The sequence below is a fragment of the Notamacropus eugenii genome, chromosome X (assembly GCF_028372415.1).
Source record: "Notamacropus eugenii isolate mMacEug1 chromosome X, mMacEug1.pri_v2, whole genome shotgun sequence".
NCBI classification, from domain to species: domain Eukaryota; kingdom Metazoa; phylum Chordata; class Mammalia; order Diprotodontia; family Macropodidae; genus Notamacropus; species Notamacropus eugenii.
In genome coordinates, this window is record NC_092879.1 from 60,634,572 (window position 1) to 60,919,166 (window position 284,595).

The 284,595-nt window shown below is 41.8% G+C and overlaps 1 protein-coding gene and 1 long non-coding RNA gene across 7 annotated transcripts; both read right to left on the reverse strand.

Annotated features, from left to right (window-relative positions):
- Positions 1 to 24,711: 24,711 nt before the first annotated feature.
- On the reverse strand, positions 24,712 to 239,179 carry ATP11C (ATPase phospholipid transporting 11C). 6 transcript variants are annotated; one of them, XR_011971071.1, is made up of 30 exons: positions 206,731 to 208,712; positions 162,818 to 162,937; positions 136,760 to 136,849; positions 131,477 to 131,557; positions 127,620 to 127,727; positions 122,610 to 122,738; positions 119,545 to 119,648; positions 116,933 to 116,983; positions 115,767 to 115,831; positions 115,291 to 115,372; positions 113,363 to 113,513; positions 111,479 to 111,676; positions 98,551 to 98,712; positions 96,714 to 96,865; positions 95,218 to 95,289; positions 93,475 to 93,548; positions 92,414 to 92,517; positions 91,461 to 91,642; positions 87,655 to 87,915; positions 86,367 to 86,541; positions 75,436 to 75,538; positions 72,440 to 72,585; positions 67,528 to 67,587; positions 61,608 to 61,735; positions 56,633 to 56,768; positions 54,058 to 54,123; positions 52,616 to 52,719; positions 41,456 to 41,609; positions 27,851 to 28,012; positions 24,712 to 27,613 (listed from the first exon to the last, which is right to left on the reverse strand). XR_011971071.1 is itself a non-coding variant. In XM_072626289.1 (29 exons), exons 1-29 carry the CDS (start codon positions 206,764 to 206,766, stop codon positions 27,551 to 27,553), a joined length of 3,357 nt encoding a protein of 1,118 aa, XP_072482390.1. In that variant the 5' UTR covers positions 206,767 to 207,155; the 3' UTR covers positions 24,712 to 27,550. The 6 variants fall into 6 exon arrangements, 5 of the variants coding, with proteins under 5 accessions (XP_072482390.1, XP_072482391.1, XP_072482388.1 ...); XM_072626289.1 differs by lacking the exon at positions 27,851 to 28,012 and having other exon boundaries at positions 206,731 to 207,155; XM_072626290.1 differs by lacking the exon at positions 24,712 to 27,613 and having other exon boundaries at positions 27,620 to 28,012.
- Positions 239,180 to 262,864: 23,685 nt separating this feature from the next.
- LOC140515297 (uncharacterized) lies at positions 262,865 to 273,468 on the reverse strand. The gene is made up of 3 exons (XR_011970933.1): positions 273,238 to 273,468; positions 265,665 to 265,825; positions 262,865 to 263,329 (listed from the first exon to the last, which is right to left on the reverse strand). It is a non-coding gene; the product is annotated as an uncharacterized lncRNA (long non-coding RNA).
- Between the last annotated feature and the right edge of the window lie 11,127 nt (positions 273,469 to 284,595).

A 284,595-nucleotide genomic window follows, 5' to 3' on the forward strand; every position in this document is an offset into this window, starting at 1 on the left:
ATTCAGGCCCCCCCGGGAGGTAGAAGCTGAGAGGCGGCTGGAGACAGGGGCTCCCCAAGCGGGCGGGAGCCTGAATCCATTGTGGAAGGTCTGTGCATAAACCCCCTGAGGGAACTGAGCCTGAGAGGCAGCCCTGCCCCGACCTCAGCACCTGAACATAATCTCATACTGAATAGCAGCCCTGCCCCCGCCAAAAGCCCTAAGGCTGGAAACAGCATTTGAATCTCAGACCCCAAATGCTGGCTGGGAGGAACAGGAGGCGAGGTGGGTGTGAAGAGGAAGCTCAGAAGTCAAGTCACTGGCTGGGAAAATGCCCAGAAAAGGAAAAGAAATAAGACAATAGAAGGTTACTTTCTTGGAGAACAGACATTTCTTCCCTTCCTTTCTGATGAGGAAGAACAATGCTTACCATCAGGCAAAGACACAGAAATCAAGGCTTCTGTGTCCCAGCCCACCCAATGGGCTCAGGCCATGGAAGAGCTCAAAAAGAATTTTGAAAATCAAGTTAGAGAGGTGGAGGAAAAACTGGGAAGAGAAATGAGAGAGATGAAAGAAAAGCATGAAAAGCAGATCAGCTCCCTGCTAAAGGAGACCCAAAAAAATGTTGAAGAAATTAACACCTTGAAAACTAGCCTAACTCAATTGGCAAAAGAGGTTCAAAAAGCCAATGAGGAGAAGAATGCTTTCAAAAGCAGAATTAGCCAAATGGAAAAGGAAATTCAAAAGCTCACTGAAGAAAATAGTTCTTTCAAAATTAAAATGGCACAGATGGACGCTAATGACTTTATGAGAAAGCAAGATATCACAGAACAAAGAGAGAAGAATGGAAAAATGGAAGATAATGTGAGATATCTCATGGGAAAAACAACAGATCTGGAAAATAGATCCAGGAGAGACAATTTAAAAATTATGGGCCTACCGGAAAGCCATGATCAAAAGAAGAGCCTAGACATCATCTTTCATGAAATTATCAAGGAAAACTGCCCTGAGATTCTAGAACCAGAGGGCAAAATAAATATTCAAGGAATCCACAGAACACCGCATGAAAGAGATCCAAAAAGAGAAACTCCTAGGAACATTGTGGCCAAATTCCAGAGTTCCCAGGTCAAGGAGAAAATATTGCAAGCAGCTAGAAAGAAACAATTCAAGTATTGTGGAAATACAATCAGGATAACACAAGATCTAGCAGCCTCTACATTAAGGAATCGAAGGGCATGGAATGGGATATTCCAGAAGTCAAAGGAACTAGGACTAAAACCAAGAATCACCTACCCAGCAAAACTGAGTATAATACTTCAGGGGAAAAATTGGTCTTTCAATGAAATAGAGGATTTTCAAATTTTCTTGATGAAAAGACCAGAGCTGAAAAGAAAATTTGACTTTCAAACACAAGAATGAAGAGAACCATGAAAAGGTGAACAGCAAAGAGAAGTCATAAGGGACTTACTAAAGCTGAACTGGTTACGTTCCTACATGGAAAGACAATATTTGTAACTCTTGAAACATTTCAGTATCTGGGTACTGGGTGGGATTACACACACACACATGCACACATGCACACATACATAGAGACAGAGTGCACAGAGTGAATTGAAGAGGATGGGATCATATCTTTAAAAAAAATGAGATCAAGCAGTGAGAGAGAAATATATTGGGAGGAGAAAGGGAGAAATTGAATGGGGCAAATTATCTCTCATAAAAGAGGCAAGCAAAAGACTCATTAGTGGAGGGGTAAAGAAGGGAGGTGAGAGAAAAACATGAAGTCTACTCTCATCACATTCCACTAAAGGAAAGAATAAAATGCACACTCATTTTGGTAGGAAAACCTATCTCACAATACAGGAAAGTGGGGGATAAGGGGACAAGCAGGGTGGGGGGGATGATAGAAGGGAGGGCATGGGGAGGAGAGTGCAATTCGAGGTCAACACTCATGGGGAGGGATAGGATTAAAAGAGAATAGAAGTAATGGGGGACAGGATAGGATGGAGGGAAATATAGTTAGTCCTATACAACACAACTATTATGGAAGTCATTTGCAAAACTACACAGATTTGGCTTATATTGAATTGCTTGCTTTCTAAAGGGAAGGGGTGGAGAGGGAGGGAGGTAAAGAAGGTGGAACTCAAAGTGTTAGGATCAACTGTCGAGTAATGTTCTTGCCACTAGGAAATAAGAAATACAGGTAAAGGGGTATAGAAAGCTATCTGGCCCTACAGGACAAAAGAGAAGATGGAGACAAGGGCAGAGAGGGAGGATAGAAGAGAGAGCAGATTGGTCATAGGGCCAATTAGAATGCTTGGTGTTTGGGGGGGGGAGGGGATAAAAGGGGAGAAAATTTGTAACCCAAAATTTTGTGAAAATGAATGTTAAAAGTTAAATAAATAAATTTAATAATAATAATAAAAAAAGAAAGGCCAGATTAAGCGGGAAGATTCAAGGGGAGCTCAAGGAGGCTCCCAGAGTCTGAACCCCATCATTACCTTATCAAGGGGATTCTAGAGCATTCTAAGTGGATATCTCTAACTATACAGCTTATATGAAAAAGCTGAAAATTAGAACAGAGTATTTATGGAAAGGAAATAGAAAAATAATTCAAAGATCTATAAGTATGTAAAATCATAGCAAATCAGTCATATATATCCTCAGGGACGCTAGGGCATGATAAGGGTGTTACAAGTCATGAGTTCCAAAGAGAGTATAATTTTATTTTGCTTTTTAAAAATAGTATTTAATTTTTTTCCAATTATATGTAAAGACAACTTTTGACATTCTTTTTAAAATTTTGAGTTCCAAATATTCTTCCTCCCTCCTTCACTTCCCCCCTCCCTAAGATGATAAGCAATTTGATGCAGGTTATACATGTTCAATCATGCAAAATATATTTCCATATTAGCAGTGTTGTGAAAGACACAGACTAAAAGAAACACACACACAATAAAGAAGGTGAAAAATTAAAAAAAAAAAAAGACAAAGTGCAAGGGGAGTGCAAGGCAGGCATGGTGGACAGCCTGGGCAAAGGCACACAGATGGGGGATAGAATGTTGGGTGTGAAAAACAATAAGACCAATTTGACTGGACTTGCATATTTTAATATTCTGCATGTATTTTTAGGTTACATGCTATTGTAATAAGGATAGAAAGGTAGGCTGTATCCAGATTATGAAAAGCTTGAAATCCTAAACAGAGGCCTTTGTATTTGATCCTAAAGGTAACAGGGAGCCACTGGAGCTTCATGAGTAGAGGAGTGTTGTGATCAGATTTGTGCTTTAAGAAAAAACTTTTTTTTTTAATTTCAATAGCTATGTGTAAGATGGATTGAAAAGAGGAAAAATTTGAGGCAGGTGGAGGGTATGAACTACAATAATCTGGAAAAACCTGAACAAGCTTGAACATGGCCAACAAGGAGACAAATAACAAAGATGATATGGACCCGAAACTGAAAAGACTTGGTGACTGAATGAATTTATAGAGTAAAGGAGACTGCAGAATCTGTGAGAGATTATACCCCTTCACGTATGGGAGCTGAAAATGATTTGACTACTTCATTTTCCCTTGTTATTTTGCTATTATGTCATAATGAAATACTTTGTTATTTGATTGGTCTGCTGGTAGAGAAGTCACTTGGTAGAAGTTTGGTAGTCACTTGGTAGAAGTCAGTTACATAATTTTAATTACCCAAAACACTCCAGACTAAATCTAGGAAAACAAAGAGTTCCAAAGTCACGTGGGACCCTTATACCACAAGTGTAGGGATCATCTTGTGAGAAGTAATCATTCCACTGTCTTCTGCCCCCACAAGAAAACATAACAAGGATATTGTACTTGGTTTTGAGCATTACATTTCAAGATAAGCATCCAGAGGAGGGTAACCAAGAAGGTGAAAGGCCATATCAGTTTGTTACGGGTGTATGGGGTGTGTTCGTCCTTCATTGCCAAAGAAGACCATGCCATCAGAGAAGTAATGACATGACTTGCACTTGACTTTGTTTTGAGTGAGGGAGGGCTGTGCAGGTCACCAGCCTCACTTCTCCTCCAGAAACATCTGAATCCAGTGACCAGATATTCATCAGGATGACTGGAGATAACCCAGGATGAGGCAATTGGGGTTACGTGACTTGCCCAAGGTCACACAGCTAGTGAGTGTCAAGTGTCTGAAGTGAGATTTGAACTCAGGTCCTCCTGACTCCTGCACTGGTGCTCTATCCACTGCACCACCTAGCTGCCCCCGGGTATATGGGGTATAGTTGAAGGAACTGAGAATAGGGCAGGTAATTATGGTCTGGAAAAGTAACCATGGAGAAGAACTAGACTTCCTCCACATTGCTTTGGAAGACAGAATGAAGACCGATGGGTGAAAGTTAAGACATAAGAAAGAACTTGCTAATAATGAATAATTATGACTGCCTAGCATTGGGACAGGTCTCCTTGGGAGATAGTGATTACTTCATTACTGGAGGAAAAAACACTCAAAGAAGAAATATAATGAAGAGAAATTTCACTTAACTGACTCTTGAGATTAAAGATTTGGTTTCAGTTCTGCCACTCACTAGTAGTGTGACCATGGATAAGTCACTTGCCTTGGCTGGACCTCAGTTTTCCCATCTGTGGGTTGAATTTTCTTTAAGGGCCTATCTAGTCCTAAAGGGCCTATGATTCTATGGAAAATATAAGAAAATATCTTATAATGCTGTACTAATTTGTGACAAGTATGCTCTTGGCAAAGACTAAAATGAAATTCAATAAAAGACTTTACTTATCCAGATGTTGCTTAAGTGGACAAGAGCTGAGTACTAAACCAGACAGGCTTCTGAGGAGCCAGATCCGAGATAACAAACTGCATTCACGGATGCTCATTTGTTTGACTCTGAGTAGACCTGCTAAGGCATTCACTCAGAGTCTGTCTGCTCTTTCTTTAGGCATACTTCTAAAAAGCTTCATTGTCTATGTTCTGATCCTTCAGTAAATGAGATTTGAAGAGATATGAGGACAACGGCATCTGCCCACCAGATAGAAAGGAAGGAGGTGGCCTATAAAAGCCAAAGGCAAGAACTCAAAGTGCGTGAAAGCCTGGGACCACTGGAAACATGAATTTTTTGTTGCTGTTTAGTCATTTTTCAGTCATGCCCCATTCTCTGTGACCCCATGGGGTGGGGGGTGGGGTTTCTTGGCAGAGATACTGGAGTGATTTGCCATTTCCTTCTCCAGCTCATTTTGTGCGATTTGTCCTTTGTTCTCAAAGAAGCCCAGGACATCAGGAAGATGATGCTACGACTTGCAATTATGCTGGATTTGGATGAGGGAGACCTGTGTAAAAGTACCAGCTCATATAACAGATGAGATAACTGAGGCAAACAGGGCTAAGTGACTTGCCCAGGGTCACATAGCTAATAAGTGTCTGAAGCTGAATTTGAACTCAGGTAGATGATGAGTCTTCCTGACTCCAGGCCTGGCACTGAGTCACCTGGAAGCATGCATAGGGAAAGCTATTTTTGTTAGGTAAACTACATATTGGGTTGAACTATTCTCATTATGAGATGATGGGAACAGTTCTATTTGCCTATTTGGATTTCCTTATTTGTCCCTTAGGATGAAGTGATGTTAGATACTTGGTTAGCCAGGGGATTCCATGGTACTATGAATGAAGCCGCACTGGCCCACTGTGCCATAAGATCACATACTTCAAGCTGGAAGAGACCTTGAAGTCCATTTAATCCAACCTCCCTCCTATTCCAGAATAGGAAATTGAAACCCAGAAAGCAGAAATGATTCCTCCAAAGTCACACAGATAGCAAGTGGTAGATGTGCTATTTGAACCCAAGTCTTGTCACTTCCTCTGATACTGACTCATCTAACCCAGGGTCACAAAGGTCAAGTGAACCAGTGAGTAAATGGCAAAGTTGGGATTCCAACTCAGGTCTCCTCCTACTACCTGATTCTGCCTTGATAGAAGGTCAGCAGGATACCTTCACTAGATGGTACCTCTAGAGAGATGCATAATTGTATCACCATCATTCCGTAGAAGCTCCTAGTGTATTAAGTAATGATGCCATTAGAAGGCTTCCTCATTTGATAGCAACCAACCTAGGACTGAAGGAATGGACCAATGAGCTCAGTCCAGCAATCTAAAGTAGCTAGCAATCCTCAAAGTAGAAGGGAAGACACCAGTCTCCTCCGGAGCCAGAAAGGAGGCAGGCACAGCAGTGTCACTCCAAGTCAAGGGGGAAACCAGGATGTCCAAGCTCAGTCTGGGGAAAATGTATCATGAGATAACTTGGAGGGCTCAGACCATCTAGTCTAGACTAGGCAGATTTCTTGTGTGTGTGTGTGTGTGTGTGTGTGTGTGTGTGTGTGTACATATATATATACGTATGTTTATAGTTGTTAAAAACTATATCGTTTCTGAATTTTATATTCTTTCTTTACTTAAATCTATAAAATATACTCTTTTTATCTGGAGTGTGTGGAAAATGGGGGGGGGGGGGAGAGAGGAAATAAAGAAGTAGATACCAGGCAAGGGTAGCCAGAAGCAGTAGAAAGGAGGCAATTAGAATTCAGGTATAAGAGGACCTCTGAGCCCAGCAAGCCAAAATGTGTCAGGGTCTAGCAATGTCCAGAACACTCAACACCTGAGATCAAGGATGATAAGTAAGAAGAAAACTGTAAAGAGCCCTTGGGTCCAAAAGTCAAGTCTCTACAAGTTTGCCACATCATAGGATCATAGACAAAATTGAAAAGGACCTTAGAGGTCAACTAGTCCAACCCCCTTATTTTACAGGAGGAAAATGAAACCCAAAGAGAGCAAAGAACTTGTCTAAAATCCCACAAAGACTTAGCAACACAACTGGAATTCTAACCCAGCATCCTTTCAATAGTGCCATATGGCCCAAAATGTCTTTTCTCTAGGGCAAGAATCAACTGGAATTGGCTTCTTCACCAAGCTTTCCTTCCTGTGAAAAAAACACAAGGTGCTGAATTTACAAAGTGGATGTATCTTCAGATTTCAGGTTCTCAGGAAACTCTAAATTTTAATAGTGCACTTGAACTTGACTTAAGACTACTTGGCTTAAGAATCATCTTCACTTAGTTTTTCTTGGCTCATGCATCTTTCCAAAATGATCATTGTAACTGAGTGATAAAATGGTTCAAAAGCACTTTGGATGCTTATTAATCCTCTCCATTTTGAAAAGCTGATGAGACATGAAACTGATGAGACAAATGAAGTTGACGATACATAGGCACTGAAAACAGATAACGAAGCCTTCCATTAGTAGGCACCCCATTAGTACTTTCTCCCTTCTGAAATTATTTTGTATTGACTTATCTATGTTTTTTACCCCTGTAGAATGTCAACTTTTTGAGGGCAGAGTTGGTTTTCACTTGTGTCCTTAGGGTCCAAGCACCAGCACAATGCCTGACTGCATAGTAAGGTGCTTAATAAGTGCTTGTTGGACCAAATAGTTCTTTCCAACAGCATTGGCACACACAGCTCCTCCACTTACTTGTCCAGCAAAACAGGTAAGAATGGAGCACAATCCTCAGTCGACTGCCCTGACAGACAGAACACACTTCAGTTAGAGGGAAAAAATATATAGGTTATTTCCCAGCACTTTGCTACACACATTCTAGGCAGTAAATACTGCTTTACTTGAATCATTTTGGAGCACCATCTCCCTATCCCTTCCTCACAAACCAGGTAGAGGAAGGCATGGTATCATTCAAAGGGTGCTGGATTTGGAGGTGGAGGATCAGGGCTCCAGCCCTTTGCTTCTTATTACACTGCGTGACATTGAGCGAAATATTTTCTCCTCCTATTTCAGTTTCCTCATCTATAAAATGAGGTGCTCAGATTCACCAGCTTTCCCAAGTTCATTCCCATTTTCAATTTATTTAACTCTTCTCTGGGACTGTATCCTCTTTGTAAAGCAAAGGAACTGGACTTGATCTGGGGTTCTTAATCTGGAATTCGTGAACTTTAAAAAAAGACAATAAATGTCAATGTAATTTGTTCCCTTTGTAATTCTGTGGATTTTACATTTACATATTTAAAAAACATGATTCCTGGAAGGGGTCCATAAGCTTTACCAGATTGCCTAAGTGGTCCAGGATGCAGAAAGAGTTAACAGCTCCTGAATAAGATCTTTAAGGTCCCCCCTCCAGTTTTAACTCTATTCATTCTCTGGGCCTCAGTTTCCTCCTCTGTAAAATGAAGGAGTTGGACTGGGTGACCCTTGAGGTCCCCTTCCTAGCACAAAATCTGCTCTATGAAATCTCTGTTCCAAATCCTGATTTCCGTGTTGTTTTATTCACACTGTTCCTAGGGAGGGCCACGGGCCCTTGGAGAGCATAGCTTCTGGAAGGCTTTGTTGGAAGCTGAGGCTGTTACTAGGGGCAACCTCAGCTGAGTTGTACAGCATCATTGTTTGCAAATAAGGGAAAAAGTCCGAGGGACCCGGGCAAGCTTGTGGAGGGCTGCTCCTCAAAATGGGATAAAGCATTCCAGGGGCTAAGAGACCTCCCAGGATGGGAGGGCAGTCAGTGGGGGAAGGGAGACGCTTTTCCAATGTCACCATAGAGACCCCCTGGAAAGTACTTTGTTTCCACTACGTTGGAGAAGAGTGGAGCGACTCTCTAAGCCCATCTACTCAGTAGCAAAGGGACTGAGATCTGCCTCTGTGGAAGGAGGACCAGTATCAACCAAAGCACACACCTTTGAACTATTGAAAGATGATCAGAATGGAGAAAAATGTTACACTAGTTCGCTCAGTGCTAGCCAAAGGCCTTGAGCTACTCTAAGAAAGGTTAGAGAATGTGAGGCAGAATGGGGCAGTGATGTAGAGAGCAAAGAAAACCCAAGCTGGCTTTCGGGAGGTGCGTGCAAGATACATGTCATCTGTGAATGGTACAGCTCAAAAGAGCTGGCCACAAGCTGATGCCCTTAGGGTGAGGGCAAATCAGCATCATACTAAGAGTTATCATTTATTTAGTGCCTTAAGGTTGGCAAAACACTGTGCAAAGATCTCATTTTGTACTTACAACAACCCTAGGAGGTACTAGCTCTCATTATCCCCATTTTATAGATGAAGAAAATGAGACAGACAAAAGCTTAAGTGACTTGCCCAAGGCAACACTGCTAGTAAGCATCCAAAGTAATATTTGAACTCTGGTCTTTCCAATTCCAAGTCCTGCCCCCTCATTCACTGCCTCTGTTATCTGAGCTAGACTTCTCTATGATGCAGAGAGGCAGCCTGGCATGGTGTGCCTAAGGGGCTGTACTTGGAGTCAGGAAGACCTGGGTGTACAAGCAAACCCTGCCTCTGACATTTACTAATCTGTACAAATACAGGCAAGTCACTTTAAGCCTCAGTTCCCTCATCTGCAAGGTAGCTAAGTGGCACTGCAGGGCATAGAGTGATAGCCTAGGAGTCAGAAAGACCAGAGTGCAAATGTGGCCTCTCAGACACCAGCTCTGTGACCCTGGGCAAGGCACTTCGCCCTTTTTGCCTCAGTTTCCTCATCTATAAAATGAGCTGGAGAAGGAAATGGCAAACCACTCCAGTATCTCTGCCAAGGAAACCCCAACTGGGGTCATAGAGAGGTGGACACAACTGAAAAATGACCAAACAACAATACATTCCTCATCTGGAAAATGGGAATAAAAATAGCCTATTTCCCATACTTCCATGAGAATCGAATAAAATAAGCATGTAAAATACCCTTGAAGGTCTAAAGTTTAGATGAATAGGAATGATTACTATACTGCATGCTCTCCATGGAGGTTGTTTCAAACCTCTTTCCTTAAGCCTTAGTTCTGAATCTTTTCTCTCTCCGCTGAGAGAGCATTACATCCTACTCTACTGAGGAAAGTGAAGCCATGGTTTTCTCTCCTCCACACTTTGAAACCTTCCTGTCCTTTCCTCCAGCCTCAAAAAAAAATGAGGTGAACTTTCTTGTTATAATCACTGCTTAGAACATCCATTGCGTTATGTGCTGTCATCTCTGGGAGCTTGCTCCATTGATGAGATCATTCCCTCTCACCCTCATTTCTAGTATTTCTACTTACCTCTTTCTCATTACCTTAAAAAAAAAAAGCCCAGGTCTCCACTGTCCTTTCAAAACTTCCCTTCAGGTTTTGTTTTTCTTTTCTTGTTTTGTTTTTTGTTTGTTTGTTTGTTCCGAAGAGGTGGGAAAGAGGAATGAAACAGGCGTGAAAGCTCTCCATGACAGATTTAGTGTTTCATATGAAAATAAAATCTTTCCTTTGATAGAGACAATCACAAAAGAAAAATAGATCATTTCAATTATGTGGAATTGAAAGGCTTTTGCAGCAATAAAAGCGATGCTGCTAAAATAAGAGGGGAAACTGGGAAAAATAGAGTCTGATATCCAAAATACAGAGGAACTAGCATCAGTATGTAAGACTCAAAGCTATTCCTTACTGGATATTGAGCAAAGTATACAAACAAAAAGCTATCAAAAGATAAATTGCAAACTTTTAAAACTCATATGAAATATTGTTCCAAATCACTAATTATTTGTGAAATGAAAAGAAACGACACTGAAAACCACACATCCAACAAAGTGTCAAAGATGACAATAGATGAGAATAGTCAGTGTCGGAGGTTTGGTAGAAAGACAGTCATGCAAATACACTGTCAGTGTTGTGAATTGGTTCGAGTGTTCAGGAAAGCAACTTGGAATTATTCTAAAACAATTTCTATTTTTCCAATACCCATGCTCTCTGGTCCAGAGAGCCTCCTGCTAGGTATATATTATCTGAAAGAAGCCAAAAACTGAATGAACACTTTTTGTCATAGAAAAAAAAAACTGTGGAATGGCTAAAAGAATTGTGGTATGTGAATGTAAAGGACCATTATTCAGAAGCAAGAAGTGATGACTATGAAGAATTCAGAGAAGCAGGTAAAACATATATGACTTGATTCAGAGCGAAGTGAGGAGAACCAAGAAAGCAATGACTAATAGCGAAAACGGAAAGAACTGCAAATGAAACTGAATGCTATGTAACGATAATGGCCAAATCTGGCACCAGAGAAGAAGTGAGAAAATGCAACTCCCTCCCTTTGATGCCAAGGTGTAGCACTATGGGGTGTGAATTGTCACATGTATGGACAGACTCATTTTATGTTTTGGTGAGTTTTGCTAAACGGATTTTTTCTCTTTCTTTTAAAGAGGTTATTAGAAGGAACAGATTGCTGGGTAGGGAAAAAGGCAGAGATATATTCAGAAAGAGTTGATCCATGTCTAATGTGGGGATAGGTATTATATGGTTTCTTAGGTATAATGGGTATCATATTGGTTACTTAATGGATTGGGGGGAGAGATAGAATTTTGGAACACAAAAATTTTAAATGAATATAAATTTTTAAAGTAATTTTAAAAAGAAAGTACATAGGGAAATGAAGTATGAACAATTATAGTAAAATTGGTATAAAAAAGAAAAAGAAATGAAGGTGATATGACAACAAAAGATAATTCCTTTTACCCTGTCATTTCCTCAATCATTCCCTTTCACCCCTTTCACAGTCAAATACTCTTTAGGTCCTAGAAAAAGTGATTTACAAACCTTAAAGAGTCATATAAATACTATTATTATTATATTATTATCATCATTATGAACCAACCAAACGGGACAGCTAGGTGGTGCTGCAGCGCACAGGGCTCCGGGCTTGGAGTCAAGAAGAGCTGGGTTTAAATCTAGTCTCAGACACTTACTAGCTGTGTGACCCTGAGTGAATCACTTCACCTCTGTCTGCCTCAGTCTCCCTATATGTAAAATGCAAGTAATAATACTAATACCTGCCTCACAGGGTTGTTATGAGGAGCAAATGTAAAGCATTTTGCACAGTACCTGGCACCTGGTGCTTAATAAAGGCTTAGGCTATCCAACCCAGGATTTTACTGAAATTATTTCATCTAAGGCCACCAATAACTTCAGAACTGCAAAATCTGATTGACAACCTCTCTTAGGTCATCATCCTTGTTGAGCTGTCTGCAGCTTTTGTCAGGCTTCTCCTTGAGTTTCTTCATAGTTCCTTGTTCATAGCCTTAGAGCTAGGAGGGATCCTGGAGTTCATTTTACCTCCAAGGAACCTGAACACTATTAAGGGGAAGCTCTTTGCCCAAGATCCCACAGACAGTGAGTGGTAGAGGTAGGATATGAATCCAGGTCTCCTTACTCCAAAATCTAGCACTCTATCCTCTTTTTAAAAATATTTATTTAATATTTTATTTTTCCTAATTACATTTAAAGCCATTTTTATCATTCATTTTATAAAATTTTGAGTTCCAAATTCTCTCCCTCCTTTCTCCCCCTCCCCATTCATCGAAAAGGTGAGCAGTTTGATGTAGGTGACACATGTGCAGTCATGCAAAAAATATTTCTCTATTAACCATACTGGGAAAGAAAACACAGACCCCCAAGAAAAATAAAGAAAGTTTTAAAAATTATATTTTCATTTGCACTCAGATTCTATCCATTCTTTCTCTGGAAGTGGATAGCATTTTTTATCATAAGTCCTTCAGAATTGATTTAGACCATTATATTGCTGAGAATAGCGAAATCATTCACAGTTGATCATCATACAATATTGCTATCACTGTGTACAATGTTCTCCCGGTTCTGCTCATTTCACTCAGCATTAGTTCATGCTAGTCTTTCCAGGTTTTTCTGAAACCATTCTGCTTATCTTATAGTGTAGTAATATTTCATCACAATCATATACCATAACTTATTCAGCCATTTCCCAATTGACAGGCATCCCCACAGTTTCCAATTCTTTGCCACCACAAAAGCAGCATCTATAAATATTTTTATACACATAGGTTGTTTTCTTCTTGTTGATCTCTTTGGGATACAGACCTAGTAGTGGTATTTCTGGGTCAAAGAATATACAGTTTTATAGACCTTTGGTCATAGTTCCAAATTATTTTCCAGAATGGTTGGACCAGTTCATAATTCAGCCAATGGTGCATCAGTGTCCCAATTTTCCCACATCCCCTCCAACATTTGTCATTTTCCTTTTCTGTCATATTAGCCAAACTGATAATGTGACATGGTACCTCAGAGTTGTTTTTATTTGTACTTCTCTGATCAATAGGAATTTAGAGCATTTTTTCATATGACTATAGATAGTTTTGACTACTTCGTCTGAAAACTGCCTGTTTGTATTCTCTGACCATTTATCAACTGGGGAAATAGCAATTATCTTTTAAATTTGACTCAGTTCTCTATATATTTGAGAAATGAGACCTTTATCAGAGAAACTTGCTGTAAAAAATTTTTACAGCTATTATTATTGTGTATTTCCCTCCATTCTATTTTTCTTCTATTTATCTTTCTCTCTCCTTTCACCTTGTCCATCCTCAAAATTGTTTTCCTTCTGACTATTGTCTTCCCAATCTGCCCTCCCTTCTATCAGTCCCATCTTCTTCCCCTTCTACTTTCCTACAGAATAAGATAGCTTTCCATACCCAACTGAGTATGTATGTTATTTCCTCTTTGAACCAATTCCAATGAAAGCAAAGGTCAAGTGTTTCCCCATCTCTTCCTCCACTGTAAAAGTTATTTTGTACCTTCTTTATATGAGATAATTTACTCTATTCAACCTGTCCCTTCCCTCTCCTACCATTGCATCTCTCTTTCTTTTTTTTTCTGTAGCCCTTGGGAGCTTTATTGATGCAAAAGCAGTGGGTCTAAGATTTAGCAAGGAGCTAATCAAAGGCAATAACATAGGAAAAGAACCAGACTTATATAGGATGATTTTAGGGTTTCCTTGTGGGGGTTGGAGATCTAGGGTAAGTCTTGCAAGACAAAGGCACAGGGTGAGGACTATGAATGACATAAGATAAGGAAATCCCATTCCCAGGATGAGGAGTGGGGACAGGGAATTATATGGTTCAGGATAAGGGGAAGTTGTGGTAAGGGGAGACTTAAGGGCACCAAGGGCTTCACAAAGTCAATCAATATTATTTTAACTCTTAGGTTCCTATCCACGTCATTTCCCCTTAACCACTAGGTAGGAGAATTCTTTCTGGGAAAAAGGGTGAAGGTCATTGTCTTCAGCAGCTGCTTCCTGCTGAACAGGAGAGAAGAGTACACTTCAGGGGCCAGAATAGGTTGGGGGGGTGATCAGCGCGGGGTGCAGAATGCAGTACAAACTGAGTCAGGGTGGAGAGAGGCAAAGCACTGGGGTTCATCAAGGGCAGGGGTTGGTGCCCTAAAAGTTGCCTTCCAGATAGGACTTTGGAAGGTGTGTCCAGGTCCATGGCCTCCAACTGCTGGACCTAGAGTCTTCCAGTCTTGGCTGGAGAGGAGCTGTAGTTCCTTGTCTCTTTTACCTTTGAGACTTAGACTAGAAAATTCATGTCCCTCAGAAAGAGGAAAAAAAGGTTAGGGACAGAGAGAAAGCTTACTTGTAGGCAGTAAACCAGGCGCAGAGGCCCACAGGGCACAGAGACCCTGAAACCAGGGTGCAGGGAAAACTAGGCACAGAGGCCTACCTACTCACCTCCCTCAATGTCCCATGAGGGAGGGGAAGGAACAACACAGGGTAAACCAAGGTGCTGGGGGAACAATACAGGGTAAAAAGTCTACTTAAGCAGAACTAGGTGCCTTTTCTTTAAGTTTTGGAGACCAAGTTTCTTACTAAATTTCTTACCAAGTTTAGAAACCTCCTTCACAAATTACTTTTCTAGATTATATTGAGGTCAGGCTGTGTTACAATGGAACACTAGTAGCTTTTCCTTAAGATCTCCTCCCCGAATACCCTTCCCAGCAGTCTCCAAGCAGCCTCTCGCCACTTTTCCCAGCATCGCAGGAAGAGGGGAGGAAAAAATGTGACCAACCCAGTGCAAGGGCGTCCCCTTATATGAGGGTCCACAGTCTGACTGACCACCCAGATGTCAGTGGAGCTACAGATGCTGCTGGCTGTGTCTAGGCATTCCAGGAGTCTCACTGTTAGGAAGTCAGTGGGAGCAGAAAGGGAAAGAAAACAAAGAAAAGAGTGCTTACCTCTTGTCCTAGTGGCTAGGAGAAGATCATTGGAGTCCAATTAATATTTGGACTCCCAGGTTTCGGCACCATTATGTTGAAGAGAGAGATGGGAGAGCTGGTTCAAAATGTGAATGAATTTACTTAGACCTTCTCTGTAGCCATTGGGAGCTTTATTGATGCAAAAGCGTCTGGGCCTGAGATTTAACAAGGAGCTAAACAAAGGCCATGCATCCCTATTTCTTGCCTTCATTTAATTTTTTGGATATCATCCCATCACAGTCAATTCATGCCTGTACTCTCTGTCTATATATACTCCTTCTAACTGCCCTAATAATGATAAAATTCTTAGGAGTTATAAGTAGCATCTTGCATGTAGAAATATAAACAATTTAACCTTATTGAATCCCTTATGATTACTCTCTCCTGCTTACCTTTTTATACTTCTCTTGAGTCTTGTATTTGAAAGTCAAATTTTCTGTTCAGTTCTGGTCTTTTCTTCAGGAATGCTGGAAAGTCCCCTCTTTCACTGAATATTCATTTTCCCCCAGAAGGATTATAGTCAGTTCTGCTGGGTAGGTGATTCTTGGTTGTAATCCTAGTTCGCTTAATCTCTGCAATAACATATTCGAAGTCCTCCAGTCCTTTAACGTGGAAGCTGCTAAATCTTGGGTGATCCTGATTGTGGTTTCATGATATTTCAATTGTTCTTTCTGACCGTTTGCACTATTTTCTTCTTGACCTGAGAGCTCTGAAACTTGGCTACAATATTCCTAGGAGTTTTCTTTTTGGGATCTCCTTCAGGAGGTGATCAGCAAATTCTTTCCATTTCTATTTTACTCTCTGGTTCTAGAATATCAGGAGAGTTTTCCTTGATAATTTCTTGTCTAGGCTCTTCTTTTTTATCATGGCTGTCAAGTAGCCCAATAGTTATTAAATTTTCTCTCCTCCATTTATTTTCCAGCTCAATTCTTTTTCAAATGAGATGATTCACATTTTCTTCTATTTTTAACTGTTTTGATTGTGTTTAATTGCTTGTTGATGTTTCATGAAATCATTAGCTTCAACTTGCCAAATTCTAATTTTTTTATTTTATTTATTTTACATTTTCCACATTCATTTCCACAAAATTTTGAGTTCAAAATTTTCTCCCCATCTCTCCCCTCCTCCCACCCCAAAACACCTTGCATTCTGATGACCTCTTTAACCAGTCTGCCCTCCTTTCTAACACCCTCCCTTCCCTTATCCCCATCTTCTCTCTTATTCTGTAGGGCAAGATAGATTTCTATACCTCATTACCTGTATTATTTCCCAGTTGTACACAAAAAAATTCTCAATGTTTGTTCCTAAAACTTTGAGTTCCAACTTCTCTTCCTTCCTCCCTCCCCATCCATCCCCACTGAGAAGGCAAGCAATTCAATATAGACTATATATGTGTCGTTTTGCAAATGACTTCCATAATAGTCATGTTGTGTAAGACTAATTATATTTCCCTCCATCCTATCCTGCCCCCCATTTCTTCTATTCTCTCTTTTGACCTTGTCCCTCCTCAAGAGTGTTTACTTCTTATTGCTCCCTCCTCCCATTTGACCTCCCTTCTATCATCCCTCCCCACCTGCTTATCCCCTTCTCCCCTACTTTCCTGCAGTGTAAGATATATTTTCATACTAAATTGAGTGTGCATGTTATTCCTTCCTTGAGCCGAATGTGATGAGGGTAAGCTTTACTTTTTCCCTCTCACCTCCTCCCTCTTCCCCTCCATTGCAAAAGCTTTTTCTTGACTCTTTTATGAGTGATAATTTGCCCCATTCCATTTCTCCCTTTCTCCTCCCAATATATTCCTCTCTCACCCCTTAATTTTATTTTTTTAGATATGATCCCTTCCTATTCAACTCACTCTGTGCTCTCTGTCTCTGTCTGTCTGTCGCTGTGTGTGTGTGTGTGTGTGTGTGCACACGCAATCCCTCCAACTACCCAGATACTGAGAAAAGTTTCAAGAGTTAAAAATATTATCTTTCCATGTGGGAATGTAAACAGTTCAACTTTAGTAAGTCCCTTGTGATTTCTCTTTCCTGTTTACCTTTTCATACTTTTCTTGATTCTTGTGTTTGAAACTCAAAGTTTCTTTTAAGCTCTGGTCTTTTCATCAAAAATGCTTCAAAGTCCTCTATTTCACTGAATGACAATTTTTCCCCTGAAGTATTGTACTCAGTTTTGCTGGGTAGCTGATTCTTGGTTTTAATCCTAGTTCCTTTGACTTTTGGAATATCATATTCCACACCCTTCGATCCTTTAATGTAAAAGATGCTAGATCTTGTGTTATCCTGATTGTATTTCCACAATACTTGAATTGTTTCTTTCTAGCTGCTTGCAATATTTTCTCCTTGACCTGGAAACTCTGGAACTTGCCTACAATATTCCTAGGAGTTTTTCTTTTCAGATCTCTTTCAGGAGGTGAGGGTGAAATCTTTCAACATTTATTTTGCCCTCTGGTTCTAGAATATCAGGGCAGTTTTCTTTTATAATTTCATGAAAGATAATGTCTAGTCTCTTTTTCTGATCATGGCTTCCAGGTAGTCCCATAATTTTTAAATTTTCTCTCCTGGATCTATTTTCTAGGTCAGTTGTTTTTCCAATGAGATATTTCATATTATCTTCCATTTTTTTATTCTTTTGGCTTTGTTTTGTAATTTCTTGGTTTCTCATAAAGTCATTATCTTCAATCTGTTCCATTATAATTTTTAAATGACTATTTTCTTCAGTGAACCTCCTTTTCCATTTGGCTAATTCTGCTTTTTAAAGCATTCTTCTCCTCATTGGCTTTTTGGACTACTTTTGTCAATTGAGTTAACCTATTTTTAAAGGTGTTATTTTCTTCAGCATTTTTTGGGTCTCCATTAGCAAGCTGTTGACTTTCTTTTCATGATTTTCTTGCATTGCTCTCATTTCTCTTCCCAATTTTTCCTCCACCTCTCTTACTTGATTTTCAAAATACTTTTTGAGCTCTTCTATTGTCTGAGACCATTGCATATTTATTTTGGATGTTTGGTATGCAGAAGCCTTGACTTTTATATCTTCTCCTGATGGTGAGCATTGTTCTTCCTCATCTGAAAGGATGGGAGAAACTACCTGTTCACCAAGAAAGTAACCTTATATAGTCTTATTTTTTTCCCTCTTTTGGGCATTTTCCCAGCCAGTTACTTGACTTTTGGGTCCTTTGTCAAGAGGAGGGTATACTCTGGCAACCTGTAAGTTCTCAGTTCCTCCAAGGTGGCACAATCAAGGGAGAGGAGTTTACTCCTCATAGGTCTCCAGCTTTGCCATGCCAGCACTCCTCCTTATCCCAGGTCCATACTCAGGGCTGAGATTCAGATCAGCTGCTCAATTCCCCCAGGGGCTTTAAGCTGAGGGCTCCAACAATGTATGTTGGCTGAGCCCACCTCCGCCTGCCACCTGGGGCTAGGTCTAGGGGAGGATCCTGTTCCCTTGTCACTGAGGTGAAAAAGCTTTCTCACTGACCTTTGAAGCTGCCTTTGGCATTTGTGGGTTGAGAGATCTGAGATCCTCTCCTGCTGCTGAGGATTTCACCCCTGAGGCCTGCTCTGGTCCTGCTCCTCTCAGTCCTGTGCAGCCAAGGCTGGGCTGTGCTTTGCTTCACGTCCAGTGTGACAGACCTTTCCCATCAGCCTTTCAGGTCACCCTGGGCTGGAAATCTCCTTCACTCTGTTGTTGTGTGGCTTCTGCTGCTCTAGAATTTGTTGAGTCATTCTTTACAGGCATTTTATGGGCTATGGGGGAAGAGCTAGAGTATGTCGGTCTTTTTACTCTGCCATCTTGGCTCCATCCCCCCATTCTAATTTTGAAGGAATTATTTTCGTCAGTGAATTTTTCTACCTTTTTTTCCATGTGGCCAGTTCTGCTATTTTAAGGCATTCTTCTCTTCATTGGATTTTTGTGTCTCTTTTACCATGTGGCCTATTGTTTTTTAAGGTGTTATTTTCTTCAGTAGTTTTTGGTGCCTCCTTTACCAAGCTGTTGACTCTTTTTTCATGATTTTCTTATGTCACTCTCATTTCTTTGCCCAATTTTTCCTCTACCTTTCTTACTTGATTTTGAAAATCCTTCTTGAGCAACTCCAGGAAATCATTTTTAGGCCTAAGACCAATTTGCATTTTTACTCAAGGCTTTGAATGTAGCAATTTTGACTTCATTATCTTCTTCTGAGTTTTTTTTCTGATCTTCCCTGTCACCATAGTAATTTTCTATGGTCAGTTACATTGTTGTTACTGTTGTTTGTTCAATTTTTCTAACTTGTTTCTTAATTTTTAACTTAATGTTAAAGTCAAGCTCTGCCTCCTTGGTGGAGGTGGCACTATCCTAGGCTTCAGTTTTTTGTGGAGCTGTTTTCAGGGCTAGTTCTGGTTCTCTCACGGTGGTGCAATCTAAGGAGAGGTGTGTTTACCACTTTCTTGGCCAGTCCTCTAGTCTGTGAGCAGCCACAAGCATTCTCCTGTGCCCAGGGGCCCCACTCCCCTGAGGCCAAAAGCTCCAGTGTGCTAATGCTCTTGCTCACCCTGGGACTCAGACCCAGATTCTCTTATGGACAGTGTAACAGAGTCCTGCACCTTGTGCCAAAAAAAGGGAGCACTGTAATCTCCTGACCAGTTGTCTGACCCCTTTACCTTCTGGGTACTGAGAGCTTCCTGGAAGCAGCTGCCTCAGTGACTGCTCTAGTCACACCACCACTCCTCCTCTTGCCCCACCCCACCCCCTTGGCTTGCTGGGGAGTGGCCTGAGCTGATGGACCTGCCTGAGTGACAGACTTTTCTTGCAAAGCTATCTTGGACTGGAAAATTGTTTCATACTCTTCTTTTGTGGGCTCTGCTGCTCTCAAATTCGTTTTGAGGTGATATTTGAATTTGGGAGAGCTCAGCCAAGTCCCTGCCTTTTTTCCACCATCTTAGTTCTGCCCCTTCACTCTGGCCTCTCACCATCTCATTGCAATATTGGGCAATACTTCTGGTCAGCACTGATCAATGAGGCTCTTGCATACTAGTTACTGTGGTCTCCAATTAACAGGTTTGCCCACTGCCTTGTGCATTGTCAATCCATATCTGTAGCTTAATTAGTCTTTTTATCCATGTTCAAGACAGTTTGGTCTAGTGAAAAGGGCATTTTTTTCACTTGCTATTTTTTATTCTTTGTTGCAAGGACTGGCTCACTGGGGAGGAGGAAGGAGCCTGAGAGATGTATTCAAAAATAGGGATGAGGTAAAAATCAAAGATGTACTGGAACTCCAACTAACTCAGTTCAAGTGTCAGTTCAATCACAAGATGTGACTTAGAGCAATCTCTTCAAATCTCTGTGCCTCAGTTTCCTCATTCATTTGTTTGACAGGAAGAGCAAAATCATTTCAGTTTTGATCTTTATACATCAGAGGAACTGGGATACGAATTCATATGCAACGATTTCCCCTCTGGATTCTGCTTATTACTCTCTAGAATTTCCGTTTCTTCTCTACCTTCTCACCCCAGCATGTCCCTCCATAAAGTCAGCGCCCTCTCTCTTTGATGAGTTCTTCTTGGGGGAGGGATCCAGGCCAGTTATCCTTCATTTTCTTCACAGCTGCTTTTGACTCTCTTGATTTTGACACCTATATCCCCCCACAAGCTCCTCCTCCCTCCCAATTTTCAGCATTCTTGGGTGTGTTGTGTTCCTCCATTAGAGTATAAACTCCTTGAGACTAGAGACTGCACTTCTTTTTGTCTGTATTTTTCGTATCTCTAGGGTGTAGCACAGTGCCTAGTATACATTAAGCACTTAATACATGTTTGCTTCTTGCTTGCTTGCCTGTTTTTAAAAACTTTGTTACTTGTCTAAATGTAGTTTACACCTGGAGTAGGGCAGGCATACAACATAGATGCTTTTCTTTCTTTACCATCCTTGGTTGTGGATGCATTAGAATATACATACATACATACATACACACACACACACATGCACACACACATACATATATATATATTAGATCTCATTTTGAGATGAGGCAGTTGCATTTACCTAGGTTTAACCTCCCTAGTCTCAATTTCCTCATCTTTAAAAATGAAAGTTGGATTAGATGGTCTCTGAGGTACCGTTTTGCTCTAAATCTGTGACCTTACAATCCTATGTATAACATTGGGCAAGTCACTTGACTTCTCTGTGCCTGTTTCCTCATCTGTAAAAAGGGAGTTGGATTTGGTGATCTCTGAGGTGCCATCCAGCTCTATAATCTCCAGATCTAATGATGTCATAAACTATAAAGCAGGGGTAACATTTTACTATTACCAGTTCTGTCTTCAGTATCTGCCTCATGGGGTTCGTTTTGAAAAAAACTGACTTTATTTGGGTTCACAGCCTCCTATATCTTCCTAAACCATCTTCATGAATCTTCAGGATGGGAAGATTCATCAACCAATGTCCAGCACTCTGGTGATGAGCCTCTCTGAGCTTAAGCAAGTTGGCCTTCAGGTGCCAGAGCCACATGGTCTCTTGACAAATCTGTACTCAAATCCTCCCCATCTTGGTAGCCTGCCAAAGACTATACTGCACTATATCAGATAGCTTATGGTCTCAGGTAGGGAGGGAGGCATAAAAACTGGAATGCAAAACTTTCTAAAAAATGAATGTGAAAAATTATTTTTACATGTAATTGGGGAAAAACTTAAATATTAGCTAAAAAAGTTCATGAACCCAAAATAGGAAGCCTCACCTAGGGTTAATTGACAGCTAAACAGCTGTCCAAAGTATATCAATATTATATAACTTACTCTGAGCTATGAGCAGACAGTGTCAAAAGTGAGCTTTGAACCCAGGACTTTCTCAATTTGAAAGCCAGAACCCTAGCCACTAAACTATACTGCCTCCAACTAAACATCACCCTTATTTAAGAGTGAACTAGTATTATCCTACTATAGTCTTATACTGTCAGAGTTAGAACTTCATAGCTAATGTAGTTCACCCTTCTTTCTTTTAGGGGAAAAACTGAGGTCCAGAGTTTAAGTGATCCACCCAGGGACTCACAGCTAATTCCTTCTAAAAGTAACCCTTGAGGCCTGATCCTCTGAAGCTTAGTACTCTGGGTTCCCATTATAACATAACTGCCTCTGAAAGCTGGGAAAAAATTTTTACAGCCAGCATCTCTGATAAAGACTTCATTTCTAAAATAATGATAATAATAATAATAATTTCTAAAATTCTTACAAATTTGTTTGAGTCAAATTTGTAAGAATGAAAGTCATTCCCCAATTGATAAATGGTCAAAAGATATGAAGAGGCAATTTTCAGATAAAGAAATCAAAGCTATCTATTGTCATATGAAAAAATTATCTAAATAAGTATTGATTAGAGAAATGAACATTAAAACTCTGAGGTACTACCTCACACCCATCAGATTGGCTAATATGACAAAAAAAGAAAATGATAAATGTTGCAGATGATGTGGGGAAATTGAAACACTAATGCATTGTTGGTGGAGTTGTGAACTGATCTAACCATTGTGGAGAGCAATTTAGAACTATGCCCAAAGGGCTATAAAACTCTGCATACCCTAGATCCAGCACTACCACTAGTAGGTCTGTATCCCAAAAACATCATCGAAAAGGGAAAAGGACCCACATGTACAAAAATATTATTTATAGCAGTTCTTTTTGTGGTGACAAGGAATTGGAAATTGAGAGGATGCTCTTCAATTGAGGAATGGCTGAACAAGTTATGGCATATGAATGTAATGGAATATTATTGTGCTATAAGAAATGATGAGCAGGTAGACTTCAAAAAAACCTGGACTTACATGAACTGATGCTGAGTGAAGTGAGCAGAACCAGGAGAACATTGTACACAGTAACAGCCACATTATGTGATGACTAGCTCTGATAGACTTGGCTTTCCTCAGTAATCCAATAATCTAAGACAATTCCAAAAGACTCGAGATGGAATATGCTGTCTACATCCAGATAAAGAACTATGAAGTCTAAATGCAGATTGAAGCCAACTATTTTCTTTTTCTCTCTTGTAGTTTTTTTTTTCCTTTCATTCCGATTCTTCTTTTACATGACTAATGTGGAAATGTTTAAAAAAAAAAAATAACGTGGCTGCCTCCTATCAAATGTCCCTGTACTGATTTATCACACATTTCTTCCCCTTTTCTTTATTATCCAATGGGTGATGTATTCCTAGGTTCAAAGGATTCCCCTGATCTGATACAATGACACATGGCAGCTATTAGCTTCCTAGCATAGGTTATACAGAGGGACATATGGAGATGGAAGTTATTCTCTAGGTGAGTGGCTTTAAACAGTCACAGCTATTCCCCGCAGTTGACCCCAAGAATGTCCCAACTTCTAAGGATGTGACAGCAGGTGCCGGGGGTCTGCATTAAACAGATGGAACTTCTGTTAGAGTTGAGAAACTTTTTCCCTTGTGGGGGGTGCAAGTTTCAGTTTAAGTAGGGTCTCTAGGTAAAGGGGGACTTGGTACAAGCTCAGCTTGGCCCAGGTGGTGTTAACATCCCACACTCCATGCTTTCTTTGCCTGGGATCAGGTGCAGGCCACATTTCCAGGGCCAGGGTGATTCCCGCAGGCCCAAGGAAGTTGTAATTGCTCTAATCTTAGACCTAGATTCACAGTAATGGCCATTGCAGTAACACGGGTAGTACAGGTTATATGAAATGATAAAACAAGAGATATATTTCAAAGTAATGATATGTGGTATAATAAACAAAGCATTAGGCTTAGACCCAGGAAAACCTGGTTGACATTCTGCCTCAACAATTACCTACGTGAACCTGAGGAGGTGGCTTCATTTCCTCAGTGACCTCAGTTTCCTCACCTATAAAATGGGGATAATAATAGCACCTTCCTCATACAGTCTTGTTGTGAAAAACAAATGAGATCATGTATAAAAAGTGTTCCTTGCAAATGCAGAAAGTGCTACATGAATGTCAGCTATTATTATTTTGTTGCTAAAGATAACGCATGGAAAACACTTTGCAAAACTGAAAGTGTAATTGAAGCGTCTGTTATTATTGAGAATTAATGAGATCATGTGTCATGTAAAGTACTCTTTGCAAACCATAAAACATTCTGAATGTGAGTCGTTATTGTTTTTGGTGTTAAATAAGACCATGCATATAAAACACTTTGCAAAACTTATTGCTGATAATTAATGAGATCGGGGATATAAAGCACTTTTCAAATCTGAGAGCATGATGTAGATATACATGGAATGGTGAGCTATTGCTTTATGCTTCTTCTTCATGTTCCATGGAGTGCATATAGAAGTCATTCCAGGACAAGTCATCATCCTGTCACTATGCCTATATTTAATATCTGGTGAAATTTCACACAGCTGGATAAATTGACTGGATTGGGTGAGGGGTAGGAGTGGGGTTGGAGGTGGTAATCAAACCAACAAATGAGAATGCAGGCTAGTTTTCTATTGGCTAGATGAAAATGTCTTCAGGACAATGCCAGTAGTAGGATGTTATGGATGATAGTGACTTCTGCCTGTATTTTTCTTATTATTATGTATCAGCTACATGTTGCACTTTGCAAGGGAATGAAATATTCTTATTTCCCTCTCCCTGAACAGATGAAACTTAATTAAGCTCCCAGACAATTCCACCGCCAACTTGGCATCTTTAAAAAACAACCAGGCCAAGAAGTTAATGAGATCATACCAAAGTTTATTGATTACATCAAACGAAAAATTTTGGTAATGAAAAAGACGATTTGCATTCATAAAAAGTAGCATTCACATTCAGTCTCTGTTATAGAAAGCCACCATGTGAATGTATAAAATTGCTTAGGTGGGAAAAAACCCCATGACATCGGAGTTCCACCTTTGCAAGCTGCACAATGCACAAGACTTACACATCAATATACGACACAGGCACAGGAGCAGCCTATTCCACAGCTAAGCACCTTGAGGAGTTTTGCAGTTTTACATCTCGCTGGTGTGAATGTAGTCGGTATTGAAGGAATACATGGTCTTCGCTCAGAGTATCCCATCTTCCTACTTTGGAGAACAATTCTGAACGACTTGACATGGAAATTCTACTTCAGATGATTCCAAATTATGCAAACACAGGGTAGCCCATTCTATCATGCCTTTCCCTTCCTGCCAGCATGGCTTAAATAGAGTGGTCAAAGAGCTGCAAACTATTACTAGCCACACTAGACAGCATTCTTCCCATACTTTTTTTTTTGCTTCCTCTACCCTCCAACAGTGACCCTATGCTGGGCTCTTTTGATTCATTAATAAAATCTGCAAAAAAAAAATGACAGATGCCTACAACAGGCATGTACGATGGTCAATTCATTACCACGCTCAACTGTGTGCAATACAGCATGACAAATGATATGTGCCTCACACATGGTAAATATTATTTGAATGAATGCATGACTATAATCGATGGTGGAAGGATGGATTCACACTTTCTTTTCTTTTACTTTCAAAATGGGACTTGAAATTCTTGCTCGTAGCCCCTAGAAATAGAGACATATTCTACCTTGGGGGTTTTTTAGCCACACTGGTATGAATATCTACAATAGTTCTTCACAATAGTTCTGAAAGAAATCTTTCCTTCCCCTCTGTTATGTGTATTCACAGTGTCCACAGTTCATATAATGGGAGATTCAAGCTAGAAAGGGTTTGTGAAGCTATCTAATCCATTTTTGTCACTCTACAAAGAAGTAAACTCAGGATCAGAGAGGGGAAGGGACTTGCCCAAGGTCACCCAGATAGTAAGTGGCAGAACTCGGACTTTAATCCACGTACTCTTGACTTCAGATCTAGATCTCTTCATTGTACCCACTACCCTCAGAAGGGGCTTGCTTTCTCTTACCCAACACAAGAAGGGCAAAATCAAACCTCAAAGAGCAAACATTTTCCCTTCCTTTGAACATTTCTCATTCTGTTTGTAGTACATTTTGGTAGGCATTACACTATACCTGACAAAATATACAAATATAATACTGATGAATGAGCACCTAGGAAAATAGGAAAAAATGATCAGTCAAGACTGGAATGGGGTCCGATAACCAAAATTGCACCGGTCCTAGCATTTACAAAAGATTCCACATAAACATGGACAAAAAACGATAGAAGAAACCGTGCTAAATGTATCAATAGAAATTGCACCAATCAGATTTTTAAACCAAGATAAAAGACATTACAAACAATAATTGGTATGCCAGATGGCGAATCAAACAGAATTGAAAACTGACATGAAAATATTTCTAAAAGACTGTTTCAATTTAAAAATCAAATGTAATCACCTTTATAAAAATATATATATACATATTTGGTTGGTTGGTTGGTTAAAAAAAAAAGTGTATATAGTTCTCATTTATTTCCACATTTTCTACTAACTTTTTATAGGAGTTACATCTTCCACACAGGCCAACGGAACTTGGGTCTACCATGACTTGAGCCAGACGAGAGAAGACGAGATTCTTGGTGACCCTGTCATGGTCTAAGGGATTGAGCAGCAATCTTAGCGTGACATTAATTCACAGACAGCAGGTTTCTAACAGACATCACAAACTTCTTCCTTCTCAACATAAAACATACAATGTTATGATTACATTGATTTTTTTGTGCAAATATAGTTTTTACCCACCTTCCTCTCTCATGTTCATAGCAATGACTTGTGTTCCGTTTGCTTCAAAATGACTTTAAATAACCTTATGTGATATGAAACAGTGATGAAGTATTTTCAAATCTAATAAAACACTCAGAGTGGTGTTTGATCAGCAGAACAGAAAAAGGCAAGGACCAAGCTTCCTTCTTCGGCAGAATTATCTACTGCTAACCTTCTCTCCACAGAGGTGTTTGACATAGAGGTTTTTCCAGCGAGTTTGTCAGAGCAGGACACGATTTGGCATGTGCGCAAACAGAGAACACTGAACAGCTCCCCGATACACAGAGGGGGTTTTGTAATCAACACATTTCACAATGAAAAACATTTACTCCAACCTTTTCATATACTACTTTTGGAGGAGTTTGATGACCTAAATATTATCTCATTCAGCAGGAGAAAACAAAAACGAGTGATTGAGACAGGCTATTTCTTTTGCCAGGCAAAACAGTGTCAGCAAAATGCATTCATTCTCATTACATGATTCCTACATTACAGCGTTTAAATTCCATGTTCTTTAACTCATTGCTTGAGTTAAGGATGTTTTGTTTTAAGCACCCATTTTGTCATTTGTATTAGTTTGTTGAGTTACAGTCGAATTTTAGCTAATCTCGATGGTATGCATTTCTTAGACTTCCAAGATTTTTGCCCTAGTAATACCCACCCCTCACCCATGACATTTCAGAGGAATAAGACTGCTTACAAGAATGGCGTTATCATTTAAGGATTTCAAGTCAGTTCGTTCACAGAGGGACTTTCTCCTGGGCCCCAGAAGTGAAAACAGGCATGAGTTCAAGTTGTTACATTTCAAGTATCCTGAGATGATAACATTTTCTGCAGCAGCCTCTTCCAGCATCTTGTCTTAGATGTAACCATTGCGAATAGTCTTGTAGGACACTAACATAGGTATCTCCAAATGCGAGGTCTGAAAAAATTTTCAAAAGACACACTTATTTCAAAGGTTCACTTAAATGCACCTGCATAGCCGACTTGTAGGCATGTTGGAAAAGCCAATCAAATAGAACATTTTGTGAAGAGATATATGGTACTGCCTTAAGAAAGTGCCAAGTTTTATTCACAACAAAAAGAAAAATAAAAGAGGAGAGGAAAAATAAAGACAATAAACCCTCTGTCATTCACGATTGAGTAGCTTCAGACTTACTTTGCTCTTGGGCTGCTCCAAGGTTTGCCTAACAATTTTGACCCAAGAAAGGCGGGGTGGATCTGGAGTCAGAGCACCTGGGTTAGAATCCGGGATCTGCCACTTACTATCTGTGTGGACCTGGGCAAGTCACTTCCCTTGGCTGGGCCTCAGCTTCCTCCTCTGTAAAATGAAGGGTTTGGGATGGACTGGATGGACTCTGAGGTTCCTTCCAGCTCTAGACCTATGATCCTAGGCGTGATCTTGGGCATGTCACCTTCCTCCTGGGCCCCAGTTATTTCCTGTATAAAATGAGGGGCTTGGACTAGATGACCTGGGAGGTTCCTTTCAGCTCAAGATCTAGGATCCTAATGACTAGATGATCTCTCTGTGAGACCTTCTCGATCTAAATCTATGATCCAATGAACTTCAAACTCTGTGATTCTTATCATTGTGGAAGTGGAAAGATGAAAATACAGTCAAAGAGGGGAAGGAGCTGGCCTAAGGTCAAACAGCTGGCAAGGGACTGAGATAGCTCTGACATCTAAGGTAGAAATCATAGATTTTGAGCATGCTGGGACCTGAGAGGTCATCAAGTTCAACTGGGTCATTTTACAGAAGAGGAAACTGAGGCCAGTGAAGTGACTTGCCCAAGATCACACAGAGAATAAACAGCAGAGATGGGATTTGAACTCAAGTCTTCTGACATCAAACCCAGTGCTCTTTCGTCATGTTGCCACTCTTTCTAGAGAGAGCAATCACATCAACTTTTGTGAAAACGAAACAAAATAAAACAAAACGAAAACTCCATCAGCTCATCCATTCTTATTCTAGCAAGATACAAGTGGAGGAGTAAATCCCAGCGCAGCCTAAGTCTAGGTTTCTTATGCAGCCTCAACACCTGACCTGGAAATTAAGGCCCAAAAAGCTAGATAGGGGGATATAGCCTTAAATAAAAACAAGGCAGGACAAGTCTATCCCAGAGGGGGAAAAAACTACCAGCTGCCAACGAGTACCTGTCAGGAGGACTGGGAAGCCAATTCATTTACTAGGGAAAACTAATCAGTGACTGAGTCATTCCAAAAAGATAAAGGAGGCCCAGAGCAGCACTTGGGCCAAATGAAACTGTCTGCTCCCCCCAATAAAGCAGCAGACGACAGAGATTAATGCACAACACAGGGTAGACTACCATCTGACTCAGAGGACAATATTGGCATAATGAGAAGAATGCAGGGCTGGGAGTTGGGTAACCCAAGTTTTGGCTAAAGAAGATTTGGCTCTATGATCTTGGCACTTTTTGGCTACATGGCTTGAGATGAGCCTGTTCACATCCCTGGGTCTCAGTTTCCTCCTCTGTAAAACAAGGGGGTTGAGCCATTCAGTTTATAGGATTTAGAGCTGGAAGGGCCCTTAATCCAGCCCCTTCATTTCACAAAGGAAGAAACCGTGACTCAGGGAGGGGAAGTCATTTGCACAAGGTCATCCAGGTGGTAGTAGCTTTCCATGGTAACATGGTATGAGTCATGAGGGGAAAAGGAAATTTGTCTGTAGTATGTTGTACTTTAGAGAGCATCTTCATATCTATGACCAGTAGAATATAACCCCATCGAGGACAGGGCTACTTCATTTTTTAAATACCTATTAAATTGAATTGTTGATACCATGTGACCCCTATAAGGGCCCAAGGAAGAAATTGTGTCCAAGGTCTTCTGACCCCAGGTCCAATTTTCTCCTTAGTACAACCAAAATTATAAGGTTGGATTTTCAAAGGCCATCCTCAAAGTGGCCCTATGGGTGAAAAAAAGTAACATCCAGATTTTGTTTCAGTACTATGTATAGATGGCTACCTCCTAACCTGCCGGTAGACATTTTCCCATTGACAAGCAGGCAAGGGGAGAGCTCAGTAATGAGATGATATAAGATGAATAGGAAGCACTAGGATGCACTGTGAGTACTGCTCCCCCAAGTATTTCCCCCAGGAAGTTTATGTATGCTAATGTAAAGGGTACAAACTCCAAAGATGAGCCTGCAGCAAAGCATGCACTTACTCATTCTGCCCCAACATTAGGGGCTAAGCCGTTCAGCCAGATGTTGCCCCATTGATATCGTTTTGTAGAAAAGGACCCACTAGTATGTTTATCCCAGTATTGACCCAAATAGCTGGGAAGTTTTTACCAGAGACTTGAAGCTTGAATAAAACTTGACATTAAAAAAATAAATCCCAAGCCCCCAAACACATAAAACTATAATTAGGGGTAAAGTGGTTAATCTGGCTACATTTTTTAGAATGAGTAATTTACAAAGACGTTTAACATACCTTTGGAGACAGGACCAACAGTAAGAAGAGGCACAGACACACTGAATGGTAATCCCCTAATTCTAACAAGCATGCAACGCTAAAACTAATTTGTTATTCTATAGATGTGATCTTGGAATACATATTTTTCCACTTTCCAAATCTTCATATTCACGATAAATGTGCCTCACTGGTTAAAATGGCTTGGTAGAACGTAAGCTACATGAGGGGAAGTCTGTCTTTAAATGAAAAAGAAATTTTTTTCCTTATTTCCCCAGCACCTAGGACAGTGCCTAGAACATGAGGAATAATTACTGAATGCTGGATGAATTGTGAATTGCTTTTCAAGCTCTGAACATTCCTCCCCTATGCTTTCCAAGGTTCAACCACATTTTCAGAAACTGCCCACTGTATTCCAAGGCCTACATCTTTATGCTTCTCAAAGACTACAGAGAGCATCACACTGACAGCAGAAACCAAAGGAGTAACATTTCATTTTTTTTCCTCTTAATGGTGTTAATGTTTGTCATGAAAAGCCATCCTACTTTTTTAGTATGAGGAGGTACCTGTTACAATACATTAGATTCGTCTGAGAATGTTCGTAAAAGGAGAGGTCTGACCGAAGGTCTGGCTGATAATGAATCAGATGCTTTTCTACAGTTCAGATTTTTTCTGCAATGGTGAGGCAAAAATACTTAGAGCATTTGAAGTTCTTGCAACCTACCTGGTGGCACACAGTGAACGACTTCCAACATGCACTAGCCATTTCCCATCATACACCAAGGACTAAGCTCAACAATCATTTTCATAGCTCACCGACTAATCTTGTTGGGTTTTTGAAAACTCAACTTTTAATCTGATTTTCAGGCTGGAAGTTGAACTTGGGTGTCTGCAAATGGCCCCGGCAAAGAACATGGTAAGCATAAGGTTTTGCTGATAAGACTTACCATCCTTTTCATTGCCATTTAATGCATTATGCTAGGGCCACGTGGGGTACTCAAGGCAAAAATCTGGGCAAGGGATGCCATCTTGATAAACAGGCCCTTTCCCAGTTTCTGCTTTCCTCATAATTGTCCTGTGAACTACACAGGGGAAGTACAATCATCCTCATCTTACAGAGGAAGCAACTGAGGCTGATAGAAATGAAGTCACTTGCCCAAGGCTACACAGTGAGTGAGTGGCAGAGATGGGACCCAAATCCAAGTCTTCTGACTCTTAAGTCCATCACTCTTTGCACTATACCTATCTACCTCTCAAGGGGGAGAAAAAAGTTCCAAGCCCTGCTGTGTACCTAGCAACCATTCAAATGACTTATAGCCCAAGTTCTTGTAAATTGCTTCCTCTCCAGGCTGTCAATTTTAGAAGGTGAAACACATGATCTTTTCAAAGCTGACAAAATATACTATGCATCAATAGAGGAGGTGGAAATGAGCCCTAAGGAGTCATTTTTTTTTCCATAAAGAGGACAAAATAAAGATGCAAAGCAAAGCAGAAGGCAAGGCAGTTTGTAGACAGTAAGAAAATAAATCACCTTATTCACTCCAAGAGAAACTGTGATTGCTGGAAGTTTGAGAAAGCATGAAGATAGTAGATGCTCCTGAGGAGGGGAGGCGTTGCGTTACCTTGGTCACAAATGCACAAAGGGTGGGAAGAAAAAGAGAAATGCAGAAACCAAAGAAATATAAATATGTAACATTTTTCAAAAGTAACACTGAGAATTTTAAGCCCAACATGACACATCAGCTTGGAAAATTAAGTTATTTTCTGTAGCTAAGATAGTGCTGGAAAATGGAAAATAGGTCACTGGTCTTTGGGGGTTGGGGAGAAGATGGGGTGATATTCTTTTCTCCATATCTTGAGCTAAAATTCACCATTCGTAGAGGAAGACTCCTGTGGGGGCCTTATGGGAAGAAATGAACCAGAGTCACCCAGGTCAGGCATGGAAGGGTTGCGATCTCTGTCACTGGAAGGAACTTCTCCACTGAGGAGATCACAGAACCATGGGAACAATTTGTATTGTAAGGGAAAATGCCCCTGTTTCTGGAGGAAAATAATCTTGGTTTCTGAGTAGACTCTTGTCCAAAATCCGCCCATCCAGACATAATCTCATTCCCAATGCTCTGGTCAAGTTACACAGCCACAGTCTCTCACTAATGAATCTACACCAGAATGCCTCCTCTCTCCAGATGAGTAACCCCAACATGACAGACCTGCCACTCAGTAACCATTGGTTCAGAGGAAGGTAACTGGGCCAGCCTTAGCAAAATCAACACAAATCAGACTGAGTTTCCACTAGACAAACCTAACAACTTCTGCTCAAGTCATCATTTCAAGCTGATATATATGCCAGCTAGAGTGTTCACTGAAGAGGCCTAGAAGAAGTCCTGGTAAAAGAGTTGCCCACTTTTCTAAGGAAGTGTTTTGCCCCCTTACTCCATTGGTCTTAAGGTAAGGGAGAATCCTTTCATTTGATTTCCTAGGAAAAGTAGCCTCTCCAAACCTTATCCAATAAAGCAGAGAAAATCAAGCCAGTATTCAAATCTAGAAATGGATTCAGAATAACAGCATATTGGGCCGAAGAGAGATCATTTAGCCCCTTATTTTACAAAGGAAGTAAAGGAGATCCTTATTAAGGGAAGAGACTCACCCAACGTCTCCAAGCCAGCAAGTGGCAAAGCCAGGAACTGGACCCAGAAAGATAGCAGAGGAGAATAAAAAGAGCCCTGGCAGAGGAGAGTGGAAAGAATCCTAGATTTGGAGTCCAGGGACCTGAGTTCAAATCCCAACTCTGCCACTTGCTTCATATGTGCCTTTGAGTAAATTGTTCAACTTCTGTGGGCCTCACCTGTAATAACTAAGGGGGTTGGACTAGATTATTTCTAACAGGCTTTCCTTCTCTAAATCTATGAACCTATGACCTGGTTTTTAGCCCAGTGCTTGCTCCAATATACCAAGCTACTTTTTAGCCATATTTACCTTGATGTCAATGGTCCAGCCCATTTTATTCATTCAACGGCTAATAAAACACTAAAGTAAATAAAAATCAGGTAGAGAAAGTAATGCCTACAACCAATATAGTCTAATAATGACACATCTTAAAGCTTTGCTATTTTACACGTTAACAAGGCTACACTTGATTCCCTCTTCAGATTTCTCCTTGAGAAAACAGATTCTGCCTCATCACTAATGGGGGTAACACGTCAATTTCACACTGAGTAAGCTTGGCAACTTGGGTAACCGACAAAGCTTCACCTTCTTAATAGCAGCACCTGCTTCCTAAATATACTCCCCAAAATCTTCCTCTGACTTTCCTTTCCTATGCCTCAAACCTCACATGATACCAAATATCACCATGTTGAGGAGGAAGAGGACAGATCCTATCAAAAATCCCAGTCACAAGTCCAATTCTGGCCATTTTCCCTGCCTGATCCCTGAAAAAAAACCCACCCATTTTCAATAACAGAAATAACACCTAGAAATAAGAGAAAAAATGAATGCAGAAAAAAACCAGGTAGGGATGGTATTACAACTACTTCAGAATGGAAAAAAATGGTAAAGAAGGCAATGAGTACAGTGGAAAGGTGTCATAAACAATCTAAGATTGACACTGTGGGGGAAAAGTAGAGAGGAGAGGGGTGTTCATGCATATGTATGTGTGTCTCTATACGTGCGTGCATGTTTATGTGGGATGGGGGATGGGAGGTGCAGCGATTAGTTCTTAAATCGATGTTCAATTTCCATGACTCTCGGAAATCACACAGCACATTTCCACCTTGGCTATTGGCATGATTAAAAGGTCATATGACCACACTGTATGACATTGGGATTAGAATTCACTGAAGATCTCTCTGGGTTAAGTGAGTGCGGACAGATGCACCCCCAATACCTCAGAGTCTACTCCTGCTGCTGAGACTAAAGCAGCAGCTGAATCAGAAGAATAAATCTCTTTGAACACCTTAATCCTTCTCAAAGCAATTTTCCTAGGAAGTGGGCCGTCCTTTCTTAGTCCCTTTCCTCCTGCTGGAGGCAATTACCTGACCCACTGCCTTTGCCTTTAAGATCTCTAGAATAGGGCAAAAGAAACAAGAGACTTTCCTGATGGGGTGTATGTTCCCCTGCCAAGGCATTGCCTCTGAGTTTAAAAAAAGGGTAGCTCATTTTTTCCCCTTATGCCTTGCAACACTTTTCAAGATGGGAAGTCCAAGTGTCATGGTCTCCACCTTATAGAAGAGAAAGCTGGGACCCAGAGAAGAGAGATGATTTGCTCAGGGGTCACAAAGCTAGAAAAGAGTTAAACTCAGGCTGTTTAGTTCCAAAGTGGGCCAAATTGTACGGTACTGATGTTTATGTTAAAAAAAATAGCCAAGAGTCTGTGTGAAAACCACTTCTTAGTCTTGCTTGTCCAATTTTTGTGTTATACACATACATATAGGCCTATAAAAATTGAAGGGTATTTTGTTGATGAACCAAAGTCCTGACTGAGGATAAACAATGCTGACTATTGTGGGGATAGCTTTTTTGAAGCCTTGCCACCATTTTTTAAGGCTATACTATTGAAACTTTGCTGTGGTGTCCAGATGATCACACCTCCCACGCTGGCTTCAGCATATATTGGAAGCATCATTTTTACTTCTTAACAGAAAGGAAATTGGGCATGACTTAAGCCACTAGAGAACCCTCCCTGCAGTCAGGGAGACCTGGGTTTGAGTCCTTCATCTGATGCCTATTAGCTGTGTAACCCTGGGCAAGTCACTGAACCTCTCATTGCTCCAGGTGACTTGAACTCAGAGATTTGTCAAAATGTTCCCTACAATGATGAATCTGCATCTGCGGAAGGAGTTTCTATACCAGGAGTTCCCCACACTGATGAAACCATAGTTTTGAAGGAGAGTGGGAGAGAAGGAATGGAGAGAGAGAGAGAGAGAGAGAGAGAGAGAGAGAGAGAGAGAGAGAGAGAGAGAGAGAGACAGAGAGAGACAGAGAGAGACAGAAAGACAGAGAGAGAGACAGAGAGAGAGACAGAGAGAGGAGAAGAGAGAAAGAGAAGGGGGGGGGCACAGAAACAGACATGCTCCCATGTTCCTCAGGACTTGTAGAGTATCAGTGCAGGAAGAGACCTCTCCTGTAGGTCCCATCCCTTCATTTTACATATGAGGTAACCAAGTCCATGGATGGGAAGAGAATGGCCTAACTTCCACTTCTAAGTAATGGCAGGGTGAGGACTCCTACTTTGGTCCTTGTGATTCCTCAAGACAGTGTTCTTTCCATTGCCCCATGGCTCCCTCCTTCGGCAATGGAGATCGAATGCCAATATCGATTGCCAGGCTGGAAAGGTACTTCACAAAGAAAGTTGCTTCCAACCTATAAGATGATCTAGATTGAATGCTTGAGGGCAAACGATTTTTCAAATTCACTGAAATACTTTGATGCAAAGTAACCAACTCCCTACCCCCACCCGTATCCCTCATCCCCCAGTGAGCAGACAGGGAGAAAACCTGTGAGATCATTCATTTGACCAGCATCTTCCTGCACTGAAACACAATAGTTCATAATTCATGGCAGTGTTTTTCCCTTTGACATAAGCGAGTGTGTATGATAAGGAGCCACATGCTACCTGGACTCTCCTGAACTGTTTCAAAACCATTTTTAGATAAGTGTCCCACACTAAACATCCTTGAAACTAAGGCCAGTTCTATATTGGCTGCTGACAGCAACCAAAAAGTGTCTCTCCTAAGTGTCATAGATGTTCAGTGTCTGAACTAGAAAGGACCCAAGTAATTATCTTGTGCAACCCCTTCATTTGATAGAGAGGAAAAGGCACTTGCTAAAGATCACACGGCTTCTGAATAAACATCTCAAAAGTAACTGCCCAAGTCCAGATGGGCATACTATCATGCAAAGCCTTGGCTATGTGTATGAAGAAGCTAGGTGAACTTCTGTCACACTGGGGAGGCAGGGGAGGTAGGAAGCAGGGGTTGCCTTGCTATCTTGGTCCAACATATTTCCCTCAATGGCCCTCTGGCCTAAAAAGAACAGATCATATCAGGATACCATCATCTGTGGTGCCTCTCCCAAATACAGGTCACCAAGTGAAATCATTACCTGCCTCCTTGGAGTAAGCAGTACTTACCTCCCCCTTGCCTTTCATGTCTCTGATGCCTGTTCCAGAAGCATGTGGTCTTTGGTGCAGCCCCCTACCTTCCAGTCTATCTCCTCTAGGTGAGAGATGGGGATTTACCAAGATTCCTCAGGGTTCTAGGCTTCACTGGCCCCAAAGGATTTGCCATCTGCCACCCACTTAGGGAGAGACTAAGACATCTAAACTTCTCACCTTTTCCCAAAGGGGCAGGAAGGGAGGACAGTGGGAAGCTTTGGGTCAAGGGATAGGAAAGTTGGAGCTGAAAGGTACAGCAGTGAGTAACCCACTGTTCTTGGCAGGGGAAGTGGGGGGGAGGTGGAGGAGGAGAGGAGAAATGGATACTAAATAGGAGAGGAGAAGGTCAGATTCCTCGATAGAATTCAGGCCAGCTTGGGAAGGACTCCCTCATGTGCCCCCAAATTCACCCCCACACCCCCAAACACACACACCACTAGGGAGATATAGTCAATGTGTTTGTAGATGAACCATGGGGAAAATGATGTGTGATAACTAGAATGCTCACAGCCCATAGAGCCTGCCTCTCCATCTCTTTTCAAAGATGCTATTGGTCTTCTAATGCCCTAAAGACTGTCAATGCCAACCTTGGGTGAGAGTGGGGGTGGGGGTGGGGATAGAAGGATCCAAGGGCCCCAGGGAAACTGATGGATGTAATAATGCACACAGCAACTCTCTGAACCCCCACCAATTCCCATCCCACCTAGAGCTACCCCTCAAGGAGGACACCAAACAAACAAGCTGTTAACTAGAAGTTTTATTGCTGTGAGAGTACACAGCGGCAGAGGCACTAGGTGATCATTGGTACTGGCATCCTTGAAGGCAATGGCAGTTGTGACTGGATGGCCGGACACTCCAAGCATCCCAGGTGGCAGATCCCCAAAGAGAGGAATCTTAAACTTATCAACATATGCCCAAAACTCTATTGACATTCTTGTACACATCCAGCCACTGATTGGAGTCGAGGGGGCCAAACTGATGGTAAAGTCGGCACTCAAGGTAGGCTGTAAGATTGGTGGGGAGAGCATAGTGGGTGGGGGACCCCCTGTAGGAGACATAGCCCTGCCATCTACAAAGGTCCGATGGTTGGACGAGAAACTGGAGAAGCAGTCGGGCATAGATCCCGGGGTTCAGAGCTTCCTGCACTATAGCATCATCTAGATACACAGGAATAGGGCTGAAAGTAATATTCTCCAGAGTACCTGGGAATTCACTCACTGTCAGGTCTCCCTGGAGGGGGAAAATGGAGAAGACAGCTTATTGGAGCAGGGTATACAAACCAGGGCTAAATATATCAATATATCTGCAAGATCCCATTCCTTGCCCCACCAACCACCCTCAAGCTCCCAATCCCCCCAGCCTGGATCTCTCAATACTTCTGACTAGCCTTCCCAGAATCCTGTCTGCTCCTATATGGGGCAGCCCCTGCCATGATCAGAAGGCCCTTTGCTCTGAAAATCTGCCAGGGATAACTGCTGGAACAAAAGAGTCTGCATTTCCCAGAGAGCTCAAAAAACAAACAGAAAATGGGGTACATTGTGAGCCAGACTTCAACAAGAAAGCAAGGAGATTCAAGCTGCTCCAGCAAATCTACACTCTCTTGGCCTCTTCATTGCTCACTATCTCTTGATGGCTTCTGGGCTATTTAGGGTTAGGGTTAGGGGGCGCCTGGGGAGGGGAAGAGGGAGAAGAGGAGGAAGAGAAGGGGAAGAGAGGAATTGTACTTTTCCCTTCCCTCTTTTAACAGTCAAACCCATGTCTTAGCAAAGTATCTTGGACAAAGCATGATGACTGCTGTCTCTCCTTCATGATGCTCCCTCTGCTGGTGGGTCAGGGTGGAGCCTTACAACATTATCCTTTGAATGGGAGTCTAAGGCAAGCCTGGCCTGAGTGTCACTTCTTAGCATGGGTCACCCAGTGACTTGGCAGGAGCTCCACTAGTTAAGGAGTCTTACGTGGGGAGGCATAGTTTTCTATGGTATCCTAACGATTATATGCCTGAGATTGGGGCCCTGGTGGCATCCCAACTGTTGGTCTATACAGAGACTTGCTGCTGACAAAGATGTGTATCTTTATACACATCTAGGGCTGGAGCACAGTTGGGTACATGCACTTTGGTGCCATGTGGAGGGGATCAAGGGCTCTGGCCCCTGACTAAAAGGCAAGCATGGACAAAAGCTCCTGGTGAGTCCCTTGTTCCCCATGGTTGCCACCTTTCCCACCCCCTACCAGAGGGACCAAGGAACCAACCAGGAGTCTCTGATAGTGGACACCATTTGGTGAGGGGTCAGAGGACATGGCCTTCCCCATAGAGCCAAAGTGAAGTGTCCAGGTCCATTGGAAAGTGCTCCAAACCAACTCCTTGCTACACTCATTGGCTGAAGCTGTGGAAGAAATTCCCCAACCTATTGATTATTTAGTGCAGGAGTTGGCAAACTAGAGCCTGTGGGCCAAATCCAGCCTACCACCTGCAAGCTAAGGATGGCTTTTGTATTTTTAAATGAAGTTTTATTGTAATACTCCTCAGGTTGTAGTTGGCTAACCCATGACTTGATAAATGATACTTTGGGACATATAGGGGTACATTAAGGACTCCCTTTCCCTCACCTTCACTTCAGGTCACTGTCTCGTTTAGGGCCTCAAGAATGGCTGACTTGTTACTTTATCTAAAAAACAGTAACTCCAGGCTCTCTAATATCCCTGGGTTACCCCTCCAGTGATGCAAATTTTGCCCCCTCTCCATATCAGTAGAACACCTCCAATTCAATAGCACAGTTGCCTTGAAAGGAAATTCTTGAATTGTTGTGACCCCACCTCCCCTACAAAATTCATCACCTGATGACAGACCCCTCCATACTTGAGCAAGACTGGTCCTTCCTGTGGTGACCCATGCAGAGTCAGTCTCCAAGACTCTCCATGAAACTTTTCTAGCTTGCTAGGGTCTTCCAGAGCTTGGCTGTTGGTGACACAGACTTCAAGAACCCAGGGTCACCTTTATACCACAGAGAATCCCAAGTGGGAAGGAAGGAGTCATGGCCTCCAACCTATTCACCATCCTTTACCCATCAATAAGAGTTTAAATTGCGTTGACATTTTCTCCTTTCTACCTTCTTTCCCAAGTACTTCTGGGTCCCTACGAGGGTTTCTTTTCTGAGGCTCAAGGAACTCAGCATCTCAAAGTTGATTTTGTCATTTAGACACTAGATGGAAAGATCAGGCAACTAGAGGAGTCCTCTCTCAATGGTAGGGGGCAGGGGAGGGTGTAGGAAATCTGGTCTAGCAAATGCCTCATGGAAAAGTGAAGGCATATTATAAGTGAGAAACTCTATGCCTTTCATTAGAGCTCCCTGAATAGACACTGACCTAAGTATATCATGGAAAAGGGCTCCTGAGCTATCTATAGTTTGGAAGGGTGTGTGTGTTCAGGTTTAAAGAATGTAAGGAAGGCCACAAGGAGTTATTTCAAAAGCTCAAATTGTCTTATTGTGATTTTGAGAGCTTGGGTTTCAGATCATATTCCTGGAAGGGAGCTATATTGGCAGGATCCTCTATTTTAACTTTCTGAAAGCAGAAAGGAAATTTTGGAGTACCCCAGCAGAGTTGTCAAACTCACTAGCCAAAGGTGGGCAGCCAGAACCAGGGAAATGTTTCACAAAACAGAAATACAATACAACACAGATAATGTCAATTTGTGGTTTTCTAAGAGTTCTATTTCTATTTGAGTTTGACACCTCTGCCACAAAATACTCAACATATTGAGAAGAGCCACTTGGGAGTCACCTCATTTAAAATTATAAGTACAACAATAACAACAAAAATCACCTTCAACAGCTTTGATGTGGAGATATTTTTTCTCTCACTATCTCCCAGCATTTAGCACAGTGCCTGGCATATAGCAGGCACTTAATAAATGTTTATTAATTGACTGATTGATTCCTGCTCCCAATTCCCCATGAATTTTTCTGGAGGAGAACCAGAGAGAGGGAAAATGAACAATCTTCACTAGCAGGCAACTGATCAGAAAGCAGAATCAGCTGTTAAAACATTACTGCTTCAACCTAGAGACTAAGAACAAGGACGGAAGGAGGGAAGAGTTTTGGAGGATTAAGAAAAAGGAGGAGAAGATGGGCCATTGGTGCCCTTGGGAAATTAATATACTGTCCCCCATCCAATAATGCCACCACATACAAGGCCCTGATTAAGTCAAAGCATGTTTACTTCATACACTTTGTCAGCATTCCTGCTACAATGCCTCCTAGTTTTGCCTTTTCAGACCTTGGACAGCACATCATATTAAGGCCCCATTTTCCCTAATACAGATTTCTCTGTCCATGCCTACACGATGCCAAAAACAACTAATCAATTATAGCCAGTCAATATGAAGAAAAAACTTCAGTCTAACCAGTCTGGTGGCTGATCAAACAATTTGGTCATATGGGCCCATGTGGCCGCAAACATAAGGTTGTTTTCTCAATATATTCCCTTTGTTCTGGCTGCTGACAATACACCAGAAACTTGGTGTTAGGGGGTCTGACTAATAAGATGAGCTCCCATAGGCATGGATCTGCCACGTTTAATGAAGTTCTTCATCAAAATGGGTAAGGGTTCCAATCATATAGACTAGCCTTTTCTATCTTTTCCTTTCTCAATGTTTTCCTGAGAGATTCAGAAAAGATGACAGACAACACAGGACCAAGTGATTAGGCTGACAGAGGGCAACGACATTTCATGAGCCTCAGACAACTGATGCTGCTCAAAAAGAAAACAAAACATTTCATGCTTGATGCAAATATATTGAAAAGGACCATATTGACCAATCAACCACCAGAGAGTCAGTCTTCAGTTCCAAAGAACCCAAGGGGTAACTGTCTATCAGATGAGAGCCATAAGGGCAAAGCTAGGTGCCCAGGCTTCACCATCCCACATGGAAGAGGTCCTAGGCTCCAGGAACTGTTTAAGTCTATAATAAAAAACTGTTAACATGGCTACTCACCATCTGGTCGGGCAACCCAGTTTTAACTATACTTGTTAATGCAGAGGTGGCAATGAAGCGATGGGCCTGTAGGGAGGGGTTTAACATGCAGCGATGGATACAGTTCTACAGCAACTGTTTTTTATTCCTGGCAGAGAGAAGCCTTGTTCAGAAATCACTGTATAAATTAGGTTCAGGTCTTACCTTGGGAGTCCTTCTCCTGACATTTTTAACCGCTATCACAAGAATCTCAGGGAAAAGGCTGACAAATACCAGAAGAATCATTGTCAGCCACGTTGATACAGAAGTCATCATGTGGGCAAATATAAAATACATCCTTTGCTGCTTGAGAAAAGGCCTGGGGTGAAGAACAATAAAGAGAATGAAGCGAATGTCACTGGTTGAATCATTAGGATGTCAAGGAAACAAACTTAATTAAAACCTCAGCTATGCACATTAATATAAATACTCATCCATAGAACCTACCACAACAAAATGGACAAAAAAATTGGTCAAATATTTGTTAAGAAAGGAGATAATGGTAAAACACTTCTGAGTTGAAAACAACCAGGTCCTTAGCTCTGCAGCTGCCAAGTGGCAAATAATTTTGAGCACTGGAAAACATCAAGGCTTCAAAGCATTTATTTCATGAGAAATTCAGATGAGGTTTTAGGAGGACAAGGATCCCATCTGCTCCAGCTGCTTTCATCAATATAAATGTGGCCTGTAGACTCGCTTTCAAAAATATAAAATCCATCTTTTACCAAGAGAGTGAGCCATAACGACCAAGAATATAAAAGCTTCTAGTATGCCACACAGAAACCAGAAGCCAGCTCTTAATCTCTTGCAAACTGAATCTATCTATCAGGCATGTTGGCAAGACCTGGCCTTGTGCAAAATCCTGTGTTCGGTGGGTATGTTTCTGATAAAATATATCCATAGTCAGAGAATCTGGAAGGTCTTAATATCAGAGTTCTTCCCTTGCTGGTAAAGGCCCTAAGTTAGACAATGAATGGTTAATTATAAGGCAGCTACCTTGCTGCGTAACTGTAATGACCAACTGTGGCCCCAGAAAAGAGAGAAGGACATGAACCTCAGTCTTTTCATTGGAGAGGTGGGGTACGATGACCTAAGAATGCTTTAACAGGTTCCAATTCAATCACCGTGTGGGTTGGCTTTAGTTAATTATTTCACTTTGTGAAGGAAAGCTCAGGGGGTATTGAGAGAAGTGTTGAGAGAAGATGACAGGCAACATAGGATAGGAGCTAAAAGTATAAAAGTCTATCTAGAAATAATCATGATATCAAAACAAAACCATCAGTGAAACTTAAAACCTTATACCAATGCCAGTAATAAAGCAATATCCCAAACCGAAGGTACATTAGGCTTGATCCTCCAGGCTGTAGGTAGAAAGTTATGTTTCCATAGATCTATGTGACCTTCCATTGCTTCAGTATCTTTGCTACCCAAGCCCTTGGCACGTGGCAGATGCTTAACAAATAAATATTTTCTAGATGGATGGATGGATGAATGGATTGCTGGGTGGATAGATAGATAGACAAGTGGATGAAAAATAGTGACCATAGGCCCAAATCTATTTGGATTCTAGTGTGGCCATTAATAATTAAGAAAAATGTACTTTTTTTTTACTTTATTCATTCTTCTTGTTTTTTCTCATGTATAATTTGTTTGCAACGTGGCTTATATGGAAATATTTTATATGACTTCCCATGTATAATCAATATCATATTTCTTGCCTTCTCAAGGTGGGGATGAGCAGGAGAGAATTTGGAACTCAACATTTTAAAAAACGAATGTTAAAAAAATTTTAATGTGAACTTACAAAATAAATGAAAATATATTGTAAAACAATTAAGCAAAATGGTAAAGTAGGCAATGTAAGAAAAGGTTTGCTCTCCAGGAGGCTAACGGTAATTCTCACACTGTGGGTTAAGCCTTCCTAGAGACTATCAGGAGATGGATAATTGGAAATGTTTTCAACTGGCTGTTGAGATGGGAAGAATATCATGAAGGTAAAATGCAGCAACCATATCTATATTAATGTAAAAAAATAAAGGAAACAGATTTGTTATTACCAAGGGGCACAAAGAAAATCTGAATTGTTCTATATAGCTACACCTCTCAGCCTAAAGCCAATAATCCATTTCTTATTGGCCAAAGAGAGGCTATTAGGTCATAAAAGTATTGTTAAATCCACAACTAGACTTGAATTAAAGTCATGCTTAAGGTCTAGGATGCTTTTAGGGTCATGAATGAATTACATGGACCTCTGATACACAAAGCTGAAAAGTCATCAGGTGATTAGAGGATACCCTTTCCCTGCAAACCATAACTCTCTAGATTTAACGCTACTTCTCAACTTACTTTTATCTTAAAAAGTGCTAAGAGTGAGAAGTAATGAGTTGATGTCACCATGAAGGGTAAACTCTAGTGGAAGGACACAGGGCTCTGTCCCTGTTCTGTTTGCCATTTTTTGGTAGGTTTTGGGGGAGGGTAATTAGTGATTTGGATGAAGGTACGGCTTGCATGCTAATGAAATCTGTGGATAACTTGAAGCTACAAAGAATGGCTTATAGACTGGATGATAGAATCAGGCCTCCAAAAGGCCTCAATCAGCTTTTTTTTAATGGGCTGAATTAAAGAAGACAAAAATTTTAGCAAGAATCAATGTAAAGTTCTACATGCCAGAGTTCAAAAAGTCAATTGCACAAGTAGAAAATGGAGGAGATTCAGCTATTTATGGGGGAAAAGATCTTGGGGATTTAGTGTACTAGAAGTTTAATATTAGTCATCATACAAACTTAATGGCCAAATGGGGTCAGATGACAGTGACACTGTGTCAGGCCTTTATAGAACATATCTGCAGTATCAGGTTTTGGCTCTGGGTTCCCTATTTCAGGAATCCTCCAGGATAATCTGGAGCACATCCAGGAGGAAAACTGGGACGGGGGCGAGGAGAAAGGACTGAAGACAAGGACAGGCTGAAGTAACTGAGAATGCATCTATCCTGAAAGGAAGACATAGCAGATCTCTTTATATCTTTGAAGGCTTGTTGTATGAAAGACATATTTGTTCGCTTGGCCCCAGAAGGGAGAATAAGGAACAGTGAGCAGTAATTATAAGGGAGAATGTGTGGTGTAGTAAGTACGTAGGGCATTGAATCTGGAGTCAGAAGGACCTGGGTACAAATTCTACTGTGTCACTTAACCTTTTTTGACCCCACTTTCTTCATTTGAAGATGAAGGAGTTGGATTCTTCTAAGGTCCCTCCCTAGTTCTTGATCCACGAGAGCAAGATTTGGACTTTGATTTTAACGAAAACCTTTTTATCGATGTGATTCATCCCTAAGTGGGACGGGCTGTTTCATTAGGTTGTAAGTTCCCATCACTGTAAAGGGCAGCTAGGTAGCATGACAGTGGATACAACACCAAGCTTGGAGTCAGGAAGACCTGAGCTCAAATCTAACCTCAGACACTTATTAGCTGTGTGATCCTGGACAAGTCACTTCACCCTGCTTGCTCTCAGTTTCTTTATCCATAAAATGAGCTGGAAAAGAAAATGGCAAACAACTCTAGTTATCTTTGCCAAGAAAACCCTAGATAGGATCATGGAGAGTTGGACATGACTGAAATGACTGCCTAACAATAAAATCCCTATCACTGGAAGTATCCAGGTGATGCCTAAATGATCATTTGACAGAAAGCTATAGTAGATATTGGACAAGATGACCTCTGAGGTCCAGCCAGACTCAGAAAGCTTAGCTTCTAAGACGTGTAAAGATAACATAAAAATGTAGGGATTAGTCTTTATACCCAAAGCCTCAGAGGTCAATATTGAGTGCAAGACCCCATTGGCCCCAAGAAATTAGCTCTGATAGCATTTAAACAATGGATTTCACATGGTCCCTGGTCATGCTCAGCCAGCTTGTTTACATTCACATAGCACTTGGATTCAGTCAAGTGCATACTTGGGAGACATCTAGATGATTCAGTGGGTAAGAATGCTGGAATCAGGAACACTCGAGTTCAAATCCTATCTGACACTTACTAGTCATATGACCCTGGGACAAATCACAACCTCAGTCTGCTTCAGTTTCTTCATCTGTAAAATGGGGATACCTCCCAGTGCTGTTGTGAAGATCAAATGAGACAATAAAATAGTGCTTTTCAAATCTTAAAGAACTATGGGAATGTTAGCAATTTTTAACATCAGTAGTAGTGCTTAATAGTTTTGCTGGCAAAAATACATAGAAAAAAATTATATTTTGCATCCTTGGTATAGATCAGAAAATCACGAAGTCAGAGAGGACCTTAGAGATTTGTCTAGACTTGTGTTATTTTTTTTTAAATGGAGGGGGGTGGGGGGTAGGATCAAAAATGTTTAAATTATCACATCACTTGGGCTTCAATTTTTCCTGTGTGTCTGATTAGGCTCTTGAGCACTTATGGATTCCATCCAGGAGACTACAGTGTTCCAAGTCTTGATGCAAACTGAGTAGATGAAGAATGTATATTGTCCAGACTATGACATACAGCTGGATGAACAACACATAGAGCTCATCCATCAATGGATATATCTTGGACAGACACTGCAAATGGACATGGAGATGAAGATGGGTTCAGAATTAAACAGGAGAAAGAGGAAGAAAATGGGAGAAATTGCCTTCGGGAAACTGCAGAGTACTTTTAATGACTCCAAACTTGTCCTTGATGGAGACATGAGTATTCTTCGGGTGTGCAGACCAGGGCAAGTCACTTCACTGCTCAGTGGGGCTTGTCTCTGGTGGGAGGGTGGAGATTGGAGAGTTCCTCCCAGAATCCCCCTTTGAGGAGGTTGCCCGGGCTAGCCAGCTCTTCATTTCCCACTTGGCTGCATGTCTTCAGAACTTTCTATCTGCCTTTGCCAGGTACTTTCCCCTTCCTTCCCACCCCTACCTTGCTTTTGCATGTCATCTTCCCCCATTAGGCTGGAAGCTCTTTAAGTGCAGGGACAGTATCTCTTTTTTGTATTTGTATCACCAGCACTTAGCACAGTGCTTGGAACACAGTAGGTGCTGAATAAATGTTTACTGACTGACTGACTCTGGCAGCTCTCTGAGACTATAACTTGCAGGAAAGGTGCCAACCTGCATCGGTAGAAAGAGCTTCCTCATCTGGGAATTCCTTAAAGCATTGAAATCACAGGTCCTGTCCCTATTCCCATGACTATTCTTCCAGGGATGAGCATGATGGACGCTAAAGAATTAAAAATTAGTGTTGCTGAGAGGTCATGGTGGGGATGAGCAGGCAGGAACACAGTGCAGGTGGGCAATTCGGATAGACAACCACCATAAAGAATGACATCAAAGAAATGAGTGATGGTTAAAGAAGACTGACACATCACCTCTCTTGGCCTTAATTTCCTCATCTGTAAAATTAGGGGAGGGATGAATGAGATGGTCTCTGAGATCTCTTCTGGCTCTAGATTAATCACCTAATGATGACTAACACCATTAATATTCTCAGGATGACATAAGAAACGGAGGAAGGCCTCCCCTGAAGCCAACCCTGTGATGAACAAGGGTGATAGTAAGCACACAGAATGAGAAGGTATGAATGGATTGGGATCCATTCTACTAAATGGATAATGCCATCTTCATGAGTTCAAATCCAGCCTCAGACACTTACTAGCTGTGTGACCCTGAGCAAGTTACTTCATGACTTAGTTTCGTAGTTACTTAGTTTCCTCATCTGTAAAATGAGCTGCAGAAGGAAATGGCAAACCATTCCAGGATCTCTGCCAAGAAAACCCCAAACAGGGCCATAGAGAGTTGGACACATCTGAAAATGACTAAACAACAACAGACTCCAAAAGACTCCAACAGAGTAGCTGACTACCATTGGAAATGCATGTCATAGGCTTTGGCACCAAGGTATTTTAGAGATTGTAGAGGGAAGTGGAACCCTCACTTTGCAGATGAGGAAAATGAGACTGAGAGGCAAATAATAAGCAGGGATCATGCTTAAATTGAACCTTTAGTTTTGGCAAGATGCTTGATACACATATTCTCATATGAGGCTTACAACAACCCCCCGATGTACAGGTGCAACCCTTATGTCCATTTTAAAGACAAGAAAACTGAAGTTCACAGAAGAAAAGGGAAGGGAAAGAAAAAAGTCTTTATACAGTGCCTACTATGTGGCAGGCACTGTGCTAAGGACTTTTTAAAAACAAATACTATCTCATCTGGTCCTCACAACAGCTCTGAGAAATAGGTGTCATCATTATCCCCATTTTTCAAATGAGAAAACTGAGGCAAACAGAGATTAAGTGACTTACTTGTGCAAGGTCACACAGTAAGAGTCTGAAGTGGCATTTGAACTTGGGTCTTCTTAATTCCTAGTCCAGTACTGTAGCCACCTCATAAATTGCCTTGGTATGTTACTGTCTTATGTTGGAAAATCATCTTTAAAATTTTAAATAAACTCATTCTCTGGAAAGAGGGAGGCAGTTACCTGAATTTTCCAGAAATATTTCAAACAGTTCAGAGAACTGAGTGAAATGGATTCAGCTGCTCTCTGCCCAGAGCTCCCACCAGGATACCCTCTGCTTTGGGCCTAGCCAGATGACATGAGCTTGGGGGAGCCAACTTGAATTCATTTGTATCACTGAAAAAAGCTCATACACTGAGGACATGCATGACCACCTGATATATATGATGAAAAATGGTGGTGGGAGTCCATATGGTGAGCATGAGAAACTGGAGATGGACATCTTAATTGGCACTGTGTATGGTACCCCCAAAGAAAGGAGACAAGGCCTCCAGGCCACAGGGCTACTATAGGGGGGAGCTAGAAAGAAATGGACAACACCTGTTCAGCATGATAAAACATAAAGGAATTATGGTCTACACTGGTACAAGGAATGAGGGTGTAGGTTCATCACAGTATCAAAGCATGGTGGAACAACTGGAGCATTGACCTTGGGTTTAGGAAGACCAGGGTTCAAGTCTCACCTCTGACAAATACTGGCCTGAGGGACCCTGGACAAATCAACTTCATTTCCTAGTGCCTCCAGACAACAATCTTAGGTTATATTACACATGAAATCGCTAATTTGCATTGAGAGATGAATGAAAAGTTCGAGATACAGAGCTTCTGGGTAATTAATAATTTTTAATTACCCAGAAACACACACTCTCTCTCTCTCTCTCTCTCTCTCACACACACACACTCTCTCTCTCTCTCTCTCACTTTTCATTCATCACAATTAACAGAGGGAGCAGGAAGTACTGTACAACAATAACATCAAAGGTTTTAAACCTTTCACTGAACTGTTGTCTATCCGTTCCTCCCCTGCCACCTCCACCCCACCCTACCCCCCAACATGGAAGTATCTCTCCACAATAACCTAAAGCAAAACCAAAACAAAGAAATGTTTCCTTTGGCCCCTGTGCCCATAGGGTTCTCTTCACATGTACTATGGGCATGTCATAATTACACATTTCAGGGTCTGTCAACTCTAGGCCCTGGTCTTCTATATAGTTCATTTTCCTACATACCTTCATTTCCCAGGGTTATGCTCATTGGGCTTTCTTTCAGAAATAAAAAGCAATGCCCTTTTCAGAACAGTGAAAATTTTTTCTAATTGTGTCTCAAGTGACAAGAACATATTTCAAATGTAGTTCTCAGATTTCTAACCTTCAAGAATCATAGATCCTAGAAGTAGAGTTGGAAGGCACCTCAGAGGCCATCCCCTCTATTTTATAGAGGAGGAAATTGAGACTCAGAGAGGTTTAAGGACCATGTCCAAGGTTCCATACACTAGAAAGTGGCAGAGATTTGAACCCAGTTCTTCTGGATCCAAGTTCAGAATTCTTCCCATGGCACAGTGCTGCCTCTCACCAATGAGATCTTCTCTACTTCCCTGCACTGATGCACATCATAGCCCCTCCTTACCTTAGTAGGTGGCAATGCAACCCCCATATGAGGTTGCAATCCACAATTTAAGAAGGGCTAAAAGGGTTGTGAGTGGAAAAAGAAGCCCTGATCTAGGGGTCGTCAGGGTCAAAAACCTCTACTCCCTACTGGCAGACCTTTTGGTGAGGAGTCCCTAGGCCCTTAACTGGGACCTTAACTAGTTAACTTAACTGGTCTCAAGAGGCTAGGTTACATAGTCCCTCAATTAATCTCTTAGATCATCATATACTATTATTATAAACAGAGACCATCCAGTTAGAAGACTGATCTGGTCTCCCACCCATCAACAAATATTTATTACCATGCTCTATGCCCATGGCAATGTGTAAGGCACATTTTTCCCTCTTGGCCAATCAGGTAACCTGGCTTTGTAAAAAGGGAGCAAGCCTGGAAGTCAGATGAGCTAGGAGTTAGTTCTGGTTTTGTGATTCATCTGCCATAGGATCTTGGGCCAATCCTTTGCCCTCTCTGGGTGCCTCAGTTGCCCTCCTCTGTAAAAAGAATGAGTTGGATGAGATAGTCTCTAGGGTTCCTTCCAGCTTTAATGTATTCTCCTGACTATTTGCCTCAACAAAATAAGGATAAGGAAAGGGAGGCAGGAGGCCATACCACAGAGCAAAAGCGATCGGCCACGTCACAGACACTGATGGTCTCCATGCTGTGCTAGGTGCTGAAAATAAAATTCAAGTCCTATCAGACAATGATTTAGCACTTTAAGGTTTGCAAAATGTTCCATGTACATTGTCTCATCCAAGCCTCAGAATAACCCTAGACGGTGGATGGTAGGGGTATTACTATGCTCATTTTGCAGATGAAAATACTGAAGTTTAAAGAGGTTAAAGTCATTTGCATAGACCACACAACTAGTAAGCCTCAGAGGTTGGAGTGAACCCAGACTTTCCTGACTCCATGTCTAGCCCTCACTACACTATGCTTTCTCTCAATAAGCAATTAAGCAACTTGAGGAAGAAGCAATCAATCCACAAACCTTTATTAAGCATTAGGTCTCCACCAGGTAAGGTACTATGCTAGGTGTTTAGGCTGTGAGGCCAGAAATGGGCACCTGGCCAAGTGCTGGGTTTGAAAACCTCAGTGGATTTCACTTAACATCATCAACAGAGATGATTGCAATTTGCTCTATTAGTCAAAGCACTGAGCTATGTAAACATTGCCAGCCAGAACCAATCAAGGGCTAACTAGGCTTAGCAAGGAAAACACTAACATTTAACCTCTCTGCAACTGGCGAGGAACTCCCGCCCAGGAACTCCCTCACCAGGCTGAGGCCAAGGCCCTTGCAGACACAGTGTGGCACAATGTCTCCTGGAGCTAGAGCCGTAAGAAAGTGAATGGCTATAGATAGGAGAGCCATCCCTAGGAATCTGTATGCCTGAGGCAAGTGCCATCAATCATGAGTTCAGCTGGAGAAAGCCTCCTCCTCCTCCTCCTCCTCATCATCATCAGTGTCATAGGCCTAGAGCTGAAAGGGACCTCAGAGATCACTGAGTCTAACTCCTTTTTTCAGAAAAGAAAACTGAGACCTGGAAAGGTTAGATCACTCAAGACCATAGAATTATAGGTCTAGAAATAGGAGGGACTTTAAAGGACATCTGGATTCATTCGGTCCCATCCCCCTCCAAATTATATACTCAAGGAAATTCAGACACTGAAAAATTAAATGACAGTTGGAATTAGAACCCAAGTACTCTGACTACAAGTCCAGTTCTAATGTACCACACTGCCTCCTACCCAGTAGGTTTATAGTTTAATTAATTCTTCTTGCTAACTTGGTTCTAAAGTGACATTCTTTTGACCTTCTGAAGATTAACAGATGTCATCAGCACACTCTAAATGTGGCATCCTAGGACAAAGCCCCATTCACTCGGTCCTAGTTATGGCTCCCATCTCTGACCAAATGCACCCAGTAATAGTTTCTGCTCGTCTAGTCTAATTTAGAATGGTACGTCAAATGGATCAGTTTTCTAAGTTCAAAGACATGAGTTGATTTCTTTTCAAGAACATTATGATTTTGTCTGCAGTCACAGCAATATTTTATGAAGATCAACTGGAATGATGTAGTTATTCCCAGCAATATAAAGATCCAAGACAATTCTGAAGGAGTAATGATGAAAAATGCTCTCCACCTCCAGAGAAAGAACTGAAGGAGTCTGAATGCAGATCGAAGTGTACTTTTTTTTGGCTTTCTTTATTTTCTTCATTTTTGTCTGTTTTCTTTCACAACATGACTAATATGGAAATATGTTTTGCATGACTGCACATGAATAACCTTTATCAAAATGCTTGCTTTCTCAAAGAGGGGGGAGGGGCAGAAAGGTGGGAGAGAATTTGGAACTCAAAATTGTACAAACTGATGGTTAAAAATTGTTTTTTAAGTATAAGTGGGAATAATAAAATATTTTTAAAAATTTTCAAGGACATTATGGTTGCCTATAGTGAAATAAAGTTGAGGCACATGTTTGCTTATTATGCGCTCAGCAAATCAACTCTTTATTCTGAGTTCTTTGTGACCTTGACACAGAAAACAGGAATTCATGATAGGAAAAATAGAGGAAGGCATGTGTCTGTTCAAGAAATGGGTTGTGGAAAGACTGACTTTTGGGATATATTTTATACTGATTTATCTGTGCGTGTATGTATATGTATACACACATATACATACATATGATACGTCCCAGTACAATGTAAGCTACTTGAGGTCAGGCACTATTTCATTTTTTGTCTTTAAATTTTCAGCTTGGCACACAACAGGTGCTTAATAAATGCTTGTTGAATTGAAAGAGGACTGAGTATAGTAAAACGAATGATGGACTTAGAGTCAGAGGAGCTGGGCTGGAGTTGAGGTTCTGCCACTGACTAGCTGCATCACTATAGTCAAGCTACTTAATACCTCTAAGCCTCAGTATTCTCACCTGTAAAATGGAAAGAATGATATTCACTTTGCTTACTTCACATGCTTTGTAGGACAATTAAATGTGATAACCTAGGGAAAGTACTTTCTAAGCATAAATCACTATGAATAATAATAATAATAATAATAATATTAATTAATTAATAATAATTAATCATTAATTCCTTGACAGGTTCATCTCATTTTATAAAAGAGACAAAGCAAAGAGAGTACACTGGACGTAAAGTCAAGAAGACCTGAGTTCAAAACTCAGCCCCGATGCTTACTATCTTTGTGACCCTAGGCAACTCACTTCCTCCCTAGGCCTCTGTAAAAAGAGGGGATTGGATTCAATGACCTCTGAGGTCTCTTCCAGCTCCTACTTATAATAAAGGATGGCAAGTGTTCAAGTATAAATATATACAGGTGTGGATAAAAAGGTATATTTACAGGGTTACTTAGGAATACACAGGCACTTACCAGATTATGCCTCCCCAGAAGAATGAGAAAAAGATATAGAAGATTAAGGAACCCCAAATCACAAAGTGATTGATCCAAGTCCAGAACCGAGTATCTATGGCAAGCTGGGGAAAAAAATGGGGAGGGATTAGAAATTCAGTTAAGGAAGAATATAAAGTAATCTTGCTTAGATAAAATGTGTTTCTTATACAACCAAAGTTCTATGATAGGGTAGGTCCTAGTTTGGGCTGGGGAAAGAGAAAGGAGCAAAGAAGAGGGTACCAGGAACAAGGGAGGAAGGACTTACCAATTTGGGACATTAGAACTTTTGGCATATATTATATAACAGGTTCTCTCCACTACGTGGATTTAGGATCTCTTGAGAATGGGAACTGAAAAACCCAAGTTTTCCATCTTGCCATTTTGCAAAAGGGTCTTGATCATCTGTGCCATGGTTTCTCCATTTATACGACCATATTATAAGAATACCACCAATGTGGCCAAATATCCATACCTCAGAGAGATGCTGAGGAGATGATGAGAAAGAAGGTGCTTTAAGAGAAGGGAAGTTTCACTGTCAATGTATAGGGACGATGTGTGCAGAATATTGTATGTGATGGCAGATATGGTCATTGTGTTGGCTGGTTTTGCTCAGCTGCTTTTGGTTTGGCTTCATAGAAAGGTTCAATGCAGTGGGGAGAAGTAGGAGAAGTGAGGACTAGTGGTAATTCCAGGAAAAAAGGATATGATTAAATGTATGGAAACTATCTTGGGAGAGGCAGCTTGGAGTTGTAGAGAAAGTATGAGGCTTAGAGTCAAGACCTCTTATGGCATAGACACTGAGGCCCATCTTGGATAACTGGGAGATACTTATTTACATGAATGGCTTTAGCCAAAGTGAGTTTCCCAGTGTGGGATATACCACTGATAAAAAAAAAGGTTTTTTTTCCTGTGACTGTAGTTCCATTGGCATGAAGAACTCCTACCATGCAAACACCTTCCACCATTGAAGATCAGCACCTTGTAGTTGTAGAGAGCCACCAGAAGTGCTGATTTAAGAGACTTTTCCAGAACAACATGACCAATATGGGTCAGCATCAAGACTAAGTCTTTTTAACTCCAAGAGCACCTGGCTATCCATTAGTTCATATTTTTCTCATTCTAGGTTGTAACACCTGCAAAAATGCCAAGGTACAAAGACGTGCTAAAAAGAAAACACACACACACACACACATACACACACATACACACAATGGAGGGGAAACATCCTAAGAAAGAGTGGTCACTGATGAAAACTGGAAGCTAGGCATCTTGGGGAGAGGTCAGAAAAAAAGGCTATAATGAATAGCAAACAACTTTGAAAACAAAGATCATGAAACTGATTTAGGAAGCAAACTGAAAGGACAAAATGTTCTTCCAACATAACTGAACAACAATAACGATAATAATTTAAAAACTCTAACCTTCAGTGTTACAGTGACTACTAGGACCGTATAAACGGTAGTTCCAAAAGTCCAGTTCCCATAAACCTGAAAAAACAATCAGAGAGTTACATGTAGCATTTTGTATTTCTTTGGCCAACTGAAATCATTCAGAGTCAGTCACTTTGTCTGCAGGGGGAGGATGCCGTTTCAGGGTTTGAGTGTGGCCTTTGGTACTCTCCAAGGAAGACCCCACATCTGTCTCTGATGTTGCTGCTGAATCTCTCCCATACTACATATGAAGCCTACGCACTAAATCACAGGGATGGCAAGGGCGGAAAATCCCTCCACTCTGACAGCAATGTTTAGAGGAACAAGTCATTTGGATGACTTTGGTCTTTAAAGATTCAAATAGACTCTTTCTCTAGAAAACCAAAAAGCCACTGGGCGGGGCTCTATTCCTTAATGATGGCAGCAATCAAACATGAGGGGGCTTCCCATTTTCCAGCTCCAACCTACCATGTGGGCTTCAAGAGCCCACTGACTGTTGGCCCAACAAGAAGGAAAAGCAGTCTGAATCGATCCAAATGTAGTCAATGACACGTATATGCTTACCAAATGTGGTCAAGATCTGAATGAATATCATTAAAATAGAAAATGAGGTCAGAAAGTTTCTTTTTTTTATTTAAACAAAGCAAAAAAAATGAAAGTTAATAAAAGCCAAAAAAAAAAAAAAAAACTCCAGAAAAGATTCAATCAAATCACGCATGGGTGCTAGGATTAATTGCTGGGAGCAGTTCTTGCACTCATCGGTCATTTTAACGAGCATTTACTGGAACGATGGCACAGGCAATAAGACCGCATCCATTTGGAATAATTTGGACAGAGGCCAGGCTGAAGTTTCCCCTTGCACAAGCTGAAAAAAGGCTCTGTTGAGCAAATGAACAGGGTAAACATGTTCCCAGGGGTCTTTTTACCCATTTGGGAAGCATTTCTTTTCCCAAGAGCTATTTGCAGACAATTAATGTGCTAATTACAAATGGTGCTTAGAATGCTTTTCTTAAGGCAGATCTGGAAGTAACTCCTTTGGCCACGTAGTCGGCCACAGTCTGACTTACTGCATGGACCAGAAAGTAATCAGACTGGACTTTTTTAGAAAACTATTCGGTCATTCAGAATGTTCGCTGATTCAGATGGCCAGATTTCAATTAGTCCAAAGTCGTGAGGTTTGATTGCAGTCCCTCACTTGATAATGTCACTCAAATCTGCTGATCTTATCTACTTTATAATTAGATCTTACAGTTTAGCACTTGTTGGGGGAAGTTAGAGTTTCATTAATTCAACAACAAAACTCTAAAAAGCACCTACTATGGACAAGGAAGGCAAATAGATGCTGGGTATGTAAATATGAAAAATGGTTCTGTACTGGGCTTCAAGAAGCAAGGTTTAAAGTGTGTACAGAGAGAAGCAGGCTGCAAGGTAACTGAGCTTAAATGAGAAAACCAGACAAAGCACCTTGGGAAAAATGTGAGGAGGAAGAACTCACTTTCAGCTTCGGGTAGGGGTACAGATCAAGGACGTGAGGCCTATGCTGGGCCTTGAAGGAAGAGCAGGATTTCAAGAAGCCCAGAAAGGAAGGAGCACAGTGCCTAGCACAGGGAATGGGCCTGGGTGACTGCACAGAAATGGAAAGGGAACGAGAAACAATCGGTAATGCAATCTGGTTGGAACGGAGAATACAAGGAAATAGAAGAGTGTGACCAAGGCCACAAAGGTCAGTTGCAGGCAGAGTTCAATAGAGTATAAACGTGAACACCTCTAACAAGCCACCCCCCCCCCACCCCCCCTGGAAATCGACAGGATGTAATTAAAGCAAAGGATGTGATGTACTGGACTCAATTCTCAGAAGTATGGCTGAGGGCCTCTTGTTCTCCTGGGGAAAAGCATTTCTTGGCAACCCTCGGAACTCCCCTTCCAGGGTCATGCCTGGGCAGTCAGTTGCTATGCTCCAACAGCTATAGGGGTGGGTAGGGAAGGCTAGTGCTAAGGAAATGGAATAGTCAAGCCCTGGTTGCCTGGAGAGTCAGCCAGAGCCCACCCCAAAGAAAGGTGAAGTCTTCCTCTTCACCTCACCCCACTGTGTGAAACCTCCAGATGGTCTGCCCTGCAACTCACAGGCAGCCAAATGAGGTTCAACGGATGAGTTCCAGCTTTACCATCTCTCCCCCTTTCTACCACATGTTCTTGGACACAGTAGGCAATTCATATTGCCTGAATATTTTAATCAAACAAAAATAGTAATTATACACATCTCAACTTTGACCTCAAAGTATTTCTTTTTTAAAATCTTAAAGTCATGAGTCAATAACCATTTCAGCAAAAACTGCAACCAAATTAAGGCCACAGCTTTAGAGCCAGATGAAAACTTCAAGGTTTACATAGAGCAAAGTATACTATTGGCTCGTTCATGTTTGATCGAAGGTATTCTCACTTGCACCCCATTACAAGTGACTCTAGTCAAGGGTAAAGGTGAGCAGCAGACCATAAGCAGTCACAGATGACATCCCAATATAATATTTAGAAGTACATAAATAAAGCCTGCAAGCCCAAACTTTACCTTTCCATTCTCTTCCAAGGTTGTAGCCTGATAAAGGAAGTAAGTACCAAAGAAAAACACAGTTCCTTCAAAGGCAGACAGAAACGTCCAGTACAAGAAAGGGCCCCACTTCAGCTTGGCGTTGTCAGAAATTTTCCTATCAGGAAATGGTACAGAAAGAAGATAGGTTAAAAGGCATTTTCCTCATATTGCCATTCCAAAGGAACAATGCAAGAACCACATACCCCCAAATGAAGGGCAAATACTGGGGTGGGCATATGGTTATACTGGAAGAGGGCTCCCTCTGGTGGCTTGAAAGGTACCAATGAGCCATCTGGATGATGCCTTGACCAATCATGTTAACCTAAAACTCTGGTTATGACAAAACTATCATTGATAAAATGCTAATTTTTAAATTTTGAGCTTCTCCTAGAAATTCAGATCTTTAAGAAAATGTCCTTTATGCCTTTCCTGTTGACTTTGAAAATGTAATGGTTTGAACATTGGGCCTTTATGCCATATTGGATGGGAGGTGATTGAGAGAATAGTTAAATCACTCAAAAATCAACTTAGGATCATGGAAAAGGGACCTTAGAGATCATCAGATCCAGCCCCCTTCATTTAACAGATGAGGAAACCAAGGCCCAGTGAGATTAAATAACTTGCCCAAGGTCACATAACTAGTAACAGTGCCCGGATTTGAACCAAGGTCCTTCAACTCCAACTTCAGTGTGTTACCATTACACCACCTTGCCTCAATGGGAAGTCAAATACTAATGGTCATTTCCATCCCAGACATAGAGACCATGGGCACTTGTGGATGTTGCCTTCCACAAGGCATCCTTCTCATGCATTTCTCAAAAGGGATCTAGTCACCCAAATGTTTTACCTACTACCAGCGCTTTCAAACATGTTACTCACACATGCAGAGACAGAAGATCTCTTTGAGAAGCATTCGGGAGTGTCTATATATTTACTGGTTACTGTTGTTAAGCATAGTTATTTCAGTGAAGAGCACCCACGAGCTAACGGTACAAAATCCAACAATCCCTGTGATGCCATGGATTGGGGCAATGGATGAAAAAAGAAACAAGGAGAGGGAGGGAAGTGGCCACACAAAGGACTTTGTAATAATATTGATTTAGAAGATACACAATCATAGATCTAGAGTTAGAAGGGATGTTAGAGATTGTCAAGCCCAATCCTATCGTTTGACAGAGAAGGGAACTGAAGGCATAGTGAGATTAAGTGACTTGTCCACAATCACATACTTAGTAAATGTCAGAGGTGAGATTCAAACTTAGGTCATCCTGACCCCAGTTCCAGTGCTCTTTCCACTGTGTAATGCATATACATGAATGGCAAAACCAGGAAATGGAAGGTGAACAAGATGTGATGCAAGAGAAAGAGCATTTGGTTGGGTCTGTGCTCTTGCCTCTCTGAGCCTCAGCTTCCTTCTCTGTAAAAGGAGTGTGGCCTGGCCTAAACCTGATCAAAATGTAATTGGGAAATCTTTAACCAGAAATAAATTAAAATACAATACAACACAGATAATGTTAATTTGTGGTTTTCTAAGTCAACAGACACAAGCCAGCAGAGATATGTCTCTATTTGAGTTTGACCCCAGAGGTCTAGAAGACCTCTAAGATACCACTAGCAGTCTATGGGCCAGTATGACAGCAAATGTCAATCATCTTTCTGAGTCTGTTTTCTCCTCTGTAAAAGGAGGTGTGGAGCAGCTAGGTGGTGTTGCAGTGGATAGACCACTGGCCCTGGAGTCAGGAGAACCTCAGTTCAAATCTGGCCTTAGACACTTACTAGCAGTGTCACCCTGGGCAAAACACTTAACCCCTATTGTCTCCCCCCTTCCAAGAAAAAAAGGAGGTATGTGATCTAGACAATCTCTAAAGTTCTTACCAGCTCCAACAACAATATTGGTTGCCAGTTCCATAGCACTTTAAAATTGCTGGAGCATTCTTCACAGGCATTCTCTTATCTGAGTATCACAACAGCCCTAGGAGGTTGGTGCTCTGGGAATTACCATCGTCATTTTACAGAGAACAGAAATGCTTTGTCCAACGTCACACAGTTAGGAAATATCGGAAGTTCAGCCCCTTAGCCACTGCATACTAGTATTCCATGAGATAGGGTGGCAGAGAAGGAATAAGATGTCACTGGCCTTCATGTCCAGAAGACCAGGATGCACATTGACTCCTGCTGCGCTTGTGGGCAAATCCCTTCCTCTCTCTAAGCCTCAATTCTCTCCTCTGTAAAAATAGATGATAATCATCATACATCAGAGAACTACTGTGAAACAAAGGGCTTTGTAAGTCTTAGGATGCTCTAGAAATGTGAGTTATTTAGGATTCGAAGAGAAGAGGCAGAAAAGGAATAAAAAACTGGGAACAGGAAGTAAGTATATTTGTTTACAGAGGGGCCAATATACATGTCATATAACAAAGAGACCTGGCCTTCCATCTTAACACAGTCAGCAGGGGGATGAATTTCTAAATCATTTTTTCTTTCTTTTTTTCCCAGTCCAGACCTGTGATTTCATCCATGTAGAGAATATAGAGAGCTTCAGTGGAGAATCGCCCTCCACTGATGCAAATCTGGAAATTAAAGTTTGGAGAGTGGCTTAGAGCACCAAGAAATTAGCTGATTTGCCCTGGGTCTCACAATATATGTGAGAGGTGGGATCTGAAAAAAGGATGTTCCTGGTTCTTAGGCTGCCTTTCATTGCTAAATCTGCAGGGGGAAAAAAGTGATGAAGAAGGAAGAACCATGTTTACTCTTTAGAAGAAACACTACATGCCATTTTCATTTCTCGTTTAGAAATAATAAAAAAAGGCCAAGCAAATCTCCTGTTTGAGGTGGGAGCTTTTACAAGCAGGTGAGTCACTAAAAATGAGGCTGAAAGGCAAGCAGAGGGAGCCCAGGCCCTCTGGTATACAAAGATACAGTGCCATGGGGAGAGCAGGACCTGATGTGTCTGGCAAAGAAACAGCCAGAAGGCAAGCTCAGGCTGGCTGGAGGGGGGGAGTCGCTAGGACACAGCATCGATTCCAGCATCATCTCTGGCAAAGCACAAACTCCGGAGCAAGACAATTCAAAAATTCATGAACTCTATCTGCAATGCAGTCAATCAGAAATGTTATATAAGTTTACTCCCCTCTACCACCACCTCCCTGACCACCACTGGCCCTCATATTTCAACAAGTTATCAGCATTTGAAAGACAAGTCACAGACAGTGGAAAGAGCATCAGGAGCTCTGGGGCTAAGTCCCAGCTGGGCCACTCACTTCCCAAGTGACCTTGGGTAAGTCCCTGGCCCCACTCTAGATCTCGGTTTTCCCCTCTGTAAAATGAAGGCATTGGACCAGATCCCTCCCTCGTCCCTTTTAGCATTAAGATAATACACAGGACAGATGCTGGTTTTCTAAGCCTCTTGGTTTACCATTCTAGTTCCTCACATTCCAGACGGGCATCTACTAACTTCATCTTTCCTCTTTCTTGCCCTACATAGGGATCATAGGATCCTAGACTTCAGTCTCCAAGGGAGACTTGGAGGTCATGTGGTCCAACTCTCTCATTTTATAAAGGAGGTAACTGGCACCCACTACTCAGCAATCCTCTAGATTAATATCTTCATCCTTCATTATAATCCTGACATTAAAAAAAATCCAATTTAATAATAGGCCAGTTACTGGGGACAGTTCCAAGTTACCCATCCATAAGGAGAAACAGCTATTTCAAGACAAATCCATTTTTTTCTCTGACTCTCTGAATTAATTATGCTCTTCAATAAAACTGTAGAGTTAGAGCCTGATTGAGAGGGGGGAAATGTCTCTGGAACATTACGTGAGTTAGAGGCTAATGATGCTCACCATCTTTATTCTGCCCAGGTACAGTTCAGTCATTAAAATGACTAAAAATTTTTTGTTCATGAACATAAGGTCTTTGTATGTAGGGGACATGCCAATGGCACTCCCTTGACCTACTAGAAAAATAGATCCTAAAATCACATAATTGGGAATGATCCGAGGCCACCTAGTCCAATGCAAACCTCCAAATAAACTTTTGCTACATGGTCAGACCACATCTGTTTGAAGACCTTTAGATACACACACATACACACACACACACACAAAACACACCCATGCCTGCATTCCCAAGGTAGTCTAGTCCAGTCTGGGATGGCCCCTACTATTGGGAAGTTTCTCCTGACATCTTGCCTAGACTGACCTCTTTGAAAATTCTACTCAAATTCACTGCAAGTTTGATGAAATCAGGAATTCCCAATTGAAGATTTCTTACATGTTTAAGTACAGGTCTTGAAAGTGGTCTAAGTAGCCATTTTTTTTTATCTCACTTTGCAAATCCATAAATAACCTGGGATTTTGTATGAGCTCCACTCAGCAACCAGTAAACACCTAGTCCACTGCTATCACCATCACCATTGCTCACATTTGTACAATGAAAATGCTTCACATGCTATCTCATTGTAAGGCAGGTGCTTCTATTCCCCTCAGTCTACAGATGAGGGAACCAAGGCAGAGAAATTTAGGTAACTTGCCCTGTATCACATAGCTATCAGGCAGAATCTGAACTCAGGTCTTACTGGAATCCAAGTCCAGTACTCTAGACATGATGCCACCCTGCTGCTTTGACTATGACTCCTTAGCTAAGTCCCAGGATACTACCTGAGACACATAGCTGAAGCAACTTACCCAGGACCACCTGGCTAGTAAGAACCAGAGAAAGATTTGAACTTCAGGCTTCTTGATTCCCAGGCTGGCCCTGGAGCTACTCTGCCCCCACTGCCTTACTTCAACAGACAACAAACTGACATCATAACTTTGTAAATCAGAACTCTCAAATAAGATCCCTAGACACTCAAACACATGGATCACCTAGAGTGGTGGACAGCTCTTCCTCCTCCCCTCCCTCCTCCTCCCCCCACACCCCCCAAATGCCACTGTGCTTTTCAACTTACATATACAATCTGGGATCAGCGGTGAGAATGTCAATGCTGATGTGCTGTTCCAGCAAGCTGTAGGCCAGGATCGGTAATGAAGTGAAGCAGATATTGTACATCGTAAGGTAAGCAGCATCGTACAATGGCTTCAGTGGCGGTATAGAGGAAGTGAAATAACAACGTGGAAAGGGATTTTTAGTAATGAACTTGTATAGGCAAGAGTTTTATATACTGAAAATCATGCCTAAAATAGGTCCCTTTCTCCATGGGGTTGGTTTATTTTCATTCTTCTTAGTGTTTGCCAGTTATAGAAGAGAAATCCAAATAATTTTCTGTCTTACCCTCCCAACCAATTGGCCCATGAACAGGAAAATTTATTTAGATCTGGAAAGAACCTAGTTTATCTAGTTTAATCCCCTCCCTTGAAAGATAAAGAAAAGAGACCAGAGATATGAAGTAACTAAAGATTCTGGGCTCAGAGACCTAGGGCTGGAAGGAACCTTAGCAATCACCTAGTCCAATGCTCTCATTTTGGAGACAAGGAAACAGAGACCCAGGAAGGTAAGTGACATAAGATGACTTACATTAGATTTTTCACCAGGAGTAACTTGAGCAGATATCCCATCCCATACATTTTATATACTAGAGAAATGAGGTCCAGAGAAGTTAAGTGATTTATTTAAGGTCATAACTGCCTCCAAATCTAGTGCTTTTTTTATTCAACTCTACCATATGTTTCCTCCCAAGATATGCTCACTTTTAGATGCCTGCCTTGCTTGGAATTATAAAATACAATCCTGAGTATTTCTATTAAAGATGCAATAGCTACAATTTGGAAAGTGTTATAACCATGAAAAAAATAAGTCATTTCAGGATAAGGCTGCCATCTTTCCCTGAACTGAAACATGGGCAGCAGCCAGACTGAGTCAGAATGTTGTGTGTCTGGAACAATTTTTTTTTTTTGGTCCATCACAAGCAGAAATGGTGGTTTTCGCCAGGATAGAGGAAACTTCCCATTGACATTTCTGATTATTAACATAGGCTTCTACCATTGAGAACTGAATGGCGTAGTCAACCAGTGGCTGCCTCTGTAATCACAACAGCCAACTGAAGCATTTATGTGGAATTATGAAGATTTTCCAAGCAATTTATTAGCCTCCTGCCCTTCATGAAAGCTTTAGCTGGGGGGAAGGGCCTCTTTGTGCTCTGTTAGGTGCTATACAAAGTAAGAAATTGCCACTCTCTGGCTCATCAGAATGTGGAACGCCCCTTGGAGGAAACTTTTTCCCCCCATTTTAACAAAGAAATAAACAGACCTCAAAGGATCAGGGACAAAAAAAATTCAGAAGGCAAAGCTCCTGGAGTCAGGAAGCCAATTTTATCCCCACACAGGAAACTCCCAACACTTTTGAAGTTGGGACCTTGAGAAACTTGCCCTTTCAAAGAAGTCAGCTTTGTTTAATGCTGCAGGGTGCTCCCTATATATGCTGGGTAGACAAGGGGCTCTGTACTCTCTGAATTTATAAAAACAGAGGATGGATAAGTCAGTTCTCTCTCTCTCTCTCTCTCTCTCTCTCTCTCTCTCTCTCTCTCTCTCTCTCCTTTCTATCTCTTCCTCATCTCATGTTTCTCCTCTCTCCTTCCTTCCCTGTCTCCATCTTCCCCCGCTTTACATCTCTCTCCCTCCCTCCCCCTGTTCATCCCTATCTCTCTCTCTTTCTCTCTTACCCTTCTCTGTACTCTCTCCCTCTCTACCCCCTCCACCCCTTTTCCTCTTCCTCTGTCTCTCCCCCACATGCCCTTTTCTCTAGCTCTCCCTCTTCCTCCCTCCTCCCCTCCCTCCCTCTCAATGTGATCTGGTATAAGAGGGCCTGGCCTTGGCATCACAGAAGACCTGGACTCAAATCTCAGCCCTGTCCCACTACAATCTCTGTGATGTTGCCCAAGTCACTTCAGTTCTGTGGGCTTCGGTTTCCTCATCTGTGAAACAGGAGGACTGAATAAAATGAGCTCACTGGAAATCTTCAAGCAGAGACTGAAAGATCACCCATCAGGTGTGTTTTGGGAATATCAGTTGGACTAGATAGTTGCTGAGATTCCCACCCAGCTCTCAAATTCATTCTTCCAGTTCTAACTATACAATCCTATGATCCTAGGTAGGGTAAGGGAGAGGAGAAATTAAGGTGGTACGCTTTTTCTGCATGTCCCATGGCAATATTTCTTAATCCTGGAGGTCTTCCTAGAATAGCTGGGTCTTGGAGTGAACCTAAGTAAGGCAGATCATCATTTGGGATAAAATGTGGAAGGGAAGCCCACACAATGAAGGCACACAGGGGGCAAGAATGAGAGTAGGGTGTAGAGGGATAGAAACATATTCACATGAACCGGAACAAAAAACTGGAACTTTTCACCATGGTGAATGAATGAAGACACCTACGATGGAGGCTAAGACCTCACAGCACAATGAAATGACCTACAGTGGAGGCTAAGACCTCATAGCAACAGTCTGGCACAAGATGTCCATGGAAGGCATGAGACAATGTTAAAGCCAAAAAAGCCAATCATAGGACTGTTTGGGATTGACAATTCAATTCAATTCAATTCAACACTGATCTAAATCATTCAACAAATGTTTAAGGGTCTACTATGTTGCTAGGCTCTGAGGATACAAGGAAAAAAATAAAAATAAAACAGATCCTGCACTCAAGGTTTCTACTAGGGGAAAACAACATGTACAGATAAATAAACACCAAATATACACAAAGCAATTTACTTTGTGGTGGTTGGGTGTGAACAGAGATCCTGACAGGCCAAGTATATGAGATGGCTGCTGAATCAAAACTTGCAAGGAACTAGGAATTTTAAGGGAGGACACAGACTAGAAGACGAGATAGGAAAGCATCAGGAGGCAGAGATTCTGAAGATGCAGGACAGAAGAGCAACATCTAGCTATTGCCAAGACTTAGAAAACCTTTCATTGGGATCGACGCTGAACAGTGACTTTTGGCAACTCTAGAGGGGAAAAGAACAGATTTTGGGGGACTGCCTAAGCTGCAAGACAGAAAGGGAGAAGGCCAGGCTCACTCCAGGATCCTCAGCCTAGCTTCCAGGCAGATGGCAATGTTGCTCACAGTGTCAGAAACCATGGGAAGGCAGCCAGGATCTGGAGAAGGGAGGGAAGGAGGCAAGGAGTATGGGTTTTTTTCCCCTCTTGTGTTTTGCTTGAAGAGGTGACAAGATACTCAAGTGGCAATATTAGGGAGAACTGCCAGGCAACACACATGATGATCTGCAGGCCTGTAATATTCTCAATGGGAATTAAGAATACAAGCCCATAGAGAAAACAGAGGCCCTTCATCCTACGCAGCCTTCTGGGCAATCGTTTTTAATGTGGTAACTACGCCAAAGCGTGTCGGAGTGTTGGGCTCTGAGGGGACGTTGCACACCTAGGAATTCTCCAGGGGGGATCATTCTGAGACATGGAAGGAGATGGTTTCTATGGAAACTGTTAATTTTCCCTAAACACTAAATTGAAAACCAGGGCTCTAATTGACTGTTTAGTGGGGGAAGTTACCCCTGAATCTCCCTCAACTACAAGAAGCAATAATTATGTTTTCCCCACTAATGGAAGAGAGCACTCCAAGAAATGAACGTGAATTAGGCTAGCCAGATCCTCCTATAAACTAGCAAAAAGGTTGGTCAGGAGGATTGACTACAAAACATAGGAATTAAAATTGAAATTATTTAAATTTAAAATTCATTAAAATTCTTTAGCAGAATTTAGCCATTGAAATATAAGCTCTTTGAGGGTAGGAACTGTCCCATTTGGGGCTCTGTATCTTTACCACAAACGCCTGACACATAAGGATAGAGACTGGAACTGTGCCTTCATTGATACAGATCGGATATGTGATTACGTTGATATAGGAATGAGGAAATATCTGGATGAGAAAACTCCCTCTACCCCCAACAAGTAGTCTTAGAGACTTTCCTAGAGCACTGAGAAGTTAAGTCACCAGCCCAGGGTCACCCAGCTAGTGGTAGGACTTGAATCCAGATCTTCCTGGAACCCAAGGCCAATTTTCTATCTTCTATACCTCTCATATGCTTGTAAAACTGAACTGAATCTAGGTGAGAAAAAAAGAAGCCCTGAGGAAGCTTCCAACTTGGCAGAAATCAATGCTCTTCAAGAGTAAAATCTCTGGACTAAATCCCCTCCCTGCACAATTTCATTTTTCCTAGACTCTATATACAAACCTAAGAACTCCTGGGCTGGACACTGGGCTAGGGGTACAAAACTCAAGACTTGGGGAGCTTACATTAGGGAAATCATATGTGTACAGATAAGCCAATGCAAAATATAAAGAAAGTATGAACAATTGGAGACCTACCCCATCTCATTTTAAGACCCACGGTGAGATTTCCTATCTTTGCTTTGGGTATGGAGGGGGAAGAAACAGGGAGATAGAGAAACGATACAAACCCATCCCCAAGTTCCAAATCAACCCACTTCCCTGTGGCCTTTTGCTGCATAATAGCTAACAGGCTCACCTCAAAGGATCCCCAAGGTTTTTATCCAGAGCCTCTTTTACGTTACTAGAGATATCCTAAAAGGAGGAAAGCTGAAATGCTCAAGATCTTGGTTCACAGCCACCAGAACAGACACTGCTCTCTGTAGCTAGCTGGTGGGGGATGGCAGGGGCACCACATACAATAAGTCATGACACTGCCAACAGCTATTTAGGTGTGTGACTCAGCTGATGCCATGGGGCTGATGATATGGCAACTGGAAAAACACCAGCTGCAATGGCAAGGAGACAGATTTGCAAGGAAATAACTTTGCACTGGCCTCAGTTTCCTCATCTGTAGAAAGGAGAGGATAGAATTGATCCTGAGGCCTAACTCTTAATCTTATGATCCTATAAGTTTTCTTAAACCACAACAATAATAACAACCTGCCAAGGAACTAGAAAAAACCTAAGTTCCTACCATAAGGAATCAGGAAAAATAACATTCATCCTGGAGAGGTAGAAGCTTTTCCAGGTGCCCATGGCAGCATTGCAGGGTACCTTGCCAGACCCACCAAAGTAGGCATAGATAGGCCTCAGAGCCTTGGTAGGGCTATTAAGACAACTGCGAACACTCTTCAGTGGCTTAACCAACTTGCAAATTTGCCTCTCCTTTCCCCATTGAGGATGTAGCCAAAATATTGCTACCACAGGGGCATATTATTTTGAGCTATCATTAAAGGTGAAAAAAATAACAAAAACTAAGAGTTGAAAAATTCAAACACAAGTGTTTATCAGGGAACCACAGTTAGAGTAGAAGCTCTCTGAGGGCAGAGACTTTTTTCTGGTCTTTGTATTCCCCAGAACGGTGCTAGCCACATAATGGATATTTAACAGATGCTTGTTGAATTGAATTGAATTGAACTGAGCGATAAACAAGACTGAGGATGAACTCAGTTCAGATCCCTCCAGTGGAGAATTATCCCCAATGACACATTTCCCAAGGCAGTCCAAACAAGAAGCAGTGGCTAGGTGAGACTGGATTTAATGCAGCATTAAATTGTAAAGTATTAGGATTATCAGAGCATGTTTTTAATTTGGGTTTTCGATATTGCAAATTATGGAAGGATGAGAAGAAAGCAATCAAAATACTGTCTTACCTCCTACTGGGTATATCAAACAACTGTCAAAAATGAGGCTTGACTGCAAAGGAAGTTACTGGAGCAAAGACAGCAACATTTGCTGATACCAGAAATCATGCAGATAATGACAACTTTTAAAACTTTACGGCTAATAAATAATGACATTCATAAGAGCTGAGCTCATGAGGTGCATTGAGAGGGTAAGCCTCTCTTGACATTTTCACTGCAAATAACATGATCAACTAACAGAAAGTCTGGAATGCCACATAAGTCAATACTGAAATATACCTGTTGGGAAAAGCCACAGAAGAACTGGTACAAAAATTGCGGCAGGATGAAACAAAGGTTCTGAAAAACAAGATTAAAAATTGAGTGAGAAGAAACATTCACCCTCTTTCTGTTTGATCTCTGGGCCTATGAAGCATCTCTAGACCCAGTGTTCAATATTTTAACAGTATCACCCTGAAGCAGCTTGGTAGCAAGAGACAAATCCACAATCAAACCAGCTTCCAGATCTCAGTGGAGCTTCTGGAAAGGCCGAAGGTCACTACTGTATCTTCCAACACAGTATTTTGGAGCAACGTCTGTGACTCAGGGCATTTAGTGACTTATCCATGGTCACACAGCTAGAAAGTATCAAGAATCAGGCTTCAAATACAGTTACCCCTTCTATATCATGGGCTTTAGGGGCACAGTGCCCTCCCTCCACCCCCAACGTGGAAAATCCACGCAAAATTTTTTGGCCCTCCCTTCATATCAGAGAAGAAGTCTGAATTATGGCATCAAAAGATAACATATGTTGATATTACACAATACTATTCATATATTTTATGCACTCCTGAGTTTCTAAACTTTTTCTATGTCATCTGCTGGCCTTTGTGTGTTGTTTCCTGCTTCTGCAAAACTCCCCCAAAATTCCCATTTAATTTCTTATGCCAACCCACAATATATCACAACCATGATGGGGAAAGTCTCAGTGTGGAAAGGATAACTGAACCTTTTTTTAAGTTCAGCACTCATTCTATTACAATACTCTCTCTAACAGCAGTCTTGCTTAATTCGGCTTAAATTCTGTTTGCATTCTAAGGAAGAAATGGGCTTATGCCACAAAAAGCAGCAGTACTGGGCATTCACTGCCCGTAGGAGAATGGTGCTAGACTCTACAAATCACCATAAAAGGTATGGATTGAAAATGGAGACATTAGTGCCCAAACCAAAGAGGACACTGTGATCTCACCCAGATATTTTATTGCTCTCATTAATGCATTGTACCTGAGAGGGAGGGTAGAGGGCTCATGAATTTAGAGTTAGGAAGATCCAGGGTCAAACTCAGCCTCTGACATACTAGTTGTATGACCAAGTCACCTTACTTTTCAGTGCCCCAGAAAGTAGAATGTGTGCTTGATTACTGGTCCCGCCTGGGAACTGAAGGCCTGGTCTTGGATGAGATCATGGTAAGAAGCCTACAGTCTGAGTTTGTAGTCTTGGTGGCACCCAGGTTAAAGAGTGCTAAGGAGTTTCTCCTTTTCTCCAGTGATTTCCTTATTTGCATGTTGGTTAAGTCACTGAAGGGTGTTGGCAGTTGTTTTAGAGAACCCCCCTAAAGCTTGGCACTCTTGGTGAAAAAGGGGAAAGCAATGAACATCAGGTTCTGATGACAGGAGATTTCCAAATTCCATCCATCTCTGGCAAGTTTGAGACCAAAGCCCTACCGGTTGAGATCCAATGATGTTAAAGGAAAGGAGAGATGTCAGGATGAGAGCCCAGGTGTCAGCAGCAGCTCTGATCCACTGGGCACTCGATGGGAAGGGAAGGCTGTAGTGTTGCAGAGAAAAAGGACAAAACAGTAACAGCCTCCATGCCAGGCAGTAGGTTCCAGGGTGAGGAAGACTTCAGATCTAATCACTGTGAGAGGCGAGGGCTGGGGTACCCACCTTCACCAGTCAAGTAAAGGCAAATATATCCCATGGCTCTGATGAGAATAATACTCAATACTCTAGTTTTCCAAACCAATACTAATGCTGTCCCTGAGACTAACTAAACAATCTTCTCCCCTGGACTTTGTTCCAAATTTCTTATAGTTTTCAAAGAACAGAATCCATTCTGAAGTCTTTGGATTGACCACAAACAAGGGTAAAAGTCAAAAGATAAACTGTAGGTTTTAAGATAATTCCAAAAAAATAGTCCTAAAATTGTTTTAGGCAACATTATTGAAATATACACAAATACCCAAATAATAGATGGCATTGTGGAAGCCTGGGTTTGAGTCATACCTCTGATACATACTGCCAGGGTGACCCTGGATGAATCACTTACACTCTGAGTGTTCTAGGCAGCTCCCTAAGACTAGAAATTGCAGAGAAGGTGCTGACCTGCACTGGCAGAGGCAGCTTCCTTGGAGTTTCCTTTATTAAGGAAATCATATGTTCAGTCTTATTATTTGATTGGGGGGGGGAAGAAATTGAAATAGGTAGGTAGAAAGATAGATATAGATGAGAGTTACATATGTAAATTAGGTAGGTGAGATAGAAAGAGATAATAGATATTGAAATAGAGTGAGATTGAGATAGATCAGTAGGAAGGTGATATGTAGATCTGAGACAGAGAAATTAGGTAGGTGGGCAAAATAGATGGATACACATAGATAGACATGTGTATAGACAAGTGTGTAGGATACACACTTATTCCAATACTTCACTCAGTCTATCTTTTAATATTTTCGTTAATGTGGGTATTCCTTCCAATGATCCAGATCACAATCCATCCTCACCTGCTCATCCCATGGGCCTCTCATCCACGGACTCTCACTAGTCCACCCAACATGCTGATTCATTCTCCTTGACTATATGTGACCAGTCTATTTGACTTTTGAATTCTCTATTTCTCTGGTAATATCTGTGACTCTGGTTCTCCTTGTGCTTCCTGAGGATAACAGTCTTGAAAAAGTGAGGTCGAGGATCCCTCATCCAAGTGGCAACAGAGAGAAGTATGGTGGGTATGACAATGCACTGTTTCATGACTTAACAGTCATAAAATATTGCCAGAAGAATACTGGCATTGAAAAGGTAGGCCTCAGTTTCATGGAGAAGACTGAGGTTATTAAAAGAACTTTCAGTTGCCCAGAGGCAACCTCTCCTACTCCTGTTCAATTCATTCGTGGTGTCTGTCCAAGACACATTAATTGATGGACAAACGCTATAGGCTTATTCAACTACATATCATACTGCAAGCAATGGGCATCTTTTAATGTCTTTTCTTTGCCTTGTGTGGACAGTTAAGCTAAAAACATTTGAATGCCTATGGAGCTCATTGAGGAAGCTCTGCAATGTTCTAAGGTTTGATGTGATCCACATGATGTCAATCACAAGCAGATATGCAGAGATGCAGGGGAGGGAGAGGTGCTTCATCATCTGTGGGAACACCTTCTTTGATGTTGGAGATTCTCCATATGTCTCCCCGTTGTATGCCTCTCCCGATATTAATGAGTAGAGCATTGTCAAACAAGGATATTTCAGCTATTTTATCTTTCTAGGAATCCTGCCCAGTTTTGACATATATAGTCAATAGGAGCGTACAGTCATGATGAGGCATCAGAGGAGGATGTTATTGGGGATATGTGTGTTGCATCCTAAGTTGTCCAGTTTGCATATCTAAGTTTTCTCTCTTCTTAAAGCAGGTAGCTGATGAGCCAATTTTTTAAAATTTTAAATAAGTAGTCCTATATTTTGGTACAACGGATAGAGAGTCAGCTTTGGAGTCAGGAAGACCTAGCCACAAGTCTCACCTCTGACATATGCTGGCTGTATCATCTTAAAGGCAAGTCACTTGACCTCTCAGTGCCCCTAGATGATTCCCTAAAACCCTGAGTTGCAGAACAGGTACTGATATGAACTGGGAAAGGGACCTTCTACACTGGGACCTCACTAAACTTATATCTCAGAGATCAGGTTAAAATGGCACTGGGTAATGTTTAACAAAATAAATTAAAACACAACACAGCACAGATAATATTAATTTGAGGTTTTCTAAGTCATAATCGGCCTTCTTCCCTTTTGACCACTGCCCGAAATCAATGAAATTCAGACTCAGACCAAATAATAAATTAATAAATTTGAACAGAGATATTCTCTTTCATCTCTTTCTGAAGAGAAAGAACTTTAGCTCTTAATTCTGAGCTCTACAACAGAGACTGTTGTAGAACTGCTGGCCAAAGTTCCAGCCCTGGTCAATTCAATCCTCTTTTCAGGAACAAAAATATCAGAAAAGTAAAGCTCTGACCCATTTCCTTGTGCAGCAAAGAGGTCAATCAGGTCCTATATGCACTAAATATGGCCTTTAGGACCATGGTCAGAGACAGAATAATAGCCCATGAGTATGACCCAATAGAGCCATTTTTATGTTATTAGGCATCAACAACAACAACAAAAAAGGTACACAATGCAATGATGTTTTCCCCTCAAACTCTTTCCCGGGGGACACAATCCTTTTTCATTCCTCCACCAATGCTATCAATTCTCTTGTTTTGTTTGCTGCTAGAGGAAGACAAAAGATCAGGCAGCAGGATTTATGTTGGCCAAAGCATCAGCTCCTGTCTATCCAGGGAAGAAAAATGACCTCATTCATGAATTAGGGCCCTGTTTACACCAATATTCTCAAGGTTAATCACTTGTCTATTATGATTAAAGCTATCAGAGAGTCAGAAAGGTACACCTTGAATTTTGCAGCAGAGCAATGAGATCAGCCAGAATCTGGGGGCAATGATACCTGTGATCAAAACACAAAGGTCCTATTTAAAGGGGCATATCGATGGATCAATCAATCACTAGGCAAACATTTATTAAGTTGCTTCTTGAGCTACTCTGGTATGTGAATTTGCTGAATTCCTCCTTCCCTCTTCCCCAGTGTCTGCCATGATGGAGATAAAGTCTAAACAGGATAAAGGAGAATAGCTTGGATTGCTTGCTAGTAACACTATAAACAAACCGAATGTCCAGTCTCTGGCTTCTGCTCCATTAGTGAACCCCACTGAACATTATTTGCTATTGCAAAGCTGAGTAATGAGTCCAGTAAAAAGTGCAAACAACCTATACTTAACAGATATAGGTAGCAGAAATATATTTGGAGTCAAACCTCTGCCCAGCCCAAAAGATAAAGGTGCTCTAAATATGTCCAGATAAATGACAAACACCTGCCCACATACCTTATAGAAGAAATACTGCACCAGGTGTGCAATTCTCACATAGTATAAATGCCCATGGGCCAGCAGCAGTTTCCTTAAGTGCTTAAACTTGGGAACCGCATAATCACTGTTTCTTGCAGCTTGGCGACCTTCTTTGCCTTTGATGCCTTTAAAAAAACCCCAACAGGTTATTGCCACACAGTAAATATTCTGCAGAACATCAAGCTATTGATTTAGGCATTTACTATGTCAAAATCAATGGCCACATTTTATGCCCTTGTTTCCGAGTTTATCTTCTTCCTTGCATCTCTTCTTTGTCTGACCTCATGACTGAATAACAGCATGGAAACTGACCAGGAAAGCCGCGAGCTCAGTTAATTTGTTTTTAATGACATGCGTCTAACATGATGTAAAACCAAAGAAAATAATTTATTTGATGAGTCAGGTCACCTCAGAAAGAACAAACTGTAATAACCACAGCTCACACTGATGGCGTACGTTCGAGTTTCTATTCCACACCACAGCCTTGGGAGGTCGTTGGTTCAAGGGTTATTAGCTCCACTTCTCAGATGAGGAAACTGAGGCTAGGAGAGGTGACACTCTGGGGTGGAAGGGAGAAGAAGCTTGAACTCACCTAAGGAGTTGGGAGGGAATACACCTGTGAGCTCTTGGAGTTATGAACTTGTCCATGGTGGTACCTGGGACTTAAAGCCTGTCCTGGTCCAGGACCCTTCCCACTAAACCAGCAGCCCTCAAAGTGTAGTCCAAGGATACCTAAAGGTCCTGAAGACACTTTCAGGGGATCCAGAAGGGAAAAACTACTTTCATGACTTGTTGTGGCTCAGTTGTTCACTCAAGTCCAACTCTATAACCCCATGGACCATACTGTCCATGGTGTTTTCTTGGCAAAGATACTAGAGTGATTTGTCATTTCCTTCTCCATATTTTCATGGTACCAAGACTTTACTTGCCTATTAAAATACTCCTGCATTTTACAACCAATTCTCTTTACAAACTCCCCTGTACTTCACCCAAAACATACTCTAACAGATTGACTGCAAAGGCAGATGAGAATTCAGCTGTGTTCTAGTAAGCCAGACATTAGAGATTTTCAGAAATATTAAAACAAAGCCACTCTTCACACTAATTTTTAAAAACAGATATTTTTCATAAAAACACATTATCTATGTTTACATGTAAGGGATTCATTATTGTTCTTTTTGATGAATTAATAAAAATTTTTAAAATATTATATTTTAATAACTAATAAGCATTTACTATGTGTCAGGACTGTGCTAAGCACTTTACAATATTCTCTCATTTTAACCTTGAAAAGTGGGTGCTAGTATTATGCTCATTTTACAGGAGAGGAATCTGAGGCACACACAAGTGAAGTGACTTGTCCAGGATCTCTGAGCTAGTAAGTATCTGAGATCAGATCTGAACTGAGATATTCCAGACTCTAGGCTATTCATTTATCAGTTTTCATTTCTAATATGGTAAATATCAATAGTTGTAATCCATATAAAATTCCTTTGGGGGGGGAGGGCACCTCAGGGGAGTCTTCAATAATTTTTAGGATTGTAAAGAGGTCATGACACCAAAAAGCTTGAGAAGCATCTAGTTATAGGATGTACAATTCCTCACCTGTCTTTCAGAATCCTTACTTTTCCTTTCAAGGCTCACCTCAGGTATCACTTCCTATAGCAAACTATCCTCAGATCCTCAAGTTTCTAGTACTGCAATTTCCTCAATTTTACCTTGACTTAACTATGCATGTACTGTATCCTCCTCTAGAATGGAAGCCCCTTGGGGGCAAGGACTGGTTTTTAGTTTTGCAGTGCTTAGTAAATGCTTTTGAAAGGGAGGAACAAAAAAAAGAGTTAAGCCAGAGAATCCTTAGATATGAAAAAATTTAAAACCTCTTCATCCAAACAAAAGCATTGTTAACTAAATATCTTCTTGTGTACAGTACTCTATTAGGCCTTATCAGAGTGAGCTATCCAGAGCTTGTAGCTCTAGGGGGTCTTCAATCTAAGGCCAAATGCAAGGATAGGCGATGCCCTTATTTTTCACTCATCACAGGACATGGCAGTATGAGGCAGTGGACAGAGTACTGGGTAAAGCACCTCTCCTGCCCCCCAGGGCAAAGAGCTGGTAGGTGAGCAATGATGCATAAATTTGCTGGTATGGTCAATGCGTTGCTTTGATTTGCTGAAATTTCTAGTTTTAAGGGGTAATTTTACTTAGGATAAGGAGGGGAAGTCTTTAGGACATCAATAAATGGATTTTTAAAAAATTAAAGAAAGACTAGCCTTGGCATCAGAAGGCCTGGGCTGGAATCACAGCTCTGCCATTTGGGCACATACCAACCAAGAGACTCAGTTTCCTCATCTAACAGGGTTGGAAGGATCAACTGAAGTATCACTTGGGAAATACTTGGTAAAGCATTCCATAATCTGTCTTACATCATCATTATCATCACTATTATTAGTAGTAAAAACATAAGAATTAACTGTTATTATTACATGAACCATAAGGAAAAGAAAAATAACAACAGATTTACATGCAAAAAAAACCACCAAATTTTTTGCCTGTTTTTAGATGAGGAAAGTGATACAAAAAATATCTGAGGAATTCCCACTAAACATGACAGCAACACGGGAGGGGGCAGCTGCGTCAAGGAGTTTTTTCTTACAGTGAAATATTCCAGTTGATTTTAAGGGCCCCAGCCAGCATCCACTCTGGGCCAAACTGGGAAATGGGGCAGTTTTTCTTCATCTCCTCTACTGACAGCTTCTGGGCAGGCCCTTCCTATATACCACCACCCCACCCCGCAACATACAACCTCCTGGAGAAAAATCAGTTAAGACTTGTTTGAATATCCCTTCAAGCTTGCAGACCACCAATTCAATTAGTGATGCCTTATGACTTCTACCCCAGAAACTTCAGGGAGTCAGTGATATTAAAAGTAGCGGTGGGAATGCTTAACAGAGAGAACACAGGGTGCACCTTACCTATTCCCACATGGGACTCCAAGATCATGCTAACATCATTAGCACCATCGCCAATGGAGAGGGTAATTGGGCTGCCTTTGATGTTCTTGACCATTTTGACGATCTAAAGCATTACATACAAGAGAAAGACAAAGGTCAGACTCGATGTCAGTAGGAAATACAGTGGGGGCTCAGACCTGCATTTTGGGTTTTTTTCTGCCACTTAATAGTATTTTATTTTTTTCCAATTATATGTAAAGATAATTTTCAAATTCACTTTTATACGATTTTGATTTCCAAATTTTCCTCCCTCCTCACCTCTCTCCCCAAGATAGCAAGCAATCTGATATAGGTTATACATGTACAATCTTATTAAATATATTTACACACTAGTCAGACCTGCATTTTACACACGTGAACTAAGAGCCTCCCAACAAAAGGGTAATCTGTGCCTACACCTGACCATTACTAATATTCAGGTGTAGATTTTCAGATTAGCTAGAAATCTCTCCTTGGCTCTATGTACATAAAAGCTGTCCAAATTCCCAAACACTGTATCTGACATAGATATTAACACTTTTTCCTGTTATACAGATGTTTCTTCTTGGTTACATGGATGGTTTGTAAACTGTATCACTGGAAGACTATTACATTGGAACTCCATGGGAGAACTCCGTGGGAGCTGGTAACTGAGTTCATGTGTTGCAAAGACAAAACTCACGGGATAGTGCCTCTTTGGAAGGATATAGAAGAGAAATACCCAGGATAAGAAGACATAGATAGGTCATGACCTACACCAGGGAACAGAGAGGGAAGGAGAGGCATATGCTGAAGAATCCAAATCTGAATGGATGATTTTGGATTGATAAGAGGAAACCTATGGCTTGCATGGCAGAGGTGGCAACTGAGATCATTATTAACAGCTCAGTTGAGAGCCAACCATGGTCAAAACTGTGAAATAGGTGAGCCCTTTTCCTCCTGTGGGTACTCTCCCTTCCCTCAGGAGCAATGCTCACCATATCAACTCCTAGTGACCAGATCCCTATCCAGAATCAAATAGAAAATCCTTTGGTGTTCTCCTGCTCTTCCCTTTCCTTTCCATTGTTCTTATGATGTGATCTATTAATGCTGGTCTCCTTGTCATTCCTCAAATTGGACACTCTGTCTCCAACTTGGGGTCTTTCACCTGGCTGTCTCTCATCCCTAGAATGCTCTCTCCTCTCTTCCTCCTGCTTTCCTTCAAGTCCCAGCAAAAATCCCACCTTCGACAGACTTTCTCAATCCCCCTAAATCCTAGTTTTCTCATCAGTTCACTCTCTCTTTCATCTATAGTTGTTTGAAGAGGCATTTCCCCTATTAGAATGTGAACTCCTTGAAGGCAATGACTCCATTTCCTTTTCTTGGTATCCCAAGTGCCTAGCCCAGTGTTTGGTATTTAATGGACACTTAATAAATGTTTGTTGACTGACTGGCTCTGGCATACATTCTCTGCTTCTTTCTCTCACCTGGCTTATAAAACAATTTTAGTTAAGTTAACAAGCAGGAAGGTGTTACTTGATCTGTCTTGCAGTATCACCCCTCCCAAAGGTAATTTACATTTAGAAAATGAATTCTTCAGGACTATAGAAGGGAATGTGAAGGTGGGTTAGAGAGAGGAAGGAATTGGGAGAAGAGTCCTTCCCTTGGGCTTTCCCCCATTCTACTCACCAGCTTACTGCCAAGTCAGTGGGAAATGGTCTGCAGGATGTTTCCAATGGGGCCTAGCACAACACCTTATACTTAGTAAGTGCTCAATACCTCTTTTACTGCTTGCCCACAAGTAAGAAAACAAACAAGAACATGTCAGGGCACCTCTAAGAAGATGTCAAACCTTGATTTTCATAGTAAGGTCCTAAATTCTGATCCCCCTCCTCAAATACTACCAAGTTTGGTGATTAAACTCAGCAGCTAAAGGGTACTTTTAGGAGTTGGTCTCCACGATTTCTCTAGATGATTAATAGAAATAAAATAAGTTCTCTCTAGATCTGGAGAGATGACGGATCCTTTGTACAGGGCTGAGAATGGCTGCAACCTTAATTTTGACCCAAATTTGGTAGCTTCACTGATACTAAGTGGCACACACAACCCCATTCAATCACAATTAAGACATGAACTCTGTGAACATGAACTGACAAGTGTGCCTCCCATTCAGCCCCCCCCCATTTCAGCCCTCCTTCCTCTCCATTCCCTGACACTTGCTGTTTTTTAAATGGCTCTGGGCTTCAGACAGCCAGTGATTTCATCACTGCTGTTAATTGAAAGTTCAGACTTTGGAGGAGAAAATAGGATATGAGAAGTGAACAGCTGACTCCATAAATAACATGATGGAACAGAATCTGGTTTTCTAGACCATGGGATAAGGTAGAAGAATGAGAGATTCCTACTGCATATCTCAGGAGAATGGAGAATATATTTACCAATCTGATCAAGACGGTCTTAAAATGAAAATAGAGGAGGAGAGAGAAATGTGTTCAGACACAATGGTAAAACCAGATATTATAAAAGGCTAATACTGAAAGAGGTAGCAAATAATTCACAGGGGAAGAAAACTGGGAAAAAGGTTAGGAACAACACTTGTGGTCTGAGATATTTGTAGACAGATGCCACCTAATTAATTAGATTTGTAAAAGTATGAACAGAGGCAAAATAACATTATGGGGGCAGCTAGCAGGAATCATTATTTACAAACTGATCTGTGCCTTGGTTGACTAGTGAGAGGATACTACAGAGAGGTTTTGCAGAACTATGGTGGAAATTGATTATAATGCAACATTGTATGGGGTATATCTGTATATCCCAGCCAAGAGCATGGGTCAAAAATGAAAAGGTAAATACAACTTCAGAGGTTACACTGAAACTTAGAATAAAAATTATAACTGGAATGACAATGGAAGGGCATGACTTCTTTGAAAGAAATAGTTCTGAGAGATGGGGTATGAGAAGAGCAAAGTCTATCAATAAGGTCAGTGCCGAAACAGAAATCATAAAGCCAGGATATGTATGTAACAGTAGAGACTTCTGGAGGGAGGATAAAAGGAGAGAAAAGCAGAGGCAATGAATGGTGCCATGAGTATACTTACTATAGATTAGGAGTGGGGAACCCATGACCTCAAAGCCACATGTGGCCCTCTAGGTCCTCAAGTGCAGCCCCTTGACTGAATCCAAACTTCACAGAACAAATCTCCTCAATAAAAGGATTTGTTCTGTAAAACTTGGACTCAGTGAAAAGGCCACATCCAAGGACCTAGAAGGCCACATGTGGCTGCAAGGCTGCAGGTTCCCCACCCATGCTATAGACCAACCAGCCAGATGGCGAAAATGAATGATGATTTCCTAATAAAGATCACAAAACCCAGAAAAAAAGGCAAGATAGAGCAGTATGGAGGATTTTGACAATCCTAACGTAGTCAAAAAGAGTCATATGGCTAAAAACCAAGCATTTAAAAAATTCTTGTTTTGCCTGGCCATTTGATTTATCTCTTAGAATGTAGAGGAACTAATGCAGTAACTTGCTACCCTCAACTTATTCCTGATAAACAAGGAGGTGGCAAAGTGAAAGTGATCGGAACCTTGGGGAAAAGTAGTGATGCTAGGTTAGAGTTTCTAGTCCCAGTCATAAAAGGAAAACAGTAGAACATAACCTGATGAGTACACAGGTTTTCAGGAAAGCACATTTCAGTAAATGTAATTTTAGAATGATCCCAATGGGGAAGATAAGGGGAAAAGCACTGAAAAAAACCCATGTGGCCACACAGGGGGCTGTGCAATGAGCTTAGATTTGCATGGGATATGCACGAAATATGAAAAGAAAGACAATGTCACCAAGGATGACTACAAAGGAGTAGTGTTCCCTTGCAAAAATTACATCCCAGAGGCAAAAGCCCAGAGCAAGCTGACACTTAAAAAAAAATTAGGAACAATTTTTTAAAAGAACTTTTAAAGCAAATTTGGAGCAAAAACCGGGGGATAGTTTCTGTTTTCCAAGAAAAATTATCATTGTACTGGAAACAATAGGAAAAATGGTTAATAGGGGGGCAAATGCAAGCAATACAAGGATCTAAGACAACTCCAAAAGACTCATAATGGAAAATGCCATCCACAACCTGAGAAAGAAATCTGGAGTCTGAATGCAGATCAAAGCAGACTATTTGCTCTCATTTTTTTTTGTCGTTTTGTTTCTTCTTTCTCGAGGTTTCTGCCATTAGTTCTAATTCTTCTTTACATCATGACTAATTTGAAAATGTTTAATATGAATATATAAGTAGAGCCTATATCAGATTGCATGCTTTCTTGGGTAGGGGATAGGAGAGTGAAGGCAAGAAAACTGAAAACTCAAAATTTTATGGAAGTGAATTCTGAAAACTAAAACTAAATAAATAATAAATTAATTAATTAAAACGCAATGCAACGTAGATGATATTAATTTGTGGTTTTGTAAGTCAATGTGCCCACAGGTGTCCATTTCTATTTGAGTTTGACACCAAAATAGTGTAGAGGATAGGACAGTGGATTTGGCTGGCATATAATTGTCAGACTATAAACACTTCTTGATTGATTGAGCCTCATTTTGGGAAGACCTGGGTTCAAATTCTGCCTGAAATACTTACCAGCTGTGACCCTGAGGCAAGTTGCTTAACTTCTCTGTGCTTAGGTTTCCTCCTCCGCAAAATGAGGGGGCTAAACTCAATAGACACTAAGGTCCATAAGTAAAGCGTTTGGCCTCAAGTCAAAAAAAAATGTACAAGCCTATACAGAACAGATTGGCATATGTGATTTGCTGAGTCACTCTCAGTGACCTTTTAAAGATCTAGGCAAGCAGGACTGGAAAAGGGAAAATTTTATCAATTCAATTTTTTAAAGGAATAGAAAGACCATGAAACTTAGCAATGAAAAGTGTAGTGCTGAAGGCTTGCACCAGATGTTTGAACTGCCGGTGGTAAGAAATCAACAGAAAGGTTGCCACGCTGTGGTGAGGGCCCAAAAGATTTTACATGGAGTCTACCATACCAGGCAGCACAGCTTTGTAACTGCCAAGAGTGGTATGCTGTAGCTTTGAAGGAGGAGCAGAGAAGGCAGAGGGTAGAGGTGGCAAAAAGTCATGGATTAGCAAGGTTTGATTATCAGAAAAATAAGGGATTCACATGTGGAGGATGGTGTCTTCTTATGTTGGCTAAGAGAGAGGAGGGGGGTAAGAAGGGATGGGGAATAAGCATTTACATGGCACTTACTATGTGTTGGAGACTGCTTAGTGCTTTGAAAATATTGCTTCATCTGATCTTGACCACAATCCTTTGAGGTAGGTGCTGTTATTATGCTCATTTTTTTTGGAGAAACTGAGGCAGACTGAGGTCATGTGACTTTTCCAGAGTCACCCAACTAGTGAGTGTTTGAGACTGGCTCTGAAGTCATGTCTTCCTGACTCCAGGCCCAATACTATACCCACACTGTCCCACCAGCTGCCTGAGTAGGCCTGAATAGCTGCCATGGACTCAGAGAAAGGAAGGGAATGGAGGGTCTGGAGCTCACAGGGAGGACAAAGCACAAGTTCAGGACAAATAATACAGCAGGACAGGAGACTGTGACCAGAGGGAAATTTGGAGTTGCCATCATAATGGCAGACTAGCTTTAGGCACTGGTGAGACAGGGGGTAACCAGAGAAGGAAGCCATGAAAGGGGTCAAACTGGCAGAAGATAATTACCAAGGACCTCAGCAAGAACACTAAAGTCACTAAGGATTAGGAGAGGGGATGGGGGTGGACAGAATTCAAATATTAAAAGAACTTCTGACAGCTGCTGAAGTGCAGGCCCACCCTGTTCAGGGGGAGATGATGAAATGCTAGCAGATGACAGCTTGCTAGCAGCAGCTGGTGGTGCAGTGGCGAGAGTGCTGAGGCTGGAGTCAGTAAGCCCTCAGGTTAAATCTGGCTTCAGATATTCACTAGCTGGGTGACCCTGGCCAAGTCCCTTAACTTCTGCTGGCCTCACTTTCCTCATCTGTAAAATGGGCACAATAAGAGCCCCCATCTGCCAGTGTTGTGGTGAGGATCAAATAGGAGGATATTTGTGAAGGGCCTGGCACATAGTAGGTATCATATAATTGTTAGTTTTAGTTGTTGTTAGTATTATCATGGCAGAGAAAACAGACCTATTTTACCTCCCTTTTTGTTCATCTTTTCTGACAAGGAGAATGGCCTTTAAACTGGTCAAAATGACAGAAACATGGCAAAGAGGGAAGTAGACCAACAAATTCAACAACTCAAACAAAATGGGTCTTTGACAGGTTACAATCCTCCTTAGGAGCTCCTGCTATACTTCGCCCAGTTATGGCAAGAGCCCAAAGCAAGACAAATTGGAGCCTGAGATGGTGGCGAGAGATATGCATGGGAAAGATCAAGGATTCCTGCTTCCATGGGGGAGCATGGCTTAAGAAGATTAGGGTACTTTCTGTCTGCAGTGATCCAGCATGAAGGTCTGCAGTACAGTGTCACAATAATCACCAAGGCTGTGTCAAGGGAGCCCAGAACTCACAAACCCTGGCTGGAAAAGACCTTCTCTCAAGCCCTGAAGATACATTTTTAATACTAATCAATTCCATCTACCAAGACTTTATATATAGCAGCTAGCAGGAGCAAGGCCTGATGCTAGACAGTAAAAAAAGAAACAGTAATGCAGAAGAGAGTGAAGTTCCCTCTCTCAAGAAACTTACAAACAAGTTATATGATCTCAGTCTATCTCAGTTTCTCCAACTAAATGGGAATAATAATAGTGCCTGCCTCAAAGGTTTGTGGTCCAGATCAGATGAAGCAACATTTGTAAGTCCTTGACACATAGTAGGTGTCAAATAAATGTTTATTCTCTTTCTATTTTTCCACAAGCTCCTCCTTCCTTCCCCCTTTACTCCAGGCTCTGATGAAGAGGTGACTCTTCTCTTTGCCAAGGCCATCACCCCCTATATAAGGACCTTTGAGCTCATTCTTTCTCAAGCAGACTGCCCCCCATTAGACTCCCCACTTCTGTCTACCTCCCCTTCCATCTCTCCCTATCTACAAGCTCCCTCCCTGATGCCTAGAAACATCTACATGATTTTCTTCCCCCATCCTTCAAAACCCATGCCTGTTATAAATGTGACTACATGCTAATTCTTTTGGAAATGAAAGGCATATAGCACTTTGGAACTAAAGCAGAATATTATTATGGGATCTGTGCTGTTAACTCTGCATATGCGAAGTTTTGTTTCATTGTAAATTACCTTGAAACTTAATTGGACCCTAACATCATTCCACACCTCTCCTCCCTTTCTCAGCCAAATTCCATGGAAAAGTTGTCTCCAGTCAGTATTTTTACTTCCTCTGTTCGTGTTCTCCTCTAAATCCTTGACAATCTGTATTTGAGCCTCATCATTCAATGAAACATGCCCTTTCCAGACTCACCAATGAGCTCTTAATTGCCAATCTGATGACCTTTTCCTGGTCTTCATCCTTCTTGACCTTTTCACAGCATATGACACTGTCAATCACCTTCTCCTCTTGGACACCTTCCTCTCTCTCACGTACACATGCCTATATATGCATGTGTTATCTATCTGCCTTGGCCATCCAGTAAGTTCTGGGAGGTAAGTTGTTTCCACTTTTGTCTCAGCAGCAAGCACACCGTCAGCCACACAAGAGGTGCTGATAGATGCTTGCTTGATTGACTGAATTCAGTTGGGATTTGAAGACATAAATAGGCGAAAACTGGAATCATCTAAGAGTCGATTTCTACCCAAAAGTTCTTTTTATGCGCCATCATGGTTTGGAAGTGGCTCCATGGTTGTCAAAGGTGATGCTTATGAATCTCAAGCTCTGATGTGCCCATTGGCAAAGTACTGAGATGTAGGGGTTAAGTAACAAAACGTCAGAGAATATGCCTCAAGAGACTAACGATTAATTACTGAAAGGGTAAACTAGACAACAAACACTATGAGTTTCCAGAAGGGACAAGTCAGTGTGGGTTGGAGTGATCTGGAAAGGGAATGCTTCATGGAGGAATAGGGACTTCAGTTGACTTTGAAAATCAGATATGAAGAAGCAAAATGAGAGGCTTTTGCTCTCATTTTACAGATGAGGAAACTGAGGCCAAGGGAAGTAAAATGATGTGCCCAAGGTCACACAGCTACTAAATATCTGTCTGAAAGAGGATTTAAAGCTAGGTCATCCTGACTCTTGATCTAAGATTCTAAACACTCCTACAGGATGGGGTAGGCACTCCAGGAGCAAAGACTTAAGAATGCAATGAACATTTGGGGAAGAGTCAGAGGCCCAGCTTGACTAGAGCAGAGGGTTACTATTAGAGGGGAAAGAATGGGGATGGAGAGAGAGAGGCTATATTACACAATAATAGTGAATAATAATCATATTAATATAATGCTTACTATGTACCAGACATTATACTAAGCCCTTTATAATTATGATCTCCTTTGATCCTCACAGCAAAGGTAGGTGCCATTATGATCCTCATTTTTTACAGATAAAGGAAGTGACGAAAATAGAGTTTAAATGATGGGGGAAATGTGAACACAGAAGTGAGGATCTGGAGATGGCAGGAGAGAATGGGACATGGGCAAAGTGATCAGCTTTAATGAGGGAATGAAGTGAGTGGGTACAGGGGAAAAAAGATGAATTTGAAGTCAAAGAGCTAGAGACTTACTAGCTGTATGACCTTGGACAAGTCACTTCCCCTCTATCTGCCTTAGTTTCCTTGACTATAAAATGAAGACAATAATAACATCTACCTAGCAGGGTGGTCATGAGGATTTATTTGCAAAGCACTTATTTCAGTCCCTGGTATATAGTCAGTGAAACATAAATGATACTTATTATTTTAGCATTGTTACTTTTGGGCTGTATAACCATGGGCAAGTCACAATACTTATCCATACTTTGGTTTCTTTATCTGTAAAAATGAAGAGGCTGGCCTAATCTATGAAAAGTACCAGCATCAGTTGGAAAATGGTTGAACAAGTGGTGGTACATGAATGTAATGGAATATAATTGTGTTATAAAAAATGATGAGCAGGAGAATTTCAAAAAACCTGGAAAGACTTGTACGACCTGATGCAAAGTGAAGTAAGCAGAACCAGGAGAACACTGTATACAGGAACAGTCACAGTGTGCAGTGATTGACTTTGATAGACTTAGCTCTTCTCAGCAATGCAAAGATCTAAGATAACTCCAAAAGACTCACAATGGAAAAGGCTATCTACATCCAGAGAAAGAACTTTGCAGTCTGAATGCAGGCGGAAGCAAACTATTTGTTCTCCTTTTCTTTAGTTGTTTTGCTTTGTTTTTTCTTTCTCATGGTTCCTCCCATTAGTTCTAATTCTTCTTTACATGATGACTAATGTGAAAATATGTTTAATATGAATGTATAAGTAGAGTCTATATCAGATTGCATGCCATCTTGGGGAGAAAATTTAAAACTCAAAATCTTATGGAAGTGAATGTTGAGAACTAAAAATAAATTAATTATAAAAAAAGAAATGAAAAGAAAAGTCCCAAGTCTGGGGAGATAGCAGTGGGAAGAGATAGCAGAAGGAACAAATCTGAGAAACATTTGGAAGGAACAACAGACTTTGTGACTGGACCTATGGGGTGAAAGAGGGGTGAAATCAAAAGCAGCTTCAAGTCAGAGAGATGGGAAGGATGATTGTACCACTACCAGGAAGGTAATTCAACAAACATTTCTTAACTCCCTATGATGTGGAAGCCACAGGGGATACCAAAAGTGAAAAACGACTAAGTTTTTTCAACTCAACATTCTTACAGTCTAAGAGATGGGGAGACAAAATGTACAAAAATGATATAAGGGAGAATGCGATAGGAGTAAAAAAGAATTCTGAGAAAGGTGATGTCAGGATGACTTTCACTTGGTCCCAGGAGGTGACAGTGGGTAGAGAAGAGGGGCCAGTTTGAGGGCTAAGAGCATGAACTCAGTCATAGACATAATGAGCTCAGAACAACATCATGACATCCAAGTTTGCAGCTAGAGACAAGGTCTGAGCACAAAGGAGAAGTCATCGATAGAAATCTGGGTCATTTGCCCAGAGATAGATGATCATTACAGCCATGATATTGGGTAAGCCCCACTGAGGGGCTCACAGGATTATAGCCTCAGAGCTGGGACCTCAGAGGTCATCTGCTTCAACCCCCTTGCTTTACAGGTGAGAAAAACTGAAATCCAAAGATGCTGTGATTTGCTCAAAATCAGACAGGCAGAAGTGGCAGGGCTAGGACTTGATTCCAAGTCTTTGGCACCAAATTCACTGCTCTTGACTAAGCTTTGGGCAAGCCCACATTTGGGGGCAGAGGGCAGGAGAGGAAGGCATAAGAGCCAATAATGAAGAAAAAGGAAGGGTGGGAGGTGACAGGAAAGTCAGGAAAACTAGAAGTCAGGAAAAGAGGGTGTCTCTGGAAGGAAGGTATGTTCAGCAGTGGCAGAGAGGTCAATGGGTTACAAAAGCAAAGAAAGGGCCAATGGACTGAACAAGAAGGTAATCACTGATGTCCCTTGGGAGTGGTTTCAGTAAAGTGTGAGTGCCAGGTTATAGGGTCGTAAGTGGGTGGAAAGGAAAGGGAGAACAGCAGGAAGAGGTCACTCATTTAAGAAGTTTTCTGACAATGAAAGGAAGGAGTAAAATTGAACCATAGCCAGACAGGACAGATGAATGAAGCAAAAGGTTTATTCATTCAAGTTCACATTCAAAGGCAGATTTGAAAGAGCCAGTGTACAGTGGGAGAGATGAGTGCTGATCATAATTCCTAATGGAAAACTTGGAAGAAAAATGTATTTTCCAGGTGAGATCTGAACCCTTCTTTCTCATTCCACCACTAATGCAGGGCACTAAGAGTTAAGGCTGTTTTCCTTGTCATAGTTACCTGTGCTTTCTGTAGAGGGGCCATCCGGCAACAGAGAACAGCAGTGCACTTGATACAAATTTGCATAAAGATGGTTTTGTAATTAGTCGACGAGGAGTCTTGGGAAGAATTTAATATAAGTGACAAAGTTGATCCATCAATTATCAGTCCATATTCTTGGTGCTCTCCCCACCCTCTAAAAAAAAGAAAAGAAAAATATATTTGAATATATAAAAACTTTTCATGTCTAATATATATTTTTGAAAGACTCAAAGGGAAGGTTTGGAGCTCACAGATAGATATACAGGTGGCCAAAGGGTGAGACTCAGTGAGACACTGTCATGGGTACAGTACCATTGGGATTGGATGGAGATTACGCAAGAAGAGTTAAAGCAAGAGAAACAAAACTAAAAGTGATCAACTTAAACCAAGAACATGATTTAGGGAAGGCTGATCCTTGGTGAATGTGGCGGATGGGAAAAATAAGTAAATTTGTATTAAGTTCTTATAAGACCCTAGGATTTCAAGAGCAATAAGGACCAGTCTTGGTCTTGGAGAATGGATGATGAAACACATCTCCATCCTCTCATTATGGAGGGACTATGGATGCAAAATGACATATGCTCTCAACCATAGTTGCTGTCTCAGGGCCCTCCCCCCCAACTATTTCAATCTATGAGAAATGATGATTCAATAGGGGGAAGTAGGTTTCTGAAAATAACTGTGAAGTAAACACAAAAGACATCAATTAAACTTTTTTTATGTGAGCATTGATTTGTATCTGCTCCATTGCTTTTAGGTTCAACTCAAATCATGCCTCGATTAGGGTAAAATAAATTAAAAATAAGAAGCTATAAAAACAATTTTAAAAAAAACCCTTAGGGGCAGCTAGGTGGTGCAGTGAATAGAGCACCGGTCCTGGAGTCAGAAGGACTTGAGTTCAAATCCAGCCTCAGACACTTGACACTTACCAGCTGTGTGACCTTGGGTGAGTCACTTAACCCTAACTGCCTTGCCTTCCCCCCTCCAAAAATAAAAACTTTTTAAAAAGCCTTTTCATTCTTTTAACACTGACATTGAATAGTGATGAGCATAATAACTTATGCCTTTTGCTTCTAAGCTTTATGAAAATCTAAATTAAATGTATTTTCAGATGGGATAGATAGGGGCTCACAACCTCTGGTGGGTGGGTTATTAGGGGAGCTACTCAAGTTAGGATGTCTCTTAAAGATGAAAAAAACATGGCAAACAACGAGAATATGAAACTATCAGCAGAAATGTGGTTGTCCATCTGCCAGTCTTTTCATACTTTCTGATGCTTCTACGTTTGGGGAATCCATATAGCAGCTTCTTATGGTATTCAACCAGCAGTTCGTGCAAAAGATCTTCTTTTCTGTCACTGTCTCCGATGGTTCGAGTGGTCAGCTCCAAGAGTTCAGTGTTGGTCTGGAAGAGTCGGCAGGCATAGCAGGTGGACTTGGCAGTCTCCATCTTATCCCCGGTGAGCACCCAGACTTTCATACCTGCCTTGTGCAAGGCTTCAATAGTCTCAGCTGCTTGATCCTGAAGCCTAAAAGGTAAAAAACAAAAACACAACAAACTTTCTCCCTGCAGATTTTCAGTCATTCCCAATGTCAACTTCACAAAATTTTAACCTTGTGATTCACATTTTTTTCCATTCATGAGACTGTACCTTGTTCGGTTTCCTTTCTTTGTATACGTCCTCCCACACACACCTTTACAGCACCATAGGACATCCATTTATTGATTAAGCAAATTCAAATTAATTTGGTCTTTATAATTAAGGGATAGCCTTTGAGATACGGTATGGTATAACCAAATTAGGAGTGGCACTCATTGCTGTTAACTCAAATATTTGGAAACTCAGCAAATGATCAAATAGAAATACAGAAGAGACTGAGTCAATGAATTTAGCTAACATGGTAGTAAGATGGTCATTTGCAGGATGGAGAATCACCATGGAAGGATGGACAATCACCATTTCTGGGAAGTTGTAAAAATAGGGTGATTGAACTGAACTATAATCCCGACTGTTAAGACTGGAAGGTTAAGGAGGGGAAGAAAAGCAATTAGGTGACTTCTGAAGAACTCCTTCAGCCCCCTGGCTTACACTCGATGCTAAATAAAATGTCCTTTTGTTTGGGGAAGGAGGTGTTTTGGACTTATGACTTCACAATGGTGAGGAACTACAGAGATTTGAAACCCCATCCACCAAAAGACAAGGGCAACTTGCCTGAAATGTACAGCATCCTTAGCACATAGTAGGTGCTTAATAAACCCTTGTTGACTGATAGAGGGAGCATACAGTAAAATGAAAACTAACTCAGGAGACAGAGACCTCACCTTCAAAGTCTCTCTCTTTCCCTACCTGCCCTTGGTTTCCTAATCTGTAAAATGAGAGGGTAGACACATGGTCTCTAAAGTCCATTCATGCTCTACAACTTCAATCTAGAACCCTGAAAAAGGATCAAGGACAATGTGGTACAAGGGAAAGAACTTTGGATTTAGAGTCAAGAGGAACTAGTTTCTCCTATTCCTTGGGTTTCAGTTTCCTCATTTGTAAAATGAGGGCTAGATGACTTTGTTAGCACCCCTTGGTCCTGGGGTCCTTCCTGGAGGGTAGATATATGGGAGCTCCTCCCAGACCACTTGTTTAAGGAGGGCAAACAAGGAATTCACCTCATCATTTCCTACCTGGCTGACCTCATGGATTTCATGATCTCCAGAAAGTCATTGTGTCAAAAGACATCAACTTAGAAGCTCACCATGCCTCACATCATTTCCCCTCTGTGCTACAGGAATTCATTATGCCTCCACTCTATGTAACCTCCCTCTACACCTTTCACAGTTCTTAGTATGTGCTTTCTTCCCCCACTGGACCATAAGCTCTTCAAGAGCAGGGATTATCATATGTTTTTTCCATGATTTAGTACAGTGTAGACACATAGTAGGTGTTTACGACATGTTTATTGACTATTGGCCTCTGAGGTCCTTTATCATTCTAGATCCTTTGCCTGTGGGTAAATGGCTCCAACTCACTGGGCCTCAGTTTTCTCCTCTATAAAATGAGGAGATTGGACCAGATGGTTTCTGAGGGCCTGTTCAGCTCAAAGACCTCAGATCCTCTGACTTGCTCCAGTTAATACATGTCAGAAGGGGTCCCTGCACCCAAATTTTCCTGACTCCAACACTGGCCCCTCTATCGGCTTGGCCAGCTTGCCTCGAAGAGGAAGAGGATCTTATTAAAATGTATAGAACCTCCTACTCACCTAAGGGTAGAATCCTCGAAGCCTGAAATGAGGATTAATATCTGAGAGTAACTTGGGCTCTGCTTAAGCTTCAGCAAGACGAAATGACGAAGCTTATCACATTTCAGAACCATTTGCCTGTCTGCTCTGAATATTGACTATTTTGGATAGGAAGGGCTGATGTGTCTGCCTTATAATAAGAAAGAGGGGAAAGTGTGAAGCTAGCCAAGTGTCTAAAAAGTCAGCTCCAAGGCAGGATAAAAACAAAGCTGGAAGCTCTCTTTGGGAGGACGGAAGTCACCTTTAGGAAAATTGTCTGTGATTTAAGTAGGTTATATAAAACTGTGGCCAATAGGGAACCTGATTCTGGTTCCATTTCATTAGCCTGGGAGAAGTAAGGGCTGGTGCCATTTTGAGAGGCAAGAAGGTATCTGCAGGCAGGAAGATGGCCTGGAATTCTCCCCTCCCTTAGAAATTTACAAGCTGTATGATGCCAAGCAAGTCAGTCAACGTCTCTGTGCCTTCATTTGTATTCCCAGCTGTAAACTAGGCATAAGTATAGCTATCTTACTTATCTCACTGGTCTGTTTGTGAAGTTCCAATGGGATAATGTATATGAAATATTTTGCAAACTTTAAAATGCTATCAAAATATCAGTTTTCATTATTTCTGTCCCACCCTCCCCCATCCATACAAATCTTTTCCAATTTACAAATGTCACTGCCTCCAAGAAGGCTTTCCTGATTACTCAGACCTGAAGTGAGCTCTCCCCGCAACATGAATTCCTAGAAATTCACTAATGTTGCTTTCCCTATATTACTTGGCATGGTAATTAGATGGGGAAATGGCCTGTGTTTGGAGGAAGTGGGATCTTTCTCACTGTAGGTGTTCAAGCCAAGGCTACATATTACAAAGGGGACTGATTCTTGATCAGGGATGGGGTAGACTAGCTTAGAGTATCATTGAACCATCAGGTATCAGAAGTAAACAGTTCCTTGAAGGATATCTAGTCTAATTACACTCTTCTTTCATTTTACAGAAGGAAACTTGAGGCTCAGGGATATCAAATTTAATTCAAGAAATGCTAATTAAGCACATGCTACATGGCAGCCCCATGTGGGTATACGTGGTTGTGGACCTACATGGTAGGACTGTGCTAGGTGCTGGAATACAAAGAAAAAACTGAAAACAGCCTCTACCAACATCAATTTACATCCTACTAGGGTGAGTGGTACAAGAGGGAGAAAGTACTAACAACCAGGGATGACTAAGAGAGGCCTCATATAGAAAGTAGTACCTGAGCTAGGCTTTGAAGGAAAGGGGAATTCTCTGGGAGTGGATGTGAAGAGGAGGTGCATTACTGACAAGGGAGGTGAGAGTTGGAACATTGTGTACCAACAACAGTTAGCATACTAGTTTGCATAAAACATAGAGGGTCAGAAAGGGAGTAACATGAATCAAATCTGAAAAGACAGGTGGGAGCCAGATTGTATTGGCTTTTCAACATAAGCCTGGAGAATTTCTATTTTATCCTAGAGGTAAGAGGGAGCCACTGAAGATTCTTGAGTTAAACAAGGGAATGATATGTTTAGATCTGTTTTAGGAATATCAGTTTGGCAGCTGCATAAAGAATGGACTAGTGAGACCGGAGTCAGGGAAACAAATGAAGAAGCTATTGCAATAGACCAGGCAAAAAATGAGACTGTCTGAACTAGGATAGACTGAATTCTCCACCCTTGAGTGGAGAGGGAGGGACAAGACAATTATTCACCCAGTGAATAATTGGCAGAGCCACAGTAGGAACCCAAGGCTCCTGCCCGGGGTCCTGTACCATTTTCTCATTTACCTGTCTTCTACTGCAGTGGATCCAATTAAATTCATGTCAGTCTCTATGTCATCGAAAACTTTTGCCAACTTTTCTTCTCTCTCTTGTAAAGCCATCTTGGCTTCAAGGATCTGATGGTCAACTGCACGATATTCCTCAAGAGTGTATTCTTTGTAGGCCACACACAGAGTTCGATAGCCATCCTGGAAGCAAACAACAAAGTGGCCTCTGGTTGCCATGCTGGGCACAGGTCCAATTTAGGGCCTTTGAAATGCTTCTGGACTTTCCATGTATATAAATAGACATGAACCCATTCACATGACAATGAATGGAAATTTTATCTTAAATCAAAGCTAACTGGTTTTTATTTTTAACATACAAAGTAGTTCATTTTGTGAAAGTTGTGGTCTTGGCAAATGATGTCAGGACTAAAGAAATGATGAAGAGCAAAAAAAAACCAAAACGTAGAAATGAAGAGTAAAAACAAAACAAAAAACAAGCAAAGTAATAAATGACATAAAAAAAGTATGACAGAAAAAAAAGATTGGCTGACCATATGGGTGAGATGGAGGGGTAACCATTGGACAGCCCATCTACTCTATTGCTATCCTCAAGACGTCAAGAGAAAGCAAAGAATGACCCTCAGGACATATGAGGGAATCTCCTGGGGCAAACTTATGGAATGACAAGAAAAGAATGGCATTGAATGGGCGGGCATGGATGGGTTGCTATCAGCATTTGTGTACTCCAAAAAGAGGGAAGGAAAATAACGTGCTATCAGAGTCTGGACAAGTCTCCAAAACTATATATCTGTCCTAGAAAACAATATCAAGAGGAGTTTCTCAAAAAAAGAAAAAAGGAAAAGAAAATGCCCCTTAATGCTACCCTCTCCAAACCTAAAATGTACAATAAATACCAAATCAAAACGTGTTTAAAGAGACCTCTTCACTGACTTGTCCTTAGGGACCACTTACCATTGCATTGCGGTCCACGTGGACTTTCGTCTGTTCTATCTGGTCCCTTTGCACCCTGGGGAAAACAGCAGAGTCTGCTCCCTTACAAAAGAGAAATATACCACCTAGAATAAAGAATCAGAAAATGTGTTATGAGGAAAAGGTGAAAAAAAATCTCCATGGAGCTATTAATAATTCAGTTCCATTCAATGCGTCTTTATTAAATGCCTACTCAGTGAGAGGCAATATGCTAGGAACTAACAGAGAGAAAAATAAAATAAAACAAACAACAAATGTCAACAGTGTCTGTCTTCAGGGAGCTTATATTCTATCAGAAATTAATATAAGTAACATAATTAAGGTATTTTTCTTTTATGAAAAATTCAACATAGCTATAAAATTTTTATTTAATGAAAAATAAAAATAGATGAGAACTAATCAAATGAACTGTGAGTTCCAACCAGTCTCCACCCAGCCACCATCACACCATGCACTCGAGGACAGTACGCTTTCGTTTCTGTAACTCTTGCCCCGAGGCCCTGCTATCTTGACTGGGAGTGCCTCACATTGCCCACTCTATGTAGGCTAGTTCCCTCTATGCCTCCCCTCATAGCCCTACCATCTTCTCACTCTCTCCACTTTGTAGTTCTCGAACCATAATTAAATTAATACTGCCTTTGCAACTGAAAAGGGTGCTCCTGTCCACCCTCTTACAATTTCAAAACTCATCATACCTATATCTTTCCAAACCGAAATACTCCTCTCCCCTGAATACCACTCCCCTACCCATCTTCCCCAATGAGAATTGTAAGCTTTTATATTTGCATTCCTAGCATTTAACAGAGTGTGTGGCACTCAAGGAGTACTTAATAATTGCTTTTTCATTTATTGATTCACTCTCAGTTTTCCTTCCTAAGCCTCAATTTCCCCATCAGCAAAATGGAGCTATTAATATCTGTCATACTCTTTCAGGGGGGCAGTATACTTCAAATAATCTAATGTTACCAGAGGTGTTAGGGGGCCATAAAGCACCATGGGATGGCCAGACACTGCCACCAGCAGCAGAATTCTTTGACACATACCTCGGGCATTTCTCACAATCACACTCATCCGTCTCCGGGAAGAATCAAAGTGCAAAGTATGGAGAAGCTTGAACCTTGAAGGAAAAAAGAGATTAAAAAAATGAAAAATCTAAATTATACTAAGAATAGTGATCAGACTGTGATCATACTAGGAAACAACTGAATAATGTGTTGGGGGTACGATTTTCTTTTTCAAATAAAAAGGCATAACATTCAATAAACATTTATTGACTGGCTACAACAAGCAAAGCCCTGTCCTTTAAGAACTGGGAGAGACATGTAGAACAATAGGCCACAACCCCTTCAAGTAACTAACAATCTGAGTAAGCTCCTTGAGAGGTCAGGAACCATCTTTCAACTTGTATTTATAGTCCCAGTACTTAGCAGCATTTGGCATATGTTATTGTTGAGTCATTTTTTAGTCATTTCTGACTCTTTGTGGCTCCATTTGGGGTTTTCTTGGAAGAGATACTGGATTGGTTTGCCATTTCCTTCTCCAGCTCATTTGACAGATGAGGAAACTGAGGCAAACAGGGTAAAGGGACTTGCCCAAGTTGAACAGCTAGTAAGTGTCTGAGTCCAAATTTGTACTCATGAAAATGACTCTTCCTGATTCCAGGCCCAGCTCTCTATCCATTATGTCACCCAGTTGCCCTATTGGCCCATAGTTAAGTGACCATTAAATGCTCATTAACTTACTTGGGGGGTGGGAGAAGAGAGAATATGTCTTTGATAAATATAATATAAATGGGAATACAATATATGACTCTAAAGAGTACATAGTGCTCTGAGAGCAGATGAGAGAGAGATATCACTTCTAGCCAGAGGATGGGGATGGCTTTCTAGACCATATTGCTTGTGACTTGGACATTGTAAAATGGAGTGGCTATCACCAGGCGGTGCTGCTGAGAGGGTGTGTTCATAGAATTATAGATTGGGAACTAGATTGGCCTTCAGCAGTCATTCAGTCCAACTCAGTCATATTTTTAAATAAAAAGACCCAGGGCCCAGAAATGTTAAGTGACTTGTTCATTTAGCCAAAGCTACACAGTAAATAAATGACAGGGAAAGATATGGAGTTAGTTCCTCTGACAGCAGATCCCATGCTTTTTCCTATGTCTTCTTGACTCAGAAAATAGCCCCCTAATCCACTATGACACACTGCCTCCAGGCTATGGCAATATTTTTATTCATTGTTCACGTCAGAGATTCCCTCATAAGCCCTTAAATGTCTGACTCTGACTTCGTATTAATTTGTGAACATATTCACAAAACACTAAAACAGAGATAAGCCCATGTTTTGCCCAATCTCTTGCAGCTCAAAAAATAAAATCTTCTACACAAGGTAATCTACAATGAGGCAAAATGTATATCTCCCTGCAAGTCTGAAAGGATATGCTAAGGCCAAGGTTGCAATCCAAAGATGACTGGATAGCCCTGAGGTCAGGGCACCTTGATCTGGTAGTATAAGCTATAGATCTAGACCATTATCACCCTCTCAGCAGGAAGGTCACCTTGACCTCTACCTACTCCGTTAGGGCTCAACACATCAGCCAAGGAAAACTCATGGTGCTCATTTTCATACCAAAGCCAGATAACTATCATTACTGGAAAGCAAAGTCACCAAGTTCAGCCTTGTACCCATGGAGCTCTTCGGACCCAGCTTCCTTTATGGTCCTTTCTCAATCACTGGTTGTTTACTGAGGTATCAAGGAAATGAGATCCGTTATGAACTCTACTTACTCTTCTATTTCATTCTGTTGGTTTTCCAGTTTCATGCGGCCATCCTTAATTCCCAAATAGGTGTATCCATACCTGCAAGAGAGCAAACCAACATTTAAGGTATTTCCCATATGTCCTGGTTATCATTGTCAACATCATCAAGTCTGCACCTCTGATTTCATCCATATGGAGAAATTCCTCCATGAAAACAGACTGGCAGTTATTCTAATGCCTAAAAGCATGCATTCTCATCTCATTTTTGTGTTCTGGACCTCCCCGCCTTCTCCCCCAGAGAGTCTGGGAAAATTCGTGGAAGTCTTCTCAGAAAAATGATTTTAAGTATATAGGATAAAACACATAATTATACTAAAGATGCCATGTTTTTCCCATTGAAATCTATCCATGGCCTCCTTAGGGGTCTCTACACCATGGTTAAGACCTCTTGCCTTAGAGAACTGCCTGGAGCATTGGAAAGATAAGTGACGTGCCCAGGCTCACACATGGGACAGAGATGGAACCTGAACACAGCTCTTCCTGACTCAAAGGATGGTCATGAATCCACTAAGCTGTCCTGGCTCCCACCACCATTAGCATTCTTCTCACCTTCTCTGATGGAGATCTGATAGAAATGGCCTTAGGACAAGTCAATATTCTAATATCCTATTGTCTATGGTACAGGTGGACAAAATGACAACTGACAAAAAGTAAGCACTCTGGGAGTTTTTATTTGATGAGCAACAATATCAGTGGTATGAGATCATATTTTTGTCTGACTTAACTGAAAACGCTAGGTGGCACAATGGATAGAGTACTGGACCTGGAGTCAAGAAGATATGAGTTCAAATCCAGCCTCAGACAATTACTAGTTGTGTGAACCTGGGCAAGTCACTCAACCTCTGTCTATTTCAGTGTCCTCAGCTGTAAAATCAGGATAATAACAGCATCTGCTTCCCATGATTACTGCGAGGATTGATGGAAATAATATTTGTAAAGTACTTAGTGCAGTGCAGGTGCATACTAAACGCTTGTTTTCTTCCTCCGTAACCGGAATGGGGAACTCTAAGCATGGAAACTCCTGCTGCCAAGGCTGACTGGTAAGTATTCTGCAACTCACACTCATAGAAAGTTGCCTGGGGCACCGAGAGGTTAAGCGATTTGCCCAGGGATGCTAGTAATTACTTAAGAAGCATTTATTAGAGATACCGGTACAAAAAATGAAATAATCCATCCTCTCCAGGGCACACAGAGGCAAGTCTTGAATCCAAGTCTTTGCGACTCAGAGGACTGCCTCCTCATCCATTGTGATACGCTACCTCCAGCCTATATCATTATTTCATATTCACTGCTCACATCAGAGACTCCCTCATAAGCCCTTAAATGTCTGACTCTGATTTTGTACTAACTTGTAGACATATTCACTAGACAAAGACGCTAGAACAAAGATAAACCCACGTTTCTCCATCTCTTGCAGCTCAAAAAATAAAATCCTCAGGAGAAAAATAAAAGACTGTGCTTACTTCTTAGCCCCCTTTACCAAAGCAATTTCATCAGGGGATGAGGAGATATACGTTAACTCAGTCTCTTCGACAATTCCATCAACATCATCTTTTACTTGGGTTTCCACAGTGTGGCACAGGCACAGGGCACGAAGAAAGAGCTGTTCCCGACTCTGCAATTGCAAAAATAACAAAGAACGTTTCTCTTTTAGTCACTGAGGATCACAAAATCTCAGATTCCCTGAGATAAGAAGGGACCTCAAAGGTCGTCCCATCGAACTTCTTTTTGCCCTTCTTCTCCCTATGACAACTAGGACAAGCAGGTCTGAAGCCCCTGTTTGAAGATATCGCAGTGTTAAGGAACCCACTACCTCAGGGCAGCTGTCCACATTGCAGTTGCTCTGTCTCAAAAAGGGTTTCCTTTCACCAAGACTAAATCTAAATATGGAACTCAAAAAAAAAAAATGTTAAAAATTGTTGTTTACATGTGATTGAGAAAAAAAGAAAAGAAAATTTAATGTAAAAAAACCAAAACAAAATCCCAACTAAATCTGCCTCTAACATGCCCAAGTCAGATTAAAACAGAATTTGAAAATATTCCATGAAACAAATAAAATTGCTAACTAGATTTATGGCCTCCAGTTCTATTTAAGTGTGAAACCACTGATATGCACAGTTCGCTAGATATGGGCAGTCCCTCCCACTAATCTCGTCCAGATGATGCCCTCTAGGAAAGCTGCCATAAGGGCTCCACCCATAGTGCTTACAGGCATTTCATTACAACCCAAGAAATCTGAACTGGAAGATAAACAAAATCTTATCCATTCAGAAAGTTATTTTGTCTTAAATAAAGCAGAGCCTTCTAGTGCCTCAGCAGTCTCTGATTATAAGCCCTACCTCTAGGTATTAGTCATGTTAACACTTTCAGAGCTGAACAAGATTGGATGACCCCGTAAATCAATCACACCCTAACATGGATGACAGCCTGAGGGCCTCCCTCAGAAGCAGGCAAGAGGTTAAGCATAATAAAAGTCTGGCTGGCTAAAAATCAGACCCGAGGACCTTCCCTCAAGGAAATTATCCAGTGAATGGCAATCAAGAGTGACAATCAAGTAATCAACTCCTCTCCCTTGGACCTCAGTTTCCCCAGCTGTAAAATGAATGGGTAGAACTAGATGCCCCCTAAAGTTCTCTTGCTGGGAGTTTTCTTTAATGGGGAGAGGTTGTTTGTGGGGAAGAAAAGAGAAAGGGGCTGGCAAGAATGATAAGGGGAAAAAAAGGGTCATTGAAACATTTTTTAAAATGACCCGAAAAGAAGGAATTTCAGAGGAAGATACAGACAAGATCAGATTTGAAACTGTGTTGAAAGGAGATTTGCAGTTCCATTTATAATCTTTTTTTCTGTTCTTTGTTTACAGAAATGTTTGCATTTGTGGACATTTGTCAAATTTAAAATAACAAAAAAAAAAATGATTAAAAAAAAACAAAACCAAGTTCCTTCTCCGCTCTAATGTCTGATCCTAAATAAAATGTCCAATCTTCTAAAGCTTCCTTTTGAAGGCCATTCTAGAGGTGTTTAGTAGGAATGGAAAGGGCCAGTGGGGTCAATAGAACACAGGGCTAACCAAAGCTCAGGCTATTTGGTTCCCTACCCCACTCCCAGTCCCACTCGCATTTCTCATAGTGTTTTACATTATATATCATTTGAGGTTGGATCCCCTGATCAGAGGGCTGATGAGGACTGATGTGTGGGCTCCTATTAGCATCACTGGAGGGAGTGTAACAGCAGATGCATTCAAACTCATTCAAGGCAGTAAATACAAAGGAAAAACAAAACTGAGCATCCACAATCACCAACCTTTTCTGCTTTTCTGGAAAACGGCTGAATTCCATCAGTTTCGGAGAATGACTCTGTTTCTACAGTTTCCTCCTTATAAGTGTGCCCATCTATGCAGCATTCGATAAATTCCATGGTGTTTTCAGTAAGTGTCCCAGTTTTGTCAGTAAATACATACTCCACCTTAAAAAAAAAAACAAAACACACGCACACAAGGGGAATAGAATGTATAGTATAAACTCCCAGAGGGCAAGGATTAGTGTGGATTTTTTTGTCTTTGTAAGGCCAGCACCTAGATTGTACATGGTAGATCTGGGCTTCCTAAATGTTTCTTCATTGTAATCCATTTCTACCCAATTCTAAGTCAAGGGATATATATTAAGTTGCTAGAAAATTATGTAAAAGCAGTTTGCAAATCTTAAAGGGCTAGAGGAAAGGTTAGCTACTCTTAACTGGAAAAGACCTTAGAAACCATGTAATCCAACCATTCTATTTTAAGGTAGCCAGGCAAATTGGAGAGAGTGCTAAATTGGGAAGTTAACAAGACCTGAGTTCAAATACTGCCTTAGCTACTGTGAGTGTGTGTGTGTGTGTGTGTGTGTGTGTATGTGTGTGTGTGTATGAGAGAGAGAGAGAGAGAGAGAGCACTTGGGCAAGTCCTTTAACCTTTCCCAGACTCTGTTTCCTCATCTGTACAATGGGAATAACAGTACGAACATCATAGAACTATTATGAGGAACTGATAAGAGAATGTGTATAAACTTCCCTGTAAACCCCACAGAGAGCTATATAAGAGACAGCCATTGTGATTACCATCATTATCACTACGATGGAAAAAATGTTCTTCTCATCTTGTTCAGTGGAGTTCAAATAGAACCAGTCCTAGAAAATGTCGTTTCTTCTTTATGTAATATATCAAGGACTACGGCATAGTTTTTAGTAACTAAATAAAAATATAACAATGTCAGCTTATCCTCTGAAGGCAATTTTCAGTACAACTCCAGGAAAAGACAGACGACAAGAAGGACTTGGACTTCATTCTATCCCACTGGGGGAACATTTTCTATTACTCAGTGAAGTGACTGTCTGCTTTTTCCAAAAGTATTTCTGTAGGTTTCAGACATGTTTACCATGTGCCCTGCGAATGGCTAGCAACCTCCTTCCTCTTTCTTGGCAAGGAAATGTTAATATTTCGAAAACTTACTTAGGATGATGGGCAATGGGAGTGCATAATTATGTATAAGTTTTGTTAGCATATTTTCCAAATCTGTCATGTTCTGTTTTACAGGTTTCTCTATTTTGATTCTTTTTGTTAAAGGCAACTTGGAGACTATGGTGGTACTGATTAAAAAACATTGTTCAAATTGTTATGGAACAATATAATATTCAGACAACTAGGTGTAACAGTTTGATCTATGATACTATTCCAGATCTTTGATAGTTTGTTTATGGGCTAAGTTCTTCAGGTAGCTAGGTGGCAGGTGTACTGGATAGCACTCTAGGCCTATAATCAGAAAGCCCGAGTTCAACTCTAGCCTCAGATACTTACCAGCTGTGTGACACTGGGCAAGTCACTTCACTTCTGTTTATCTCATTTTACTCATGTATACAATGGAGATAAGGACAGCATCTGCCTCACAGGGTTGTTGTGAAAATCAAATGAGATATTTGTAAAACTCTTTGCAAACTTTAAATTATTACTGTTTTACAATCTCTGTTTGTACTACGGGGATTTGTCATCCATCAGTCCACAAAAAATAGCAGTTTCTGATACATAATTCAGGCCACCAGGTCTTATATTGTTAGGTTTTGGGTACATGCTACATTTTTGCAGACTTCAGTTACGTAGTTTCTACCATTTCCTTATGATTTGCATTGATTAGATTAAGATCCGTTTCCTGAAGGATAACCCTATTGTAATTTCTGGTAGATGACCTGGTCCTGCATGGCCATCAAAAACCCTTCCTTTTTCACAAATAAGTCCACATGACTGACATTTGTTTTACACTTCTTTGTTCACACATTGTTGGCAAAACTCATGAAGATGTTGCCCATGAAGGGCCTTTTCAGTCCACTCTTGATCTCATCCTTTTCGCTGCCTCTATCCAGAAGCACATTCAGCAAATGCAATGATGTGTGCCTTTCCTATGTTTCAGTGACTGTTTGCTTGTTCCAAAAGTATTTCTGTAGGTTTAATACATATTTATCCCATGCTCTGAGAATGCCTATCAATCTTCTTCCTTCTTCTTGGCAAGGAATTGTTAATGTTTATAAAACTTAAGATGATGGGCTATGGGTTTGGTTAATATTATATAAGTTTTTGTTAGAATATTTTCCAAATCTATCATGTTCCATTATACAGTAGTATAATTGACTGGCAATGCATAAGTGTGAATTGCTTTAAATATGATCTTCACGTTAAGTTTTTATTTCAGGATGCCTGTATGTCTCTTAACACTCAGCCAGAGTTTTCTTCTTTATAGCTTTATGCTCACATACCTTATGTGGAGGACACCAAGATTTTTATAAGTATAGCCTTCACCCAATGTTTCCATCTGACCTCTAGTTAAGAATTTTATACTTCTTCTTCTTGATTGGTTATCTCTGTCATGTGTCTGACTCTCCATGACCCCATTTGGGGTTTTTTGGCAGAGATAGTAGAGTGGTTTGCTATTTCCTTTTCCAGCTCATTTTACAGATGAGCAAACTGACAGGGTTAAGTGACTTGCCTGAGGTCACATAGTAAGTGTCTGAGGCCAGATTTGAACTCAGGAAGATGATGAGTCTTCCTGACTCCAGGCCTGGCACTCTATTCTCTGTGCCACCTAGCTGCCCCAATTTTACACTTAACTGGAGAGATGGTCCACACAATCAAGAACCTATTAAATGTCTTTTCCAGAAGAATCTTAAAATTTGATGCCAGTCATGTATATCAAGTGATTAGTAAGACTTCTGTTTTGGTTCAACACCCCATCCCTTCATTTTGGAAGCCAGGCATACTTCTATTTGAGTGGTTTTAAGGCCAAGCAGAGATACAATGAGCTTAAAACGAGTCTCTGAAAAATGTCACATTTTATATCACTTGTTCTTAACACTATCATGTTCATGTGGTATTGTGAATACTGACATTTTTCCATGTGGATATAAAATACTTGAGTTTCTTTACCCGTGACACGTAATTAAGCCATGAGAATGGAACTGATGAGAGTAATGGCAACAATGACAGCATCGTTGGGAATTGTATACATTTAGCATCTACAAACTACCTAGCAAGACATGATCAGGTGGCTAAAATTATACCTCAGAACTTCAGTTCTTTATAAACAAACTAATAACAAGTCTACAACCTCAAAATGTACGTGAGAGCTCAACAAAAAACTTCACAGCAACTTTAGCATAACCAAAGAGAGAACCATTGTTCATGACCGCCCAGACAAAAGAGGGATCCACGCAAATTTAGGAAGGATATTTTTAACAGATGTTGCTATCCCAAACACACATAATCTCTAAACTACATCGAAGGAAAAGCTTTCAAAATATAGAGACCTAGCAGAAGAAGTTAAAACCATAGCGGGGCAGGATGAGGTAAGTATCATCCTTGTCCTCTATACTATTGAAGTGGTTCCAAGAACGCCTTCTGTGAATTTATAAAAAAAAAAATGAGTTTACATCACCATATTCAGATTCAGTTTAAAAAAGCAGACATTTTATCCACCAGTCCATATAAAATAATATTAGCAAGTCTTTGTCAAATCATTCTTTTTTTATCAAAAAAGACGAGAACAAGAAGATGATAATATAACAACAATGGTGATGATGGCGACAACGATGATGATGATGATAATCTAACTTCACCTAGTGAGGATAATATTCTCTCCCAAATGGGGCAATGGCAAAAGAATTCAAACTGATTTACGATGTCAAGGGTGAAGCCATTCCAAGGAATGAAAATAAGAACAATTTTTCCAAATCAAGAACTACTTATTAAAAGGCACAGGCCTTTCTTCTTTCTCTCTTTTATAAAACAATTTCTAGAGAAAAATTCAGCTTTCCAAAAACATAACAAAACCAAGCTACTCACCACTTATACAAGTTATACACAAAATATCATATGCTTACAAAGCTCTTACTTCAGTTCAAAATAAAGTGGGGAGTTTGAATGGATTGGTAAAATAAGATCTCACAGTTTCATAGCCTTTCAACTTACAAACTACTTTCCTGACAACAAATCTGGAAGATTTCTCACTAGAGACTGTGGAATACAATGGCTAGAACACTGGACTTGGATTCGAGAAGATCTCAGCTTAAATCTTGCCTCACGCACTTACTAGCCATGTGACCATCAGAAATTGAGTCATCCAACCTTGTTCAACCTCAGTCTCTTCTGGAGAATGGGAATGAATGGACACAGATGAATAGATAGATAGACAGAGAGATAGATGACAGGTAGGGAATGCTGAGAGAGAGATGAAAGATAAGATGATAAATTGGGAGATATAGACAGGTAGATAATGTTGGCAGATGAATAATAGATATGTTTATAGATAAATAGATGATGGATAGATAGGCAGATAATGTTGGTAGATAAATAATAGATATATAATGTTGGTAGATAAATAGAAAATAGACAGACAGACACAGATAGATAGACAAATTAGTGAATGAATAAAGAGCTTTAGCAATCATCCTCCAGAATAACTTTGAGTCTCACAGGAGATGATGCGTGTAAAACCTTTTGTAAAGCTTCAGGTGCTATGGAAATGTCACATGTTTTGAGGGGTTTTGTTTTGGTTGAGGTCTGTAATTTTACCATTGACCAGGGGTGGGGAACTTGCAGCCTCGAGGTTACAGGTGGCCTTTTGGGTCCTTGGGTGTGACCCTTCGACTGAGTCCAAGTTTTACAGAACAAATCCTTTTATTAAGAGGACTTCTTTTGTGAAGTTTGGATTCAGTCAAAGAGCCACAACTGAGGACCTAGAGGGTCACCTGTGGCCTCAAGCTACAGGTTCCCCACCCCTGCAATAGGCACCCCTGACATCAGCAATAACCTCTCCCCATAAATATCAGCAGTTCATTTGCAACTAAGTTCATGGGAATTGTCTTGAGCCCTGAGAGGGTATATGATTTGCTTAGTCACCCAAATAGCATGTCAGAGGAAGGACTTAAATAAGGTCTTCTCGCCTCCAAAGCTGCTTGTCTATCTAGTAAGCTATACTGTCACTCATCATCACCATTATCACCACCACCACCACCACCACCACCATCATCATCATCATCATCATCACCATTGTTATTACAAATGAAGAAAGTGAAACCCAAAAAGAAACAGTGGGAAAGCGATGGAGATTTGGAGTTAGAGGCTGATACCTGACTCTGTCACTTCCTACCTGGGGTCCTTGGGGCAATAACTGAACCTCTCTGGATAAGAAGGGGAGGGCCAGTTGTCCATTGATCCTATGAAGTGACAGACCCACAATCTGATTGTGAGGTCCAGGTCTTTTCTCCTGCTTCAAAGTCAGTTGTTGTTTAAGAAAATGGAGATATAATAAGTGAACAAATTACAATCACAGCTTTAGAACAGGAAAGGGACCTTCAAGGTCATTCACCCATCCAACCCTGTCCCCTTATACAGAAGACAATCTGAGGTTCAGAGAGGCTAAGCGACTTGCTCAGGGTCACACAGCAAGCAAGAGCAGAACCAAAGACAGCAGGATTTGAACTCAGGGTCTCTGATTCCAAGTCTGGCACCCTTTCTGCTTCACCACAATGCGTTCCATCCCATGAGACATTTCTTTTCCAAAGTAGAATCCCCCCAACAGGGCAATGAAGGATCTTTGGGTACTGTACTGTACAGCATTTGTGAGTCCATCACACAGTAAAAGGCCAAGGCCATGCAGCCATCTAACCCATTTATCTTGCAGACAACCATGAGCCCTTTCAAGTTGTTTCTATACCCAGAGTGTCTATTTTCAGACAACCCTCAGATTGAAGGTTTTCAAATGAAACTTTTTCTTTAAAAGAAAGACTCAAACCTGGTTGGGGGGCCCGGAGGCGGATGAGGGAGGGGGTGACCAGACAGTGGGTAATAACAAATCTAAGTCTAATTGAGGGCATTTTCATAGCTGAAATCCTCCCCCACCTCCGACGACACCACCACCACATTACACAATGCCCATCTCATCTCCAGTTTTCCTCTCTTCTACTATTTATAACATTTGCCTTGAAGAACCCTACAATTTGATCCTCCTATTGGGGCAATTTGTACTTAAATAGTTAACATTAGCAGCTGATGGGAACACACATAAGCACACACAAGATTAAGGTTTTCATTATTTAAGGGAGAAAGTGATGAACCCTGGCAAGAGATACTTTCTAATTTCTTTTTCCGAGCTTTCCCCTGCTGCAGTGCTGGCATGGAGACAACATTCCAGCCTCACCCCGCCCAGTGCCCACCCCCCTCCCACCTTCTTTCTTGTTAGGCAGCCAAGTTGGAATCCTCTCTTTCCATTCACTCCAGTGGCATTATCTGGTTCTGGTTTAATTCCCCCTCATCCCACCCCCAATGCTATCTCTCCATTTGTCTCTTCCTTTCTCTGCCTCTTTGTCTTCTCTATCTCTCTCTCTCTCTCTTAAAATGAAACAATTTGGCCTTAGGGAATCAAAATTTGTGACCTTCATTTTTCTCTGCAAGTTGCCATGGGATTGTCTTATCTCTGCCATGCAGATTTGGTAGTATCCTTAAATGTAGAGCTAGAAGAGACCTTGAGGGGAAACTGAGACTGAGAGACAGCAAGTGACTTGTCCAAGATGATATTGATAAGCAGGTGGTAGAATTGTAATTCAAAACCAGGTCCTCTGACTCGAAAGTCAATGCTTTTTTTTCCCAATTGTACCATCTTAGGTCTGGTTTAGAAATGAGCAAGACACCCTTAAGTAGTATAACATAGTACATTCATTTGTATATAAGAATATCAGTTCCTTGAGTAGGGATTATTTCCTTCTTTGTGTCTATATCAGCAGTGCCTGGCCCATAGCAGGTGCTCACTAAATGTCAGCAGAATAGAAAAAGGAAAGAATGAGATTGGGAAGGGAAAATAAACAGATGTGGTCATTGTTGAAGGGGAGAGAGAAAAGAGAGGAGAGAGAGACAGAGAGAGAGACAAAAGGAAAGAGAGAAGAAGAGAAACGAAAGGAAAGAGAGAAGAGAGGGAGGGAGTGAGAAAGAGAGAAGAGAAGGGAAGGGAAGGGAAAGGAAGAGAAGAGAAAAAAGAGGAAGAGAAGAGAAGGGAAGACAACAGGAGAGGAGGAGAGGGGAGGGGAGGGAAGGGAAGGAGAGAGAGAGAGAGAGAGAGAGAGAGAGATGTCCAAGCTAATAGCAAGGTCCAGTTGGGAAGGTGGATAAGGCCATCACTGAGACCAAAGTAGGAGCAGCCTGGGAAGTTGAAGGAGAAAATGAGCATGGTTTTGGATCTGAGGTGCTAATGAAATATCCATGCAGTCCTGTAGCCATATAGAAATATGGGTGTGGAGCTCAGGGTAAAGATCAGAATGGGAGGTAGAGACTAAGAAGCAATCTGCACAAAGGCAGGAGCTGAAGCACTGGTGTGAATGAGTTTGACCAAGTGGAGAAGTAACATAGGGCAGTAATAATGATAACAGTTAATATCTGATTAGCACTTATTATGTGCCAGGAACTATGCTAAGGGTTTTGCAATTATGATCTCATTGAATTTTCACAAGAACAATGCTGGGAAGTAGGTGTCATTATCAAAAACAGGGTGAAGTGACTTGCCCAGGGTCATGCAACTAGTAAGTGTCTTAGGTCAGATCTGAATGCAGATCTTCTGACTCCAAGCAGCACCACCTAATAGTAGAAGTAGTAATGAGTTGGAGGACTGAAAGAGCCACTCTGCCACTCATTACCTATTGTGACTTTGGGCAGGTCATTTGTGCTCTTTATGCCTCAGTTTCCTCACCTATAAAATGAGGAGGGGGGAAGAGATGATATCTGTGGTCTCTTTCAGTTCTAGAGCTCTGTTCCTAATATTTTATGGTGTAGAGTGCCAAGATCAAGAACCTTGGAGAGCATCCACCTTGAGGGGTTGGAACAAAGAGGAAGAATGAAAAAGGGAAACAAAGAGAATGGTTCTAGACATGGGCAGACAAGTATTCAGAAGGAGGGACAGTTGCCAGTGTCATCTGCTACAGAGAGGTCAAGAAGATAGGGACTGAAAAAAAAGACCCAGGATCGGACATGAAGGAGATCACTGGTGAGCTTGCAGAGAGGAAGTTCAATCTAGTGATGGGGAAATCAATTGGATTCCAAGAGACTGAAGAAAGAAATAAAGAATAAGTAGTGAAGAAGTCACAGAAAAGCTAGAAGGATGGAGGGAGGACCTCTTTAAGATCTGGGTGACTCAAGCATGTTTGGAGAACAATCAGAATGAGCTGACAGTGAGGGAGAGATGCAAGATGCACAACACAGTGGAGCTGATTGCTGAGTTTGGTGGCTGTGTGGCTGGCCATAACCTCTCTGGACTTCAATCTCCTCCTCTGTAAAACAGGGAGAATTCCTGTGGCATATAACCTCAGAACAGAGAGACTCAAAGTGCCCCAGAAATGGTATCTCTTATTAGCGAGAATTTGTGAGAAGGAGGATGGCTGAGGGAGATCCCACTGGGGAGAGGAAGTCAGGTCACCTGCTGACAGAGTGGGAGGCAGGGTCCAGCCAGGTGCTTGAGGAGACAGGAAACCATTTGGAACCCTAAAATGGAATTAGGCAATCAATAAGACTAGAGTGAGATTGCTGGGCAGCAGTAAGGGCCTAGCTGAGGTCATGCCTCAGGAATTTATAGTCAATTTCATGCCTTTGTCTACTAAAATTAGCATGCCCAGGAGTAGAAATGGAAGAATTCAAGGTTAATGGTTAGCCAGGGTTGAGAATTTCCAGGTTGGGAATGATGAAAGGACTAAGGGACAAGGGCTTCTAGTGATGAGTGATTAATAAGAAGAAAAATAAGAACTGCTATGAATCCATTTTTTGTTGTTGTGACTTTCAGTCATGTCCAACTCTTCGTGACCCATTTGGAGTTTTCTTGGCAGAGAGTGGTTTGCCATTTCCTTCTCTAGCTCAGTTTACAGATGAGAAAACTAAGGCAAACAGGGTGAAGTGACTTGTCCAGAGTCACACAATCAGCAAGTGTCTGAGGGTAAATTTGAACTCATAAAGATGAGTCTTCCTGATTCCAAGCCCAGGGTTCTAAACAGTGCTGCCCCATATGAACCCATTTTACAGAAGAAGAAACTGAGACCGGCAACTGTTAAATGATTTGTCCAGGGTCATAGAGATAGTAAGCATCTGAGTTCATATTCAAATTCATCAGATCTTTCTGACTCTGCCCATCACTGTATCCACTGCACAGAATGTTATCCTTCACATGTCATCCATGTTCAGATCTACCAAAGACTGAAACAGCTTCCTCCTGATGCTGTCACTGGCCATGGGGTCAAGGCTGGCTATGGAGGCAAAAGAAAGTCTGAGTGGCAGAGACTGCCTAGGAGAATAAAACAATTCAGTTAATGGTGGCAAGCTGTGTCCACACAATACTGTGGCATGTATCTGGTAAATAACTGAAAAACTTGACTTAAGCAACCATACCTAATAAGTCAGATCTCCTGTGGATTTTTTTGTCCTCACTTTTTTGGTGTTTCAGATTGCATTTCTGGGGTTAATTTGGGCTAGCTGGTTACTAGCTATGTCATAGCCATGGTTAGTGGTGAAATAGGGAGCAACACCCTTGATCATCCCTGGAGCAAAGCCAGAGAAAGGCATTATGGGTATGACAGGGGTGCTGAGGTAGTAAAGAGAATTAAAAAGGGGTAGCACAGGTGCTATTAGTACCAATTCTAATGTGGTGCCTCATGGGAAATTCTGTGGTTTATTTCTAGAGTTTCATACACAGGTAAGCCTCGGTAGAGCACAGCAGCATTGTCCGGGATCCTTGGGACAGTTCCTTGCTAAGGACATTTCTCTGTTTCTTTCCTGGTATCCAGTAACCTGTAGGAAGGTACTCAGGGGAGCTACGTGCTATGCCTGCTTTTTCTCTTCCCATGGGCATAAGTGATATGGCTACGCAGCCTTAGAACTCTCCCTGATGACTGGGAGACAATGGAAGGAGATATCAGTCTTCCAAGACTATTGTGGCTATATTGAAAAAGGCCTTCCTGAGACAGGCTAGCCTATGTTCCTAAGAGAGCAACTATCCAAAACTGTACCTCTACCACCTTGGGCTATGTTTGAGATCTCCACTTATAATAGTCAGCAATCTTTGAGAACAGGAAAGATTCATTCCTGAGTTGGCTGTTGTGGAAAATATTGCTGGAGTGCTTATGAGGAAGCTTAAGAGGTAGACTGGGGCCCTCATCCTAAATGGTACAGAGATATTCAGTCAACTTCATAGAACCTTCAAAATTTAAGAGTGTCAGAACGAGCTATAACAACTCCCTGAAGGGAATCAGTCCCCTTAACCTAGTCAAGGGTTGCCTGTCTCATCTGGGGTGCACATGTTCTGCCAGGGTGTGGAGGCCTTGTGGCCCTCAAGGCAAGGGGTCTGGTATCATTATCACCACCAATTTATATAGCACTTTGATGTCTGCCAAGTGTATAGGTAAGTACTCTTATTATCCCCATTTTACAGATGAGGAAGCTGAGGCAAGTAGAAGTTAAGCAACTTGCCAAGGGTTCACAGTTAGAAGTGTCTGAGGCAAGATCTGAACTCAGATCTTCTTGGTTCCAAGCTTCAACAAGGACAGCCTCACCCTCTTCAGTATTAGAGGACCCTTTCCACCATGACCCATTTGCCCTCTGGGACAAAGTTGGTAGAATATATGACCTTTCACGGTCTGTTCAGTCTTCTGATTTCATATATGGCAAGAGGGTAACTTAGTGAAGGTATGAATGTAAGAAGAAATTCTGAGGTAGAAAAAAATGCACACCCCCAAAGTGGGTGAGGGCTTCTTTCATCCATGTTCCTCTATTAACCCAATCCACATTTCCAAGTCATGGAATTGACATTTCCACAGTATTGGTATTCTAAATATCATGAACATTAACTAGAAGTGAGGAAGCATCCCAGATCAGACATGCTAAAAACAGACAAAGGAATAAGATTTGAATACTGATGATAAAAGTCACCACCTGAGGAACCATAGCTGGACTGAACTTCGAAGGGAAATAAGTGCATCAGATGACAAAAATACAAAGGTAGCAAACGCTGAAGGGGCTATAGGAAGATGGGCATGTTAAGGCACTGTTAGTGCAATTGTGAATCAGTCTAGCTATTCTGTATAACAATTTGGCATTGAGAAAAAGACACTAAGCTGCACATATCCTTTGACCCTGTGACGGGTATACATCTCAGAGGGAATTGTGGTTCCTACCACACTAAGGAGAAAAAAGATAGAAGGAAAGGGCCTATAGACACAAAATTAATTTATAGCACCTCTTTTTCTAATGGAAAAGCATTAGAAAAGGTCGGGAGGGGGGGTCTACGCAGTTGACTCCAGCAGACTGATGATATGGGCTACATCTCCCTCTTCTCAAAAGAAAGGTGGTAGACTACAGGTGTAAGATGAGGCATGCATCATCAGACATGGCCAATGTGTTGATCTCTTCTGTTTGACCTTAATTCTTACAAGGGCAGGTTGAGGAGGAAGCGGGGGGAGCGGGGGGAGGGGGACACGGGGGGGGGGGCACCAGCTTGAGGCAGTGATCAGGAAGTGACAGCAATGTGAAAAAAAAATACATCAATAAAACATGTATTTTTTTTCCCAAGGAGAGAAGAGGTCAGATCCTGAATTACATTGGAATTTTAAAAAACAAGAGCGTATTTCCATCAAACGCTGCCTTCATTGAAATGCCTCCTATAGAGCAAGCAACTATATCTATGATGCATCTGATCAGAAAGAGGTCTGGAAAATGTCACGGGCCTAACTCTGGTCAATCAAGTTCGTGGAAAGCATACAAATCTCTCGCTACATTTCCCCAGGGAACACATCTCCAGAGGAGAACATTGCCTCTCCCTTTGTTCCAGCAATTCAATAAATGTTTGTTGTTAATGAGGACAATTACAGACGCCGGCACTGAAGCAATAAGCCCGTAATCTACCACCAGGTGAGCCTTAAAGAGGACTGTGAGGATGTTTGAGTATAACTGAGAAATCGGGGTACCTAAAAACGTTTCAAAAGGCTGGCAGAGCAACAGGGCACCCCCCACCCCGTCCGGGACACCAGTGCTATTCTCGGAAGACTTGTTTCCTCCTAACTCCCCCTCCTCCTCTAGGGGGATGGAGGACATGGCTTTGGCCGGTTTAGCTCAACTGTTTTTCTTTGTAACGAGGTAAGGATCTTTGGGAGGAGCGGAATACCAGGAAATATCTGTGATGTCAAAAACCGAAGGCATCCATAAAACTGAAGTTTTCAAAATAAGGGACATCCTTCCCAATACTCAATTTCTCTATCATTCCTGATTAACAAATGAGCATTTATTACTATGTGCCCAACACCATGCTAAGACAAGAATCAAAATCTCTGCAACTAACAATGTTATATTCTATAGGGGGAAAAATCATCTGAATAGATACGTGAATGAAAAAACAAACATAAAAATATTTCAGAGAAAACACCAACAATTGGGGGTGAGAGGAGGGGTAACAGAGGCCTTATGCAGATCTAGGCTGAGCCTCGAAGGCAACTCCAGATTCCAAGAGGCACAGATGAGAAAATAGAGCATTCTAGGTATAAGAGAAAGATTATGCACAGGCCTGGAGGATGCAGATGGAATGATAGGAAATGAAGTCATCAGATATTTAGTTTAACATTATGAAAAATATTATCAACACATTGGAAGCAATTTGTCTTGTTGAGGAGATCTTTTAAAATGCATTCTAACCTGCCCAAGTTCTTCATTGAGGTCGGATGTGTTCACCAGAGCACCTTCTTGTATTTCTTCATCATAAAAGTCTTTGTCCCAAGCAATGAAAAAGGACCCCAAGAATTTCTGCATTTCCACAGTAACATACATGGAAACAGGGATAATGAAATTGAACAGGACCATAAATGACAAGAAGTCTGTGAATATCTTCAGAACCTGGAAGAAAACAGATAAGTCATGGTAACCAGAGGCAGGCTTCTCCTGTGGAGACAGTAAGAACAGAAGGGACTGTGAAAAATCTGGTCGTTAGTCTTATTTTTAATAATAGATTTTTGATAGTCTTTTGACTTCACCTAGAAAGAGTAATTTTAGTTATCATAATTAAGAAGAATTTATTTATAATTGATGATAATTAATTATAGGGCTCTAAGGTATTCAAAATACCTTACATTCAGAGCCCCCATATCCTCTCCCCACCCCCACCCAACAATCCCTTATAACAAAGGATTTTGTTTAAAATAAGGAAAAAATTCAGCAAGACCAGTCAATATGGTGAAGAAAATCTAATGTTCTAGGCAATGTTCCACCTACTGACCCCTTTCCTCACCCCCTAACCTCTGCAAAGGTGTGAGAAGGAGGGATAGTCTTATACGGTCTGGTCTTTATGGCACCAAATTCCAACCTCTCTGAGTTGGAAAGGACTTCAGCAGCCAGTTATGCCAATTCACAGCTGAACAGGAATCTCTCTACAAGATCCCCAACCATCAGCCATCTTGCCTCTGTTGGATAACCTCCAGTGGGGGGGGGGATGGGAGGGTAGGGGAGTGAGGGGTGGCTCACGACCTATCAAGGCAGCCCATTCTGTCTGAAAATGACTCTACTTGTTAGGAAGCTTTTCCTGCTCTCACATCCAATGCTGAGGAAATTGTTCTTGATGTGGGAAAAAAAATTCTTCCCAAGAACACTTCTTAATGAAGGGGTAAATCTTCAAGTACAGAGCCAAAGGTAGATTTTTAAGCATCTGTGAAAAGTCATCCTCAATTTTTTTAGTGGAATATCATGGTTTCTTCCAAAAAGCTTCTTCTGAGGATTTTTTAAGAGGCAATAGTGTTTTTCTCCTCCTTAAATCTTAACCCTGAACCATTTAACCTCTAGGTGAAATCCAGTGGTACGTGGCAAAAAGATCAAATGTATTTATCATCTCACAGAAGGGCAACACGGTATACTGGATAGAGAGCTGGTCTTAGTGTCCAGAAAACCTGGGTTCAGATCCCACCCCTGACACTTGGTAACACAACTCGATTCCAAGCCACTCTCTACCTCAGTTTCTTCATCTGGAAAAGGAGAAGATTGAACTCAAGTGGCTATAATGTGACTTCAAGTTCTAAAATCTAGGATCCTTTGACCCTATAGCAAAACAAAGAACCAAAAAGTAGAGTTAGGAAGAAAGGCTAGAATTTGCTGAGAAGCCAATTTAGGCTTGACACTGAAAAAAAAAATCTTCCTAATGTCCTCCAGTGGAATGGGCTGCCTCTGAGGTAGGGGGTCTCCCCATTACTGGAGGGTTTCAAGAAGAAGATCGATGGTCACTTACTAAAGATACACAAAAGGCCCACTGAGGACCCTTCCCACACAGACATTTTGTTATTTCAGGAGACTACAAATCAAAGGTATTAGAGTATCATAGCTGCTTGCCAAATAGCTTGTAACCAGGTCTTGGTTGAAGAGTCAAGCCTAAGTACAAATGAAGCTATTGAATTAAAAAACAAAAAGGTTTAAAATTTTAAAGAAGAGGATACAACTAGAAGAACATCTGGAGTAATAATAACCAAGTCACTTTTTCCTTGACATTTACAGAATATCAAATTATATCTTCAGGACTGAAAACATTAAACCAATTACCTTTACGGTCTCTCGGTCATGTTGGGTCCTTTGGTTGTACCAAGGCTCATCATTGTGGGAGACACTTTGCCACACATACTTCATTGTGGTGCAAATAGCAGCTTTGGACAAGAGGATGCACAAGTACACAATCAGGAAGCCATTGATAGATCTGAAAAAGAAAAGATGGTTGATTTAAAAAAATTAGTTTGGTCATTTATATATGGTTAAAGACTCTCTGTTCATGACGATCGAAGCCTAGGCAAATATATCTTGGACAAAGTAGAGTATGGTACAGTAAACTTGGAATCAGATGAACTAAGTTTGAGGCTCAGTTCTATTCTCATGCAAACATCTAACCTTGAACAAGTCAGTCAACTGAGCATGCTAGAGTTGAAACTAACACTTTGAGTACATTGGACAATCCATTGGAGGGAGTGAGGATTTTCCAGCATACAAAGAGATGAAGAGGGGACATGAAGGAAGAGTAGGGCAGCATGGAGGAGCTCATGTGAAGACAGGAATTAAGAAAGCCATCTGCTAGCTAGCTTCCAATTTGAGCTGATTGTTCTTGCTAATCATTTCCCATGGGCCGCCCTCCCTCTCTCATCCTCCCCATTCTACCCTCTCAATTGCCAGTGCCTGCCCTCTGAGATTATATGCCATTTATACTTTATAAATCATATGTATACATAGTTACTTGCCTGTTGTCTCCCCCATTAGAATGTCATTCTTGTTTTTGCAACCCAGTGCCACACACAAAAAGTTCTTAATAAATGTTTATGGACTTGACTTGGTAACTAGGTACTAAGTCCCATCTTTCTAAATTGAAAAGGAGATACAAGTCTTATCAGGGTTCTTGAAATTCCATTACCCTGAGGCAAAAGTCTAGTGACCCCAACTTAGTTACTCTGATCATCTAAACCCATGTTTCTTTTTTTTTTTGTAAAATTGGGATAGCAACCCTTGTTCTATCTACTTCACAGGGTTGTTGTGAGGATTAAGCAAGAAAGCTGTTTGTTATTTTAAGCTTTTTCTAACTAAAAAGGCCTATAGGGGTATCAAGGACTGTTGTTAAAATTATAGACATGTAGGTGGCAGAGGAGGTAGAATGCTTGACCATCCTGAACTCAGAAAGTCCTGAGGTCAAAAGTTGCCTCAGATACTTCTTAGCTGTGTAATTGTAGGCAAAGTCACTTGACCTTGTTCGTATATCAGTTTTCTCATCAGTAAAATAGGGATAATAAGAGCACCTGTCTTATGAGGATGTTGTGAGGATCAAAGGAGATAACGTGTGAAACATTTTGAAAACTTTAAAGTATACTATAAATGCTTGCCATCATCACCACTGTCATAAGTATTACAGAAATGGGCAAGTGGAAAAGAAGTTGGAGTTATTTGTCAGAGAACATCACCTCTTTCCCCCACATGCACAAACTCACTAATACAACCTTACCCCCTCTTACAGCAAGGCTCTAATAGCTCTTTTCAGAATCCTGGGATGAGAACAGGAATATAGGTATCCCTGGCACCCTTAAATCTCTAGTTAATCCCGACCCCTTACCTACCTAGAATCCTGAAAGCCCTAGAACATGAAGGTTCATGAAGAGGTAGCCTACAACCCTCACACATCAGGCCAATCCATTTCTGAGGAAGTGACCTAGAGTTCAGAAATCTGGACTAGCTGAGACAGCAAAGCATGGGGAAGTAGCAACCAAGCTCATGATCAGCCAGCTGTGTTCTAACCTATCAAACAGAGACTTCAGTCAGTCTTCTACCAACCAGCATAGTCCACCCCATTCCCTTCATCCCCTCCCAAGCTGCCAGCTCATTTTGCCATAGAATTCAAGTAAACACAAAGTTAAAGTGTTCAGAAAATTTCCCTAGGCTTTAACTGGAGCCAAGCCCTGCACTGACTGGTGCAACCCAATTTTCAGGCACATCCTTACTTTTCCACGGCGGAGCGCTTCTGAGATTTCCCTTGGTAATTCAAAGCCATTTTGCTTTCCATTCCTGTGTAAACAGCAACTCCTAAAGAATAATAAAGTATAATTAAACTAGGTTTACAACTGACCAACTCCACATCCCATGTAACCAAAAAACTCTTTAAGCCCCATCCCCTTCTGATATTAATTTTAAAAAAAAAACAAAAACTAGAATTCCAAACATTCCCCCACACATGACTTGTTACACAAGGATTAAGAAGTAATGTAATATGAACTATAATTCATATAATTAATAGCCCTAAAACATTTTCATTTTATTTATATTCTCTTTAAGCAAGTCATACTACCAAAAATATAACACCTAGAAATAGGTTTCCATGAACGTTTATTATTATCAGCTAAGGTTCCTTAAAATTCAGTTATTATTTTGAGGCATTATAAGATATATTTCTGATAAATAAATTCTTTAAAATGTTCACCATAAATCTTCTTGGTATTTTTTAGAGTAGCTCCTTTCAGCAATAGATTTTCAGGTCCCAAAGACCTAAACAGAAAGTGAATATTGTTTATCCACAAAATCCAATATCATCAGTAAATTTCTGGAGTGCTTTCCCCCCTCCCTACATTCCCTCTGACTGGGATTTTATATCTATCTGTCTATGTGTAGCATAAAAAATGGGCTCACACCTGTAGACAATTTCAAGCCCCAATCTCTAGCAGACACATGCGGGTCCAGACAGACAGATGACCACAGAGAAAGTACAAACAGAGCTAGAAGCTTAGATCAGGAGACATGCGAAGGGCAGAGGCAGAGACAGAGAGGGGCCAAGCCTCAGAAAGGCTGAGAGACAAGGAAATGGGGAGAGAAAAACATAAAAGAGATAGAAAAACAGACGCTAGGAGAGAATATGAACCTTCTATACAAGATGATACAGGCCTCAGCAGGGACCTGTGGGTAGACTTCAGCTCCCTCACTCCCACTACATTCTTAACAGCCTGTGGCTGCTTCTAGTCATCCAAAGTAGAGAACTGAGATAATCATGAGCCTAACTGAAGGCATGAGAAAGACCCACACTTTTTATGTAAGGTTTTTAATTTTTTTTTCCTTTGGGAAGATAGGAGATATAAACATGCGATTGTAAATGTGTGGGGAATACCTAGCATGGAAATTCTTCCCACCAATACAAAATATCATTTATAATCTTTGGATCTTCCCAGGGCACACAGCTAGTATATATCAAGAGGAAGTCTTGAAAATCCAGGCTCCCAGTCTCTCCTTCTAGGTCTTACGCCATTCTACTGCTCTCCTGAAATTTTATGTATGTTCTGAGGACTTTAATTACCCAGATAATTGTGTCTCAGTCTTTTCACTTCACTTAAAATGCAGGTAATTTTCCAGTCCATCCATTGCCTCCCCTGGATCACAACTATGCACCTATACTTTCCAAACCCCATTGATAACAATCATAACTCATCCTAGAACAGCTCACCAAAGCAGCACCACCACCATAGCTTAGAGCAAAGCCATGCAAACTGGGCCTAGTTACCCTAGCATCTCTTTCCAAAGGAAAAGTATTAGAAGATACTTGCACAAGATTCAAATAATAACATCAAGAAGGAACTAGTGAATAGTAAAGGAACTAACCTGGCAATGGGTTCTGCATTATTACCATAGATATTGATCTTTCCAACAAACCTGGAAAAAGAACATAATAGAATGAGATTTTATTCCACCAGATACTGACCACCACTAGTATCAGTAGGAACCATGAAACTAGTCCAATTTCATCAATGTACAAATGGGGAAATTGAGACCCACAAAGGGGAAGTAACAATGCTCTAGCTCATTCAGTGTCAGAAGCTTGGGGCCCTATAGGGCTGAGAGAAGAAGAAAGACAAGTCATCCTTTTTATGGGAAAATTTCCTACATATTTTTGAACACCTACATATTTAGGTGACTACAAGGGGAAGTAAGTTATTGCAATTCTATGTAGGGAGAATCAAGGAATAGGCACCAGTACTGACCATGGTACTCATGAAATATTGGAAGGTTTAGGGCAGTGGTATCAAACTGAAATAGAAATGAGGGATACTAAGCTGTACACAAAGACTCCTGTAGGTCCCAAAATAACTTAGAAAACCACATATTAACATTATCTATTCCAGGGGTGGGGAACTTGCAGCCTTGAGGCCACATGTGGCCTTCCAGATCCTTAAATGCAGTCTTTTGATTGGATACAAATTTTTAGGCTGCACATAAGGATCTAGAAGGCCAGATGTGGCCTCAAGGCGGCAGTTTCCCCACTCCTGATCTATGCTCCACTGTATTTTTATTTATATTATCAAATATTATCTAATCACATTTTAATTTGGTTAAAAGGAGTGAATGGGGCCCTGGCTGCTTGTACGACACCTGGATTAGATGAAATCCTCCATTACGTTGGGTGAATTCTCAGTGGAAGACTGATGGAAGGTTAGTGATAGTATGAGTAGAAAGGATAAGAAAAATGGGAGACCTTAAAAAATAAAAATGACAAAACAATTGTAAATAAAGCCAATGAGGAAGCAACAGAGAGATATCTAGCGAGAATGTTGTGACTGCATAGGCAGCTCTTGAGTGATTAAATTTTTTTATCATTTTTTGCCATTCAGTTGTTTCAGTCATGTCCGATTCTTTGTGACCCCTATTTGAGATTTTCTTGGCAAAGATATTGGAGTAATTTGTCATTTCCTTCTCCAGCTCATTTTACAGATGAGGAAACTGAGGCAAGCAGGGCTAAACGACTTGTGCAGGGTCACATAGCTAGTAAATGTCTGAAATCAGATTTGAACTCAGGTCTTCCTGACTCCAGGTCCAGAGTTCTTATCTGCTGTGCCACATAGCTGCCCAGTTAATTTTTTACAGAATGTGTACAAAAGACAGAAGCAAGAACATATAACTGAGGACAAATACAAAAGGCTAGAGGATGGCAGGGAATAACGATGAAAATTAGTTGAGTCTAAAGAAAAATGTTAAAGACTATGAAGTAGGCTTTTATAAAAGGGAGGAGAAAGGCTCATTGCTCATAGATCATGTAATACTGGCAAACAACAGTGAGGAAGCAGAAATACTCACTCAAGGTTACTTCCATCTTTATTGTCAAGGAAAGTATTAAACAGAAAAGGATAGAACAAACACAGTTGAGAGAAATACACACCAGATCGATAAGGGAGCACCTAGATACTTTAAATCCAGTGTCAAACTTATCCCTGAAAAACTCCCAATCAAATTAAAATGTAAGTAGGAGATGTTTAGCAAAATAAATAAAAATATAGTACAATATAAATAATGCTAATTTGTGGTTATCTAAGTCAATACGCAGTCTAAAGGGATTTGTTTCTATTTTTGACAACACTGATTTAAATGAGTTCCCATCTCCTAACCCACATCAATTCTATCCCAGGGTCTTCAAAGAATTTCTACATAAGAAGCAGCATGTCATAGTGGGTAAAGCACGGGACCTAGAGTCAGGAAGACTTGGGTCAGACACACACTAGCCATATGACCCTGGGCAAGTCACTTAACCTCTTTAGGTCTCATTTCCTCATCTGTAAAATGAAGGAGTTGAACTCAATGACTTCTAGATTCCTTCCAGTTCTAAATCTGTATAATCTTATGATCCTATAATATAATCCCTGAACTACTATGAGTGATCTTTAAGTAATGATGGAGATCAGGAAAAATGCCAATTGCCTGGGGCCAGGAAAGGATCCAAAGCATCCTATGAAAAAGGGCAAAAGATGTATTCCCAAAACTATAGCTCTAGGAAAATTCTGGAAAGAATTATTTTAAAAACAGTGTAAGAATAATCAGAAAGAGAAGTGAGAGAGACTCTACCCTGCATAAAAAGAAGGGCAAAGGGAAGGGTATAGAGAGGAGAGGAATGGACCTTACTTCCAAGGTCCCTTCCAATCCTAAAATCCCATCATTCTGAAGCCCTATGCTCATGAGGTGAATGTCTAATAGACAGTCATGTTGGTAAATTTCAAAATAAAAGGACAATCTTAAATAAATTTCCCAGGACCATGATGACTTTTAACAGATCCATGATGAGCAAAGCTGATTTCTGAATCATTTTGATGCCAAGGGAAGGAGCAGGTTTTGCAAACACAAAGGCAAGAGGGCTGACAGAAGGCTTTGCCCTTCTATGGAATGCTTGTATGAAAGGAAACCAGACTACAGACAGTAAACAGTAAAGGAAATCTGGGACTCCTTACTTGTACAGGTCAGGTTGAGGCTGCTCACACTCAATAGTGGCTTGGAGGGTATCAATGGAATGAGCCGTATTAAGCGAACTGGTATCGCGGATAGCATAATGTGTCTGGGTGAAAGCAGAAGTGAAAACCCAAAAAAGAAAAAAAAAAGAAAGAAAAAAGTGAGTCTTTTGGTAAACATCTACCCACGGAATTCTAGGAACACAGTATGGCTCAGCGAGCCGTTCTGGCAGAAGCCGACAAATATTGATGCACATTACCCACAAATAAGTTGTACAATATTATTCTTAAAATGTATCACAGGTAATTAGATGCTCCCCCTGCTGCTTTGGGATTTCAATGATATTGAAGAACTTGAAACCTTTCTCATGACCTACTGCTGGGAGATTTCAGTTTGCAGCACGCATGTAATTAACTGAGGAGCCCACGGAAAAAAAATTCAATGTATTTATATTTTTATCCTATTCATGGAACTGAGTCCTATTATTGCCCTCGCCACAGTGGACTGACTTGGCTCAACACACACAAACTAAGCAGCCGCCTCTCGGTGTTGAAAATGCTCCAATTCTGCCAGGAGCAAGAACCAGCATTAGGAGCACCATTACCCAAATAGCTTTATTAATGAATTCTAAGAGGCTTCCAAGCGACTACATTTGAGATTGAGGTGAGAGGGATTATGTGCCTACTTTTATTCAGGCCTTTGGACCTTTCTCTTGCTATATTATGTACTTGATTAATTTCACATGAAAAGCATGGCGCCAGTTGAGACATCTTATAAAGGCACCCCCCCTGCCAACACACCCCCAACCAAGGCCTAATGCAAATACAAAAGACTCATCCTGGATGAAGGTTGGTATCATTTTCTAAGTGGAATATTAAGGAAATGTCTGAGTCATGCTTAGCAGCCTAGCTCCAGAAATTGAACCCCCACCCCCCACCTCTTCCTTTTAGCTCCTTCAGAGAGAAGTCATTTAAAAGGTTTCCATTCCAGACAAAGAGACTCAAAAATAATTTCAGGATCCAAGCTCAGCTCTGTCCATTTTTTAATCAAGAGAAGGGAAGAGGAAATTTCATGTTTGAATGCTCACATCCATCTCTCCCTGTTTCTCTATGACCCTGGGCAAGTTACATCACTTCTCTGTGCCTCAGTTTCCTCCTGTGAAAAATGAGAGGGTTGGACTAGATTGCCTCAAAGGTCCTATCTAGCACTGATCCTATGATCCCATGACCTTGGCTAAATCACTTGCCCTCTCTAGACCTCAGTTTCCTTATCTGTAAAATGAAGTGGTTGCCTTTGAGTTTCCATCTATCTCCACAGCTATCATTCTATGATAGTGAATACAATTAAATGTCATTCTCTTTAAAGGCAGAATAAGCACTTGGCACACAGAAAGCATCTAATGAAAGCTTACTGAATTCAGCTGAATCTACAGCTTAACTGACAGCTAAGCCTCCAATTCCCAGGCTCTAGGGCATGGTAGCATCACTTGGGTCAGAGGCTGGATGTCTCCTCTTTCTTCCCCAAAGGCTCAATACAGAAAAAGTCCTCTCTTCTCCATGGCACTGAAGGGTTATTATACCATATAGAACCAGTGGAGACAGGCTGAAGCTGGCATTGCCAGAGCCAACCAGGTAAGTACCTTATTCACAGGCTTAAGTAAATATATTTGCACACTTTCATAATTCTTCCCAACAATAATTTATGAAATTGTGCCCTAAGGGACTGAAAGGGGTGATCAAATTCCTTCAAATCATATTACTTGCACCCTGGGAAAAAAGCTATTCTGCCAAGAGAGTATTCCTCACTTGGAAAAGACTCAATGTCAACATCAGGCAGAAGCCAGCAAGTTCAGCTCCATGAAATTGTGCCTCAACTTTACCAACTTGGAAAGTGCTCATTACCAAGTTTTCACCAATTACATGAACAGTCCCTAATAAATAATAGAAGGTCATAAAAATGTCATTGTGGTTTGTTTTATAGACTTGTGGTTGTTTGTTTTTTAACCAGCCTCCGCCCCACTTTGAGAGATTTATAACCGGTCTCACCCGTCTGGAGTTAAACGGTTGCCAAGTCTATCCAACAAACATTTCCGAAATGCCTTGTACACCTGTCCTGTTCCCCGACTTTTTTGTAACGTGACTGTCAACTTGGTTCGAGAGCCCTATCACTCCTCACTTGGACTAACAGACTAGCCTCTTACTTGGTCTCTTTTTCTCAACTGTCTCCCCTCTGCAGTCATGCCTCTATACAGTTGCCAAAATAACAATTTCGAGGTAAAGGTCTACCTATATTATGCTCCTGCCAAAAAATATCAAGAGTTCTCTACTACCTCTAGAATCAACCCTTCAAGGCCTTCCAAGTTTGACACCATGTAACACTACTTCCCTTTACAAACTCTGTGTTCCAACCTGAATTTGACCTTCCATCACTCAGCTTCCTGAGTTCCCACAGGTCATACTCCATGCCTGGGATTCATTGTTTCCTCACCCCCGCCTCTCAGAATCTTTGTCTTCCTTCAAGGCTCACCTTGGAGGCCACTCAGCTGTGGGATGGTAAATAGGGCACTAGACTTGGAATCAAGAACACCTAAGTTCATATCTAACCTTAGACATTTTCTAGCTGTGTAACCTAGGGCAGGTAACTTTGATGCTCTGTGCCTCAGTTTCCTCATCTGTAAAATGAAAAGATTGGCCTCAGCTTCTATACTCCCTTTTGGCTTTAAAGCTATGATCTTCTGGGAAGCCTTCCCCAATTCTCCCCACTCCCAGATGTCAGTGTCCTCTCTCCCACCTTATTTATCTAAGACCACGGGGTATCCCTCCCAGTAGAAAGGAATTTATTTGAGAGCAAAGACTGTTTTGTTTTTGCCTTTTGGAATTCTACTCACACTACCCAAGCTGAGCACAGTTGTGCAGATGAAACTGGGGGTAAATAACCGCCAAGGATAACTGCATCAAAACCACTTTCCAACAAGACCTACCAAGGCAGCAGAAAAACACAAATTCCCTCTGAAAGATTAATTACCCTGAGCTGAAAGTGAAGAATCCTGGTCCTTTTGCTACATTACCTTGCAGTTGGATTCCCCATCAAGACTGGCTGTTGTAACATAACAGGTCCCATCATCATTGACTGATGACAGGAGGATAATATCACAAGGAAATGTCTCATCCGCATGCACCTCGACAATATCACCAACCTGGAAAGGAAAAGAATGATAAATAAGCTTCACCTCTTTCAAGGCATTCTAGGTGGAATTCCCACTGGAGGAAGAGAGAATTCTATGTGCACAGTAGATTAGCCCCAAATACCTCCCTTTTGGAACCAAGAGACTCATCAGTCCCACATCATGGCAAGGTGGGGAAATTGTACTGTGTGGATGACAAGACTCCTCCTTGAAGGTCATAAGGATAGAAAAGAAAAAAAGAGACTCATAGACTGCCCAGGCTGACCTTAGACCTCCATCAGTTACATAGAGATCACATTTCTCATTTCTTCTCTGTCCTGATTGACAATGATCTCTTCCAGATATGTTCAAATGCCTTTATTCATAAATGTGTTTACAGAAAGGTCTGTGACAAATCAGGAAAGACACATTGGCCTAGGTGTTATAATTGTTCTGGCTCTTTCTTTGCTGCCTGAGAGTAATTTATGGTCAAGTCTGCCTGATTCAGTAGGTATTCATCATGTACCTGCTGTGTGCAAGTCCCTTTGCTAGACCTTTGGGATACAAGGACAAAACAAGACAATCCATGACCAGAAAGAAACTATAATCCACATACATTCCCTTTGCCACTCTCAAGATTATACATGAATGTAAAATTTCACCTATGGACCACTTGTCATACAGTCAGTCAGCATCCTGAGAATCAATTCATTCTCATAACTACAGAGGACAGATAGTGAAGTGTGCTTCTCTCCTCTCAGGGGAGAGGTGGCACACATCAAAGTCAATGGTGGGTATATTTTGCATTTGGGGTGGAGGGTGGGGAATAGGTTCCAGCCACTTGAAAGTAACTACAATGATTTTTTTTAAAACATCAGTAAAACATTTATTTTTAACCACAATAAATGATTCCTTCATCTAGCAACACACAAGCTCCCATAAGGAAGGGAAGAAACCTTAGATGGGACAGAATCTACTACAGACCTTCTATGGAAAAGTATTCAGAGAGCCTGGAACTGCTTTATCACCAACTTGCAATGTATTACACCTCTTAACACTGATGGTAAATTCAATGACAGATTTTTTTTTTAAATTTCGATTATATAAAGCACCGTTTAAATTATTCCTACTCTAGTTCAATTTCAAAGGAAAACATAAAAACCATAGCCTTCATTACAGCTTTTGATAAAGTGACAAATGGGGTATTTACCTGCAAAATCATCCATATGTAAGCTGCTAGAAGACTATGACTATTCCCTCCATTTTCATCTTCCTTGCCTCTTCCTCTTAGTACCCTTGGCTTCCTTGAAGGTACAGCTCAGATGCCATGTCTTACAGGAAGCCTTCCTTAACTCCCCCAAGATGTCAGCACTCACTTCCACCTCAAATGACACTGTATGGAACCAATCTGTGTACATGTTGCATCTCTCAATAGAATGGAAATATCTTGAGGGCAAGGGTTGTTGTCTCCTTTTAATCTTTGTCTCTCCCAGTACCCAGCACCAGGTCTAGCACAGAGGAAGCCCTTAATCAGCTAAATTGAATACAAAGTGAGCTAAAAATTCAGTAAGAAGCAACGGGGCTTTGAAGAAACCATGCTTGGACCTAATACAAGGGTTTCTGACCTGAGGCCCATGAGATTTTTAAAACATCTTTTGAGAACTGCATTCCAATAAAATTGGTTTCCTTTGTAATACTGTTTATTTTACTTGATGCTATTAGACACGTGATTTGGAGAAGAGGTTCACAGATTTCACCAGATTGCCCAACGGATCCAGGACACCAAAAAGGCTTAGAATTTCTAGTCTAATCACATTCTATTTTCTAGCCCAACTGGCTACTCTTTGAACCTCATTTATGACATATCCTCTCCCTCTTTCAAGCTTCTGTTCACTCCATACCCCGAGCCTTATATGTAAGATGCCCAGGAAATGTTACTGACTCCTTGATTCCAAAGGGTCTAACTTTGTACCTAGCATTCTACTGGCAGAAGAACATTTCCTATCATTCCCTGATTTGTTATTCTTGGCTTTGAACAGGCATTGTGCCCAACTGCCTTCTCTCACTCAATGATGATTTGGTTTGGATGAAGGCCCAGTATGCTATAGGTATACTTGCAAAGGTAAAAAGGGTTTGTTTGAAGGTACGGCTTCATACAACTCTTGACTCCAAAGATTTTTTTCTGCCTAGGTACAGAGAGCAAGCGATATCACGTGGGACCAAAGAGATAGGTCATCCTCTGTTCAAAAACAGCTCTCCCCACGTTCCATCAACCACCTGACAGAACAGGCCAGTGAGCTGGGAGGCAGGAGACTTGGGTTCTAGTTCTGCTTCTGCCAGGTCCTTTTATCACCTTTATCAAGTAACTTGCCTCCTCTAACCTCTGAGGTTAAAATCTAGGATAGTATGAACCTATGATTAAGGCCTCAGCCTTCCTATCTATATTATTGTTCAGTCATGTCCAACTCTTCATGATTCCATTTGGGGTTTTCTTGGCAAAGATATTGGAGTGGTTTACCATTTCTTTCTCCAGCTCATTTTACAGATGAGAAAACTGAGGTCAACAGGGTTAAGTGACTTGCCCAGGGTCACACAGCTAGTAGGTGTTTGAGGCCAGATTTGAACTCACAAACATGAGTCTTCCTGACACCATGCCTGGCACTCTATCCACTGCAGCGCCACCTAGATGCCCCTATTCTTATCTATCAAATGAGAGAATTGGATACAAAATAGCAGTTCTCAATCTTTTTGGTCTGAGGACTCCTTTATACTCTTAATTATTAAGAGCACCCCCAAATATCTTTTGTTTATGTGTTATATCTAGCAGTATTTACTGTATTAGAAATTTTTAAAATATTTACTATATTAGAAATTAAAATAATAAAAGAGTTTCGACTTCACAGACTATATGAAAGGGGTTCCCAGACTCCACTTTGAGAATATAGGGACTCTGTTGCCAAGTTTGTCTCTGAAGAAGCAGCTACTTTCCCTGAGAGGGTTAAGGTTTGCTCTCACCTCAATTTGTTTTTATCCAATCAATACTTAGCTGAGATTAGCCTCAGTGAACAGACTGAGTCAGAATGGGGGTATGGAGAGAAGGGGTAGATGAAGCAAGGGCACACGTGATGAAATCATGGGATCTCAGGCTTTGAACACTATGGACAGCAGCCTAAGGTGGATGAAAAGGCAGAGCAGAAGATGAGGAAGAGGTAGGTGAGGAAGATGCATAAGGACCTGACTAAAATCAGCAGTCTATCTGTGGTGGGTGCTGCCTTTAGGGATCATAGGATCCTAGATCTAGACCCAGAAGGGACCTCTGAAGTAGTCCAAGCTGCTCATTTTACAGAGGAGGAAACTGAGGTCCAGGGAACTGAAATGACTTACTCAAGATCATACACTGTATCATAGCTCTAAGACTACAAGGGACCTTTTAAGTCACCTAATCCAACCCCCTCATTTTGCAAGTGGGGAAATTGAGACCCAGAGAAGTCAAGTGATTTACTCAAGGTCATACAAGAAGCATCAGAAGTGGCATTTGAACCCAGGTCCTCTGACTCCCCTACTGTACCTTATACTTTAGACTGCCAATTTAAGAAATTACATGGAAGGGAGGGATGGGGGAAGGGAAGAAAAGGATGAGATAGAAATCAGAATCTGAAAATGAAGTATTCAGAGAAACTTAGGAAGCCTTCTAATGACTTGTGCCAAGTGAGGTAAGCAGAACCAGGGGAATAATTTCGATGGTGGCCACAATAATGGAAAAAAAGAAAAAGCACAGCTCTAAAGCCTTATCATTACAGCGACCTACATGGCCAATGCGCTGATTTCTTTCATTCCAAGGATAAGAGGTGCACAATTCTTTGTTAATAGGATGAGGTTTTATAGCAGAGGGTGGGGAAAATCATTGGAATATGACAGTAATGGATAAAAAGGGCCTTCACTAAAATATTAATTTTTTAAATGTTTTAAAAAGGGTAAAATCTCTGTTCTCAGGTAACTCCTTCCCATGGCTCCCTGTATTGCCTTCATCTTTAGGTTTATTTCAGAGGTCCACTATAACCTAGCCCATAAATACTGGAGTCCTCATATACCAATCATAAATTCAGCAGGAGTTGGGAGTATGTGGAAGGAATCTCCCATGAGCTCTAATTCATCTTAGGACATCTCTGAGCATCCCCAAACCAGGCCCAAATGATACTTATACCCATAAGTGTGCTGAAGTCAGTTAAAACAGGTTTATGAGAGCTGAGTGTTAAGTTTTCAGTATGAGCACTTCTGCTTTAGAAATTGGCAAATGCTACAAATTCAGGGTCTGATTATTTTGTTGCCAGTTTAGATTTAAGAAAATGGTGGAGAAAATGTTAAGAATGCAAATTAAACTGAAAAGTGTATCAGAACTGGTTGGGAAACATTTACTAGTAAATTACTGGAGTCAGGAGCACCTGAGTTCAAATTCAGCTTTAGACACTTCTCTCATCAACATTTATTTTTCTTTTTTTTCCTCTTCCTGTCATGTTTCCTCCCTCTCTTGATAGGTGGGGAGAAGGAAAGTGATTTCTATTAGTATTTGAGTTTTAAGCCTTCACAGTAAACAAATATATTCCTTTCTGAAAACAAAAAAAACAAAAAAAACCTCACCACTATATAATTATGGTGACCAACCTCATGAGGTTCCAGAGACAAGTAGGATAAAGTAGGATAAGTAGAGTCCTTTTGTGGCAACTATAGGTAAGGATACTGGCATTCCCTGGCAGAGGCAGGAACTGTGTGGATTTTAAGAGAAGGGTCACTGCGCTGGAGGGGAGGGGGAGAGCAGAGTGTATCTGGAAATGTCTGTGATGTGTGTTTTCTTTTTAAAGACATCAAGAAATCTTTAAAAATAAGGAAATCAATGAATGAAAATGGAAAAGTTACCTTGATGGCTTCACTCTCTTTCTTCACTCGTTTTGCTTTTTCAATAACGTAGACAATGCTTTTATTTACTTCTTTGTCAGCTCGGTGTCTAAGCCAGTCTTCATATCCCTAGATGCAAAAAACCCAACTCGCCAATCAGTCTCAGCGAATGAAGTAAAGACATTAGCAAATTCAGCCAGTCCCTTGCAAAATGAATCATCAAGCTCTCCAGTCACACCTTAGACATCACCCTCCCGGGGAATCTTGTCATCCAGGGAACATTCCAAAGATCCAAGACATCAGATAACACAAAGCAGAGGCACAATCAGGTTGGCCCTGATGGAAATAGCTTAATTGTTTTTAAATGGTCTGTCTTACCAAGATAAGTGGAAATGCATTGGAAACTCAAGCATATAAGGAAACGTGCGGTAGAATGTGATGTAGCTATCAAAAATGACAAGTGACTGTGCTGGCTTGATTTATGAAACTGTCTGTGGAGGAAAAAAACCCCGTGAAACACAAAAGAGCACATGCATAGCAGGACACAATGAAGAGCATACCAGACTTGGAGGCAGGAAGACCTGAGTTCGAATCCCACTTAGGGCACTAACCACCTGTGTGACCATGAGCAAGTGACCTGAATTCTCTAAGCTTCTGGCAACACTGAATTATGTGCTAAGTTAAAGAGGAGGGACCACCTGAATCGGTGGTATGAGCTGCCAACTCAGAGGCTAAAATCATAAAACCTTGACCTACTGACTCATACTAAACAAGACATTTTAGAAACATTACTTTGCTTGAGATAAATAATAATTCAGTGCCATTTGTAACACAAATGTTATTATCCCCATTTTCTAGATGGGGTAAATAAGGAATGAGAGGGGAAAAATGTGCCTAGGATTCCAGTGCTGTTGCTGTTCAGTCATTTTTCAGTCATGTCTGACTCTTCATGAACCCATTTGGAGTTTTGTTTTGTTTTGTTTTGTTTTTTTTGGCAAAGATACTGGAGTAATTTGCCATTTCCTTCTCCAGCTCATTTTATAGATAACAGAGTGAAGTGACTTGCCCAGGGTCACACAGCTAGCAAGTGTCTGAGGTCAGTTTTGAACTCAGGAAGAGGAAATTTCCTGACTTTAGTCAATTGCAAAATGGGGTGTGGGGGAGAGTTTAGATCCATCCCCCCTTACTCCAAATCTTGTCATCCTTTCACCATAACAGGCTTGGCCTGTAAAATGTGCTTTGGGCCCTTTTCATTCCCCCAGGACAGATTCTATAATCATAAGACTACAGATTTAGAGTTGAAGGGACCAGCTGGTCATAGGATCTCAAAGCTATAGCCAGAAGGGACCTCAGACAAGGAAACTGAGACTCAGGTTAAGTGCCTTCACTCATTTTCACAAACTAAGAGTAACCAGAAGAGTGTTTGCTTTCACTTTTTGCCTTTTATCTGGGAAGGAAGGAAGGAAGGAAGGAAGGAAGGAAGGAAGGAAGGAAGGAAGGAAGGAAGGAAGGAAGGAAGGAAGTTAGTTCAGAGCTGCTCCTGCCACTGGGGACCACAAAGGCATGATCTCTTGTCTCATTTGGCAGAAAGTGGCTTTTTACTGCAATGATCCCTGCTCACTTTCAAAGGCAGTTACCTGAAAAAAGTAATAAGGAAGGTGAACTCGTATATCTGAGAAACCCATGCTAGCCCAGATAATGGCCCATACGAACATGGAGGTAGTATGTTACATACATGGCCACTACATTACATATGTCGTCACTGTATTGGGGGTTTTTTGGTTTCTTAAATGCTTTTTTTGTTATAAAAGAGTGAAGGAAAAGGAGATGGCAAGAAAGAATAGATCAAGAAATGAATGTGATTTTTAAAAAGACTTAGAATAAAACTTATTAAAAAATAAAAGTTCCTAAGCATTTCTTTCTCTTCCTCCCAACCAACCCCTTTTTTTTCCCTGTAGGTTGTATTTAATCTCTTTCTCTTCCATTTGGCAATTCCAGACAAGGGCTCCAGAGGGTACAACTAGAGATGGCCATGAACTGACTAGGGGATGAATATTAATTGAGGGAAGATAAATCGGGAACGGCTTTTGAAAGCTATACACGGCTATTCTTGGAAATAATTCAGTGATGTTTAAGAAAAATCTTTGATAAATAAACTGTCATTAAATATGAATAAAAAAATCTTTGCAGTCCCAGGCGGCAGAGGAGGAAGGGGTAGACAGGGCAGGGCTGAGGGAAAACCATTCTTAAGGTCTTTATTTAGCAGCCAAAGACTTCATAAAATATTCCTGCCATACTTGATAGGCAAGAGGAGGGCAGAGAACCCCAAGAGAAAAAGGAGGGATCTGGGCTGCTCTGTGCTGGTTAACAGAGCTCAGAATAGTTGCCTTCCTTGGGTCTCTTTTTTAAGTGTCTCGATAAATCACTGTCAAACAGTATATTTTTTAATAAGCCGAGGACCCGAAACTGTCAAGGTATATTTGAAGAATTTCAAGTCCACTCATTCTCCCAATCCCCCCAAGTCAACATTCAGTTTGCAAAAGTCACTCCCAGAGGCAATGGAGGTTCCCCTCCCTGAGAGGAGAGTTCGAAGGCCAGATATCACCACCACTGACTGTGGCCAGTTCTCCATGAAGGATACAAATAACAGCTGACATTGGCTGGACCCCAGGGGAAACTAGGGGAGGACACAGATGGGAGTCGTTCAGGATAAGTAACCATGGACTGATGGCAATCATTGGAAGGAATGCTTACATTGGGGATGTAGCAAATCTCATGGAATATTCTGAGTAATAACTGACATGTATCATGTTGATAATGTGCTGTGTGTCCACTATGACATAAATTCTCACAACAGCCCTGGAAGTAAATTTTTAAAACATGTTTGGCTTTTCCCCCCATACCTGTGATTTCATTATGTTTTAATTCCCAGTGTAGAAACTACTATCTACAAGCAATGCAGATAAGAAATATCATCTAAAATTTGGAGTCTTAGAGAGTTGCCTGAGGTACTGAGAGATTAGTGACTTGGTCAAGTTCACACAACCACTTGACTTGAACTCCAGCCTTTGGGATTCCTAGGTTGGTCTTTGGTTCTGCTTGACCACACCTCTACTTTAGACAAGTCCTACTGGCATTATGATCCTCATTTTACAGATGAGGAAACCAAAAATGGTGAGAATTGATTTGTGCACAGTCACATGACTACTGAGTATCTGAGGTAGGATTTGAACCCAGGCTTCTTCAGACTCCCAAGTTCAGAATACTATGCAATATATCACACTGCCTTTCTAGGCCTAGCTACAGAAAGACCCATGCTTATTTAATCTTCATTCCCAGCTAAAGATGACAGAAAGGGATACAACCGAATAGTTGTTCTTCATTTGCAAAAAAGGAAGCAGGGTGGAATAGGGAATACGGGGCCAGGTTTGGAGTAAGGAAGACTCAAGTTCAAGTCTTAAATCTGATACATCCTGTCCATGTAACCCTGAAAAAGACCCTTAACATCTCTAGTGTTCTAAGTTTACAGATGGCATGCCAGGGTGGTCAAATTGCATTGGTGAAAGGAGTTTTCACACTAGGAATTCCCTACCCTGAAGTAATCACAGATTCAGATAAAACAAAAATTAAAGGAAGGCAGGAACAAGAAGGAAGATAATTAGCACCCAATGCAAGACCATTCTGGAGCTGGGGTTCATATTCAATAGGGCGATATTGGAAATGACAGGAGAGGATCAGAGAACTCTGGGCTGTGACTGGGAGGCAAGTCAGCTATAAGGAATCTAACATGCAAGGCAAACCTTCAATATGGGCCTCCCCTCATGGAGGGACACATGAGGTGTGGCACACGTAATCTATATGAAGAAGTGTTGGGTTACCTGTTTAATGGCAGTAACAGTTATCACGAAGAAAAGTGGGAGTCCACTGGTCACTGGGCTGGTTGGTGTATCTACCGTGACCTAAGCACAGAGAGAAATCCAGTTTAGAATAAAACAGAAACAAACTATAATTAATTGAAATGAGTATGGTTAAGTAAACTGCAGTCAGTCAACAAGCATTTATTAAGCACCTACTATGGGCCAAACTCTGGGCTTTGTGTTGGAGACACAAAGAAAGGCAAAAACACACAGTCCTTGGCCTAAAAGATTTCACATGCCAATTGGGGGATATAACACTCCATTTTCTCTTCCTAGGCCTCAGCTTCCACTTCTGTAAAATGAGGGGGGATTGGATTATATAGCTTCTGAGGTCCCTTCCCACTCTGAACCTACAATCCTATAGTCCTAATTTATATGTGTGGCCACCACAGCTTATATCCCGATCAGAAACATGTAGACCAAGCCCAGTTAATTTTCAAGGACTGAGGTGGAGATCAGTTTTCATTCAAACCAAAGCCAGTAGCTCTAACAGAGTCAAATCAAGTGGCGGGATAGCAATCTCAACCCCAGCACAGTCATTAGGCTTCTGCTTCAGGATTATAGTAGGCCGCTCCTCATGCATCAGAAGGCTGTGGGCAGGATACCGAGCCACCCACTGGCTTCAAGGATAATGAGACCTGCTTCCCACCCTCCTGAAGATTATTCATGCTTGGGAAATCACTGGAAGATGGCCGTTTTACTTTGTGGGACCTCAGCAATGGATAAAAGGCTGCAAAGTGTCTATGTTTCCTAGGGTAACAGAATACTGGGCTCCAATTAGGTCATTTTGTGTTTGCCAGGAAGCCCTCCAACTTTTATTTGGGGACAAGGTGTAAAAAAGTTACCTCAAATGGAAAGAGATCAATTTCTTTCACAGAATATGGAATGGTGGATAAAGTATTGGACTTAGACCCAGGAAGACCTGGGAACAAATTACAAGTAGGTCATATGTTAGCTGTATGAGTTTAGCATCTCCCTGAGCCTCAGCTTCCTTCTCTGTAAAGTGAGGAGGTTGGACTACCTGCCTCTGAGGTATCTTCCAGCTCTTGATTGAGGGTCTTATGAATCAGAGAAACCCAGAGTTGAAAGGGACTCTAGTCCAAAGCATGTCTGAACAAGGATTCCCCCTACAATGACTAGTCACGTTTATTCTTTGGACCTGTCCGGCTGATCTTGTAATGGTCACTTGGCTCACTAGGTCTCATTTTCAGGGAGATACCTGGGAGGGGGTTGTAGTGTAAATGTGCTTAAAGTCTTCTTACCTATAGGACTAGGAAATTGTGCATGATCACATACAGACCCCTAAAGCTCCCTAGGCCTGTTTCTCCTAACGTCACAGCAGGGAGTCTGACTTGAAAGCCTTTGAAAGTCTTGACATTTTTCATCCTAGGACCCTCTAAGGGATCTTGAACTGATCAATCCAGCTGTCCAAAACTCAGTTTTCTTTAGAGTAACATAAAAGGTTTGGATTCTGAGGCCTCTGAAGGACTTGCCACTTTTTGTCCTTGGACACTTGTGGGTGCACATAGAATGGTCATTCTGCTCTCTAGGCCTCAGTTTCAGGGAAAGTCCATGGAGGGGACTCTAGTGTAAATGTCCTTATGGTCCTCTTTCCTCTAGGCCTAGGAACCAGTAGGTGATCACATTCAGGTCCCTCAAGCTTCCTTGTCCTCATGTTCTCCTCCCACTGCCCAGAGTCACAGTAAGGAGATCTGTCTCTAAAGCCATTGAATGCCTTGGTATTTTTCATCCGAGGAGCTTGTCTATCCAGCTCTCTAGGACTCAGTTTCCTTTAGAGTCACATGAAGTGCTTGGTCCCTAAGGCCTCTGAAGGACTAGTAATGTTTATTCCTTGGATCCTTCTGACTGATCATACAATGGTCATTTGGCTCACTAGGACTCAGTTTCAGAAGATACCTGGGAGGGTTTTGTAGTCCAAATGGTCTTAAGGCCTTCTTACTTCTAGGTCTAGGAAATTGTCCTCGATCACATACATGTCCCTGAAGCTCCCTAGACCTCTGTTTCTCCTAAGGTCACACAGGGGGTCTGGCTCAAAAGCTCTTGATATCCTTGACATTTTTAATGCTCAGATATTATTAGTGGTCTTACACTGGGCTATCCATCTTTCTAGGACTCAGTTTCCTTTTGAATCACATAAAGTGTTTGGACTCTTAAGGCCTCTGAAGGACTTGTCAGATTTTGTCCTTGGACACTTGTGGGTGCACATACAATGTTCATTAGAAGCCCTAGGCCTCAGTTTCAGGCAGTGTCCATGGAGGGGCCTGTAGTGAAAATGCTTTTTATTTTCAATGCCCAAGCTCCACTTAATGGCTGGCTTAGAGTGATTATCAATAGTCAAGAATTTACATGTTGTGTTCATCCTTTGCTTTCAAAGAAGACTATGACATAAGACAAATGATGACATGACTTGCACGTGACTTTGTTTTGGTTGAGGGAGGGCTGTGCAAGGTCACCAGTCTCACTTTCCTCTCCTGAGCCATATAGATCCAGTGACCAGATATTCATCAGGATGACTGGAGACAGGCCAGGATGCAATGGGGGACCTTGGCCTTTTCAACTTGACTTAGATGGAGATAATACCCATTGAGTGAATAGACCTCTTTAAGAAGTAGTCAGGGAATGGCCCTTTTAATGAGTAAAAGAAAAAAATAACTAAATCATACTGGGAGGGAAGGAGAAAGTGTTACTATTGATAATCACTCTAAGCCAGCCATTAATTGGAGCTTGGGCATTGAAATGAAAAGTATTTTCAATGGAGACCCCTTCATGGACTCTCCCTGAAACTGAGGCCTAGAGTATCTAATGAACATTGTATGTGCACCCACAAGTATCTAAGGACAAAAAGTGACAAGTCCTTCAGAGGCCTTAAGACTCCAAACACTTTATGTGATTTGAAAGGAAACTGAGTCCTAGAAAGATGGATAGCCCAGTGTAAGATCACTAACAAGATCCAAGGATAAGACTCCCCTGCCCCTTGCTATTTCTGTCCAGTCAAAAGCAGGTTCCTTTAAGAACCCTCCAGAGCAAGGAATTCTTGGAACCTGGAGCAACCAGGCCAAATTTGCAGACTTTCTCTCCCAGATGGGGAAGGGGAGGGAATGCTGCCTGAAGGTTGGCTTTCCAGTTGACAATTCCCCAGGTTCAGGTATATGTGGACTCCCTGGGGGGCATCCTACATCCCTTCTGTCTCAGAAATACTAACAAGAATCTCACATTTTTAAAATGCATGTCCATGTCTGTGAGCATGCATGTATAGGTGGTTTTGCTTGACTTTTCTCCAAAATCACCAGGAAACTAGAGTCAGTATGTTTCACTCTGCTAACAACTATCGAGGGTGTTAAGTGCCTAAAGAGCCATTTGAAGGTCTCCTCAAATGTTAAAATTCCCCAGATGGCATTTTGGCCTTCCTGATGGTAATATTTTATATTTGTCACTGATATTCTCTACCCTCATGCCAAAGCACTTCTCCAATTCAATGAGCATTTATTTATGAAGCTCCTGCTGTATGCCAGGTGCACTGGGTTGGAGACACAAAAAAAATTAGAAGCAGATGAAGAAAAAGAAAAGGTGGGTGTAGACATACAGATATTAGCCCAGACCCATGATTTCACTGATGTACAGAACTCCCAGATGAGGAAAGCTCCCTCCACAAATGCAGGTTGGCATCTTCTCTATACTTGCTAACCTAGAACTCTGAAAAGTCAAGTGAATTGCCGATGGTGACAGTCAGTATCAGAGGTGAGATTTGAACCAGTCTTCTTGACTCTGAGGCTGGCTATACATGTATACACACACACACACACACACACACACACACACACACACACACACACACACACACACACACACACACACATACACACCTGAACCAAGGAGGAAAACAAAGAAATAAGAAAATTTTTTCAGTGGGTGTTATTTTTCCCTTTCTCTGATTTTCCTCCATGCTTGTGACTTTTCACTTATCCCATGTGATGAAACCCTAGGTATCCTCTCTCCACAAAACCAAGCATTTCCCTGCAGTTACCCCACAACTTGAGGGTAGGAGATAGTGTCACCAGCTGCTTCCTGAGCATGTGTTACCTTAGATGCTCACTGATGAAACCTTGGCTCTTAACCACTCAAGAAAGTCCAGAGACAATGAAAAATGAGCATCTCAACCCACTTGCCCAAAGTAAATGTATATCCCCCTGATGGGATCTGAAAAGGCCACAATTTCAGCAAATAAAAGGACTCACTACAGTGGACAGAATATTCAGACTTTCTTTAAAACATAGTTCCTTTGGTTGGATACAAGGAAAGGAGTCTTAATATGGCCTTTAGGGTCCATGACTGGATTAAGAGAGCTCTAATAATGTTCACTGTTTTAGACTTTAACAAATCATGACTGATCAGAGAAATCTCAAGAGTTACATAAACGTGGATATACACACACACACACACACATGTTTCTGGCCATTCCACTGGCCACAGTGGTCTTATTAGGGGTCTTCGTGTATGGAAAAAAATTTCAAACATGTGGCTCTTGTGTACTCTAGCTTTCAAATCTGGGAGGATTTATTCTGAAGCAGACCAGGCACATTCTAAGATGACATATTACATCTAACCAATGACTTTAATAATTGAAGAAGACCTCAATATCTATAATTGAGGACAATAGGCCAAACTATAAGCATGGATGGGGGTAAAGAAAGGTCAAAATAACTATGTGAACCAATGTCAATTCCCTAATGGACACAGTTGTGAAATTCTACCCTTTGTTAAGCCTTTTATAAAAAACTACTAAGATATAAGAAGATACGAATATCTCTATAAGGCAGTTAGGTGGTACAGCGGATAGAGCACTGGGCCTGGAGTCAGAAAGGCCTGTGTTCAAATTAGACCCCAGACACTTACTAGCTATATGACCTTGGAAAAGTCACTTAACCTCTGTATGCCTCAGTTTCCTCATCTGCAAAGTGATGAGTTTGAACTTAATGATCTCTAAGATCCTTTCAGCTCTAAGACTATGATCTTATATGAGAGAAATACGTAAATGACCACAAATGTCTACTTCCTCTTACAAACATTATGCATATCAGCAACAAGTCCAAAATCCTCCTTTACCAAGCTTCATTTTTAAATAAAACTAAATAAAAGCTTTTAATTACCAATCATGGAAAGAATAATGCATTACTTGAAGTAGCCATGACTTTAAATTGGGATTTATACTTATCTGGGCCTTACCTGGACGAGGAAAATGATCAGGAAATAAAAGTTTGCAATTCTTCGAAACTGTTCAAAAAGATTCTTTGGAAGAAAATTCCAAATCGTGTACTGAAGGAAAAGAAGGAAGAAAAAGATTATTAACCAAAAGGAAGCTTTGTTAAATTCCTAATACTAAAGACCAAAATCGTCATGAAATCACATTTTACTGAGTCCTTTTATCTCAAAACCACATTAAGATTCGTAACTTGGACAAATCTATCAGGATTCACATGAGGAGGTATATAGGCATATGGATGCAGAGCTTTAACTAGGGTTGGGGCGATTGGGGCATTGTCCCAGAACAATAACATTTATAGGGTACCCATAACACCATTCCAGGGTGTGTTTCCTTCCCCTCCCACCTTTATTCATCCCTAACAGTGCCTAGTCCTTCAGTAGAACAGAAACCTCAGGATGTCCTGGTACATGCTTCTTCTTCCCCCACCCCACTTACCCCCTTTGCCCCAAGCACAAAAGTTCTTAGCCACAGTTCTGTATTAATCCAGTTGAATTGGTTAAATGCTCTTTATTATTATGAACTTAATCATTAACAAACACAAACATTTCAATATACAAAGAAGACCAAAAGGCTTAAATAAGAAAGCGAATTTTTGTGGAGTTGTGACTTGGTCCAGCCAGTCAGTGGGAAAAGTAATTTTGAATGAGGCCCCAAAAGTCACTCTTGAACCCCACAAGACCACTCCTAGGCCCATCCCAAAGAGATCAAAGAAAGAAGAAGAAAATTCACATGCAAATTATTTACAGTAGTCCTTCTGGGGACAGCAATGACCTAGAAACAAAATAGCTCCCCACCAGGGAGCACATGAATGAACAAATTATAGTATGTAAGGATGAACATAATACGATGACTGTACCACAAGATATAATGCATGTGACAGATTCAGAGAAATCTAGAAGATACACACAAAGCAGAAGTTTTTCTAGACTTTGTCCTGATGCTATGTTCCCAAATAGCAGCCATGGTAAATTAAGTCCATCACTGACTCATTCTCCATGTTTAGCCAATCCCTGGGAAGGTAAGAGTCATCTCAGGCACTGTAGTTTTCTAACGTTTTTGTTGGTCACTCATCTGCTTCCCAAATCCTTGATAGCCCTCGCCAAGGTTCTATCCTTGGCCCACAGTTGCTCTTTATACAGGATATCCCAAAAGTCTTTTAAGTATTAAATGGAATTAAGTTTAGCAAAAAGTTTTTAATAGCTTCAAACTGCACTAAGACTTTGGGGATGTACTATGTCTACTATCTTGGTGACTCATGTCTCACCCTGCCCATAATTTCGACAGTCACTTCCATGCAGATGTCTCCTAAATCCATATTCCCAGTCAAGTCTGACTTTTCTTCTGAAGCTCCATACACACATCTTCGAATGTTCCCAGTATATTTTCACTCAGATGTTAAGATCATTCTTGATAAGGATGATGAGGCTAAGCCCAGGGAAATTCCCAGCCCACCCTGATATAGCATCACCTAATCTTTCTAGTCTGAGCTTATGTTACTTATCTCCATGAACTCAACCCTCCCAGTAAACCTGGACTACTTGCCATCGACCTAACATGCCCTGTACTTTCCGAACTCCATGCCTTTGGCCAAAGCCATTTCATATGCCTAGAATCTTTCCCCTTCCTAATTTGATCATGAAATTGTGAGATACCTTTTAAAGTCTAACTCCAATGTCACCTTCTCCATGAAGCCTGTGCTGGTCCCTGTCAGGTCAGTAACAGACTTCTCTCATTTTATGACTCTCTGGTGCATTTACATAGCACTGTATGTTATAGCTATCTGTGTTTATGTAGTGCCCATTTCTCACAGTCTAAGTATGTATGTGATCCATATATGCTGACCCATATTAATCTCTATACCACCAACATAGAGTCTCCCTTATAGCCTAAGGAGAATTTCAGGAGTATGCCATACTGGATTGGAGGGATCTATCAGAGCCTGGCTAGGAGGTACAGAGAGGCAACAGCTTAGCCAGGAATATTAGCTTGGTCTATTCCACTGTCTACAAGGAGCTGTCGCTCCACAAGCCTGGAGTTGGACAGACAACAGGACCATCACTGAAATTTACCTATATCCAAGTCAGCCTCAAAGAACTATCCAATGAAGAAGTTACCTTTTCCTAATGCCTTGGTAAAAGACCCAGCACTGAGAACAGAAGGCGATGATTATTAACCAAAAAGGCCGCAGTTACACTCGGATGGATGTCACTTAAAACGGAAGCTGTATAACAGGAGAACATTCTAATCCAATCAGGTAAGTGGATTTGAAAACCAGAGGACAGATGGTGATACAGTATATGGGCAATTACTGCTGATCTGGCCACAACGTGTTCGTGGGTAGCACATTAAAGACAAAGCCAAGCAAACAACAAGGATCAGCCTTAAACATGCCTTTTAAGGTACAGTCCACCTATAGTCACTTGAAAGCTGACATCTTCCAAGTTGCCCCTAATAGGACCTCTACAGTTGCTCAGGATTCCTTGTATGTATTTTCTAGTCAGGTTGAACCCCCAAAATATGGTAACAATTCAGTATTTGGCTGTGTTAACTGTTGATTCTCAACCAAGTAAATTTTTACCCGGCTGAATATTAGGTTGTTTGAATTCTCTCTGGGGGGCCCTGAGTATATCAAAAGGAGAGATTTTATTTCATCTAACCAACCACCACATTGCAAATAATCTCTTCTGACCAAATTTTATTCCGTTGGTTTAACCCTATAAGAGATACTGAGTCCCACAGTTGAAAAAGGACCTCAGAAGCCTCCTAGTTGCAGCCATCTCTACCCAAGAACTCCTTCTCCAATGCCTCCAGTCTATTTGATGACCTAGAGCAAGAGGGGAGCCACTCTGTTCCAAAATCCATTCCACTTTGGTGAAACTCTCATTGTTACAAAGTTGGTCCTTGCACCCAGTGATAGAATGGATAATATGTAGGGAAAGGCAGAAAAACATCTAAATCCTGAGCACAGTGGGGCCAAGACAAACACGTCTAATTCCTCTTACATGGGAATGTTGTTTCTTTTTCCCTCCCCCTCCTCAGCCCCACCCCAATCTTCCTTTTTCCAGGCCAAACCCCACTCAGTTTGGCCAAGAGACCTTTAGATGGCTTGGTCACCAGTCCCACAACCATCCTGCTCAGCTTGTCCTGGAAATGTCAATGTCCTTCCTCACATATAAGGCAACTTCAGTAGCACCTCCAGGAAGCTTTCCCAGATGACTCAGACTCCCAGTTTCTGTGTGTGTGTGTGTGTGTGTGTGTGTGTGTGTGTGTGTGTGTCTCACTCTGTCTGTCTGTCTGTCTGTCTCTCTCCCTCCCTCCCTCCCTGGAACATCTTGAACTTACTATAAACAACATGATTAGCACGCCTTCTTCTACAATGTCTTGTTCTCTAATTGCCTGCACTTGATCCTGATAATGGAAATGAACAGAGGCTGCTGGAAGGACATGCCAGAATCAAACAGGTGCAGCAGGACAATCACTGCTAACTTATTCTTGAGCTGGGTGACATGGATCTTTCTTTTCTCCCCAATTCAATTGCAAGGACAGGGAACATTGTCTTACATTTCTATTTTACTCTGTACTTGCAGTACAGAGTACAAGAAGAATGTTGAATAAATACTTCCTTCTTGACAGAACTGGCATTGACATACAAATAAGAAAAGCTTTTCCAAATTTAAAGAAAACAGTTCTGACCATTTCAATAAGATCTGTTTGTGCCCAGTTTGACATGAAGACATAGGATTATGGAATAAGAACTAGAAGGGAACTTAGAAACTGATTACCTAGTCTTAGACGCTAGGTGTTGAAATAGATACAGGCCTGGATTCAGGAAGACCTGAGTTCAAATCTGGTCTCAGACACATACTAGCTGTATCTGAGCAAGAGCAAGGCACTTAAGTTCTGTCTGCCTCTGTTTCCTCAACTGCAAAATGGATATAATAAGGGCCAATTAGGTGGTGCACTGCATAAAGCACTGGCCCTGGAGTCAGGAGGACCTGAGTTCAAATCTGGCCTCAGACACTTATTAGCTACGTGACCATTGGCGAGTCACCTAATCCTGATTGCCCCTCAAAAAATAAAAATAAATAAATAAATTTAAAAATAGGAAAAAAAGAATCAAATGAAGTCGTATGGTTTTAAAGAATTAGCAGACTGCCTAGCACATGGTAGGCATTTCATAAATGCTTGTTTCCTTCCTCTCTTCCAACCCCCTTACTTCATAAAAGGAAAAATGGAAGCCTAGAATAGAGAAGTGACTTGTCCAGGGTCACACAGCTAGGAAGTAAATTAAAGAGTTAGGATTTGAAATCAGGTCCTCTGACTTTCAAATTCATCAGACTTTCCACTATATCAAATGGGTTTCCCACACCAACAGTTCTACAATTTCCCACCTATAATAGGAGGGGATATTTTTTAAAGGTCTTATTCTTATTTATTTTAACCACAATAACCTAAATCATCCAACTTTCCATATTTTGTGACCATATGCTTTAAAAAGAAAAAAAAAATAATCTTTCCTAGTTTCCATTAATTGCTAGTAGGCCCAAGTAATGCAAATCACTGAGATCTGTGAAAAGAATTGTTCAGATACGACGGTAAGAGTTTAACTCTTTCCTAATATATTAAGTGTGACCTCAAGCAAGTGACATCCTCACTCTGAGCCTCAGAACCCTACTCTACAAAATGATGATCTAAAGGCCTTTCTAGCTTTAACAGTTAGTTAGGCAGTCAACAGACATTTAAGTACCTACTATGTGCCAGGTACCCTGCAAGGTACTAGGGACTTAAAAAAAAAAAGTTAAAAGCAGTCCTTGCTCTTCCAGAGTTCACAACTGAATGGATTTTATTCAAATCTAATCATTTACAAAATAATAGTCTATGACAGGTGTGGGGAACCTGCAGCCCTTTGATTGAATCTAAACTTCACAAAACAAATTCCCTTAATAAAATGATTTGTTTGGTAAAACTTGAACTCAGTCAAAAGGCCACATCCAAGGATCGAGAATGTGGCCTGGAGTCTGCAGGTTCCCCACCCCTGCCTATGAAATGAACGAAACCCATCCAGGAGAGTATCAGAAAAAAAAATTAATGATATTCATGTTCTGAATGCATCCAATTAGGGCAAGTTTTTAAAAGGTGGATTCCAGAAATATGTCTACTCAAGAACACATCCAGCAAGTCTTACATAAACACTACCACAGAATATGGAACAAGCACATAATATGTAAAGATGTACATAATTTAAATTTACACCTAAAGGTCTACCATATAGCATGGGAAATTCATTTATAACCAAAATATCTCATTTCAAGAAATTCCCCAGGGCTTCAATTTCCACAGCTATAAAATGAAAGGGTTGGGCTAAAGAAAGCTAGGTAGACTCCTCCCCCTTCTCCCTCCCCAGTCCCTCTGGTCGCCTGGTGAGTTCATAACTCCTAAGTGATCTCCAGTTCTTCTCTTCCCCCCATCCCATCAGTTTCTAAGTCTTTATGTTTCTACCTACACCACAGCTCTCATATCCATCCCCATTTTTGCACTCACAGGACCACTTCCACAGTCACCTCTCATCAAAACTGCTGCAACAGGTTCCTAAATGCTCTTTCTTCGTGCTCCCAGTTTCTCTCTCATTCAATCTATTTTCCAAACAGGGTGCACAGGTTTGAATATGTCACTTTCTTGATCAAGAATCTTCAGGGGCTCCCTATTACCTCTGGGGCAAAATATAACCTACTCTATTTAACATTTAAAGACCTTTCAGATTGATTTCACATTACTCCAACTCAGGCACTCTTATGTTCCAAACAAACCGGCCTACCAGCTGTCCCTTATATACAAAATTCCATTTCCCATTCCATGAAACCTGTCCATGTGCATTTCATACACAGGCTGTTCCCAATGCCCAGAATGCTGTTCCTCCTTGCCTCTTGGAATTCCTGTCTCCTTTCAATACTCAGTTCAAGGGCTAATTTCTGATTCCTTTCCTGATGCCCCCACATGTTAGTGCTTTCCAACCCATTCTGAAATAACATCATATTTACACATGCTATTTTTTCCCCCAGCAGAACATAAGCTCTGTGAAAACAGGACTGTTTGGATCCCTACAACCCAGAACAGCACCTAGTGGGCACACGGAAGACCCTTAAATGGATGTTGCATTGAAATTAATTAAACCTATGAAAACACTTACGAGAAATGGATGAAGGTTTTGGGGAGAGAAAGTTGCACTGAATATCTATCCATGAGAGTCATCCAAGGATGGAATGAATGCTTCATGAAGCAGGGAGCTTATCCATCACTGGGGAGATTCAAGCCAAGATGATCTGACCACTTTTGCCTATATACTGTCAAAGGGGTTTCATAATAGCCCAAGGTTAAACTAGGTGCATTTCTACATTCCCCTTCCATTTGAAGGCTCTGATTAACTGATTTTATTTAAATTTAAAGAAAGGCCTTAGAATATTAACTATTCATGTCTGGGAAAAATATTTGCTGTTGAAACACTACAAATTTGGGGGGAGAAAAGAGAGGGAAATGATGTAAGCAATTCTAATGCATGGGCATAGGCATTACAAGGAACCATGGGAAAATGTAAATAATGGACAGTTGTTCATTTAAAGGCACAGGGGATTTAATCCCTCTTAATGATATCAAGAGAACCTGAGGAAGGCCCCCAGCTCACTGTGGAGAACTTAAGGGACAAGAGTCCCACCAAATACAGAGGTGAAGATCACTGGAAGAAATGCTACCATCAAGGAGCAGAGATCCATTGGCCTACTCAACCAAGTATTATCATGGCTCACTTGGCAGTCCTACTGCACCCATTTGATGACTGAGAGGGTGTGCCACAGGAGCCAGTACCCATTTCTATACCAAGGGCAAGGACAGATCACTTCTCACACTTGTTACTTTCCCTCTTAGAAATTAGCAAAAGGTAGGTAAGTGACATGGGACTTTGTCCTATTTAAACTTATATGTCATTTTCTGGGTGAGAGGAAATTGAGGCAAGTAAAATCTAGTCTTTTTTTAAATTTATTTTTAACACAGTTTATAACAGATAAAGCAATTCAAACTTTTGGTCAGGTCATCTTTTTAAAGCATTTACAATATGGACCACAAAAGAATTTTTTTTAAACATAAGCCAACTGAGACACAGATAATATTTATGTTGCTAACTTCACAATCTCTTGATCGAACAGTCTCCACAGTATTACTAAGAATAAAAGGACCCTAACTTAATGCTGTTGGTCTAAAGTCCTATGCCTAATAGCTTAATTTTAGGCAGCCTTGGATGTTCCTCTACCCATAATCTATAATTGAATAGATCTGGTATTAAGCTAACAAACCTTTCAACTATAGGAAATTGCCACCAAGAGTAGGGACTTTGCAGGGAAACAATATCACCCCAACTTCATGTCTATTCCAGGCAGGAGTAGATTGTCCACTTGCATTCAGTCAGGCTTAAAGTCTGCCAAGGTGTCAGTGGGGAAATTGAGTCCGGAGAATCCCACCTCAGCCCATGCTGAACAGCTGCTCTCCCACTCTTCCCTTGAGATCACCTATGCAGTTCATACCAGCATCTAATGAGCATACTGGCATCATGTAATAGAGGCTCGGATCACCTTTCTTGCTTCCCATACCTGGAGTTAGACTCAGAAGAACAGTCACTTAGTAGTCCCATAGCATCTAAAAATGGCAAGTTCCAGGTTTAAAATATGATTATAGTTTCACTTTGGCTAAGGAACATCTTTTAGGCAAGTCTTAAGTGGCTTACATGTCTTTCTATACATGTTCTAGTTCCTGATTAAATAGCAATCATAAAATCAAATTTACCATTAAAACCTTGACTTTTCCATCAATGCCAAATTTTATCAGAGGTTACCTTCCTCTTGGAAAGTTAGACTGAAATTCTTTTCTCCAAACTAAAGATGTCATTGATTTATTCTCAGTAATTAATTCAGTCTATTGTTTTAATACTAATTGCTTTTACCTCACTTTGTAACATGACCAATTTTGCTCTCCATCATCCCCCCTCCCCTCACTTCCTAATACCTTGCATTCTGGTTGCTCCTTCCCTCAATGTACCCTCCCCTCCATCACACCCCACCCCTGTCCTATCCCCATCTTCTCTCTTTTCTTGCAGGGCAAGATAAGGTTCCATACCCCTATCCCTGTAATTGTTATTTCCCGATTATATGCAGTAAAAATTCTCAACATTCGTTTCTACTACTTTGAATTTCAACTTCTCTCCCTCCCCTGCTCCCTCCCCAGCCCCACTAAGAAGGGAAGCAATTCAATACAGACTAAACATGTGTTGTTTTGCAAAAGACTTCCATAGTAATCATGTTGTGTAATACTAATTATATTGCCCTCTGACCTACCCTATCCCCCTAATTTTTCACCCTACAATTGACCTTCTCCCTTCTCTAAAGTGTTTCTCCCATTTACCCTCCCTTCTAACATTCCCTTCGCTCCACTTGTTGCCTCCTCTCCTACTTTCCTGTGGTGTGATATAATTTTTCATATCAAATTTAGTGAGCGTGCTATTCTTTCCTTCAGCCACATGTGGGGAGAGTAGCTTTATTCCCCTCTCCCCCTCCCCTTCTCCCTTATCTCATCTATTGAATAAGATTTTTCTTATCTCTTTTATGAGTTATAGCCTGCTCCATTTCATTACTCCCTTTCTCTTCCCGGTATTTTCCTCCTTTACCCCTTAATTTTTTTTTAATTTAATTTTATTTATTTATTTGTGTGTATGTGTGTGTGTATGTGGATATCATCTCTTCTGATATAACACACCCTCTACTCTCTATGTGTATGTGTGTGAGTGTGTGAGTACAATCTCTCCAACTACCCAAATACTGAGAAAAGATTCAAGAGTTATTTTCTTTCCATGTAGTAATGTAAACAGTTCAGCTTTAGAGAGTCTTTTATGATTTTTCCCCCTGTTTACCTTTTCATGCTTCTCTTGATTCTTGTCTTGGGAAGTCAAAGTTTTAAATACAGATCTGGTCTTTTCCTCAACATGAAATCTTCAAATTTGTCTCTATCACTGAATGTCCATTTCTTCCCTTGAAGCATTATATTCAGATATGCTGGGTAGGTGATTCTTGGCTTCAGTCCCAGTTCCTTTGACTTCTGAAATATCCTACTCCAAGCCCTTCATTCATTTAATGTTGAAGCTGGCAGATCCTGTGTTATCCTGATTGTATTTCCACAGTACTGTGGAAACTTCAAATTGTTTCTTTCTGGCTGCTTGTAGTATTTTCTCCTTGATCTGGGAACTCTGAAATTTGGCCACAATATTCCTAGGAGTTTCTCTGTTCGGGTTTCTTTCAGGGGGTGAGCGATGAATTTTTTCAATATCCATTTTGCCCTCTGATTCTATAACATCAGGGCAGTTTTCCTTGATAATTTCATGGAAGATAGTGTCTAGGCTCTTTTTTTGATCATGGCTTTCAGGTAGTCCAATAATTTTTAAATTATTTCTCCTGGATCTATTTTCCAGGTCAGTTGTTTTTCCAATGAGTTCTTTCACCTCATCTTTTATTTTTTTTAAATTTTTGGTTTTGTTTACTAACTTCTTGGTTTAACTCATAGTCATTCTTTTCCCTGGACTCAATTCTCTCTTTCAATGAATTATTTTGTTCAGTGAGCTTTTGAACCTTCTCCTCCATTTGGCTAATTCTTCTTTTTAAAACCTCCTTCTCCTCGTTGGTTTTTTGGACCTCTTTTTCAAATTGAGTTAGCCTCTTTTTAAAGATGCTATTTTCCTCAGCGTTTTTTTGGTTCTCCTTTAGTAAGCTGCTAACTTGTTTCTTAAGGTCTTCTATTGCCTGAGCCAAGTTTAAGTCCCCTTTGGAGGGAGGGCCTTTGACTTCCTCTGACAGTATGCCTTGTTCTTCCTCATCTGAAGGGATGGGGGGAGACACCTGTTCCCCAAGAAAGTAACCTTCTATGGTCTTATTTTTTCTCCCCCTTTTCTGGGCATTTTCCCAGCCAGTTACTTGACTTCTGAGTTTCCTCTCCACACCCACCTTGCCTCCAGATCCGCCCAGCTAGCGCTTAGGGGCTGAGATTCAAATGCTACTTCCCAGCCTTAGGGCTTTGGGGGGGGGGGGGCTGCTATTCAGTGTGAGATTAAGTTCAGGTGCTCAGGTGGGGGCAGGGCTGCCACATGGGGCTCAGTTCCCTCCAGGGGTTTACGTGGAGACCTTCAACAATGGATCCAAGCTCCTGCTTGCTTTGGGAGCCCCTGTCTGCTGCTGCCTCCACTGCTGCCTGCCGAGGGGGCCTGAGTCATGGGGACACCCTGCTCCCCTCTCAGCAAGCTGAAAAGACCCTCTCACTGACGTTTGGCGCTTGTGGGTGGAGGGACCTGCGCTGCTGCTGAAGATTCTGTCCCTGAAGCCTGCTTGGGCCTGCTCGGATCTGCTCCCCTCGGTGCCATGTGGCCAAGGCAGGGCTGGGCTCTGCTCCAGGTCCAGTGTGCAACAGACCTTTGGTGTCGGTTTTTCAGGTCTTTCTGGAACAGAAATCTCCTCTGCTCTGTTGTTCTGTGGCTTCTGCTGCTCCAGAATTTGTTGGGAGTTCTTCTTTACAGGTATTTTATGGGCTATGGGTTAGGAGCTAGCATATGTGTGTCTTTCTATTCCGCCATCTTGGCTCCTCCCCCCTCTAGCCTTTTTTTTTTTCTTCTGAAGACTCTGATCCAAGACATTAAGTTAAAAAGCACCTGATGTCCCTGGTCTTCCACTGCACCTGACCTTCAGAAGTCCTTCCTTCCAGAAAAGTTGGGTCGAATCAGCTGATTCTTATCCCATTTAAGGGCCGCTAAAAAGAGGAGCAGAACTTGCAACTAAAAAATATACAGAAGAAGGTAACAGTAAGGAGAGCTGAAGATGTTAAGAGGGTGCACCAAGTTCTTTTTCTACTAGGGAGGGGATTTTCCAGGTTTCTATACCAGCTGCAAAATTCTGGTGGTTTCCAGAGGCCCCTGTAGAGTCCTTCAGAGGAGTTCAGGCTGCCAATGACAAGTTTTTCTAAGGAAACTATTTGTGTTCCAGGGGAGAGAAGAAAAAAAACAAGGATTTTATAAGCAAATAAAAATTTTAAAAGTAGGTCAAAGTGTTTATCCTTCAGTGTTCCCTGTTCAACAAGCCCTATTCCCAGAGTTACAGTGACATCACTGATGGTATTTGTGAATAAACAAAAAGGATCCCAATTTTTTTAAATCACTGAATGAAGTAGGGGAAAAGAAATCAATGTTTTCCATTAAGTCAGAAGGTAAAGAACAGAGCCTGCTTTATTTAAAATATCTATTGCTTTAATTAGTGGCTGTGGACCAAAAACAAAACAAAAAAACACACACAAAAATCCCCAAAAAACAAAGAGGAAAAGGACGATCAATGGGAGGGAGAGGGCAGCCAGTTCATGGAATTGGCAGCTTGGGGTGTGAAACTGTTCATCTATACTGAATGGGCCCCTACGCTCAACCAATAGAGACTACCAATTTACTCAGGGATTCTGGAAGAGGGAAAGATGGCCCTCTTCCACACTATTACACATAATAGATGTGAAAGAGGCTGGATATACTTAGAAGTACTAGAGAAATGTATTCATTCACTAATTCATTCAACAGCTCAGGCAACACATTCTATAGAGAGAAACATATTCACTCGCTGATTCATTCAACAGCTCAAGCAACACTTTCTATATGAAGACCTGCTGGTGCCCTCGCTAACTACCATGATTTATTTGTATTTATTGTCTATACACTTCTATATATGTGTTGGGAGAATGTAGGCTCTGGTGTACCCAATACCTAGCGCAATGCTGGCAAAAAGTGGTATTTCATAAATGTTTGTTAACTGATTGAGCTCCTATAGTAAGTATATTTCCTCATGTGAAATCCACTTGAGCAAACATGCATTACATGCAAATAAGCAAGCACCCACTATGTGCCCAGTACTTGTCAGATGTTGGAAACAGAAATTTACATTCTACCAAGGGGATCCAATAAGTCACAGATAAGTGCAAAGATAATCACATGCTTAAAGAAAATTTTCCCATTCTTATTTTTTTCAAATTATCATTCTTTTAGGGCTAGACTTGTGATTTAATTGACATGGAAAACTCTCCCTACCAATGGACATCAGTATCTGCTCAAGAACCACAGAGCACTGAGAGGTTAAGCAATTTTGCCCAGGCTAGCACCATCAGGTGTCTAAGACAGGACTCAAATTGAGGTCTTCCTGATTCTTAAACTGACTTACTTTTATTTTACCTTCATTCATTTTTACTATCCCCATTTTACAGATGCACAGCTTAAGGCTCAGAGAATCTGAAGGTCACATGGTAAGTGGCAGAGGTAGGATTAGATGCCAGGTGTCATGATGCCAAGACTTGTGCCTCTATGTAACCAAGCCCCACGAGGGCACCTAGGTTCCTAAAACCAGGGGTGCATTGGTGCCAGCTCATACCAGTTCAAGAAAGCCAACTGATAAATTTTCAGTATGAGCATCTGTACTTTGGAAATTGACAAACACTATGAATCAGGACTTGATTTATTGTTTGAGTCTCTAGACAAAGTAATAGAGAAAATTGTGATAATGCAGGTTAACCTTAAAAGTCTATTTTGTATTTTAAGTAGTTAAACACCAACACATCACTGCCTAAAATTTAAAATAGAAATGTTTACTTCCTTCAGCTTCTCAGCCCAAACTGCATGCTTTATATAATGGGACTGCCTCTGAATTGGCAGGAGAGTTCGCTAACCTCTTTCTTGAAAAAAAAAAAAAAGCAAAAATATACATTTTAAATACTTGCATAAATAATACAAAATAAATTTTAAAAATCAATATCATTTCTATATAGCCATAACAAAATCCTCAGTTCTGCAAGGTCTCCTTCAAAGTCAGCATCTTATGCCAAGACAGGCCAGGGCTTGGGGCTCCTCCTTTTGTCCATAGTTATGTTCCTCAAGAAGGGCATAGCCATCTAACACTTTTTATGGTTCCAGACATGTTTATCTCAGGGTCACTGTTCCATCCCCTATGCTCAGGGAATGAAAAAGGTGCCTCAATGCCCAGACTCAATTTGCCTAGCTGCCATGTAGAGACAACCACCATGACTTGCACTTGACTTTGTTTTGAGTGAGGGAGGGCTGTGCAGCTCACCAGCCTCACTTTCTCTTCCAGAGCCATCTGGATCCAGTGACCAGATATTCATCAGGATGGCTGGAGATGGCCCAGGATGCAATGGGAGACCTTGGCCTTTTAGGCCAAGGCCTTTTCAGGTACTCACTTAAAGTAAGGTAATGCCCATTCAGTGAATAGGCCTCTTTAAAAAGTAGTCAGGGGGATGGACCCTTTAAATGGAAAAGAACAAACAAACAAACAAAGAAACATAAATAAATAAATAGATGAATGAATGAATCATGCCAGGAGGGGCCGGAGCCTCAGGGTTGTTGTTTGGGAAGAGAAACAGTTACTATTGACATTCACCCTAATTGGTGACATTCACCTTGCTACTGTGCTATAGAAAGGATCACCCTCCCATCATGCCTCACAGAAAAGGCACAGAGTTACTTGATGCTACTTAAAGAGTTGAATGAAGAAAGAAAGCTGGAAAGTGTTATTCACTTTTCACTGATGCAGTTTCCCGGAAAACTTTCCATAACTAGGGAAATGGAAAAATGGGCCAACTGTACCTCACTTTCTTTGCTAAATTAGCAAACAGTTGACAGTGGAAGAGTGCAGTGGGTATTGGATTAGAGTTCACCCCATGCATTAAAAGCTTGTACTCTGGCCACTTCAGGTGAATATGTGGCTCAACAATGAAATGATTTGTATGCAGAAAACTCAGGGTGGTCCTTCTGTCATGGGGCAGTAGGGAGGACAAAAGGATCATGCAAGGTTTGCTGCATCATCTCAAAGTGCCACATATTTACTGAGAAGTGGTCAGGGTGCAGGTTTAGCACTCTATAGGAAATATATGCTCTGATTCAACCCTGTTCTACAATGGAAAGTGAAAGTCCATTTAAAATAGCTACCAAATTTTTAAAAAAATCAGTGATTCAATCTACCAAGACATATTCAAAGTTTATATAAATAAATACAACTGCAAATAAAGAAGCTAAATAATTGGAGATATGATCACTGCTGAAGGTTGGGTAGCATCAATATAATGAAAATGACAATACTACCTAAATTTCTTTGCATATTTGGTGTTATATCAAACCACTGATGATTTTAAACAGCTAGAAATAATAAAATTTATTTGGAAGAAAAAAAGGTCTAGAAACTAACAGGAAATAATGAAAAGAGGAGGAATGAATTCAAACTATACTGTAAAGCAGAAATCATCAAAATGCACACACACACACACAGCTACCACCAAAGAAACCACTTCCTTGTATTTACTTTCACTTACCAATAAAACTGATGTTAGAAATTCTAACCTATTCCAGAATACAAAGAAAAAGAGTAGCCCTGCGTCCTATCATCTCTTTAAAAGGTGACTATAAACTAGACAATCAAATGAATAATACCACTTTGGATCTACAATGATGTAGAATCTGGCCACTATATATACTCAGGGAAAAAAAATAATTCTCCCAGAATCATCTCAAATTTCACAATAGTCTCACCCTCCCCCCCCAAAAAAGGGATGGGGCAGGAGGAAACAGAGGCAAGAGTCTTAAGTGCTTTTGGATTCTACAATCAATCAGAAGTCCTTGGGGACTGAGTGCTGTTTCTAAAAATTGTTTTATTATAAACTTATCTATCAGCAAATACAACCAAACAAAGAATAAATTCTTTCCCACAAAACCTTTAGGCACAGCTATGATGACATCTTTCTGGTTTTTTTTCTCATCCTGTCCAATTCCTGGCCACATCCACAAATCCAACACCCAGGGCCCTTCATTTCAGTCTTTTAGTACTTCACAGATACCAGTGTGGTGCTTGGCTGTCAGTCTGTTATCTCTCCTTTGTCCATGACCGGCCCACTCCCTTTGCTGGCCAAGGCATCCATCATGTTGTCTTTGGTTCCACTTTTCATTCAGGAGTCACTATTGGAGCTTCCCTGCAGATTGGCTATACCCACTATGCATTTTTTCCATTGTCTTTTAAATTTTCATGTTACTTCTTCTAAGATCACAACATTTCAGTTAGACAGGCTTTCAGCTGGTCTTCACTACGTATCAGGCACTATGCTAAGTTCTGGGGGATACAAAGAAAGGCAAAAACACAGTACCCATGTTTAGTCTCTTCCATTAGTCTGACATTCTAATGGAGAAGACAACATTCAAATAACTATATGCATATAAGATATATACAGTATAAATGGAAGATGATTTCGGAAGGAAGATGGGGTAGGTGGGAGAGGAAAGCAACGTTGGGCCAGGGAAAGGCCTCTAGCAGGCTCTTGGATTTCCAAGGTGGAATTTGAGCTGTCCTGGGAAGCAAAGAGACAGAAGAGAAGGAGACAATTCCAGGCATGGGAGACTGCTGCTTGTGAAAAACCAGAGTCTGTAGATGAAGTGTCCTGTGCAAGGAACAGCAAGTAAGATCCCGTGCACCTGGATCCTCTAGCGCACATGGAAAGAAGGATGTTGGAAGAAGACTGAAAATGTAGGATGAGACCAAGATGTGAAATTACAATTAGAAGATGACCTGGAGGTAATAAGGATCCTTGGATTTCGGGGAGAGGGAAGGGAGAGGGTACACTGTCAGACTTGCACTTTAGGAAAGTCACTTTTTTTCATGACTTGTAATCACTAATATTAATGGGAAAATAGTAATGTTGACTCATGCATTGGCAACAGAGAATAGCTTGGGGCCAAGTGCCTAGATAATATCCAAGCCTTCTCTCCATCTTACTCCCTCTGTATCCATCTGCACTGCCTGTCCAAGATGGAAGTATTGATGACCTAATTCAGTACAGTGGCCCACCAACCTGCTAGTTATAATGTGGGCTTTTCCTGCTTTTGAGTAGTTGTGGATCTCACTGAGGAGGCCCTGAAATATTCCAGGGCAATCAGCCCAATGTTAGCCAAAAACAGGAACATGTGGAAATCTTCAGTACTCTTCCACTTGGACCTAGTGAAGGACATGATGATAATAACAGCTGTATTCATATAGTGCCTTAAGACTGACAACATGCTTTACAAAAAACTGTCCCATTTGGTCTTCAAAACAACTCTGAAATGTAGATGCAGTAGTCATTCCCATTTTACAGATAAAAACCAGAGACTCAGAGAGATCAAGTGACTCATCCAGGCTGTGCATGCAGCTAGTAAAAGTATCTGTACTGGGATTTGAACCCAGGTCTTTCTGACTGCAAATTTGACACACTATCTACATTGCTATGCTAGATCACCATGCTACTGGCAAAAATCTCTAGAGTGAAACTTTCCACGTTTTATGCTTTACTTGATGTCACTTCTCAAAAAAATCAATGGACAGCTCAATTTTTGCATGTTTCATGGAATCATGCTTGACTTTAACATGGAAGATATCTTGTTGGAGGAGAATCCCCAGTGCTTTGCTCTACCAAGGGAAGGTATTTCTGGTAGTTCAACAAACACCCCATGACTCTAGGCTGTTCCCCATGCCTAGAATGTGCTCCCTCCTCCCTTCTTCTTGTCTCTTGGAGTCCTTAGTTTCTTGATCCTTCCTTCCTTCCTTCTTCATTCTCTAATGATTCCTTTGGACTTTTCCATCCTGTCCCCATTCCCCACCTTTCCAGCTTCCTTTTTTATGTTGTCTTCCCCCATTAGATGATAAGCTCCTCGAGGGCAGAGACTATATCCGTATCTTTTTGTGTTTGTATCTCCAGTGCTTAGCATAGTGCACAACACATAGTAAGGGCTAAATAGATATCCTTGATATCTTAATAAATGACACTACTCTAAACCACAGTCACTCTTGGCTTCCATTTCTCTCTGTGTGACAAGGAGATCAGGCATCTGTTACCCAAGGAAGCCTCTGGGGTCCTCTGGCAACTATTTCAGACTACTTAAGTTTATTTATGATCATCATAGTGAACATCTTTACTTTTTATCCACTTCCATTTTTCAAAGTCAGCAGTTAGTTTAAAATGGGTAAGGTCGGAGTGTCCTAATTGCCAATGGTATCTTTTCATCTTTAACCTTTCTTCTAATTTGGTATTGATCTTGACCTTTGTTCTCAACAGTTGATGGTCTGACTGCACACAGACAGCTGCTTTGGAAATGATCCCTGTATCAGTAACCAGTTGTTTGCTGTCTAATGAGATATGGTTAATTGCATCCTCCTGATATTACTCTGTGTGCTCTTTTTGAGGAAAACACAGAAACATGAAAAGGCTTCTAAAAATGGATACAGAACAGAGCTGGCAGAGTAATTTACACAATGACTACAATAAATGTAAATAATTTTTAAATTGTTTTCAATGAATAAAAATGTGTTTTCTTTCTCTCCTACCTCCCAATTGAAAAAAAGGAAATCCTTGTAACAAATACTCAGAATCAAGCAAAACAAATTCCTGTATTGGCCCTGTTTAGAAATTGATGTCTCATTCTACACCCTGAGTCTGTCACTTCTGTCAGAAAGTGGGTAGTATGCTTCATTGTTGTACAATAACGTACATTAAAGCAGCCGTGGAAGGCAGCTGGAGTCAGGTGCTAAATGCAATGACCAATCTCGGTTGCAGAGTCCAGATGATAAAACACATTCTTTCTTCTTGGTGGATAGGTGGCAGGTGCTAAATGCAATGACCAGTCTTGGTTCCAGAAACCAAATAACGAAACACATTCTTTTCTCTTGGTGGATAGATGGGGGGAATGGGTGTGGAATGAAGCATATACTCTCAGACAATCACTTTGTTGGGCAATTTTGCTTAACTAGTTTTCTTTATATAGATAGGGGAACATTCAGTTAGGGCAGGAAGGTATGACTTTCATGACATAAAATACAAAAAAGCATCAAGAAAAAATCTTTTTACATATTCATGCTATGGAGAAGAGATGTGAAATTCCAAAGAGCCTTTGGTGAAATTTGAAAACATTTTTTGCTGTATTCACTTGAGCCTTACACCAAAGTCATCTAGTGTCATAGAAAATGATGACTTGGAGGGTTTTGTCAAGTTCTGTAGAGAATTTCTTTAATTTTTCAGCCTCTGCCACAGATATTAGTGCATCTGCTACACTTCTGTCCATGGTGCTCAGTTGACTTGCACATAACATGAACTTGGCAAGGCCACTTGACCAAATGTCTCAGGAAATGCCACTTCTAGTAGCCTTTAAATGACTGATGAAATCCACTCCAACACTTACTGTATTCATTCCTCTGACTACATTTACACTGAGAATGTCAACATGGATGTGGTTTAACTCCTCCTGTGGGTGGATCAGCTTACTGGTCAGGGGGCCAATATTGCACATGAAGATTGCCAACAGTTATACTACTGTTTCTAGAGGGTGGAAAATCTGTGATCCTTAGCACTCTATGCCACCATCTGTGTAAGGACTAGGAGTTATTCTGTGATTCAATATTTTATAGTTGTTTTTATTATCACTGATCATGATGATGATAAGAATAATAATTGCAGCTTTTATATAGCTTTAAGGTTGCAAAGTACTTTACCTAAGTTATGTCATTTGATCATTTCACTATGGCCAAGGAATTCATTTCCTAGTAGTCAAACTTCTGATGGTAGGCCACTTCATACTAACTTTGGAAAGTTTCCTTGGAAAGCAAAGAATCACAGAATTATCAATTTAGAACAAGAAGAAACCTCACAAGCGACCTAATATAACCCTCATTGTATAGAGGAGGAAACTGAGGACCAGGGAGGTGACATGAGTGGCCCAAGGTCACATATACACTGGAAGGCACCTCAAAGGTCACTTAGTCCAACACTCATTGTATTACAGGAGATAACTAAGGCCCAACATCACACATTAGATCCTAGATCTAGAGTGGGAAAGGAGCTTAGAAGTCATTTATCCAATCCCCTCATTTTACAGATGAGTAAACTGAGACCCAGGGAGTTGAAGTGACAAGCCCAGAAACACCATACTGCCTCTCAGCCAGAGTCGATCCCTGGACCCATCCCTGGGCCCATCCCTAAGGAATCTTTCAAACTATCAGACATGTCCCTTCCCCACCATGAAGAGGACTCCTCAATCAAAGAACAGCTCTGGTGCTAACTACAGACCAAGACATTTATGGGAAAACATCTCTGCCACAGTCTTTGAAATTCTGCAGCAACACAAGCCAATTTAAAAAAATCATTTGGATCCATGATTATACCAGGATAGGAAATTCCCAGCATGGAATCTCCCTCCACTGATGCAGATTGGCAATTATAGTCTTAGAGGATTTGCCTGAGACACTGAGAGGTTAAGTGACTTGCCCAGATCACACAGGCAAGATAGGAACCTGCGATTCCAGACTCCAAAAGTCAGTCCTTCAGCACCAACATCATACTATTACTTAACTGATTACAAAATAGATCCCTATGTGCTACAGCATCTGAATTTTCTGATGCTAAAATGTGCCTTTCCTTTTTTAAAAATTCAGATTTTCTTGTTTCTTTATCTTTCATATTCATTTTTTGAAAAATTTTGAGTTCCCAGTTCTCTCCCTTCCTTCTCTCCCCTCCTTCACCCATTGAGAAAGCAAGCAATATGATCTCAATTATACATGTGAAGTTATGCAAAAAAAAAATGTGCTTTTACAAAGTATCTTTTACGATAATATTTTATCTCCCAACTCTCAGCAAGGTAACCTACCTGGAATCTCAGTCCTACAACATATTTCATGTCCCTGGCTATGTTGTGAAATAAGGGATGGAGGAGGCAAGACATAGATCAATATTTTAAAAGGATGCCAGGGAAGATACTAAGAGGGATATCTTTTTTCTTTTTTTTTAATTTAATTAATTTGTTATCAGAACTTCCATAAGTCTTAAATTTTCTCCCCCTCCCTGTCTCCTCCCTCCCTGAGATGGCATGCAATCTTATATGGGTTCTACACATACATTCTTATTAAATACATTTTCACATTAGTAATATAACTAATTATGCAATATAGCATAGAAAAATTAAAACGAATGGAAGAAACCATGAGAAAAAACAAAACATAACACAAGAGAAAAGAATCTGCTTCATTCTGCATTAGAGTTCCATAGTTTTTTCTCTGGATGTGGATGGCATTTTGCCTCAAGAGTTCTTTGGGGATGTTTTAGGTCCTTGCATTGCTTGGCTTAGTCTATCAGAAACACTCCCCGCACACTGTGGCTATTACTGTGTATAATGTTCTCTTGGTTCTGCTCATTTCACTCAGCATCAGTTCATATAAGTCTTTCAAGGTTTTTCTGAAGTCTGATTGTTGATCATTTCTTACAGGACAATAGTACTGCATTACATTCATATATTACAACTTGTTCAGCCATTCCCCAATTGATGGGCATTCCCTCGATTTCCAGTTCTCGGCCACCACAAAAAGAGATGCTATAAATATTTTTGTACATGTGGGACCTTTTCCCATTTTTATGATCTCTTTGGGATACCACCCTAGAAGAAATATTGCTGGGTCAAAGGGTATGCATATTTTTGTAGCCCTTTGGGCATAGTTAAGAGAGATGTCTTGGATGGAGGTAAGGGGATTCTCTCCAACTCAGTTGCAAAAAATATGCTGATCTGCCAGCTGGATAGATATCTACAAAAATGTTGAATGGGAAAAGAATCTTTACATTCAATTTCAGTGATAATAGTCAGATGCTAAGTGTACATAGGGAATTAATATAGATATATAAGACCAGAAGCCATTTCCCAATGGGTAAGTGGTGAAAGGATGTTAACAAACAGTTCCTAAAAGAATTGTACACTATTAATAACCATATAAAAGACTGCTCCAAATCACTAATAGTAAGATATAAACCAAAACAACTAAGATGTTACCTCATACCCAGCAGATTGTGAAAGATGACAAACAAGGCAAAATCAATGTTGGAGGGGCTGTGAAAAAACAGGTACACTAATATACTGTTGGTGGAGCTATGAACTGATCCAACCACTCTGGAAAGTAATTTGGAGTTATATTAAGACAGTGACTAAAATGTTCATACCCTTTGACCCAGAGAACCCAATACCAGGCAGATATGCTGCAGAGATCAAAGATAAAAAGAAAGGTCCCACAGACTCCAAAATATTCATAGCATCACATTGTTTAGATAGCATTGATATAATTGGAAAATTCCCTCCCATAATACCCTTTTACTTAATAAAATTTTAAAATGTAATTTTAGGTCCTCTTCATTATATAAGTTACTGTATTAACCAATCAATCCACCAACAAGTAGTTATCATGCACCTACAGTATGTCAAGCACTGTGCTAGGCTCTGAGCATACAAGCACAAAGAATGAAACAATTCCTACAGTAACCAAAGGACTTCTATTTTTTAAATTGATTTATTTTTTGTTTTCAACATTCACTTCCACAATATTTTGAGTTCCAAATTTTTCCCCATCTCTCCTCTCCTTCTGTCCCAAGGCATGCATTCTGATTACCCCTTCCCCCAATCTGCCCTCCCTTCTATCACACTTCTCTCTTTTCTCATCCCCCTCCCCTCTATTTTCCCACAGGGCAAGATAAATTTCTAAATTCCATTGCCTGTATGTCTTATTTCCTAGTTGCATGTAAAAACAATTTTTAACATTTGTTTTAAAAACCTTGAATTCCAGTTCTCTCCCTTCCTCCCTCCCCACAAATCCCCAATGAGAAGGCAAGCAATTCGATATAGTTTATACATGTGTAGTCATGCAAAATACCTCCATAGCAGTCATGATATGAAAGACTAATTATATTTCCCTCCATCCTATCCTTCCCCCCATTTATTCTACTCTCTTCTGACCTAGTCCCTCCTCAAAAGTGCTTACCCCTAATTACCCCCTCCTTCCATTTGGCCTCCCTTCCATCATCTCCCTCACCACCACTCCCCGCTTATCCTCTTTCCCCCTACTTTCCTATAGTGTAAGATAGATTTTCATACCAAACTGAGTGTTCATGTTATTCCCTCCTTAAGCCAAATCCAATGAGAGTAAAGTTGACTCTTTCCCTCTCACCTCCCCTTTCTTCTCCTCCATTCTTGCCTCTTTTATGTGAGATAATTTACCCCATTCTCGTTCTCCTTTTCTCCTTCTCCCAATATGTTCCTCTCTCACCCCTTAATTTTATTTTTTTAGATATCATCCCTTCATATTCAACTCACCCTATGCCCTCTGTTTATAAGTATATAATCTCTCCAACTACCCTAATACTGAGAAAAGTCTCTAGAGTTACAAATATGATCTTTCCATGTAGGAATGTAAACAAGTCCCTTATGGTTTCTCTTTCCCATTTACTTTTCCATGGTTCTCTTGATTCTTGTGCTTGACAGTCAGATTTTCTATTCAGCTCTGCTCTTTTCATCATCAAGAATGCCTGAAAGTTCTCTATTTCATTGAATGACCATTTTTTCCCCTGAAGTATTATACTCAGTATAATCCTACCTCTTTTGACCTCTGGAATATCATATGCCAAGCCCTCCAATCTCTTAATGTAGAAGTTGCTAGACCTTGTGTTATCCTAATTGTGTTTCCACAATACTCAAATTGTTTCTTTCTGGCTACTTGCAATATTTTCTCCTTGACCTGGGAGCTCTGGAATTTGGCTACAATATTCCTAGGAGTTTTCCTTTTGGGATCTCTTTCAGGAAGTGATCAGTGGATTCTTTCAATATCTATTTTACTCTCTGGTTCTAAAATATCAGGGCAGCTTTCCTTGAATTCAAAAAGATGATATATAGGCTCATTTTTTGATCGTGGCTTTCAGGTAGTCCAATAATTTTTACATTGTCACTCCTAGATCTATTTTCCAGGTCAGTTGTTTTCCAAAGAGATATTTCACATTGTCTGTTATTTTTTCATTCCTTTGGTTTTGTTTCCGAATTTCTTGATTTTTCATAAAATCATTAGCTTTCATCTGCTCCATTCTAATTTAAGGAATTATTTTCTTCAGCAGGCTTTTGGACCTCTTTTTCCATCTGACCAGTTTTGCTTTTTAAGGCATTCTTCTCCTCACTGACTTTTTGTATCTCTTGTTAATCTATTTTTAAGGTGTTATTTTCTTCAGCATTTTGGGGATCCCCTTTAGCAAGCTATTGTCTCATTTTTCATGACTTTCTTGCATCACTCTCATTTCTCTTCCCAATTTTTTGCTTTACTTCTCTTACTTGATTTTCAAAATCCTTTTTGAGCTCTTCCCTGACCTGAGACCAATTCATATTTTTCTTGGAGGCTTTGGATGTAGGAGCTTTGACTTGGTTGTCTTCTTCTGTTTGTATATTTTGGTCTTCCTTAGCACCAAAGTAAGATTCTGTAGTCTCATTCTTTTTCCGGTTTTTGCTCATTTCCCCAGCCATTTACTTAACTTTTGAACTCTTTGTCAAGGTAGGTCTCTGCTTCCAGTGGGGGGGTGGATGTACTACTGGCCATTCTATTCCCCTACAATCCATGGGCCTAGAGCTCCAGAAACAGCCACTGCCACTGTCCCTGCTGCAGTGGCTGCCATAGGCTCCTCCACCCCCTGTGCTACCCTGGAGCTGGGGCTGGACTACTCTACTATCTCACACTGGTCAGATAGGTTTTTTCCACTGACCTTCCAATTTGTCCTCAGTATTTTGGGGTTGTGAAGTCTGGAAAGCACCACAGGTGGCAAAAGATTCAGTCTCCTTGAGGCCTGCTCAGGTCTTGTCGGTGCCCACATGGCCTATGCTGGGCTATGCTTTGCTCCCAGTATGGTGCAATAGAAGCTAACCATCGACCTTCCAGACTGTCTTAGGCTGGAGATTTGCTTCACTCCAGCATTCTGTCGGTTCTGCAGCTCCAGAATTTGTTTAGAGCCAGTTTTTACAGTTATTTGGCTGGGCTTGGGGGAGAGCTCTTGCATATCTCTGCTTCTACTCCACCATCTTGGCTCCGCCCAGGATTTATATTTTAATGGAGGACATAACAAGCATATGTAAAAATATATATAGCATAATTATAAATTGTACAAACACAAATATGTACAAAGTAACTAAATAAAAGGTAGTGTTTGGGAGATAAGACACCAAAAGTTGGAGGGATCAGGATAGGTTTCATACAGATGTGCTTAAGCAGCATCTATCTCACCAGAAGAGAGAGATTCTATGAGGCAGAGACAAGAAAGTAATGCACTCTAAGCACATGATACAGCCTCTGCAGAGGCACAGAGATGGGAGAGGGAGTGGCGTGTGAAGCAAAGAGAGAAAAGAGTAGAGGAAGGTTGGGGCCAGGTGGTAAAGGGCTTTAAAAGCTAAACAGGATTTTATATTTTTAGCCTAGAGGCAATAGAAAGTCACTACAGTTGGCCAAATATAAGAGTCACATGGTCAGATCTACACTCAAGGAAAATGGCTTTGGGAACAGTGTGGAGGGTCCAGTGGAGTGGGGTGAGACTATTTTGATAATCTAATTGAAAGATGATGAGAGCTTAAATGAAGGTGGTAGCTGTATGAATGGGGAGAAGAGGCCAGATATAAAAGATGTTGGGAACTGACTAGATATGTGGGGTGAGGGAAAATAAGGAGTCTGGAATAGGGCCAAGTTCAAAAACCAAGGAAACTGAGTGGATGGTGGTACCTTCCACAGAAATGGGTAAGTCTGGAGGAAAGGAGTGTTTGAGCACAAAGATGAGCTGTTTTGAATGTTGAGTTTTGAGCTATCTCTGAAATACCCACTTTGAAATACCTAATAGGCAATTAATGATGTGAGAGCGAAGTTCAAGAGAGACAGATCAGATAGAGAGATTCAGGGGTTATCTGCAGTGAAGATCCCTAAAACCACAGAAGCTGATGAGGTTACCAAGAGAATGACTGCAGAGGGAGAATAGAAGAGGGCCTAGAACAAGACTCTGAAGAGTACCCACTGTTAGGAGGCACGATGTGAATGATGAGTCAGCAAAGGTCATGCAGGTAAGGAGCAAATGTCATGAAAATCCAGAGGAGAGAATATCAAGGAGGAGAGGGTGTTCACCAGTTTCAATTGCAGCAGACAGTTGAGAAGAATGAGAATTGAGAAAAGACCACCATATTTGGGGGATTAAGTTCACTGATAACTTTGGAGAAAGCAATTTCAGTTGAATGATGAGGTCAGAAGCCAAACTGCTAAGGGTTGAGGAGTAAGCAAGAGGACAGGAAGCATGGACAGCTTTTTTCTAGAAGTTTGGCTGAGACCTTTCTAAGCAGAGATATAAAACAGCTTGAGGGGATGGTAGGGTCAAGGAAAGATGTTTTAAGGATGTAGGCTTGATTGAAGGCAGTAGAGAAGGATAGGGTAGACAGGGAGAGGTTGAAGACTCAAATGAGAGAGGATGATTGAGGATGCAATCTACTGGACAAGAGAGGTAGGAGCAAGCACACATGTAGATGGGTTGGCCTTGGCAGGAAGGGCCACCTCTTTGTCAGAGGCTAGGGGAATTGAAATCTTATGCCAACTATATCCTGGTATCTCAGGCAAGGTTTGGTAAATAAATCACTTTCATTTTTATCACAATTTCAAGCCTGACTCAAAAATTTATAACTATCAATAGGGGCCTTGAGCCAAAAAGTGAGGACACTAAACAGGCCTTCATCTTTAAACATGACGATGTGATATGATTCAAGAGGAAAAAAATGTACCTTCCATTTGAGTGCTTATGACTAAATCAGGAAAGGTGCAGGGAGAAGAGGAGGGAGAGCAGAATTCATTTATGTCTAGGGAGCTTTTTCAGTCAGGATTATTACAAAGGCTTGGCACCAAGAGAAACCTGCATATTATGGAATTTTCCAAGTTTCTGTAGATTTCAGGAATATTAAGGAATAATTTATATAAAGAAAGAGAAACAAGTCTCTCTCCTCAAAAGCATAAATACAAATACATGGTTGGGTCCACTAGACAAAAAAGTCTCAGAAATGAATTAAATCAACTCACCTTAGAGGACACAATCCGGTTATCACAAAACTTCTCTGCCCCATGTGCATCTGTTTCAGGGGTTCCGTGGTGACCAACATGTATGATTCGAGTGCCAACCCGTTGCTCTTCTCCTCCGCACTAGGCAACAGAAGAGAAAGATGTGGTAAGTCTTTCATAATACATTCTCATGTTTACTGAGTTGAGGTATTAGGTCTATGTGTTTGGCTCTGGTTATTGGTTTTTGGTGGGTTTTATGTTGTTTTGTTTTGGTTTTTTGGTGGGGCAAGGTGTTTGGCTTTCTTTTTTGAAGATAATTTAAAAGACTCTTAAGTCTCAGTCACTGACTTAAGAATGTCAAGTAAAATAAAATAGTTTTGATGTTGATTTTTTAAAAGTTTACCCTGAACCAATGGTTCAGCAACCTCCTCTGATGCAAACAGACTCGAACACATCAACAGATTTGTGATCTCACTGACACGGGGTACACTAAGTGCACAAAGAAACAGCTCACTACCCAATCTATGCCTACCCATTTAGTGTGGTGTTCATCTTGGTTCTCTCATATATGTACCCCAGGGGGATCCAGCGAGAGCACCAGGAGCCTTCTTCAAGTTCTCCGGATATTGTGAGGATAACAGACGAACATGGGGCAATCTGACCACCATTGCTTCTCTCACTATATGACCTGCATATCTTGGATTCACATCCTAGTTCCATATTACAATTAAAATGAGTTTAATTTCAATCTTGAACCTGTCAGTCATTTCCTCTTAGATTAGTTTTCCCACTTGACCTTGGGGAAAATCAAACTGTATATATCCCCTTTAATTTGAAGGCAGATTACATTGAAGACATCCTATTGCTCCAATATATTTGTGATTTCAGTGATAATGTGGACATTTCCTTTGGTGATGAAGACTGCAACCCATCTATGCCTTCTCATCCCAAGTGAATCCTGTCCAAGTCTTCCCACAAGTTCACCATAGGAGACCCATCCAACGTACTGTAGACTTTCCTCCCTTTTTTTAATGTTTGGGGGTTTTTGGAGGCAATCAGTGTTAAGTGACTTGTCCAGGATCTGTGTAAGTGTCTGAGGTCAAATTTGAACTCAGGTCCTACTAACTCCAGGGCCAGTGCTCTATCCACGGTGCCACCTGGCCTTCCTCACTCTTGACATCTTTCTCTTCACCAACTACCTTGCCTCCCAATAAACCTATGAGCTGGGGTCCTATTCTCCCCATCGGTGATGTCCTCCCTGGTGCCACCATTTTGGGAAGGACCCCAGTCATGCTTTATCTCACTCTCACCTCAATTCTGTCCAGACTCTACTTTCTTTTCCTTGTCAGTCTTGTTACTCCCCACCAGAGGCATCCTTTCTTTCCTCCTCTTCCCCAGTTTCTAATACCTCTTTACATATTTTCTTCTCTCCTTATAATATAAGCTCCTTGGAGACAGGAACTATCTTCTGTGCTTGTATTAATATCCCCAGGAGTCTGTCTATCTATCTATCTATCTATCTATCTATCTATCTATCTATCTATCTATCTATCATCTATCTATCTCACTCTATCTCTCTCTTAGTCTGTCTCATTCTATCTCTTATCTCTATCTATCTAGAGGATACCATTGGAGTACCTATGCTATCCACCAGGCCTGCCTTGCTTTTGTGATGTAACTAGACCATTTTCTATTTCTGCTCATTTATTTCCTGGGTGACATCTTTTACACTGCTTCTTCTTCATCATTCCTTGCTTGAATTGCATTTCGGCCTGCCAGCAACACATCCACCAAGCACCTCTCTATGAACCTTCAGGAAATCCTCTATTTAAATTCTTCAGAAACTGTAATGTCCCATGACTAGCAGCTCAACACCACTAGAAGACTATTCATATTGATTAGTGTTGAGGAAAACCTTGTCACAAACTCTGCCCCTGACGGACAGTAAAAGAAGCAATTATTTCCAAGCCCATGAGCACTGCCTAGCTAGGAATCTACTACTCTGAAAAGAAATAATCCCATCCTTATTAATGGAGCAATCAGATGCTTCTCCAAAGAAACCATTATAATTCGTGGGCTTTGAAAGAAGACAATCCCATGGGAATCAATCACAATCTATTGTGTTTCATCTCTCTTTGAAATCACCTTTCTCTGATTTCTTTCCCATGTTTTTAAATCAGGCTTGTTGATTATTTAGCAACATATACGGGGAAAAAACAGAGACCAGGGCATCTGGAGACTGGGGGTCTATTCTTAGCTAATTTTCACAGTGGCTTTGCTCAGCTCTCTCCTCTTAAAACGGCATAAGGCTACATTTCTCGCAAGTGTTGCAGCAAGTAGTTGAGAAAGACTGACAGAGCTTGGTGCAATGGATGGAACACTGGCCCTTGAGTTGGAGGAGCTGGGTTCAAGCTTTGTCATTATGTGAGCCTCAGCAAATCGTGCAGCCTCTGAATTTTAGTTCTTCCATCTATAAAATTGGGAGTGGGGGGGAATCTACTTTTTATGGGCAGCTAAGTGGCAGTATAGTGGCTAGAGTGCCAGGCCTAGAATCAAGAAAACCTGAATTCAAGCCCAGCCTCAGATACATACTAGTTGTGTGACCCTAGGCAAGCCAATTAACCCTGTTTGCCTCAGTTTCTTCATCTATAAAATGGGCTGAAGAAGGAAATGGCAAATTACTCCAATGTTTTTGCTAAGAAAACCCCAAATGGGGTCATGAAGAATTGGACACAATTGAAAATGACTGAACAACCACAACATATAGCACTTTACAAATACTATCTCATTTGAATCTCACAACAACCCTGGGAGGTAGGTGCTATTATTACACCCATTTTACAGTTGGAGAATCTGAGGCAGGTAGAGGTTACGTGATTTGTCCAGGATCACACAGTGAGCAAGTGCCTGAGGCTGGATTTGAGCCAGTCTTCCTGACTCCAGGTCCAGACTCTACCCATAATGCTCTCTCTTTAATGAAGTCTTAAATAATAGTTGACATTTATATAGCATGTTATAGTAGAGGACCTTACCTATATAATCTTACTAGCTACTTCTAATAGCCCTATGCCTTGGCAGTGATAATGAGACCATTTTACTGAAGGAGAAACTAAAACTCGGACTGCTAAGGTAGATTTCCCCTGGTTACAAAGCTCCAATTCCAGTGTTTTCATCCCTAAGCCTACATGTCCCACAATTCCACTATTATCTTTTCAAGGCATATTACCAAATTAAACCTCTAACTACACTGGAGGTGGGATACCTGAGACCTCAAGGCCACATGTGGCCCTCTAAGTCTTCAAGTGCAGCCCTCTGACTGAATCCAAACTTCACAGAACAAATCGCCATAATAAAAGGATTTGTTCTGTACAACTTAGACTCAGTTAAAAGGCCGAACCCAAGGACCTAGAGGGAGGCATGTGGCCTGAGGCTGCAGGTCCCCCCCACGAGCTACACCAATGTTAATTTTTTTAAACTTTTCTTAGAATCATGTAGGCTTTTCTTCCTTTTTAGTGACCTTTAGAAATATGACCTTTTTGCTTTTTTAAACTACCCCCTACAAAAGTTATTACCTTACATAGAAAAATCCGTAGCTAAAAAATTACCCACATTCCCCATATCTCTGGGCGTATTCCAGACTGTGGGTTTATGCCTCATGTATATATGGTCCTTGAAACAGTTCCTTTCCCTAAAGAAAATAAAGGGCACTTTTGACTTGATTGTATGAAAGGTTTTGTGATGAGGGAAGAGGAGGAAGGGGTCATGCAGAGAATGATCTCTATGTCTATGGAAAAAACCATTAAAAAGGAAATGGACGTTAATCCAAGCTGGAGGAATGTGAATGAGGAGACATAGTGGGCTATCTATCCAGACATTTTTGAGAAGAAATATGTCTGTTCTGGGTGACTTGGACAATTATCTGACCAGACTCAAGGGCCTGAAATGTTCTTCCAAGCATCATAGTCTGTGATCCTAAAATGAAATGCCGAAGGATCCCTGGCGAAAAGCAACCTTTCCAAAAGAATTCTTGTCTCCTTTGGGACTGGGGTGGAGATGGAGGTGCAAGCACAGAGAAAAGAGCATTTCCTACTGCCTTGTCTGATGGGAGGGAAAGACTTAACTTTTCAAGGACAGAGGAACTTGCTTAGCAAGTCAACAGAGCCCAGAATCCCTGACATTCCCAGATGTGTTGTTTCCTAGGCAGATAAGGTCTTCTCACTCCTCTCAGCAACAGGAAATCATCGAAATTATTACCTCTAAGTTTCTGTGCCCTGCTCTGAATCAAAGCAAAGGTCAAGTCTATATGGAGCAGCTTGGGTGAGGGCAGATCTGATTTCAGAGGAAAAAGACTGTTTAGTGTTTCACCTACAAGTGGCCACATTCCCATGGCTCAGCCCCAGGAAAAGCTGTTTAAGTATGCCAGTGGTGAAGCCATTTCTATAGACTGCATCCTGGGAGAGAATAGGCCAGGCAGGGCCTACAAAATGAGGCAGAGTACTCTGAATACAAAACTTTTCAGACCCATATTCTCCAGTTTTCAGATCTGGCCATAGCATCCTACCATACCATAGTGCAGCTAGGTGGCGCCAGAGTGCAGAGGGCTGAACCCTGAGTGCGGAAGACCGGAGTTCAATCCAGCCTCAGACTCTTGCTAGCTGTGTGGTCCTGGGCAAGTCACTTCACCTCTGTCAGCCTCACTCTCCTCATCTGTAAAATAAAAATCATAAAAGCACCTATCTCCCCGGGTTGTTGTGAAGATCAAACTGTAAAAAGCACTTAGCACAACACCTGGGCACATAGTGTTATAAATAAATATGTATTCCCCTCTCCTGACCTTCTTCATCCTGAACTTGTTCTACCTCCGAAGCTAAGTCAAGTCAGGCCTAGTGAGGTAGGAGATTCCTTGGGAATGCCGGATGCTGTTGGCTTTTCCTCCAGTGTTTGGCACACAGTGATCACTTAATAAATGCTCCTGGAATGAATTAGGGACTTTGCCCTGCCACAAACAGTGGCTCGATCAGCCTAACCAAAAATTAACTGGCTATTTTACTGATGCTTTGAATGACCTACAATTGCATTGTATTTCTTACTAGGACCAAAAAGGAGGAAAAAGAAATCATGGGGTTTTTTTTTCACCATCCCTTTTACATAAGGCCTAAGTGACCTCCATTTCCATGGAGTGGAGCACTAGGAGGGAAATGGATTTAAATTACAACGCAGAGTCTGAGACAGAAATAAGGAATGTCCTACCAAAGAGGACTGTTAAGACAATGAAAACTGGTAACTAAAGGAATTTCTGGGCTCTCCAGCTTTAAAAAGAAACTGAAGTGACTCTCTCTGTGCTAGTTTCACTTGAAGCCAAGGAGAAAGTCTGACCAGGGCCCTCCCAGCCTTCAAAACTGATGAGCTACCAATACTCAGGCCAATCTATCATAGCTATGTCATAATGTCTGGTAGGTGTACAAAATGGTAGTGGAGGGAGAAAGAAAGAGAGAGAGAATTAATAGGAAAACCCACTCTCATTTCCCAGTTGCTGCCAATGTCAAGTTTAAAGTGATGGCCCTAGATCGTGCAGTTTTCAATAATTCAGGTGGTTTTTCCAAGACAGAAGGCTTCCAAGTGTAAATGCTCAACAGCTTTCCCATTTAGATGGGACACAGCAATGCAGAGTGGAAATATATGCTTCTTGTCATCCTATGAGAATTGTGAATCCTAAAAGACTGATTGTAAGTAGAGCCCTCTGCAGACTTTACAACTCTATACAAATGTTGATTATCATCATTCCTGCACTACCCAAATGCCCTCATCATTTTACTTGAGAATAGGGGTTCTGAACCTGGGGACCATGTGTTATTTTAAGATCTTGATAACTGTATTTCAATATAATTGGCTTTCTTTGTAATCCTATGGTTTTATTTTATGCATTTAATAAAAACAAGGTCCTGAGAAAGGGTTGGCACATAGCATAAAAAGTTGAGAACCTCTGCTTTAGAAAATAGATCTAGCAGCCGCAAGGGGCCCCACAGATCACAGGATTGTAGATCTCAAGCTGGAAAGGAGCTCCAGGGCCAAGTAGGCCAGTCCTGTAGTCCTATAGATGAGGAAACTGAGGTACAGAGGAAAAGTAACTTTCCCAAAGTCACATAAAGAGGAAGTTACTGAAGTAGGATTTGAACTCAAGTCCTCTGGCTTCAAATCCAGAGCTCTATCTGCTAATACCTTTCTACTTTTATGTTGAAAGTTGCTGGTACCACCTGCATTTTAGCCACAAATAAACATTCAATACCAAAAAAAGTACAAGTGAAAAATGATGTTTGCCAACAGGTCACATTTACATAGGTCTTTACGTTTCCAAAACAGTCTGCTTAGCGCCGAGATCTAGAACTGAAAGAGACTTTATCTTCCTCACTTTATAGATGAGAAAACCAAAGCCCAGAAGAGTGACCTGCCCAAGGTCACACAAGGAGTAAGGATCTGAGGCAGGAATCAGACCCAGTACTCCTGGACTATTCTGTCCATCAGAGATGAGCAATCTTCTAAAAATCTGAAGTGGGGAGAATAGGGGCTAATCTGCACTGATATCAGGGATTTCCTCATCAGGAGTCCCCCTATACTCGTGAGTCCCTTACAAAAAAAAAGATGAGGAGCATAGAAAAGTAAGATGACTTGCCCAAGGTAACATATTCAGTAGATGGCAGAACAGAGATTGGAACCTGGTTTTCTGACTCCAAGCCCAAAGTTCTTTCCACTACACTAACCCGAGCAGCCTGAGGAAATAGCCTACAACACCCTTTTTCCTCCTCCTGAAATAACCCCTCTGACACGTTCAACTCACACTTTCAAGCCACCAGCTGCTAATTATAAAGAAGTCAAGTAATAAAGAATAAATTAGCCTCCCTATAAACTCAAATCACCCTCTAGGGAATTGTAGGTAACAGAATATATTCCCATATGACAATAAAAATATGCAAAGTCCTCATATATTTCCTAAGCAAAGGGGGGGAGGGAATTAAAGGGGAGAGTGGAGGAAGAGAGAAAAAAGGAGAGGGAGAAAGAGGCAGGGAGAGAGGGAGAGAAAAGGGAAGGGAGGAGAGGGGAGGAAAGGAGGAAGAGGCAGACAGGGAAGGAGGAGGGAGGAGGAAGGGGGCAGGAAGAAAGAGAAGCAGGGAAGGAGGGAGAGAGGCAAGGAGGGAGACAAAGGTAGGGAAGGAGGAAGGAGGGAGAGGGAACTGAATGGGGAGAGAGTAGGAAGTGGCTGAGAGAGAATCTGTTTTTATTGTTTCCTGAGCAACGACAGATGCTCTGCTGATCGACCACGCAGCCCTGTCTGAACAGGAGAAGGCAAGGGATAGAGAGAATGATTATTCCCAGAACAAATATATGAGCTTCACTTAAAAATCATGGACAGGTTTAGCAGGTCCCCTGTCCTTCCAAGAATGCCAGACCGGGATTGATCATAAGGACAAATTCATCAGCCTGAACCAATGCCCTCAAGCCAACTAACCCTCACTTTAAGATGAAGACTTCCATACTCAGCGTCCAATTGGTTTTCAGGCTAACCTCATCAAACTTGTAATTTCTTCTAATCAATCTCTGAATCAATTTTTGTCTGATTGAACTGAATTTGTTTTTCCAAGGTTCCAATGCACTAGTCTAAGCACTGGATAGCTGTCACTTCTGATAACTCTTCGTGAATGGTCAGTTTCCAATCATTCACTAGACTTGACTATGAACATGGTGACCCAGAGCAATCAGATAGACTTAATCTGTATTGTGAAATACAAGAAGAGGTGTGCCATATAATTATTCAATTCCTCTTCTCTCTTCCCTCCCTCCACGCCTACCACAGACCCTCCTATAACATGCAGTTGATGCTTAATAAATGTTTCCAGAAAATTCAAACAAGTCCACCCTAGCATTACTGTCTATACCAAAAGAAATCTCCTTCTGGGGATCCCTAAGGCAAATTTTGTAACCATCTTACCAACAAACAAACCAAAATCTTTGGAAAATTCTGGAGACCTGGCAATAATTTCATAAGTATTTGGTGGGGGGGAAGAGGGTGCCTTTCTGGCGCAGCAGTACTCCCAAACCCACAAAAGTAATAGTCTCAAGAGGCCAAATAATGCAACTATAAATTTTTGATACTTACAACATTGTTTCTATCCTCCCAAGGCGAGGTAACAATGTCAAGAGTTCTAAGGATACGGATAATTAACAGCCTATTGCGTGCTACAAATCCCAGGAGCCCAGCCTGCCAGGCCAAGCTGAGGGTGAAATGCAAAGGGACTCAATGCACAATTTATGGGCTTGCCTACAAAAGAAGTCAAAAACGCCCTCTCTAGAGTGAATTTGTTTCACTCTAGCTCCTGAAGTACTTAGAATGTTTTTCCACCCTTCTCTCCCCAAAGGCCACAAACCAGAGGAAGTGAAAGGAGACAGAACTGCTGTTTGTGCCCTGGAGACTGGCTCTGGGATGCAGATATCTGCACCGGAACATTTGGGGCTCCTCAACCTCTGCCAGGTGTGCCCAGAAAACCATAGGCAGATAAGGCCAGGTGACAGGAGCCCCAGTAGCTGGAAGCTACCCTATGAAACAGAGGCAGAGGCCACCCCTAACCCAGCTTCACAAGTGACTCTTAGGGTTGGCCCTAACATCTGAGTACTCAGTCACTATACTGCTACTGCCCTAATAATTAAGAAACCAATCCTTTTGGAGTCCTGCTTGTTTCAATATGCTGACATGCCCCCCCCTGAAAAGACTTCCTTTTCATTTCTTCTCCTCTGTCCTCCTTTCCTTTCCTCTTCTCTCTCTCTCCTTTCTTCCTTCTAACTTTCATTTTTTCCTTTTCTTTTTCCTCCTCTCTTCTCCATTCCTCAACCTTCTCTTCTCTTTTCCTTTCTTCTCACTGCTTTTCTATCCCCTCTTCTACACTCCCTTTCTCTCCTCTTTATCTTTCCTTTTCTCTATGCTCCTTTTTTCTTTTCTTGACTTTCTTCTCCTTTTCTTTCATCCCCTCTCCTTTTCTCTCCTTTCCTTAACTACTCTCTCCTTTTCTTCTTTTTCCCTTCCTTTCCCCTCCTATTTCCTTTCCTCTCCTCTCTTCTACCATCTCCATTTCTTTCCTTCCTTCTCCTTTTCTTTTCTCCCCTTTCTTTTCCTCTCTTCTCCTTTTTTTCTTTTCCCCCTCCTATCTCCTTTCTTCTTCTCTCTTCTACCTTTTTCTTTTCTTCCCTTCCCTGTCTTCTCTCCTCTTTTTTACCTCCCTTCCCTCTCCTCTCAGTTTCTGCCCTTTCTTTTCTCTCCTCTCCTTTTTTCCTTTTCCTTTCCTCTCCTTTCTTCTCCTTCCTTCCTCCTCCTTTCTGCTCTTGCCTCTTTTCTGTTCCCCTTTTCTCCATTCCTTATTCTTTCCTATCTACTCCTCTCCTTTCCTCCCCACCTACTTCTTTTAACTCTCATACCTCCAAAATCTTAAGTTCAAAAAATGAAAATAAGCTTTCTTATAGAGCAGTTTTAATGCACAGCCACCAGAAAAGAATCCTGTGTATGCTTTCAGGAACTCAAAGAGCCTACCTAGAATAGATTTTTTTTTTCAAAAAAATCTGGGGCTATTTGACAGTTCTGTGGAGCCTTGCTGAAAGAACCTCTTCAAAGGTCAGAGAAATCATCAGCTCCACACACACCTAATAGTCACCACACAATTCCCAATATCCCGGTCCCCTCTTGCTTTCCCAGAGATGGCATAATAGCCTCAGCTAATAGAAATAGAGCATAAGTGATTTGTAGCAGAAGCTAAAAACTGAAGGTGGGAGAGTCACTTCCATAACCCTTAAGCTCTATTTCATTCCTGAAATGACAGGACAAATACTAGGCAGCCAGACAATATAGTAAAGCACACTCAACAGCAGCCAGGAAGCAGATAAAAATACACATGCAAATAAAAGGAAGTAGTAGCCCAGCAAGCCTTGCCTATCGGTGGAACTAGTGGGGATGGAGCCAAGAACACAAACCTCAGCCACGAGTGTTACAGGCATATCCATCTGTAGGCTGGCCCCGAGGAAGCAGCTCTACGTGTAGCAGCTCCAAGGAAAATCGCCCAGAGAAAGCTGGCTCCAGCTTATCAAGCCACTGGGACCAGACTCTGCAATGCTTCTAAAGTTTCCCAGAAGTTGGGAAAAAAGCCAAGAGCGGATTTCAAGTTTCTCTGCTTCCAGGGGAGGGAGAAAGCAGTATGAGAAGACTGGTGCCAGCCTTTAAGGCTTCTCGAAGGGTTGACCACTCCTGTATTGGCCTAACCCAACTCGTACTATATACACTTCGCATCCCTTTGATGGTTTCCTCTGTCTCTAGGCTCTATCAGAACATGCTGTGCAAACTGTCTCCTCCTCCCTGCATGGATGAAATGGGTCATCGTAATCTGATTTGCTTGAAACGTTTCAAACCTGAATACCCTCTCCTACTGGTAAGCAGAAAAATGATCCATTCAAGGAACAATTAGATTTCGAGATCTATTGGTGGCAACAGACGGACAAACCAAGAGGACAGTTGGAACACTGCAAACCATCAGGCCTCAACAAAACTACCACAAACATAGCTGGGGCACCAACAGACACTCTCAGAGTATAGACAGGTGGAAATAGAGGTCAACGGAGCAAAGATTTAAGGGTGGAAGGGACTTTCAAGTTTAAGGAATCCAACTCTCTCATTTTGTAGAAGCTGAGATTCAAAGACATTGTGATGTGTCCAAGGTCACACACAGGATCATAGACCCACAGCAGCAAGGCAGCAACACAGTACACAGAGCAATGGGCCTGGGAGTCACAAAGATCTGAGTTCAAATTTGGCCTCAGACCCTTACTGGCTGTGTGACCCTGGGCAAGTCACTTCACCGCTGTCTGCCTCAGTTTCCTCATCTGCAAAGTGGAGATCATAACAGCACCTATCTCCCAGGGTTGTTGTGAGGATCAAATGAGATAATTATTATAAAGGGCTTAGCACAGTGCCTGGCACATAGTAGACACCATATAAATGTTAGCTGTTATAGAACTAGGTCTACCCAGGGTCCTCAAAAGCCATCTAGACCAACTCCCTGATTTTACACATGAGGAAACTGAGGTCCAAGAAGTTATTGTTCACCCATGGTCATAGATAGTAACTAACATTCATATTATGCTTTAAGGTTCACAAAGAACTTTATGCATATTATCTCATGTGATCCTTCTAACTACTCTGGGAGGTAGGTGCTATTATGATCCCCCATTTACAGATGAGGAAACTGAGGCTGAGAGGTTCAGTGATTTGTCACACAAATAGTTAAGTGCCAGAAGCTAAATCTAAACTCAGGTCTTCATGACTCTAAGCCTAACATTCTAACTACTGTGCCACCTAGCTTCTCAGAGCTAATAAGTGTCCAAGTCAGCATTTTAACTCAGCTCTCCCTGACTCGAAATCCAGCACTCCAGCCATTATACCATACTAGGTCTAAGTAGGAATTCTAGCTTCCAGGACCAATTCAACAGGAGACAAGGGGAACCAAGGCAAGAAGACAGTCCACTCCAGAACAGGCAATGGCCCCCATGGAAGAGGTGACACCCCAATAAGCCCACCCCTAGAAGAATACAGGGCACTCAGATGCAGCAGGTCAAGGTGGGAGGAAAGGAGGGTCTTGAGAGAGGGTGGCCACAGCAACAGGACCTTGATCATGGCTACCAGAGACAAGTTGAGGGAGAAACGTCCATAGAGCAGAGGACTACAAGATGTCAGTGACCAGAACAAAGTCCCAGTTGCTCCCATCGGGTTCCACCTCTGGGTAGCATGGAAGCATTTTCTATTTCTCTAAAATAAGCAGTGATTTCAGCTTCAGCAAGATCACGTCCAGGCAAGGCCAACACTCAGAGGGGAAAGATAAGCACCAATTCAGAGAGCTAACATTTGGGGCAAGAAAAACACCTCAACAGGAATCCTTAATTGAGGAGATACCTTTACTAAACCCCATAATAACCTAATTAATAAGTGCTTCTATTTTCATAGCACTTTATAAGTCGAAGTTCATTTAGTCCTTACAATAACCTTGGCAGAGAAAAGGGCTGGGATTATTATCTCCATTTTGCAGACGAGAAAACTGAGTCTCAGAGAGGTGTGACTTGCCCAAGGATGGTAATATCACAAACATAGGGCTGGAAGGGACCTGAAAGTTCATCCAGTCCAACTCCTTCATTTTAGAGATGAGGAAATTCAGGCCTAGCAAAGTAAAGTGACTTGCCCAAGGTCACATAGCAAGTAAATGGCAAAGGTAGAATTTGAACCCAAGACTTCTGATGCCCAACCTGGCACCCTTTCCAACATATCACATGGCTTCTCTAGCAAAATTAGATCATTCTGCACAGCTAGTAAGATGCAAAGCTGGAGCTCAAGGCCAAGCCCTCCAATAGCAAACCCTGCCCCACAGCTGTCTCAATAAAGCAACATGCCTAGCACAGATAGACCATGACTAGGATATGTCACCCCATCACCTTGCCTCCTGGCGCCTTTTATAGTTTCTTTCCCTGGAGAGATAATGTACTGACCCTTTGACTTTGGAAATCTGCTCAGGGTGCTTATTTCTCCCTCCCTAATCTTTGGATTTCATAGTCTAGAAAACTTTGTCTTGGCATGTTACGTCCAACCCCACCATGGCCTCTATTTTGTTCCCTCAGACCATAATTTGGACTATGCCCTCTTTCCCCATAAATAGTCAGATATTCAACAAATTTCTTTAAAAAAGAAATACACGAAATCACTATGTCTGGGGACTCACACACAAAGCAGGCAAAAAAATTTCCCTTACTGGATAAGGCAAGATAAGGTACCTAATAAAAACCAATTACACTTGATGAAGGTATCTAGATAACTGGTTTTATTGCAAGTCTAATGATAGCCTAGTTGTTCAAAGAGATGAAAAGTTTTCTGGGCGAACTAAACACAATCTGGAAGCAACATGTGGAATTTCAGTTTTGTATCTAGGGTAGGCACATTCATTTGTAACAATCACAACAAGTGAGGCAGTTTGAGAAAGTGAGTTCTTACGAGGTTACACAGGTGGTATGCAGAGGCAGTATGTAGCAGAGCCAAGATGTGAACCCAAGCTCTCCTGATTCTAGATCCATGACCTCTCCATTGAATCACAATGCCTCTGACAAAGGAACATGGAGGAAATAAATGGAAAGACTCTGGGGTTCCTTGGCCAGGTAAGATCACCTCTGAAAGCTAGCATATAAGGAAGAAGCAAACTCTTCTGGGGGTTGAGGAGGCCCAGGGCAACTGTCCCAGTGGTAGCAGACAAAGAGCAACCTCTGGGATGGACACAAGGGGCATCTGCCTAGGGGAGCTCCAGGTGGATACCTTCCAGCTTCTAGCCTGCATATTTTATCCAGTTAGAAAGATGCTGATTCACCATTAGGGGAATGAGATTAGGCTCATCGGGGAATTCGGACCAAAACCAAAAGAATCCTTTCCAAAGAACCAAAACAAGAGTTAGAGTCCTTTGCAAAGGTCCCAGGACCAGGCAAGCAAAGAAAGTACACACACTTTGGACAGCAGGCTTGTAAATTTAACAGGTGATCTGACTGGTAATTAATCGGAAAAGTTTTCCTGGCTAGAAAAAAAAGAGCCCATAAAGATTAGCAAGCTTTTCAAAGTATAATTCCTCCTATTCTAGGGTCATACAATGGAGGACAAATGAAGATTAGAGAAAATGGGGCATCTATATGACTTTGACCTCCTCTGAGAAGCACATGCCATATTGTCCTTCGGACCCCAGCTAGAGCCCCACCTCAGCTCCCATCAGACTTTCAGCTCCTTGAGGGCAGGGCCTGCATCCTACTCATCTTATACCTAATAACATTTGACTTTTTCAAAAAGTGCTGGAGAGTTGGCAAAGAAGGTTCCCATTCTTATGTAGTTTCATGTGGGCCTCACAATTCACTTGTAAAATAGTACTCTACAATTCTCATTGGACAGATGAAGAAAGAGAGACAGAGAAGGAAAGGTGATTGAGGAGCGTAGACTTAGAGCTGAGAAAGACCTTAGGGATCACCGAGTCCACCCGCTTCATTTTCTACAGGAGGAAAAGGAAACCTTAAGAGGTTAAGTCATTTGCCCAGGCGTTGGCAGAGGGATGACTTGAACTCAGGTCTTACTAACTCCAAATCCAAATCCACCTAGCCGAAAACTTTGCTCAGAGTAGATGTTCAATAAATATCTGTGTGATGAATAAACAAGTGAATGAATGAGTTGGTTTGAGACTCTCAAATCCACCCCTGAAACACAGTGACCACCATAGCTATGTATGCCATGATGAGGAGCATTAGCAAGTAAACGAGAACATTAGCCCTTACAGTGTCACTGGAATAATAAGGGCTTTATCTCCCTAGCTATCCATCAACCCATTCATCTACTTATCTACCTACACATCTATTCACCTATCTACCTATTATCATTCATCTATCCATCTACCTAGTATCTATCTCCCTGTCTCCCTACCTCACCATCTCTTATCTTTCATTCATTCGTCTATATCAGACTCAATGTCATCACACCTGGTCCCATTTTTCAAGGCTCGATCTATGACAGGGTCAATACCCAATTAGCAGGAAAGACACAGAGTATTTACAATACATCTGGAATACCAAAAGCATTCCAGACTGTGATATGCAATATTGACCATGGTAACTATATTGAGGTGTTGACAGTTACTATGCTGAAATGTAAAAATGTGGACATAAGTAGATTTAATATGTCTCAATAATAATAAAAACAGCCAATTCTCATAAAGCACTTTGAGGTCCACAAAGCCTTTACCTAAATTACCTCGTCTGATCTTCAGATGTTCAAGTGAATTGTGAGCTCAGGTAGTTTTGTCATAATATCACCAGTATTTAGCAGAATAGGAAACTGAGGAAAGGATTGGAGCCCAAGTCTACCCTGACTCCAAGCCCCAGCTTTTCTATGCTACATTGCCTAGCTGATGACCCAAGTTACTTGCCCTCTCTGAACCAGAAGTACCAGATCTAGAGCCTGAGGATCTGCCGCTGAATACCAGCTCTGTTCCCAGGTACTTGTGTAGCCTTAGGCAAATCACTTCCCCTACCTGACCAAGAGTGTGCTGGAATGGATGACCTCCAAAATCAATCATAACCCTACGATATCACTAGGTACAAAGCTCATTTCTCACTCTACACTTATGACGATGCTAATTTCCCTTCTCTATAAAATGAAGAGGTGACTTATGCTCTCTGAGGGCCTTCCATGGTCCTAAGTGTATATGTGAGGGCAAGACCAGGGCTGTGTCTAGTCATTTGGCTAAGAAGATTTGGGGGGCAGCTTGGAAGGGGATGGGGAAAGAGAATGGCCAAGCCAATGGCCTCCCTGTTTGCGAAAGTTCTTTAGCTCTAGGGCAAAGAACAAGTTGATAGCAGAAAAACAAAGCCAAGAAGACAGCGTCTTAAGTATTCAAGGGGAAGGAAAAAGCAAAGAAATGTTCCCCTGAGGAATAAGGATATGGGGGTAAGGAAGTCTTCTCCCCTGCCTCCACCCACTCAGCCCACCACCACCATGAGCACAAATTGACTGGAGTATATTACCCCCAAGGTGTTCATTTGGCACAGTGGAAAAATGTATTGGGGTTTTTTCAGGCTGCAAGGATGCCCACTGGAAGTACTGCAGCAGCAGTTGACTTAATGGCACTCCAGAGGTCTGGATAAAGGACTGTACCTTGGATGGTGCCATGTCATGCCCTGCCCTGACCCACCCCCCAAAACAGTTCACTTCTCTGTCAGTATTTAAATCACTACATTGCCCAGGTAGCCAAGGCACTGGGGGACTCCAGTTGAACAGGCTGGTATTAGCTGGCATGGTGCCAGCTTTGAAAACAAATCTATCCTCTATAATTACAAATGCTACTTTGTACCTGAGATTTCACGGGACCAACAAAACCGCTGTATTTATATATACTTTGAAGCCACTTGAAAGAAGCTGTTTGAGGACTGGATACAAATTTTTTTCGAAAAATGAGTGCTGGAAAACAAACATCGCTCAAGTGGGAGGCCAAACCAATCCTCCCCCAAACCAAACAGTTCTCCACAAACCAAATAAAAGGAATCCTGGGCTGGCCGAAGCTGTAGGCTGAGCGGAAGTGGGAGCTGGGGCTTCTAAGTACAAGGTCTGAAAAGATCAGAAAGGGATGCCTAAGCCTAGCATAAAGGCTGGGTTGCTTTTTGAGTCCAGTTATCAGAAGGTATGGGATTTACTGAGAATGCCCAGTAGGCCTTCAACAAGGGCAGCAGACACCCATGAACACGTAGCAAAGAAACAGAATGCACTTACAGCTACCAAGTCGTGAAGCATCCCACAAAGTTGCAAACTCTTAACTAAACCATTGGTTTGATGAAGCTAACGTAAATGAGCACTAACAAGTAATCACAGAAGGACTTGGATGATCATTACTAGTTATCAGGGCTTGGGTTCAAATGCTGGCTGTGCCATTTCCTATTATATGTGTGACCCTAGACAAGTCTACTAGCCCCACATAGACTTCAGTGTGCACCTCTAAAAAATACAGGGATTAGACTAGGTGATCTCTAAGGTCCCTTCCATAGCTTTAAGCTATGATTCCAATAATGAAACATTGATAGGCGAAAACTAGTTCTCCCAGTCTCCTAATTCACTGTAAAAATATCAAATGGGTATATGTAGGCAGAAGACTATAGATGTAGAGCTGGAAGAGCTAGTCTGACCCCCTCATTGAAGAAAAGAGGAAATGAAGACTCAGGAAGGAGAAATAGGTTGGTCAAGGTCACAAAGAGCAGAGCCCACATTTGAACCCAGGTCTCTTTCCACTGTACCACATTCCCTCCTCTAGAGCTCTCTTAAGGTGTTTCAGTTTATTCTACTGTGGAAAAACTCAGATAACAATGTGAAATTTCTTAAGGTTTAAGAAACAAAGGAAAATGACTCTTACAGGGTTTAAGGACAAAAGAATGACAAGTCATTGGCATAAGGGCAGGCCTTGAATCAATGAATTTGATCTCCAGGGACTCACATTAGCAGCTCTTGGCCAATTTCATTGATGGGGTAAAGGTCGTGCACAAGTGCCCTGCCACTAATCAGACTGCCTGCTCCCTGCTGTTCTCCTGTGTTCTTCCCTCCTGGCATACTCAAGGTCCCCACCTCAGCTTGCTCCCATGGTGGCTCTCAGGTAGCCCTGAGTTGGAGGATGGCATAAGTACCATAACTCTCCAGGAGTGGTCAAGAAACACACTGCCAGGGACAGAGGAGGGAGGCAGGAACTTGAATGAAGGAAAACAGGGACAAAATGGTAGCGGATAGGTCAGGAAATTATCCTCATCCTAATTGTGTGGGTGGTAACCTGGATGAAAGAAGGAAAGAAACAGGTATTAAGTATTCCCTATGCATCAAGCCCTTTATAAATAATATCTCATTTAGTTTTCACAGCAACCCTGGGAGGTAAGTGCTGTTATTACTCCCTTTTACAGTTGAAGAAACTGAGGCAGACAAGAAGTTATAGGACACACCCAGGGTCACACAGATAGTGTCTAAAGCTGGATTTGAACTCAGGTCTTCCTTCCTCCAGGTCCAGAGTTCTAGCCACTACACAATCCAGCTGAAGTTAACTCATAAGGTTGGGCTCCAAAACAGTTTGGGATTTTACTAATTAAATGTCCATCTATGAAAATCGGTTGTCCACTATAGTACAGGGATTGTAAATCTGAGATCAGTGGAGAGATCTTAGGGGGTCTGTAAACTTGCATGGGGAAATAATTCCATCATTATTTTTACTAACTACTTAAAATTAAGCAATTACTTAGAAAACTGACTCTGAGAAGGGATCCATAGGCTACAATCTGACATCTAAAGGAGTCCATGAAACCCAGAAAATTAGAACTCTTTGGGTAGTGCTGTTATAATGAATAGAAAGTTGGTCTCAACACATACGTGATCCGGGGCAAGTCATTTAGCTAAGTCACTAAACCCTGCACAGTGACCTCTGTAGGCAACATACTGTCTTAGAAAACCACATATTAACATTTCCTATGTCCTACTGTATTTTTATTTATTCTGTTAAATATTTCCCAATTACTTTTTAATCTGGTTTGGGAGAGTGTTGTATGTCTGACCCCTCTGCTGTTAGACAACTCCTTAAAAATGGAAATTGCCAAGAAGGAATAGAGCTGAATTCAAAGAGGGAGTTAATTCCCTTATCGCTGAAATCCTAGGTACCTACTCTATTCCCATCCTAAGAAGTCTCAATGTTCTTTGCATACCTAAATTCCTGTATGTCTAGGGGAAAAGAATACTGGTTCCTTTTTCATTCCATCATGTAAATGATCCTTGAAAATGTCTGATGAGAGAAAAGTAGTGTGCTAATAACTGATGGAGGTGACTCATCTTCATAAGGCAATGGCAAAAACAATGTGGGGCTGAGGCAGAGAGACTTTTGACAGTATGAATTCCAAGGTCAAACACAGAATTGTGCCACTGAATCTGGCCATCACCTACAGCCCAAACTTTGCCCTCCTGTTTGCACTAAGAGATCAAATGAAGGAAAATTCAGGGCAAGTCAGAATTTGTTTATGTACCTCAACCTCAGAAGGGCAGGCTTGCTTTGTAGGGTCAAAGGTGCAAGATAAAGGTGCTTGTAAAGTGTTTGCATTCAGCCATAGAAAGATCTATGACCTAATCACTGACTAAAGGAGAATTAACAATGAAAAAAGATGGCAGCAAAAAAAGATATCAAGACACACCAAAATTCTTCTCAAAGGTACTTATCAAAAACTATCTGAAGAGGTTCCGTAGGATTGCAGTCAAAACATACTTCCTTCCTCTTAGCAGGGACATGGAAGAGTATGGGTATACAACATACAAACTGTCAGTCCCACTCACTGTTTCAAATGGCTTTCTTTAACTATGTTGTTTTTAACTCAAGTAGAGAGCTATGGTGTTCACTAAGAAGTGATTATTGTGTTTAAAAAAAATCAGGTTGGGGCATATTGAGGACATATCTTTAGGACATCCAGTTCAAGAATTCCAAAAACAAGCTATTGGAAATGGGAGAGACTGGAAATCCTGAAAAGAGGTTAGAGCTGGATCTGCGAATTCCCTGCATAGAGATGACAAATGAATCCATAGAGGCTGATGATATCACAGGACCGAATCCAATTCAATTTGACGTGACTGGCTAGCAAGTAGGTCTCCCTACTAACACCTCTATAGACTGACTGCAGGTGACCCTGGCTACACCAAAAGACAGCAAGCTTCAGGGAGGTCCTATTTATCTCCTACCCCATATCATCCATGGAGGGAAGTGAAGGCAATAACATCATGGGGAGCTTTCCAGATGTCAACACCGAAAGTCTGGAGGGGAGGCTGTGGCTGGCCAGTATGCCAACCCTTTAAAGACTATCCTAGCTGAGTCTAGATAGGCTCACTATAGGATGATCAATTTTTCTTGGTCCCAGCAACTCAAAGACGAAATTCTCCAGGGCTCGCTCTGCATGTTAAACAGAGGAAGTACCTACATCAGTAAACTTACAGAGCTGTCGAAGATCATGCTGCATTATTTAATTGACTCATACATGATTTAGAAAGCCTTATACCATGTAGTTTAAAGATGTATCACTTACAGTTAATTAAAGACGGTGCTTGGGTCATTTCTGTGAAAAGTTGGGCATTAGGCTCTTGGTAAGGAATATAACTTCCCATTTTAATATTATTCCTATGGGAAAGTCAGAATTAACTTCCATCACCTTGTCTTACAGTACCTTTTTTCCAGGAAAGATTTCAGAGAGACCATCACAGCAAACAGTTTTGACACAACAGAGAGCTGCGAGCCAGCCCAGAGGAGAACACAATTCAGATCAGTCTGTCCTTTTCTGTTTTCATAAAAAGGATGGTTGATTTAATAAGCATATCTCTGGAAAGAATATTTTTAACAGCATCTATCACCATTCTCCAAGCAGAGCTGAGGAAAAAAAAAATGTCACTTCTCCACGGAATGGAAGGTCGTCTACCAAGAACGGCTCCATTTAAGTCACCAAAGGATAGTTTGTGATGGAAAACATTATTCTCATGCCTTTTTCGGAGGGGAATTAAATCACCAACCCTTAAATAAAATCTCAGTGTTCAACAAGTGTCATTCCTTTGTTGAAATAGAACCTGTAATTAGGAGAATCCCTGACTTCCTTTAAAGCAAAGCCAGGTGTCACCTCCTACACAACGCCTTTCCTAGTCTCTCCAGTCATGAGCTTACTCTCTCTCCCTCTTGAAATTATTGCACATTACTTTATGATTACTTCTATACATGCTGTATTACCCCAGTTGAACTTAAGTTCCATGAGATCAGAGGCCTTCCCTGCTCCCCCTATCCTTAGCTGCTAGTTTCTTCCTTCCCTTCAGTTTATATCTGTATTTATGTTTGGTATCGGCTTAAATTCATGTGTGCTGTCTTGACATTAGAACATAAGCTCCTTGAGGGCAGGGATTGTTACCAGTGCCTACTACAGTACTTGGAACGCAGAAAATGTTTAATAAATGCTTATTGATTGATATTTGACCATGCAACCCCAGTAGTCAACACAGCGTCTGAAACCTCATAGTTGAATAAATGCTTGTTGAATTGAATTAGCCATGATTTGCATATAAAGTTTCATTACTAAGTACAATGATTGATTATGGTCAACTGTTTATAATACTAAACTAGTAATGGGACTTGCATCAAATTTCACTGTAAAATATAGCAACTGATTCTGTGAACTTTTTAGAATATGAAATTAATAATAAGCTGCATAAAATTTCACTTTTAAAAACAATGATTGATTCTGTGAATCCATTTTGTAATGTTTATAATGTTAAACCAGTAATGAGACTCAAAGGAAGCTCCATTAATTAGTGACTAAATGAAACAACAATCAATATCGACAAACATTTTAGGGATCTTACCCTCTGGCTTTTAAAGAACACAATATTCTGAGTTCACTGACACTAGCTAGATTCTCCACTGTATGGGAGACCCTATTTCAAAAGTGGCAAAGAAGTCCAATTTTGGTGGGGCGTAGAAAGCCAAGAACCTCCAAAACAAAGGTCTACAACCAAACTGTACTAAAATCAGATGCTCTTCTGTGTTTGAGCACGGGAAAACTGATGATAAAAAGAAGACACTGAAATAGATATGTAGGGTCCTCCAAAGCTCCCTCAATGATGTTGATCAAAAACCTTTCTGAAGTCTGTGGAGCCTGATGAAGATGTTCCTTCACTTCCTGATTTGCAGCAGGAAAAAGTTTGGTCTATAACATGGAAAAACGTGTCAGAGGAAATGGCCCAAGGACCTGTATTGAAATCCTAGCTGTGGCACTTACAGCCTCTATGACTGTAGTCTAGTCACTTTCCTTCCCTGGTTATCAGTTTCCTCCTCTCCAAAATAAGGAGGTTGGATTGGCAGGCCTGAGGTCCCTTCCAGCACATCTAGGATGTTATTCTAATCTGGGACCTTCCAACCTAACTTCACCTGGGTAGTGAACCCCCATGTGGTGACTCTCTACCTTCATACATAGTGGCAATTTGTCCATCACTTACCTACAGTCGTAGGGAGTTGCTTGGGAGCCTTAAGAGAGGTGAGATGATTTGCTCCTGGACCTAGCTAGTGGCCTGATTTGAAGGTAGGTGTTCTTGATTGGATGTGGTTTCATGTTGATGTTTCAACAATAAAGTCCCACTCCGATGCCCACCCCACCCTCCATAAGGAGGGCTCTGTGAGGTTGGGGGTAAGGGGCAGAGGAAAGAAGGAACAATAAAACTGAGACAGATGCCATGTGATGGTGAGGGCGAACCAACAGATGGAGGGGGGAGGGGAAGGAGAACAGCTATTTATTCTAATGAATGCTCAAACAAGAAGGTTAAAGGGCAGCTTCCAAATGAAGCCCAGCTGTGGAAAAACCATCCTTTCACCCATAATCAGCCAACATGGACGTGTCTTTTCTCTTGATGCCAAGAACGCAGGGACTCTGAGTGTTGGAAAAACAACCCCCAAACCCCAGTAAAGTGATGTTTCAAAACCACAAAAACATCAATAGCCCAGTTTTTTCAGCTGCCTTGTGAGAATAAACAAAGGTAGGCAAAGCTTTCTTGTGTATGTAAGCTTGCCTCATCCTAGAGCCACCAGCCATCAGCACCCAAGACAAACTAAAATTGATCATGGCAATGACAGTCTATTTTCCTATGGAGGGTCTTTAAAAGATGGGAACTGACTTGACCAAGGTCACACAGATAGTAAGTGATGAAGCTAGGATTTGAACTCAGGTCCTCTGACTCCAAATCCTGGTATCCCTCTGTGTCCCTGATATTCTTCCCTGGATCCAGGTGCAGATATTTTGACTCCATACCTCTTTCTGTTTGTTGTTGTTGAGTCGTTTCAGTCATGTCCAACTCTTCATGATCCCATTTGGGGTTCCCCTGGCAGAGATACTGGAGTGGTTTGTCATTTCCTTCTCCAGCTCATTTTACAGATGAGGAAACTGGGGCAAACAGGGTAAAGTGACTTGTCCAGGGTCATACAGCTAGTACATGTCTGAAGCTGGATTTGAACGTTAAATGCAGAGCCACTTAGCTGCCCTAGGCTCTAGTCTCTCCTGATCTACCCATTACCACCCCCAGGGAACAATGGAAAGGAAAAAAAGGGCTGAGCCATCTTTCAACTCCTTGGAAAGTAAAGGCCAAGGAAAGCAACCAGGTTACTAGGGCCTCAATTCACTGTCTTCATGGCAAAAGGACCTGGAGTCAGGAAGACCTGGGTTTAAGTTCTGCCAGCTAACATATACTAGCTGTGTAATCACCGGGTTCTGCAAGTCTGCTTTGAGACTGTAAGTAACAGGGTGGCAAATCTACACTGGTGGAGGGAGTTTCTATACTAGGATTTCCCTACACCAATTAAATCAAAAGTCTGGACCAAAAAGATGGAGAAACTGAGGAACAGAGCAGTTAAGTGACTAGCCCAGGGGCAGGGGGAGCAGAAGTGAGTTTGAGAAGCCGAGAGCAACGTGCAAAGAAATACAAATGGCAGTTGGGAGAGTGGCAAGTCAGCCACTCAAGAGCCTTTATTGAAAGGGACCCATTTCTACTCCCTTTTTACCCCCTGAACACTCTGTAAATGATGTTTCATGGTCTCTGAATTTGACAAGTTCACAATCTAATGAAGTTAACAAGACAAACATTAAGAAGCACACAGAAGAGACAGAAACAAGCCCTCCACACCCAACTGAAGCCAGGTGGGGACAGAGAAGTACAACAAATGAGGAGATAGCAAAGCCACAAGGATGGTCTGCAGGAGCAGACCAAGAAGACTGCACCGGGATTACTGGGCTCTGGGCGGCTGGGACACATCTTGGCTTCTCCTAATCCAGGATGGGATCAAACCAAGCTAAAAAGAAGAACCAATTTTCAGGTACCATGCTCCAAAGCCAGGATTTGCATACCATGTAGAAAGACAAACTCAGTGCCTGCTACCGTTAATGTATTTTAGGGCCCTGTGGCATAAACTATCCTCACTGGAACTACCCAGTCCATCTAATGACCTCCAGTACCTCTCCCTTGCATCCCTGCCCCTGCCCAACTCCCAGCCCCACCACCAGGCTCAAGTTTGTCTTCTCACTTTCCCCTACTCATGCATCAGGGTGTAATGGAAATATGGATGTATTCGGAGCCAGAGGATCTTAGCTCTGCCACTTACTACCTTATGTGACTCTGTGTGAGTCACTTAACTTTTCCAGGCTACAGTTTCCCCATCTGTAAAATGGGAGCGTGGGGCTAAATGGTCTCTGAAGTCATTTCAGCTCAAAATCTATATATACTTCTCAATTCCAAACCTTTATTAATGGTATCCTCACTACTCTCAATAGTAAGAGCTAAGATTTATAGAGTGTCTTAGTGTCTTGAAAGTGCTTTGCAGGCATTGCATCTCATTTGAGATATGATTATTTTCATCATTTTGCAGATGAGGAAATCGAGACTGAGTAGTTAAGTGACTTACCTAGGGTCACAAAGCTACCACTAGGTAGGATTTGAGCCCACATCATCCTGGCTCTACCTAGGTCTTCAAAGTCCACTATCACACCATTCTTCCTCTTTCCCATCTCCTCCCAACGTTTCAAAATCCTGTCCCCCTTCCATCAAGGGACAATTCAAAAGTCACCTGATCTAGGAGAGGAGGCTTCTCCTTATTGCTTTGGTCACCTCTGAGCTCATGGTCCTCTCAACTCCTCCAGCATCCACTGCCCGGACCTTTCAGTTAAGAACCCCAGCAGGCAACACTGTAATGTCACTGTTCCATAGGATCAGAGATTTAAGAAGGATCTCATCTACTCCAACCCTGTAGGGTTACAAAGGAGGGAACTGAGGCACAGAGAAGAGGAGTGATTTGCCCAAGGTTACAAAGCATCAGAGCTGGGATTTGAACCCAGGGCTTCTGGCTCTAAAGCCAGTGTTCTTTCCAGCACCCCACAATGCTACATTCATTCTAGGCATATGTGTCCTCTCTTCCACTAGAATGCACACAGGCACTGACATTCCTTTACATGGCCCCAAGTGCCTAAGACAGGGCTATTATATAACAGAGAAGAGGAAAATGAAGCAAATAGCATCTTCCAATGGGCTTAGGGGTACTCAGTTCTATCCCAAGTAAAGCAGAGATTTGGGCGAGACCTCAGCGCTTTGTCTCCCACTTCATACCTGACATGTAATCACCCTTGTCAAATGTGCCCTCACCAAGCCTCCCTACACAACATGTCTGACAGCTTTCGCTTCAGTGCTCTATGTTATTGAAATAGCGTGTGTACCCACAATCTTGCCCCTTTCTGATGAAACCGATCCCTTCTAACCAACTATGGCTCCCTCCCAAACACCATCTTCTTTGCATTAGTCTCTCGCTCAAGAAGCTTAAAAAAGGTTCTCTCCCAAATACAACCTCAATTAGGCCAGAGGGGACAAGGGAAAACAGAGGTAGGTTGGAAGAAGAGCCAGGCTCAATTCTTCATCTGGATGTTTGCTTAGCTGCGTGATGCTGAGCGTGTCACTTAACTTCTCTGGGCCTCAGTTTCCTCATCTGTAAAATAAGTCAGACTAGATGACCTCTGAGGTCCCTTTCTGGCTCAAAATCTATGGTCCTCTTGGTCCTCCTTGATATTTTTAATTCTCCGATAAGGGGATCAAACAACCAAATTTGTTTAATAGCAAAACAGTGACAATTTTTTTTGAAACTTTGAAATCTTGTTTTCCCCCGGCACCTAACGCAGAGTCTAGCACATAATTGGTCCTTAATAAACATTTGTCTTTAAATGGAACTGAATTTTGTTTTCATTTTTTAAATTTTTATTTTTAAGCTGAATTTTCTTAAGAATTTTTAACATATTAACTATACTTCACCATCCGCTCACCTAAGCTATGGGTGCCATTGCTACCATAGTCGATAATTAACATCAATTAATAAGAATATAATAATTAACAATTAACATTATTAATGAAATGAAGAGTGGAAATGATCAGGGTAGGCTGGGCACAAGGGGAAAACCATCAGAAAAAGCCTGCTGCTCCTTTCGCCACAATCTTATTTACATTCGTAATTTGGTACTCTTTATGAAAAAAGCATTTGCTCAGCCAAGAAACATCCACCCAGGCCCTTTGTAAATATCACATGCTTCACATTAGCGGAGCTCAAATGGAAGATGAGGCCCATCCATACCCATGAAAGATCAGAGAACCCTTTCTACAGCTAGGTGAGGTGTTCTAAAGTAAAATAGCATAAAACAAAGTAAAGTTTTACTTAAAAGAATAAATGCGCCCTCCTTTAGCACAACTAGTAATGCAGATCAGAATATAATCATGGGACCAGCCTCTACCTAACTCTAATGAGCAACCTTGGCCTACCTCTCCATCTCCTCCAAGTAATGAGGAAGCAGATCCCTCCTTCTGAGAGAGGTGGGGAGCTATGGGTGCTTAATGCTGCATATACCACCAAGTGTGAGCACTGTCCTGGTTAGATTTGCTTACTAGTCTTTTTTGTTACAAGGTAAATCTCATGTAGTGGAAAAGGAAAGGGAGGGGTGATTAATGTGAAAAAGGACCAATAAACCTTGCTTGTTTGTTTTTTTATAACAAACAAACAAAAGAATATAGCCTTGTATAGGGCTATTCAAGTTGAGTTTTAAAGAGGGTTGACAAATGCCTGGAATTGTTCTGAAGGAGGTGGATGACACACAGTTCAGTGGGTAGAAAAATTCATAACTGAAATAAAAACAGAGATAGCATCTTTGCAGACTGGGAAGCCAGAAAGATGTAGCATACACCAAAAAAACACTCTGAGCCTCAGGAGTGAGCAGCACAGATGTCTTCAAAATGAACTATGTCATGCTGACCTGAGCCCCCTTCTTCTAGAGCTACAGAATTCATCAACAACTGGCATATCCCAGAATATCCTTTGGTTTTACCCCAATCTCCAGCCATCTCAAAAAATTGGACCCGCATGCTATTAATTTAAACTGGCTGGGGAAAAAATTATCAAAAGCACTTGAATTCACTTGAAAGACTCTACAAAAGTCCACAGACTAAGCAGAAAACCTGGGAGGAGGGTGGGAGGTGGCAGCAGGGCCCTCTAAGCTAGGCACTGGGTTGCCTCTTATTTTTAGCAATAGTCTGGAAGCTGGAGTAAACAGCCTAGCTAATGAAATGTACACAAGGAAGGCATACCCAGAATCACTCCAACACCTGCATTGCAGGGTAGGCAGACAAGCCAGGTGCTTCCAGGAGTGGGAGGAAGCCGAGATGCCTAAGCATAACGGAAGGCAAACCTCTCACAACAGAAGCACCAAGGCCAGGAGATGGAGGGCTTTGCTGGTAGCGGGAAGAAGACACATCTGGCTGCAGGAGGTGGAGAAAAAGGAGGGGAGAGGGAGAGAGGAGGACACCAGATCAGAAACAGCTGGTGTCTGGCTTGCAGACTGTCTTCTATCTTTTCCTTGCTGGAATTTTGTGGTACCCCCTCCCAACCACATTAGACAAGCTATTTTTTATCAGGAACCCCTAAAATAAAGAGCCCTTGGAATTCCCCCTAGAATTGGCTATGCCAAATGTAGAGGGTCTTCTGATCCACTAAAAGTCAAGTAACACATAGGCTGGAGGCAAGTCACTGGCACTCTATGGACCTCAGTTTTCTCATCTGAAAAATGAGACTGTTGAACATGGAAACTTTGGGTGTGGAATGATACGGGGAAATGAGAATAATGGGAGGGGGAGGGGAAATCAACTCCAAGCATGAGTTGGGGTCAGAGAAACTGAAAAAGTGATCATGGTCTAAGAGAAAACAGATAATGAAACATCCAAGCAATGGAATGTGCTTCCCTGTTCTCTGCAGAGAGGTGGAGGACTCCTGGGGCATGCTGTTGTATACATGATCAAGCAGTCACTATCACTGTGTCAGGTGCTTGGACTCAACTTTTACTTTGTTCCAAGGGAAAAGGATATTACCAAAAATGACGGGGACCCAAGAAAACACCACCTTTTTTCAAAGGCAGAAAAAGAAAATGGATAAGAAAAAGACTCAATCAAAAAGGTCCCTTTCAGTTCTGACAGCCTAGGGCAGGCCTGCATAACCTGCAGCCCTCAAAGGGATTCTCTGAAATCTTGAACGAAGTTAGGGTAGAACACATCATGGCCCAGTGATGGACTGTGTGAGGCATGAGGGGACCAGCCTGCCTACACTAAGGTAGACTCCTAGGGGATGAATAACCCTTTAAGATGGTCGGTTGACTTAAGGTAAAGAGGGATTTCAAACTGCATTGACCAAGCAAGTACCCACCCTCCTATGAAACCATTGATCTTTAGACTAATTATGAGAGGAAAATTCAGAAAAAAAGCAGATCAATGTAGCACGCTTTGGAGGGGAGAAATGGGGTTGGGGAGTTCAGGGACGGCACATTTATAGATAAAGAAAACAATCAAGAGAGAAGGATGCCAGAGAGGAGGTGTCTGCCGGAAGGGAATTCTTGAAGAGGTAGTGGGAGGGAATGGGATAGAAAACACAAGAAGAGATTTCCCTTGGCGAGAACAGGGGGATGGGGGCAAAGATATAACAAGAAATCTTGGTCCCTGAGGCAAATTCAGTAGTGGGGGCACACAGAGATAATGGTAAGGGATGGGGGGGGCCAGGATATAAGGCAGGCCCCCAGGAGAGAGAGTCTGACCTAGAGCACGTTTGTGCTAGGACAGCAAATGGCAAATAGCCTCTTTGCTCCTTCACTGACCCCCAACAATCTCAGGCAATGTGACCCCATTCCCTCTGCTGGATCTCACCTTTCCCCACCCAGTCCCTGCTCCTGCAGTTCCAGTAGGGAACTGGAAGGCTTATGAACAGGCATATCTGGATCACAATGGAAAGAAACAGTATATACACAGCCCCGCCCCCCCAAAGCACAAACCCAGTCCTGAATGCTGTGGCCTATGGCCAAAGGTCAAATGGCCCATCCTAGTTATAGCTCTGATATTTAAGAGGCTACATTAAAGGTGCCTGAGGGAACCCGATCTTCTTAGTGAAGTAGGAGACTAGAAAGCAGTGAGGGGGGTCCTCTGGTATGGAAAGAAAAAGTTTAGTGATAGCACTTTGGGAAATGAGATAAGAAGTCAACAAGAGATCAAAATTTCAGGATGTTCTCCCACAAAACTCAGCTGGCGAAACAGAGGAAAGGAGAAATTATATGTTGAGGATCATGTAGGGACAAAGCTCCATAAGGCAAGAATGATAGGAAGCGAGGGGCCAAGGGAGCCACCATTAGTGACAAAACATGGGGTCAAGTTTGGGTTAGAAGCAAAGCCAGAGTGGGAGAGAGGAATGACGACAATAGGTCAAGGAACCCAAGGCTACAATATGGACAAAAAGGAAGTACAATGTGAAAGGGAAAGAGGAGGCTGTGGTCTGAGAGAAGAATTTATTGACAAATAAATGGACAGTGGAACAGACTAGGAGGCACAAAGAAGAGGTTGTAGCAGGCCTGGAAGGAAGCAGCGTTCATTAGAGCCAAGAAAAGGAGTAGGAGAGTGGTACTGTGGCCAATCACATGCCCCCGATTCTGCTAAGAAAACACTCAAAATTTGAAGCTTAAGACTTCATTAAGAATTTGGGCAGCTAGGTGGTGCAATGGATGAAGCATAGAGCCTGGAGTCAGGAGGATCCAAGTTCAAATCTGGCCTCAAACACTTACTAACTCTGTGATCCTGGGCAAGTCACTTAAGGATGACTGCCTCAAAAAAAATACTTCATTTGGAATTAATAACAGTAGAGAACTAGCCTTGGAGTCAGAAAGACATCAATTCCTAGCCTGCCCCAATATCTACAAGTTATGGGGACCTCAAGCAAGTCATAGTAACTCTCAAGTCTGTCTCTCTAGCTATCTATCAATCAGCTCTCTAAGACTATAGGTTACAGGCTAGTGACCAATCTGCTAGTGAAGGATGGTTCCACACTAGGAGTTTCCCCACATCAAAATCTAAACCAAACAACCAACCAAAAAAAAAAAGGGACATGTGTAAAATACTTTAAAAAAAATCAATGGTGGTCTTCTAATTCTGATGCTATTTATTATCTCTTAATCAATACTATGAAAAAGAAAGAAAGAGACAGACAGAGAGAGAGAGCAGAAAGAGAGAAAGAAGGAAAAAGGAAAGAAAGAAAAGTAAAGAGGGAAGAAGGAAGGAGGAGAGAGAAAGAAGGAAAAAAAGAAAGAGAAAAGTAAGGGAGGGAGAGAGGAGGGAAGGATTTCATCTACCTAAGGACCTTTCAGTGTGGAAGTTCCCTCCACTGATGTAACTGATAGTCTTATAGTGCCTGAGGCACTATGAGGTTAAGTGAATTGCCAGTGGTTACATAGCTAGTATGTATCAGAGGCAACACTTGAACCCAGGTCTTACTGACCTAGGCTGCTGGGCCTCTCTCCACTAAGCCATGCTATGTCTCTCAGGACATGTAAAGCTCCCCCCCCCCCATATTCTTGAATTCTAGTACCAGTTTTTTCAAGAGCATTCCTGGGGTGGGGGGCTAAAATGTCTCAGGCTTTGTTTTGTAACCATGGGTAAATGTTCTGCTTGGTTGTGGGTCATTCTCTTAGCCTAAAAACAACCCCTCTAACATTTGATGGTTTTCAAATGGTTAAAGAGATTTTTGTCTGTGCTTGCCCAGCAGTTGATCCCATTCCTTTAAGCAGGCTCAAAGGAATTTGGTTTAAGAATTATTCGGTTTAAGAAACCAACTTCTGACAAGTCAGTTTTCAACCACAATGGAGACTGAAGAGGGAGCTTGTGTTTAAAGCTCTATATTTCCAGGTGAACTGATCCTTCTGTTTTTAGAATGATCATCCAGAAACAAACCCACATATAAGAAAAGTACCATAGGTTCCATGACATCGTCATAAGAAGCCCAAAATAGCTCCAGCCACTTGCCACAATATCACATAACAAACTGAAATAGTATTTACTAAGGTTTCTCTCACTCTGGGGGAAGCAATAAGTACAGGGATAAAGCAAGGGTAGCTCTGCTTTATTTATTATTTGACAAAATTCTATAAATGCTCATCTGCAGAAAAAAAAGAAGAGAAAGAATAAACGACATTTGTAAACCACTCTGCAATGGGCTTTACAGATACGTCATGTGATCCTTGCAACAAATCTGTAAGGTATGTGCTATTTTTATTCACATTTCACAAATGAGGAAACTGAGGCTGAGAGAGATTAAGCAACTTGCCCAGGATCCTAATGCCTGCATGCTTGCCTGAGACAGAACATCATTCCCTATCTTCAAGACTCCAAATCCAGCATTCTATCCACCGGAAGAATATAAGCATCCCAAGATAAAGCAATATCTCACTTTTACATTTGTATCCCTAGGATCCACTATAACAGATGTTTAAGAGATAATTATCTGATATACCAACTACATTGTTAACTGTATAAATATTGACAAAGAGAATATAAAATGTGTCCCTATTTGCAGATGACTGGAAAACATTCTTAGAAAACCTCAGAGAATCAGCAAAGAAATTAATTGAGACAAATTAATGGATAAGAATAAATAAATCCATGGAAAATCAGAACTGGGGAAGCAGTTTCATTTGTACTTGATAACAATCAAAAAAAAGAAAGATTCAACAGTATTCTTCCTGCTTGCTGAATACCCAATTTTCCTTTCCATTCTTATCTTTTGCCAAAAGAATCCAGAGGACACTAAAATTTAAAGAGTACACAGGGTCAATGGGAAGGAATGTCAGTAATGACTATCTCTAGACCAGGATGAGCAGGTTAAAAGCTGTTTGTTCTTTTGGATTGAAAAACCAACTCAAAAATGTCCTTTGTAAATTCTGGAAAGAGGTTAGGTTGAGCAAGTGTCCATGACTTTAAAAACATGCAATTGATTATGCAACTGTTGAGGTTTACTTTGCTTGTCACTCTCTTTCTCTCTCTCTCTTTTTAGTATTGAAAAACCCACTGCTGGGAAGCAGGCTTCCCTCCAGCAGGGCCCATGAAATCTAATGAAGAATTCCAGTAGTGAACTAGGAAAGTTATACATTCAAATCTCGGAGGGAAGGAACCCCATTCAAGAAAGCCAAAAGCAAGGTTTCCAACCTGGTTCAATCTAACATCTTTTATTCTGATGATTTGTGAAAATGCCTAGCTACAAGGAGCCAAATCACAGGAGCCTGAGAAAACATGGCACTGCTTCCAATCAGAATCACAATATCCCAAAGACCATTGCCAGTGGGACAGAAGCCCTTTTCCGCAAAGGAGAAGGAGGGGTGCTGGGACTGCCATGTCCAGGGCATTCCCACGGCACTTTTCGTATTCTGTCTAAGGCTCAGAAGTCAAGCAACAGAGCAAAGGGGATGCTATTAGCATTCTGGCCCTGAAGTCAGGATAGGCCTGAGTTCAAATTACACCTCAGACACTTACTAGCTGGGCAAGCCATTTAACCTCTGTCTGCCTCAGCTTCCCCATCTGTAAAATGAGGATAATAATAGCACCTACCTCCCAGGGTTGCTGTTGAGAGGATCCAACGGCATAATAATTGTCAAGTGCTTGCTTAGCACAGTGCCTGGCACATAATAAATGACAGATAGATAAATAGACATATACATGTATGTATGTAGATAGATATAGATATAAATGTTAGCTATTATTATTGGCTATTATTTCCATTTTACAAATGCGGAAACCAAGGAAGAGAGAAGTAAAGTGTTTTCACCCAAGATCAAGCAGTGTCAGAGGAAGGATTTGAACCCAGGGCCTTCCTGACTCCAAGTCCAACATGCCATACCATTTCCATTTCTAGAACTGGAAGAGACAATTAGCTTTTTACCAGTGGGGCATTTACCCAGAACACCACATGCCTAACTCAACTAAGAATCCATTTCAAAAACTGCCTGTGTACTCTTTCCTTCCTAGTCTGTCTATCGCTGCATCTCCTTGATGCTGAGAATGTATAACTTAGCAAAAGGATAGCTAATTATTTCTGCTTCTGATTGCCACCTAATAATGACCAGAGAAAATGACTGCACCACTTTGTTCCCTGCCAGGCAAAGACAGGGATGGCCTTTACCTGGCTTAGGGGAAAGCTACTTATTTCTAGCTTCATCTTTCATCTCTTGACCGATTCCAAAGCACTGGAACTCGTTAGACCCAGTGCATATTTGGAAGTTGCTGGGTATATGAGGCACCCAACCAAAGTGCCAGCCCCAAGCCTTAGACTCTGCTCAAGTATGAGGCATTCTTTGACACTTTGGACTGGAGGGGGCATAACCCCTTTCACATCCTCACTGTGGCATGTGTCTGCAGAAAAAACCTTTACCACTTACATGAGAAATTAATAATTCTGCAGGACCAGCAAGCCCACGCTGAGCTGTAGTTTGTTTTGATGAGAACAGAAACCAAACCAAAATGAAAAAAAAAAAACAAAAAGAGAGAAATAGTGGGACACAGGATGGATGATCAATGCTCACTGTGCTTACCCGGCATGCTGAAAGCTGATGTGTTCAAGAATGCCTACGTGCTACTTGTGGGCCTTCAATTCAAAGTGCCTTTCTCCATTTATTCTATCACTTAGAAAAATACATTTTGTGTCGTCTTTCCTAAGGAACAAAGGGCAGGACACATGCATGGGAGCCCAGGTACTGGATGCAATTCCCTCAAATAAGTCTGCCTCTGACACTAGCTGAGCAACCCTGGACAGACTGCCTAAACTCTGGGGGCCTCAGTTTCCCCATCTGCAAAAAAAGAGATAACAAAAAGCACATGCTTGGCAGATACCTGTAAAGCACTTTACAAGTTTAAAAACACTATACACACCCACTCTCACCCCCTCCCCACTGCATCAACCTGTACAGGGGTGTGTGCTTGTGTATGTGTGCGTGTGTGTGTGTGTGTGTGTGTGTGTGTGTGTGTGTGTGTACTATTGCTATAGCTGCCATTAAGAGCAGGGGTTCTTGGCCTTCTTTGTATCTTGGATCCCTTTGAGGGTCGATCTGGTGAAGCTCATGGACCAATCCCCTCCCCTTTTCACTACTGTGTTCTTAAATCACAGGATCTCAAAGAAATCAAGTTTAAGAATCCCTGCTTTAAGGTTCTTCACAACTGTGCAGTTGGGAGTTCAAGGTAGCTTTGTTTTGGGTCTAGATCTGTGATTTCATCAGTGAGGGGAGCTCCCAGTATGTAGACTCCACCCACCAGCACTGGTTGGCCACATATCTGTAAGTTAGAGGTTAAGAGACTTGCCCAGGTTCACACAGCCAGTAGGGAACAGAAATAGGATCTGAGCCAAGCTTTTCATGGCTGTCTTTTATAGCATGTGGCCTCCCTCATGCAAACATTTTAAACCCTACTTTACAGATAAAGAGACTAAGGCTCAAAAAGCTGCCTAGAGTCACTCATAGGTCATAGGTTAGTTAGTGACAGAACCAGGACTAGAAGAGCCTACTTTCCTTCATTCCCAATCTAGCGGGGTTTCCCATTTCTCTCTCTCTCTCTCTCTCTCTCTCTCTCTCTCTCTCTCTCTCTCTCTCTCTCTCTCATACACACACACACACACACACACACACACACACACACACACACACACACACACACACACACACCACTCTGCCTCCACACATTATCAGAAAAGGAACTGAGGAAAACAAATGAGCAAGAAAAAAAAAATCCTTCAAAATTCAGGGAACACATTTTGCCACATGGGATATTATCTAATCAACCTCGTTTTCTGAACAAGCACCATCAGCAGTTTCTTCTTTATTCATCCATTCATTCAACATGAATTATTCCTCCCCTCCTCCCCGGAAGTATCATGGGGAAAGGGTGCCAGGGCAGGGAAGGAAAGGGGGAAACAGAGAGGGTCTCAAAGGTTGTGCTAGAAGATGGAAAGCTTTGCCAGAGCTCGTGGGGAATGGTGTGAGGGTGGTCTCAAGGGTGGACTAAGTCTGCTAAGGGAGTCAAACCACCCAGATACTGACCACCAGGGGGGGAATTCTTTGGATACTGTGACTTGTAGCAACTAATCTTAAAAATTTTAAAAAAAAATGCTTCTTCAGTTTCTATATTTTATATCATCTTTGTTTCTTCTGTCTTTTTTTCCTTGGGATCACAGATTTAGAGCTAAAATGATGACAGTGATGACAAATGACAGAGAGGGCTTTAAGGTTTGCAAAGGGATATATACATACACATATATTTAACATCTTTTGATGCTTGTAACAATACTACGAATTAGGTCCTATTGTCATCTCATTTTTCAGATGAGGAAACTAAGACTAGGAGAGATTAAGTGATTTGCCTGGGGTCCCAGAACTCCAAGGCCAGGTATCTAATGCAATTCCTTCATTTTACAAATCAGGAAACTGAGGCCCAGAGAGGAGAAGGAACTTTTCCAAGGTCACACAGGTAGCAAGTGACAGAAATGGGACTGAAACCTAAGTGCTCCAAATGGAATCCTCTTTCCATCAAGGGACTCTTTAGAAAGCTAAGCCCATTTGCTTTTGTGTGTTGCCCAAAATGTGAAGAGAGCAAGTAGCAAAAATGAGTTGAGAACTGTGTGCAGAGACTCACTGCCATGTTGCAGGAGGACTGTGTTTGGCAGAAGCCCAGGCTACATTCTTGGACTAAAGGCTCAGGATTCTGCCACGTTTGAAAACACCTTTCCAACATCGAGTCCCTAAGTATTCAGCCAAAAAAAGAAATATCATAATCCAAATGTTTTTCATATTGGAGATGGGAGGGTAAGGCACTAGATAGGCAAGGAAGTATTAGTTCCTAATATCTTCTCTTTTTTCCTGGTCTTCCCACTTCTAATATTAGGAGGTAGTGTGATTCACTACAAGGCATTGCTTAGTTTGGAGTCTAGACATCTGGGTTTCAATCTCAGCTCTACCACCTATGTGAACTTGGCCAAGTCACTCTCTGAGCCTCAGTTTCCACTCCTGTAAAATGAGGGTGGGGAGGAGTTGGACTAGATGGCTTCTGAGGTCCCTGTCAGCTCTTAAATATATGATCACGATGCTCTAAGTCACATTATCTGTCTAGACCTCAGTTTCCTCCCCTCTAGAATGAGGGGGTTGGGTTATGACCTCAAAGATCCCTCTTAGCTCTAAAGCTGCATCTGCAAAAAGGATGCAGTGGTAACTGCTAACAATCCAACAGTAAGACAAGTGAGATTTTTTAAAATGTAAATAAATTATGTTTGTTTCTGTCTGTTCAAGTTCAAGTGGTGACGGTTAATTTTCTATGTCTTACTGCTCTGAAAGATTTTGTTTACAAAGGCTTTGTTCTAAAATTATGACCTAGCTTATCTGGTGGGCCTGTCATATGAATCAGGCCGAGTTTCATCCAGTTTGGCAGATTCATTGTGAGTGGGTTTTTTCCCATTTCATGCCTTCTTAAATATAAAAACTTTGAACACCTACCTATTGATTTTAAATCTATTTTCCCTCAAATGAGTCTACCCTTAAGTGCCTGACGCAATAATAACAACTCACATTTACCTAGGACCTTAAGGTCTACCAAGCACTTTCTGTATATTATTTCATTGAATTCTCACCACAGCTCTGTGAGATAGGTACTCTTATTATCCCCATTTCACAGCAGAGCAAACTGAGTCTCATAGAGGTCAAAATGACTTGATAAGTATTGGAGGTAAGGTATAAGCACAGCTCTTTCTCATTTGAAGTCTAATTCTCTGACCACAAGGCCATTATGCCTCTCAAAGAAACACATCAAAGGGTTCATTTGGAATCTCTTAAAAAAAATAAAATGTTTCCTGTAACTATGATGACTATGAAGAATGGTGCAGGGGAAAGAATGCTGGATCTGGACTAAGAGGACCTGGGTTTGAATGCTGACTTCTCTACCAAAATAAAATATGAGGCAAGCCACTTAACCTTTCTCTGAGCCTTACTTTTCTCAACTCCAAAATGCAGGATTTGGATGAGGCGATGTCTGAGATGCCTTCCAGCTCGACATTTTTTCATATGATTAATATCATCTGCCCTGCCTTCTGAAAACTGAAGATTTTCCCAGATTTAGCTTTCATTCTTTCAAAGAGGTCTACAACATTCACAGATCATATAACTCTACCCATCCTGAAGTGAAGGGATGTACATATCTGAATCCCAAGCCCAGTACTCTACTAGCTTCGTGATCCTGGGTAAATCATTTCCTGTCCCTGGAGGCCTCTAATACCTCCTCTGTAACATAGTGGGGCTGATGGACTCTATGTGACCTTCCAGGTCCCTTCTAGCTCACAACTGATCATCCAATGCCCTGGGTTCAAATCCCAGATCTGCCACTTAGTTACTACATGAATTATGAGTGGACTTTTCCCATTTCTTGCCTTCTTAAATACCAAAAAGTCAAGTAAAATATAAATACAAAAAGTCAGCAAGCCATTTCTATGGAGTGTCCTCCATAGAAAATGAGTGGAACTGGACTAGGCGGCCTCAGAACTCCCTTCCAGTTCAAAGTCTATACTTCATGAGCAAGCTGAAGAATCCCACAGCTAAAGCACCAGCCTAAATGTTAAGGAGGCTGTCGTGCATTCCCCAGCTCCATTTTGGGCCTGTCTGTAATTTAATCACAGTTCAGCTTAAGAACAGACATGCTTTTGGTATGGAGGGGGGAAAGTGAGGAAGTAGGAATTCAGTTTTTATGATCTGAACATCTAGCTGACCAATCCCTTGCTTTTCCCCAAAAGGATCCCTTAATATACTCCCCCACCAATATTTAAATTTCCTGAGCAGAATAGATTTTTACCTTGATGCAGGAATTTGCATCGACCCAAGTGTTCATAAGGATTATTTTTCTATGAAGCTGCCTCCCTTTAAAGAGTAAAAAGCACCCAACCCCAGGGCTAGCTTGCCCATCTCCCTGTGGTTGGCTTATTTGCATGTGGCCAAATTTAAAGGTAATTATGGTACAAAATAGAGTAGGTTTCTAGTCTTTTAAAAAAAACTGTATATATACTAATATTTTTAAGACTAAATTTAAAGTTTTTATTTTATTTAAATTATTTGATTTATTTAAAATTTAAATTTTTAATTAAATATTAATGTTTAAAAAAAATTCCTGTTAAGGTCTACATTGTTTTTAAGTTCTGTAGCCTCTGGTTTCCACGGTGCAAAAAAACCAACCTTACATGAAAGAGGCAACATGGGTGTCTCCTTAGCAGGGTATTAGATTTGAAGTCAGAAAGAAAAATATAGGTTCTAATCCTGCCTCAAATGACTTCCTAGCTAGCTGTGTGACACTTTGCTTCTCTGCAGGCCAGTTTCTAGTAGCACCTACCTCACAAGGGGAGGCTCCAGTGAGATAACGGACTTTGTAAAGTGCAAACCTAAAAGCATTATATGAATGTTAGCTATTGGGGGGAGGGCGAGAGCACTTTGGCAAAAAGCACTGTGACCCCTACCACCGAAGGAAAAAGAGAGGTACCACCTCCCTACCACACTCTAGTCACTTAAGGTTCCTTTCAGTATTTCTTCCAGAACTACCTTGAGTTCTGCCTACCCTTAACTAGTATCCATGTACTAGCAGTCCAGGAGGGCCTTGGATCTTCTGGCTACCTGGCCAAATCTGAGTAGCATTGGGTGCACTTGGTTCTGTGGGAATGCATGCTGTCCCCAAGGAAGCAATTGCAATGGAAGGCTTCCTTCATTGCTCGAAATCATCATCATTTAAGCAGACCCCACAGCTACCTGGAGTTGTTTGTACTATGGATTACCACTATTCCCAGGGACTTGATCAAAATCAATCGATGACCTTTTAACTGTGTGCCTCTGTGGCGATGAAGTGGATTAAACTCTTTTGGGGACTGCTTTAATATTATTTCTCCAAAAATCCATATTTCTGAATAGCTAACAGGCTATATATATTTCACTCTAGTTTTCAAGGAAAAGAGAATTCATGTAGGCTGCACAGATGGGGATTTCTCATCAGGTGGACCTCCACAGACTGAGTACATTAGTCATTCACACCCTAGTGAGTGGCTCTCTTTAACCAGAACACTCAGCAGAGGCACACCCATCTAACCCAACTAGCCTACTTCCTGCTTCCCCAATTTAGTATTCCAGCTCCTGCCTACAAATCCTTATACAAGCTGGCCCCCTAACCAGAAGGCTATCCCTCCTCACCTCCACTTCTTAGAATATCTAGCTTCCTTCAAGGTTCAGTTTGGGTGCCACCTCCAAAAAGAAGCCTTCTCTGTTCCTTCTCTCCCACTTCAGTTATTTTTGGTCTTTCCCACCTCAAAAATATGTAAGTTGTCACCTGATCATAGATTGAGAGCAGGAAGATCATCTAGTCTAACCCCCTCAGGTTTATATATAAGGTAAATGAAACCCAGAAAGATAAAGTGTCCAAGACAGGTAGTCAATAGGAGAGCAAGGAATCCAGCTGAGATCCTTTGCCTCCAAAACCACTGAGCCACACTACTGACTCCATCTGTTCACATGTTGTATCTCTTTCCAGTGGACTAGAAACACTCTTGAAAGCAGAGCTGTATTTCCCTGTCTTTGTGTTCCCACTGCCTAGCACAGTGCTTTACATATTGGAGATGTTTAATGAATGTTTGTTGAATTAAATTAAATTAAATCTTTTAATCTCTATATCTCTCACTTAGTTGTAGGACCATGAAGGTGTAGACAGATACAGAAAACCATCTGGGAAACTCTACCTGTTCCCTTCTCATGTCTTCATCCAGGATACCCTTGATGTGTACAGGGACCATTGTCATGGTCTCAATATTTTATAGAGATGACAAAACACACATGTGGGTTGCTATGAGGGACACTGTAACATAAGGATGCTTGGTAAGTTGAAAAACTAAATTGAATTGAGATGACTTGAAATGGGTAAGTTTTGGGGGGATGAGGATTTAGAATGGAAAATTGGGATAAGACCTGGATTTTGTAAGGCTAAATGATTTGCCCAGGGTCACACGGCCAGTATTGTGTCTCAAGGGGGAACTTTGGCTGGGTCTTTCTGACTACATCTAGTTGTCTATTCACTGTACCTCACTGCCTACAGAAGTTCATGGTAATACCCTATTAAAAAATGATAACATTTGAAAAAAATGAAAATTTTTGTGTGACTTTGACAAAGTTCCTTCCCCTCTCTGGGTCTCAGTTTCTTCTGTCAGATGAGGGAATTGGCCTAGCTGTAGACCACCCCTAAAGGTCCTTCTAGGTCTCAAGTTCTGTAACTGAAAGTCTGACTCTGCTTTTCCCCTAATACTCCCCTTCCTAGTCTTGGTCCCTCCTCTCCTCTGGCTGTTCCATTTTTGTCCTTACCATTGGTCAGGGTAGGCTCCTCTGCTCCTGTTCCCAGGATGCCCAGTAATCCAGCCTCTTCCTTCTCTTCATCACATGACAGAGACCGTGCTGCCTAGCCCAACAGACAAGTCCCACAAACAACAACCTGCCTGCCACAGAATGTTTGCCCTCATTTCTGTTTTTTGGCTTCGTGCTCATTTGATTTTGAAGGGGGCTGGAGGTGGGATTCATTTCATGGTCTCAGAAGAAATGATAACAAGTTGAGATCATGTTTTGGAGGTGTTTGGTCTTTTTTCTTCTTTTGAAAGTATGGACCTGACTTCACATACATGGCCTCCTAGGGCTATTGTGCTGCTTTTCCTCAGCCCTACTCAGAGTTACTGCCCATTGAAGACAAGGGTCTTGGCTGGTCAAGCCATTCTCTGATGAGATTCTGTTTTGGTAACACACAGGAAGAATGTAGAAGGGTATAAAATTGCTGAAATGCCAGAGGAAGGGCCCAATAGCCTGTGCATCCACCTCCCCAGAACCTGGGACCCTGGTACTTTGGAATGCATTGGCTGGCCTAGCCTGTAGTAGGAACAAGATGGCAAACCAACTCATTGGGCCACAATGGGCCTCCCAAGGGTTTTCTTTGAAGAAATGCCTGGAAGCAATTGTCCCTATCAAGATGGGCAGTGCACATCCCTATTCCATCTGATATGCAAATGTGTTCCTGGATCTGGAGGCTCCAAAACTGACCAAACCATCAAAGTGGAGAACAATCTCCAGGAAAGTCTTCCCAGGGACTCATAAGTCCTACCAGGAAGGAGCTCAAAAAATGAACCCCTATAGCAAAAAGTCATCTTGAATCCCAGAAAACCTACTGGAAAAGCATGGAGCAAATCACCTCTTCTAAAGCAAAGAACAACAACCAAATGTAGAGGGAGCCTGGTACAACGGGACAGGATACTGGATTTGGAGTCCGAGGAGCTGGACATAAATCTTGGCTCCCCTATTCACTAGAATCTAATGTATGACTCTGGGCAAGTCACTTCGGTTGCCTAGGCCTGAGTCCCTCCTAGATCTAAGTGTCTCTGAGACAGCCAATAAGTAGACTTGGAGCAGCCTAAGATGAGGGCCGTGAGCCAGGTGCATGTAGCCAACAGCCCATACTTCCAGGGCCCTCGCTAGGTTACAAAGCACTTCCTTCCCAATAGCCCACTTTAAGAGATGCAGCAGGAGTATGATCATTCCCATTTACAGATGCAGGGCCTAGTCCCTTCATCCCTCTAAAGTTGACTTCCTGCCTAGGACAGGAGACAAGACAGAGACACAAATCAAAATACTCCAGAATCCAGTGTGCTCTGGGCATGAAAGACATGCAGCCAGAGTTTAGAGAAAGCAGAAAGAGATCACAGCTAGATGAAAGGAAATTTGTAGGGAATTTTTTTAAATGTAGCTTGAACTGATGCTTGAAGGGAAACAGGTTTAATTAGAGAATGAAATGTGTAGAAGGGGACCTCTGTGGAGATTCTGAAGGATACCTGTGGGCTTTTTTAAGGGCCTGAGAGGTAGATGGTCCATTATTCTATCTAATATCACTTCTAACACTTAGGAGTCTACTCTTCCCTGAGACAGGTGACTCATTAGCTGTTCATCAGCCATGATTAAGGACCATTTCCAGTGGAGCCAGGGAGAGTGGTGTGGGGAGTGTTTCCTGAGAAAGAGCTAGAAGACAGAGAGGATGGAGGTCATGGGCTAATGGGGGTCACCAACATGGGCTGGTGCACAAAGAGAATGAGCAGTCCAAAAAGCTGTCTAAGAGGGAAGGCAAAGTAAGAAGAGAGGGGAAGGGCTGAGGAAGAGCCTTAGGCTGGGACAGTTCCTGAGGCCACTCAATACAGGAGCAACGAGACAGGCAGTTGTTCATGTGGGGAGAACACAGAGGATCTGTGCACTCTAAGAACAGTATGGCCCAGAAGGCAGAAAGAACAGTGGGTCATGGAGAAACACTATCCAGGTAGTGATGCCTTGTGGGAAAGTAAGGGAGGGAGGTAAGGCACAGAAAGACCAACACCAGGTATGCCAGAGTGGGACCAAAAATCATTGACCCATTGCACTTTCCATTACAAGGTAAACTCTCCAGGATAGAGACCGCACTGGGGCTCTGGATCAGTGCTTGGCACATAGTAAGCCCTTAACAAATGTTTGTTGACTAGAAATCAGGAGTGCAGAACCAGCAGAGTGGCTACGCAGCTGGTATCAGGACCCTTCATTTTGAAGGCCCTGACATCATCATAACAAGAACCAGCATTCCCTTTAAAGTTTGCAAAGTGCTCTACCTATGTTAACACATTTGATCCTCATAACAACTTTGGGACATAGGTGCTACTATCATCCCCATTTTGTGGGTGAGTAAACTGAGGCATAACAAGGTTAAATGACTTGCTGAATGTGGATCTGTCTGAGGCAGGATTTGGATTCAGGACTTCCTGATTACAAATGTAGCCCTCAATCTGCTAAGGTATCTTCATGTCATCTCACTCTATTGGAGGAAATTATGCTCTTCATAACCAGTAGTTCAGCCTGAAAAGATTTTGTTTTTTGACTTTAACAAGTAGTTGGGACTTTTAGAAATCTGGATCTGTCTGTAATCGACAGCTTACAAATCGGATTTTTTTTAAACATACAGGCCAAATCCTATTACAACAAACCCCAAGGTACCATCCCAGTTCTTTCAATGTTACAGTACCACAATTCTCTTGTTTTGAATAGAGTTCAGAACAAGTGAGATCCTGGCTAGAGCTCTGTGGATCTATTTTTACGGTTATTACTGCTGTTTCAGGTTCTATTTGTTGTAATGGGATTTGATCTTTAGTGTAATTTTCCCAGAAGCAGGAAAACCTCCATTTCCATCAAGTCAGTTTCCTCTCAGGAAAAAAAGTTACTTAGGATATCCTCCAAATATTGTTTTCAAAAAAGTACTTAAAAGTGAATCACTCTCAATGGCCGGAAGACACTCCTTTCCCTTATTCCAAATCATGGTAGACTTTCCCAAAAATGATGAGTTTAGGGCAAGGCATATCCATTCAGAGTTTTACTAATGAAGAATGCAACACCCTCTCACCAAAAGCCCCTATGAAAAAGTCAACTACATCCCTATGTCCCCTTCACCTCACAACTGAAGGATGAGGAAAAACACAGTCATTGTAAGATCTAGACAGGCAAAAAGAAAGGAGAGAGACAGAGACAGAGAGAGACAGAGAGACAGAGAGAGACAGAGAGAGAGAGAAGGAGGAAGGGAGAGAGAACAAAGTGGAGAAAGAGAGGAGGGAGGGAGAGAAACAGGAGGGCAGCTTAGATATTTGCCTTTCCTCTCTCCTGGTTAATAACAAGCAAATTATGACCTAAATTTATAACTTTATAATAATCTCACCACCATGAGAGTTCAGAAGAGTGCGATTCTAGAAGACTCATGACCTGTCAGATCTATACTTTCCAATCTAATCAAAACCAAATAAAGCCTAAACATATCCTATTTAGTTCATCTATCTTTCCCCATGTCTACTTATCAAAATATTCATCTCTGGTTTCACTCCAAGAGTTTTAAACTAAGTGTTTTTATACACACATGTAGAATGTATGTGCATACATAATACCTAAGTATGTCAACATTAAAAAATTAAAGGAGTCTCAAACTTAATTGAATAAATTTAACAAATAAGAACTGTAACTAGAACAGTTGCAATCATAGGCAGATTAGAGTTGATATTATAGGTGGGCTAGGGAAGAAAGAGAGAAAGAAGAAAAGAGACTGAGAGGGAGAAATGGTACAAAGAGAGAACAGACATGAGAAAGAGAGGAAGAGAGAGTAGAGGCAAAGAGACACAGAGCAAAAAGTCAATACTTCCCTCCTACCCAGTCTCCCACTTCCCACAAGTCCTCAGTCCTTCTCACCCAACCTTAGCCCTACTCTCTCCATCCAGTCCGTGGCCAAAATCAGCCAAGTCGGCCCATTTCCCTCTTCCCTTCTTTCCACAACCTTTAGCACCCCAATTTACCTTTCTCCATCCACCATGGCACCAATTATTTTCCATGATTCAGCTTGCCACACTGGAGATCCATGTCCCTAGTTTCCCCCTAAAATTTCTCATTGACAAGATCAAGGCTCCAAGTTTGTCAAGACTCATCACTAAAACCCTCAGCACCTTCACTTGACTTTAATTTCTAACAGTAATATATGCCTGGGGACCAGTTAGGACCAATGTGATACATGTTATCTAACAAGTAGAGTTTATAGTTACAATTTAGTTGACAGTTGAAATTCCAGGTATTACATACAGAGGGTCAAAGTTGCAGAAAGAATGTTTGATAGAGACCAGTGTTTCCCAAGCCTTCTTAACCCTGGGATACATCTAATGATCAAGGGATTCTGTAACATTCTCAACAAATTACCCAAACCAAAAATTATTTTGAATTCATTTCAGTTGATAAAAACAAATAGGAGGCATTGTTCAACTGTGGTTTTCGGAGGAAGGAGGCAGCTATGAAATCAAATAGCGATAGGGAAGCAGAAGTCCAAAAAGGATACAGAATGGCTGTTTTTGAAGGAGGCGTTGAAACGTGACACACTCTAGGGTACTAATGTGTCAATGAACAATGATTTTCCACACTTTCCAAGGACCTGCTTTATCATCTCTGTCTTCTAAACTTGGTTCACTTATCATGAAGAAGAAAGTGTGCCTTCCTTTGGATGATATGTTCCCAAGTGGGAACACAAAATGTCATTTCTTCAAGGTCTAGGAGTTGAACATTCTGTTTTGGAAACAATGTGTCAGAAAATAAGGCCTGAGCTGGCAAGGCAGATTCAATCACCATTTAGGCCTAGAAGGGGGGAAAGTCTGAGGCAGGGGTGGCCAGTGCAAGGGGGTACATCAAAGACAAGGGAAAGGACTCAAGGAAAGGACTTGCAAAGAAATTCAGGTCTCCATTACCAGGGGTGGACATAAATGTCTTCCCATGTTAAATATAAAGAGGCAGTTGAAGCCTTCAAGGATGGAAGCCATTACACCTCACTAGCACCAAAGAAACCCATTGGACAGTTCATTTCAAGAGCTTCATGATAGCAAACCACCAAAGATGAATTCCTACATCCCACAGCGGGGTGAGGCAAGACTCTCAGACCCACGAATCACCTACTTTGGAGAACTGGAAGGGAAACTAGACAGTCAACTAGGTCAGCCCATGCATAAACTTCAGAAGCAAGGGCGTTGTGGGCAAAGCAGCAGCTCTTCAGGGTTCTAACCAAGGTTGGAGTCAAGGATCAGCTTAAGTGCCACCTTATTCAGAAGCTATGGCCTCTCCTCCACCCCACCATCTTGTATCTATTTTTATACTTAAGTAGCTATGTTTATAACATGCACGTTTCTCTCCTCAGATAGAAAGTCAGCAAGGGCAAGGAGGGATCATTTTATTTTGGGGACAGCTCTTAGGTGCCAGCTGTTAGCACAGTGCCTGAGAACACACACTAAGCACTTAATAAATGCTTGTTGATTGATTGATCAGAGCCCAAATCCTAGGGCGAATCCCTCCCCCTCTCTGGGTCTCAATTTCCTCCCCTGTAGAATGAGGGGATTGGTCTCAATGACCTCAGAGGTGCCTTATAGCTCTAATTCATGATATTCTCTTTTCCAGCCCTAAAACTATGATCCAGTCATCCCAAGACTGCACGTATGTCACCCAAGGACAAGCCTTAATAAGTCTAAAGAGGCTCACCATCACCAAAAGGTTGGTTACTGGATCGTTAATTATTTGCTTGCCTACAACAACTCGGCAGACCATATATGAAGATGTAGAAGAGGATGATTAGTGAATGGTGAATGAAATGCCCACATGGACTCCTGAAATACTGCAGCACAACCCCAAACTAGACTCATAGATATAGAGTTATAAGAGGTCATCTAACCCCATCACTACCTCTTATACCAATGAAGAAACTGAGGCCCAGGAAAGTTAGGTGACTTGCCCAGGGTCAAACAGTCAGTAAGCTAGAAACTGGTGCCCTTTCTATTTGACAGAAGAAAGCAGACAAGTGAAAAGAGTTCCCCCTACATAATAAATAACATGTTTAGGGCCTTTTAGGCAAAAGAGCCAAATGGCTGCCTGGAGAAGTAAACCAGAGAAATGACTGATCAGGGTACTTACCAGCCTGGCTGGAGGGCCATGCTATTACATCTTAACATATCTTGGACTAATGATAATTTTGCCATTTCCAAATAGAAACCGACTTCTCTTTCTAGGTCTAAAATGCATTCTAACAGCTGGAAACCAATATTGTGGGAGATACTTGAAAGCGTTTGTAATATGGGGGGGGGGGAGCAGGAAGGGAAGGAGTCCTTCCCTCTCTCCTTTATAAGTCAGACAGAAGGCTAGCAGCAGAACACATTACCTTCATGCAGATAATCAGTGTGGGCAGGGGGAGTTGGGGGAGTGCTTTGAGCATTGGTTCTGTACTAAGGGTCAAAGTGAGGAATGCTGATGTACGTTACAGCACAAAATAAAAATCAAAGATTGAGGTGGGGGAGAAGGGAATGCAAAATACAGATTCAAGATTGGGCTGGAGGAGAAGGAATGCACGATAAAAGATCAAGGATGGTGGAGGGAGAGCAAGAATGAACAGTGCTAAGGTACAACTGCAAGATAAAGATCCAGGCTCTGGGTAGGGGGAGAGAAGGGAATGCAAGATAATGATCTAGGACTAGGTACGAGGAGTAGGGGGAGGAGGAAAGGGGGCACATGGAAGCTTCATGAAAATGACCCATCCTTTATTGCTTCATGAAGCGACTGTGTATATACCAAGGGACTATAAATGTATGATGGTACCGTGCTCACAGCAATGGATTTCTAACTCTCATCAGGCAAATGTTTAGTAATGTAAAAGAGAGCCATTTCAAAAGGCCCATCGGCTGCCAAGTGCTTCACTTAGTTGCCTGGTACCAGGAGCTGCCTCTTCAAGGGGACCCTGGCCAGGTTAGGGGTGCCTTTGGCCCCTCTCCACCACCACCCCCAGCTCAGCAGCAGGAGGCCAAGCTGTTGTGCTCCGGAGGTTCCCTCCGCCGTGCTAAGCACTTTAGGAGCCCAGGGGATTCTCAGTGTGAGGGCAAGCAGGCGGGTGGGAAGGGATTCCAGGGACATTAACAAATGCATGGCAATCCTAGCCAAAAAGAGAGATGGAAAATCTGCTGGGAAGCAAAAGCCCAGTCTCCCAGGGAACATTCCCGTGGCTGTACTCAGAAGACACAAAAGAGACCAAGGAGCTGAAGGGGGCTTCTTAGAAAACAAGTCTGAGGAAGCAAATCCAGCATCCGGGTGGGTGGATGGGGGAGATACAAGTTAGGTCATGAGCACAAAACACCTGGGAAAAAAGAACACTATGAGACTACTCTGGTACAATTCCCACACACAAGAAATAGGGACTCATTCAGCTAGGAAGAACAAAGTAATAGGGTCCCAATGAAGTGGAAAACAATTTGTCACATAAATGAGAGGGGGGGAGGCTGGGAAGGGGAAGATGTGGCCTTACCTGATAGGTCCCATAATGCTGACTAACATACCTTGTTAGCCAATGGTGTATTGGGGTACCCTGAATGAGAGGGTGAACTGGGTGTCTGTTTTAAGTGCTGAGAACACCCAGCTATACTTAATCCTTGGAGGGTGGCACAAACTTCTCAGTGGTTTGCTGTTCTCTTCCCCTTATCCCCCACCATCCGCATTGGCCGAAGAAAGGAACAGTGACTGTGGTGATTAGGTGCATGTAAAGTGAGCCCCAGGTTCTCTGAGGTCAAGGTGATAACTCCGGATTGGTTGGGGAGTTGGACCCATATTTTGAGCTAGAAGGGATCTTGGAGGTTGGCAAGATCATCGAATTCAGAGCATGTAGTTCAAGAAATGAGGCAATGGAAGCCCCAGAGAGGTTGAATGATTTGCTCACAACCACATAGGCAGTAAGTGGAAGAGCATGGACTCAAACCCAAGTCCTCTGATCGTCAATCCAAAATATTCTTTCTACTACACCATCATGCCTCCACCTGACAACAGAAATACAAAAGGAGAGGAGCAAATTAGCCAACCCAAGAAGCTGGACGTTGGACGGAACCAACAAGATCTCAAAGCATAAAGATAAAGATCTCTGGTAAGAGGCTGTGGGCAAAGAAGGCCACCTAGGGGAAGGGGTGTGAGAAAAAATAACCACTTCATGGCCCCTCGGCCCATAGTTGCTAGATTGCTTTTATGGCTTTTGATAACCTAGACCTTCTAAATGTATTCAATTCTCATAGAAATAAACCCTAGAGAATGCACACTTGGATTCTAGAGGGTATCAGAGGAGGGAAGAAATGAAAAAGGCTGAAAGCCCTGAGCTTTTTCTGGAATGGAAGCAGTTTGAAAGTTCAAAGGGAGCAGTCAGAGTATGGCACAGAAATGACCTTCAATCAGCTGAAAGCTGACAACTCTGTGAACTATAGGTTATAGGGAGGAACTCAAAGCTCAAGAAAGCTCCTTTGGGACGCAGTCATAATTGATCTGATTGCCCTATCCACTCCCTACCGGGAAGGCACAGTCAAGATTAAGGTCCTGACCTAGGAATCTTTTGAGTAGCTTATTGCGAATTTATATAAAAAAGCACTCTATTTCTAATTACAACATATTCACTGCATCAACCAGCTAACCAACATTTATCAAATGGTTATTATGTGCCAGGCATTGTGAGGCACATAAAGAAATATAGACCCAAGGAGCTTACAATGTGAGCTTACCAGAGGATGATGATAATCATTACAATAGCTGACTTTTATATAAGCTCTCTAGTCTTCAAAATACTTCCCATAAGAATCTCACTGGCACCTCACCACCAACTCTGTGAGGTAGATATTGTAGCAATTATTATCTCCATTTTATAGAGGAAGAAACTGAGGCTCTGAGAAATTAAGCAGTTAGCTCACAATCACACAGCTGGTGCCAGAAGTAGGGTTTGCTCTGAGGTTTGACTGACTGAACTCTAGCTACCAAGTGTGAATAGTAATGAAAGAGACAAACATGGAGTAAAGGCTCTAGTTAAGAGGAGAAAGAGATTATTTCTACCTGGAGTCATGATCAAGGAAAGATTCAAGGAGGACGGAGCCTGGAAAGGAGGCCTTGAAGGATGGGTAAGATGGATTCTAAGAGGGAGGAAGAAAGGGCATTCCAGGTGTGGCCACCCCATGATATGGTCCCAGGAAACCCCAAAGGCATGTTTGAGGCGCATCAAATAGCCATTCTCATTCCTGCTGTCAGGACTGTGACAGTTTGCCCCTTGTCATCTTTCAGGGCACTAAGCAAAGGCAAGACACAATCCATATCTCTCACTCATTCGGGGGAAATAGTTACCAATTCAAATAATACTAGAATGCTCAACGACTATCCCTCTGAGGCTTCTGCTACTTATACTGAAATTTATGAGCACAGTCAAGAAGCAGACATCCTTGGATCCATTTATCAAAAAGACATCAGGAGAGTCCAGAGCCTCCCTCAAATTCCCACCCCCAATAATGTCTGTCAAAATCTCTCCCAGGGAAGCCCTCCTGAATCCTACGCCCCAGCTGGAGGGGGTTCCTTCACCTTTTTATTTGTTGCAGCAAAACGTAAGGCAGGAATTATGACATAAGATAAGAGTTTGGCATGCATATACATATACATATACATATATATATATATATACATAGTATACTATAATACTATATGATGGGAAATGCATTTCTTATGATTGGTTCCTTTGCGGGCTTCCTGGATTTATATACACTTTAGATAGCATACTACTTTCCAGGATACAAGGATATCATTTAGAGTTAAATATGGACTTATGGTCATTTCTATAAAAAGTTGGACATCAGGCCCTTAGGCAGGAATTTAACCCCTGTTAGAACACTGTTTCTACAGGAAAAGCAGATTTGACTTACATTATTTCAACTTAAGCACTTTTTCGAGAAATGTAAACCACTGTAAATACAAAGACTGCCAGTATTACTATTTGGGGTTCCCATTAAAGATCATAGATTCACAGCATGTTCATGCTAGAAGGGACCTTGGAGATCTGAGCCAGGCAGACAGAGGCCTTCATTTCACAGATGAGAAAACTGAGTCTCCAAAACAGATCAAGTGATTTTCCTAAGGTCATGTGGCCGGATCATGACAAAGCCGCCACTCAGTCCAATGTTATTCCCACACTAGATAAGTTAACAGATCTCATGCGTTATGAATTCTGAGTGACAGCTTGTAGTCAAGAGCTGATATTTCCATAAGTTAAGGTTGCCATATATACTGGCACAATGCAACTGGCCATTGTACATTTAGATCTATATCTATCTATTTTGCCTGGAATTGACATGAAAATAAGGGAACACGTTTCCTTACGCTCCTATTCTTTTTTGTATGGCAAAGTTCTATAATCATGTCAGATGATCAGTGTAAAGACAATCTTATAGGCTAATATCGGAGAATATCTGAGTTACTATAGTAAGATGCAGGTATAAAATCTGAGCCAATATTTGGCCTAGAATTTTAGTCCTTTCCATATTCTGAACAGCTAAGTGAATAAGTATTTAGCCTTGTCATCTGTTGTTATTAATTATAGACTCAGGTATAAGTTAAGGTCCTTTAATTGCTCACAGTGGTATGGAAGTAATTAAGCAAATGATGCAAAGACTCGTGAAATCAGGATATGATTCTGTTATTTAGTGAATATCATAATTGTCTCAGTTCTGTGTTAAGGAAAGGAAAATCGGTACAATTAAGAAGAATGACTTGTGGTCTATTCTGTAAATGCCTTAAAAAGACATCCACTTTTGTTAGGGGTTATCATTCATTGAACATGGCTTGAAATTGAAAGTGTTATAAATAACTTACTTGATATACACTGTTTTCAAATTGATTATTCAATGCATTTACACATCCCATCCCAGAACCTTTTGTTGCAATTGAAGTTAATACAGCAACTTTTAAATGAATTCATTTTTGTACTGGAGTCCATCTTCTTATAAAAAGTATTCAGTTATCAATTCCTTAGCAGAATCTCATCCTACTAACGGAGGAATAAATGAGGCCTAGTTTAAAAAAAATTGGGTTCTAATTTAGATATTGATATTAGATATTGATAGATATATCAATGTGACAGTCAGCCAACCTAAAAATGTAAAGCCCCTAGTCTAAAAGTTTCCAAATTTGATTCTATAATAATAGAGACATAAAGGTTGAGTTAACTTTTATCATTTGACCTGGTTATTAGGAAAGTAATTTAAAACTGTGTTAAGACCAATTTTGTAGATTTTTTAACAGAGAAAGAAAATCTCTACAAGTGACCTGAGTCTCTGAGACTCCACCCAAACCAGAGAAGTACATGGTGTCCTGAGAATCAGACAGCTGCATGAGATGAGATTTCTGAGTCTTAAATGAAAAATTTTGTTTATTGGTTTTTTTTTACTGTTTACCTTTTCCCTTTGTGTCTTTTATCTGTAAGGTCTACATACTAAAGGGGACTGCCCCCTTTGGTTTTTTCGATGTGTGGATCAATTTCTCCCTTTTTCCCTCACATGGTTTCCCCTCATGAGTCTCATAGTTAAGAACCTCTGATGAAGCATTTGTAATATCAGTTAGTGATTGATTGAAGAGAATTCATTTCCTAATTAGAACCAAATGGGGGAATGTGAGAAATGAATATTTCTCTCATATTTAATAATTAATATTGTATTAGGACCAAGCTTTTCCCCCTTTCCTGCTTCCTCATTCAGAAATCAACTGGTGTGGGAAATCTCTTTTAGAGATTTACCCAGGCCAAGATCTAATCAGACAGTAAAAGAAAGTCTAAGTTTGGGCTAATGGGCATATTGCTGCTCATTGGGTTTGCTCAGACTGGTCTAGGGAAAGATTGATTCTCCCTGTTATCGAGACAAGTGATATGGAAATTGATGTCTCTTTGGGCAAGATTTGAGTGACCTAAGGCCCATACCTCAAGACCTTCATCTTCATATTGTCTACACCTCCCATTATATTAACCAATCAGAGCTGATTAGGCACTCCTCAGGAATACCTACTCTTCGAGGAACATATAAACTGTGACCCCACTACCACTATTCTTTGGTCTAAGAGAGATGACCAAATGACCATCCTTTTATTAATAACCTCCTGGCATTATTAATAAAATGATTAAATTACCCAGAAAAAAAGGTGTATGTATGTGTATATATACATATATACACACATTATATATATATATATATATATACATATATATACACACACATATATATGTGTATGTGTGTGTATACTTTGCTTTATATTCATTATCTCATTTAAGCCTCATAAGAATCAAGTGAAATAAGTGCTAATGATATTATTCCCATTGTACAGATGAGGAAACTAAGGCTCACTAACAGAAAGCAAGCAATCAAACAGAGGCAGCTGGTGGCACAGGTACTGGACCTGGAGTCAGGAAGACCTGAGTTCAAATTTAACCTCAAATATGGAATAGCTATACAACCCTGGACAAGTCACTTATCTTATTTGCCTCAGTTTTCTCAATTGTATAATGGGAATCACAGCATCTACCTCACAGAGTTGTATCAAATGAGACTGTGTTTGTAAAAAAAAATGTTTAGCAGAATGCCTGGCACATAGTAGGTGTTATATAAATGCTTATTCTCTTCCCAGGGTCATAAAACTAGTAAGGTCAGAAGGTAGATTTGAATCCAGATCTTCTTGCTACCAAGTCGGTTTCCTGAAAAAGCAAAATCTAGTCCAACATACTACCAACCTTTCATCTACTAAATGATACTTTTAACTTAGTGTCAATAATTCCTCAATTCACAAAATTAGAGCCAGAGTTTCAAGCTATGGCAGAGATGTGGGGATTGGCACAGGGTCAGGCTACAATACAGGGATTATTTGAATAAAATGGCATTTTGTGGGGACAAATGTAAAAGTCTTATACTTGGGTTCAAGGAATCAACCTTTTAAAGAGGTACTGATTTGAAAAATATCTGAAGGTTCTAGTAGACTGCAAGCCCAACATGAGTCAATGATATGATACAGTGGCCAAAAAAACCTATAGGTTTTGGGTTGCATTAAGACAAACCCAGTTAGTTGCCAGGAATAAAAGGGTGCCTGGCCTGATCAGAAGAACCTGGGATCACTGATGTAGAGCTGAAAGGGACCTACAACATCATCTAACCCAATCTGTTTATTTCACAGATTTGATTTCGGGGCAGTTAAGCATCAGAGACAGAATTTGGACAGAGATCCCTCTGCCTCTAGAGCCAGGGCTCTTTGACTACTGTGCTGAGAGCACGGGTTCCCTCCTCAGTAGAGATCTTCAAGGAAAAGCTGATGACCACTTACTTGTAAGGTAGGTTATAGTAGCACTTCTTTTTCTGGTATAAATTTTGGATGAGATAGCAGCTGAGGTCCTTCCTGACTCAAAAAAATCTGTAATGCTGTGATAGCACTCTGTCAAACTGGGCTCCAGGTCCAGGACTGGAAGCAATTCTATTGGTAAGTATTAGCACTTCTAAAAAGTATCAGGAAAACCCCTGGCTCCCTTCAGGACTCAGCCCAAGGAGCACCTCCTATGAGAAGCCTTTTGTAGAACCCTCTTCAGATCAACCTTTACAGGCTGACTTGTTTCTCTGTCGGATCCACTTAGTAGAATATAAACTCCTTGAGAGCAGGCACTGCTTTTATTGTCTTTGTATCCTCTCTACCTAGAGTAGTACCCACAGTAGCACAGTAGGAAGGAGCTTAACCAGTGCTTGTGGCACTGGGGAGGAGTGAGATAACATTTGTATAGCATCTTGCAAAGCACTTTATACACATGATCTCATTTGACCCTCATGACAAGCCTATTGGGAAGATAACAGAAAGAGTAGTATCCTCCTCTGTAGAGGAGGATAATGAGGCTCTACCTAGCTTGGAGTAGTTGCTCAAGGTCAGCGTTAAAGCCCAGGTTCAACCCCACATCTTTTAATTAAGTAGAGTACATTTTCCCTCAACTATACCCATATTGTCTCACATTCTAAGCCCCTCTTTTTAAAGTGGAAGCATGGAGTAATGAATAAGGGGGCTAGCTTACCTAGAGAAAAGATCTGGGTTCAATTTCTGTCTCAGCACTCACTAGCCTGCTTGTTCTTGGCCAAAACAGCTCACCTCTGTAGGTCTCAGTTTCCTCAGCTTTGGAATGAGGGGCTTGGTTAAATGACCTCTGAGGTGAAGTCTAGATTTATGATCTTATGTGTATATCTCAAATATATACATATGCACGCATGCACACACACACACACACACACACACACACATACACACACACACACACTCCGGTGGTGCCCCAAAAGTCTTAATGAAGTTGTAAGTCTTAAAAATTTAAATTTAATTAAAAAATTAAAAAAAGATTTTTGGGACATCCCGTATACATCTTGACAATATCTAAGATTAAACTCTCTCACTGACTAAAGAATTATTAAACTTTGAGCTACCCTGAGTATATGGAAAATAAAAGTAACAGGTTTTCTCAAAGGTATCTCAATTCTCAGAGATCTCATCTAGGACAATTACTTTCCAGTTTTCCAGTTCTAGTTTATGAATAACCTGGCCACCAGCACAGGGAAGGAAGAAAGGAAGAAAAAAAGGAAGGAGGGAAGGAAGGAAGGAAGGAAGGAAGGAAGGAAGGAAGGAAGGAAGGAAGGAAGAAAAAGATTACTTCAGGGCTATACCATTTCTGGCAATCATGCCCTCCAGGGAACCACAAGCATACTTAAACCCATTTGAACAGCTGACTTTTTGCCAGGCTTGGAAATATTTGGGCCAGTCGATCTGCCCAAATGTTTTTCAAAGGTTTTAGCCAGGTGGGCAATTAATTCCTAGGGGAGTTCCAAGTTAAGAGGAAAAGATTTGGACGTTGGGGAAAGAGCAGGGACAACAGCTGGACTTCGGGTTGCCCCAAACAAGTATTAACCAGAATAAACATTTTCATTTAAAAAAAAAAGACAGAAAACATAGTCAACTCCACACACTGATTCCCACAAATGATTAGGGCCTCATTCCAGCACCCAAATCAAGCATTTGTAGGCTAAAACAATTGCTGCCAGGTCTATAGTGGGATCCTAATTAAAACAGACCCCTAAGAGAAGGAGATCACTGATTGTGAAGTCCATGGGCATCCTTCAAAATCAAGAGTGATTCTATTAAATAGACTCCCATTTGTAAAATGTCTTTTGATGGCTAGCTTAGCTTGAGAGAAGCCAAGCTCAGCTTCCTTCACTATTCAAGTCTTGTCCTTTCTACAGAGATTGTCAGAGAGGAAATGAATAAAAGACAGGAGAACTTGTTGGGTTGGCATGAATCCAACAATTCATTTCATACAAGTCACTCATCGGTTATCAGATGGAAACAGCTTTGCTAAAAAATTGTCCTCAAGTCAGACACAGAGCACCTATGAAGTCAATGGCAGAATCCAGAGGGATTGACCTTTCCAGGTGGATTCTAATTTGTCAGCAGTGATAGCTTTATCCCATGGAGGAGCACTGGAATCCTTCCCTGGCACCCGAGCATCCCACCAGATAGAGTTACTCTCCAAACCTTTGCTAATGCATCAAAATACTTCACCCTAGATTGCCCAGAAGCTACTACACCTTTGTTTATTTACAAAGTAACATGTGCTCCTGGCCAACTAAAAAGAAACACTTATTATATAGTCACAGAAACACAGAGATATTAAGCAGGACTTTGAAAAATACTGGGAAAAAAGAAAAATACTGACAAGCATTTATTAAGCACCTATTCCATCAGGCACTCACTAGGGATAGGAAATGCTAAGACAAAAACACAACATTTCCTGCCCTCAAGGAGCTTATATTCCACTCGGGAAGAAACAATACATACAGAGTAAATAAAAATAATATACAAAGTAATCTCCGGATGGAGGGCATCAACTGAGAAGTTCAGCAAAGATGTAGAAGGGGCTGTGCTCTGAAGGAAACTAGAGATGGCACAAGAAAGAGGTGAAGACAAAACACATTGCAGACATGTGGAACAGCCTATTCTGGAAGAAGGTGGGAGATGAAATTAGTCTAACTAAAACAGAACGTACAAAAAGGAGAAAGATGAAATTAAACTGTAAAGGTTAGAGGGGAGCTTTCTGTGCTCGACCGAGGATTTTGTACTTTGTTCTAGAGCAGAGGTTTTAAACCTGGGAGCCAAGAATCTTTTTTTTAACATTCTGATAACTACATTTCAATATAACCAGTTTCCTTTGTAACCTTATATATTTTATGTATTTAAAACATTATTCTGAGAAGAGCCCCTAGAGGTTTCACCAGACTGCCAAAAGAGGTCCAGAACCCCCAAAAAGGGAAGAACCACTATACAAGAGGCAATAAGGAGCCACTGACAGATTTGGATTTTTGAGTAGGGGAATGACACTGTCAGACCTATGGAATTTAGGAGGGGTTGTTTTTGGACCAGATCTATAATTCCATTGAGATAGGGAGTTTGTGTTGGGGACCAATACAGGGGATCTTCTTCGCAACTTCTGGTCGTGGAGAGTTACCTGGAGCACTGAAAGTTTAAGTGACTTGTCCAGAATCACATGACCAGTATGTATCAAAAACAGAATTTGAACTCAAGTCTTTAGACTCCCAAGCCAGCTCTCTACCAACTTATACCATGTCTCATTTTGTATGTTCATGAACGCCAGTTCCAAAAGCTGTGTGGAAGATGGCTTGGACAAGGAAGAAACAGGAAACAAAAAAATAAAAACTGAAGGACACTGGACAGAAGATAGATTTTTGGAGACGTGACAGCATGTGATACATACGTACCTTTAAAGACTCATTTTGGTTGGATTCATTAATTAGAGCTATGCTAACATTTCTATGGCCAAGTAAAATGTATTTGTTTAAGTGGAGGCCTAAAGAGTTTATTACGGTCATTAGTAAGAGATAAGGTGATTAAATTTCACAACTGTGTAAATTGTACATGTCTTATACTTCCTCCAAAGGGCCTGCCCTCAGTCAATATTTAGACAGAATGGCAGTACTCAGGAGACTCAGGGTCTTCATTTAAACCAACCAAAGATTTTCTTCCACAATAGAGCTCTTCTGTAATTTAGGATCCAATTCCTGAATGTACAACTAGCTATTGGTCTTATCACAATTAGCACACTCATTAAATGTAGTTCTGTTTGTAGTTAGGTGAAGGATGATAATTTGTTAGTTTAAAGACCCTAGGCCTACACTGACTGCACATGTCAGTATCCGAAAATACTGACTAGGCTTAGGGTCCAGAGGCAAAATGCAGATCATGGGGGGAGGCTCTGAGGGGGGAGGAGAGAAATGAAAACACATTATCATTGACTGACAGGCACTGCAGATTAATTTAAGCAGAAAAGCTTACTTCAGACTAACAAATGATTACAGTTCAGTAATACCCTTATTAATAAAGCTATGCATTCCAATGGCACATTTCATTGTCAAAAACTTTGCCACCAGCTGGTAGAAATAATATAGCCAGTATAAGAATAAATTCCAGAACTTGGATTTCCTCTAATTTACCACTGGGGAAACTAACTCACTCTCTGAGTGGGGAGGGGAGGAGAGACTCCCTTAGCTTGCAAGCTCAGAGGGCAGCAAAGGGGGAATTTTCCCACCTCCCACCTCTCTCATGAGTTGGAAACACTGCAGATAGTCTCAAAAATATCTGATTACTAGATAATCAAATGAAGGTAATCGAATGCATTTCAAAGTCAAGTAGGAATGATTTTTTGATTATCTGCTATTTTGGCTTATCCATGGAGCTACCTTCTTCTATTAATGGGAACAATTTAGAGTTGCATAGATAACGATGATAAGGCCCTAGCAATAGGGCCATAGAACAGAAAGCTTGAGCCAGCACCAACTGGCTGATAGAACATTACCTCTCCCCCTGTAAAATCAGCAGAACCCACACCATAAAGCGATTAGGGCTGGCAAAGTCAGCTAGGCTGGAGTTATCCTGTGTTATAATAGGAAAGGGAAAAAAATGGGCTTCATTTGTGGGGAGCTAAAAAAAGATGTTTTAAAAATCGAAACCGGCTCAGCCTCCCAATTAGAAAAATAGCTTGATCTGAGCCTCTGCTCACCTCTTGGGCATGCCAGATGTTTTTGATAGCTGTAGGAACACATAGAAAGGGAATCCAAATTTAGTAGAATGCCCACCATTCCCCAGAAAGGTGGATCTTGGCATACCATTGCCTCTAGACATTCAGCAAGTTAGAGAAGAAAATGAGGTGAATGATGGAAGGCAGAGAAAAACATTGCTTCTCATCAGAAGTCATCCTTTTCACCACCCGTTCACATTCCCAAAGCCCAATTCTGACTCCCCAGAAGTCTGGGGATTATTAGATCCAGCCTATTACTTCAGACATGCCCTTGGAGTTCACATCTCTCACCTATTGCTCTGGGCATTCTGAGTCGTTGAGTATGACTATTGCTAAAATGAGAAATCTTTTTCATGCCCATTAATCCACCTAAAAATGGCTAAGTGTGGAAGGCACAAACAAGTCAGGGCATATACTGCTTTAGCGTAACTGCAGACTTGGAGTTCATCTGGCCACCAGCCAACGAGCCAACCAGCCAACGAGCCAACGAGCCAACCTTTTAGGATGTAGGCTCATGGTACAATGCCACAATATACACCCTGGGGTGTCTTTAGGATTTTCTTTGAACAATTATCACGCCTTGGTTGCCTCATTTGTTTTTTAGTAGCTAAAGGCCTAAAAGAATTTAAATACCTCTAATAGCTGGTCTGGGCCACAGAGAACTTCCAGGAGGAGATTTCAATGCTGGCTCACGACATAAACAGGTGCAGTTCCAAGAAATGGCCACTAAAATCAGAGAAATCTCAGAATTGCAAAGGATCTAAAAGGGTGAGTTTAACCCCTACCTGAAACACAATTTCCCTCTGCTATCACCCTGAGGAATGGAGAACTCCCTTAAACCCACTATACTTGTGGGCAGCTACTGTAGCTAGAAAATGCTTCCTTAATATTGGTCTCGATATAACTTCCAGCCATCGGTATCGATTGGGTATTCTGAGACCAAGCAGAGTAAGTCTAACACTCTCTTCTCCATGGCAGCCCTTCACTTATCTGAAGCCTGAAATTAAGCCCTCTCCCCCACCCAAGTGATGGGATAACAATTCCTGATCATAGAGGGTGATTGATTGAGAGGAGTCTAAACTGTTCAAGTCCAAGTTTGCTTATTGTCTCTGCAAAGGAGAATAGTCTTTGGATTGTAAAGGACAGGATAAAAATGGCTAATAGGGTCTTGATACCGAAGAAAAATAGGGGATATTAAGAAAGCACCTAGTTGCCCTTGAAGAGATCAAGTTAACTAGTCCAAAGGAAATATATCCCAGGATACTTGAAGGACCAGGAGGGTATGATGGGTAAAGATCTTTAGAGATCCCTGAAAAAGGAGGGTGAACAGAAGTGTTGCAAATTTGGAGAAGGGCGATCATTGCCCCAATTTTCCAAAGAGAGAAGATGATGCAATCTGCAAAGTTAAGGTCAGTAAACTTTACTTCAATTCTGGACAAAGGTCCAGAACCTAATTAATGAAAATCTAGAAAAGGGAGTAGTGGTCCCAGAGAGTCAGCATGGTTTCACCAAGAACATAGCATGACAGACTAACCTTGTTTCCTTCAGACAGGATAGCTAGACTGGTAAACTAAACACAAACACTCTATTTTGTCTAGATTTTAGGAAAACATTTGACAAAATTTCTCCGAGTATTCCCATGGACAAAATGGAGAGATGTAGGCTAGGTCAGGGGTGTCAGATACACAGCACCCAACACTGCCACGTATGTGGCCCAAACCAGATTAAAATGGAATTCCCATTTGATTTTACTGTGTTGATGTGTGAATAAAAAAGAACTCTATCAACCGGTGTGGTTTTCTAAGTCAATATGTGGCCCACAGGGATCCTTGTCTACAATTTAGTAACCTCCATTTCTATCTGAGTTTGATCTCACTAGTTTAGACAATAGTAACATTAGATAGATTTTTTTCAACTAGCAGAATGACCAGACACTAAAAGCAGCCATTAATGGTTTGATGGAAATTTGAAAAGTATCCAGTGGAGTGCCCCTGGGATGTGTTTGACTCTGAGTTGTTTAAATTTTTCAGCTTAATACATTTTACAGGCCATTTTCACTGAAATCTTCTGGGCCTCCTTGTTAAAGTTTTTTTTTCCCCAATCCCCAAATTCTCTGCCTGAGACCTAACTTAACCAGATCTTCCAAAGGGCATTCATAGGTCAAAGAGTGGAAGGTCAACCAACAGATGTGAAACAGAACAGATGTGCTAATATTTTTAAGGCAATCTATTATCCCTAACGATGGTGCAACCACCATATTTGATCTCTAAAAGCTTAGTACTCAATATGCTACATAATAACAATTATGATAGCTAGGATGTTATATATATATTTAAGGTTTGCAAAGAACTTTAAAAATATTATAACACCTGATCCTCACAACAACCCTGGGATGTAGGTGCTATTATGATTCCCATTTTACAGGGGAGGAAACTGAGGCTGATAGAGGATGAATGATTTGTCGAGGGTCACACAGCTAATATCTGAAGACAGATCTGAATACGTCTTTCTGACCTTTCTGACTCCAGACTTGGCACACTAGCCACTGAACCACCTAACTGCAGCATGGAAGTACAGATGTAAGGAGAGAACTCAAGAAAATGAAGTCAGCAAGGATATGTGGAACTAAAAAAATAGAAAGAATGTTCTGGAGGCAAAATAATATTATTTCACTCAAGGGTTATAGTGTTAGAATTAATTTTCAAGATGTTTCAAAGAGAGAAATAAAAATCCCAAAAGAATGGATCATAGATGGCATTACTGCCCCCTACAGGGGCAGATCAAAAATTGTCAGCCAGATGACTTTCTTATCTCTGTGAAATTGTTCGGAGCATGGTCTCTTCACACATCAAGGGTATCCTTGATGAAAACATAAGGATATCACAAGCTTTCACAGAATGTTTTCTATACTAGACTACACCTTTATAGTCAAACAACCAATGAAGAGAATATAAGATCTTATTCTCTTTATTATTTTTTAATTATTTCTAAAAGTTTTTGATTCAGCAGAAGAAAATGTAGGTACTCCTTCAACAAGTTGTTTCCCACGCATACGTTAAGAACATACAAGGTGGTTGTGTTTGTCTTTCGTTTTTGAAGAGGACCATGACATCGGAGAAATGACGACATGACTTGCACTTGACTTTGTTTTGAGTGAAAGAGGGCTGTGCAAGGTGACCAGTCTCACTTTCTCTTCCTGAGCCATGTGAATCCAGCGACCAGATATTCATCAGAACGACTGGAGATGGCCCAGGATGCAAAGGGAGACTGCGGCTTTTTAGGCTAAACCTGGGTAGATGCTACACAGGGATAACTGCATGACAGTCATCTGATTATCAATAGGATGTGAGACATAAAACAGAGAAACACACTGGCCAAAAGTAAATGCTACTATACTAGGAGTTATTCTACCCAGAATACAAATGGGAGAGGGATTTCCTACAAATCAGGTCCTCCAGATGTCCCTGTTTGTAGGTGATAGTGTGGTAATTTCAATGAGTCTAAAATACTACCAAGACTCCTCACTGAGGTCCCTGGCCACTCAAAGGAAATTGGTCTATTAATTCATAAGCAATTGTCACTGTGCTAAATGCTTTACAAATACTAATTCATTTGATCCTCACAACAACCCTGGGAGGTAAGAGTTGTTATCATACCCATTTTACAACTGAGGAAACTGAGGCAAACAGAGGTTAAGTGACTTGCCTGGAAGCACGAAGCTGGTAAACGTACGAGGTTGGATTTGACCTCAGGTCTTCTGACTCCAAGCTCAGTGCTCTATTCATTGTGTTACCTAGCTGCTTCAGCTAGAATCGAAAGATGTAAGATATGGAATAAAGGAGGTTGGTTCAAAATTTTAAAAAATTCACAGGCAATACCATGTACGTTAAGAATTGTTTTCCCAGAAAATGTTTTTTACCTCATGCACAGCTCACTCTGTGAGTCCCTCAAGACATCTATTTTGGATGGGCCCTAGCAGTGGACAAAAAGCTGGCCCCAGAGAGGAACAGGGGGTGAAGAATGGGTTGTATAGCATCTGAGAAGCTACAAAGTACACTCAATGAACCCAAGTCCTTCCCTGCCGCCAAAGTACAACTTCTTACATTGATATTCTCCTGGTGAGTCACAGAACGCCACAATTTCGGAGGAATCCAAATTGCTGGTGATACAAAAAGCAATTGGAGCAACACACGGTGGGCGTAAGTAGTTATAGCATATTATCAAAGATGACTCTCACACAAGTGGCTTAAAAGGCATCATCAAAGACGTGAGGAAAAAAGAAGGTAGGCTGGTTATTTATCAAGAACAGGTACTAATATCATCACTCAGACTGTTGCATTGGGATCCACACAAGTTTAAAAGACAGCTTGATGGTGGGTCTTGGAAGATTTATAGAAAGGCACTTGGGATGAGAAGGCACGGATGGATGGGTTGCAAACTACACCAAAGAAGGGAATACTCATACCAATGAGATCCCAAAGCCAACAAAGTATCTAAGTATAATCATTTAATGTATCTGAGAAAAGGAAATGACCTAAAAAATATTTAGGGAAAGAGGCCTAATGCCACACTCTGAAAAATGTTGGCTCTTCCACATATATTTTAGTATTAAAAAATACAGGATCTGAGGATGCCGGTAGAAAATGGAACAACCAATGTGACATTTAAGCAGGAAACATAGTGTACTGGAAAGGACACTGGCCTTATAGTCAAGAGGATTCGGATTGAAACCCCAGTTTCTGCTACTTATTACCCACATGACTGTGCTCAATCAATCAACAAACATTTATTAAGTGCCTACTATGTGTCAAGCACTCTGCTGTGCCCCCACCCAGCTGTGGAGGAGTGGGACAGCAGAATGGGGACAAAGACAAAAAACGAATTCCGTTTTTAAGGAGCTCACATTCTGTTGAGGGAGACAACATGCACACACACAGAATACAAAATAGATCCAAAGTTGTTTGGATGATCTGTGTTGTTTGGTCATTTTCCAGTCACATCTGACTCTTTGTGACCCCATTTTGGAGTTTTTCTGGTAAGATGTTAAGAGTCATTTGCCATTTCCTTCTCCAGCTCCTTTTACAGATGAAGAAACTGAAGTAAACAGGGTTTAGTGACTTGCCCAGAGTCACACTGCTATTAAGTGCTGAGGCCAGATTTGAACTCAGGAAGATGAGTCTTCCTCACTCCAGGCGCAGCATTTTAACCACTGTGTCACCTAGCTGGGCCTTGTACAATCTAATTCCTTCCTTTTAGAGAGAAAATTGAGCCTTAGAGGAATTCATTCATTCACCTATACATTCATCATTGATTCACATATTAATAAATGAAAGGCTGTATGACTTACCTAAGGTTACATAGCTAGTTAATAAAAATAATAGCAGCTAACATTTTTATAGTGCCTACTATGTGCCAGGCAGTATACTTAGCACTTTATAAATATTATCTCATTTTATCTTCACAACCACTCTGGGAGGTCGGTGCTACTATTATACCCACTTTACAGATGGGGAAACTGAGGCTCAGGGTTCCCCCCCAAGTGATCTATCCAAGGTCACACAGCTAATAAGTGTCTGAGTCCAAATTTGAACTCAGGTCTTTCTGACTCCAAGCCTGGTGCCCTATCTACTTCTCTCCCTAGTTATTAGTAGTAACAAAGCAAGGGCAAGAAACCATGTCTTCTTATTCTCTTTGGTTTTTTTCCTATTTTATTAGTCGTTTTTTCATTTAAATCTTTTCCCCAATTACATGTATAAACTTTTGGTTCTTGTGTTTTATTTTTCACAATTTTGAGTTCCAAATTCTCCCCCATCCTCCCTTCCCTTCCCCCATGTCTTCTTCTCAATCCAATACTCCTCTTTCCACCACACTCCCACTGTCCCTAGGCTTACAAGGCATTTTATTTGAACTGGGTAATTTTTATAATGTATTCTTCCTTCTCAAATGTAACTCAAGTATCTGTATATAACTGAGGGGCTTGAATAATTTGGTCTCAGATATTCAGTATCTCATTTCTAAAATGATTCAACTAAGACCAAGTATGAGAAATACAAAGAAATATGGAAAGAAATTTATGCAATAACTTAAAGAAGAAAACACAAAAGAACTATAGTCATGAGGAAAAATGAGAATGAATGAACAAAGGATCCTGCGTGATGGGGACTTGGAGGGAAAGAATGAGGTAGTGTGATGCTATTATGACATACTGAAATTAATGAACCTACTAAGTGGTTATGAGTCAGGTTGAGCTCACTACATTGATGACCAGTATTGTTTTCAAAATAAAATATTCTTTACAAGAAAACTGACGTCAAGAAAAAGCAAACCTATCCACTCTAGTCTTTATATCACCAAGGTACATATTCTTTTTACCTGGATATAACACCTTAGGAAAAAGGCATGTCAAGTATAGGTTTGTTTTTATCTTTTTCTTTAAAAAAAAAAACAGTACAAAGAGAGCTGAAAGGCAAGGAACAAATACGCAGAAAAGAAACATTAGAGCATTTATATGCTGGAGATGCAACCTACATTAGCTATTCCCTGCTTTAACCTCCAGGGAGATAGAGCACCCATGCAGCTTACATAAGGCATGAGTGGTTTGTATAATCGGCCCTTTCCAGCTGTTCCCAATTCCTCTGACCTTCCTCTCCAAGTTTCCACTTGCTGTCAAACAGCAGAATTCCTTCACCACTGGAATACAGTTTCTATTAGTGCTTCCCTGCCAAACCATAAAAGAATTACTCGTTTCATTAGGTGATCTCACTATGGAAGGCTGGCTACTTGCCAACCTTAGAAAAATCAAATGCCAAAGGGTCAGAGATTCAGATTTGGAAGGGATCTTTAAACTCATCTAGTCTCGCCCCTCCCCTTCCCCACTTTATGGATGAAGAAACTGAAGCCCAGAGAATTAAAGTGACTCACCCACAGTCACAGAACCCTTAAAACTAACAGGTTCTATGCTATGGGTGCATCCTTTTTTGCTGGTCTCATCTTCCAGGACATTCTACCTTTCAGCATATCTACTGGCTGCCTTGCTGGTATTAAATCGCTGATTCTGTGATCAGACTATGGGGTTATGATGGTGAAATGAGTCTGAAAAGCTAGAGGGAATCTAAAAGCTGTTACCAAAGACAGTATCAAAGCGGGGAAACCACACCTGGGTGATTCCTCAGTGCGAAAACAAGGATTTGGTTCAATTCACTTTAACAAGGATTTATTAAATATTTACTATGTGCCAGGCCCAACGGGTACAAAGATGACAAACTATAACCATCCCTACCATCAAGGAACTATGATCCTGGGGGTGGAGGGCAGGATATGACATATAAACAAACGAGTAAATATCAAATTATCTCAGGAAGGAGGAAATACTCATAACTGGGGGGATCAGGAAAGGTAGCCTGTGAGAGATGGTATCTGAGCTGATATGTGAAGAAATTAGAGATTCAGAAGGGTAGTACCTTCTAGTCATGAGGGGCCATCCATGCAAATGCACAAAAGTGGGAGATGAGATACAGAGGTATGGATGAGGAAGAGCAAACAGGTCAGTATGTCTTAATGTTTTCATGGAGTGATATCAACACATTCTATTTCTCCAAGTAGGGCATCAATTTGCTCCCAGGAAAGTTGACAATTTTGCTATGCAAAAATATTTATAGCAGCATTTTTCATCATAGAAAAGAAACAGCAGAGTGGGTACTCATTCATTGAGGGATGGCTGAACAAATAAGGGCACATGAAAGTGAAAGGCAAAACTGGGAAGACTCAGGCGAGCTGAAGTCAAGCAAGAAAACTACGTGCGATCACAATAACGGAAAGAAAAACCATAGAAGAATGCCAAAGAACAAAATGCTCAGTTGTGACTTCATTCGACTGATGGAGAATACCTCCTCCATCTCAGCAAAAAGGTAATGAGCTACAGTTGCAAAATGAGGCATACAGTGGCAGATCTGGTCAATCCGTTGACGTGTTTGGCTCAGCTATTATTTCTTTGTTGCAAGAGAAGGCTCTGCTGCCAGTGATATTCTTTGAAAAGAGTATCAATTTTTTTTAAAGTATCAACAGAACATTTTCATTTACTGTATGTGGTAATATTGTATATTACTCTGGATCATAAAGATATTAGAACAAAGAACATACAACAAGGCCCTGGAAGTAAGTATATATGGCAGCACGTGAAGCTGCCGATTCTGTGTGGTACAAAGAGAAATGGACTCAGAATTGGAATATGGTTCCAGCTCTGCTCTTAACTAGCTGTGGCAAGTTACTTCACTGAGCCAGAAGCCTCAGTTTCCTCATCTTCCAAATGAGAGGGCTATATTAACTAACGGCCAAGGACACTTCCGCCTCTAAGATTCTGTAGTCCTCACCATTTGCACTGCCTCCTTTCTCTAGGTAAAGGTACAGACCTCTGTGATGATCGTCAAGGGCAAATTGAGGGAAAATGTCATTAAATTATCTGGTTCCAGAATCACAGACACAAGTGGTATCCTCTCCAAGAGGACCTCAATAAAAAGAATGCATAAGTACTCCCAAGGCCTTAGTGGGACACTTACTACTTTGGGTTTAGGGTTTTCTTAAACAGTTTTCATGTAAGTGAAGCAAAACAAAGTCTAAGTTTAGGTGTGATACTTCACTACTTTCAGGATCTCCAATTATTAGTAAGGGTATGTAGAACACATACATATATGTGTATATGCATGTATCTGAGCATCAGAGAGAGAGAGAGAGAGAGAGAGAGAGAGAGAGAGAGAGAGGTATTAAGTAGGAAGGAAGATGATAGAGGGAGAAAAAGAAGTAAATTAGGTAAGTAGGTGAGATAAATGGTGAGAAAGTAAGAGATGGATATTGAGATAGAGGGACAGAAAAGCTGAGATGGGTAGGTAGGAAGGTGATACATGAGATAGAAATAAATTAGGTAGGTAGGTGAGACAGAGCAAATGAGAGAGACAGAGACTGAGGGAAATAGGAGTGCAACATATATGTAAAGATGTATAGAGACTGAGAGATAGATGGAAAAATTGGTGGAGATAGATACTTAGAGTGAGACAGAGACAGAGAGATTGAGATAAGTACATAGGTAGGGGAAGGTGATATATAGATATAGATATACAGATAAAACAAAGATGGATAAATTAGGTAGGTGAGATAGAGATAGAGACAGTGAGATGGGCAAATACAAAGAATGAGATAGATAGATAGATAGATAGATAGATAGATAGATAGATAGATAGATAGATAGATAGATAGACAGACAGATAGATAGACAAATAGATGGACATAGAGAAATAAAAAGAGGTGAACAGATAGAGAGAAAGATAAAGAAAAGAGATGGACAGAGTGAGATTGAGCTGTAGAAAGTAAGATAGTGAGATAGATGGATATATAGACAGGTAGACAGAGATCGAGAAAAGGCAAGATGATAGGAAAAGAAAGAAAAAGATGGACAGATGGAGGAATCAGTGAGATAGAGATATAGAGATAGATATAGATAGATAGACAGACAGACAGATAGACTGGCCCTAGGGAACTAAGCTAGTGAGAAAACTACCTGTTCCATGGAAGTCTGGCACCTTCTAGTCTTAAGAGAGTGACCTAGAACAGTGAGAGGTTAAGTGAGTTGCCCAGAGTCACACAGCCAAAGTGTTAGAGAAGGCTTGGAAGCAAGTCTGACCCTCAGGCTTGGAGACTGGCTCTCTATCTCTCACGCCATGAGTATATGTAAATATGTGTGCATTTGTACATGTATAATCTCTGGAGTCACAAGCTGCTATAACCAACATGTTTACCCCCTGGTAGCCAAGCTGATGATGAGCCTGGTCTCCAACTTGCCCCAGTTGGCTCTTAGGCCATAAGTCTGTCATCAATCAAGCTGAGACTGGAAGCCTCCCCAGCTCAGGGGGCTCCATCAGCATTGGCACTTCAATGTTGTGTGGCCTTTGGGAGCCCAGGGTCACCTTCACCTCCCCAAGAGGCCTATGATGAGGGTATTAGCATAGTGGAAGTGTACACATTCAACCACACCAACAAGAGGGCTCACGGTGAAGTGAGCTTTAGAGTTCCCAGTGGGCTTTCCACACAAAGACCTCCAAAGACCATATCTTCATTTGATAGATAGAAAAGGAGGTAATATGACTTACCAAGGCTAACTGGCTAGCAAATGGGAAAGTTGGGCATCAGATCAAGCTCTTCAAATTCTAAACCTAGAGCTCCCCAGTTCAAAATTTAAATCAACCACGGTAAAATGTAACCCCCTTGGGGACATACTGTTTGGATTTTTGTCTTGGTAGCCTCAGCACCTCACACCACAGGAAAAAGTTAATAGTAAATGTTGCATTCTATGAACTCCAGGGGCAAGCTAATTTTCCTTCAAGTGTAGAAGACAAAAAACAAATCTGATGGCTTCAGAGTCGGATTATTGTGTGACAGAGTCTTTGTCCATGATTTTTCCCTTTCTAGTTTAAAACATCGAGTGTTTTGTACCCTGAAAGGACATTACTTCCAAGCTGTGCTTTGGCAAGAAGTCCAACCTGAAGTGTATATGGTCTGCTCCAAGTACTACTAGTGGTATTGACTGGGTCTGTGCTATTCATTCTCTCTTTAATTCAACCAGGCTGTCTTTCCCACGTCCTCTAAACCCAGGGCAAAAACATCATAAATAAGACTATAGTCTGAATTCACTGAGAAGGGCTGAGTGAGAAGCAATGCTCTGGGAAAACACTGGTGCCTAAGAGCCTCAAAATAAATTACACTAGCCACAAACACATTCTGACACCATAAAGTAAAAGGAGAGGATGTTGGCAGAACCAGGAAAGGCTTTCCAACTCTTACATGATTTATAAGCTATACTGGGAACAAAAAAATGATAATAGCCTAATTAATATTAAAAATAAAACATCTAATGCATGAGATCTCTTTAAGAGAATAATTTCAATCTCTCTGAATTTAGCTCAACTAGCATCCACAAGGACTTATGGTTCCCTCTGCACTACACAAATATAAAATTTCACTGCACCTTTAGCAGTTATTCTCAGCATCTCTCTTCAAGAGAAAATGAATGTTCTCTTAATGTGACTGGCTGGGCCTTTGGAGGGCCATGGAATCAAACATTTTGACTGAATTAACCTATTCATTCAGGAGAGCAATGGGATTGGCTGATTTTTTTTCTTCCAAGTAATTGATCAGGGTCTAACAAAATGAGGGTTATTTTGACATTATGTAAATACAGTCTAATACACAGAGATCAAGTTTGAATCTCATCACAAGTCAATGACCTCAAGTACTCAGATAAAGCTTCCATCTTTGCCCCATCCCCCACCCCATCTCCATTCCCACAGGTGTCATGGTTCATTTGCACAAACAGCAGTTGGGCTAAGCATCCAGGTAGTCTTTGCAAAGTCACAGACAATAAATACTTGCTGAATTGTTCTATTAATAATAGCTTACATTTACATAGGGATTTTTTTTGCAAAGTTATTTATATTAGCAATGCAAATATTAAGTTACTTCTGATTCAGGATAAGCAGGATTTTAAAAACAACCTTACTTTGACCACTAGCTCCCCCTTAAGTTATACTCTGTTTATCTCAAGCTACTGGTCAGCACCAAGTGATTCTCCCAACTTAGCTGGATTCCTGATTTAACATTTATTAAACTCCTACTGTGCACAAAACAGTGTTACCCAGTGGGGAGAAGGCATTATCCCAGTTCTGGCATAATATTATGACCAGGAGGGCCATCAGAGGCACAATCCCAGATAACTAAACAATCCAATATTACATACTCCATAAATGCATCCTGAGACATACAAACCAAGCACATTTGTGAGCTCTGAGGTCCTCACATATGGACACATTTTTACAGGTAAACTAGATGATGCAAAACCATTACAGTAAATTCCTGTTGATTTGAGGTCCAAAATGACAAGCCTTAATAAACGAAATTTTCTGAATTCTATTTATATAAGAAATGAGAAAAAGAAGCACATGGCTACTAGGGAATTGGTCCAAAAAAGACATTTCTGCAGTATGCTAATGGAGTTAATGCAGAATGAGTACAAGATCCTGTGGAAAGAAACAATGGATGGGAGGTCAGGGCCAAACAGGTTCAAACCCTGCTTCTGACAGGTATCAGCACAGCAACCAACCTGGGGAAAGTCACCTCACCTCCATGAATCTCAGTTTCCACAGAGAAATATCACTTGTTCTCATTCCATTCTATCTCCTCTAGGTAACCTATGGTGAGAAACGATCCTCAAAGAAAGGGTCCTGAGGCACTGTGAAATACTAAAGGGGCATCTAAATCTCCAAAACAAATCTAGGAGTGCAGATTTCCAGGCTGAAAGGACCTCAGAAGTCAACCACTTCTCTTTTTTACAGCTGAGGTCCAAAAGAGGCAGTGACTTGGGCCCATCGTCTAAAGCTAGAAAGGGACCCAGTTCAACCATTCCTTTCACAGATAAGGAAAGTCAAGCCCAAGGAAGTGCAGTGACTTAGGGTCACACAAAGAGTTAAAAGTACATTTTATTATATTATAATTCTTTGATTTTAGTGATCCTGTCAAATTCACCTAAGTCAAATATTCTACTCATTCTATAATCACTGGGTAAACTCAAATTTACCCAAGCCATCTTCACCTAGAACTAGAAGTCAATATGGTACATCTTGTCATTGCTGAAGCCATGAAGTTTACTCTTAAATATACTAAGAAAAAAATGAAATAAATGTTTTAACCTACCAACCACAAAATTCACACCAGCATTTTCCACAATGTCTGAAGGCAGGCCTGGTCTACTAGCAAAGCAAGGCAGAGAAATGATCATATCATCCAGAAAATTCAAGACCTGTAGGGCTGAATCCTTATTTACATGAATGAACAACTTACCATACATATGTCTCTCCCTAAAGGATTAGGAAAAAGGGTCAATTCACTTTTAATTGGATACAGAAGCCCTGCTACAAAAAACTAAACTGATGATGTCCTCCTGGTCAAGTTCTAAAAGGTACTTTCTTTACTGCGCTCTGGAGATCTCTAGGTGATCAAAACCTGACACCCAGGATTATAAAGACACAAATATACAGCAGATATGACCAAATGTTCAAAGGAAATGCACAAATGATTTTCAAGGAAAGAAACACAAATTACTAATAACCATCTGAAAAACTGATCAAGCTAATAACCAGAGAAATGCAAACTAAAATCTTGAGGTGCCACCTTACACCCAAGGAAGGAACTGGTTTAGATATTTTGAAACTATAAAATCCACTCCTAGTGCCATAGTATGGAAAAAAGACACACTATTACATTGTTGGTGGAATTGAGAAGTGGTGCAATCTATTAGAAGCAATCTGGAAGTGCGCAGTAAGTAAATTGTGAGCCAAGGATACCACTACAATTCTACAGAGCCTAAATCAGTGGTGACAACCTCAGATAGAAAGGGAAGTAGGGGGAATGGGAGGAATGGGGAAGGAAATTCACAAAACCATTCATAAGGGGCAGTTAGGTAGCAAAGTGAATAAGAACAGTATTATTCAGTCAGGAGGATCTGAGTTCAAATCCAACCTCAGAGATTCACTAGATGTGTGACTCTAGGCAAGTCACTTAACCCAACTGCCTCCAAAAACAAGACAAAAAAAACACATAAGGAAAGATCCCTACAGGCCTATTGATCCCTATTGAGCTAGAAAACCATATGTTGACATGATCTATGCTCTACTGCATTTTTATTTACTTAATTTGTTAAATATTTCCCAATTACACTTAAATCAGGTTTCAGGTGCTCAAGAATGTTGTGAGCTAGTGTTTGACACACCTGGTCTGGAGACAGGAGCAGGCCTGTACAAAAGAACTACAGCTGTTTTGTTTATATTGAGGAAAAACTCCAAACAACCCAATGATTAGAAAACAGCTGAATAATTGTCTCTTAATAATGTAACGGAATATCATTGTGCCATAAAAACGACAAATGTGAAAGGATAAAAAGAAATATAGAAAGACTCATAGGAAGTGATGTAGAGTAAAGAGAAATAAGAACAGCATATGTTGACTAAGATATAAGAGCAGCAGTAAAGCTTTATAAGTATACAGATGGAAAAGAGCAGACTGGGACATGACAAATAAGTTATTATTGTCATCATTTGTGATCTTTTATCAAAATGTCAATCATACCAGTCATGTAGTTTTAAAGAGAGCTCTATGCTTCAGTCTACTTGTTCAAATTCGTTGAGATTGTTAATAAGTTAATAATTTTTTAAAATTGAGGTCTATCAGTGTGAAGAACTCCTGGTATGGGGATTCCCTCCACTGGTGCAGATCTGCAACTTCTCCAGAGTCTTTAAAGAGCCTAGTCATACAACCAGCAGGTTTTAGCCAATCCAGGACTTGAATCCATGTCTTCTAGATTCCAAGGTTGGACCCCTGTTCATGTGAGATGCTACTCTGCCTGCAAAATTTTTAAAAATAATTTTCAATTCAACAAGCATCTATTATGTACCTAGTATGAATATATCAGGCACTGGTACAAAAATAAAAAAGGAAATGCCTTGAAGAAATTTACAGTAAGTATGTTTTTGGAGAAAATATATTTGATAATATAAGGCATCTTTACCAGGCATTTGTGAGGCAGTGAAGAAAAAAGATCTGTAACCCTAAATCAGTCACTTCACCTTTCTGAGCCTTGGTTTTCATCTGTAAAATGGGACTGGTAATACTAGCATCCAGCTTACTGGAGTGTTGAGAGACTCAAACATGCAGTGCTTTGCCAACGATAAAACACGATATCAATGTTAGATTCATTCTTATTCATGGAGGCAGCAGAGGGGGAGTGACAAAAGGGGGCTCTATTGCTGAGTGTGCCCAGATCCTTTCATCTCTGGTTCTTGAAGACACAACCAGAATCCCACTAATCTTAAAATTCTGCACCAAATCCTAACACTTGATCTGTACGTTGGAATTGTCCAAAATAGAACTATAACATAGCCTAGAAAAAAAGGGAGGGGGGGAGGGAAAGTCAACATCATCGATGGGCTTCCAGGCCACTGGCTTTAAGGAGAAAACCAACTGCTACTTCATGTAAGTTACATAGGCTGGCAAAGAAATGACATGTCTTGAGATGATTCAGCAAAGACTATTGAACAGATAGCCTGACTTACTACAGGAGATTTAAATGTAAAAAGCTGCTCAGGTAACCAACTGCCCCCAACAATCACTTACTCTATAGTCAAAGGCAATCCCCCAACTTACACATCAATGCACCAAAAAGCTAGTTTGATTTGCAAACGTTAACACCAACAGCAATTTATTCACCAAGCACTGAAGCCCCCTGCTATGTGCAAAGCAGATGCATTCATGATCTTCTGGACTGAACAACCGTAGGAAAAGTCTCAAAGTCCAACCTAAAAATGATGTACACTTGGCCAAGGACTTTAAATAGAAGCACCCTTGGGAAACTCTCTACTGGGAAAAGAATGACTGCAGCCTAGGTTTATTGGTTCAAGGAAGATAAAAAATTTGGCCATTGGCAACTTTGATCTTCACAACCTGTCTATTAAATAGGATATTTTAAGTCTGCCATGCAGATCTCTGGCATTTGGGGACTCAAATAGAACCCCAAAGAAACCTCCAGTTTACTGTATGGAATCTAAATCCCTATACTCACCATAATCATGGCCCCCCAAGGAAAATCCAAGCAAGTAAGGAGATGCAGTTCACCCAAAGACACCAGCATGCATCTCCAAGAGAGTGCAAGAGGTACTCGGCTGCTAGGGACTGAGCTCTATGTACTTGCATCCAAACCTGCAGGCTGGCAAACACCACAACTGCTGTAAATTCTACTGCATGCCCTTGCTTCCAACACCAGCACTAGTTAATTAGTGGGCTATGGTATAATGCAGGTCCCAATGGGCGAGTGGCATCAGAAATATACAATTTTTTTTTTTTGCCCAAAGCTTTGGCCAACTGCTTTTAGGTGTTCAGATCTCCCTTTTGGGGATGTCTGCCTCTCAGATTTAAAGCAATTAATTTTCCAGTAATCGCGAGTGTTATGCTCCTTTCCCCAATGAGGGAAGGGGGAGCACACGTTAAAAAGGATTATTCTTTTAAAGAACCTTTGTAATTAGCTCGACTCCTCACCCTGACCTTTTTTTGTCACCCCAAATCAACACTGCAAGATCACAAGAATCTGTGTGAAATAACTAAATACGAGCCTCTTAAAATGTCAGGGCTAAATTTGGAATCTCAGACATTTGTTTCAGCAGGGTCCCCAATAAAAATCACTTCCTGTTGATTTCAAGATCAGGTTAAAAAAAGGGGGGGGGGAGAGAACCTAATCCTTTCTGATATCTCCAAATGATGATTTAAAAAAACACGTCTCGCATTTTATATTTTGTGTAAAATTTAGAGCCCATCAATCAATCAAGATGCTGGTGCCAACGCCCCAAAGCAAAGAGATTCTCCCCCACCCAGCAGAGATTTTTTTCCAAGTTGAAAAGCCTAATGAAATCCCAGCAGATTCATAGTACGGACCAAATTCACAATACATAACCAGTGATAAGCAGACTGTGGTAAGAAAGATAGCTGAGGCACATTTTCAGCCGAAAAAGGCAACGGGAAAATCTGCCCAATAGTCAAGTTCTCCCAAAGTGTCTCGCAGTTTCTTTTTCCCCAACCCCCTAGCCCTAGGGGAAAAAAAATCCCAATTTGAAAGGGGACTCCAATTCCCACCACCTTTCTGCAATTCATGGAAGTTGCTGCAAATAGCAGACAACAGAGGAGTAGTCGAGCGTTCCCTCTCCTTTTTTTATTTTTATTTTCATTTTTGTATTTATTTTTGCTCCATTCTCCCTGCATCCTGAAGGAGTAAACAGGTTACTCGGGAAAAAGTCAGTTATCTGTCTTCCCCCAGCCCAGACAGGCTGCAGAAGCGGAATCCTTAGACTCTGGGGAGTGTGTGCGTGTGTATATGTGTGAGTGTGGCATGATGTGCGTGTGTGTGACAGTATATGTATGAATGTGTGCGTGTGTGTGCGTGTGTGTGTGTGCGTGTGTGTGTGGCGGCGGGGTGGGGGGGGGGGGTGTCAAATGTGGGGGGAGGTCTAGATGCAGCCTGTCTGCCTTCCTCCTTCCAAACACATCGTACAATCCGAGCTCAGGCAGCCCTGGTGGCTCCCTGACACTTGGCAGACACCGTGCATGCAGCCCCCGGGGGCTTCTTAGCGGCCCCCAGCGCCAAACAGCACCCTGATCCTACTGTCCGAGCCTGAGGGCAGCCCCTCGAAAAGGGCACCCCACACACTGAGCCAAGCTAGGTTCTACGGGGCTGCGACGCACGGTGGGGGTGGCCTAGGGGCGGCTGCCCCTAGCCTTCTGTCTCTCTGTCTCTTTCTCTCTCTCTCTCCCCGCCCCCGTCTCCCCCAAAGGTTCCCGCTGCGCTCGGGTTTGCGGCTCGAGGTTACTGCCTCCATGTGCTCCCGGCAGGGGAAACAAAAGGCGGCTTTGCCCGCTACTCCAACGCCATATTCGGCTAGGGTTAGCTCGGGGCTGGGGCGAAAAGGGCCAGGGCAGCGGACCGCGCGCGGCTCCGCTAGGCTCCCACAGCCAGTCTTCCAGCGGGCCGCCCGGCGCCCAGAGCGCAGCCGGACCCCTCCGGGCTGCGGGGGGAGCCCTGTTCCCGCTCGCTCCGCGGCTGCCCCGAGTTGGTCCGGGCGCCGGCGTGTCTCGAGAGGCTCGGATGCATAGTAGGGAGGGGAGGGGAGGGGCCGGGGAGAATGGGCACCGGGCGTCCAGGGGTGCCAGGACCGTCTGAAAACCCGGAATCGACCGCCAGCCGGCCGGCTGGCTGATTGGGGCGGAAGAAAATGGGAAGCGGAACAAACGCACGCACACTCGAGGCGGGCGCTCGGAGAGCGGCTGTACTTACAAAGCGGCCGATGCTCCAGCGGAACATCTCGAGGAAGGGCAGGCGGCGGCGGGCAGCCGCAGCCAGGGCGACCGACAGGGCTGGCGAGCGGAGCAGCAGACAGGCGGGCGGGCGGGCGGGCGAGCGGGCGCAGCCCGGGCGGGCGAGCGAGCCGGGAGGCGCCGCGCGCCCAACACACTGCGGCGGGCACCCGCGAAAGACAGCAGCGCCCCGGCCGGGCAAATGCCTTGCTTCTCTCCCTCCTTCCTTCCTTCCTTCCCTCACACCCTAGGTCCCTTCACTCAGCCTCCTCTACCCTAACCACCCGCTGTCAGCGTTGCCACGCTGCACCCTGCGGCCACCACCGCCGCACTGCCCCCTTGGCTCCTTGGCAGCCCGGCTGCCTTCTTTTCCCTCCCACCCCACCCCCAGGCCCGCACCTCCCTGGGGGCGGCACCCGTCTGCCCGCCTCTTTTCCCTTATCTTCACTCCCTCCACACAGACACACTCACTTACATACACAGGCGCACGCACACTCGTGCGCGCACACACACACACCACACACACACACCACACACACACACCACACACACACACCACACACACACCACACACACACCACACACACACACACACACACACACACACACACACACACACACACACACACACACACGGCAGATCCCGCAGTCCCCAGAGGAGAAGAGAGGAGAGATGTCCAAGCGCTACACTCCTCCTGCCGGTGGGGGGGGCGGAGATGTTGGGGAGAACCGAAGGTATACCCAATCTCGCTTAACACCGCCCTCCCCTGTGGGGCCAATTGCCCCGCACAACCCTGCGCAACCCAGTGCTTTAGTCTCCTTCCCTCGCTGGCCTTTACAGCCGAGGATCTACTGCCCCAATTGGGGCACGGGGTGGGGAGGGGGGAGGGGGGGAAAAGACTTATCCCAGGGCACCCAGCTCAGTTCCTCTGGTCCTGGACTTAGAGTAATTTTCCTCTCCCCCACTTCTGTCGTCTTGTCTCCCACATCGAACAGATCTACCGAGAGGGATGGCCGCCCCGTTCCTGCTCTCAGAACCCCCCCCCCCCCCAGTCCTGCACTCCAGGGCCAGGGGGTAGGTACCGGGCAGCCCCAGCCCGCCCCTAATACTCGGAGGGCTTGTGCGGTGGCGGGTGGGTACTTGGTGCCCACTCCAGCCCCAGGGGGTCACGTCTAGTAGAGCAAATTGGGGAGGGGGGTGTGGGGATCAGGGATAGGGATAGTTTAAAAAAGCCACCTCCTCACTCCTGGAAGCTACTGGGGCTCTCCCTCGCGCCCTCCCCTCCTCTACCCTCCCCTTCCCCGCCCACCCACCCTGATTTCCCTCCTTCCCACCTTCCTTCCCTTCTTCCTTCCTTCCCTCCTTTCTTCCTTCCTTCCTTCCTTCCTCCCACCCCACCTAAGCTCTCTTACTTCCACTTTCTCTAGGAGGTTGTAAAGTAGGGCTTTTGTGTCGCTGCTGTTGCGCTGCGGGGCGGGATTTCCCTCTCCCTCCTGCTCCCCCCCAAGCCCGCCCTCGGCCGAGAGCATTGTGGGAATTGTAGTTCAGGCAGCTTGCTCTGCTCTTCTGTGCTGTTGACACGCGGGCTGGGAGCTCCCCCAGCCGCCCGCCTGCCTGCCTGCCTGCCTGGCCACCAGCCTGCCAGGCCGGGCAGCAGGCCGGGGCCGTGAGGAGCAGACTCTGGGGAGAAAGGGACTGGCAAGACTCTGGCTTGGGAATTAGGGAAAAACGAGACACGTGGAACCTTTTCCTCAAACTCGGAGGACCCCCGAAACCCCTAGTGCCCCGCCCCCTCCTCCATGTTCTCCCAGCCTGGCAAAAAAATGGACCGGGACGAACTTTCTCACCTGAAAAACCAAAAGTGAATGCCCGTAGAGGGCTGCGCCTAGCCTCGACACAGTGACAGAGGGGTAAACCCTCCGGCTCACCCTAGGGCAGAGGCTCATAGCAGGGCTCTGAGTTCAAATCCACAGCCAGCTGGGGCCCCCATTATCCGTGGACTGCCATAATGCCTCTGGGCTTTGCCAAGGACTCCAAGAAAAAATGTAGGTAAGAAATAGGGTTTCCTACTGTCTCCCTATCCCGGTGCCCCAGTCTTAGGGGCACTCACTGCGTTGGGCCAACCCTGGGCCAGGAAGAGACTTTAGCCTTAGGCTGGGGGCTGCTCATGTCTCTTGGGACCTGGTCTGAGTGGCCCACTGGACAAAGTACCCCTTTCCTAATACCCCTACGTGTCTGGGTGAGTGATTCCAGCTTTATTTTTTCTCAGAACGACTCAGTGAATGTATCCTTGTGAGACATGCAAAATTCCCCAACTGGAATCCACTATATTTTGGGGTTCTTCTTTTATATGTCACCCACCCATTTCCTGACTCATTTGGTATTTAATATTTGGAAAGATATTTTCATTCAAAGTGGACCATTAGGCTCTATAAACAAAATGAAGCTAAACTCTGGACCTTTGCCACTTCATAGGTTCTTTTAAAGTTGCACTTTAAACTGTACATATTTGCTTTAATTCAAAGAATTAATTACTGTGATTTGGTAGATTTTTTTCCCCCTGGAAATCATTTGAGACATATTTCTAGAATTCTGCCACAGAATGTGATAGCAATAGTAAAAAAACAAACAAACAAACAAACTATTCAGACATTAGAATGAGATTATCTAATCACACAGCCTTCAAGGTTCCCCTTGTACAAAAACCTTCCTGGTCTTAGAACAGGCACAGAGTCCTCTTGTGTCTGAAAGCACTCCTCTCTCAGGCCCTAGAAATCTCTGACTTCCTTCAAAGCATGGTTCAGGTACCTCTTCCTCTAGCAAGGCCTTTGCTGACCACATTCCACCATCAACAACGTGTATGACTTCAATTGAATATACAGTAACAAAGAAGTACAGTTAAGCAAAACCAAACAACACTTTGAATGTTCAACAGTGTTTGCCTCATTCCATACCTGTAGTCTACCATCCCTCTAGAAGAAAAAGGGAAATATCCTAATTTAGTTTTAGCACTAGGATTACAGGTCCAGAGGAACTCGCTTGAATTTTTTTCTTTTTAAATGGCTACAAATCCAAATGTTCTCAGCATCAGAGGCAAATTTGCATATTCAAATCTAGCCCCATACTCTCTTCCTTATCCAGCTTCCTATGTGTGGTTTTTAGGAAGACAAAGAAAGACTATTTTAGCACTTTCCAAAGAAATCCCAGGTGTTGTAGGAAGCTGTTGTTGGTGGTTATGACATGCAGACCATTAGCCACTATTCTGATTCTGCCAACTCCAGAAACAAAAGTGTAAAAAGCACCTTCCTCCAAAAAAAACTCCAAACCCCATGGTCCAAACATAACACCAGCTCTTCAGGGCATCAGCTGACTACAGCAGAAGTCCCTAGTCTCCTGCAGGCAGGAATACAGAGTAAGCAGTCTTTTGGCCTTATTACTAGGTTGGGTATACAGCATAGCTAAAGCTTGGGAGGGAAGGAACAAGGAGTGAACCTCCAGGTCTCCTTTTGACCCAATTTATTCTGCTTTGCCATTTCTGGACAATCACTCTGACACAACCCTCCAGTCTTCCCCCTCTTTCTCTTCTCCAGAACCCCCAGTGACAGATAGACTAACATCCTCAGCCACAGCAATGGCCAAGATCTTATCTTTAGGGGACCCCAAACAACCACAGGGACCAGGTTACAGGACAGGGAGGTAACTGACTAGCAGAAAGTACTTCTCTCAACTAGTGCCATCAAAATCACCACTATTGCAACAACATAACCCTAAGATTACATGTATATTACATGTAATTACATTACATGTCCTCAAGCCATCCTTCTGTGATTTCTTTCCCCCTTACTAGCTGTAAGACTCTGGGCAAGTCATTTCACTTCTGTTTGCCTTAATTTACCCAACTGTAAAATGAGTGTAATAATGGCACCTACCTTCTATGGTTGTTGCAAAGGTCAAAGAATATAATATTTGTCAAGAGCTTAGCACCATGCCAGGCCCATAGTAGGCTCCATACACATGATTATTTCCTCCCACTCCCTCTTTCTAGACTGCCCCTGGTGTTTGTTTTCAGGATCTCAAGAGCCTGGACCCCTTTCCAAATAATTCCATCTATTCCATCTGCCACCAATAAAAGGTGAGCCCCTAGAGGACCGAAGCTGCTTGTTTTGGGTAGGGTCTTTATCTCCCCAGGTACTTAGCATGACCTGTCACCAGGCACTGAGTAGGAGCCTAATGTTGAATTGAATCAAGTTGAATTATTCTCAGTCTCTTGAAGAATAAGTCAGTGCAAATTCATAACCACTACAGGGAAATCATTCAAAAGCCACACCTAATAATTAATCTTATCTTTGGGTAATGCTAAAGGGATTGAGCAAGGCCCATTTAAATGGCCTTGTTTTAAAAGGAGCTGAAAATTGTGGTATTGGACCCTCCCTGTAGCCCTAAAGCCTGTCAAGCTGCCATAAACAATGCCTGTGGAGGCCACCAACTGGTCTAAAGAGGGGGAAAGAAGTAATAAAGAGGGGAAAGAAGTAATAAAGAGTGGGAAAGAAGTAAAAGTGAAGCTGAAAAATAAGGGGAGTAGAAGAGAAAGTAGAGGTTGACTTAAGACAGTAACCAAAAAAGTCATGGAAGATTGTGTCTGGTGCCAAGATTAAGAGGTGGCAAGCACTTAGCTCAGCTGATCATAGGATCACACATACCTTTAGAGCTGGAAGGGCCTGTCATCTTCTCCTGTACCCTAAGTTTTAGACAAGAGCAAGGTTAGATGACTCCTCCAAGGTTGTACAGATAAGAAATGGTAGAACCAGGATTCCAACCCAGGTCCCTTTATTCCAAACCTAGCAGGATTTCTACTGTACCTAATCCCCTCCCTCACAAGGTTACAAAGAAGGAAACTGAGGCTCAGAGAGGGGAAAGGTCACACAGATAGTATGTAGCAGAGCCAAAGCTTGAGGTCAAGGTCCGTGACTCCATATCCAGCCTTCTGCTCACTGCCTCAAACTGCCCTCTTCAATGTAAAGTTATTCAGTAAAAAATGTCATAAGCAGTCATTTGGGGCATAGCTCTGTAATGATCACTGTGGGGGAGACAAAGAAATTTCTGATCATTGTCCTCAAAGAGCTTACATCTCCTGGAGGGACAAAAGGCACCTCAGGAGTCTCTGGACAACACAAGGCAGCCCATGTTCAATGCCTAGCAAAAACTGAAGATGTAAGTTCCAGTGAGGTCAGAAGAAAGACTTCTTTAGGATGCAGAGTAGTTAAGGAAGGCTTCACAAAAGCAATAAACCTTAAACAGGGCCTTGAAAGATGGGTGGATTTGGACAAGCAAGCCAGAAAGTAAAAGAACCTTACAGCCAAGAATGGCCAAAATCAAGTTAGAAGTGAGTATGTTCTAGGGACATAGTAAGTAAACCAACCTGGCTTAGAGTGCTGTTGGATAGTAGTAGAAGAAGTAAAGATTTGAAAAAATATGAGAAATTCAAAGGAAGAACCAACTGGGCCCCAAGACTACTTGGCTACGAGGCAGCATCAGAACTAGGGTGGAGTGATAGGGGCTTTGTCCCAGGCTACTAGAATTTAGAGGGCAGTGAGCACACCTGATCTAGTTCAGCAGGTAGAAACAACTGAGCTTAGCATGTAGCTAGTGAAACTAGTTAAAATAGAAAACTGAGAGAGACTTCCTTCTTCCTCTCATGGGGTAACAACAACCTAGGTGACCTCCTATTCTTTAGACTGATCTCATGCTTCTCTCTGTCTCCTGTGAGACAACTTCACTACAGAAAACTTCACAGTAACCTGGAGTCACTATCTCCATGTGATAGGGTTCATATCTCCCAGTGGGACCTTGTTTCCTAAAGGTCTCCCCTTCAGGTCTCTCCCTGTTCCATTTTCCCGAGATCTTATCTTCAAAAGTTGATTTGAGGATGTTTTTCATGCTGCTTGCCCCTAGCACCATAAATGATGGTTAGGCCTCTCCTATGGCATAAAAGGAAAGAGACAAGCCAAAGAGGATTCTGACCTTTAAGGTCAAATGTCTGGGAGGATAATAGTGCCATGGATGGAAACAGGAAAGTTGAGATGAAGAATCAGTTTCGGAGAAAAATGTTGAACCTAATTTTAGACATGTTGAGTTTGAAAGAACATTGAGGTGTCCAGTAAATAAGTGGAAATATGGACATGAAACTCAGGAAAGAAAGCAGTCCTCACCCATGTGACTGAATTACCCACGTGATCCTGACTACCTTGTATTTCTAGCTGCTAAATTGGCTAGGAAATTGTAGGCTTAGCAAACAGCACATGTAAAAACTTAGAAGCAAGAATACACCTGATACATATAGACTTTCAGTAGCTGATTCAGCAAAAGAGATTAGGTGCTGACTGGAGGTAGGGTAGGGAAATATGTGAGATCAGGCCAGAAAATATGTGCCTGGGAGGGTCCAGACCAGTGATTTTATCAGTGTAGTGAATTTCTCTTCTATGTAGACCCTAACCTGTCAATTCCATATAGTCTTAGGTTACTAGGGCACTGAAAGATCCATGGCCACACAGAAAGGAAAGAAGGAAGGTTTTATTAAGCATCTACTATGTGGTGGGCACTCTGATAAGCACTTTACAAATATTACCTCATTTGATCCTCCCAATAACCCTGAGAGGTAGATGTTCCCAATTTTACCTTTGATGAAACTAATGCCAGCAGAGAGTAAATAACTTGCCCTAGGTCATACAGATAGTTGTGTAATTGTGTTCAACTCTTCATGACCCCATGGACTTCTGGCCAGGGGTTTTTCTTGGCAAAGATTCTGAAGTGGTTTGTCGTTTCATTTTCTAGAGTGTCTCCATTTTACAGACAAAAAACCGAGGCAAATAGGGGTTGTGACTAGTCTAGGGTGAGACAGCTAATAAGTATCTGAGGTCAGATTTGAACTTAGATCTTCCAGACTTCAGGCTCAATGGTTTATCCACTGTACCACCTAGCCACCCCAACACAGAGACAGTGACTAATAGTAGTATTAATAGCTAATATTTAGGTAGCATCTTAAGGTTTGCAAAGCATTTTACAAATATTATCTGATCCTTGCAATGACCCTGGGAGGTAGGTGCTGTTATTGTCTCAATTTTACAGATGGGAAAACTAAGGCAGACAGAGATTAAGTGACAGCTGGTGTCTGAAGCAGGATGTAAACCTAGATCTTCCTGACTCTAGTTCCAGCACCCTCCTCACTGTACCACGTAGTTGCCTATGTACCAGAGGCAAGGCTTTAACCCAACTCTTCTTGATTGCAAAGTCAGTGTTCTATCCATTTACACCTACACTTTTTTTTAACACCTACACTACTTCTATCCATGGACATAGTAGATGCTTTGAGAAATGTTTTGTTAAATTCAAAACCTGAATTGAACAGAAAGGTAAATAAGAGTTGAAAGATAGTATTGGGATTCTAGCTAGAGTTCCAGCTAAAGTTCCATCTTCTGGAGGACACCTTCCCCAGTCCCTCTTAATTACAGTGCCTTCTCTCAGTCAATTATCTCGTTTATCTTGTATGTATTTCTTTGCATGTTGTATTCCCCATTAGATTATAAGCTCATTGAGGACAGAGACTGTCTTTTGCCTATTTTTGTGTCCTTGGTCCCTAGCATAGTGTCTGGAATATAGTAGGCACTTAATAAATGTTGATTGATTGATAGAGTGAGTAGCAGCATCAAGAAAAGGGATTTTTTGAGATGGGGAAATCAATGGATGTAAACAGTGAGAAGCTTGAGTTTAAAGATTCTAGAAGAAGGGCATAGAATTGAGGAGAGAGGTTCTAGAGCATGAGAAGATGGTATGGAGAGCATAGATAAATCTTAATCTTAGAGAGGAAGAGGGAGACCATCCTCTGACATAGAAGGAAGGGATAAGAGACCCTTTGAAAAGGACAGGATGAGCTGCTTCAAGCCTAATGAACTCAGTTTCTCAGTAAAGTAAGAAGCAAAGTGGCTTCAGTATTTCAGTGATTCTGGGACCTCATAGACATGGGCATCTCCTCCAAGCACAGACTGTGAGACTCTGACAAAAATGTGGGGAAGGGGTAAGAAATAAGGTGGGGATGAGAAGCTTGCCAAGCAATCAGAGAGTATGCTGACCTTTCTCTTCTGTTCTTAATTGAATCCGACCTTTCAAATATACCACAACCCAATTTCAACCACTTTTCCCGATTGATATAAGAGCAGATTGCAGGGCCCTCCAGTTCTGATTTATTCATTTTCATTTTATCTCACTCAGTTTAGCAGTTAGGCACTGGGACTGAGGCAGGATGCCATCACATTCCATTAAAAATGGCTCTCTTCCCAGTGGTGATGGAGATGCAAACTCCCCTTCACAATCAAATCCAACCTTAAATTAATTAATGGCTCTGTTGGTGTCTGTTTTACTTGAAGTCATAGAGTTCTCAATGGCTCCATTACCAACATCCCACTGTGGACTCCCAACACATCTTTTGTTTGCCATTTGGCTTTTATTTAGTTCTATGGGCTTTAGCATCATGGTATATAACTGCATTATGGGCAAACATCCCTCCCCCAAAAAACACAGGGCAAATATAATTGAGGGTCCTAAAGAAACAATATTCAAAGCTGGATGGCACCCATATGAAGCAGGATGTTATCCTAAGCAGTACTTAGATCAGGAAGATCCATAGAGAGTCTTAGGTCTGGTGTCTTTTGTTGAAGGAAGTTGTGAATAAGACCTAATAAAGGTGCCCAAGGGCAGGCAGAGAGACACAGAGAGAAATTGTATATTTAAAACAGCCCCCAATGCAGATTTGGTCTTCTAAGCTACCTACTGCCTCTTTTTTCCCTTCACCTTCCCATCCTACAACTGAATTGTAACTTTGAGGCTCCCAGTCCCAATCTCTCCAGTCACAGAAGAAAACAGAAGCTTATGCATTTTTTGGGAAAGGACCACAAGGAATAGGTTAGATTTAAGAGGTATTGTAAAAATGGAGTCAGAGGACCTGGGTTCAAAGTCCATCTCAGTTTCCTTATCTGAAAAAGTGGAGCTTGGAATAGGTGACCTCTGAGGTCATGTAGAGCTCTAGATTTATGATCCAAAAAATTACTGTAGGTATGACTTCAGGGAATGGGAAGGGTACTTGGGAGGAATGAAACCCTTCTGGTCATACCTATGTCAGTGACTACTCATTTTGCCTATCTGGCCCTTTGGGTTGACCATGGGAGTAGCCCAAACCATCACGCTGAGGCTGACCTGCTTCTCAAACTCTGAGCTCTCTTTGTTATCCCACCTCTCATTCTTCTCATTTGGGTACTCACTCCTGCCAACTGCACACACAGGGTGTGAGCAAGACCGACCAGCATTAGCATTACAGAAAAGTGACCTTTCTGTCTTTAACCACTTTCTCCTAAAGCATTCCAACCCATGTGACTATTGAACCTATAGTCATAAGACTACAGTCTCAAAAGGATTGAAAATGAGTGCCACCCAGAGGATGATGAAGAGATGTATGATGAGTATGAGCTGACTACAACACATTACAAGTGGGGAATTATGAAGGAGAAGCAGTAAAAAAAAAAAAAAAGACAGCAAAGTATGCCATCAAAAAATATGCAAAGAAAAAAAAGACAGGGTGGTCACGTGATGAGAGATAATCAGTGGACAGCCTCAGCACTTCCTTGGTATTCCAATAATATTTCAAGAAAGTGAGGAAGGCTCCCAACTTGAGTGCATTGCCTAGGAAGACTTGAATAAGAGTCACACTGGATAGGCAAGCATGGATGGGAGGAAATCTTCATCATTGGAGGCAATATTCACATTGGTGAGAGGTCATTGATGAGAATTTTGAGTATGGGCCCAGAGCTGTGGCCCTCATGGAGTTTATATTTTACCACTATGGCTCCTGTTCCTCTTTAACCACGATTCCTAATATTAAAAACTAGGCCCTTTTAGATTAGAGAGTGAAGTGCTTACATATAATATGCAGTTTGTTACTTTCTTCCCTTCTTATTGCATCCCCCAGGCTGTGGAAATTCATGTGTTCCACTGGTATTTACCAGGGTTACCCAGGCAACCAAATAGAATTTAGGCCTTCAAAAAGGCAATATTCTGCATCATTCGTTCTTCCTGAAAAGTTAATTAGCTACTCTTTTGCCAAACAACACTGGCTAGGACCAATAAAGTCTGAACTCGCTTTCAGTTGAACGTGATAATTGCCAATTAATACATTTCTTTAGTCCTTTAGAACCTATCATTCAACAACCTGGGAGCTCTTTCCCACCATGAATGCCTCTCTCACAATACATGCAGGTGACAAGTCCATCTCAAGGAAGGGGGGCTGTCTCTAGAAGATTGGACAAATCACACTGTGAAGTTCATCCCCTAGTGTGTAGAGCATAAGTCTTGGGCCCAAGAAAATCCTGAGACGAAACCTCTGATACTCAATAGCTGTGGAATCCTGGGCAAGTCACTTTACAGAGGTAAACCTGAGGCTCAGGTTTATCTGTAAAATGGACCTCTTGATGCCTGTGACCCTTCAGTTTCCCTCAAAACAACAGCCTACCTTTTAAATGCTAGTATTCTTCTAGTGAGTCATGAAGAATTGCCCAAGGGGCAGTGTAGAGGTGTCCAGCTATAATGAACGGGAGGAATTCTACAACAGTACTGTGAAGGATGTCCTCAGAGAAATGTTTGACTGGAAAAAAGAAAGGGCCAGTAACATAGCTAAAGCAAGAGACAGCTAATGGACAACATACACGTTCTAGTGGCATCTATGTGGTGCTAGGAGAATGCAAAGGAGACTCCTAATATGTTCAGTGCCCTGGGTCCCCCACTTCTCCCCCTTTCCCATAATGAGCACCAAGGTAGGCATGGACCATATGGACCATTTGGGAGCTGCATAATCAGAATACTCACTCACATCAATTAGATTAATGAACCATTGGACTATCCCATTCTCCACTTCTCACTCTTTCTCCTATCCTTAGATATTTCCAATCTGTGGCCAAGGCCCTTCTCCTTTTTTAAAGCCCTCTATTATTGTTGAGGGAACCACCATCCTCCCAATCACCTAGGATAGCAACATAGATGTCATCTTAACCTCCTCACTGCCTCTCATCTCCGTGCTCCCATTTTTAATCATTCGGCAAGTCTGGTCGATTCTGCCTTACTCAACATACGCAGCATCTCTTGTATATGCCTTCTTCTCTCCTCTGACACTGCCAATACAGTGGTGCTGGCCTTCATCACTGAATGTGTGGACTATTGCAAATAGCCTGCCAATTGACTTCCTTGCTTCAAATCTCCCTCCACAATCCCCACACACCCCCTCTAGTCCAAGCTCCATCCAGCTGTCAAATTGATCTTCCTAAAGTTCATTCATGATCATGATACTCTTCCTAATGTAATCAATTTCAGTGGTCCTCTGTTACCTCTAGGATCATATATAAAATCATCTGTTTGACTTTCAGAGCCCTTTATAATCTGACCCACCCCTCCTACCTTTCAAGTCTTCTTACATCTTACTTACTACAACAGGCACTTGGATCCAATTACACTGGCCTCTTTGCCAGTGTCCATCTACATCTCCTGCCTCAGTGCATTTTCTTCTTGTCTAGAATGTTCTTCCTCCTCACCTCTACCCCCTGGCTTTTCTGGCTTCTTTGAAATCTCAGCTAAAATCCCTTCTTCTGCAAGAAGTTTTTCCTGGTTCCCCTTCATGCTAGTGCATTAGTACATCTGAAATTATCTCCAATTTATCCTGTATATGTCTTATTTGTACATAGTTTGCATGTTGACTCCCCCATCATACTGTGAGCTCCTTCAAGGCAGATTGTTTTTGCCTTTCTTTGTGTTCCCTGTGCTTTGTCCAGTGCTTGGGATGCAGTAGGTATCTAATAAATGCACGTTGACTTGACAGTGAATGAAGAGATGGAGAGTTAAAGACATTCAGTGACTTTCCCTCATATTCTAAGAAATCTAAGAAATGAGAACTCCCACCCAAGCCTCCAGATTCTAGGGAGAAGGCAACCCCACCGTGCTCTCACTGATAGCATAGGAGCCCCTTAAGGGAGCATTCTTTCACCCAGGACATATTTACAGAGTATATGACTTGCCCTGATACTGGCTATGAGGTATGGTAGGAGTATATGAAATTTCTTTGGTCTTGTTAAAAGAACAAATGCAAAACAAAAAAACATTATACCCAACTGAATCATAACCATAGCTGGAAATTGTGTCACCCCCAGGGAGCCAGCATTAAGGTATCCTCGACTCAACTTTGTAATCCATGATATGAAAATAATATAGGAGATAAATATGACAAATTCAGTTGAGCAGGAGGAGGAATTAATTACTATATTAACTATCTTTTGTGTCCTCTAAATGTTCGTGTCCTGGGGAAATATCCTGGTGTCTCTACCCTAGTTACAGCCATGTCACAATTATATGGCAATTTCCCAAACTACCTTTTATTCTTGCAACAAATTAAAAGCAATTGTTATGGTCTCCAATGTACAGACTTACTTAATAGATTTTGACATAATATTCCATCAATTGGTTTAAATGCCAATGTACTCCAAAAACACTCTGCCAGGAAAGCATTTGACTTCTAATGCAGTATTCACTTCTCTTGGTGACCTTCAATAACATGGTTTAAGGAAGACATAGAGCTGATTCTTTCTATCCCTTAGGGCAATGAGCAGGCTATTGTAAGCACGTAGAAGGAAACTATTTGCCCCCTTACATGTGAGGAACAAAATACTCCTCTTCTAACTCCCTTCCATTTATCAGCCTGACCAAGATGGCACTTCGGATAAATGAAATGACAAAGTCACTTAGAGGTAAACCTGAAGGTGAAGTAGGCCCCCAAGCCAGTATTTTACAAACCCTCCCCTAGCACAGTTCAGGTAGGAAGGTAGAGCCTTCCAACCTGCAAATCCTATGTTTCTATGAATCTGTGAAAGGTATTCATTTCTTCATTATATTCATTATTCATTATATTATTCATTATATTCATTATTATTATAATTATATATTGCAATATATAATTATATATTATAATATAATAATATATAATAAATATATAATTTGCGTATACAAATATAATAATATAATTATTACATTCACTCATTCATTATATCATTTCTTCATTCAGAACATTTGCTGGGAGCTAATAGTATTTTGAAGGCAGCTAGGTGGTGCTGCAGTGGATAGAGCACAAGACCTAGAGCAAGGAAGACTCATCTTTCTGAGTTCAAAACTGGCCTCGGACACTTACTCACTTATGACCCTGGGGAAAGTCACTTGCCTCTATTTCCTCATCTGTAAAATGAGCTGGAGAAGGAAATGGCAAAGCACTCCAGTATTTTTGCCAAGAAAACCCCACATGGGGTCACAAAGAGTGGAATAACATTAAACAATAGCAACAGTATTTTGAGTACTCTTCTGAATGCTGTACACAAAGTCAGCAGTGTAGTAATATTAGATAATGCCTCCAATAAGGTTAGAGTCTATAGAAGTGATCGAGCATCCAGAGAATATTTTATTAGAATCAAGAGTGGGAGGGGGGGGAGCCTTTAAGAACAAAAATAAGAATAGTAATAGTTTTCTCACCCTGGAAATTTCACTCTTCCTGTGAGACCTCATCCTGGAAGTTCATTCCATTCCTCTGATTGACTGGGCTTTCCCAGAACTCCCACTCATGCCTTCATTTCTCTCCAAGCTCCACTCTTGACTTTCTGGCATCTGTCTAGCACTCCTGTATTTGGGGACCTTCTCCCTGCTTCCCTCCCCCCTGACCTTTGGCTTCAGGTACATTACTGCTCCCTATTAGAATATAAACTCCTTGAGGGCAAGGACTGTTTTTTTTCCTTGTATTTGTATTCTCAGCACTTGGCACAATGCCAGGAGTATGGTAAGTGCTTAATAAACGTGTCCTTGCTTCCTTCCTTCTGACTGTGGCTGAACTTGAAGAATATTGTAAACTGGAGGTGCCCAAAACTGAATTGAGCAAACTATTGATGCATCCTACTGAAGTTGCCCTAGCAACGATCTTACTTTAGGATTTTAATATCATAAATTTAGAACTAGAAGGACCTTATTGGTCCTCCAGTCTATCCCCCTCCCCCCTCCATTTTACAGAGAAGGAAACTGAGAACTCAGAGGGGGGAAACAACTTGCCCAATAGCATGTGAGTAACAATTCATTCCAGAGCTGAAATTCAAACTCATGCCCTCTGGCTTCAAATCTGTCACTCTTTCCACTGGGATTGACACCTGGGAAAGACATGAGAGATCATCTAGTACAATCTCCATGTTTTGCAGAGGAGTACGCTGGGGTCCAAACAGGTAAAACAATTTGCCCAAGGTCACACGGATGTTGTGAATGGGAGATGTCAGGATTTGAACTCTGGTCCTCTGATTTGAAATCCAACTCCCTTTACACTACTTTGCAATTTTACCCAACCTTCTGTAGAGAAGTCAAACTCCCAGCTTTGAGTTCCAAGCACAGGCAGACTCCAAAAGGGCTCGCCTCAGATTAAAATGCAATTGCAAAATATTTCAACAAATAAATAAAAATACAATATGACATTTGCTGTTGTTCAGCCACATCTGACTCTTTGTGATCCAATTTCGGTTTTTCTTGGCAAAGATCCTGGAGTGGTTTGTCATTTCCTTCTCTAACTCATTTTATGGATGAGGAAACTGAGGTAAACAGGGTTAAGTGACTTGCCCAGGATCACAGTAAATGTCTGAGATCAAATTTGAACTCAAGAAGATAAGTGTTCCTGCCTTCAGGCCTGACGTTCTATCCACAACACCATCTAACCAGCCCATATAAAAGTTTTTGTTTTTGTGTTTTTTGCTTTGTTGTTCAGTCATGTTCGACTCTTCATGACCCCATTTGTAGATGATGTTAAGTAGTTTCTTAAATCAATACATCACCTATTTGCCTGAGTTTGATCCCGCCGTAAGACAATTTCCAAATGATGTACCTAAGAGAGTTACAATGGGAGGGTATTCTCTGCGCTGCACCTGAAAGAACACACTGCTTGTTCCTTTAAAGCACTCATCCAGCATTACCCAGAGAATAGCTTCTCTATTCATTAGGTAGGGTAGGGACAGGTAGCTGCCTCCCTTGGACTGGAATCCTTCTTTGTATGCATATAGTCTAATGTCAGTTTCAGAAAAAAAAAATAGGAGCTGCATTTGGTGCTATGCACCCAGACATACCATAGTCCAAATAGGCAGTGGTATATTATTGACAGAAGTCTCATCCCTGAAATGTAGGTCATCTTCAATAACCCCATCTCATTTAGCAATCAGCATCTGATTAAATGAATGACGGAGTTGTTCTCTGGGAGCTTGGTGGTGCTATACAAGTAGTTTAAATCCCTAGAGGATCATCAAGCTCCACATCTGACAATAGAGAAGTGTCTTAAGTTGGAGTATGGGAGTTTCAACTGGTTTGCTGGCATTCAGCTAAACCAGTAATTGGCATAATGGGCGGGTAATAGTCATTTTTCCTCTTTAATTTTACTAAGTGCCATAGCAACATGTTCTTGCTGTATCCTATAGTAACTGGAAGGGCTCGGCTTAGAAAGACTGCTTTACTTTGGGAACGTTTTCATTGAGAGGCAATGTTGCATAGTGGTGAGAGCTCTTGAAGTGGCAATAGGAAAACTTGGATGCAATTCCCACCTTGGCTGCTGACTAGCTGTGTAAACTATAACCCTGTTGGTTTGTTTACAACTTCTACCTATTACTCCTGGACATAGCCTCGGGGGCAAAACAGAACAAGTCTAATCCCTTTCCCCTCCAAAAAAGGTACAAGTGATGTTTAAAGGAATTGTTTTAATTAGTACTAGTAATAGAAGTTTAGTAGTAGTAGCAGTAGTAGCAGTAGTAGTAGTAGTAGTAGTAGTAGTAGTAGTAGTAGTAGTAGTAGTAGTAATATAATAAGAACTTAAATAACTTAATATAATAATAACTTAAATGTAGGGCTTTATGGTTTGCAAAGCACCTGGCATATATTATCATTATCTCTTTTGAATGTCAAAATGACCCTATGAGGTAGGTACTGAAGGTAGTTTTTCCCATTTCACAGATGAGGAAACTGAGGCTCAGAGAGGTTATATGACTTGCCCCCAGTGATTATTCAGCTAATAATGAGAACTGACAGTTATTTCCTCAGAGAAAAGATTCTTAACTTGGGGTCCAAGGGTTCACAAACAAATTTCAGAGGGTTTGTTAACCTGGATGGGAGAAAATTACGTTTTTATTTTCACTAAGCTCCACCAAATGACCCAGAAAATGGCAAAAAAACTTATGTAGAGTTGTAAGGATTTGCAAAGCACTTTATATACATTAACCTATTTGCTCCTCAATAATTTAACAAATGGAAGGCCATTTATTAAGCTCCGAGGAAGTGCCAGAGCCTGTGCTAGGCAAAAATGAAATATTCTCTCTCCTCAAGGAGCTGGTACTCTACTGGGGGAAGAAAGGCCCCACTATCTAGACTAATAAACATAATACAAAGAAAACTAAGGAAGAAAAGAGGTGCCAACAATTTTCAGGGATTTAATTTAATTCAACAGATCCTTACAATGTGGAAAACTCTGTGCTAAGCACTGAGGAGGATACAAAGACAAAACAAAAAACATATGAGCAAGTAAGTCACCTTAGCTGGAACGTAGAATCATGGGAAATAAGTCAGGAAAGGTAAGCTAGGGACAGATTGTAAATACCAACGAGAGGTAATAGGGAGCTGCTAAAGAGTCTTGAATGGGTTAGAAACATGGCCAGATTCCTGCTTTAAGAATTTATTTTGACAACTGTATGAAGAATGGACTAAAGAGGGTAGAGGCTGGAAATAAGGAGACCAATTGGCTAGTCTAGGAAATGATGGCCTGAACTAGGATGGCTGCTGTGGGAAAGGAGAGAAGAGGATCAATGTGAGCACTGTTGAGAAGGTAGAATTGACACATTTGATAACTGCCTCTGAGGTTATGAACTTCAGTAACTGGGAAGATAGTGGTAGCCTTGACAGAGATAGGGAAATTTGAAGGAGAAATAGGTTCAGGAGGAAAGATGAGTTCTATTTTGGATCTGGTGAATTTGAAATAGCTGTGGAACATCCAGCTGGAGATCGCCAATATATGATACATATATGATATATGATGGTGACTCAGAGAGAGACTGGTGCTAAATCTATAGACCTGGGACCCCTATGCATAGAGATGATAATTAAACTCTTGGAAGCTGATGAGATCACCAGGAAAGAAGGTGGAAACTAGAGGGAGAGGAAGAAGGCTTCCTAGAAGTGGTCATACAAGTTGAGCCTTGAAGGAAGATAGGTAGAGATGGGAGGCAGATCACTTGTGAAATAAATACTACAGGTGTTATCCCCATTTTATAGAAATAGGTAAATTGAGACAGAGAGGTTAAGGGACTTGCACATGTCACACAGCTAGTTAATGAGGGAGGGAACATTGTGCAATGAAAAGCGCACTGAATTTGGAGTCAGAGGACCCCGGTTTGAATTCTGACCCTTGCTATTGGCCCCTTGTTTCTACCTGTGTAACTCTGGGTAAGTTATTTAACCTTTCTGGCTCTCAGTTTCCTCTTCTGTAAAGTAAAGTGATTGGTAGAGATGGCCTCTAAGATCCAGACCACCTCTAGCATCCTAAATATCCAAGTCAAGATTTGAACATGAATTCCTCCCAGATCCCAAATGTTCATAAGGACTATTTGTGCCAGACCTGTGGTAGAGCATTCTGATCAGCCACAGCTGGACACACTATACCTTGACCCCAACATGGTGATATCATTTTGGTCCTCTTCGAGCACAAAGGACAACAACCACCACCATACTGTTTTTCCTTCTAGCAATCCTTTAGGTATAGAAATAATTAGATCTGAACTCTAGAACTGGAAAGAACCTCAGAGGCCATCTAATCCATTCCCCTCCTTTTACAGAGAGGGAAACTGAGGCCCAGGGAGGAGAAATTACTTGCCCAAGTTCAAATAAGTAGCAATGTCAAATGGGGGATTTGAACCCAGCTCCTGTTTCCAGAACCAATGTTCTTTCTATTGTACTATGTTGCTTTGTGTATTCCTTTTTGAAAAGGTTCTCACTTACCCAAAGATTCCTACTTTGATTCCACTTCAGGCACTAACCTAACTTGTTGTGTGAACCTGGGCAAGCCACTCAATTACTCAGTCAGTGATCATTTATTAAGCACTCACTTGGTGCTAGGCATGGAGCTAGATACTGGAAATACAAGTACAATGGCAAAATGGTAACCTGACCTGAAGAAATTGACATGGGGGGAAGGAAGGGGACAATGTGTTCATATATAAGCAAATGCAAGATATATGCAAAATAAATACAAAGCAATGGAGGTGGGGTGGTAAAGGCTAACAACTGGAACATTTGATACCTCTCAGTCTCACTTTCCCCATTTGTAAAATGAGGATAATGTTAACTGGGCACTTATGACCCAGGGCTTCTATAAGTATCAAATGAGACCTTCTTTTCAAACCTTAAAGTGTGCTATCAAAATGGCAGTGGTTATTATGACTAGAGGAGAATCTTGAACACGTCAGGTTGGGCTTCAGAGGCCTCTGCGGTTCCTTGCAACATTGCAATTCAGGGACTCTGTGACCGTGGAACCTCCTTCGAACTCCTTGTTAGTACTGCAGTGCTTGGAATGCTTTCTTTTCAGCTGTCGAGGTTAATTTATAGCGTCATCTTTCTGGAACCCAACCTGCAGAAATGCCGAAAGCAAGCAGTTCAGCCTTGTCTTCCTGTTGCAATTTGGAGCCATGTCCATTGAAATCAAGTTCAGAGACTTGTTCGTCTGTAGTCTTACAAAAGGTCAGAGAAAGTCTGGATGTACAAAGTCCACTGTCCATCATTCAGAAGCTTCTTGATCAGTTAGGGGTGGGAGGCATTATTGAGCCACATTTCTCTTCCTTTTTCTTATTGCCAGGTTTTTTGGATATTTTCCCTCATAGGCGCATTGGAATAAAAAGAGATTGGGAGAGGAGCCAAAACACAAGATTCATTTTCTTATTAAAATATTTCCATTAAGAAATCTATAAAATGAGGGGTTCAGATTGGATGACCTCTAATGCCTCTTTTTCAGTTTAAAATTCTTTTCAGGGGACGATGCTTAAAGACTTTGGCTGTGGAGGCAGATCCTCAGAGGCTCTGCCCTTTCTAGCCTTATTGCTCATTACTTCCCTTCGTGTACACTGTAGTCCAACTCAGCTGGCCTTCTTGCCAGTCCTCATAGGTGACTCTCCATCTCCCATCTCTATGTCTTTGCACTGACTGTCCCCCCATGCCTGGAATACATTCCTTCCTCACCTCTGAGTCTTAGAATTTCCTTTGAGATTCAACTCATGCATCACCTCTTACATGAAAGCTTTCCTGAATCTTTCTCTACCTGCTAGTATCTTCCCACCAAAATCACCTTGTATCAATTTGATACTTCCCAGTATCTGCACATGTTCTCTCTACCAACTAAGTTGTAAGCTTCTTGAGGGCCAGGAATGTTTTACTTTTGTCCTTGTATCCCCAGAGCTTAGCAAAGTACCTGGCGTGTAGTAGGCACTTAATAAATATAGATGGAGAGATTCATCCATCAAAGTCATGACTCTACAACTTACCACCTGTATGAACTTAGGCAAATCACTGTGCCTCTCTGGGTCTCAGTTCTCCTCTGAAACATGACAGAATGGAATTATATGGCCTCTGAGGGTCCTTCCAGTACTAATCCAATGAAACCCTATTTTGAAAATGTCTGTGACTTCTAGTACTGGAAATTTGAATCCTCCACTCACCTTGAGAGGTACCAGATTTCAGTTATGCCAGTGCAGATTTTTAGTAACCAAGCTCCTAACTCTCAAACACCACGGCTTTCATCAACTATTCTTTGGCAGTGATAGGGATATTAAGTAGGGCCTGAGGAAGGAATGGGAAAGGAGATAGGAATAACCAGAGAAGTAGGGCAAGGCCAATCAAAACAGACAAATGGGACCCATGGTAAAAATTCATTCCTCCCATGAGGGCAAAAGGAAGAGTATCAACTTTGCAATAAAATATAGTTTTGATAGAGCAAGGAGAGAGAAAACAGAAGTGCCAGGAAGAGAAAAGGGAAGCCCAAAGAAAGCAAAGACCTAGTGGGATCAAATGCGTCAGTGGAGGACAAATGGGCCACAGCAATGCTGCAGTGAAGGACCAGAGGTTGAAGTCTACATGTAGCTGATTTAATGCAGAGCATTTGGTTATATTCCTTACCTTCAAATGGCACCAAGTCATGTTGGAGCTTTTGTCCTTAAGGTCTTTCCTGTGCATGCTTTGACAGAGCAAATATGATTTCTCTTGCTGAAGTTCTTTGCTGACTCACAGTGCTGATTTTGATTGCATATTCTGTACAGCTCTTAGGTTCGAAGCCCCCTAAGACACTTAGAATTTTGCATAGTGAATGGATTCAGAAGGTTGTGTCATACTCTATAATTAAGGAGTAGCTGTAGAGTACAGCTCCAAAAGGAACTTACACACATTCATGCACACAGATTATTCAGAGCTCTCATTATCGTTGTGACTCACTGGTCCTTTGTTAGTCATTCTTGTATCAAATATTAATAATCACATCTTTCATAAGTGCCATTGTGTCAGCTTGCTAAATACAAAAGCTGGTCAATTCTTTGGCACCATCTACGTGGACTGACCAGATCAATTTTTAATGAAATGAATCATAGTGAGATAGGTGATGCAAGTGTTAGTTATCATGCTTTTCTTTTTAGAGATGGGAAAATATAGGATCAGAGACTTAAATTTCAAATGTGGGTGGAGTTCACACTCGCATCCTGGTCCTTCCATTTTTCCTTCATTCTTACAGGGTACCCTTGTCTGCATCAAGCCATGAACTCAGGATGTCAGAGTTATTTTCCCTTCACAAAGTTTTCTTAGATTTTTCCAGTTGCTAGAACCTTCTCTCCACCTAAGGCTGCTCTAAGGAGCAGTGTGGCCTAGTGAATTGAGCACTAGAATTTGGTTTTGACTCCATTCAGTAACCCTGTGTAGACACAGCTTTCCATCACCAGCAAAACTTGATCAAAAATTTATTTGTGAATGTGGGTAGTTAGCTTGTTCTAGCCCAGCCAAATTTATAATTTATTCCATTACAGTTTATTTTTTCAAGTTCTTGGAAAGAGAGGCAGACCTAACAAGTACGTGATTAATCAAAGTCTGTAGGCACCATCCAGTAATGTTAATTTCAGGGATATTCCATGTCTCAAACCTTTTTGTTTCATAGAGAAAGGAATGGAATGTAATTTCCATCACCATGATAAGAAAGCAGAGTTCATTTTCACAACAACTCTTTTGATCTTTGAAATCCAAAAGCTCTGAGAGGAGCCATGTTTTTAACACCAATTGGGTCAACAGCTTTCTTCAAAGATCAAGGTATCTAAAGCCAGATTGTCTTAATGATCAATGTATTTTAGATAAAAAATAGCACAAGGGTTGCAATGAGCTGGAAACAAAGTAGGAGCCCACCAGTTGGGGAATTGGCTTCATAAACTGTGGTATGTGGCTGTAATGCCATGTTATTGCCATTACATATTGCCATAACTACGAGGAATTTAAGGAAAGTAGAGAAACTTTGTATGAACTGATACAAAGGGAAGTAGGTAAAGCCAGGAGAAAACGATATATGCGATGCTTATATGATGGGGATGGACTTGCCTATGGGAACTAGTCCTTGGAGTATGTATAGTTATTCACCTTAGTTCCACTCCAAGTGAGGACATTGGCGTTTGGGGTGAGCCAGTTTCCAGTTATGATAACTCAGGATTTGTGTCAAATGATAGCAAAGTGTTCTCTAATTGGCCACAGAGTCAGAAGAAATTATGATTCAGGATTTGCTGAGCTATAGCATAACGCATGTACAAAAAGGATGACCCACCTGTATACTAGTCTTCCATTGGGGCTATGAGGAGTTGTCTCCCACTCAGCCACCAGGGTCATGAACACATGGCCATCTCTGCTTCTTGGTATTTTTCTTTTTTGATTTTAGGCAAACAAGAATCATAAGATGGAAGTATCTAGGCCACCTTGTGAGTTAGGGGGATCCAGAGGGCCCATCGGAAGTCCTCTTGAACTGGGGTGAATGGCAGCAGTAATAGGGTACACCAGGGCTGTAAGAGTTCATGGCAATGAAAGAACCCACATCAGGAGCAGAGGAAAAGAGCACTGAAGGAAAACAAACAAGGATTGTTAGCCACCTGAGCAAAAGAAGCATTAGGAAATATGACTCCTCATAGTAGAAAGAAATGCCAGCTATGGACTCACGAAAGACTGACCCTCAGAACCCAGGAGAGAGTAATACCTAAGGGAAACTTTGCAACTCTACTAAGGGACAGAGGATTTCCAGGGCAGGAGCTGTGTTACCTCCGCCACATGTCTTTTCAATAACATATGCCTCACTGCTATTATATTCTATGTTGGAGCTCACCCTCCTCATGGATATCATATGTATTTGTGGAAAAGTGAACTCCAGGTTTTGAGGGGGAATGTTTTGTACTATCTGAGTAAATGCCTGTTCTAAAAGTTGAGTCAAATGACTAATTGTTTATAAGGAGCACAACAGTGGAATAGATGAGAGAGAGTGCTAGACACCCCTCAGGATTATCCCTCCAACTCCAAGGAGTGGTAATAGTCACCTCCCCTCTGGGAATCCTACACCTCAAATGGGAGAGTAACTTTGGGGAGTGTCCATGGAAAGGATTACATGTAAATAGAGTAAACAAAATACCTCCCCAATAAAATGAAATTGTTTAAGCCTGCTGTGGTACTGCATCTGGAACCAAGGACCTGGGATACCTAGGTTCTTATGCCAGTTTTTCCACTTCAACTTGTGGTACCTTGGGCAAGTTACTTAACCTCTCTGGGCCTCACTTTCCCTATCTATCTATAAAATGAGGGAAAGGGTTTGGACTTCCAGCTTTTAAATGTATAACCCTAATTGTAAGGACTATCCTTGAGGTGGGACACAGTACAGTGCTTGGCAGGTAATAAGCCCTTTCAAATGCTTGTTGTTAAAATAAATAAGGAAGAGTACCTTATATAATGTCATACAGGTGCAGTATTGATTTTGATTAACTATTTTCATTACAAAGGAAGGCGCACAGGGATGGGGACATATTTGAAATGACTGTGCTGGTTCAATATATGTGATGTGTAATAGCTGCGCTCTCCTGCCTACCTCCCCCCCACATACACACACACACATACATACCTTACTTCTATCCCCTCCTCTCAGCAACCATTTTTCTTTTTTTCTTAATTTATTTGTTTTCAGTTTTCTACAATCACTTCCATAAGTCTTAGATTTTCTCTCCCTCTTCCTTCCCTCCCTGAGATGGCATGTAATCTTATATGGGTTCTACACATACATTCTTATTAATCACATTTTCACATTAGTCATGAGCAACCATTTTTCAAAGAAGCATTCTCTGTGAAAAAGGGGCCTACCATCACTGCTGCCACCTTCAGCAGGTGCTACTGATGAGTAAGCCCAAGAGCCTTGGAAGAACAGTACCCCTAGACCAGCAGCCCTTGCAGCCCAGACACCTGAGCCATTCTTCAGGGGAGCAACCTTTGTGGAAATGTCACTTGCCATCTGCCTCTGCGCATGCTACCACTCCCCTCTCTTTGGGAACCAAAGCCAGAGTCTTTGGTATTGTCATATGGCTTTATGTCAGAAACAGATATGGTTTTGTCAATGGAAATGATGCTATAGAAGAAGCATTTCCATCTCCTTTGCTGCTGTACCCTAAGGACCCTGAGCTGAAACCTCTCATATCTTGTCTTCTCCATTAGATGAGATAAGGGACTATCTTGCTTGTCTGTACTCACAGCATTCATCATAGCACTTGGCACACAGAAAGAGACTAATATTTTTTTTCTTTCATTTGCTCACTCATTCAAAAAAACCTTAAAAAGTAAAATATTTTTTAAAAAGACAACATAGGCAGTTATTGTAATGTGCACTTTTATCATGCTATGCTGACTTACAGTGAAAGTTTAAAGTCTACTGGGGATCTTTGTCCAAAGAACAATAGATGGTAATCTTTGAGTCTCTGATGTCTGCTGTTGCTTTCACTGCTTGGTCAGGGAACCTAAGGTGTTATCAAGGGGTAAAGTGCAACAAGATTTTTGCCTGGGGCCATCAGTGATATTGATAAGATGGGACATATGTTTGTGGGATGTTTCTTTAAACTGTAAGGTAGAATTTTGGAACGTTAGGACAGAATGTTGGTTGCCTGAAGTAGGTGTAATAGGAGTGGGTGAGGATGGATTTATTATTATGCACTCAGAATGAAGCAGGCTAATGATGATAATATCCTCCCTGGTATCGTGTCCCTTGAACCAGCGAACGAACCGTTTTCTTGTGGGAGTCGGGCAACTCCGGGCAAACAATAACCGAAACACATTCTTCTTGGCTCTGTAAAGACAGAAGTAATTTGGGATCTGACTTTGAGGGATAAAAGAGGCAGGGTAATGACTAACACAAATAATATTGCTACCACTTTCATAAGACCAAAAATTGGGATTGTTGACAAATCAAAGGGAGTAGTAGTAGCTTAGAAGGCAGTAGGAGCAGGAGGAATGTAGCTTGAAATCAGAGTTCAAATTCCCTTTGACCCAGATTAGCTGAGTGTCCCTGAGCAAGATATCTCACCACTCAGACCTTCACTTTCTTCATTTATAAAATGAAGCATATATACTGTCAACCTTACTGAGTTCATTCTAAGAAAGATAAACAAAATTAGGCTGCATGTGCCTGTTTATTTCTCTCAAAGTAAGCGTCGTGTATGGGTCTATACACAGGAGTCTTAGAAAATGAACTCAAAGAAAGGACAGTTGAAGAGGACTTTATATCCTTGGAGCAATCCCCCCCCGTCCCTCCTCACTCAGAAAGTCTGTCAGCCAAAATTATAGTCTCCATATGTGTCAGCCATAAACATGGGCATAAAACATGAATGTCATAACAGGACATAACATAGACAGTGTTCATAAAATAACAAGATAAAAGAAATGCCATTATTCAAGATAGTGTCCGGTTCAAGGTACCTGGTCCTTATTGTTCATAAAGAGAAGAATGCTCCTGGTCAGCTTTATCTGGCCTTGTAGTTGCTGACACAGAAAGGGGCATTTTGGGTTCACTCAGAGTGGATGCAAAGCATTATAGTAGCTAAGCTCTTTCTCCTGATTGGCCAATCCAGGTTTTAGGCCTTTCTCAGGAGAGGGGGCAGCTCAAGCTGGTTAGAAAGGGGGTGGGGCAAGCTGGTTTACAGTACATGCTGTACCTACCTACTTCCTAAAGTCGTTGGGGCTTAAAGGAAATCATGAATGTAAAACACTTTGCAAACCTCAAGGCAGAACAACTAGGTGGCAAAGTGGATAGAGTGCCTGGCTTGGAGTCAGGAGGACCTGAGTTCAAATCAGGCCTCAGACCCTTACTAGCTATGTGACCCTGGACAAGTCACTTAACCCCGTTTGCCTCAACTTCCTCATCTATGAAATGAAAAAGAAATGGGAAACCACTGTAGTGTCTTTGCCAAGAGAACCCCAAATGGGATCACAAAGCATTAGACACAACTAATCGACAAAACAACAAAACCTTTAAGGCACTAGAGAAATATTGGCTATTGGTCTTAGCTTTAGACTATTCTTCTCTATTAATAAAATTAAGTGCAGTGAGATGCCATCAAATTCTCCCAAATGACACATACATATTTTAGATCCTTTTATGGTGTGACTTTTCATTTCCTTGAACTTTTTCCTGTTAAAACCACTTCATCAGCTTTGTTCCCTAAGGATGCTTTACTGCAACTCGTCCTGATGAGCTGACCAAAAAAAGCTACATATTGGATAAAGGTGTATGTTTATCTAAATGCAGAGATATCTTTGAAGTCACCTCACTCAGGTGATGCAGGAGACACAGCACTTGGCAAAGTACTCTTTTTCTCAACAGCCACCTTGTTAACAAGTATTTATTAAGCATTTACTGTGTGCTAAACATGGGGCTAATCACTCGAAATACAAAGAAAGGCCGAAACAGCTTACACAAATTGTTCCGTCTTCACTTTACACATGAGGAAACTAAGGTTTCTCTTGGGGCTTCCAGCTAATTGGAATCACTTTTTGTCCCCGATTTTCTTCCTCTCATCTCCCATCTACATGCCTTTGCTCTGACTCCATGCCACCTTTTGTTCAATCTCCTCTCTTGCTTAAAGTCCTGCTTTGATGCCTCTTGATAAGTTGCTAAACATTTGGATGCTCCACTTTGTGCTGAGGATATCATTTAGTGGGCAGAGAGAATGTATGGGAAGTGTTCTGTAAACCTAAAGCAATACTTATATGTGACCTACTCTTCTTCCTCATTATCAAAATCTAGACTGAGTACCTACAATCAGGTCCATGGTATGTTCCTAATCAGGACAAATAACCAATTCAAGGACAGAAAACCCAAATGGCCTTCCTGACTGACTTCTAAATTCAGAGAGATACAGATGCACCTGCATTTACGTGCTCCCCCTCCCCTTCCTCCTATACCTGACCTTGGTTATAGGGCTGTCAATAGTGGACGATCCCACTGGGTGCTGTAGGGTCAATTGGCTTTCAAGGATCCACAGAAAACTAAGAATTATTGTACTTCTGGAAGTTGGGATTCCCATTCCAAGAGGTTTCTCATCCCCTCTGAGTACTGAGCTACCCATTATGAAAGCAAATAGTCTGGCAAAGTGGGCAGCCTATATGTAAAACAAAGTTTACACCTTTTTTTTGATGAGTCTGGATCTCCTGATTTTCCACTGGAGGAAGCAGAAACAAGATATCAGTAGCATGGTGGCCAAAAGAAGAATATAGATAATACCAATTAGGACATTTATCTCGAGATGATCTAATTTGGTACTGTATTGGTCAGGAAAATCAGCTTCTGTCAAAGGAATGCAATAACAGAGAATGTATTGAGTTACAAACATTTTTTTTCTTAGAGTTTGCATAGTAGAGTGATTCCATGGCTGGAGCTGGACTCAGAGAAAACTGTGTTTGAATACATCGGATACTTCCTAGCTGTGTGACCCTGAGCAAATCAAATCACTTCTCTAAGACTTGATTTCCTCGTCTGTAAAATGGAAATTATAAGACCTACCTGACAAGCTTGCAGCTAAGTGGTAGCAGCAATGAATGAGTGCTGGGCCTGGAGTCAAGAAGATCTGAGTACATATTCCACTTCAGATATTTACTTAGCTGTGTGACCCTGGGCAAGTCATTTAACCTATTTGCCTCAGTTTCCTCATCTCTAAAATGGGGATAATAAAATTATACCTACCTCTCAAAGTTGTGGTGAGGATAAAAGAAATATTTGTAAAGGGCTTTTACAAATCTTAAAATGATATGTAAATGTGCTAACTATTAATATTATATTTTTAAAAGTGAAAGTTAACCTACAAAGTTGATCCCACAATTTGGCCTTATGTTCCTGGTGCTCTTGTTCTAGAAACTGTAACATAGTGAACAGAGCAGTCCCTTTATTTTACAACTGAGTTAACTGATGCCCAGAGCTGGGAAGGGCGGGGTCCAAGGTCCAAGTTCAGATGGTTCTGAATGCTGGTGTTTTTTTTCAATACCACTTAAACCTGGTAATGGCTTTTGGACCATTTCATTAATATGGGGCACTATTTAATGGTCATCTCAAGGGTTAGAAAACTTATTGGCCCAGTTTGTACCCCAAAACTGCTTCCCAGATCTTTGCAATGCTTTAATGGTTCCCTCTAAGAACTATCACTCTGTTCAAAGGGCTGTAAAACTGTAAATACCCTTTGACCATGCAATTCTGCTACCCCCAAGATCAAAGGAAAGGGAAAAGGACTTATTTGTACAAAAATATTTCTAGCAGCTCCCTTTGTGGTGGCCAAGAATTGGAAATCGAGGGGATGCCCATCAACTGGGAAATGGCTGAACAAGTTGTAGTATATGAATGTAATAAAATACTATTGTGCTATCAGAAATGATGAAGATGATGGCATCAAAAAAACTAGGAAAGACTTATAGGAGCTGCTCTAGAGTGAAGAAAGCAGATGCAGAAGGAGAATCTACACAGTAAGAGTAGTATTTTTATAATAATCAAATGTTAAAGACTTGGCTACTCCAATCAATACTGTGATCCAGGATAGTTTTGAAGGACTCATGAGGAAACATGTTATCTCCCTCCAGAAACAGAGCCAAACTACTCACAGTACAAATTTAGGCATATTTTTTCACAATATTTTTCTTGGTTTTTTTTTTTAATATGGTTAATACCCAATTACGAACTGTATGATTTCATATGTAAAATGGGGATAGTATTTCTTACCTTCTCAATGGGTGGAAGAGGGGCAGAGGGGGGAAAAGAATTTGAAACTGGAAGTTAAGAAAGTTAAAATGTTTAAAAAAAATAAGAACTCAACCCCCCCAGCACTCTGGGTTCATTATCCTTCTCCCCCAAATTCTCCCTCTCCCCCAAATTCTCCCTCTGCTCCAACTTCTCACTCTTCCCAACATCTCCCTCTTCCTCCAATTTCTCCCTCTTCCCAACTTCTCCCACACCCAAACCTCTTCCTCCCCCCAAATTTTCCTTCCTCCAAACTTTTCTCCCCTCAAATTCTCCCTCACCCACTTCTCTCCTCAAATTTCTCCCTCCCTCCAACTTCTCCCTCCCCCTAATGTCTGCCTTTTCCCAACTTCTTCCTCCTCCCTAAGCTTCTCTCTTCCCGCAAATTCACCCTCTCCCCAACTTCTACCTCTGAACCTAACTTCTCCCGCTCCCAAACTTCTCCCTCTCACTAGTTGTTCTACAGATTTTTAAGAGGTATTTGTGAAGGAGAGAGGCAGAAATAGGAGGAAATACATGACTTGAGCAGCCATAGTCACACAGCTCTGAAGAGTCTGAAGCTCCGTAGAAGTCTGGCAGTAGTTTTCTTTGCCAACAGTTACTATAGTAACTCCCACCATTCATCCCTGTACTCAAAATTCTCCCCCCCCCCACTGCTCCCTACCCCAAATTCTCCATCCCCAAACTTCTCCCCCTGCCTAAATAATACCTCTCTGCCAACTTTTCCCTCCCCACAAAACTTATGCCTCTCCCAAACTTCTCCCTGCCCTGAAATTTTCCCTGTCCCATGACCTTGTCCCTCCACACCATATTATCCCTGTCCCAATCTTGTTCCTCACCCTTGTTATTCTACAGGTATCTGGAACATCAGTTCTCAATATATAACTATTTTTGAGAAGATATTTGGGAAGGAAAGAAGCAGCAATAGCAGGAAATACATGGCTTGAGCAGCCATGGTCCCACTGAGCTCTGAACAGTCTCAAGTTCAGTAGAATTCTACCAGCTGTTTCCTTTGCCAATGGTTACTATAGTAACTCTCTTCATTCTTCCCTATACACAAATTCTCCCCCCCACTGCCCTCTCTCCCAAATTCTCCATCCCCAAACTTCTCACTCTGCCCAAAAAATTCCTCTCCCCCAACTTCTCACTCCCCACAAAACTTCCGCCTCTCCCAAACTTCTCACTTCACAGAAATTTTCCCTGTCTTCTGACCTCCCTCCACCTCAGACTTTGTTTTTCCCTCTTCTCCCTCTCCCTTGGTATTCTACTGGTATCTGGACCTTCAGATCCATGTATCTACCTATATTTGAGAAGGTACTTGGGAGAGAGAGAAGCAGAAATAGCAGGAAATACATGGCTTCAGCAGCCATGTTCCCACTTAGCTCAGAACATTCTGAAGCTCATTAGAATTCGGCCAGTTGTTTACTTTGCCAACAGTTACTATAGTAACTCCTTCCATTATTCTCTATATTCAATATTCACCCGCCCCTGATTCCTACCACCACCACCATCTCTCTGTCCTCAATAATCCCACCCCAAAACTTCTCCCTCCCCATTTTTCTATTCCACCCCAAATATTCACTCTCCCCAAAGTTTTCCCTCCCCACCAAACTTTTCTCTCTCACAAAATTTTTCCTCCCCAAAATTCTCCACCTCCCCAAGCCTCTCCCTCTTCCCCAAACTCCTCCCACCGTCCCAATGTCTCCCTCTACTCCAACTTCATCCCCACCAAACATCTTCTTCTCTCAATTTGTTTCCTCCCCCAAATTCTCCCTCTCCCAAATTTTACCCTCTTCCTAGTTATTCTACAAGTATCTGAAAATTAAGTTCTACATATATCTACCTATTTTTGAGAAAGCATTTGGGAAGCTGAGAAGCAGCAATAGGAGGAAATACATGGCATGACAAGCCATGGTCCCACTGAGCTCTGAACAGTCTGAAGCTCAGTAGAATTCTGCCAGTTGTTTGCTTTGCCAACAGTTCCTATAGAAACTCCCTCCATTCTTTCCTCTACACAATATTCTACCCTGCTTGATTTCGCCCACCCCAACATTCTCTTCCCCCAAACCCTCTCACAACGAAACTTCTCTCTCTCAATTTTTCACTCCCACCCCAAATGTTCACACTCCTCAAACTTCTATTGATCCCTCTCCCAAATTCATCCTTCCCCAAATTTATGCATCTACCGAAGCTTCTTCCTCCCCCTAATTTCTCCCTCTCCTCCAACTTCTCCATCCCCACCAAGCAACTCCCTCTCCCAATGTGCTCCCTCCACTAAATTCTCCTCCCAAATTTTTCCTATAATATAATTTAGGAATTCCCTCCATTCTTCCCTGCACTCAAACGTCTCCACCCGCACTGCTCCTTTCCCCCAATTTCTTTCTCTACGAAATTCTCCCTCTCCTGCAATTTTTCTACTTCTCTGACCTACTCCCTCTCCACCAAACTTTTCCCTCTCCCAATCTTCTCCCTCTCCTCTGTTACTCTACAGGTATATGGTGCTTCAGATCCGTGTATCTACCTATTTTTGAGAAGTTACTTGGGAGGGAAAGAAGCAGAAATAGCAGGTAATACATGGCTTGAGCAGTCATGGTCCCACTGAACTTTGAACAGTCTGAAGCTCACTAGAATTCTGCCAGTTCTGTGTTTTGCCAACAGTTACTATAATAACTCCCTCCATTCTTGCCGACATTCAAAGTGCTCCAGCCCCCAACTGCTCCCTCCTTCAACTTCTCTCTTCCCACAAATCCTCCCTCCCCAAAATTTCTCCTTTACCCAGCCTTCTCCCTTACAAATCATATTTCCATCTCCCCGAATTTTTGCCTTCCCACCTAACTTCTGCTTTACCAAACTTCTTCCACCCCAAAATGCTCCCCCTTCCCAAACTTCTATTTCTCCCCCACCTTCTCTATCCTCACCAAACATTTCAGTCTCCCAATCTTCTTCTTCACCCAAATTCTCCCTCTACCAAATTGTTCCCTCTCCTTTGCTTTTCTACGGGTATTTGGAACTTCAGTTCCATATATCTACCTATTTTTGAGAAGGTGCTTGGGAAGGAGAGAAGCACAAATAGCAGGAAATACAAGACTTCAGCAGCCATGATCCCACTGACCTCTGAACAGTCTGAAGCTCAGTAAAATTCTGCCAGTTGTTTGATTTGCCAACAGTTACTGTAGCAACTGTCTTCATTCGTCCCTCTACTCAATCTTCTCCCTCCCTCAAAATCTCCCACCCCACAACGTCTCTCTCCACTCCAAAATCTCCCTGGACCAAACTTCTCCACCTCTCCCAAAATTCTCTGTCCTGCACAAATTATCTCTACCCACTGTCCTCACCAAACCTTTCCCTCTCCAAATATTCTCTCTCTCTTTTGTTATTCCACACGTATCTGGAAATTCACTTCCAGATATCTACCTATTTTTGAGAAGGTATTTGTGAAGGAGAAAAGCAGAAATAACAGTAAATACATGGCTTCAGCAGCCATGTTCCCAGTGAGCTATGAACACTCTGAAGCTCAGTAGAATTCTGACAGTTGTTTACCTTGCCAATAGGTATTATACTAACTCCCTCCATTCATTTCTGTACTCAATATTCTCCCAGAACCATTTTCTCTCTGTCCCCAAATACTCCCACCTCAAAATTTCTCCCTCTCAATTTTTCCATCCCACTCCAAATTGTCACTCTTCCTAAACTTCTCCCTCCCCAACAAATTTTTCCTTCCCAAAAAATTTTTCCTCCCCCTAAATTCTCCATCTTCCCAAGCCTCTCCCTCTGCCCCAAAATTCTTCCTCCCTCCGCCCCAAAATTCTTCCTCCCTCCACCCCAAAATTCTCCCTCCCTCCCAATGTCTACCTCTACTCCACCTTCTTCATCCCTACCAAACATCTTCCTCTCCCAATTTACTCCCTTCCCCAAATTCTCCCTGTTTCAAATTTTAGCTTCTCGCGAATTATTCTACAAGCCTTGGAAAATTCAGTTTTATAAATTTACCCATTTTTGAGAAGGTATTTGGGAAGGTGAGAAGCAGAAATTGTCCCAAATCCATGGCTGCAGCAGCCAGAGTCCTACTGACCTCTGAACAGTCTGAAGCTCAGTAGCATTCTGCCAGTTGCCAAGAGTTCCTATACTAACTGCCTCCATTGTTCTCTCTACACAATACTCTACCGCACCTGATTTCTCCCACCCCATTCTCTTCCCCAAACCCTGCCAAAATGAAACTCCTCTCTCTCATTTTTTCATTCCCACCCCAAATCTTCACTCTCCCCAAATTTCTCCCTCTCACCAAACTGTTCCCTCTCCCAACTTCATCCTTCCCCAAAATTATCCATCCCCCAATCTTCTTGCTCTCCTCTAATTTCTTCTGCTCCTCCAACTTCTTACTCCCCACCAAACTTTGCCCTCTCAAAAGTTTTTCCTCCCCCCAAATTCTTCACCTCCCCAAGCCTCTCCCTCTCCCCCAAATTTCTCCCGCCCTCCCAATGTCTCCCTCTGAACAGTCTGAAGCTGAGTAGAAATCTGGCACATTTTGGCTTTGCCAACTGTTGCTATAGTAACTCCTTGCATTCTTCCCTCTACTCAAACTCCTCCTTCCCCCAACTTCTCCCTAACTGCCAAAATCAACCTGCCCCAAACTTCTCCTTCTCCTCCCAAATCCTCCCTCCAACCAAATTCACCCTCTCCCCCAACTTATCCCTTAACACCCAACTTCTCCCTCTTCCTCAATATTCTCTCTACCCCCATATTCTCCATATCCCCCATTTTCACCCCCTCCATCAAATGTCTCCCTCTCCCAATCTTCTCCCTGTCCTTTGTTATTCTACAGATTTCTGGAACTTCCAATCTGTGTATCTACCTATTTTGGAGAAGATATTTGTGAAGGGGAGAGGGAGAAATAGCAGGAAATACATGGCTTCAACAGACATGTTCCCACTGAGCTTGGAACAGTCTGAAGCTCAATAGGAGCCTGGATGTTTTTGGCTTTGCCAACAGGCACTATAGTAATTCCATCCTTTCTTCCCTCTAATCAAACTTCTTCCTCCCCCAGCTTCTCTCTCCCCCCATATTCTCCTTCCCCTAAACTCCCTCTCCCCAAAGTTCTCCCTCTCTACATTTTCTACTTTTCCCCAAACTTCTCCCTCCTCAGCAAACTTCTCCCTCCTCCAACTTCTTCCTACCTCTCAACTACTTGCTCTCTTCAAATTCCCCTGACCCCAAACTTCTCCCTCTCCCGAAAGTTCTCCCATCTATTACTCCCTCCCCCCCATATTGCCTGTCCACCAAATGCTCCCTCCCTACACTTCTCCCTTTGGCCAAATAGTCCCTCTCCCACCACTTTTCCCTCCCTCCAGAACTTCTGCCTCTCCCAAATATCTCCTTCCCCCTAATGCTCCCTCTCCCCCAACTTCTCCCTCCACACCAAACATTTCTCTCTCCCAATCTTCTCCCTCTCCTTTCTTATTCTACAGACATCTGGAGCTTCAGATCCGTGTATCTACATAGTCTTGAGAAGGTATTTGTGAAGGAAAGAGGGTGAAATAGCAGGAAATACATGGCTTGAGCAGCCATGTTCCCACTGAGCTCTGAACAGTCTGAAGCTCAGCAGAAGTGCAGCAGGTTTTGACTTTGCCAACGGTTACTACAGTAACTCTGTCCATTCTTCCCTTTACTCAAACTCTTCCTTCCCCCAGCTTCTCTCTCACTGACAAAATCTCCCTACACCAAACTTCTCCTTCTTCCCCAAAATCCTCCCTCCCCCCAAATTCTCTCTCTCACAACATCTCCTTCAAGACCAAATTTCTCCCTCTACCCCAAAATTCTCCCTCCCTCCCAGTGTCTCCCTCTACTCCAAATTCTTCATACCCACCACACATCCTCCTCTCCCATTTTGCTCCCCCTCCCAAATTCTCTCTGTCCCAAATTTTAGCCTCTCCCTAGTTATTCCACAAGTCTCTGAAAATTCAGTTTCATATATTTACCTATTTTTGAGAAGGTATTTGCGAAACTGAGCAGCAGAAGTAGTCGGAAACATGTAGCTTGAGCAGCCATGGTCCCACTGAGCTCTGAACAGTCTGAAGCTCAGTAGCATTCTGCCAGTTGTTTGCTATGCCAGCAGTTCCTATAGTAACTCCCTCCATTCTTCTGTCTACTCAGTATTCTACCCCGCCTGGTTTCTCTCACCCCCAACATTCTCTTCCCCCAAACCCTCCCACGACAGAACTTCACTCTCCCAATTTTTCACTCCCACCCCAAATGTTCACTCTCCTCAAATTTCTCCCTCTCACCAAACTGTTCCCTATCCCAACTTCATCCTTCCCCAAAATTATGCATCTCCCCAAGCACCTCCATTCCCCTCAGTTTCTTCTGCTCCTCCAACTTCTTCATCCCCACCAAGAAACTCCCTATCCCAATCGGCTCCCTTCACCAAATTCTCCTTCTCCCAAAATTTTCTTATACTACACTTGACTCCATTCTTCCCTGCGCTCAAACGTCTCCCTCCAGCCCCACTGCTCTCTCTCCCCCCATGAAATATTTCTCCACGAAATTCTCCCTCTCCCACAATTTTTCTAGTTCTCTCACCTACTCCCTCCCCACCAAACTCTTCCCTCTCCCAATCTTCTCCCTTTCCTCTGTTATTCTACAGGTATATGTTACTTCAGATCCATTTATCCACCTATTTTTGAGAAGTTTCTTGGGAGGGAGGGAGGGAGGGAAGCAGAAATAGAAGGTAATACATGGCTTGAGCATCCCTGGTCCCACTGAGCTCTGAACAGTCTGAAGCTCAGTAGAATTCTGTCAGTTGTGTGTTTTTGCCAACAGTTACTATCATCAATCCCTCCGTTCTGCCCTGTACTCAACTTCTTCAGCCCCTCACTTCTCCTTCCCTCAACTTTCTCTCCCCCCAAATCCTCCCTCCCCAAAATTTCTCCCTTGACCCCACCTTCTCCCTCACCATCCATATTTTTAGTCCCCCCAAATTTTCCCTTCCCGCATAACTTCTCCTTCTCCTAAATGTCTTCCACCCCAAAATTCTCCCCTGTCCTCAAGCTTCTGTCTGTCCCCCAACTTCTCCATCCCCACCAAACATCTCCCTCTTCCCATGTTCTTCTTCGTCCAGATTCTCCCTCTACCAATTTTTTGCCTCTCCCTTGCTTTTCTGCTTGTATCTGGAACTTCAGTTCCATGAATCTACCTATGTTTGAGAAGGTACTTGGGAATGAGAGAATCAGAAATACCATGAAATACATGGCTTCAGCAGCCATGTTCCCACTGAGCGCTGAACAGGCTGAAGCTGAGTAGAAATCTGGCACATTTTGGCTTTGCCAACTGTTGCTATAGTAACTCCCTCCATTCTTCCCTCTACTCAAACTCCTCCTTCCCCCAACTTCTCCCTAACTGCCAAAATCAACCTGCCCCAAACTTCTCCTTCTCCCCCCAAATCCTCCCTTCCACCCAAATTCACCCTCTCCCCCAACTTATCCCTTAACACCCAACTTCTCCCCCCTTCCTCAATATTCTCTCTACCCCATATTCTCCGTATCCCCCATTTTCACCCCCTCCATCAAATGTCTCCCTCTCCCAATCTTCTCCCTGTCCTTTGTTATTCTACAGATTTCTGGAACTTCCAATCTGTGTATCTACCTATTTTGGAGAAGATATTTGTGAAGGGGAGAGGGAGAAATAGCAGGAAATACATGGCTTCAACACACATGTTCCCACTGAGCTTGGAACAGTCTGAAGCTCAATAGGAGCCTGGATGTTTTTGGCTTTGCCAACAGGCACTATAGTAATTCCGTCCTTTCTTCCCTCTAATCAAACTTCTTCCTCCCCCAGCTTCTCTCTCCCCCCATATTCTCCTTCCCCTAAACTCCCTCTCCCCAAAGTTCTCCCTCTCTACATTTTCTACTTTTCCCCAAACTTCTCCCTCCTCAGCAAACTTCTCCCTCCTCCAACTTCTTCCTACCTCTCAACTACTTGCTCTCTTCAAATTCCCCTGACCCCAAACTTCTCCCTCTCCCCAAAGTTCTCCCCTCTATTACTCACTCCCCCCCCATATTGCCTGTCCACCAAATTCTCCCTCCCTACACTTCTCCCTTTGGCCAAATAGTCCCTCTCCCACCACTTTTCCCTCCCTCCAGAACTTCTGCCTCTCCCAAATATCTCCTTCCCCCTAATGCTCCCTCTCCCCCAACTTCTCCCTCCACACCAAACATTTCTCTCTCCCAATCTTCTCCCTCTCCTTTCTTATTCTACAGACATCTGGAGCTTCAGATCCGTGTATCTACATAGTCTTGAGAAGGTATTTGTGAAGGAAAGAGGGTGAAATAGCAGGAAATACATGGCTTGAGCAGCCATGTTCCCACTGAGCTCTGAACAGTCTGAAGCTCAGCAGAAGTGCAGCAGTTTTTGACTTTGCCAACGGTTACTACAGTAACTCTGTCCATTCTTCCCTTTACTCAAACTCTTCCTTCCCCCAGCTTCTCTCTCACTGACAAAATCTCCCTACACCAAACTTCTCCTTCTTCCCCAAAATCCTCCCTGCCCCTAAATTCTCTCTCTCACAACATCTCCTTCAAGACCAAATTTCTCCCTCTACCCCAAAATTCTCCCTCCCTCCCAGTGTCTCCCTCTACTCCAACTTCTTCATACCCACCACACATCCTCCTCTCCCATTTTGCTCCCCCTCCCAAATTCTCCCTGTCCCAAATTTTAGCCTCTCCCTAGTTATTCCACAAGTCTCTGAAAATTCAGTTTCATATATTTACCTATTTTTGAGAAGGTATTTGCGAAACTGAGCAGCAGAAGTAGTCGGAAACATGTAGCTTGAGCAGCCATGGTCCCACTGAGCTCTGAACAGTCTGAAGCTCAGTAGCATTCTGCCAGTTGTTTGCTATGCCAGCAGTTCCTATAGTAACTCCCTCCATTCTTCTGTCTACTCAGTATTCTACCCCGCCTGGTTTCTCTCACCCCCAACATTCTCTTCCCCCAAACCCTCCCACGACAGAACTTCACTCTCCCAATTTTTCACTCCCACCCCAAATGTTCACTCTCCTCAAATTTCTCCCTCTCACCAAACTGTTCCCTATCCCAACTTCATCCTTCCCAAAATTATGCATCTCCCCAAGCACCTCCATTCCCCTCAGTTTCTTCTGCTCCTCCAACTTCTTCATCCCCACCAAGAAACTCCCTATCCCAATCGGCTCCCTTCACCAAATTCTCCTTCTCCCAAAATTTTCTTATACTACACTTGACTCCATTCTTCCCTGCGCTCAAACGTCTCCCTCCAGCCCCACTGCTCTCTCTCCCCCCATGAAATATTTCTCCACGAAATTCTCCCTCTCCCACAATTTTTCTAGTTCTCTCACCTACTCCCTCCCCACCAAACTCTTCCCTCTCCCAATCTTCTCCCTTTCCTCTGTTATTCTACAGGTATATGTTACTTCAGATCCATTTATCCACCTATTTTTGAGAAGTTTCTTGGGAGGGAGGGAGGGAGGGAAGCAGAAATAGAAGGTAATACATGGCTTGAGCATCCCTGGTCCCACTGAGCTCTGAACAGTCTGAAGCTCAGTAGAATTCTGTCAGTTGTGTGTTTTGCCAACAGTTACTATCATCAATCCCTCCGTTCTGCCCTGTACTCAAACTTCTTCAGCCCCTCACTGCTCCTTCCCTCAACTTTCTCTCCCCCCAAATCCTCCCTCCCCAAAATTTCTCCCTTGACCCCACCTTCTCCCTCACCATCCATATTTTTAGTCCCCCAAATTTTCCCTTCCCGCATAACTTCTCCTTCTCCTAAATGTCTTCCACCCCAAAATTCTCCCTGTCCTCAAGCTTCTGTCTGTCCCCCAACTTCTCCATCCCCACCAAACATCTCCCTCTCCCCATGTTCTTCTTCGTCCAGATTCTCCCTCTACCAAATTTTTTGCCTCTCCCTTGCTTTTCTGCTTGTATCTGGAACTTCAGTTCCATGAATCTACCTATGTTTGAGAAGGTACTTGGGAATGAGAGAATCAGAAATACCATGAAATACATGGCTTCAGCAGCCATGTTCCCACTGAGCGCTGAACAGGCTGAAGCTGAGTAGAAATCTGGCACATTTTGGCTTTGCCAACTGTTGCTATAGTAACTCCCTCCATTCTTCCCTCTACTCAAACTCCTCCTTCCCCCAACTTCTCCCTAACTGCCAAAATCAACCTGCCCCAAACTTCTCCTTCTCCCCCCAAATCCTCCCTCCACCCAAATTCACCCTCTCCCCCAACTTATCCCTTAACACCCAACTTCTCCCCCTTCCTCAATATTCTCTCTACCCCCATATTCTCCGTATCCCCCATTTTCACCCCCTCCATCAAATGTCTCCCTCTCCCAATCTTCTCCCTGTCCTTTGTTATTCTACAGATTTCTGGAACTTCCAATCTGTGTATCTACCTATTTTGGAGAAGATATTTGTGAAGGGGAGAGGGAGAAATAGCAGGAAATACATGGCTTCAACACACATGTTCCCACTGAGCTTGGAACAGTCTGAAGCTCAATAGGAGCCTGGATGTTTTTGGCTTTGCCAACAGGCACTATAGTAATTCCGTCCTTTCTTCCCTCTAATCAAACTTCTTCCTCCCCCAGCTTCTCTCTCCCCCCATATTCTCCTTCCCCTAAACTCCCTCTCCCCAAAGTTCTCCCTCTCTACATTTTCTACTTTTCCCCAAACTTCTCCCTCCTCAGCAAACTTCTCCCTCCTCCAACTTCTTCCTACCTCTCAACTACTTGCTCTCTTCAAATTCCCCTGACCCCAAACTTCTCCCTCTCCCCAAAGTTCTCCCCTCTATTACTCACTCCCCCCCCATATTGCCTGTCCACCAAATTCTCCCTCCCTACACTTCTCCCTTTGGCCAAATAGTCCCTCTCCCACCACTTTTCCCTCCCTCCAGAACTTCTGCCTCTCCCAAATATCTCCTTCCCCCTAATGCTCCCTCTCCCCCAACTTCTCCCTCCACACCAAACATTTCTCTCTCCCAATCTTCTCCCTCTCCTTTCTTATTCTACAGACATCTGGAGCTTCAGATCCGTGTATCTACATAGTCTTGAGAAGGTATTTGTGAAGGAAAGAGGGTGAAATAGCAGGAAATACATGGCTTGAGCAGCCATGTTCCCACTGAGCTCTGAACAGTCTGAAGCTCAGCAGAAGTGCAGCAGTTTTTGACTTTGCCAACGGTTACTACAGTAACTCTGTCCATTCTTCCCTTTACTCAAACTCTTCCTTCCCCCAGCTTCTCTCTCACTGACAAAATCTCCCTACACCAAACTTCTCCTTCTTCCCCAAAATCCTCCCTGCCCCTAAATTCTCTCTCTCACAACATCTCCTTCAAGACCAAATTTCTCCCTCTACCCCAAAATTCTCCCTCCCTCCCAGTGTCTCCCTCTACTCCAACTTCTTCATACCCACCACACATCCTCCTCTCCCATTTTGCTCCCCCTCCCAAATTCTCCCTGTCCCAAATTTTAGCCTCTCCCTAGTTATTCCACAAGTCTCTGAAAATTCAGTTTCATATATTTACCTACCTATTTTGAGAAGGTATTTGCGAAACTGAGCAGCAGAAGTAGTCGGAAACATGTAGCTTGAGCAGCCATGGTCCCACTGAGCTCTGAACAGTCTGAAGCTCAGTAGCATTCTGCCAGTTGTTTGCTATGCCAGCAGTTCCTATAGTAACTCCCTCCATTCTTCTGTCTACTCAGTATTCTACCCCGCCTGGTTTCTCTCACCCCCAACATTCTCTTCCCCCAAACCCTCCCACGACAGAACTTCACTCTCCCAATTTTTCACTCCCACCCCAAATGTTCACTCTCCTCAAATTTCTCCCTCTCACCAAACTGTTCCCTATCCCAACTTCATCCTTCCCCAAAATTATGCATCTCCCCAAGCACCTCCATTCCCCTCAGTTTCTTCTGCTCCTCCAACTTCTTCATCCCCACCAAGAAACTCCCTATCCCAATCGGCTCCCTTCACCAAATTCTCCTTCTCCCAAAATTTTCTTATACTACACTTGACTCCATTCTTCCCTGCGCTCAAACGTCTCCCTCCAGCCCCACTGCTCTCTCTCCCCCCATGAAATATTTCTCCACGAAATTCTCCCTCTCCCACAATTTTTCTAGTTCTCTCACCTACTCCCTCCCCACCAAACTCTTCCCTCTCCCAATCTTCTCCCTTTCCTCTGTTATTCTACAGGTATATGTTACTTCAGATCCATTTATCCACCTATTTTTGAGAAGTTTCTTGGGAGGGAGGGAGGGAGGGAAGCAGAAATAGAAGGTAATACATGGCTTGAGCATCCCTGGTCCCACTGAGCTCTGAACAGTCTGAAGCTCAGTAGAATTCTGTCAGTTGTGTGTTTTGCCAACAGTTACTATCATCAATCCCTCCGTTCTGCCCTGTACTCAAACTTCTTCAGCCCCTCACTGCTCCTTCCCTCAACTTTCTCTCCCCCCAAATCCTCCCTCCCCAAAATTTCTCCCTTGACCCCACCTTCTCCCTCACCATACATATTTTTAGTCCCCCCAAATTTTCCCTTCCCGCATAACTTCTCCTTCTCCTAAATGTCTTCCACCCCAAAATTCTCCCTGTCCTCAAGCTTCTGTCTGTCCCCCAACTTCTCCATCCCCACCAAACATCTCCCTCTCCCCATGTTCTTCTTCGTCCAGATTCTCCCTCTACCAAATTTTTTGCCTCTCCCTTGCTTTTCTGCTTGTATCTGGAACTTCAGTTCCATGAATCTACCTATGTTTGAGAAGGTACTTGGGAATGAGAGAATCAGAAATACCATGAAATACATGGCTTCAGCAGCCATGTTCCCACTGAGCGCTGAACAGGCTGAAGCTGAGTAGAAATCTGGCACATTTTGGCTTTGCCAACTGTTGCTATAGTAACTCCCTCCATTCTTCCCTCTACTCAAACTCCTCCTTCCCCCAACTTCTCCCTAACTGCCAAAATCAACCTGCCCCAAACTTCTCCTTCTCCCCCCAAATCCTCCCTCCACCCAAATTCACCCTCTCCCCCAACTTATCCCTTAACACCCAACTTCTCCCCCTTCCTCAATATTCTCTCTACCCCCATATTCTCCGTATCCCCCATTTTCACCCCCTCCATCAAATGTCTCCCTCTCCCAATCTTCTCCCTGTCCTTTGTTATTCTACAGATTTCTGGAACTTCCAATCTGTGTATCTACCTATTTTGGAGAAGATATTTGTGAAGGGGAGAGGGAGAAATAGCAGGAAATACATGGCTTCAACACACATGTTCCCACTGAGCTTGGAACAGTCTGAAGCTCAATAGGAGCCTGGATGTTTTTGGCTTTGCCAACAGGCACTATAGTAATTCCGTCCTTTCTTCCCTCTAATCAAACTTCTTCCTCCCCCAGCTTCTCTCTCCCCCCATATTCTCCTTCCCCTAAACTCCCTCTCCCCAAAGTTCTCCCTCTCTACATTTTCTACTTTTCCCCAAACTTCTCCCTCCTCAGCAAACTTCTCCCTCCTCCAACTTCTTCCTACCTCTCAACTACTTGCTCTCTTCAAATTCCCCTGACCCCAAACTTCTCCCTCTCCCCAAAGTTCTCCCCTCTATTACTCACTCCCCCCCCATATTGCCTGTCCACCAAATTCTCCCTCCCTACACTTCTCCCTTTGGCCAAATAGTCCCTCTCCCACCACTTTTCCCTCCCTCCAGAACTTCTGCCTCTCCCAAATATCTCCTTCCCCCTAATGCTCCCTCTCCCCCAACTTCTCCCTCCACACCAAACATTTCTCTCTCCCAATCTTCTCCCTCTCCTTTCTTATTCTACAGACATCTGGAGCTTCAGATCCGTGTATCTACATAGTCTTGAGAAGGTATTTGTGAAGGAAAGAGGGTGAAATAGCAGGAAATACATGGCTTGAGCAGCCATGTTCCCACTGAGCTCTGAACAGTCTGAAGCTCAGCAGAAGTGCAGCAGGTTTTGACTTTGCCAACGGTTACTACAGTAACTCTGTCCATTCTTCCCTTTACTCAAACTCTTCCTTCCCCCAGCTTCTCTCTCACTGACAAAATCTCCCTACACCAAACTTCTCCTTCTTCCCCAAAATCCTCCCTGCCCCTAAATTCTCTCTCTCACAACATCTCCTTCAAGACCAAATTTCTCCCTCTACCCCAAAATTCTCCCTCCCTCCCAGTGTCTCCCTCTACTCCAACTTCTTCATACCCACCACACATCCTCCTCTCCCATTTTGCTCATCCTCCCAAATTCTCCCTGTCCCAAATTTTAGCCTCTCCCTAGTTATTCCACAAGTCTCTGAAAATTCAGTTTCATATATTTACCTATTTTTGAGAAGGTATTTGCGAAACTGAGCAGCAGAAGTAGTCGGAAACATGTAGCTTGAGCAGCCATGGTCCCACTGAGCTCTGAACAGTCTGAAGCTCAGTAGCATTCTGCCAGTTGTTTGCTATGCCAGCAGTTCCTATAGTAACTCCCTCCATTCTTCTGTCTACTCAGTATTCTACCCCGCCTGGTTTCTCTCACCCCCAACATTCTCTTCCCCCAAACCCTCCCACGACAGAACTTCACTCTCCCAATTTTTCACTCCCACCCCAAATGTTCACTCTCCTCAAATTTCTCCCTCTCACCAAACTGTTCCCTATCCCAACTTCGTCCTTCCCCAAAATTATGCATCTCCCCAAGCACCTCCATTCCCCTCAGTTTCTTCTGCTCCTCCAACTTCTCCATCCCCACCAAGAAACTCCCTATCCCAATCGGCTCCCTTCACCAAATTCTCCTTCTCCCAAAATTTTCTTATACTACACTTGACTCCATTCTTCCCTGCGCTCAAACGTCTCCCTCCAGCCCCACTGCTCTCTCTCCCCCCATGAAATATTTCTCCACGAAATTCTCCCTCTCCCACAATTTTTCTAGTTCTCTGACCTACTCCCTCCCCACCAAACTCTTCCCTCTCCCAATCTTCTCCCTTTCCTCTGTTATTCTACAGGTATATGTTACTTCAGATCCATTCATCCACCTATTTTTGAGAAGTTTCTTGGGAGGGAGGGTGGGAGGGAAGCAGAAATAGAAGGTAATACATGGCTTGAGCATCCCTGGTCCCACTGAGCTCTGAACAGTCTGAAGCTCAGTAGAATTCTGTCAGTTGTGTGTTTTGCCAACAGTTACTATCATCAATCCCTCCGTTCTGCCCTGTACTCAAACTTCTTCAGTCCCTCACTGCTCCTTCCCTCAACTTTCTCTCCCCCCAAATCCTCCCTCCCCAAAATTTCTCCCTTGACCCCACCTTCTCCCTCACCATCCATATTTTTAGTCCCCCCAAATTTTCCCTTCCCGCATAACTTCTCCTTCTCCTAAATGTCTTCCACCCCAAAATTCTCCCTGTCCTCAAGCTTCTGTCTGTCCCCCAACTTCTCCATCCCCACCAAACATCTCCCTCTCCCCATGTTCTTCTTCGTCCAGATTTTCCCTCTACCAAATTTTTTGCCTCTCCCTTGCTTTTCTGCTTGTATCTGGAACTTCAGTTCCATGAATCTACCTATGTTTGAGAAGGTACTTGGGAATGAGAGAATCAGAAATACCATGAAATACATGGCTTCAGCAGCCATGTTCCCACTGAGCGCTGAACAGGCTGAAGCTGAGTAGAAATCTGGCACATTTTGGCTTTGCCAACTGTTGCTATAGTAACTCCCTCCATTCTTCCCTCTACTCAAACTCCTCCTTCCCCCAACTTCTCCCTAACTGCCAAAATCAACCTGCCCCAAACTTCTCCTTCTCCCCCCAAATCCTCCCTCCACCCAAATTCACCCTCTCCCCCAACTTATCCCTTAACACCCAACTTCTCCCCCTTCCTCAATATTCTCTCTACCCCCATATTCTCCGTATCCCCCATTTTCACCCCCTCCATCAAATGTCTCCCTCTCCCAATCTTCTCCCTGTCCTTTGTTATTCTACAGATTTCTGGAACTTCCAATCTGTGTATCTACCTATTTTGGAGAAGATATTTGTGAAGGGGAGAGGGAGAAATAGCAGGAAATACATGGCTTCAACACACATGTTCCCACTGAGCTTGGAACAGTCTGAAGCTCAATAGGAGCCTGGATGTTTTTGGCTTTGCCAACAGGCACTATAGTAATTCCGTCCTTTCTTCCCTCTAATCAAACTTCTTCCTCCCCTAGCTTCTCTCTCCCCCCATATTCTCCTTCCCCTAAACTCCCTCTCCCCAAAGTTCTCCCTCTCTACATTTTCTACTTTTCCCCAAACTTCTCCCTCCTCAGCAAACTTCTCCCTCCTCCAACTTCTTCCTACCTCTCAACTACTTGCTCTCTTCAAATTCCCCTGACCCCAAACTTCTCCCTCTCCCCAAAGTTCTCCCCTCTATTACTCACTCCCCCCCCCATATTGCCTGTCCACCAAATTCTCCCTCCCTACACTTCTCCCTTTGGCCAAATAGTCCCTCTCCCACCACTTTTCCCTCCCTCCAGAACTTCTGCCTCTCCCAAATATCTCCTTCCCCCTAATGCTCCCTCTCCCCCAACTTCTCCCTCCACACCAAACATTTCTCTCTCCCAATCTTCTCCCTCTCCTTTCTTATTCTACAGACATCTGGAGCTTCAGATCCGTGTATCTACATAGTCTTGAGAAGGTATTTGTGAAGGAAAGAGGGTGAAATAGCAGGAAATACATGGCTTGAGCAGCCATGTTCCCACTGAGCTCTGAACAGTCTGAAGCTCAGCAGAAGTGCAGCAGTTTTTGACTTTGCCAACGGTTACTACAGTAACTCTGTCCATTCTTCCCTTTACTCAAACTCTTCCTTTCCCCCAGCTTCTCTCTCACTGACAAAATCTCCCTACACCAAACTTCTCCTTCTTCCCCAAAATCCTCCCTGCCCCTAAATTCTCTCTCTCACAACATCTCCTTCAAGACCAAATTTCTCCCTCTACCCCAAAATTCTCCCTCCCTCCCAGTGTCTCCCTCTACTCCAACTTCTTCATACCCACCACACATCCTCCTCTCCCATTTTGCTCCCCCTCCCAAATTCTCCCTGTCCCAAATTTTAGCCTCTCCCTAGTTATTCCACAAGTCTCTGAAAATTCAGTTTCATATATTTACCTATTTTTGAGAAGGTATTTGCGAAACTGAGCAGCAGAAGTAGTCGGAAACATGTAGCTTGAGCAGCCATGGTCCCACTGAGCTCTGAACAGTCTGAAGCTCAGTAGCATTCTGCCAGTTGTTTGCTATGCCAGCAGTTCCTATAGTAACTCCCTCCATTCTTCTGTCTACTCAGTATTCTACCCCGCCTGGTTTCTCTCACCCCCAACA

Excerpts from the sequence above, each read along its gene's own strand:
- ATP11C (XM_072626286.1), bottom strand. The coding sequence starts at position 206,766 with ATGGAAAATAATTGGTGCCATGGTGGATGGAGAAAG. Across the intron at positions 127,728-131,476 it reads CTGTTACTGCCATTAAACAG|GGATATGAAGACTGGCTTAG; the intron begins GTAACCCAACAC and ends TTTTGCATCTAG. Across the intron at positions 67,588-72,439 it reads TGCAGTATTTCTTCTATAAG|AACCTTTGTTTCATCCTGCC; the intron begins GTATGTGGGCAG and ends CTTGTTTTTCAG.